Source organism: Podarcis cretensis, assembly GCF_951804945.1.
Source record: "Podarcis cretensis genome assembly, chromosome: 4".
Taxonomy (NCBI): domain Eukaryota; kingdom Metazoa; phylum Chordata; class Lepidosauria; order Squamata; family Lacertidae; genus Podarcis; species Podarcis cretensis.
In genome coordinates, this window is record NC_137173.1 from 78,746,299 (window position 1) to 78,973,771 (window position 227,473).

General features: G+C 43.6%; 3 protein-coding genes and 3 long non-coding RNA genes across 11 annotated transcripts; 3 read left to right on the forward strand and 3 right to left on the reverse strand.

The window, feature by feature from the left end:
- The first annotated feature begins 13,124 nt into the window (after positions 1-13,124).
- NCK2 (NCK adaptor protein 2) lies at positions 13,125-97,818 on the forward strand. Of its 4 annotated transcripts, none has more exons than XM_079972926.1 (5): positions 13,125-13,439; positions 52,926-52,996; positions 68,194-68,435; positions 86,257-86,978; positions 96,383-97,818. In XM_079972926.1, exons 3-5 carry the CDS (start codon positions 68,210-68,212, stop codon positions 96,575-96,577), a joined length of 1,143 nt encoding a protein of 380 aa, XP_079829052.1. In that variant the 5' UTR covers positions 13,125-13,439; positions 52,926-52,996; positions 68,194-68,209; the 3' UTR covers positions 96,578-97,818. The 4 variants fall into 4 exon arrangements, with proteins under 4 accessions (XP_079829052.1, XP_079829053.1, XP_079829054.1 ...); XM_079972927.1 differs by lacking the exon at positions 13,125-13,439 and adding an exon at positions 13,917-13,938; XM_079972928.1 differs by lacking the exons at positions 13,125-13,439; positions 52,926-52,996 and adding an exon at positions 55,998-56,134.
- LOC307215354 lies at positions 63,421-64,789 on the reverse strand. The gene is made up of 2 exons (XR_013838477.1): positions 64,270-64,789; positions 63,421-63,889 (listed from the first exon to the last, which is right to left on the reverse strand). It is a non-coding gene; the product is annotated as an uncharacterized lncRNA (long non-coding RNA).
- On the reverse strand, positions 92,901-100,254 carry LOC307214428. The gene is made up of 2 exons (XR_013838075.1): positions 100,138-100,254; positions 92,901-93,250 (listed from the first exon to the last, which is right to left on the reverse strand). It is a non-coding gene; the product is annotated as an uncharacterized lncRNA (long non-coding RNA).
- Positions 100,255-100,286: 32 nt separating this feature from the next.
- Positions 100,287-102,048, forward strand: LOC307214505. The gene is made up of 2 exons (XR_013838167.1): positions 100,287-100,407; positions 100,439-102,048. It is a non-coding gene; the product is annotated as an uncharacterized lncRNA (long non-coding RNA).
- Positions 102,049-106,849: 4,801 nt separating this feature from the next.
- On the forward strand, positions 106,850-141,725 carry ECRG4 (ECRG4 augurin precursor). Of its 2 annotated transcripts, XM_079973069.1 has the most exons (7): positions 106,850-106,900; positions 107,673-107,819; positions 124,443-124,517; positions 135,467-135,596; positions 136,863-136,910; positions 138,218-138,375; positions 141,363-141,725. In XM_079973069.1, exons 1-7 carry the CDS (start codon positions 106,865-106,867, stop codon positions 141,522-141,524), a joined length of 756 nt encoding a protein of 251 aa, XP_079829195.1. In that variant the 5' UTR covers positions 106,850-106,864; the 3' UTR covers positions 141,525-141,725. The 2 variants fall into 2 exon arrangements, with proteins under 2 accessions (XP_079829195.1, XP_079829196.1); XM_079973070.1 differs by lacking the exons at positions 106,850-106,900; positions 107,673-107,819 and adding an exon at positions 110,370-110,405.
- A 1,244-nt stretch (positions 141,726-142,969) lies between these two features.
- On the reverse strand, positions 142,970-183,246 carry UXS1 (UDP-glucuronate decarboxylase 1). 2 transcript variants are annotated; one of them, XM_079972888.1, is made up of 15 exons: positions 182,959-183,246; positions 172,391-172,418; positions 170,129-170,177; positions 168,758-168,801; positions 167,618-167,678; positions 162,069-162,249; positions 159,112-159,216; positions 157,609-157,668; positions 155,824-155,945; positions 154,921-155,040; positions 152,113-152,156; positions 149,420-149,480; positions 147,760-147,821; positions 146,355-146,454; positions 142,970-143,791 (listed from the first exon to the last, which is right to left on the reverse strand). In XM_079972888.1, exons 1-15 carry the CDS (start codon positions 183,056-183,058, stop codon positions 143,660-143,662), a joined length of 1,269 nt encoding a protein of 422 aa, XP_079829014.1. In that variant the 5' UTR covers positions 183,059-183,246; the 3' UTR covers positions 142,970-143,659. The 2 variants fall into 2 exon arrangements, with proteins under 2 accessions (XP_079829014.1, XP_079829013.1); XM_079972887.1 differs by having other exon boundaries at positions 146,355-146,458; positions 147,764-147,821; positions 182,959-183,242.
- Between the last annotated feature and the right edge of the window lie 44,227 nt (positions 183,247-227,473).

A 227,473-nucleotide genomic window follows, 5' to 3' on the forward strand; every position in this document is an offset into this window, starting at 1 on the left:
ATTAGGTCCAGTCGTGGCCAACTCTGGGGTTGCGGCGCTCATCTCGCTTTATTGGCCAAGGGAGCCGGCGTACAGCTTCCGGGTCAGGTGACCAGCATGACTAAGCCGCTTCTGGCGAACCAGAGCAGCACACGGAAACACCGTTTACCTTCCCGCAGGAGCAGTACCTATTTATCTACTTGCACTTTGACGTGCTTTCGAACTGCTAGGTTGGCAGGAGCAGGGACCGAGCAACGGGAGCTCACCCCGTCGTGGGGATTCGAACCGCCGACCTTCTGATCAGCAAGCCCTAGGCTGTGTGGTTTAACCCACAGCGCCACCCATGTCCCATACCATACATTTAAAGTCATGGTCAGAGTAGGGCTGTCAACTATCCGAAAGAAAATGCATGTCCGGATTGTTCCTGGCCGTTTAAAAGAGATTTGAGTATGCAGAAATATGCAGTTGAAGCTTTTCACAGCACAGCTCAGTGGATAAAGGCACATTCCCATTAATTCCAAAGTTGCAGGATCAAGACCCATGGGAGATGCCTTTCTTTGAAGGGCTGTTATTCAGTAGTATGGCACATACTTTGCATGTAAAAAAAAGTTCCAGGTATAATTCCTGGCATCTCCACCATCACCTCCAGGTAGGCTGGGAGGCACCGTTGTCTGAAACCCTGGGAAATTGCTGCCATTCAGTACTGAGCTAGATGGACAGGGGTGTGACTCAGCTTCCTAGGTTCCTACAATAGTATTATAAAGGAGCTTCCTGTTTTCCTACCGGCTACTTGCTTCTTATCAAACTGAGTTATAGGGGCCAGTCTAAAATATCATGGAGCTGAAGAGTTGGAAGGGATTCTAAGGGTCAATCTAGCCCAACCCCTGCAATGCAGGAATCTCACCTAGATCATACGTGACAGATAGCTACCCAACCTCTGCTTAAAACCCTCCAAGGAAGGTGAATCCACCACTTTCCCATAGAGTGTGCCCCACGACCAAACTGCTCTTACTGTCAGAAAGTTCTTCCTGATGTTTAGTCGTGATCTCCTTTCTTGTAACTTGAAGCCATTTGAAATTTCTAAAAGAGGATGAAGCAAGATCAAACAAACATTGCTTCATCCTCTTTTAGATATTTGAAGATGGCTATCATATCTCCTTGGGACGCAGGTGGCGCTGTGGGTTAAAGCCTCAGCGCCTAGGACTTGCCAATCGAAAGGTCGGCGGTTCGAATCCCTGCGGCGGGGTGCGCTCCCGCTGCTCGGTCCCAGCGCCTGCCAACCTAGCAGTTCGAAAGCACCTCCGGGTGCAAGTAGATAAATATGGACCGCTTACCAGCGGGAAGGTAAACGGCGTTTCCGTGTGCGGCTCTGGCTCGCCAGAGCAGCGATGTCACGCTGGCCACATGACCCGGAAGTGTCTCCGGACAGCGCTGGCCCCTGGCCTCTTAAGTGAGATGGGCGCACAACCCCAGAGTCTGTCAAGACTGGCCCGTACGGGCAGGGGTACCTTTACCTTTTTATCATATCTCCTCTCAGTCTCCCCTTTACTAGCTTAAACAAGTCCAAGAGATACAATACCCAAATTTAATTTGCACACTCATACTGGCCCGGTAGTTTCAACATGAATATTTTCCTCAGCTCCCAGATGTGACATTCAAACCCTCCTGTTAAAAAGTAAACTCTCCCTTTCTCCTTTGGCTGGCACTAAATAGCATTTCCAGTTCTGGGCGCTATCTAATGTATTCTTGCAAAGGCACACAGAAAGCTTCCAATCCGTGGAAAATGGCCATGGCTGCCTTGTTTACAACCAAAGTAACAATTCTGAAACGCACACATAGAGACACAAGAAAACGCACCAGGGCTCTATAATTATATACCTTAACTGCTCAGTTCTGAGTGGAGGGAGGAGATTGGAGTGGAGTGGGGAAACAATACCCAATTAATCATGCCTAACCACCTTCATGTAAACAGCGGGGTGGAGTGGGCAGTCTTGAATTGTGCTGCTTTCATGTGCTATTCTGTTTGCGCAGGGCTGTGTCAGGGCTTATTCCCCTAATCTGTTCCCTGATAGGAATGTACCAATCTGCCCTAAATTGAGTGAATCCATTGATTCATCTACCTCAATTCTTTCTACACCAGGCATAGGCAAACTCAGCCCTCCAGATGTTTTGGGACTACAACTCCCATCATCCCTGACCACTGGTCCTGTTAGCTAGGGATGATGGGAGTTGTAGTCCCAAAACATCTGGAGGGCCGAGTTTGCCTATGCCTGGTCTACACTGACTTGCAGGATTCTGCAGACCCTTCAAGTGTCCCTATTTTCCAGGGACAGTCCCGGATTGATAGAAGCTGTCCCGGTTTCTGATGTGATCCTGGAATGACCTGCTTTTCCTTAGGACGTCCCTATTTTCATTGGAGTGCATGGTAGGATGTCCCTGTTTTCATCGGAGAAATGTTGGAGGCTATGGACCAGGGTTTGTCCCACGACTGAACCTGGGACCTCCAGTACTGAGCCACTGTGATATGGCAGTTGCTGCGCACGTTGACCGCCGTGTGCCAAGATGTCTGTATCAAAGTCAGCTCCATTGGATTGCTCTCGAGAAAACAGTTTTTCAAGAGTTTGTGGTGTTCACACAAAAAAGCTAATCCATTCTGAGGTCTGCGCATTGGTTGCACATAGCTGCTTTTCCCTCAAGTTCTTAACTTCCCTGTGTTCTCCAAATACAAGACGGCTAAACGTGTTTACCGCAAACTCAGAGCAGTGTTTTGTTTTTAAATTATCTATCCTCAGTAGATATGATTTCAGTGGATCATTCAGCGATAGATGGATTTTATTTCTGTTTCAAAGGTCAGAGGCCGATTATGAAGCCGCCGAAAGAAGGCAATCAGGCAGCTATGATGTTCTCAGATCCCCAGCAGAGTTACACATTGGCATCATTCTTGTGGTTGTTCTATTAAGCAATGACCTCCAAGAGGATTGAGTCAGTTTTGAGGCTAGATGTATGTAGGCACTTGTTGTTGCTGATGATCTAATGCACCAATTGCTGGGGGCGGGGGCAGGAATCACACCCTTCATAATTTATTTTCAGGCAGTGATGGGAACCTGGGACCTCAATATGTTGTTGGATTCCAACTCCCATCAGCCCCAGCCAACACAGTCAATTGACAGGGATGATAGGATTTGCAGTCCAACAGCATCTGTAGGAACACAGGTTAGCCATCCCTGAAAGGCTGACAATTTTGTACTCATCAAAAAGTGTAGGCTTGCTTACAGTGCACAAGAAGCTCCCATTCATGAAGAACTCGGGTTGTCTAGACCCTGCCATTTCAGAGAGCTTGCAGAATTGGTCTTCCCCGAGTTCTGCTTCAGACTTCCAGGAACTATATATCTGCAAAGAAAGAGAGAAGTGCGGCCGAGAGGTCATGTTAAATATCAATGTTTTTAGTATGTTCTGTGAGATCTGATTATTTCTTTGACTATAGTTTTATGTGACTGCTCAGTGAAAGATTGGGTTCAGTTTCAAAAGTAATGGGATACATTTATATAATTAATATTTTAAATGGCTAGGTTTTCAAACAAAATCTCTCTTTTTTTTAAAAAAGAAACGATTCAGGCCAATAGGACCTGCAATGAATATTTCATGTTTTTTTATACACCTCCGGGCCAATCTTATATATGTCTACTCAGAAGTAAGTTCTATTGAGTAATCCTCAGTGAGACTTACTCCCAGGTGAGTATAGGACTGCAGTATAGACCTCCTGGCTGCATTTTGTCTCCCTGCTTATTTAACTTATATGCAGAATTCATCATGCGAAAGGCTGGGCTGGATGAATCCCTAGCCGGAATTAAGATTGCCGGAAGAAATATCAACAACCTCAGATATGCAGATGACACAACCTTGATGGCAGAAAGTGAGGAGGAATTAAAGAACCTTTTATTGAGGGTGAAAGAGGAGAGTGCAAAATATGGTCTGAAGCTCAACATCAAAAAAACGAAGATCATGGCTACTGGTCCCATCACCTCCTGGCAAATAGAAGGGGAAGAAATGGAGGCAGTGAGAGATTTTACTTTCTTGGGCTCCATGATCACTGCAGATGGTGACAGCAGCCACGAAATTAAAAGACGCCTGCTTCTTGGGAGAAGGGCAATGACAGGCCTAGACAGCATCTTGAGAAGCAGAGACATCACCTTGCCAACAAAGGTCCGTATAGTTAAAGCTATGGTTTTCCCAGTAGTGATGTATGGAAGTGAGAGCTGGACCATAAAGAAGGCTGATCGCCGAAGAATTGATGCTTTTGAATTATGGTGCTGGAGGAGACTCTTGAGAGTCCCATCGACTGCAAGAAGATCAAACCTCTCCATTCTGAAGGAAATCAGCCCTGAGTGCTCACTGGAAGGACAGATTGTGAAGCTGAGGCTCCAGTACTTTGGCCACCTCATGAGAAGAGAAGACTCCCTGGAGAAGACCCTGATGTTGGGAAAGATGGAGGGCACAAGGAGAAGGGGGCGACAGAGGACGAGATGGTTGGATAGTGTTTTCGAGGTTACCAGCATGAGTCTGACCAAGCTGCGGGGGGCAGTGGAGGACAGGAGTGCCTGGCGTTCTCTGGTCCATGGGGTCACGAAGAGTCGGACACGACTAAACGACTAAACAACAACAACAACATAGACCTCCATCCAGTGCCTTTTACAGATTATAAGCACTTACAGAGAAACCCAAACCATCTCTTCTCAGAAGTAAGTCCTGTTGAGTTCAGTGGGGCTTACTCCCAGGAAAAGCTTGTATAGAGCTTGCCTGAGACCTGGTGTGGGAGCCTTCTTAAAATAAAGTTATAAACTCAAACAAAAACGCAGCTGGTACCTGGTGGGGGCCCTTGCCCAGCTTAGCCATTCAGAGTCTGGGGCTGCCCCCTGCCTGCTCCCAGGTAACCGGGGTTAGAATTGCAGCCAAAGTTGCCCTTTGGAAAGCCTTTCCATTTGACCCAATAGCTTTCTATAATTCTCTTGTTAGTATGATACATTTCTACTTTTTCATAGATTAGATTAGTCATTTAAATTGAAATCAATAGCATTAGGAGGCAATATCAATTTCAGCCCTGTGCTGCTATTTCTTTAGACTATGTTTTCCAGTTAATTCCAGGACTAATTAATTATAGCAGCCATTGATTCTACCAATGCCTTGCTCGTTGCATCTGCATATGTGACCAAGGTTATTCACGGACTGTTGACAACAGAGAGAACACAGCACAACAGCTTTTGTCTCAGAAATGATATAGGAGAAATGCCTGAATTGACATTTTCCCCCCTTTTAGTTATAAGTGGCTTACTTGTTATTATTATTATTTTTAAAAAGTCTGTGCAGTAAACAGACCTGTAAGACATCATGATTTGAGCCAGACAACATGTGTCCCTCGCTTTTTCCCTTTTTGGGTCATGAAAGACAATCTGCTAAGGACCAAAATTTTCTTTTAATGTAGCAGATATTTCAGGTAGAGTTCCCGATGAAGCTAATGCAACCACCCGTATTGCCCTAAATGTGGCACTGGAATCGTTGTACTGGATTCCACTAGTGTAACAAGTTGTTAGTTGTTAACCTGTGTGACTGCCATTGTGGCCCATGCTCGGTGTGTGTAGGTGCAATTAAACAGTCATTTAAAAAAACAAAACCGACCTTAAAAACCTCAGGACTTTATTCTCACAAGGAAAAAGAGCTGGGGAAAAACTGCCCCTGAAACTCCCTGCCCTTTGGAAAACTGAAGAACAGCAGAATAGCATTAACATTTTGACGTCATCAAGATCTGTTGTGATGAGCCCGCAGCAGGTTTTTATTCTGATGATTCCTCTGTAGTGCTACACAGCCAGATGATATGAGGAGGAGGACCTGTTGTTATTGACTCCACCTCTTATTTAGCCTTTGATCACACTTGAGTACTTGGAAGTTGGGGGGAGCCAACTTATGCTAATTTCAAACAACTTCTGCTAATTTGAGATGCTCTAGCAGAGAAGGGTCCCTGGTGAACTCTAGAGATAGAGGGTCGGTGTGCAGCAATGAGGATGTTCACGGTATCAGTTCAATGCCCCACGTTAACACGGGGCGGGTTAGCTAAAGTGGTGCTTCAGGTTAAGAACAGTTTCAGGTTAAGAACGGACTTCCGGAACGAATTAAGTACTTAACCCGAGGTACCACTGTATAGTGGCGATGATGAACAGTCATGTGATGAGCATCACTTATGGCGAGGGCTTGAAAAAGGGCTCAGTGTGATGATGTGGCAAACATAGTATGCTCCTTACATTCTCTAATTTCAGCAAATCTGAACGGTAAGATGGCACATAAAAGGAGCATCGATCAGAAACTTGAATGATTGCATAAATAGAGCTTTATTGTACAGTCAAACCTCGGTTCTCTAACGGCTCCGTTTTTGAACATTTCGGTTCCCGAACGCTGAAAACCCAGAAGCAGTGCTTTTTTTCTGGGGAGACGCAGGGGTACGCATACCCCTAAACATTTTGTGAATCTAAGTTTGGCTCCATTGAGGGGCAGTATTTCAATAGAAGTAGGAAAATATGAGAGTACCCCTAAACATTTTTTTTAGAAAAAGAAGCACTGCCCGGAAGTAAATGCTCTGGTTTTCAAATGTTCCTCAGAACTCGAACGTCCGACGCAGCTTCCGCTTGAGTGCAAGAAGCTCTTGCAACCGATTGGAAGCCACACCTTAGTTGTCGAACGTTTCAGAAGTCAACCGGTCTTCCGGAATGGATTACGTTCGACAACCAAGGCTAAGATATCACACTTGTCACCTGAAAGGGCACGCACACAGGGAGATCGATCATCATTTACCGTATTTTTCGCTCTATAAGACGCACCAGACCACAAGACACACCTAGTTTTTGGAGGAGAAAAACAAGAAAAAAAATATTCTGAATCTCAGAAGTCAGAACAACAAGAGGGATCACTGTGCAGTGAAAGCAGCAATCCCTCTTGCTGTTCTGGCTTCTGGGATAGCTGCGCAGCCTGCATTCGCTCCATAAGACGCACACACATTTCCCCTTATTTTTTAGGAGGGAAAAAGTGAGTCTTATAGAGCAAAAAATACGGTATGTTATCAGTTTTTGCTTTATGTAAAGGAAGATGCATTTAGATCAGTCCTCACAGACGATGGAAAACGAAACCAACTTCAGGACCAGCAAGTTCTTGTGCAATGTTTACGGTTATTGTTGCCTTCAGTCTGGAATAAAAATGGGAACTTCACAATGCTGTTTATTTGCAGGACCATAGAAAAACTCCTTTGGGTTCACCAGAGCCTACAACTCCATAGTTCCAGTTACAGATAGGTAGCCGTGTTGGTCTGCCATAGTCAAAACAAAAAAAATTCCTTCCAGTAGCACCTTAAAGACCAACTAAGTTAGTTCTTGGTATGAGCTTTCGTGTGCATGCACACTTCTTCAGATACACAGTGTATCTGAAGAAGTGTGCATGCACATGAAAGCTCATACCAAGAACTAACTTAGTTGGTCTTTAAGGTGCTACTGGAAGGAATTTTTTTTGTTACAACTCCATAGTTACTGCTGAATCCCAGAACGGCAGTGACCTCCTTTGTTTTTATCAGTGGCATGGAAGAAACAGCATGTGCCATTTTTTTTAATCTACACCGTTCCATGGAACTTCTATAAATCGAGGTCTTCTAAAAAGAAACTGTGGTTTAATTATGAGCTTTACCCACAAGGCAAAGAAAGAATAAGAATCACGATTAAATGAGGAAGTGATTCTTAACTTCATTGCTGGATAGGGAAGCTGGCTTGAGCTATTGCATAGTTCTTTCAGTTAAAGCGATGACAAAGCTGAATCAATGAATATCAGTCATGTGCTTCTTTTCTCTCCCTGTCATGCACTGGTTTGGCATGAAGCTCTTGGCTTGTATCATGCCCAAATCCCCCATTTCTAAACTGGGAAATTTTGACTTCCCTTTCCCTCCCAGTTTCTAAACTGGGGGACTCTGGCTTAATGTTGATGAATAACCCACAAAATAACCACATTCTCGCTTATTTTCATGGTTTTTTGAATCCAACATTGAGCCACAATTACCTGGTTTGGACATAATAGGGAACTCTAGCTTAATACAACCAGTGTGCAATTGGAATCGGTGGAATAAGGGAGGTGCACTCAGCCTTAATGCTCGTTTCTGGCTCTATAAACCGTGGTTTGTGAAGGCTTTAATGATCATGTGAACTAAACCACAATCTGGCCATCTGTGCCTGTCTCCCACCCACCCCAGACATTTCTTTTTTTATGGTAGTCTATAGACAAAAGGATTCAGTCTTAACACTTGCTCAAAGAATTAACCATTTCATAACTTCTTATTGTTATTTATGTGCAGTGTATTGCTCTACGAAACCATTCCTAGTCCACATTTAATATTTCTGCAACAAAGTAGATCATGGTGTCCAAGAAACTTCATGAACACATGTTGACAGTCAAACTTTAGTCATATTCAGATTAGACAGATTGGAATGAAGGGACTTGATTTCAGTGGATCTACCCTGAGCACGATTAATGTTGGAAATCACCCACAATACGATAACATATTTGTTTAAATATCCCAAGGGGAAAGAATATATATAAAAAGAAGGCCTGTTTGAGATCATTTTGGAAGTGGTACAAGAATAAAACAATAAAAGATAAAGGATGCCGCAGCATCCTAAATTCACCAATAAAATATCAGGGCTGATCACGCACAGCATGATGTTTTCTTAGGAGAAAGGCTCACCAAATTCAATGGTGCATATTTCTGAGTAATTTCAGCAGATTTTGAATTTAGGCTATCCATGAAAGGATGTTTCAAATTCCACTTATGGAGCCAGCCATAATACTATGTCAAGGTATTCATGTGCACATGGATTTGGCAGTGCTCACCATTCTACCTCATTTAAAAAATAAAATCTCTCAGGAGCATGGGTGTTACGATGGTGAAAACTAGACATGCACATAGAGCTACTATCCACAAATCACTCCTTGCATACTGTCTCAGCTATCATGCAGAGTGATTTCATGTAAATGGGCCCTCAGTTATGTAGATCCACGTTTACATTTAGTTTTCCCACCCATTCCTTGAGGTTACTGGTGAGGAAGATGAGGTGCTATTAATAAAAGAATTTATTGTAACAGAATCTAAATTTGTGCATCTCAATTTACAGCAGGATGTTAAAAGCACCTTCTGATCATTTTGCTGCCTTGAGGACAGGAACGCAAAAGCATTTCCAAGTCCTGATATCATTCCTCTCTCAGTCTGTTTTTAGTAAATGTCACTGACAATTCAATAGTCATGGCAGTAAGTGAGAAGAGCAGCTATGTTACTTTCAGGCTGAATTAGAAACACATTGCCAAGGATACACAAGTGACTCAGTGGTAACTAATTAAAGTGGTGAATTATACATATGAATTCAAGGGTATGAGCCAGCCAAAAGCATTTTGAAATCTTTTTAATTTCCATGGGGGGGGGGTATTTACAGTCTGATTCTTTGCAAAGTCAGGTGTACCTACGTCACCCAGCTCTGCACAGGACTGAGCTGTGTTTTTTATTATTATTATTATTATTATTATTATTATTATTATTCAGCCACTGAGAATTAAAAGTGCTCAGTGTCACCCTAAGGCTACAGTCGTGAACACACTTTCTTGAGAGTCTCAGTTAACACAGTGGAACTATTTATTTATTAAATTTGTAAACATGCACAAATGGGCTGTGACTGTTTGCAACATAAATATTTCAACATGGAAGGGGGGAAGGGAAGAATCACAGTTTCAAAATTATATTTAAGAGAGTCTAAGAATAGCTTGTGCAAACGTGAACGGCGGGTGTGCTATATTCATCTAAATTAAGCAATTGAAATGTTCTTTTTGGCTGTCTTTAGGAAAGAACTAGCTGAATTTCCTAAGAGTTATTCTCAAGTAAGTATGCATAGAATTGTCATCTTAAATCTCAACCCTAGGAGCTCACTTTGAGATAAGTGTGCAGCACACAGGTTGTAGCTTTACCCAACTCACTTACCTGGCTATCGGCCTCATTAAACTTAGTAAGATGTATTTTCAAGTAAGCATACATAGCATTTCAAGAAAATGTGAGAGAGAACCTTATGTACTGAGAGAGCAATGAGTCTGCTAATTAACCTTAGCCCTGTGTAGCAGATTTCCTCACTGACTCTGTACCAGGACAAAAGGAAAATTGAGATTCATAGCGGATCGCAAGCTAATTTCACATTGACCTCTTACTTAATACCTACTGATGACTGGGATTATTGCTGAACATGGCAGACCTTGGTTTGACCAGTGAGGCAACTGCTAAAGTTTTGAGCAAAAACTCATATTCAGAATCACTTAACACAGCATAGTTATGCCTTAACTTTAAGAGAGCTTGACTATGTCATTTTTGTTTGAAAACTCTGAACACACTGGGAGATTTAGTTAAGAAAGTAGACCATGCAGGAGCATAGGCACCCTAGTTACATTCTACACCTCCATGCAATTTTAGACTCCAAATATTGAAAATCCTTGTTTTGATGATGCAAAAGCTAATCTAGCTGGTGCTCCACTTCCCCCAAAAGTCTGCAGCTTGGGAGTACTTTGAATGCTCAAGTTACAGCCTTAGTACAAATGCATTTTTTAAAACCAACTTATGCTGGATTGCTAGCTGTGGGCAGAGGGTCTTACCAGAGTCATTCATGCCTTGGCACCATTGAGAATTGATTGCTGCATATAGGGCTTCCCTAGAAAACTATTCAGAAACTGCAGATAAAGCAGAAAATGCTGGCCAGATTATTTTTCCTGGTCCTGACTGCTCAGAACACAAACTGCCAGTACAGAAATGTGTTTTTCACTGGCTTCCAATTTGTGAGTGGAGGCAGTTCATGGTGCTAGTGTCAATCTACAAAACTACACAGCTTGGGATCAAGGTGCCTTTCCCCCACATGAACCTATCTGTTCACCATGATCTGGTTCAGAGGTCTTGCTGCAGGTTCTGCCAGCTGGAGAACAAAAGTGGGTAGCAACCAGAGACATCGCCTTCTATGGGGTGGCAGCCTTGCCAGTTGTATTTCAACCCCCATAATGGATTAATTTTATTTTGCTGGCCTGTTTTATTTCCCTGCTTTAGGTTGCAATACTATGCTCACTTACCTGGAATTAAACCACACTGAACAAAGTTATGTTATGTTGTTATGTTATGTTATGTTATGTTATGTTATGTTATGTGTCATTTATTATTATTTGAATTTATATACTGCTCTATACCTGGAGGTCTCAGGGCAGTTCACAGAACAAAATCAAAATATAAAACCACAAAACATATAATCAAAATAAAAACAACCCAATAACCCCCCTCCAAAAAAAACCCACACATTTAAAAAGGGCAGAGGACGAAGTTGGACTTACTCATGAGTAAACAAGCAAAGGCTTGTGCTGTTCCACTCTTTTCTTGGTGTTTACCGCTGCTTTTAGTGTTTATTGCTGCTGTCTACAATGCAGTTAATATTTGTATATTTTATTTAACCTGTTTTATTATTTGTTAGCTGCCTTTGCCAGACAGCCCTAAAAGATTAATTCTATCAAATGAAGACATAATTAATCCCACCGGGTAATAAAAGGCACTGAACCAACGAAACGCGTAACATTTGTGAGTTTTCTAATATTAACAATTCAGCCCGGTATTGGCGCTGCAACTGTTTTGCACTCTTTAGACATCTGTTATCTTTGACACAGGTAGTTTTCCTGCCCTCCAGAGTGAAGGCGGTGCTTCCAGAGTGACATCACGACCTTGCCCAATCAGCCTCTTCGGAGGCTGTGACGCTGCACCCGAAAGTTCCCTTCTTCTGGGAATGGTAACATTGGCCGGTTTCCTTTCCATTTTTGAGTTGGCGGTGCAAGTGTAGCATCGCGCCCGCAGAAAACCCGACGTCTCCGAAACCGGCTCCCGTTTCTTTCTGGATCCATGCCCTCCCCCCTCGCCTAGGAAAAAGAAGCAGCATCAGAAGCACTTTCCTCCACGGGGCTGTTTTTGTTTCCCACCCCCACCTTAAAATAGAGATGGTGAGAATCACGCAGCAAACCGTGGGCGCGGATCCGAGCTCTCCATTTACGCGCGTCCCGAGTCCCGTTTTAACGGTTTCGATTCTCTTCCCTGGGTGGATACCGAATCCAGAAAGTTCGCAGGCTGGAATCGGGACAGAATTGGCAGGGAAGCCCAGATTTATAAGCTGCTCCGGGCCTTTTAAGAAACAAATCGAGGGGCAACCCTTCTCCAACGGGGGAGGGCGCAAAAATTAAAATACAGGCACACGTGTATATAAGGCGATAGCTGAAAAGTGTCCCCCCCCAGCCAGATTTAGCGGAGTTAGGTGACCCTCCCCACCTCCCTAATGTTAGGTGACTCCCCCTCACCACCCTAATGTTTCCACAGGGTTAGGGGCGCCTAAGTCCCGCGCAAGGACCGGGCTACTTTTCTATGCGCCCCCGGTGCGCTTTTGCGCCCATTGCGCCCCTCCACGCGCGCGCTCTCTCCCTTCTCCGTAAGTCCCAGAGAGAGAAATAAAGAGTTTGAATCTCGGGGGTTTATTCCTATCATCACCACCATCATAATCAAAGCGAAAGAGTGCGCGATGCTGCTGCAGACCGAGAGCAAGAAAGCAAAAATAAAAAAGTCCCTCCCCAAATTAGAGAGGCGCGTAGGTGTGAAGAGCGAGAGAAAGAGACTGCGGGTACTTGCACCGGCTGCTCCAAAAATAAAAAAATCGTGTGTGTTCTCCCCCCTCCCTGCTCGGGGTGGGGAGGAAGAGCAGGAATTAAAAAAGAAAAGAGGGAGGGGGGTTGTTGCAGCAGCAGCAGCAGCAGCAGCAGGAAGAGAAAGAGATCCTCCCAGGAGACGGAAAAGGAAAGCAGGGGAGAGGAGGGCTGCTCTCCTCCTCCCCGCCCTACGCGATCCCGGCGGCGGCAGGAAGGGAAGGGGCGGCCAGGGGAGGAAGGAGGAGGAAAAGGAAAGGAGGGAGGGAGGGAGCTGCCTGCCTGCCTGGGCAGAGGGGGAGGGGCCCGCTGCTGCTGCTGCTGCTGCTGCTGCTGGGCTGAGCGGCGGCAGGAGCGCTGGGGCCTTGGACACGTCGAGCCGCGGGAGGAAGGCGGAGAGGAGCCCGGGAGGGGAGCGCGGAGACGCCGGCGGCCCCCGAGCGCCCGGCCCGCTAGGAGAAGGAGAAGCAGAGCAAGCCGCGCACGGGGTCCAAGCGGGGAGAGAAAGAGGAGCCGCCGCCGCCGCCGCCGCCGAGACAAAGAGCGGAGCCCGCCGGGGAGAGCAGCCTGCTCCTTTCCGCCGCCTCCTGCCATTATTAATCCTCCGCCCGCGCGCCTGGCCCGGGGAGCCCCGACGCGCCCGGAGGAGCGGACTACCGGCGGGTCTCCCCTTCCTCCCGCCAAGCCAGGTAAGGCGAGAGAGAGAGCCAGCAAGAATATCGCCAGCCGCCATAAACTTGGAGGAGTTGAGGGGGGCGGGCTCGGGGGTTTGAAGCCCCCTCGGGGACCCCTCTCCGCGCCCGTCCCGTGGCCGCGGGGCCTAGCAGGCGCGCCCCGTTGGGGATGCGGGGAGGGCGCGCGGAGAGAAGGCAGCCTGCTTATGGACGGGCTGCCTCCGCCCTTCTTCTCCTTCTCCCTTCGGTCTCTCTCCAGCGCCGGGTTTTGCGACGGCGGGGTGGGGGGGGGGAGAGAGAGAGAGGCGGGGGTGGGGGGGTTAAAAAAGGATTCAACATTATTAAATCGGCCCACCCTCCCGCTCTGATTTATATCTCACATAAATCAAGGGGTCGTGACGGAGAGGGAGGGACATTTCGGGGGGTGGGGGGTGGGGAAGCAGCTGCCTTCGCCTGCCCCCGCCCTCGGAACTATGGACGACTATTGTGGAATCCGGGGGAGAAATGGAAAAGGGTGCGTTGGGGAATAGGGGTTTTATTTCCACCCATGGGGGGGGGGCGAGCTCAGGCATCTCGAAAGAAAGAAGGGACTAGGTTTCGGGTTTTGTTTTGTTTTGTTTTCAGGCGGGGGGGGGCAGAGAGGAGGAGGAAAGAAGAGGCGAGGCGGGGTGGTCCAGACGGAGAAGTGCTGGGTGTTGCAAAGCACTGCGTGGGACGGGGAGATTGGGGGGGGCGCGTAATCTAGGTGTGTGTGTTTTTTTTTGGGGGGGAGGGGACGATGAGGCTGGAAGTAGAGGTGGGAGTTCACTCCCCACACATCGGTCTGCATATAGGAGATCATTTGCTGTTTGCAAAAGGGGGGGGGGGCAGGTCTAGCTTTTTTCTTTTTTTTACTCCTTTGTGGACTGGAAGAAGTGAGGGAGCGGGACAGAGGGATTAAATATATGGCATGAGTGGTGGCTCTAGCGAAGTGCTGAAGGGGGGGGCACGGGGAGCTGTTTTTTAAATAAAGAGAGAGAAGCAGTGGCTTATACTAGTTGATTGTTATTTTTTTTGTATCGGGAAGCTTTTAAGCATAAAGTGGATGGATTTCTCAAGAGCATTGTGTTACTCCCTGTATATGAAGAACAATATAGGGTGGTTGCAACAGAGCATTCTAAAGCTTCACATCTAGGTGACTAACCTGTGACCCTGCAGATGTCGCTAAACTATGACACCCATCATTTTTTATTATTATTGGTCGCGCTGGGTGGGGTTGATAGTTTAGTTTAGCAACATCTGGAGGGCTTCAGGTTAGCCCCACCTGCTTTATTTAAGCACCACTATTAAGACACCTCTGCCTTTTGCTAAGTACTATTTCTACTTTTATTATTGTGTGTAGATAGTCACTTAGTGTGATTATAGTCAGTCCTGAAGCTTATCTACTTGCAGTAAGGCCTATAATTGTGCATAGGGTAGATTCAGCTGAGCTGTTTTGGGTGTAATGCTTACTACTTTCTTCTTCCATGTTACAATTGATGGATCATCTTAAAACACTGAGATCTGTATTCTTTGTTAGCTTTTACTTAGCGCCATTTCAGATTTTTGTGCAGAGGCAAGCTCAGGTACACTCTGCAGGAAGCTGCAGCCAATCCCTGACAAGTACACCTGTATGATATACATGTTTGCTACATTCACATATTCAGGTGTATGCCAGTCTTGGGCAATAGCACCCTCTCAAAACATGGATCGAGAGGTGCATGCATCAGTTTGCATTGTTGGAAGTTTGGCTCAATCTAGGTTTTGTCTGTGGATATGTATCAGGGATGGGCAGAGCTGAATATTCAAATTTTAGCTTTCAGGAGGGTTTATAATATTTTAACAGCTACTTTCCCTAACGTTGAAGCACCTCAAAGGTGTTTCATAAATGGCCCTTCTCTCAAGTTGGATTTCTTGAAATCATATTGAAAGTGTTTTGGATTTGCTACACAAGGAATTAAAGTGAGGAGGACTGCAGAATTTGCTTGGAATAAATTATTACCATACTGTACTCCTTAATATGGACATTACTGGAATAGTTCTGCTTTGGTTTTCCCCACAGTGCCTCTGTCCAACATAGAGAAGATGATTTACTACTTCTCTAGAAAACAGGGGACCTTGGGATATATTCACGTGACTTAAATGATCATTATCTAACTGGATATCGGAGTAGTTAATATGTGTGTAAATAATAAAGCATAAAAGAGTGCACACTGCTTAGTCATCTTCACATAAATAGCCGACTGTTTACCTTCACTTATGTGAAAACAGCTTTGATGCTCTATAGGGAACTTAAGGGTAAAGAGTTGGTATCTAAATCAGCCTTGATGGTTTTTACTATTAGCAATAGAACTCTGGAATCTTGGATTTATAAAAAAAAATCTGACGTTGTAAATTTCATTTACTTTATGGTGGTATGTTCAGAAGATAAATTATGTCAGCAGATAAGAGTGATTTGCTATTGATTATTTTTTGCATTCATTCAAAGTATTTATAAATCACTTTTTAGACTCAAAGCATCATATATAAAAAGGTAGAAGATAAATTGAGACACATCAAATAGGGTATGATTATTAGGAGAAAATTGTTTTCTGAGGCATGCACATCATTTGCACACTTGAGAAAAGGCAGCAGTGAAAATAAGTTTGCAAGCCCCACTTAAAGGCCTGTAGTTAAAAGGAGCCAGGCATAACCAGAAAGGAGCCACATAACTCTGGAGCCATCACTGAGAAGGCCTTGTCTCTTATGCATGCCAATCTTTACATCAGCAAGACTTTTGATATTGGTTAATGTGCAGAGGAGGCTCCTAAGCTAACCTATTTCCAAATTGATTTAAAGGTTCATATGAGCATGTTGGGCCTGGAAACATAGCAGTAAACCTGTGGTCTCTATGATGTCCACAAAGTCTTTTTTAGTGATCTCCCAGCTGCTCTCTTCTCCGTCAGGAGACCATCACATTACAGTGCTAGGCTGAGATGTTTAAACCTCTTATGAGTGTACCTGCATGTATGATACATAAGGTGCATGTTTTGCTGGCCATTTTGGCCATGATCACCCCTGGCGTGTGGCTGTTTGGAGGCTTTGGTCAGCTTTGAATGCGGCCTTTGAGCTGAATGCGGCCTTTGCATTGGTTGCATTGCTTATTAGAGAGGCGGCAAACACAAGTGTCACATGTTCAGATGGCCCCCACTAGCATCTGGATGCCTACATTTTATAATGACCTGAGTTTCCAAACCTCCCAGACAGTCCTGCAACACAGGTAGTCCCATCTTGGAGGAGCTGATTCATGGGTAACTGAGATAGGGCTGGTGTACAAGCCTGCACTGGTAAAAGGCTACTGCTTTATGTTTTCGGGAGTCTCTCTCCCCCCCCCCCCCAATATTTGGTTCTTCACTGCCCTATCCAGAACTGGTTTAATACCTCCCTATAGCAGGAGTAACCAGAGCCAGAGAAGGGGGTTTGCCACTGTGCTGATAGTGTCTCTTTACTTACTTCCATATAGGAGAATGGGGGCTGTCCTTTTATACGAAAGCAAAGGGCCTACATTTTGAGGACTGGGTTGTGCCAAGCAGTCCTAAAAATATGTATCTCGTAGCAGGTAACTTACCTGGCCCTTCTCATACACATCCTGCCTGCCGTAATGAACATTTATTAAGAACTGTGCAGAACACTGTTGTTGGAAGTGAGGTCAGGACAGCTGTTCTGCTTTAGGAGTGGGTGTGGTGTGATGAGTGAGGATGTCACCCAATGGTCATTGTGGATTTTGGAGGAAAGGAACTCTCCCCTTTTTGCTCTCCTCAGATATGATTCTGCTAGTTTAGTATATAAGGGCATATGTTCAGTGACATGTATTCTTTTGAGCCTGTTTAATGTAGGTTTTATAAAGCATAGATCAGTTCACTTGGGTGTTTCGTTTGAGTTTTAAGGGATATGTTCTAACTAAAAAGCACTTTTTAAGGAATTTGGTGTGATATTTGGAATACAGTCATACCTCGGGTTGAATGTGCTTCAGGTCGAGTGCTTTCGGGTTGCGCTCCGTGGCAACCCAGAAGTAACGGAGCGCGTTACTTCGGGTTTCACCGCTCACGTATGCACAGACACTCAAAATGACGTCACGCGCATGCACGGAAGCAGCAAAACGTGACCCGCGCACGTGCAGACGCGCAGTCGCGTCTTATGTTCTATTCAGGATGCGAATGGGGCTCTGGAACAGATCCCGTTCGCATCCCGAGGTACCACTGTACTTCACTCGGAAGGGGCATATGGCTGCAGCAGTGCAACACTTCATTAAAACCCATTTCACAGGCTTCCTATAACAAATGCAGATGTATAGGATTAGGGGCTAAGGCACTCACCAGCAGGTAACCAGATTGTGTACTCTGGAATAACTACATTGATTTTGAGGGACTTCTTTAACACCTTGTAGCTATATATGAACTTCAGATGTATATTGGTATGTGATGTTGGTTGTATTTTGTATTCTCTGTTGCCTGGAACGAATGCATTTTTTAAAAAAGAAAAAGTTATGGCCTGTATATCGGGATTCATCAACTGATTTGAAAACAACTATTAAAAGTTGCTTCATTACGTTGTTTTGAAGCATGGTTTCTTTTCCAAATTTGTTTCTATTAACTCACTTAAATTCATTAGTTCTCAACGATCCGTTGAAATGCTGTTTTATATATATAGCCTTTAGTTGGTTACCGAACATTAGGTAATGCTTTGCAAGACATTGTCCTAGGCTACTTTTGCTCAATGATTTATTAAGCTAACAATCTAGCGCAGGTTTTTGTAGAAGGAAAATCATTTCTTCCAGCGGTATACCTTTTTTATATTACAAGTGCAACCTCATGCACGCTTACTTGAAATCAGTAGGACTTACAAGTAAATTATATTTAGGACGGGTGACTGTAAAATAATAGCTACTTTACTCAAAACAATATGGAATTCATTATAAGCCATTTGAGCAGGTACCATAGTATTTCTTTGTTCTCCATCTAGCACTTAAGACACTCTTTGGTATTGATTGTTATTAAAGGGCAATGATTGTAGTAATAGTACTATTTGATGGTTTTAATGTGGTATGGGCTGGTGAGCAACTTCATGAGCGGAAGATTGAAAAGGAGATATTTTTTAAGGATAATCGGACAACAATTTGGAACTGGTAAATAATGGTTTGAAGCTTGGCGATGGAGAATAGTGCCAAGAATAATGGAAATTACTGCTAAGAATAATGAATAGTATTGAAAAATGTTAGTAAATAGGTGATGGATGGGATGGGGAAAACGTTCTGTAAAACAAGAAATGAATACAAAATTAACAGAAGTATAAATAATAAAAAATGAATGGAAATAAAGCAAGAACGCTATGCTACTGACCTAGCTAGAGCTGAAACTTTTGAATCTTAAGGAGTTGCTTCACATGGCATTTTTTCTACTGTGTAGTTAATTTCTAAACAGTTTGCATCTTCACTTGAGCAGTTTGCTACAATGCTTTTCTGTAAATTGGAGGGGGGGGGCAGGATCCCAGGAAACCAATGTCCACAGAGGACTCTCAACCTATGTTCTCAAAACAAAATAAATGCTGCTAAGGGTGATTGTGTATGTGCTTAGATTTCTTTGCCTAAAGATTGCGATTTTTTCAATGAGCAGATTATGGCCTGGTTTGCGCATAACAGTAAGCCACAGTTAAACTATGGCATTCCATGAATGAGCAAGCTTTCTTGTGCACACTGCTCAAATCACACGGAATCCCTCTCCCTTTGCCACAGTGGGAACAGACAATCCAGGACGTTCCTTATTTCGTGAAAACCAGCACTTTGGGTTTGTTTCTCTGCAAACCATGAGAATAAGCCCGGAATAAACCATGGTTTACTTTTGTTACCTTCTTTGGATTTGAGAGAAACAAACTTTAGAGCTGGATTACGCGACATTAATCCAGCAATCTGGTTTATGTCCCCCGAGGGAGGAAGTGTTGGATGTGATTTCAGCAGTATGAGGAGTCTGCACCTTCAGTTTGTCCCAGTAAACCATAGTTTGGCTGGCTGTGTTGTGTGAACCAGGCCCTTGGTGACAGAAACTTATTTTTCATCTGAAGGTAGAAGCTTGGTAATATGTGGCAAAATTGTTTTCGTGTTAAAGAAAACCTGCATTGTTAGGGAGGCAATTATGTTGCGGGGAGAGGGGGAATTGTCTACAAAAGTCTTCCATGTGGGAATGTATTTCTGAAAAACTTCTTGTTGCAATAAGTGCTTATGCTATTTAAGGAATTTATTGCTTGAACTAACAAAATGAGTTTTGAACATACTTGTTGTGGTTTGCTTTAGTTTCTACAGTGTTTTAAATACTTTCAACAATGGGTTTGAAAGGCCAGCATAGCACTGTTGAGAAGCCCTGGATAGAATTTATGCATGTTTCTGCAAGCCAGAGGTAAACCTGATGTGGCCCAATTTAGATAAATAGGAGTCAAGCGCTTGAGCTCTCCTGATCTGAGTGATTACAGCACCCATGGTCTTTACTGAAATACCTCAACCGTATACAGGTTACTCCCAGGTACGTGTGTCTTGGACTGCAGCCTTAGAATACTTTCAGAGTTAGTAGGCATGAACCGAAGAATGAGCATCCATTTTGTGTATTCTACTCGCCCAGATTCGCTTGCAGATTTAATTAATTACATTTAATCATCTTGTCATGCACTGCATTATTCTCTAGTGTTTTACAGTAAACCTAAACAGATAACTTTTCTTTGGATTCAGTCTATGCTTTACGTGTTGCATTGCGATAATCTTGCCGTCTCGCGGAAGATACAAAGTATTGGATTTTCCACTTTTATCAAAATAATAGACAGCTAATTGGAGCAAAACATTAAAATCAGGATTAGAAAATATTGCAAATTTTATGTGTTGGAGCTAGGATTTAGAAGGCAAAACTGAACAGGGGAAAAACAGATTTTCAGGTGCCCAGATGATCAAAGATTTTTTAGTTTTTTGAAGCCCTACTCAAAATTTATACAGAGATGGCTCACAAGGCTTAGGCACTTTAAACAAAGTAGTCCACATTTCAAGTTGGCGTGTTCGGTGAAGGAGTCTCCCCCAGTTTAACAACACTACTTTTATTTGAATTGTAAAGGTAGTACAGTGGTACCTCGGTTCTCTAACATAATCCATTCCGGAAGACCATTGGAGTTCCGAAACGTCCGAAAACTGAAGCTCAAAGGGCTGCCTGCACATTCAGTTGAGAAAATTGAAAAACACGCAATGGAAGCCATTTGAATTCTGAGGCATGTTCGAAAATAGAAGCATTTACTTCCGGGTTTTTTGGCATTTGGGTTCCGAAACGTTCGTCAACAGAGACGTTCGGGAACCAAGGTACCACCGTATAATGCATACTCACTGAGACTTTCTGGTCTTTACCCAAAGGTGATGTCTCTAAGTAGACTGAATGTGGTTCCAGCCCACCTCCCGCTGCTTTTCTCAGTGAATAACTTTGCTATATCCTCTATATCCACTGGGTCGGTTAGCTCAGACCTTGCTTAATTCTTCCAAATGCATGGGTGCTGCCTCTTGCAGAAGACCCGGTAATCCTAAAATGTCCCCAATTCATTTGGATGCATTTTCCATTCAGTATTGTTGAAACAAAGGGTACTGTTTCTCCAGTGACGAGTTTATTACATTTCTGTCCCACCTTTCCTCAGGGACCTTTATTTTCTTACAATAAGACAGCACCCCTGGTTCTTCTTCCCCCCGCTTGCCTCCGCCCATTTATCCTCAGAACATCAAACATTATGTACAGTTTAATACGATGCATGAGAACAGCCAATCAACCAACATAAGCTCGAAGCAATCAGGGAAGCAAAACGTATGCATAACTGAATAAAACAGCGTCTTAGAATAAATTTGCAGCTTTGCATATGCTAACTAAGAATTTGTCTGATTCTGTTAGTAACAATATTTCCCGCCCTCCTTGCTGAATAATTCCTTCGTGGTTATTTGCGCCCAGTACATTTTTGTGGTATTTAGGTACTGTATCTGGTGGTCTATAAAATACTGTTCTAAGTGGTTCTGAAATTTTAACTAATTCGTTTACTTGTAGGTTGTTACGGTTAATGTCAGTACAGTTGTACCTTGGATTTCAAACGCCTTGGCTCCTGAACAAATGGGCTCCCAAACGATTGGAACCTGGAAGTGACTGTTCCGCTTTTTGAACTTTTTTTGGAAGCCAAACAGCCAACTGGGCTTCCGATTGGCTGCAGGAGCTTCCTGCAGCCAATCTGAAGCTCCACTTTGGTTTCTGAACCTTTTCGGAAGTTGAATGGACTTCCAGAACGGATTCCGTTCAACTTCCAAGGTATGACTGTATTAACTTTTGAGGAGTATTTTAGTCTGTTGATGAATTACCGTACTGCCCGAAAGTTTACTGTTATTAAGTATGGCTAAGCAAGGATCCCAAGAGTGTTCTTCTGTATATATTTGAAAGAGTGTTGATAAATTTATATCAGCAGGTATAAATCTATAGGCTGAAATGTCAAATGAAAGTAAAATAAGGTGCTTTTCAGTACCATTAACACGCTAATTACCAGTTAAAAGATCCAATGAACTCTCAAGTTAATCTGTGGTACGGTTAACAGTTGATACTTTGCAGTTGATTAGTAGAGAATCATCTTCATAATTAGCCAGGAAATGATCCAGAATTAGAAGTTAAAGAAGACTGTGTTCTAGCCTGACAGCTGAGCATGGCAATACATTTTGTTCTCTTCACCACCTACACTTATTATGTTTGGAGGAGATGGGGGGGATGTAATCATGTCTATTGGCTTTGTAATCAGTTCAAATGCCTCCATCTTAAATACACTTCGGAAATCTTAACCCCAAAGTTGAAATGGATGGGAAAGCTTGAGAGATTTCCTGATCAAGTCTTGTTTTTATCAGAAGGTAAAATAGAATGTGCACAAAGGTACACAATGGCTGCTTTGTGCTAGTGGGAAACACTTGTGCAAGACTGGGCCCCTGGTTTTCACTGCTCCTTGCACCTCCTGAAAGTTGCAGCAGTATGGGATATTGTAAAGTGCTCTCGTAGGTAGGGGAGGATTGGTGAAATTGGTTGCCTCACTTTGAGTGATTGGTGGCTAGCCTAGTCCAAAGCCAACCCAATGAGCCTGATTTGCTGATGGAATGATAGGTTGTTCAGTGAACTATCTATAAAATTAGAGAAAAATAGAAAAGTTTGATGATAGGGGTATATGTCAGCTGAAGGGCACTTCCATGCTTTTTAAAATGGGAGTTGCTGCTATGGACTAATACAGGTATAATATTCCTCTATATAAGCACAATAAAAGCAAGTGGACTCAGGTGCTACTAATATAGCATTCATAGACCTACCTCAAATGATCCCTTAGTTAGACCAACCAGTGTATTTTTATTTTATTTTAAGTATAAACTGTTGTTAGCATTAATGCAAATCCCTAGTGATGATATGTGTGTGTGTCAGATAGAAGCCTTTTAAAAACCTTATAAAATGTTGAGCAGAGAGAAGAATTATTCAAGAGGAATAATAGTCCATATGTCACAGAGAAGATTGGATTTGGTGTGGAAGACCCTTCTGATGGGTTGGGGTTTTGAGGAAAAGTGGCTCAAAATAAGGCAGTCTTTCTTGCAACAGAATTATTAGGGTAAGTTAGAAGAATTATCTTTCATTAGATAATTGATCAAACCAGTGTCCACTGAACTGGGGAGTTACACCGAACTCTACTTCAAGCCTGAATATTTAAAGTACAATTTTAAATATCAGGAATTTTTATGTCTGGGGGATCCTACTGCTGATAGTGCTTATAACCTTCCTGAGGAACACCTTTATTTTATTTTATTTACATTTCCTCTGCTTCCTTAAAATCTAGACTGAGAGACAGAGCGTTTTCTGTAACACAGATCCTTGCATATTTTTTGTGTGTGTCATTATGTATTTTCTCAATTAACAGAGTCTGAAATTGCAACAGTTAGCATGTGCGGGTTCACAAAACATTTTTGAGGTGAGAAAGGGGTCTTTGTACTCATAAAGATTTGGAACCACTGATCTAGGGAGAAATGTAGGAATAATTTCTCAGCAGACGTTTTTCTGCATCACCTTCATCATTTATTTTTGCTTGCTTGCTTGTGTTTTGTTTCTGTTTTTTGCTTAAAAGCTGCAATTTATCCTTTCTATTATTTCCTCCTCAGATCTGCACCGTTGCTGCAACTATTTCCCAAAGCACACCTATTTTAGGAACTGCCTTTATTTTTATACGGAAGTGCAACTTGGATTTTCACCTTCCTAAGTTACAATATGTTCCTAGCAGATAGCTTAATCTTACTGCTGTTTGACGGCTTACTTCTCTTTGTAGGTGCTTTTTTGCACAGCCCTTTAAGACAAGACTAGTCAGTACAAGTCCAGGTACCTGCAAACTGCTCCCAAGAAATCCTGTGGGGTGCTGTGATTTGTGCCTGGACTAGTTCTTTAATAGAATGATCCTTCGAATGAATGAATGACTGGCAGAGCTTTGGTTAATAAAAAGTGCCATCTGAACACAGCCTTCATAAAGCTACTTGAAGGTGTACATTGTCTTGAAGGTTGAGTTAGCCCCCTCAGTGGTTGTTTTGCCACTACCATTGTCATCCCATTTTAAGGGAAGGAGAAAGAGGGTAATAATATATGCATAGAACAATATACAGTGGTACCTTGGGTTACATACGCTTCAAGTTACAGACTCTGCTAACCCAGAAATAATACCACGGGTTAAGAACTTTGCTTCAGGTTGAGAACAGAAATTGTGCTCCGGCGGTGTGGCAGCAGCAGGAGGCCCCATTAGCTGAAGTGGTGCTTCAGGTTAAGAACAGTTTCAGGTTAAGAACGGACCTCCGGAACGAATTAAGTTCTTAACCCGAGGTACCACTGTAACCTGAATTAAACAAAACAAGAGGTATGAATGTACTGTTAGATATGCTGTATAAGTGCTAATGTAAAATGTGAAAGATTGTGATAAAAGGCAGACAGTCTTTATTGCCATGTGCACATACATGCAATGAGTTGCTGACCTGTCACACAGTGAGGTTTTCTATCTCTGGTTCCCCTAGATTTTATATTCATGTTGCAACCTTCAACTGCAGTCGTACCTTGCTTTCCGAACAGCTTAGTTCTCAAACGTTTTGGCTCCCGAACGCTGCAAACCCAGAAGTGACTGTTCCGGTTTGCGAACTATTTTTGGAAGCCGAACACCCTATGGGGCTTCCGATGGGCTGCAAGGGCTTCCTGCAGCCAATCAGAAGCCGCACTTTGGTTTCTGAATGTTTTGGAAGTCGAGCGGAGTTCTGGAACGGATTCCGTTCGACTTCCAAGGTATATTTGCTGGAGGACCTGTTGCCTGGCTCCCACAATAATTTTGAGCCCTGCTTAGATCCTCTGATTCTCCCCCTTTGCCTTTGGGCATCAAGAGCAAAGGTCATGGTGGACCTAAAGGCAAGCCTAGATTTGCCTTGTTGGCTCTCGGACAGTGACTCAGCAGTGGCTCAGAGACAGGAGGAGGTGACAGAAAGTATACAAGGCTATCGGTCTGCCCTGGACCTTTGCTGGGTCTTCAGACCTGCTCTCATGCCATGAACAATTTCATGAAAAGTCAGTAGTTGACTAAACTAGCTTACGACAGAGGGGATTTAAGTTCTAGTGGCATGTCTATTCCCCACCCACCCGCCCCAGTTCCAATATTGCAGCTTTTCTCAACCTGTGGGTCCCCAGATGTTGTTGAACTACAACTCCCATCACCCCTAGCTAGCAAGGCCAGAGCTCAGGGATGTTGGGAGTTGTAGTCCAACAACATCTGGGGACACACAGGTTGAGAACCGCTGCAATATTGTGTTTAGACCTCTAGAATGTATTCTGTTGAGATTAATCGCCAGTGTGTGAAATGGCCAAATTACAACAATGGGTATTTTGTGAAGCAATACATTTTCATGTATAGCTAACAGCGATGAGTTTAATAATACACCAAAAGCCACATTCCTCTATGCTGCTGTTGTTGAAATGTAGCGATGTATCATTTCTCTTAACTACAGTCAAAACATTTTCCTGGCAAATGTCCAAGGATAAACAGCAGAAGTCAATAACCAAAGTCTTCAGCTGTGGGGAAAAGTTTATCCTGCTTAGTGCGTATAGGCCTCTGAAATGTGTTACTTTTAATTAAGCGAAGGACAAAACTCCATTCTCGAACAGTATCACAAGCAGTAAGGGACGGATACTTTAGCCATTGAAGGGGTCTTAAGTTGATTTGCTTTTTAAAACCAAAAACCAAACTTATTGCACATCTGTTGAGTAGAGATATGAAATCCTGGGAAATAAACTCTGGGAACATTCAAGGAGGAAAATGGTCCTTACTTATTTGTGTTTCTTCTCAGAATTATTTGAAAAATTGGAAGTTTGAGGAAACACTTAAAAACCTTTTGAAATATATATATTTTTAGAATGAGTACAATGTTTTTAAATACTTAAAAAAATGTAAAATACTCTATGGCATTAGAGAATCACAATCCTGGCATACAGCTAACTAGTCAAAGATGCATTTCTGTACCTAAAGGGTCCTGACAGGAGTATAAAAAGCCGTCATCGCACATGAAGTGCCTCTTGCCTTTTTCTAGTGACTTTTGATCTAGTTTGGAGATGCTGGAAGCAAATAGCCTGCTTCGGCTTTCCTGTTGACCTACCTCTTCCTGGTTAACCTTTTCCATGTCTCCTAATCACCCTCCTACACATTGGGAGTCAATCAGGTTATTGCCCTGCCTTGCTGGGTAATAAAAAGGTCAGAAGAAAGCAGGGCAGAAATTCTCCTTATGGGTGGCAGAACCTCAGAGGAAAAGATTCAACCATTTGGGTGACTTATACAAGGAAGTGGAGCACAACTGGGTATATTCACAAGTTTGTTGGTATGAAACAAAGTCATTTATGGTTTTAAATGGGCCAAATAGTACCATTTTATATTTTAATTAAGTTAAAAGTGATGCATTTCATTTGTTCGAGCAACTAATAAAGTTTCGTTTGGATAAGGAAGTAAATATTGCACATATCTCCCCCACTACCCATTTTGTGTGTGTCCTCCCTCCCAACGAAATGTGGTGGGGAAATATGGGAAAACAAGTTTTTCTCCACAGCTTTAAATGTTTCTGGAAATTCTTACATTTCTACTATTAAGATGTGATTCTATCTTCCATTTTCCCATCTAGCGCTGGGTGACCTTGGGCCAGTCACACTTCTCTGAAGTCTCTCAGCCCCACTCACCTCACAGAGTGTTTGTTGTGGGGGGAGGAAGGGAAAGGAGAATGTTAGCCGCTTTGAGACTCCTTTGGGTAGTGATAAAGCGGGATATCAAATCCAAACTCTTCTTCCTTCCTTTTTCTCCCATCATCCACTAAAATCAATTTGAACTTCTTTAACGTGCAAGTAGATTGTGCCAGTTTGTCACTTAACAAATATTACTTATAACATTTGGCAATCCCACATATTCAGGATGGGATAGAGAGATACTTGGAATTTGTCCTTTTACAAATGATCTAGAGAAGGAACAAATGCAAATGATCAATTATTTTGGTTCACAACAAATAGTGAGCAACGCAGAGATTATCTTTAGGTGTGACTGTCCGCCTTACCATATGGAGCAAAACAGCTGCGTTCTGCAGCAAAGATAAGAAAATTTCCTTCTATTTTTATATTATTCATTGGGGAAATGTGTGTGTATATGATTGGGAGAAGATGGCGGGAGGGAGAGAAAGCTGTTAGCAATCTTAGCTCTTCCCTTTTTAAACAGTGGCAGTGCCCTTGACTTCCCCAAACTTCACATAATGAAGTTTTAGGCTTGCTCTTTTTGGTGTAGTGCTCTATGCCTATTTTTAGTGGCATGCTACCACAAGCAACAGCAGAGTTTTGAGTGGTTTTATTTTGCTTAATTTTATTGCATTGGTGGTTTGTGGGTTAATGGTTTTTGTAACTTTATATTTATATACCACCCTGAAATCTATTTTTAGATGATGGGTGGTTTATTATTATTATTATTTAAGAAATACATATAATGGAGATTTGTGCGATTAGCAGGTTGGTGCCTTTTGGCTGGAGTGAGGATAATTTACCTGAGGGCTGGCTTTTTTTGGTGCCATCGCCTTTGCAACTATAATATGTGTGTTAGTCCCAAAGTTATGCTGAAGTTGGAGGATCACCTGACCTGAATGATGAGACTAAAGAACCAAGTTAGTAATTGAAACTGAATCTTTTCAATAACCAGAGGCCTTGTTACATTAATTTACTGTGCTGATCGGAGTAATATGAGCACTCGAGTGTCAAATCTGAAGAACTCTGCTACAGCAGATCTCTCTTCAGGATTCCCTGATGGCTGTCATTTAGATGCTGTCAAATGTGTGCACTTCATGATGAGGGCTCTCTTTGTGAAATTCCTGTCTGTAGAAAAATTCCATTTTGAAGCCCTAACTAATGGTATGTAATTTGATTGCCACTTATTGATCTTTGTCATGTAGAAAATATTAAGTTGATCAAGGATTGTTTCACTTCATCGTGAAACCCTTGCCTGTCTTGGGAATAAAAGTATAACTTACTGTGCCGATAAGAGGTTTCATATCAGTCCCTGTTCCCCCACCCCCAAATTCTTTATTTCTTGAAAATGGAATTTAAAATTGAATTTTGTATTTATATTTTTCGTGTAAAACCTCAGCCACTGTTAAAACATGTACTTCCAGCACAGAGAAATGCTGCTACTTTTTGCCCAGTGTTTAAGTATGCATGAAAATTGATTAATAAGGTAGGCTCTTAACATACTTTTTAAAAAACATATCAAAAAATCGGTCCCTTGTATTTGTATTTACCAGTGGATTAATTAAAGTTCCCCATTCCAACGTGCTTTATTTAACTTGGGTTTTGAACCACCATGGCCTTGTTCTGCTATTTGCATGTGCAAAATGTCCACGTAAATAATAAAACTTGATATCACTTGGTATCATTTTATGCATGTTTGATATTTACTTTGTACGGTTCACATCTGTGTACGGTGACGGCCCTGTATAAATGCCACATTATTGGAATTGCGTACTAGTTTAAAGTAGGTAGGGCAAATACATTGCAGATTAAAACTGGAGGGGATTTTCCAATAATACTGAAAAGGCCTGCTGCAAAGTAGGTGTTTAGTTCGAATTCGTTTTGCCCCCTCCCCTCCAAAAAAAAGTATTGTGAAAGTTGTTCCTAAATTTAGACAAGCAAGGGGATTGTGTTCCAATTAGGCAGTGAATTGAGAATGATAGATACTGCGGCTAAGAGCTTTCGGTAGTGCATAGGTTGCTCTCTGGGTGGTGAGTTCCACTCCACAGTGTTCAGGTTATATAAATATTTTAATGACTTTTTTCATCCTTTACATCAAAACGAATGCTGCTTCCACCTTTTCGTTTCTCTCTTCCCTTCCCCCACTCAGTAACAGAGCTGTGATCTATTTACAGTAAATTGTCAGTACACCGTTGCTCCAGCTGTTTGTGGAGCTTGTTTTGCCTTTTAATTTCTTAGTATGTCATTATCTTTCATATTTAAACCTCATTTCTCTTTGGTCTCAAAGCGTAAACTATTTTTCACTGTGCTTTTTGTGCAGTCTTTTTTTGAGGGAGTAACAAAGCTGCTCCGAAATGACAGATACCAGGAAGAAACAAACATTTTAACAAGCCTGCTTAGCTGAGAAGAAGATAAAATGATTGTTTCACCTGATAGGCCTTGGGGATAAAAATGCAGATGCTAAGCCACTTGTTTTGATTGGTTAAAATCAGGAACAAGAAATCCTCTCCTCCCATGTTGATGTGAGTAAATATGGATTCCAGAAATGCTTGGAAGGATCAGGGAACTTAGAGATGTATGCCATCCACAATCTGGCCAGCATTTACCCTTCTATCCCAGGAAGAATCTATAGAAATCCAAATTCCTTTAAAGCTATGTCAATATTTCATCTTCATAACGTTCACTTTCATAGTCCATTAAATGGAGGATTTCTTGTGGGAACAGATTGAACTAGGATGGCTGACCATAGTATTGGCTCCCTTCATCTGTATATGCACTAAGGAGTAGCTGCCTTTTAAGTTCCTTATAGCTGACAAAACTCCTCTCACCAGTGAAATGTACGGTGCTGGCTATGTGCTCCCATTAAATCTTTACAGCTTATTTTTTAACCATTCATGTATGTCAGGGGTGGCTAACCTTTTAGGCTCCATGGCCCAGATTGGTCTTGTGGGTAAAATTTATGACAGTGGATCTGGGCTGCCCACCTGTCAAACAACCTGGCGTCGAAGCAGCATAAGGTACAAAATGTTTTGAAGGCCATGGACTTCAATGCAGTTTGCAAGGTCCTTCTTAAAGGCAGTGTCACCCCCTTCATTTTAGCAGGGGATTTCATGCAAAACGTTTCCTGAATCATGAAAGGGTTTGCATGAAATCCTGCCAAACTAAAGAGGATTTAACTCCCTGCTCATCACCTTAAATCCTGCAGATATGGTTGTCTGCCTTTGCTCCCTGCTGAGAATAGGCAAGCAGTCAACTCTGGGCTTAACCCCACCCCCTGCTATTGGCTGATGTCGCAAGTGATGTCACTTGATGGGCAGGTGGACATTGTTTGGAGAAGATGGCCTCATTGGCCAACAGGGGACCCCTTGGCAAGCCAGGATCGGCCCACAGAGTGTATGCGTTGGTACAAGCTAAGCTAGTCCTTTTCACTTTCAGTTCATAGGGCTGCAGAAAATTTATGTGTAAGGGCCTAACCCGTTGTTATATGAGCCTCATGGCTGCCACTGAAAACAGCAGTCCCCTATTGCCATTATCATCTCTATTCTGGTAATGTCTAATATTTTTTGGCAAAGCATTTGAAGGGTTTTACCTCAGGAAAGATGGGACGCAGGTGGCGCTGTGGGTTAAAGCCTCAGCGCCTAGGGCTTGCCGATCGAAAGGTCGGCGGTTCGAATCCCTGCGGCGGGGTGCGCTCCCGCTGCTCGGTCCCAGCGCCTGCCAACCTAGCAGTTCGAAAGCACCTCCAGGTGCAAGTAGATAAATAGGGACCGCTTACCAGCGGGAAGGTAAACGGCGTTTCCGTGTGCGGCTCTGGCTCGCCAGAGCAGCGATGTCACGCTGGCCACGTGACCTGGAAGTGTCTCCGGACAGCGCTGGCCCCTGGCCTCTTAAGTGAGATGGGCGCACAACCCCAGAGTCTGTCAAGACTGGCCCGTACGGGCAGGGGTACCTTTACCTTTACCTTACCTTTACCTCAGGAAAACATTCTATTTCGTTAAAAACAAAAACCACTCCTCCCAACTAAAAAATGAGCACAGAGCAAGGGTTTGAACTTCATACGGACCATTGCGGTGAGAACACATGCCGCAAACTCCTTAATACTAGGCCAGACTATTTGCCCATATCAGCCAATAACGTCTCTTCCAACTGGAAGTAGCACAGCAGGATCTTGTGCAGGAATCTGTTGTCTTACTTGCTGCTTGGTGCTTTAAAAAAAAGAAAAAAAGAAGGATTTGACCCTATGAAAAGAACTGATGTGCAGCAGGTTCTGTGGTCCATCCCTTGATATTTGAACTTGATCTTTAGAGTGGAATCTTGAGCATGTCTATAATTTTCAATCTGGTATTTCCGGCTTCAATGAATACATACATTGGTGCAACCTTTTCAGTTTGCCAGATGGCACGATCATCCTGCCCCATACACTGTTCTGGGGTTTCCCATAGCGCATCCCACACCCCGAGCCAATTTCAGTGGGAAAGGGAGAGTGGGAACCCCATTACACTAGTGGAAGCTCGGGCTTCTACCAGTGGGACTGAATCCTGCCCATTGCATTTGCTCTCCCTGCCTTGTAAAACTGGTGTAGGTTTTGAACTTGAAGCACACATTGTCTTCCAGATTGCATTCTGGTATCTTGATGTTCATTGTTGTCATATTATAACTAAACAAGCAAATGAAATGGAACGATAGTTTGCCTGGTTTAACCAAAGGCCTCCTTTTGCTTGGTCAACACAACATATCATGACGCCTTTTTGCAAATTTTCCTTCCCCAGCAAGTCATATTGTGTGTTTTGTGAGTTACTAGGCTGCTGGGGTAGGGACGTGGATGGTGCTGTGGTCTAAACCACAAAGCCTAGGGCTTGCCAATCAGAATGTCAGCTGTTTGAATCTTCGCAACAGGGTGAGCTCCCATTGCTCGGTCCCTGCTCCTGCCCACCTAGCAGTTCGAAAGCACATCAAAGTGCAAGTAGATAAATAGGTACTGCTCCGGCGGGAAGGTAAACGGCGTTTCCGTGGGTTGCTCTGGTTCGCCAGAAGCGGCTTAGTCATGCTGGCCACATGACCTGGAAGCTGTCTGTGGACAAATGCTGGCTTCCTTGGCCTATAGAGTGAGATGAACACCGCTACCCCAGAGTCGTCTGTGACTGAACCTAATGGTCAGGGGTACCTTTATCTTTAGGTTACTGGGGTAGAAAGAGATGTAGGGTTACTGTTTTCAGAAGTAACTATACTGCTCAGCAGAGCAGCCTAATCCTGGGGCCGTTGCGTAAGGGTTGGTTAGATGCAGAATTTAGTGTCTGGTGTTTGTTCATTTCTGCTATGCCCCTGGGCTACTATTCTGCTTGCTAGGAATTTGGTATTATCGCATATCACAATAAAAGCAAAACATGTAATGGAATTTTAAGAAGATAAAACACCTAGGACGTATGCTGACTCCAGAGTCAGATAAGATTTCATTCCATAACGCTTTAATTAATCTCAGAATGTTGCTGTCTCTTTAGATTCAGGGGGTGATTTATAAGCTGTTTTTTAATAAAATATTCAAAACAATTTGCCTTTTTCTGAGCTTTTTATATCACCATGATTATTTTGCTCTGGGAGGGCAAGGCAAGTTTGAGACTCAGGAATTCAGCCCGAGGATTCGGTTTTTGGGGGGTGGGGGTCGGAACTGCTATGCAGAAATGAATAGTAGTGGTGGTGGGTGAAGGCTTTCTCATGGACTTGACTTTCCTTAAGTGAAAACTGATCTTGTTGTTGTTGTTGTTTAGTCGTGTCCGACTCTTCGTGACCCCATGGACCAGAGCACGCCAGGCACTTCTGTCTTCCACTGCCTCCCGCAGTTTGGTCAGACTCATGTTTGTAGCTTCGAAGACACTATCCAACCATCTTGTCCTCTGTCGTCCCCTTCTCCTTGTGCCCTCCATCTTTCCCAACATCAGGGTCTTTTCCAGGGAGTCTTCTCTTCTCATGAGGTGGCCAAAGTATTGGAGCCTCAGCTTCACGATCTGTCCTTCCAATGAGCACTCAGGGCTGATTTCCTTAAGAATGGATCGGTTTGTTCTTCTTTCAGTCCATGGGACTCTCAAGAGTCTCCTCCAGCACCATAATTCAAAAGCATCAATTCTTCGGCGATCTGCCTTCTTTATGGTCCAGCTCTCACTTCCATACATCACTACTGGGAAAACCATAGCTTTTACTATACGGACCTTTGTTGGCAAGGTGATGTCTCTACTTTTTAAGATGCTGTCTAGGTTTGTCATTGCTTTCCTCCCAAGAAGCAGGCGTCTCTTAATTTCGTGGCTGCTGTCACCATCTGCAGTGATCATGGAGCCCAAGAAAGTAAAATCGCTCACTGCCTCCATTTCTTCTCCTTCTATTTGCCAGGAGGTGATGGGCCCAGTGGTCATGATCTTCGTTTTTTTGATGTTGAGCTTCAGACCATATTTTGTGCTCTCCTCTTTCACCCTCAATAAAAGGTTCTTTAATTCCTTCTCACTTTCTGCCATCAATGTTGTGTCATCTGCATATCTGAGGTTGTTGATATTTCTTCCGGCAATCTTAATTCCGGCTTCGGATTCATCCAGCCCAGCCTTTCGCATGATGAATTCTGCATATAAGTTAAATAAGCAGGGAGACAATATACAGCCTTCTCGTACTCCTTTCCCAATTTTGAACCAATCAGTTGTTCCATATCCAGTTCTAACTGTAGCTTCTTGTCCCACATAGAGATTTCTCAGGAGACAGATGAGGTGATCAGGCACTCCCATTTCTTTAAGAGCTTGCCATAGTTTGCTGTGGTCGACACAGTCAAAGGCTTTTGCATAGTCAATGAAGCAGAAGTAGATGTCTTTCTGGAACTCTCTAGCTTTCTCCATAATCCAGCGCATGTTTGCAATTTGGTCTCTGGTTCCTCTGCCTCTTCTAAATCCAGCTTGCACTTCTGGGAGTTCTCGGTCCACATACTGCTTGAGCCTTCCTTGTAGAATTTTAAGCATAACCTTGCTAGCATGTGAAATGAGTGAAATTGTGCGGTAGTTGGAGCATTCTTTGGCACTGCCCTTCTTTGGGATTGGGATGTAGACTGATCTTCTCCAATCCTCTGGCCACTGCTGAGTTTTCCACACTTGCTGGCATATTGAGTGTAGCACCTTAACAGCATCATCTTTTAAAATTTTAAATAGTTCAGCTGGAATACCATCACTTCCACTGGCCTTGTTATTTGCAGTGCTTTCTAAGGCCCATTTGACTTCACTCTCCAGGATGTCTGGCTCAAGGTCAGCAACCCCACTACCTGGGGTGTACGAGACATCCATATCTTTCTGGTATAATTCCTCTGTGTATTCTTGCCACCTCTTCTTGATGTCTTCTGCTTCTGTTAGGTCCTTACCACTTTTGTCCTTTATTATGGTAATCTTTGAACGAAATGTTCCTTTCATATCTCCAATTTTCTTGAACAGATCTCTGGTTCTTCCCATTCTGTTGTTTTCCTCTATTTCTTTGCATTGCTCATTTAAGAAGGCCTTCTTATCTCTCCTTGCTATTTTTTGGAAATCTGCATTCAATTTCCTGTATCTTTCTCTATCTCCCTCGCATTTTGCTTGCCTTCTCTCCCCCGCTATTTGTAAGGCCTCGTTGGACAGCCACTTTGCTTTCTTGCATTTCCTTTTCATTGGGATGGTTTTCGTTGCTGCCTCCTGTATAATGTTGCGAGCCTCCATCCATAGTTCTTCAGGCACTCTGTCCAACAAATCTAAATCCTTAAACCTGTTCCTCACTTCCACTGTGTATTCATAAGGGATTTGATTTAGATTGTATCTTACCGGCCCAGTGGTTTTTCCTACTTTCTTCAGTTTAAGCTTGAATTTTGCTATAAGAAGCTGATGATCTGAGCCACAGTCAGCTCCAGGTCTTGTTTTTGCTGACTGTATCGAGCTTCTCCATCTTTGGCTGCAGAGAATATAATCAATCTGATTTCAATGCTGCCCATCTGGTGATGTCCACGTGTAGAGTCGTCTCTTGTGTTGTTGGAAAAGTGTGTTTGTGATGACCAGCTTGTTCTCTTGACAGAACTCTATTAGCCTTTGCCCTGCTTCGTTTTGCTCTCCAAGGCCAAACTTGCCAGTTGTTCCTTTTATCTCTTGGTTCCCTACTTTAGCATTCCAATCTCCTATAATGAGAAGAACATCCTTCTTTGGTGTCACTTCTATAAGGTGTTGTAAGTCTTCATAGAATTGGTCAATTTCAGTTTCTTCCGCACCAGTAGTTGGTGCATAAATTTGGATTACTGTTATGTTAAAATGTCTGCCTTGGATTCGTATTGAGATCATTCTATCATTTTTGAGATTGCATCCCAGTACTGCTTTCGCAACTCTTTTGTTGACTATGAGGGCCACTCCATTTCTTTTGCGGGTTTCTTGCCCACAGTAGTAGATATGATGGTCATCCGAACTGAATTTGCCCATTCCCGTCCATTTTAGCTCACTGATGCCCAGGATGTCAATATTTATTCTTGCCACCTCATTTTTGACCACATCCAACTTACCCAGGTTCATGGTTCTTACATTCCAGGTTCCTATGCAATATTTTTCTTTACAGCATTGGACTTTCCTTTCGCTTCCAGGCATATCCGCAACTGAACATCCTTTCGGCTTTAGCCCAGCCGCTTCATCAGCTCTGGATCTACTTGTACTTGTCCTCCGCTCTTCCCCAGTAGCATGTTGGACGCCTTCCGACCTGAGGGGCTCATCTTCCAGCGTCATAACTTTTATATGCCTGTTGTCTTTGTCCATGGAGTTTTCTTGGCAGGGATACTGGAGTGGCTTGCCGGTTCCTCCTCCAGGTGGATCACGTTTGGTCAAAACTCTCCACTATGACCTGTTCATCTTGGGTGCCCTGCTCGGCATAGTTCATAGCTTCTCTGAGTTCTTCAAGCCCCTTCGCCACGGCAAGGCAGTGATCCATGAAGGGGGAAAACTGATCTATAACACAATAATAACATTAGTTTGAAAGACAGCGGTAACTTAATGAAGGTAACATAGGATCTCTGTGCATAGGATCCTAAAGAATTAATGTTCTGATTATGTACATTCACTTAGTTGGATCTATAGTGTGTTGAGGTTAGTGATTCCCCCTGCTTCAGTTTAGCATGAAACAGCCCTTTTAGGAAATTCCTTCTGAGCCTCAGGAGTGATTTTTAAGGGCTGCCACCCCCTCTGTAAGCATGGTTTGAATCATAGAATCGTAGAGTTAGAAAGGACCCTGAGGATCATCTTACCCCCCCCCCCCCAGCTGCAGTGCAGGAAGATTCAGTTGTCCCCCCATGGGGATCAAACCTGCAACCTTCTTTGAAGACAACCCCATTTTTATATTTTCAACCAGTAATATTTGAGAGGCTTTTTAATTCTGTAGCGGTCCTTTAGTGTGTTTAGTTTTCAGGAGGGAGAGCTTGCATATTTATATGTACATACAGTGGTACCTTGGTTATCGAACGCCTTTTAAGTCGAACGTTTCGGAACTTGAATGCCGAAAACCCGGAAGTAAATGAAATGCCTCAGTTTTCGAACGCGCCTCAGAACTCGAACAGGAAACGTGGCTTCCATTCTGAGTTTTCTGTTTTGAGGCTTCCGCTTTCGGTTTTCATTTTTCGAACATTTTGGAACTCGAACAGACTTCCAGAACGGATTATGTTCGAAAACCAAGGTACCACTGTACAGTCATACCTTGGGTTGAAGTAGTTTCTGGCTGAGCATTTTTGGGTTGTGCTCCACGGCGACCCGGAAGTAACGGAGCGTGTTACTTCCGGGTTTCGCCGCATGTGCAGACACTCAAAATGGCGTTGTGCGCAGAAGCGGCAAATCGCGACTCGCGCAGATGCGGGTTGCGTTCGCTTCAGGATGCGAACGGGGCTCCGGAACGGATCCCGTTCTCATCCAGAGGTATTACTGTATAGTGTTTATAAGCTTTTAATCTTGCTTTCCTATCCAAGGAAATAGAAGAGTAGAAGTCTTGACTTATCATCACAACACTTGTGTGGCATAGCTTAGCTCTGACTGTGATTGAGTCAATGGTACATCGTGAGCTTCATGGCTCAGCAGACATTTTAACTTGGGTCTCCTAGATCTCAAGTCTAGATAATGTTTCACGGTGGCTCTTTAAGAGGTCTTAAGATCTGTTTGAACCTAGGTAGTTTACCAGAATCCCAGCCGTGGTACTTTACCTCTGTCATAACAATGTTTAGTTGGACCCAGAATTACCAGAATGATAACGGAATTTAAGGAAGCCCATCAGCACACAAGAAAACAAATGGAAACACATTGCTGTGATCAGATGTCTAATGTGCAGACAGCATTTGCTAAAGGTGCTTGTTTACTTGTAGTGATTGAAGAGTGATTAAAGAATAAAGACCATCTATTCAAAGACAATTGGAGACCTTCTGCTATGGAGATGTTTAACTATGGAGAAAAGTGAACAAAAGTCAGAACAATAAAACATTATTTTGTAGCTAAACAACCAGGGTGTCAAAAGAAAGAAAGAAAGAAAGAAAGAAAGAAAGAAAGAGAGAGAGAGAGAGAGAGAGAGAGAGACTGGCATTAATTTAAAAAGCACTCTTCATAACTTGATGGCCAAACACAGGGGCGGAATTTTGATGGTTTCTCTGAACACAGAAGTTAGGTATGCCCTCCTTCACTATCTTTTGCAGTAAGAATGCCCCAGGATATAAAACAGTGACTTAATGTAATGCATAGAAGACTTCTCAGCTACAGCATGAGTCACCCACTGTTATGTATATTCATTGATGGAGCAGACATCATTCAAATTCTGGAGCTTACTGATGCTCTTCTAGGAGTGGAATGTGTGCAATATAACATCTCAAATGAAACTATGCATACCACTGAGAGGTTTGTTGTACTGCCCTAGGACAGAACAAGCGCTTGCATTGATGTGGTCAAGGGCAGAAAGAAGTCGCTTGCAAGGAGGATTTGTGGAAGGAATTCCACCAACGTGAACTACTCTTGAACAGCATGCAAAGAAGGCAGTTTTCTAGGTTGGTCGTGCCTGGAGACAGACTCTTGTTTCCAAGGCCTTTCCTTCCCCAAAAGGTTTAGGGTGGATTCAGGTGGGTGACGGAAACTGTACATGGCTTTCTTCTGGCTGCCCAAAATATCAGGACAGGGAATGCAAAACTTCCCTGTTCTCTTGTGAGGCTGAATGCTTCAGCAAATCAGTCTGATAAACCAGAATAATCTTCAGCATGTATGTTTGTTAAATTTAAAAGCCAGCGTAACTATCTAAGAACATATGCCAGATTTCCTACTTGGTTTCCATTAAATTGCCGTCCTGTCTTCTGCTCTCAGACTTTGGCCTATCAACACAAGAAATCCACAAAGTTTTATTGATAAAACCAACTGTGTGTCATCACTGAAAAGGTCGGCACACCAGCTACCTAACATTTGAAGATGGGGACAACTTGAGAAGGTGCACCTCAAATTCTGGGTGGGCTTGTGGAATTGAACTGTTTTGGAGTACTTTCCGTTTGGGTGTGTGCACTCCTGTGTAGAGCCTTGGTTTTTTTAAAAAAATACATATCAGGGATGGGGCCTTCAGTCTGCCATGGTGTTATTGGAGTCTCATCAGCCCTGACTTTTGGCGATGCTAGCTGGAGAGTTCTGGTCCAACAACATCTGGAGGGCAACAGGTAGACAATACAGTGCATAGAGCTGTGTGAGGACAAATTCCCATCTCTTACTGATTATTGTAGTTTCTACTGGTACAGTTATGCGAAGTTCAAGCAAGTCCCGGGAACAAATTACTGATCTTTATTCTTGTATGGATTGGTACCATGCTGCTCGCGCTCTGCTTAAATTTGGTCTGTTGCTGAACATTGCTACTTCAGGTGGAGCCCATAGGTGTCTGTTAACAGAAGATACTGTCATTTTAGGACTCTCCCTTCTGAACGGTGTTTCTCAGAAATGATGGAAGTGTACGGCAACAGTGACGTGAAAGTGAAGTGATTGGAAATTTTGTGTAACGTGCCTTAACGGTTAAGCATTCTGGTTTGATTGTTGCTCAAAACATTATTTGCTTAATGACTTAAGATGTGCACCTTGGATAACAAATTACCTTGAGCACTCATTTCCACCTAGGATTTAATGATGTTCAGGATTTAAAGCTTTCTATAGGCAGTGGCGTCAGTAAGGAAAGCTAAGCATGGTCTTGTTCTTCAGTACTCATTTCAAAACACGCAAAGTAGGGAGTGGCTTGAGAAAGAGAAAGGAAATAGAAATAAGCTTTCTGAAAAGGTTTGAAGGAAAGCTGTGACCATAGCTAGCTAACTTAATTTTATCTCGGTATCCTTTGTGGAAGGATTTTCCTGTGAGCAATCTAGATTATAACATTCGTAGGCTAGACTCTTACTGAGCATCAGAATCACTTAGGCTCTATGTGACATTCAAAAATTAAATGTATAAGTCTGTTAACTAAAGGAAGTCTGGATTTACAATTTTATTAAAGTATACTCACTAATAAGGACTTCTCTATGAATCAATATAGCCTCTGCAGAAATTAGCTGGTAGGAAATCTTTACAAAAGGACTGGCATTATCGCCTTGATAATGTTTTAATGTGAAAGAAAAGTCATATAAAATTTTATATTGCTGGTATTCAGTACCACATAAAACCAGATACACAGGCTCCAGCGGCATAAATGCTATATATAATCTCTAACTAAAGGCAGATTTTATATATTTGGTAGGATTGTTCCAAGATAAGAGTTTTCTTTATGGGAGGATACTAACAGCATCCCCAGCTTTCCATTAATATTAGGCATGTATTCTTTAATCAATTGCTCACTCAAGGGCATTATGACCAAGCGTGGAATCTTTTAACAGTAGTAAATTCTGGCATGCTTAATGAAAATCAGTGGCATCCAAATGTATGTTTGGAAGGTTTCTCAAATTGTAAAATATTCAGAGGAGTATATGCGAATAAGGATGGATAGACAGGTCAAAGTTGTGAAAAATATTGGGTTCTTCTCATTAACGTCATGAAAGTAAGATATATTAACAGGGAGTACCCGACACTGCCTGGGATTTTTAAAGAACCCACCAAATACTGTGTTTTTTAAATGGATTGTGTTATTGGCCACTTTAGACCCATCACGCCAGAGTTACTTTTTGATTCGAAATCTTGATTCAAAATGGCAGCCAGCATACCAATGGCAATGAAGTCTGCTTCCCCCTCCTTGGGGAATGTCTTCACAGAGTTTGGAAATGTTATCTCTAGAGGTGGCGAAACCTATGTCAATAAAGCGGCACCGTCACACTCAAGTCACCTTTTAGTTGGTGCCTGGCACTCAAACACTGACCCCTCCCCACCCCCCACAAGTTTGGCAACAATGTCTGGGTAGGCGGCTGAACCTATGAAGAACAAACAGACAAACCACTTTCCAAAATATATAGTAGATAACAGAAATAGCCAATATGGTGCCCTCCAGAACAACTCTCCTCCCTGACCATTAGCAATGGAAGCTGGGATTGGTGAATGTTATAGTCCACAGCATCGGCTATCCCGGTGTAGAATTTACAAAATATTCTGTTTTGTAAGCAAATTTTAGTAACCTTTGTTATGATTATAGTGTACAGTGGTACCTCAGGTTACAGACACTTCAGGTTACAGACTCCCTAACCCAGAAATAGTACCTCGGGTTAAGAACTTTGCTTCAGGATGAGAACAGAAATCACGCGGCGGCAGCAGGACACCCCATTAGCTAAAGTGGTACCTCAGGTTACAAACAGTTTCAGGTTAAGAATGGACCTCCAGAACAAATTAAGTTCTTAACCCAAGGTACCACTGTATTGTTTTTATTTACAGTGAAAATCCTCACCCTACTTAATCTGGGAAGTAAGCCCTACTGAATCCAATAGGCCTTCTGAGTAGGCATAGTTAGGATTGTGATGCTATTTTTTCTCTTTTTCTGTATACATATGCATTTTAAAATTATAATTAATCATGTGAGACAGATTTTTACCCCATGCTAATGGGGCTTGGACCAAAGACAGCTCAGGCAGCAGCTAGTCTCGTTCTTGCTGGAACAAAATATGTTCCTTTCCTCCCACGTTGAGAGCAGACCAGGATGTATCTCAGGGTTTGTGTCAGAGTTGGAACTATTTATGAAACTAATCCATATTTTTGAATGATTTCCACATCTAATCCTGCAGGACTCTCTATTTGAGTTTTAAAAGCAGAAACGACATGATTGGATTCATGCTCAGATATTGTATTCAGATAGCTCTGAAGGTGCCATTAGATTGACAAGTCTGCAACAGCATATTGTTTATAGCATTCTGTCATTAGTCTTTGACACAGTAGTGCAGTCAACAATCAAAATACAATATAGCAAAATTTAAAAAGGAGGAAGCCTTGGAAGTCCAACTAGAGGGGTAAGTGTGCTTTTTAATCAAGGCACAGTCCATATTGCTGCTGGATTTTTAACCCTGTTGTGTTTATTTTTAGGGCATGGTAAGTTATTGTTGACTGCGTCAGCATAAAGAATCACACTGTTAAACTTGCTTAATATTCTTTATGATCAGCTCCTGGTTTTTTAATCATTCTTATGTTTCTTAAGCTACACCAATTCAAGCTTAAACCTTTTTTTGCTTGATCTTTGGCTAGACCTGAATAATATGGGAGAATGACTTCTCCTTCTTAGTGAATCTGTAGTGCTTCTGCAACGTCCACTATGTTTTTCAGGCTGCAGTCCTATATGTACTTACCCAGGAGTAATTTACACAAGGCTTACTTCCAAGTAGACTTAATGTAGGATCTGAAATGCTCTAATACTCTATATACACTTTCTCAGTGCTGTTTTTGGGCAACTATGTGGTCTTTTCCCTTGGAAGATGGTTGATTATTTGAGTACGCATCTCCTTTTTGTTAGGGTCATGAAAAAAAAGATGTAGCATGATGTGATGGGATGATGAGCTGCTTGTGCGTAAAAGCTTAGTCCCTCAGAGTTTGCTCAGCTTAGCAAGACTCTGTCTTTAGCGGAGCCCTTAAGCGTGGCTCCCTCAATCGCTGGCAGAATCCGACAGTGGGCGTTTACGGAATCTACTCCAGCATAAAAGCTCCTTGATGGAAACGCGTCGTCTGGATTCTCGGCGCGACAGTTTCCGGCGAGGAGTGGGTGTACCTATGGGAGGACCTGAGACTTCTCCGCTGTTATCGCTGGAAGACTCCCTGAGCCATTCCTTCGTTTCTCTCTCTCTCTCTGATCTCCCACACTCCCCCTGCTGGTGCTTTCCTCCGCTGCTGAGTCTCTCCTGACTTCTGAGAGACCCTCCACCTCCTGCCTTTCCGATGGCAGTTCCCTGACATCCACCCCCCCTCCAGGGCCCCCTTCACCCCCTCCCGCCCCTTCCCCTGCTGGCGGTGAGGATGGAAAACCCCGGAAAGAACACTCCTCATCATCAGAGGACTCAAACACTTCTCTCCACTGCCTCCCGTCTCTTCTCCCTGTGTCCTCTTCCTCGTCGGAGTCTATTCCCTCTTCCAGCCCTGATTCTGGGAACCCTTCAAACTCCTCTTCCTCATCGGTGGTGCCGAAGTGTTCCCTCCTGAACCGTCCCACGGGCTGAGGTTTCCTTGGAAACTGTTGATGAAACGTTTCTATTAAAACCTCGTCGTTGACCTCCTCTGCCGGCACCCATGTGTTTTCCGACTCCGCTTCCCCTTCCCATTCTACCAAATACTCCACCTGATTCCCTTTCCACCTGGAATCAATGATTTCTGCCACATGCATGTTGCGTTCCCTTTCTTCTATGACCGGTGTTTGAGTAACCCCCCTCTCACGTTCCCCCCACTCTCGCCCCTCTCGGTATGGCGACAGTAGAGACCTGTGAAATACTGGGTGCAGTTTCATGTGGTTGGGCAATCTGAGTTTGAATGCTACCGGGTTGACCTGTTGTATGACCTCAAAGGGTCCCAGCCATTTGGGTCTCAATTTCTTACACCCTCCCTTGAACGGCAGTCCTTGGGTGGATAGCCACACCCTGTCCCCCACCCTTATGGTTTCACCTTCCCTTCTGCTTCTGTCTGCTTGCTTCTTGTATTCTTCCTTGGCCCTCTCTAAGTTAAGTTGGAGTTGCCGGTGGATCGCTTCCATCTCTTCAACAAAGTGTTCCGCAGCCGGGACACTCCATCTCTCCCCTCCTTCTCCTGGAAATGCCCTGGGATGACACCCATAATTGGCCAGGAAGGGACTTATCCCTGTGGACACATTCTCCGCGTTGTTGTAGGCAAATTCTGCCAGGGCCAACTTATCTACCCAATCATTTTCTCTGTCATTTACATAACACCTCAGGTATTGTTGTAAAATCCCGTTTGCCCTTTCCGCCTGCCCATTTGTTTCTGGGTGCCGGGCAGTTGAAAAATTGACTTCTACGTGCAGTAAGCTCATGAGCTTCCTCCAGAACCTGGAAGTAAATTGTTTCCCTCTGTCGGAGACCACCCTCAAGGGGGCGCCATGCAACCTGAAAATATGCTTTACAAACAACTTGGCGGTTTCTTCCGCTGTGACCGCGTGTGAACAGGCTATAAAATGGCACATCTTAGTTAATAGGTCCACCACCACTATGACAGCTGTTTTCCCTTTGGATTTGGGCAGATCCGTCATAAAATCTATGGATACTGCCTCCCATGGCCTTTCCGGTGTGGGTAAGGGTTCCAATAGCCCCGCTGGTGCCAGCCTCTCCCCTTTCGCTCGCTGGCACCTGTCGCACCCCCTAACATATTCCCGTACGTCTTCCCTCACCTTGGGCCACCCAAACTCCCTGGTAACCAACCACATGGTTTTGTGCTGCCCGAAGTGCCCCGCTGTGGGGCTGTCGTGTAACTGCTTGAGCGCTCTGCCCCTCAGTTCCCCATCGGGTATGTACAGTGCCCCTTTGTAATACAACGCCCCATTCTTTTCCTCAAACCCCCCTGTGTTCTCCCCTGTCCCCCTGAGTTCTCTGAGTTTCTCTTGGGCGTATTCATCGTTCTCGGTACCCTCTACCAGTTCTCTTTGCCCCACCAATGCCGCCCCACACACCCAGTGGTCCTCGGGGATGATATGCCTTTCCTCAGGTGCTCCCTCCCCCTCTAAATACTCAGGTTTTCGAGAGAGAGCGTCCGCCCTGACGTTCTCCGGTCCTGGTACGTAACAAATTTCAAAATGAAATTTGGAGAACTCCTGGGCCCATCTCACTTGTCTCTGGTTCAGTACTCGGGCAGTTCTCCAGTATTCCAGATTTTTGTGGTCGGTCCGCACTTGGACCTTGTGCTGCGCCCCAATCAGCAAGTGTCGCCATCTCCAAAACGCTTCATGAATGGCCAGCAGTTCTCGGTCGTATACGGTGTAGTTCCTCTCGGATTTGTTCAACTTCCGCGAAAAGAAGGCACACGGTCTCCATTCCGACGTATCTTTTCCCGGCTGTAGAAGCACGGCCCCACAGCTCAGTCTGAGGCGTCAGTCTCCACTCTCATTGGTTGCTGTAGATCCACGTGCAAAAGTTGTTCTTCCGACGCAAACGCCTTCTTTAACCTTTCGAACGCTCGCTGCGCCTCTTCCGTCCAGACAGATTTCTTCTTGCTGCTGAGACAATCAGTGATGGGCGCCGTTAAGTGGGCAAAGTTCTTGATGAACTTCCAATAGAAGTTTCCGAAGCCCAGGAACCTTTGCACGTCCTTCTTAGTTTTCGGTGTCTTCCATTCCAGTACCGCTTGAACCTTGCTAGGATCCATGGCCAATCCCTTGTCTGACAACCGGTACCCCAGGAATTCCACCTCTCTGGTATGAAACTGACATTTCTCCAGCTTCACCCACAGCTGGTTTTCTTGCAGTCTGCTCAGTACCTCTCTTACGTCTCTCACATGCTGCTCCTCATTCTCTGAGTACACCAGGACGTCATCTAAGAACGCTACACAGTTCTTGTAGAGCAATGGTCCCAGGACGTGATTCATGAACGATTGAAAACAGGCCGAGCCCGCCTGTAGACCGAAGGGCATAACGAGGTACTCAAAGGCTCCCAAGGGGGTGAACATAGTGGTTTTCCACTCATCTCCCTTTCTCATACGTATCAGGATATACGCCCCCCTTAGGTCCAGCTTGGTAAAAATTTTACCTTTCCTCACCCGGGTCAAAATGTCATCGATTCTGGGCATGGGGAAAGTCACTGGTTCTGACACTGCATTTAGGGCCCGGAAGTCCACGACCAATCTGGGTTTATTAGTATTTTTTTTGTCCACAAAGAACACTGGGCTGCCCCCCACCGCTCGTGACTCTCTGATGAAACCTCGCTTGTGATTCTTGTCAATGAACTCCCTTAACTCCTGCATCTCCCTGTCTGACATTGCATACAGCTTGCCCACTGGCAATTGTGCTCCTGGGAGTAAGTTAATTTGACAGTCAAAGGGTCTGTGCGGGGGCAGTTTATCTGCTTCTCTTTCGCTGAAGACGTTAACCAGGTCGGCGTATTGTCGTGGTACCTTCCCTTTATCTGTTATTTCCATCCCTGCTAGCGTAGCCTGGTTTTTTACTTGGGCTTCCCCTTCCTTGCAGTGTGCCAGGCAATGCGCTGACCCAAAGGAAACTACCCGCTGGTGCCATCCCACTAGCGGATCATGCAGCGCTAGCCAGCTCATTCCCAAAATAATGGGCGCTCCTCCCAAGGTGGCCACATTAAACGCTATCAGTTCTGTGTGTCTTGCCACCCTCATTATCATTGGGACAGTCTGCTGGTTAACTTCCCCTCCCAACAGCGCCCTCCCATCAATCGTGGTCACCTGCAAAGCGTTACTTAAAGGGATAGTCTGTATCTGGTGTTCGGCTGCAAACTCCTTACTCATAAAATTACAGGAGCTCCCTGAGTCCAATAGCGCCTTTATCTTTAGTGGGTGTCCGTTTGGCAGCTCTAACGACACCTCTATTACAAGCGCTGGTCTTGGTGGTTCCGGCGTGGGCACATTCACTGCTCTTTGGCCTGGCTGCTGTGCCCTGATGGTGGCAGCCAGGCGTTGGCTTTTACTTGCTCCTTAACTCCCTCCTCCTCCCCCCCAACAGCTCCCGCCATCCCTTGCCATTCCTTTCTTTGTGGGCAGACTCTGGCAAAATGACCTGGCTGTTGGCAGAGAAAACATTTCTTGGCGCTCTTTCCCTCCTTCCGCCCTTCACTAGGGTTTGAAACTGCGTGCGCGCGCGCTGTTCCAATTTCCATCGGCTCTACTGGCGGGAAATGCTGCTCGGGAATCTCTGGAATGCGGAAATCCCTCCAACGTTCCCCCCTCCCTTCCCGCTTCTCCAAAGCTCTCGCCTCCTGGCGCGCTCCTATGGCCAGCGCTGATTTAGTCAGCTGGTCCATAGACTCCGCCCTGGGCGCCCGGGAAAGTTCGTCCTTCACCGCCGAAGATAGCCCTTCTTCGAAGAGCATTTGTATGTGTTCCGCCGACAATTCCCATCCCAATTTATGGATCAACATGGTGAACTCAGTCCAGTACTCACGTACAGATCGGCTCCCCTGTTTACACCCCATTAACTGTCTGCGCACCACTCCCTGTTCAATCTCGCTGGAAAACATCAGATCCATGGCGCGAAAAAACTTCCTCGAGTCCTTTAGGGTGTCATTATTAGCTGCCATCAGGGGTCTCACCCAGTCCTTCGCCCCCCCTTCGAGATGGCCAATCACAAACGCTACCCTCGATTCCTCATCAGGAAAGTCATCAAACTGCAGATTGAGGGCATATTGCATCTCTGTTCTAAAGGCTTGATAGTTCCTGGGATCCCCCCCAAACTTCGGCACCAATCCTGGCACCTTCCTCGTGAGTGGCTTTCCCCTTTTCTGCATCCTGAGCCCTCCTCTCCTCGAGCCTAGCCGTTTGCAGCGCTAGCTGGACCTCCAACATCCTGTACCTTTCTTCCAGGCTTGGACCAGCTCCAGCTCCTCCTGCGTCTCCGGCTCCGGCTGGGTTGCTCATGATGCCTCTCCTTGCACAAGCGGCTTTCAGAGACTGTCGGATTGCTGTGATGGGATGATGAGCTGCTTGTGCGTAAAAGCTTAGTCCCTCAGAGTTTGCTCAGCTTAGCAAGACTCTGTCTTTAGCGGAGCCCTTAAGCGTGGCTCCCTCAATCGCTGGCAGAATCCGACAGTGGGCGTTTACGGAATCTACTCCAGCATAAAAGCTCCTTGACGGAAACGCGTCGTCTGGATTCTCGGCGCGACAGTTTCCGGCGAGGAGTGGGTGTACCTATGGGAGGACCTGAGACTTCTCCGCTGTTATCGCTGGAAGACTCCCTGAGCCATTCCGTCGTTTCTCTCTCTCTCTCTGATCTCCCACACTCCCCCTGCTGGTGCTTTCCTCCGCTGCTGAGTCTCTCCTGACTTCTGAGAGACCCTCCACCTCCTGCCTTTCCGATGGCAGTTCCCTGACACATGAGTTTTAGTATCTTCTTCCCTTTGAATGCAATGGTGCATTTTAACCGCAAAAGCTGTCATGGTTGAAATAATATCCCAAATGTACCTGTAATGTTCAACTATTCATCACAGAAGTGTTTGTTTTTTAGAGCAAATGCCTTATTTCAGGTGTATTACTGTTTTAGTATATGTGCGTTTTGTAGAGCATCTCCAAATACTTAAAAGAACTTTTGACATGCTTTTCAGTTTCTTTAATCCTTTTTACAGTTTTTTTATTATTATGTTTGATCATGAAGAGGTCAAAGTGCAGAAGGTTTTAAAACCTATCCTCAGTGTCCACTTAAGGCAGCTAAAAATTACTGAGGTCCACTAGTCACAAAATGGTGGTGCAGTGACAGAGCCATTCAAAAATTGGTGGTAGATGGAGGCAGTGTTTAGCTTTTTTTTTTTTTTAACTGATCTCTAATCCATCTTTAGAAATTGCTAAATTCTTCACCATAGCATTTCCCTTTTGACAGGGAGTTCAATAACTTGGCTTTCCTTAAGTTATACCTCAAAGAGATGTTTTCATTTAACTTCCTTCTCACCCCAACATATGTCTCTCAATATATTTTTACCCATCTCCTGTAATTTTTCTCCCATTCTCCACGTACCTTACTCTCACTCCCACAAGCTGTCAGTTTCTTTCATCCTTCCTGTCTGGTCCTTTTACATTCAATTAGTATAGTTGTTTCTTCGTTTTGGTGGTATAATGAATGAAGTACTATGAAGGAGAAGTTTTCTCTTTTACCAGCTCCCCACAAAGCTACGTATCAGCCATGGTCTTAATTTAAGAGTCCATTGCTTTTAATTATAAAACATGGACTGTTTTCATATACACAGTAATATGCTTGCGGTACCTAAAGATTAACCGGACCTGGGAGTGGAGGAAGATTAGCTGTGTCCCTCTAATATTATTCCTTTTTCTAGGAAAAGCATTTGGGTTGCAATCAGTAACTGATTCTTAGGTATTTTTCAACTAAAACTTTTAACAGCAATCTGAAAAACCACCTCTTCTACAGTGTTATGATGTGCGGGGGGGGGGCCTCTTGGTAGCACTACTGCCCTTGGAAATTATGGCAGTGGTGGCTACGAAGACCCTTCAGCTATGGAATTCCCTCTCCACAGAGGTGCACCCGGCACTTCAATGGTATCACTTTAGTTGTATACTGAAGACACAATTCCTTACTCTTTCCTTTGGCACCTGAGGTATATGGTTTAGCATCCACCCTAGTCTCTTGACTGTAATTCTTTTTTAACTGATTTTAATACATATTTTTTTACATTGCTGTAACCTGCCATGGGACCTCATGGTGAAGGGATGTGTGTGTGTAAGAAATAGAATTACAGTCAATCTTTGGTTGTCGAACGTCTCAGCTGCCAAACATTTCAAAAGCCGAACACCAACAACCCGGAAGTAACTGCTTCCATTTTTGAACGCGCCTCAGATGTCGAACGGCTTCTGAAGCGCGTTTCTCTCTCTTTTTCAATGAGATTTGCTGACACCCCTTTGATCCTCGGTTGTCGAACGTTTCGGAAGTCGAATGGTCTACCAGAATGGATTATGTTCGACAACCGAGGTTCCACTGTAATAGTAATAGTAATAGTAATAGTAATAGTAATAGTAATAGTAATAGTTGGGCACCTGGTTTTGTTTTGATTTGCTTACTGCAACCCCCTACATGAAATCTTACTCTGTTCCAATGGCCCATGACTCTCAAAAGTAATCCCCCCCCCCACTCATAGAATCATAGAGTTGGAAGAGACCACAAGGGCCATCGAGTCCAACTCCCTGCAAACAGGAAACACCATCAGAGCACTCCTGACATATGGTTGTCAAGCCTCTGCTTAAAGACCTCCAAAGAAGGAGACTCCACCACACTCCTTAGCAGCAAATTCCACTGTCGAACAGCTCTTACTGTCAGGAAGTTCTTCCTAATGTTTAGGTGGAATCTTTTTTCTTGTAGTTTGGAACCATTGCTCCGTGTCCGCTTCTCTGGAGCAGCAGAAAACAACCTTTCTCCCTCCTCTATGTGACATCCTTTTATATATTTGAACATGGCTATCATATCACCCCTTAACCTCCTCTTCTCCAGGCTAAACATGCCCAGCTCCCTTAGCCGTTCCTCATAAGGCATTGTTTCCAGGCCTTTGACCATTTTGGTTGCCCTCCTCTGGACACGTTCCAGTTTGTCAGTGTCCTTCTTGAACTGTGGTGCCCAGAACTGGACACAGTACTCCAGGTGAGGTCTGACCAGAGTAGAATACAGTGGCACTATTACTTCCCTTGATCTAGATGCTATACTCCTATTGATGCAGCCCAGAATTGCATTGGCTTTTTTAGCTGCCGCGTCACACTGTTGGCTCATGTCAAGTTTGTGGTCAACCAAGACTCCTAGATCCTTTTCACATGTACTGCTCTCAAGCCAGGTGTCACCCATCTTGTATTTGTGCCTCTCATTTTTTTTTGCCCAAGTGCAATACTTTACATTTCTCCCTGTTAAAATTCATCTTGTTTGTTTTGGCCCAGTTCTCTAATCTGTCAAGGTCGTTTTGAAGTGTGATCCTGTCCTCTGGGGTGTTAGCCACCCCTCCCAGTTTGGTGTCATCTGCAAATTTGATCAGGATGCCCTTGAGTCCATCATCCAAGTCGTTGATAAAGATGTTGAATAAGACCGGGCCCAAGACAGAACCCTGTGGCACCCCACTAGTCACTCTTCTCCAGGATGAAGAGGAACCATTGATGAGCACCCTTTGGGTTCGGTCAGTCAGCCAGTTACAAATCCACTGAGTGATAGCATAGTCAATACCGCATTTTACCAGCTTCTTTACAAGAATATCATGGGGCACCTTGTCAAATGCCTTGCTGAAATCAAGGTAGGCTACATCCACTGTGTTCCCTTCATCTACCAGGCTTGTAAATTCTGTCAAAAAATGAGATCAGGTTAGTCTGACATGACTTATTTTTCAGAAATCCATGCTGCCTATTGGTGATCACAGCATTCCTTTCTAGGTCTCACAGACTGTTTGCTTAATGATCTGCTCCAGAATCTTCCCTGGTATTGATGTCAGACTGACTGGGCGGTAATTATTTGGGTCCTCTCTTTTCCCCTTTTTGAAAATAGGGACAACATTTGCCCTCCTCCAGTCTGCCAGGACTTCACCTGTTCTCCAGGAATTCTCAAAGATGACTGCCAGTGGTTCTGAGATCACATCTGCCAGTTCTTTTAATACTCTTGGATGCAGTTCATCTGGCCCTGGAGACTTGAATACATCTAAACTAGCCAAGTATTCTTGTACTATCTTGTACTATCTCCGTAGTTATTCTGGGCTGTGTTTCCTCTGCTGAATCATTTGCTCCAAATTCTTCAGGTCGGGCATTGTTTTCTTTATTGGAGAAGACTGAGGCAAAGAAGGCATTGAGGAGTTCAGCCCTTTCTGTGTGCCCTGTTTGCATTTCACCATCTTCTCCTCTGAGTGACCCCACTGTTTCTTTGTTCTTCCTTTTGCTACGAACATACCCATAAAAGCCCTTTTTGTTGCTTTTAACCTCTCTAGCAAGCCTGAGTTCATTCTGTGCTTTAGCTTTTCTGACTTTGTGTCTACATGTGCTGGCTATTTGTTTGAATTCCTCTTTGGTGGTTTCCCCCCTTTTCCATTTTTTGTACACATCCTTTTTTAATCTTAACTCAGTTAAAAGTTCTTTAGATAGCCACCCTGGCTTCTTTAGGCACCTTCCATGTTTCCGTCTCATTGGTATTGCCTGAAGTTGTGCTTTTACTATCTCCCTCTTAACAAACTCCCAGCCATCATGAACTCCCTTTCCTTTTAGTATTACTGTCCATGGGATCTCACCCAGCACTTCCCTAAGTTTTATGAAGTCGGCTTTCTTAAAGTCAAGAAATTGAGTCCTAGTATGCTTGGCTGCTCCTTTCCGCTGTATAGTAAACTTCAGAAGAGCATGATCACTCGCGCCTAATGATCCTTCCACTTCTACCCCACTAACCAGGTCATCAACATTGGTTAGGACCAGATCTAAAATGGCTGTTCCTCTTGTTGCTTCTCCCACTTTCTGGACAACGAAGTTGTCTGCAAGGCCAGTGAGGAATCTGTTTGACCTTATGCTCTTGGCTGAGTTTGACATCCATCAAATATCCGGGTAATTGAAGTCCCCCATTACTACTATCTCCCTTCCTTTTGCATGCTTGGCCATCTGTTCCAGGAAGACATCATCTATGTCCTCCGTTTGGCTTGGGGATCTATAGTAAACTCCCACAATGAGGTCACTGTTATTCTTCTCTCCCTTAATTTTGACGCAGATGCTCTCACTTTGGCTTTGAGGTTCTAAATCTTGAATCTCTTCACATGTATACACATCCCTGACATATAACGCCACTCCTCCTCCTTTCTTGTCTGGTGTGTTTCTCTGAAATAGATTGTATCCCTCCATTATTACATTCCAATCGTGGAACTTATCCCACCAGGTTTCAGTGATGCCTATTATGTCATATTTAGTTTGCTGTACCAAGAGCTCAAGCTCATCTTGTTAATTCCCATGCTTTGCGCATTAGTGTACAGACATTGAAGTCCATTAATCATTTCCCCGTGTCTCTTATTTAAGGATTTTTTCCTCCCACCACTATGTCTGCGTGCTGTTTGCTCCATTTGGTCTATGACATTTGGATGATCATCTTCATCAATTGATAGACTCCTACCTTCAGGAGCACTGTCTCCCTCCCCCACATTAGTCAGTTTAAAGCCCTCCTGATGAGGTTTCTGAGATTTTTGGCAAAAACATTCCTCCCAACCATTGTGAGGTGCAGCCCATCGCTTGCCAGAAGTCCATCTTCAAGAAACTGTAGTCCATGATCTAAGAATCCAAACCGTTCCTGTTTACACCATTTGCGAAGCCAGCTGTTCACTTCCACTATTTTTCCCTCTCTCCCTGGGTCACGTCGTTCAACTGGGAGGACAGATGAGATGACAATTTGTGCATTTAATTGCTTCAATTTCCTGCCCAGAGCCTCGTAGTCTCTTTTGATCTTCTGGAGGCTATTGCTTGCAGTGTCATTGGTTCCCACATGAACCAAGAGGAAGGGGTATTTGTCAGGGAGGGGGGTAGTGAGGACGTGGAGATCTCAGAAAAGCATGGATCAGTAACTGCTTCTATGATGGCAATGCCATCTTTGGATACCATCCAATATGCCTACAGTATTGATGGGTTCTGAACTTTCTTGAGTTTGAAGCCATTTATCTGGTCTGTTGCTACAAAGGCTGCTCCCAGCTGTAGTGAAAGAGGAGAAAGTGAGACAGTGGATATTATGGTATGAATGTGAGCCAATGTAGTTACCTGAGACTAAATGCAAGCACATCCTTTGGGACTAACTGTGTGTGTGTGTGTGTGTGTGTGTGTGTGTGTGTGGTTTTGCCATAGTATAGTATACTTTGGTCAAAAGCTGATCACTCAATAAAGTTTGCTTGAGTTCAACTGGCTACAGTTCCCTAACATTTCTTCTGTGTAATTTTTTTCTTGTGAAAGTGGAAATCGTATCTACATTTTGGTTTACATTAATTTAAAATTAACACATGCACCAAGTAAAGTAGAGTGATTAAAAGCATGTGTTGTCTTTAGCGTTCTAATTAAAAGCTTGTTTTTGTTTGTTTCAGAATCTTCTCACAAGCATAACTTTGCTCAAGAGACTTAACTTTCTGTGTCTGGATCCTGAATTGTGCCAAAGGTAAGTTACATGGATTTCATTTGAACTAAGAATACTTCTCTCTTTCCCACTTAAAATCGCTGAACTAATTGTGTCTTGCCTCCATTTCTCAAGTGCTTTTATCATGTAGTATGCTTAAGGCTGCGACTGTACTATCAGTTCCAGGATGGTGACTTCTGTCACGTTGCTTGTGTTCACTCTTAAATATGGGGAGGAATCCTTAACTTAGCCTCCTTAACTACTTGTTCCAAGATATGGTGCAGGAGTTCTTTAATGTCATGCATTCCTGAGTGAACAGCAACGGAGGCAATACCAGTTGTGTTACTCAGTGGAGATGGAACCATCTTAGAAATGTCTAGACCTTGGAAAGGATTTCTGTCCTCTCCCCTTGGAAAGGGGAAGACAAAAATCTTCCTTTGGAAGGATTTCTGTCCTCCCTCCTCACATATTTTCTTTCCCTCACCTCTCCATAAGGTTACAGTTTCTGGTGCCTGTAAAATTAACCAAGTGTATAAAATAATTGGTTTTGCTTCCTTTCTGAGTAGCAGAGTTTGATTATCTATCTGTGCCTCCTTGGATTTGCAAATGAGAAGACAGTGTTAGTTGTGGTATCATTGGTTATCTTCATGTTGTCGCCATAATTCCAGATAAGTTGATTTGTAACACTGGCATTAGTAAGAAGGGAAGCAATTACTGTAGTGTAACTTTTAATAATCCCCATAATTCAGATGGGAAGATGCAATTGACTCTGAAGCTGATTGTGCAGGTAGCCATGTTCTGAAAGGGAATACAGTGGTACCTCGGGTTACAGACACTTCAGGTTACAGACGCTTCAGGTTACAGATTCCGCTAACCCAGAAATAGTACCTCGGGTTAAGAACTTCGCTTCAGGATGAGAACAGAAATTGTGCTCCGGCGGTGCGGCGGCAGCAGGAGGCCACATTAGCTAAAGTGGTGCTTCAGGTTAAGAACGAACCTCCGGAACGAATTAAGTACTTAACTCGAGGTACCACTGTACCAAATGGACAAGACCATTATGGAAATCTCTGGTCTGGAGGGAGTGGAAAGAAGCAAAATGGATCTGAGGGTGCATTGCACTTCTTCTGGGAAGCAAGATATTGAGGAGTTGGAGCAGTACCCATTAGAATTAAGTAGTCCTGTGTAGATTTCCATCAACCTAGAAAAATGTGGCTTCATTTTCTCTGGTAAACTCTGCCATCTCCAAAGATCCAGAACTGGAAAGGAAGAAGCTTTCTTCTTTTCTCCAAGGGACATAATCAGCTTGTTTCAGGTGAAAGGGAAACTGCAGAAGTTTTCTTTCACGATGGAGACGGACTTTCTGTCTTGTAGCCAGGGACCATCTACAGGTACCAGCCAGCATCAAAGCAGTGTTATGCTTGTTAAGTTCATTTTGATACGGTTTTTTTTAAAATGATACAGTGATACTAACCATTGTCATCAGTTGATGAAAGAGATCAGCTCTCAACAGTCCCTGAAGCTAAGTGCGAAAACTGCACCTGTTGTTTCTTATGTGGGCTGCAGTCATGAGCCATATTGATTATTATTATTTTTATAGCAATTCCAAACATAGAACAAATTGCTAGTCCTGTTTTTTATTTATTTATTGTAAGTAATGTTACATGATGGATAGATATCTGGTAAGACTATCCCTATCCCTTGCTGAAGTGCCCTTCATTATCATTTAAGAAATCCGCTTTTCCTGCCTAATCCATATCATTTATTAAATAGCTGCCCCTGCTCTTCAACCGAGGGGCAAAAGGCAGAGTCATAATCCATCTTATTTACATTCCCTTATCCCTGACTCTCAACCTTGCCTGGCTTTCACTAATCTATTCTTCTCTTCTTTTCCTTTTGTAATGTTGCCAAAGTTTTAACTAGCCTTCGTAGCTGTGTTTTTAACTGTGCCTTGATGTTATTCATGCATATCAAGTTGCAGGCTGTATTTCATTGGCCAGTTGGCAATCCTAACTCCTCTCGATTTCCTCAATCAGATTTATGACTGTGAAAGAATAGAAAATTACGAATACTACCAGTTATGATACATGTTTCTATGGTGCTTGGATATGTATTGCATTACAGTGTTGCCCCGCAAGACGAATGCCTCGCAAGACGGAAAACTCGCTAGACGAAAGAGTTTTCCGTTTTGGAGGTGCTTCGCAAAACGAATTTCCTATGGGCTTGCTTCGCAAGACGAAAATGTCTTGCGAGTTCCTGCGAATTTTTTTCCTCCTCCCCCCCCTTTTTCCAAGCTGCTTATCTGCTTATCCGCTAAGCCGATAAGCCGCTAATAGCGCTAATCCGCTAAGCCATCAATGGGCTTGCTTCGCAAGACGAAAAAACCGCTAGACGAAGAGACTCGCGGAACGGATTCTTTTCGTCTTGCGAGGCACCACTGTATATGCATAATGATGTCTGAACTAAATAAGTAACTTGATTGTATTGTATCCATGCAAGATTCCCCCCCCCCACTGCCCAATTTGCAATTTTATTTAAACTGTAAAATATCTGCAGTATTCTGATAATACAGATTGGAATACATGTTTCCCTTTCAGAGGACAGAAGGGCCGGTAATAGCATTTACAGACAGCAACACAGTAGACTCCCTTAGAAAGTAGGTAATAGCTTTCTAGGGGATTAGTAATCGGGTTTGCAATATTAGAAGTTTCGGAGTTTTGTCCTTTGTAGGTAAGACCAAGGTTAAATTTGCACAGTTTAGAAACCAATCCCACCCCACCCCCGCAACTGATAGAAGTGCTATGACGCTTCTGGAAAAAGTGAATTGAGAACAGCAGCGGCTCTTTCATGTGAAAATCAATAGGCCAAAAGAACAGATAGGGCCAGATCTCATACAAACTTCAAAGTTTTGAGACTGGCAGTGACTTGCACTATATATGAACCATTATCTGCATGCTGGAGGGGATAACTGCAACGCACCAGGTGACCAGTTGGGTATTTATTTCTCTTTTCCCTTAAACATAGGACTTAGCTGTTGTAAAGGGATTGTGTCTTGCCACCCTAGACTGGGTGAAACACTGAAATTCTGTGACGATAGCTCATAGACAGAGGATCAGTGATTCTGCACCCAACATGGAAATTCCCAGATCACGATGGTCTTGATTTAGACATTGAATTGGAAAGGCGAGTAAACATAATATTCTCTTCTGTTTTTATGCAGTGTGTATTTGCCAGCTGTGAAATCCATGGGACTCGGTTGATCTCACACACACCACTCATTTCCCCTCTTCTTATATAATATCCAAAATGCCACAGATTCTGTTTTGGAGAAGTACTTTTGCAAGCAGAACTCTTATTTCTCAGTTCCACCCTCTTCTTTTGTTTATATGGAACCTGTGGCCAAATGCTCTTCATTGCCTTTCTCTGCCTAGAAATGTGGAAGAAAGGACAATTGGCATTCTTAAAAGCTGAATTCCAAGGGATCAAGGAAGGAGTTTCCTGGTTTGTTCAGCAGATTGCTCCACAAAGCAGTGAGGAACATTTGGAGTAAGGCAGAACCAATCTATTAAGTAGGCTACCCTATGACCCTTGTGGTCTGCTCAGGATCTGGTTGGGGTGCCTAAAGTAATAATAATAATTTATTATTTATACCCTGCTCATCTGGCTGGGTTTCCCCAGCCACTCCGGGCAGCTCCCAAAAGAACATTAAAAATACGATAAAACAATCAAACATTAAAAACTTCCCTAAAAAGGGCTGCCTTCAGATGTCTTCTAAAAGTCAGGTAGTCTTTAAGAGAGAGACACCTCTTGAAATATTTTTTAAATTAACGTTTAATATCTGAAGATAAATAACAAGAAAGAAAAAAAAAGAAATACTCCAATACTTAACATAGAAGAGAAAGAGAGAAAACCTTTTAATTTTGGAACAAGCCAATCCTAGGAGTTTACAGTCTTATGTAAAAGAGGTAATTTTATGCCCTGAAGGCTCATTATTTAAAGTAGACAGATGTGGGTAGACATTGGAACTGGGGAACTGGAAAATAAAATTTTCCTTCTCGTAATCTAAATCTTCCTGCTCCCTTAAAACTCAGCAGAAGAATCTCTCCTTCTCTCCCATGCATCACGCTAAGGAGCCGTTGCTATCTTCATACAAGTTCACGCTTTTCATGTCTCCCACGCTATTCTGTATACCTTCTGCTTCTTCTTTTGTGGGTCTTTTTGGGACTGTGGGCAATATTTGGAAGTCAGCAGAAATGTTGTAAGCACCTCCATAAATCAGTGTGCACGGGGTAGTTTTCCAACCACAACAAGATGACTGCTTGGAGGGCCTATCTGGTCCCAGAGAACAAATAACTTGCCTGAGAACATGAGTGCAAGCCCCCTCCCCCAAAACAGGGAATCCGTCCCCTCAACTTCAAAACCAAAAAAAGAGGCCAAGACCCACACGCCTACTCCAGAATTAAGTAAGAGACGCAAAATGCAAAGAAAAACTCCAAAAAGAACCCCCCCCAGCTCAGCACTCATTTTGTATCCTACTGCCTCCCATTCATTCCCCAGTGACAGGGTCCTATCTGAAGAGATTTGGAGGAAGGGTAGGACTTGCCGATCAGAAGGTCGGCAGTTCGAATCCCCGCGACAGGGTAAGCTCCCGTTGCTCCGTCCCAGCTCCTGCCAACCTAGCAGTTTGAAAGCACGCCAGTGCGAGTAGATAAATAGGTACCGCTCCGGCAGGAAGGTTAACGGCGTTTCCGTGTGCTGCTCTGGTTTCGCCAGAAGCAGCTTAGTCATGCTGGCCACATGACCTGGAAAAACTCTCTGCAGACAAATGCCGGCTCCCTCAGCCAATAAAGCGAAATGAGCGCCACAACCCCAGAGCCGGCCGCGACTGGACTTAATGGTCAGGGGTCCCTTTACCTTTACCTGCAATATGTAATGGTAAAAAGCCAATGCATTTCACGTGGTTGCAATCTTTTAGACGGTGCCCTTGCTCAGCACTTGAATGTCAACAGTTGTTCACAAACCTGGAAGGGGACGATGGGAAGCGTAGCCCTGGGTGCGATAACCTTGGAATGGTGTATTACTGTCTCCCACATTATTGCTTTACTGCAACATAAGTAATTGAAAATGTTGTTTATTGGTATTGCAGCTAGATAAGCTTCCTTGGTAACCCTGCTTTGATAAATGTGAATTCATATTTACGTCGTTCACGCAGGTGATTAGTAGTGGTGGCCCTATGGCAGCCTATATCACAGTGCTTTTCATGTTCCAAATTGCTGGTCTGTTCTTACAAATTTGCAGAGTAGTTTTGTGTTTTACATGCCACACTCACACGTTTTTCCATCCTTTCCCATCCTGCTCTTAGAAAGGCTGTGTGAATTCTGTTGCTCCTAGTGCTAGACATTCGTACTGTGGACTTAAGCAAGCAGGCTTTCTCAGGCCTGTTGAGCATACTGTATTCCCTTTTCATATTAGATAGTAATCTTCAGCCTTCACCTTCCAAGGTACGACTGTATTTCTAAAACATTCGAGAACCAAGCCGTGGCTTCCGATTGGCTGAAGGAAGTTCCTGCAGCCAATTGGAAGCCACGACAGACATTCGGGTTCCAAAGTATGTTTGCAAACCAGAACAATCACTTTGGCGTTTGGGAGCCCAAACGTTTGACTCGCAAGGTATTCGACTTCCGAGAGGTGGCTGTACTGCAACATTGCAGCCAACAACCCCATTCCTCTTTTTTTCCTCCTCCTCCCAGCAGTCTCCACAATAACATTCAAATAATATATTTAAAGTGGAGCACTCTTTTCTTACTGCTGCAGTAATCGGTGGTGGTGGTTGTTACAAGCGCTTTGCAGGCTGTTTCACCCAGAATGCCTCACTGAGGAAGGACCCACTCGGAAAACAGAAAAATAACTAGCAGAGCTGCTGTTAATATTTGGGGGAGGGTGTTAAAAGCAAGGGGAGAGGAATCATGGGGGTGGAATAATGAGGATGCCACTGCCAAAAGGAGGAGAGGGCAAGCAGGAAGGAGAGACGACAGAAGGGTGTTCAGGGGTCAGCAAACTTTTATAGCTGGGGGCCGGTCCGCTGTCCCTCAGACCTTGTGGTAGGCCGGACTATATTTTTTTTTGGGGGGGGGTGAATGAATTCCTATGCCCCACAAATAACCCAGAAATGCATTTTAAATAAAAGCACACATCCCACTCATGTAAAAACACCAGGCAGGCCCCACAAATAACCCAGAGATGCATTTTATATAAAAGGACACATTCTACTCATGTAAAAACATGCTGATTCCGGGACTGTCCATGGGCCGGATTTAGAAGGTGATTGGACCAGATCCAGCCCCTGGGCCTTCGTTTGCCTACCCATGGTGTTGGCAGTGGCAGAGCTTGCACTCATCTCCAACAGGACTATCCCTTGTCCTGACCGCACCATTTACATCCTTCCTTACCATAAACTGAAGGAGAATCTCATTTGTTCTTTTGTGAATCTTTTCTGGCTCTTTATACTGGTGCGTGTATACTGATGGTGTTGCCTATTTCTCCCTTCGGAATTGTACTTTGTGCAGGGGCAGATCAATTGCCTAGGCCTCCATTTGACGTTCTCTTTCGTGTTTGTCGTGCATTACAATGCTTTGTTTAGGGATGGGCTGCTGCTTTGTGTTGTCAATGTGGCAGCTGTAGTAGAGGCATCACTGCCCAGATGGGTAGTAGTTTCCCCTCAACAAGAGCTGTTCTTGGTTGCCGCACTCTAGCAAGCTCCATAAGAGCCAGTTCAAGCAGCAGGTTGTTGGCACACAGGAACTGAGGGTAGGACTCCATTGTAGTTGTAAGGTATTACAGAGGCAAGTCTGTGGACAGTAGTCACAGGTACCTGGTTTGGCTAGGTCACTCCTGAAGGATTTTTCTAGTGTTTCGTATAAACTACAGTGGTAGCTCGGGTTACATACACTTCAGGTTACATACGCTTCAGGTTACAGACTCTGCTAACCCAGAAATAGTGCTTCAGGTTAAGAACTTTGCTTCAGGATGAGAACAGAAATCGTGCAGCGGCGATGCAGCAGCAGCAGCAGGAGGCCCCATTAGCTAAAGTGGTGCTTCAGTTTAAGAACAGTTTCAGGTTAAGTACGGACCTCCAGAACGAATTAAGTACTTAACCTGAGGTTCCACTGTAATTTAGAATCTCATTTTCAAAAGTCTCATTCTGCAACAGTTCCTCCAGTGACACAAGGTCACAAGTAACAGGTTTTTTACAATTGTCAGGGTATGGCAGTTGTTAAATTTGTTCATATGTTTACTAGCTAGACGGGCATTGTTGGGTTTTTTCCCCAGCTTTAAGATTATCTTTCCTTAAATGGCATCTCACAACATAGTCAGTAATAAATAACTATATACTAAAAACTCTGGATCATTTATTTGTTTTAAAACTACCTCATCTGGGTCTCAAAGCTGCTTGCAGAAACAAAATTAAAATAGCAGCAGCAGCAGTAAAAACTATAATTAAAGTACAGCACCATAAAATTACCCAAAATAAGACTTGAGCAACAACAACAAAAGTCTCCAAGTCTCTCCTAAAGACTAACAAAGAAGATGTCATGTGTATTTTCTTTTTTTTTTGGGGGGGGGGGTGATTCCAAGGATATGGGGTCACCACAGAAAAGGCTTTGTCCTTTAATGCTTGTCAATATTACAGCTCTAAACAGGGAGCCAGGCACCTTAAAAGCTCAGGCAGGTTCATATAGGTGCAGGTGGTTGTTTCGATAACCTAGACCCACACTTAGTACTTTAAAGTCTAATACCAGATTCTTAAATTAAAACTGAAAATGAATTGATACAGAATTCTACTGGCCAGAACAACAGCGTGACTTAGTTGAATTATCACCCACAGAAATAAGTTGAAGATAGTCAAATATAGAAACATCTTTTCTAATTGGGATAAAGTTGTATCTTGTAGTATTTTTGTGTGTGTGTTGTTAAGTGGCATTTCATTGTTTCTTCAGAAGATACAAAGGTTCAAAGTTTCTAGGAGGGTTTTTTCCTGCCTGAGAACATAAGCATATATTAGGTGCTTGTGGTTGCTTTTTTGGGCAGTTTGATATTTATCAGTGACATTTTTTTTCTCCCAGCTGTGATAATTTTGACAAGGAACATCTGGTTAATCAGTATTCATGCATTCTTCCTTTTAAAAAGCCACAACAGCCTTTGTAGTTTAGCACCGAACAGGTTCCCTGCAAGTTATACTCAGATGCCATAGCAATGTTGCTCCTGTAGCAAGAAACAGAACTGTGTGCACTTTCTGTAACACTGCCTCCTTTAATACAGGGTAGCGCTGTGGAAGCTGCATTCTCGATTTGTTCACCCACCTGTCCTTTGAGCCAGTGTTAGAACTTGGGATGACTTGGGAAGCGGCAGAACTTGGGAGAATGAACACATTGCATGTGAATAATAATAATAATAATAATAATAATAATAATAATAATAATAATTTATTATTTATACCCCGCCCATCTGGCTGGGTTTCTCCAGCCACTCTGTGGCTTCCAACTGAATATTAAAAACAATACAGCGCCAGACATTAAAAACTTCCCTAAACAGGTCCGCCTTCAGTTGTATTTTAAAAGTAAAATAGTTGTTTATTGCCTTGACATCTGCTGGGAGGGCGTTCCACAGGGCAGGTGCCACTGCTGAGAAGGCCCTCTGCCTGGTTCCCTGTAAACTCACTTCTTGCAGCGAGGGAACCACCAGAAGGCCCTCGGCGCTGGACCTCAGTGTCCGGGCTGAATGATGGGGCTTTTGAGACTGCCAATCTGCACTGTGCATGGTTTGTCTTGAACAGACTCCTAGGATGGCCTTGTAGGCTGAGACTAGTGGGATAAGTGGTAGTATAGTTGAGTGGGGTTGAAGGAGGAGTGGTGCAACAAGTAGAAAAGGGAGTTGGCCATGAGCCGTGACCTGCAAGTAGCTTGCATAAAACATTTTGATCCAGAATTGGCCTCCACCGTCACTTATGGACTCACAGTTAAGACCGTGTTCATGGAAGACAATATTATGCGGCTACAAGTGATTGCCAGAGAAGAAGAAGAATTCTTTTCTAGGCTAAAGTCAGCTGGATAGCTCACTTGGTTAGAGCATGGTGCTAATAACACCAAGATTGCAAGTAAGATCCACGTAAGGGAGAGCTGCATATTCCTGCATTGCAAGGTGCTGGACTAGATGAGGGTCCCTTCCAACTCTACAGTTCTGTGATTCTAAGCTTTCTTTGAACAATAGCATATTTCCGGAGACTTCAGGTTTAAATTTGACTGATATCAACAGTTAATGCTCCAAATAGAGCACCGGAACAATGTGTATTCTAGGTGGCATGTTGTTGATTTTGCAGATAATTAGCTGGAAGGGATAGGGGAGCTTCTTGTTGTTTTGGATTGTACAGGAGTGTATTTTTGTTACTGCTTTAAAACATCTTCACTGCCTCCAAAAAAACATTTGTTTTTGTCATCTTGATGGAATCTGTCTTGCCTTCTCATTGACCTCCAGCACACCTATTTTTTCAGAGTGCTTTTTAACGTTCATTCCTCGCTGCTGTCCTACAACTCATGGGCGGAAACCATGCATTTTGGCCAAGGAAAGGACAGCTGGTGATGCAGTCGTGTGTTTGTGTGAGCTGGGTTTATGTTAACTGTTATAAGGATTGGTTAGTTTTTCTGTTAAAACTGGACAAAATACGGTCAAGAAGGTACTGCGGTCAGATCCCCCCCCCCTTTCACTCTGGTCGCACATCAGAATACCAAAAAAAAAAAAAATCCATTCTGTGATGAATCATTTCATGATTAACAACAGATTTAAGGCTGAACAATATAATGTACAGAATGCATTTTGCAATACTGTTTTAAAACCACATATATGCAATGTGCATGTACAGCTTCCGTGCTAGTAGTGGTGTGTGCAACACTCTTTCGTCTTGTAAGGAAACTGCATATTTAGCTTTTGAGGTAGCCCATAACTTGAGGTTTCCTGTAAACAAAGGATATGTAAGTTAGAGTGGCTGCTTGCTGTGTGCGCATTGCATTGCACACTTTGACAAAAGAGCAGGCTTTTACATACCCAACACCTGCATTTCAGGGGAACAATGTGAACAGGGTTAAGACACTTGACACGGTATGTCCAACCATGTTACTGTAAAATGGGTGGCACATTTGTGGGAATTTTTAATCTTAGAATCACAGTTAGTATCTAACTGTGGAAGAATTGTAAAGGTGAGGGAGGATATAATCCTGTCTAAATTTTATCTGTTGCGATTGTAGACCTTTCTCGGTGCATTTACATTAAAAGAGAGTAAATGAAGTTCATATTCATAAAATCCATATTCAAATTGCTGCTAATATGGTGGTGGATATTACAGTGTATCGGATGCTAAATATTTGTAATGTATACCAGGTTCATATGCACGAACACAAAGCTTGTGTGCATGTGTGTCTTTCGATTTTCTTGTCTCTGCTGTAACCCCCTCCATTGCTCCAGCAACAGATCAAAAAGCTGTATCTTAATAGTGATGTGGTAGCATGCCAAAAGACATATTATACCAGTGGAGAGGATTATAGGGCAACATTGAAAAAAGGGACGAGTTTTTGCAGGTGTCTCTTGATGTTTAACTTAGGCTCCTCCAACTCTGCTAGCCGACTTCTGACCTATTTCTGTGCTACAGTTCAAACCATGGTTTTGAAGAGATCCTGCTCTGCTTTAATCTGGGTCAACAAACTGTTTAGTGGAAAACTTGTTTCACAAATTGCTCAGTCCTATGCGGTGGGAACATCCATATTTGAAATTCTGTTAAGAGGGAGCTAGTGGCATGTTTCACCAAGTCATGGTGGGAGTTGGCCTGTTTTTGCATAAATTAACAACTGTGCCTTTAACTTAAAAAATAATAATTATGTGCTGATATGCCTAAGTAGATGGGACGCAGGTGGCGCTGTGGGTTAAAGCCTCAGCGCCTAGGGCTTGCAGATCGAAAGGTTGGCGGTTCGAATCCCTGCGGCGGGGTGCGCTCCCGCTGCTCGGTCCCAGCGCCTGCCAACCTAGCAGTTCGAAAGCACCTCCGGGTGCAAGCAGATAAATAGGGACCGCTTACCAGCGGGAAGGTAAACGGCGTTTCCGTGTGCGGCTCTGGCTCTGGCCAGAGCAGCGATGTCACGCTGGCCACGTGACCCGGAAGTGTCTCCGGACAGCGCTGGCCCCTGGCCTCTTAAGTGAGATGGGCGCACAACCCCAGAGTCTGTCAAGACTGGCCCGTACGGGCAGGGGTACCTTTACCTTTACCTTTATGCCTAAGTAGACATTCAAAGCCGAGTGCCTTTTCCAGAAATGAATAATACTAGCATCACTTGGAAATTTGGGACCTTATCCTTGTAGGTTTGATTCCTGTAAGGGAACAACTGCATATTCCTGTATTGCAGAGAGTTGGACTCAAATGATCCTCAGGATCTCTTTCAACTCTACAATTATATGATTTTGCCCAGTCACTTTGCTGTAACAGCAGCAAAGCATTAATAATTGCTTTACCATCCATGTAGTATATAGTCTCTGTGTTTCTGCACTACACTCTTGCTTGTTCAAATCAGGATCTCTGCTAGATCAGGTCAAAGGGAATATGTCCACAGATATGTTTGGTCCATAATGTGGTGGCACAGCAATAGTATGGAGCCACACAAAAAAGGAGCTTGTGGATTGATTCTGCAAGCACCTTCAAAGCTGAGAATAATGTTGGAGACTAGGCACTTCCCATCACCGAATTCTAAAGGTAAAGGTGCCCCTGACCATTAGGTCCAGTCGTGACTGACTCTGGGGTTGTGGTGCTCATCTCACTTTATTGGCTGAGGGAGCCGGCGTACAGCTTCCGGGTCATGTGGCCAGCATGACTAAGTCGCTTCTGGCAAACCAGAGCAGCGCACGGAAACGCTGTTTACTGTCCCGCCGGAGCGGTACCTATTTATCTACTTGCACTTTGACCTGCTTTCGAAGTGCTAGGTTGGCAGGAGCAGGGACTGAGAAATGGGTCTCACCCCATTGTGGGGATTCAAACCGCCGACCTTCTGATCGGCAAGCCCTAGGCTCTGTGGTTTAGACCACAGCGCCACCTGTGTCCCATCACAAAATTCTGGCAGTGACCAAATGTGGTTAACAATTATGTGTCCTTGGTTCAGCTGAGAGTGCTATGTTACATTGCAACTTGTTTTCTTTTTAAAAAGTTTTGTTTTAAAATACGCAAAATGGTTTTGGTTTTGGTTGTGTGAGTGGATCCCCTTACAGGGGACAGCCTAGCAACTGTTCATGCTGACAGTGTAGTTGTTAATGGGAGAATTTCAGCTTCCCATGTTCAGAATAATTTAAATTAATCTAAATGTGTATTGACAGTAAGAGGATCCAGGGCAGGCACAATTGTAATCTCCCTGTGGCCAGGTCATTTTATTGACCTGTGGTTTGACTATTTTATGATTACTGTGTGTTAGCTCTGCATAACTCCCATGGAAGAAACCCTAAAAACTAGAACAGTCATTTTAGCTAGACTACAGCTGTTTTGTCTGCTGTTCTGCAATCCATTCCTTCACTGAGCAGATAGTTTTATTGCTGCTATATTGAAATGCAAGGTGTTACCGAGGCCATTAAAACTTTTTGTCAGGAAAGCAGGAATGGGGGGGCCGGCTGATGTCGGTAGGCGTTTTGGGGAGCCCATTTCTGCAATTTGTTAATACATTAAGATTTTATTGAGGAGGTGCTTGCAGACTTACAGACCATTACTGTAGCAACAAAATACTGAGAGGCACCAAAACCTGTATAAGGCAGAGGCGAGCTGAGTACATCTGTTCTGCTTTTGAAAAGATAAGTCACAGGGTCATTCCACATCAAATCAATGCAAAAAACAAGGGTTTTGTCACCCACCATCTCGGATTTTGATTAAACTTGGTGTACACCCTTCCCTTATGGTTGAAAGAAACCCCCTTACAGTTTTTTCCTCTATCTTAAACGGTTTTAATTTTATAGCACTTCAAAATTTCATGAAATCTGCATTGTCTGTCCCTCTTGAGACCCTCGGCACATGTACATTCCCACCCCCTCCATAACCAATGATCAGATCTCTTTGAAATTTTACACGGAGCTCAATAAGAGGATGAGATAGAGGGGGGGAATTAGGGGGGGTTCCTTCAACCCAAATCCAAGATGGTGGGTGACATGACGGTGTTGACATGACGTGGAATGACCCCACAGTTACTTAGATCTTCCTCTTGCATTTATTACACAGCAATAGTACATTGCAAGACAGAGCAAAAGGACTATAAGCGAAACTGGATATTAATTTTAGGTGCATAGAGTCAACAGAAGCCAATTGTGTGATGTGATCTGGTGGTTAGCGGGCCTGTTGATTTCCCCACAAACAACGTACCATCATGGGCGGTAGAAGGTTATTTTCTTCCAAAGATGAACCATACCTGCTACTTGGATGTTTTATCTGGTCCTAATAAAGGCATGTTACAGTTGCATTTGGATTTATCCCCTAATGAACCAACATGAACGACTGTCTGCATGAAAAGAAAGTGTGTGCAGGGGTGTGTGTTATAGTCATATGCCTCTTGCTATGATCTTTTATAGCCTACGAACAATATCCTAAACACTAATCCTTAAATCAATTTCTTTGCTCCAAACACCTCCCCATCTTTACCTGCCTCTTGTTTCCTCTTTCTTTGCCATATGTTCTTCTAGTAGCAGTTAGTATTTGTTTCTTTGGGGCTCTTTTGGAGATCTTATCAGCCCTTGCGTTGAGTTGCATCATCTCATTTTGAAAGCCCAATTCAGGTTGCAGAAATGTTTTGCATTGTTTTTTCGGTAGACGATTAGGAGTGCAGAATTCTGAGAGAGGGCGAGGGTCAAAGGTTCTACATGCTGACTAGCTGTATAATAAAGAAATTGTAATGAGCTATCCTAGCTGGGGAAAACCAATTGTAACATGAATGGGATGGGGATTTCTATGTTCTCATTAGCACTCTCAGCTCTTGTGATTTATGTGTTCCTTCTCAGATGAAGGAAAACAAACAAAAGAAATCACTGGGTTAAAGCTGACCAAAAGTCCAGAGGTTGCACTATTATCAATTTACGATGGGGCGGAAGGTTTACAGGCTATGAAGGACTTGCTCACAGATTTACTGACAGCTGCACGAATTATTATACCTAGGAAGTGGAAGGGGCAAGGTGAATATAAAATGGAAGAATGGTATAAAGAGGTGTGGGATATAGCTATTAATGATAAATTAACATGTACCATTAAGGTAAATGGGGAATATGCAGGAGAAATGATTTTGAGGAGATATGGAGTGTGTTTGTAGAATTTGTACTGTTGAAACGGAAAGGGGTCAAACCATCGCAAGAGGTTTTGAAATTTTGGGAGGCTGGATAGTTACAATGGAATGGTCTCAGGGATGGGGTGCACATTTTTATTATTATTTATTGATGATTATTACTTTGTTTTCTCCCCCCCCCCCAAATTTTGACAAACAAAATTTTGGATTTTGGATCAGGATAGTAATTCTGGAGCATTTTAAGTCTTTGTATTGTTTTAAAAGGGAACATTAGCAACCGATTAAAACTTACCCAAGAATGACAACAGGTTCATTCAAGCAGTGGACAGTCAAGGATGGGCAATCATATTAGAGAAGTTCAGCAAAATATTTCATCCACACTCATTGTTCAGGTTAGGTTTCAAGTAGTATATTATGGGAGTTCCATTAAAACAAAAATGACTGCTTTTGCCGTTCTTAAGTTGTATTTCCTTTCACTCTGCATCTCATTGTCTTGATTCTAATCTTCACATCCTCCTGAAGCTTATAATCTCTTCTCCCCTAAAATGAAACTACATTTCCAGCACCTGAAGTGAATTGCAGCCCAACAAATTGGATGCAGTGTGATGCAAAACCTTGAGGCAGGATCATTAAGTAGTCAGCCTGTGTGGTGGCAAGGTAAATTTCGGCTTAGACTGTGCCACATGCGCACAAACTTGTTGGAAGTGGATCAGAAAAAGGGTGAGGGGCTGATCTGGACCTATTCTACAGGAATGTGGTTTAGTGCTGCATCAGAAACGTAGCGTTTTTGCTCTGCAAGGATGTTCTTACTTTTTAAAGTTTGCTCTATGTTTTCAATCTTCAATGGTGAAACGAAGAAGTATGTGCAGTTTTTCAATGAATGTATTTGTTTCATGACAGAGGGACTCCATGAAAGATGACAGAAGAAGTTATTGTTATAGCAAAGTGGGATTACACTGCACAACAGGACCAAGAACTTGACATAAAGAAGAATGAACGCCTCTGGCTGTTAGATGATTCCAAAACATGGTGGAGGGTAAGAAACGCAGCCAACAAAACAGGATATGTGCCATCAAATTATGTTGAGAGGAAGAACAGCTTGAAGAAGGGTTCCTTGGTTAAAAATCTGAAAGACACATTGGGTAAGTCCTTTTGGAGTCTTGCATTAATTCTTTTCAGAAACCAATTATGTTAAAACGCCTGTAGGGCGAACATCATGTCAGCATTGCATATGAAAAGGAGTGTGGATATTTGCTCTTAATTCGGAGCTCATAATTTTAAGCAGCAGAGAATTTGTTTTTGTAAGAAGCTATTTTTGTATTATCAAGAGGAAATGCAAGTAGAGAGAAATTTTTCTTTTGTCCTTAATCTGTTTATCAGATTTTTGTAAGAATGCACACACCACACTCCCTGTTTTCCCCTACAAAAACAAAGACTTTAAAGTATGTCAAGTGTACTGGTAGCGCCAACACTTTGGATTGTGTTTTTTGTTGGTATACTTGTGTCGAGTCGTGCACGTGGGCAGTTGTGAAATTTACAAAAGCTTTTATCTCTTAATGGCCTTTATTTTTTAATTTCTCATGGGGACTTCACTGATTAAAGAAGAATGACTGGTGATCCTGTTTTCATGGTAACTTTCAATTTGTTAGACTCGTCTGAAACTTTTGAGTGGTATTGGACTAAGTTATACTTGGGGCCCATTAATGTCTGTGGGTCTATTCTATCTTAGGTGTGCTCATTACATTCAGTGAGTCTACTCTGAGTTGAACTGCCTTGAATACCACTCTATCTCTTCCCCAGCTACCTCCGTGTGGTGCAGCCTGTGGGCTCCTTTGTTTTATAGCATGCTGAATTTTCTCTAGTCTTGTACCAAAATGATGGCAAGAGTTGAATGATCTCCATTTATCCTCCAATTGCTACATTGGGAATTTCTTTCCTTAAAATTCTCATGTTACGCTTTTTGTTCTACTTTAACCAAAAGTGGCATTTGCTCAATTTTATGTGATCATCAAAGAAGCCGAGCAGTTCTTGCTTTGTACTTTGAGGATAAATATTGTGTCTCTGAGTCAGAGGTTTTCAACCTTTTTGGAGTCCACGATTCCCTTGACCAACTACATTCTGCGGCACCCCTGTGGGGCTCAGGAGCCCAGTTATGTCACCCCTTGCCTGCAAAGCTGGCAGCCCCTCACCCTTTTTTGAACACCCTCCCTTGTGGAGTGTTTCCTCAGCCTCATCTCCTTGAGAACCCTCTGGGCAGCCGCTGCTGCCACCCCTGGTCTCTGAACTTCTCCCCACAACCTTAGTTGAGAGGAGACATAAGAGGGCATCAGAAGAGGGATGGAAGGAAAGGGGTGCAGGTGCCAGTGTTTCTTGCAGCACCTCTGACCACCCTTCACGGCACCCTGGTTGAAAATCACTCCTCTAAGTGATGCCTGTTTCCCTGTCTTTTATAATCCCATCATACCTTTTGTTTGTGTGTTCCTTCCCCTCCATGTTTCTATATTTATTACTACCATTTAGTTGCTGCTATGTTTTGTCCTTTGCCGAATTCAGTTACTGCCTACTGGAGACCTAATTTTTTATCTTTACATGAGTGAGCAGAAATGCAAATCTGTGGTGGGAGAGGTGGTGCATTTCATGTGATTATTTGCGAATATGTACCAGAAGCACATAGTCTTTCTCTCATGTGGGATTTCTTATTTATGATGCAACTCATTGCTTGCTGTAAATGTGCTAGACTGAGTTGCCAAACTTACACAGTTTCCTGATACCATTTTGCCGTGTTCCTCCACTTCCATTTCACATAATTGGCTGTGATTGGCAGAATGGAAAAGTAGACAGGATAATGATGCTGGGGTAATGATAATAAGTTTTCCTAGTTCCCCCAATAAATTTAAGTGAATCTTTTCATCATACAATACAATTAAAAAAAAACTAATCTAAATTGAAAGCAAAAACAAAGATGAACAAAGAAAATAGAAGGCCCTCACTCAAAGGTAGATCTCAGTACTTTTCTCACTGAGAAGTGGGTGGATCCTCTCACCTGGGAGCTTTTCTTTCTTCTCCCAGCCCCCTCACCTTAGGAAATCTTCCCTTCCCTGCCTCTCACACAGGGTCCTTCACCAGCCAGCCATCAACGTTCATGTGCGTACGATCTTGTAAAGATGGTGCCCCTATCTTCCTTGTAAGAATTCACCATGCCCCAGCATCTACCAATAAAAATATATGTTTAAAAAGTGTCCTTTTGATGACACAAAGCAAGAGTTTTTACCAGTTAAGATATCATTCCCAACCCCCATGCCCCTGCCTGGTATTTCAGTGAACCAGCTTAATTTTGCCTGTTGATAGTGAGACAAAAACCACATCATGATCCATCTCTAGCCCTAGCAAAGTAAAGTAAAGGTAAAGGGATCCCTGACCATTAGGTCCACTCGTGGCCGACTCTGGGGTTGCGGCGCTCATCTCGCTTTATTGGCCGAGGGAGCCGGCCTACAGCTTCCGGGTCATGTCGCCAGTTTGACTAGGCCGCTTCTGGCGAACCAGAGCAGCGCACGGAAACGCCATTTACCTTCCTGAGCGGTACCTATTTATCTACTTGCACTTTGACGTGCTTTTGAACTGCTAGGTTGGCAGGAGCAGGGACCGAGCAACGGGAGCTCACCCTGTCGCGGGGATTCGAATCGCTGAACTTCTAATCGGCAAGTCCTAGGCTCTGTGGTTTAACCCACAGCCCAACCCTCATCTAGCCCCTGTCTAGCCCTAGTAGTAGGTAACTATTAATCTGGAATGGGGATACATATCCTGCCCACTTCAAAATGCTCACTCACACAGTCCAGCAGGGCCTGGGTGAGAACTCCATTGTAGATGTGCAACCGAGTGTGAATTTGTATCAGAACAGAGACGTGTTTTTTTAGGTTAGAGTGTCTTGCGTGAAGTGTGATTAGTGCCTTGTCAATCAAAGGTCTTGACTTCATGTTCCATTTAATGAAAATGAGGCTGTATACCTTTGAAGGCAGTAAGGCTTCAGACACATGGTTCTGATGTATAATTAGATGCTGATGTAACAGAACACATTGTGCTGTTTGGTGTTTTGATTGTGGTTGCTGATAGTTGTTTAAACAGAAAAACCGAGCAAATGCCAGAATTAACAGCATTTGCCCAATAGCGAAGATTTGTTTACCTCTTTATAGCAGCATAGCTTCTTTTCCTTTTTCACTCTCAGTTCATTTCCTGAAAATTTGGCCAAAAAAATAAATAAAAGGCACATTTATCCCAATGCTCACCAAAGCATGTGTATGTAAACTGATAATATATAGCACCAAAAAGAGTACTGTGTATTCATCCAAGCAACGTACAAATTATTTATAAACCATGGCTTCATCAATTTTAGATGTCTTTTTTCAATGAATTCGGAATGATAATTTCAAAAAAATAAAAAGTGAACTTTTACCTTATCTTAATAAATGTAATGAGGGACGCAGGTGGCGCTGTGGGTAAAAGCCTCAGCGCCTAGGGCTTGCCGATCGGAAGGTCGGCGGTTCGAATCCCCGCGGCGGGGTGCGCTCCCGCTGCTCGGTCCCAGCGCCTGCCAACCTAGCAGTTCGAAAGCACCCCCGGGTGCAAGTAGATAAATAGGGACCGCTTACTGGCGGGAAGGTAAACAGCGTTTCCGTGTGCTGCGCTGGCTCGCCAGATGCAGCTTTGTCACGCTGGCCACGTGACCCGGAAGTGTCTCCGGACAGCGCTGGCCCCCGGCCTCTTGAGTGAGATGGGCGCACCAACCCCAGAGTCTGTCAAGACTGGCCCGTACGGGCAGGGGTACCTTTACCTTTACCTTTAATAAATGTAATGGGATGCGGTGGCACTGTGGGTTAAACCACAGAGCCTAGGACTTGCCGATCAGAAGGTCGGCAGTTCGAATCCCCGCGACAGGTGAGCTCCCGTTGCTCGGTCCCTGCTCCTGCCAACCTGGCAGTTCGAAAGCACGTCAAAGTGCAAGTATATAAATAGGTACCGCTCCGGTGGGAAGGTTAACGGCGTTTCTGTGCGCCGCTCTGGTTCGCCAGAAGCGGCTTAGTCATGCTGGCCACATGACCTGAAAGCTGTACGCCGGTTCCCTCGGCCAATAAAGCGAGATGAGCACCGCAACCCCAGAGTCAGCCACGACTGGACCTAATGGTTCTTTACCTTTACCTAATACAGTGGTGCCTCGCAAGACAAAAAGAATCCGTTCCGCAATTCTCTTCGTCTAGCGGTTTTTTCGTCTTGCGAAGCAAGCCCATTGACAGCTTAGTGGATTAGCTCTATTAGCGGCTTTTAGCGGCTTATCGCCTTAGCGGATCAGCTGATAAGTGGCTTAGCGGCTTAGAAAAAGGGGGGAAGGGAAAAAAAGTCGGAAGGGAAAAAAAGTCGGAAAAACTCACAGGACATTTCGTCTTGCGAAGCAAGCCCATAGGGAAATTCGTTTTGCGAAGCGCCTCCAAAACAGAAAACCCTTTCGTCTAGCAGGTTTTCCGTCTTGCGAGGCGTTCGTCTTGCGGGGCACCACTGTATATGTGATGGGAGATCCATGATTAGGATCTACACTGTTTTCTTTTTCTTTTTAAAAAGAATAATGGCTGCTTGGTCCCTGAATTGGATTGGCACTGGCAAAGGATGCCAGTCTTCTTCCCCACCTGCCCTCCATGCCAGTTAATAGCTAGGCTAGCAGAAGGAAGAGCACGAAGTGAGGGAAGGTTTAATCGCTTCCTGCAGTCCCTACCATGTTAAGGTCTTATTTGGTTCTTAATAAATTATTTGGGTTGTTTTTGTTTTTTTAATGGAGATCCTAATGGATCACATGTATTTGCGTCTTTAAGAAATGTGAAGAAGGGCAGCAAGACACAAGGAATGATAAAAATGACAAGGCTCCATCCGTTGACCTGTGTTCCTGCCCACTTCACTGTCTCCCTCCAGCTCAGCCACATTCAAGATAGGTTTAGCTTCTAGGGCAGCGAATTCTGTAATGGGTAGGTCAGCCATGGAAAGTTCCTCTTTATGTGCACTTGCCATTTAGGTCTAAATGCTTTATAGGTCAAATCTAAGTTTCATGAATTGTGCCTGGAAGCCAGAGTTTCAGCATGCCAATACTGTGTGCTCGCAATGACCTCTCTGGTTAGAAGGCCCACCACATTTATCACTACCTTCAGCCTTGCTCAAAATATATTTATAGCCTTGAGTTCATGAGGGCATGAATGACAATTGCTTGATATGAATTTTGAAAGATAGATAGTGTCGGTGAAGATTGCTCCTGGCTTTCTGCACTCTAAAATCTTGACCGTAGGTTTTGTCAGATGTTGTGACAGTAAAATACAACAATTAACCGTACCTGAAACACTGCCTTTTAACAGCACTTAAATGCACCAATACACTGAGTATGGCGATTATTTCAGCAATATTTGGATTTGGTAGCACAGATATTTGCAGTTCTTGTATTTACAGTTTTATGATTGTTTGAAGCTACCGTAAATATGCCTCATGCCTGTTGCTTGGTTTTTTTTTCTTTTTTCTTTTTTCACTTAGCTTCCTGTTTGTTTGAAAGTTTGCTGGAAACTGTCAGTTATTTCCTTTTTTGAAGCAACGTGCTTTTGTTAGCAGCCAGGATGCCTCAGGTGGCGCCCCTCCCCATTTCACCACCAAAGGAAATGTAGCATTTGTTCAGATGTTGGCTTCGTTATCTGAGGACTTTCACTAAGCTATAGGGCTTTTTTATCCTGTTATGTGCTCTCACCTCTTTTTAAGTCTCCGTTTGCATGGCCATTCTGTCTGGAGTTAATAGGATTGTGACCAAATGTTTACAAATAACTCTTGAGCCTACAGCCTTAAATTTGAGGGTCCTCCATTTTGTACACAGTTTATTAGCCTTTTCAGTTCAAAACCACCCATTTATTTTTATTGGTCAATTGGTTTTTGTGGGCCAGTTTCCAAGGTGTCCAGAAGAAACGGTTCTGATATCTGGTTTCAGGTACAGAAATAAATCGGGATTCTTGTTTTCCAATTGATTTTGAGAGCTGCTTCACACTGGATGTCATCACTAGATACTGGCATTATTAAATTGCATGCATGCATGGATAGATATCAGTCAATAGGTACAGCATGCAGTAATTCATTTGCTTATTTCTAAAATTTGTTCCTAACCTTCAGTAGTCAAGAAGCCTGAGATTGTACATCCTCTGACATTAGCTCAGGCATAACAACAACAACAACAGGCCCACCATTTACTTCGGGGTCCAAAGATGGAGTGTTACAGTTGCTTAAATTACAATATCATAGAATTGTAGAATTGGACGGGACCATATGGGTCATCTAGTCCAATCCCATGCAATCTAGGAATCTCTTTGGCCAATGTGGGGCTCAAACCCACAACCCTGAGAGTAAGAGTCTCATGCTCCACCAACTGAGCTAACCCAGCTTTATGGAGCTAAAACAATTGGAAGTGAATTACTCACAAGAGTAGGGTGGGTCCTATCTATTGATATGCTGTCAAAGCCCGGGTAAAGAGCTTGTGGTGGAAACTGCGTAATGTTGATGCCAAGCACACCTCTGTGAGGAGGAGGGAAGTGCACAATTTCGGGGCTGCCACAGAGAAGGCTCTCTCTTCAATAGTCTTTAATGACACTGCTGCATCATAAGCTATCAGCTGCTGATTCACACGCATGTATTTATCGAGTTCTATCTCGGGAAAGGATAAGCATAGATTACACAACTCTCTAGTAAGCAATTGTCAAATGGAGTGATATCAGAATGAAGATTTTGAGCTGGTTCACACAGCTGGTTTTTACCCAACTGTGGTTTGTCTCATCATGCAAACCATTGACTATGGTTTGTTGTTGGTCTGTGAACTGTGGCGTGTCCTAATATGGCATGTCGTCAGCATGGCTGCAAGAACAGTGTAGAAACAAAAATCACGCTCAAGTCTAAGACTTTCAGTGGTGCTTTGCCTGAAGAACTTCCTCCTAACTCTGATTGGCAAGGAGCTCTTTCCCACCCCACTCTTCTACCTCCCCATCCTCACAAGAAACAGCTTTGCGTTGCAGGTGCTATGCTGCCAAGGAGAGGAAAACTTAAAGCAGGCATAGCTCACTACTTCTTACTAACATCCGTAGCGGGATAAATAGCAAAGCAATGAAGTTTAATGAACAGGATATAATGATATTCCAACTTAACCTTATTAAATGGTAGCAACAATTTATATGTGCAGTCATCTGGAAGAAATAAAATCAGGCATTCACATGGATAAAACTGAGAAAGTTTTAAAAATGCGGAACATGTGCAGTCCTGTATATACTTTTAGATATGGGGTTGCCAGACCCATAGTAGAATTAGAGTGAAAACCTTTCAGCTCAGCCCCTGCCTCTCAACCCTGCCTCACAGGGTTGTTGCAGAGATTAAATGAGGAAGGGGATAACCATGTACACCATGTTTTTAGCAAAATAGGTGCGATATAAATGATGGTGATGATGATAATGATACAATCCTTCTTTGGCAATCACTTGTAGCCGAGTAAGATTGTCTTCCATAAACACAGCTTTAACAGTGAGTCCGTAAGTGACTGTGGAGACCAATTCTGGATCTACACTTCCTTCCACAGTAGGGACGTAGGTTTCCGGGTGGGAGTTGATCACGGTGAGGATTTGCCAGATGTGCCTTTGTCTTAGCCAGTGTGGTGCAGTGGTTAAGAGCGGTAGACTCATAATCTGGAGAACCGGGTTTGCGTCTCTGCTCCTCCACATGCAGCTGCTGGGTGACCTTGGGCCAGTCATGCTTCTCTGAAGTCTCTCGGCCTCACTCACCTCATAGAGTGTTTGTTGTGGGGGAGGAAGGGAAAGGAGAATGTTAGCCGCTTTGAGACTCCTTCGGGTAGTGATAAAGCGGGATATCAAATCCAAACTCCTCTTCTTCTTAGCACGTTTCTCCCTTTCGTCCTGAGTTTGAGCATCTTCAAAACCGATGACACCTTTGGTAAAGGCTGTTCTCCAGTTGGAGTGCTAGCAGGCCTGTGTTTCCTAGGGAGATATAATATCATCTCCCTGGCAAAAAAGGAACCAGCAGATGTGCCATCATGAGAGTCCATGGCTCTCAGCAGATGGCATCCTAGAGAATAAGAGCAGAATTCTGGTCATCTGAAGAGCACTCAGTGTTCATTGACCTCTGAATCTTACCACACATGCAGAGGGACTAGAACATTGGTCTCACCAAGATATATAATTTCTGCCTGGCTCAACAAGGAGATGTGCCCGTGGAGTTGCCACTGCAGTGCCACCTACTGTTAGAAGAAAATGAATGTTTGGAAGAAGGTCACCACTCACAAGCACTTGGGAGTGGAACCTGGGGTGGTCCTCTATATTGTGGTTTTTGGCATCGGTGTGTCTGACCAACATCGGTGGAATAGACCCAGATCAGTACCGTGACTATATCCAGACCAGACTCCAGCTGCCCCAGGAACATGTGACTCACTAAGGCCTTCCCTACAAATTGGCTCTCAGGCCGCGAGTAGAGGAAAGAAATGGTCACTATAGCTGATGCCGCTGTTCAGGAAACGTCTGGTCTTGCCGGCTCCACTTCAAGCAAAGAGGCAACACACCCACTGCCAGTGTGTTCCTATCCCCCTTAAGCCCAACTGAACTTTACTCTCCCAGCATAACTTCGCACCCAACTCATGAGAAAAGAGAGTTCTAACAATTCCCTTCTCACCCTTCCCCCACACTTATAAGGCAAGAATCACACACAGCAACATGAGTTAGTCCTAGAAGAGGTGCCATTAACCAATGCACAGAGGACAGCAAGGCTGAGGAACAGGAAGAAGACTGTGATTGTGTACAGATCACGAAGAACTTAGCAAATGTTGCCGCAGACGCAGGAAATAGGGCAGTCAGAGCTCTTTTTATGAGCTGGACAAATGTGAAGCTGAGCACAGATTTCAGGACAGACAAGTTTCAGCCTGGTGCATGAGGCATGTCAGTACAAGTCTTTGGTGAACAGATGGACACAGCTACGAGGCAGTCAGATGCTGCTTTTGGGTGGTGCATCGCCAAGAGAGCTGCTTTGCTACAGAGGCAGAGGCGTTTTGGAGTGCCTTGCTGAAGCCATGATTGCTCTACTAGATGCACTCCATCACCATAACAGATCTATCAGCCAGTGGGAATATATGACACTTGACTATGCACAAGACCCGTTTCAGCACCTACACAATCCCCTTCCACTCCCTCAGACTCCCTCATTTCCTAGTGATCTTTACGTTGCCATCTTTCTCCCTGGGAACCAAGAACAGGAGCAAATGGGTGAAAGGGGGAAATTCCCAGTAAGGTTTGAAATGAGTAATTTTTATTTAACAGTCAATTCACTAAAAAAGTTTTGTGTTTACGTACATCAAGCTGCTTCTAAGGTAGGAGCAAAGTGTGGCAGGTTGTCGTAGTGTGGGAACTGCTACTGCTGTATGAAGTTTAAAACATAGACATTATTCAAAACGTTTAATAATTAAAATGAAGTTCTTTTGCTTTCTGAACCAAAAATGAATTTTTCTTTTTTTAAAAATTGTAAAACTGGATTTGCAATAACTTCAAAATTTAAATTATTGAAATATTAAGAAATTAGTTACTTGGTGTCAGAGCTGCCTCTAGGTCCCAGCTCACAGAGGACCAACGCCAGGCTGTAGTTATGTACAAAAGTCTTTATTGAGGTTTAGTTTCCATTTCAAAGCCGCAGCGCGCAGCTCTACGTCTAAAGCCTAGACCGGCGAAGTCCCGTCTGAGTCTCCTCCCCTTCCACACCAGTTTAAGACTCTCGCTTTGCTCCACCTCTTCCTAAGTTCCTTTCTCCTCTGGGCCCTCCTGCCCGCTAGGGTTTCATCTTTTCTGGACTCCTCTGACGCTGACCCTGATGATTCTTCCCCCTCCTTCCGGCGGGCTTTAGGACCTGGTTCCCTATCCAGGCTACCTTCTGTGCCGCTCGCCTGTACATTTGAACTTGGCGCGCGCGCCCAGCCTGCAACTTTCCTCTTGACCGTTCCCTCGCTCTCCGATGGAGGCATGGCCACCCCTGACTCATCTTCTCTCGCTGGTGGTGAATATGTGGGCTCTGATACCTGGGACTCCTCCCCCCCACTACGCTCTGGTGGGGAAGCTGGTCCTGATTTCCAACTGCTGCTCTGGGAGTCCCCGCTGGCCCCTTGTTTCTGGGGTGTCCCCTTTGGGTCCCCCCTTGCCCTGCCCATCGGCGCCCCCTTCTGTGAATCTTCCGATTCGCTGGAGAGGCTCACAGAATCTATCGGGCTGCTGTCATCCTCTCCTACGCTGCCCTCGGATTGCTCCCCCTCGCTCTCCATCTCCTCTCCTCCCTGCGCTTCCGCTGAGTCCCTGACACTTGGAAATAGCATGATTCTGTCAGTCTAAAACTGGGAATATGTGTGGGGTTTTGTTGGATAGCTAACAATAAAAAAATCAGTAAAGTCATAAGTAAAGGCAGGAAAGTGAATAATCTTGCTCTAAAAGCACACAAAAGTTATTCACCCTGCTCCACTGAATTGAAATTTCAGCCTTCACGACATAGGAAAACGGCCAAGTAAACAGCTATTTTTGTGGAGGAGGCTCAAGATATTAACTGATATGCATGAAATTTCAGATATAGCTATATAATCCCTAGTGTAGTAAGATAAGACCTTTGGAGCAGGCTTTTTCAAAAAAGTTTTTAATGAACAATGAAATTGTTTTCAGGTTTGTTAAATCAAAATGGCTAATGTAATATCTGTAAACAGTGACAGCCATCACAGTCAATCAAAGCCTTAAGGATCTTTAATTATAAAGTTTGTTATCTATCCATCTGTCTTATCATCCAACAGCAAACTTTATCCCAAAACATCATCTGCTCTAGACTTGGGGGGGCCCAACATTAAATGTGGTGTTGTAGCTTCTATGTGAACGATGGAAGGTGAGGCGGGAATCTGCTTTTAGATCAACGAAGTTGTGATATGACATTAAATCAGCCTGATTTACACAGATAGCAACATGTTAAATCTGGGACTTCTCCTCTGCCTGTTCCAGCTTTTGTTTCTTGTGTGTGTGTCCCTGTGCCTCCTACAACCAGATGCAGTAAAAGCCCTGCAGAAAATAATAAAGAGATGATTAAGCATGCCAGTCTCTCGATCGCTCTGTATGGTAGTTAATGATGACATTTTTGGAAGTTATGGTTGCCTGATATAAAACACGCAATTCTATTTATGGAGCATGATAAACTGTCAAATACTGAATACCATATGCAAACAGCTTTTTGAAGAATTTCTAAGTGACTTTTCCCTGACTGAGGTTACATAAGGTAATTCTCTCTTTCCGCATCTAAGCTCAGAATAGTGGTCTGGCTATTGAAACTGCTCTCCCTCACGCACCACAAGTTCTCTTTCCATTTTAATTTTTGTTTGTCTAAAATAGTATAATAAAGTAAGCCTAGTAATTCAAGCAAGCCTAGGACAATTGTTCCCGATTATTTTTTTTAACAAAGCTAGCAAAATGCCTTCAAACATGGGGAGAATATAGAATGAAGGAGTGGTTGCTGGAAGATATGTCTATTTCAGGGGGAGAAAAGAGAGAAAATTTCTTCTGCAGCAGAGAAATATTGGGCCATTTGGCTTCTCTGTCTATGGAACCCAGGCTACTTTATTTTGGGCATGATAAACAAGATTTGCTACCACATGCAGAGCACCACTTCTTGAAATGGGAGCTAAACTTGGTAATCCCAGTTCCTTAGTGGGAGCGATTTTGCTTCCTCTCCCCCTTCAAAAAAAGAGTCCTGTCAATTGCAGCCTGTTTCAAATAGGTTTCATGGGACAAAACAAACTGGAGAATTCAGCCTGATTCTGTCTGTGTATTATTTGCCCTTTACTCCTTGCAGAGTTGAAGATGATACTGAAGGTGGGGTTTTCTTTAAGAATAACAATTGGACATACTTACCTATTCCATTGACATCTTGTGCCTTTAAAGAGATTAAATGCCCTTTGAGTCATTCCCTACTTTCCCCTGTAAAAGCATTAACCAGAGACAAAAAGACGACTCCTGATATCAACTGTTAAAAATAGGACACAATAGGTGATGTGTTCTGCTTCTTATCGTTCAAATTATGACCATTTCTATTGTCAACCAAATAGCAGTGACATTTACTTTTCCAAATGGCATAGAAAAGCTGTTCTGTCCAGTAACTTCTGTCTATGTCTTCAAGGAAACTTAGAGCATAATTGTGTCCATGTCTACTCAGAAGTATACCAGTGGCAAGGGTGGGTAGGACTGTAGACTTAGTGTTGCAAGTAAGTGACTGGTATGAAAGCCTGGTTTATACATGTTTCTAACAAGGGAGCAAAACAGAAACTGCCAATTTCACAACTGTTCCATTAAGTAGTTGATGTTTTGCCACAAAAGCTGTATGAGCCAACTGGCCCACTTTTTTTCTGAGGGGAGGGAGGAATTATGTTGTCGTTTAGCCATGTCCGACTCTTCGTGACCCCATGGACCAGAGCACGCCAGGCACTCCTGTCTTCCACTGCCTCCCGCAGTTTGGTCAAACTCATGCTGGTAGCTTCAAGAACACTGTCCAACCATCTTGTCTTCTGTCGTCCCCTTCTCCTTGTGCTCTCCATCTTTCCCAACATCAGGGTCTTTTCCAGGGAGTCTTCTCTTCTAATGAGTGGGCCAAAGTATTGGAACCTCAGCTTCACGATCTGTCCTTCCAGTGAGCACCCAGGGCTAATTTCCTTCAGAATGGATATGTTTGATCTTCTTGCAGTCCATGGGACTCTCAAGAGTCTCCTCCAGCACCATAATTCAAAAGCATCAATTCTTCGGCGATCAGCCTTCTTTATGGTACAGCTCTCACTTCCATACATCGGAGGAATTATACTCCTGAGAAGTAGAATCACTCTGGTTAAAATATTGTCAGCATATAACACTTTATTTGCTACCCCAAAGATGGGAAATACCTCAGCAAGAGATATGCAAAAACCATCCATGCACTTTTCAGCTGCAAGCATGCACTTTTTTCTGGATACAATTGCATTTGCAGAATTGGAGGCTTTGAACATTTCTAAAGCAGGGCTTGCAGTTCAGCTGCACGTTACACGTTGCTTCGTGGAATATGGAGTTTATATTTGTCTTTAATCCTGTCAGGATTGCGAAAGTGCCGCCAACTGCGGGGGGGGGGACCCATCACCCAAACTTAGTTTTAAAAGAAATCTGTGGAGAAAAGGGAAGGTGAAACTTGAGTGGAGTTACTAAGAATTAAATATAGGGCTTTGTTTCTGCGGAAAATAGCATTTCGTGTTTGGAGCCAGCCTTGCCAATTACTGAAATGTGTCCCCCTCCCCGAACAGCTTTCTGCCTTAAAACAGTTCCCCACCCCTTCCCCTAATGGCTGGACAATGCTGGGAAAGGGATGGGGGACTGTGGTCCAGCTGTGGCTTTTGATACCATACCATCTAGTGATTATAAGTTTCTGAATTGGCTCTGTGATTTGGAAGTTTGGGGCATGGTGATATAGTTGTTCCATTCTTAACTTGCAGGGCTGTTTCCAGTAGGGATTTTTTTTGCTTCATTCCCTGCTTGTCGCTTCTGCTGTGGGGTACCCTCCACTTGTCATTTGTACTTTCAGAGATGTGGGGGTTTGGCTGACATCAGAATTAGGTGAAGTGCTGGAAGTCTGGGCTTTGTAAAAAACAAAACAAAACTGGATGATGGTCAGTAATGGGAAACTCAGGTCTAACAACATGGAGTTTCTGTGGGTAAACAGTTCACAGATTCAGAGAGATGGTATTCCATCTGTTTGTGATGGCTGTGCACTTCTCATGGACCAAGTTTGCAAATTGGGGTGTTCCTTGAGCCGGTTTTGTTGCTGGGTGCCCAAGTATAAAGTACCTTTTACTGATTTCCTTTCAGCTGTTTCTTTTTGGAATTTTACGTATTGAATTGCATTTGGGGAAAGTCTATTCCTAATCACCATATTCGGCAAATAACTTTTGCAATTAACTGACAGTACCGACTTGTATGACCCAAAACTATGACTCGATAATAAAACAGCTGGCCAGCCTTTCTCCTATATAACAGATAGGTTAACAGAAGAGCCACTGCTTTCAGCATTTCTGTTCCTTCATCCAGAGAATACCAAGAGTTTAAATTGCTGAAATGAAGTAACTAATCAGCAGAGCCTGTGAATGTGCAAAAACATGTGAAGGCTTGGTATAAACCTGCTTTCGTTGCAAATCGAGTGTTGCAAACTATAATTAGAAAATGGCAGAAGTCTGCAGAAACAGGTATCTTTATCTTCTGCCAAAATATATGGAATGAACAGTACAGATTTCTTCATAGCACTGAATGTTGCCAGCTAAGTCAGTGCTGCTGAGATGTGTTTGTTTGTTTGTTTGTTTTTGGGGGTAATTGATCAGGAGGCACTGACTCTCGACCAGTGTTAGAAACTCCGATATATAAGCTAGGTGCCAAATGGCTCCTTAAACCAGGGTTACGGTCGCCAAAACTGAATGACTAGCTGCCATTTGGGGACCAGACGGCTCAAAAGTCCTATTTTTCAGTACAACTTTTTGGTTCCTGAAATTCGTTCTGATTGGGCAGATAAAATACCATGGATAGAATTCTACTGGATGTGTTGCTAGTGTGTGAAAACAGTCAAGATCCAAGGATCCCTAGGCATGTATCTCCAGATGGTGGAGATGTCAGGCACATCATGGCACCCGGGCATCTTCACTTGGTTACAAGTGGCTGATAGCCAGGTGCAAAATGCACCTGGCAAATTTTGAATGGTGCTCCTGACAGCAACCCATTTCAGATATTATGACTCCTGAATGCCAAATTCTGAACCAGTATTGTAATGTATTTGAAACTTTATTCGTAAGAAGATTCAGTACTAAGAAACATAATTTGTTACAAGCTTTCATGAATTTTTATTGAATGCATCTGCTCCCAGTTCAGTTAAATGTTGACCTTTTATTTGTAATACAGAAGCAAACATGGTCATGGGCTGCATTCCCTTCCATGACAGTATGTGGTCCCATCAGAGCTGACCAGAATCCCACCATGGTCCTTGCTGTATGCTAGGCCTCTGGTTCTTAACTCTTGCTCTGCTTGTCATAACATTGAACATTTTGCTAGTATTGCACAAATCTTTACAAGCAGTGAGTTTCCTTCCTTCTCTTCCATGTTGAAAAGTTTTAAAAGTACCGTAGTTCTCACAGTGGTCAAATGTTTGCAGATGTCGAGGCATTTAATAGAAGGTAGGTTGCAATCTTCAATTCAAGCATTATTTCACTATTGAATTGTTAGTTACTGGAACATATCAAGTGCCTTGTTTTGTTGAAATTGGTTCATGGGTTTTTGTTGTTGGTTTAGGCTGGTTCCTGATGTTAATTGCACTCTCTCACTGTTGTTAGAAGGGACTTGTTATAAATATTTGGAAATCTTAATTGCTAGAAGTGTACATTGAAGTGGAAAATGGCTTAGTCACTGCCACTGAATGCGGAAATAATGAGGTCATTAACCTGAGATATGTACTTTGTCCAATTACTACCCATTCTCTTGATAGTAATATCTCTCCAGTTACCATCTCTGGTTCCTTTTAATAGTGCTGTGTATGTTGATACACAAGACATTGTTCAGTGGCGGTCGGGAAGTTTTCATCATAGATCAGACCGTGGCCAGCTTCTACTGCAGACTGAAGTACTGTTTTCCTGCAATTGTATCACACACCACAATAGCTTGGTTTCTTTGCTGTCACTTTGCCAGCTTGCATGGCCACTGACTTTTAGGCTAGAGGGAAGTCTTTAGTTACAGTTCTTTAGATAAGCACACGGAAAGATGGGAAAGGGAGTTAGCTGTGGAACGTATCGGGAGGAATCACTGACATTTTCCTCATTTAGTTAATGTGACACTTGAAGCTCCGTAGATTAATTTGACAAGCATCCTTGTGTGTCATTCCCACCCACCCCATTCCTCCTGCTGCAGTTTCAACTTGGGTTTGGTACAGCAGATTTTTGTTTATGCCATTTAGGTGAATAATCTGCCAGAATGCATCAGGTATGTTCAGCTACCCCTAGACAGGCGTTTAACTTGAACTATTTTCGGTGTGTAATTAAGCAGTGATGTAGTCAACCCAAAATGGCATGTGCGAGAGACAACTGTTTAGAATAGGATTTATTTTTAAAATACCTTGTGTTTTTGTCTGTTCGTATCAGAATTATTTCCTTTATGTTAACCAAAGCACTTTAACTAGATCCTGTATCAAACTGAAAGCCTGGGGAGGGGTCAGATTCTTTCCCACTCTAGTTGTAGTCCAAATATATGTGTAAGATTATGGCTGGATGGTTTTTTTCTATGTGTTGTCCTTGTTTTTCCACAGTTGAAATCCCAAACAGCGCTTGAATTCTGCTTGTCCCAGATAAACTGAGCCATAATGAAATTCACTACCTTCAGAGGTTTACAAGCAAAATAACGTGTGTGTGTGTGTGTGTACAGGGAGCATTAAAGAATAGTTCCTGTGTTAGATCTTTATCACAGTAACATTTGAATTTAATATTATTGTTTGAGCTGGTGAAAATTGTATTACTCCTTATGCTGCTAAAAGGTAAAGGTAAAGGTACCCCTGCCCGTACGGGCCAGTCTTGACAGACTCTGGGGTTGTGCGCCCATCTCACTTAAGAGGCCAGGGGCCAGCGCTGTCCGGAGACACTTCCGGGTCATGTGGCCAACGTGACATCGCTGCTCTGGTGAGCCAGAGCCGCACACGGAAACACCGTTTACCTTCCCGCTGGTAAGCGGTCCCTATTTATCTACTTGCACCCGGAGGTGCTTTCGAACTGCTAGGTTGGCAGGCGCTGGGACCGAGCAGCGGGAGCGCACCCCGCCGCAGGGATGCTGCTAGCTGTTTAATAAATACCTTGGTACTCTGTTGCAGGTTTTGAAAGTGTTGTGCTTCAAAACAATGCACTCCTGTGGGTTTTATTTTATTTTAAGTAATTGTGAGCTCCTTTGGCTGCTGCAGATCAGACACGACTAAAAGCAGAATAGGAGGTTATTAGGTGCACAGTACCTTTAAAATCTGAAATGCTGTGACATTGAATATCCTGTGTTGACTCCTATCCAGAACCATACCTAGTGAATTGCCCTATTGCTGTACTCTGCAACTGAGATCTCAGTTTGGCTGCACATTAGCAAGTTGCACGAATTTACTGCATGTCACAATGTAGGTCATGTACATATTTTAGTGTCAAAATTTGCCAATAAAATGTGCACAAATAATTTCGTATATGTATTGCGCACGATCACACCATTTCTTGGTTTAAATGGTTTTTATTCTATGAAATTGCAGTGGAATCGGTTTAAATGTTAATGGGAGCCACGCAGAACCTTTAGACAACCAACTTTTGGTACCTTGTTTCAACTTCTTTCTCTGCAACTAAAATGGATTGAAAATCTGTTGGTTGCATTTTTAAAGAATTGTTAATCCCACAATGCAATACTAACTGGTTATAAAAAGAGTAATTTCCTTTTCTATGCTGCCAACAGTTCTGTGTATATTCATTCTCTAGTGACTTCGGAAAGAAATGCACTGAAAGGGCACATCAAAGCTTCATTTAGTAGCTACCCTTCTGAGAAGAAAAGAAGCTTCTTAAAAAGTTACTTTTTCCCCCTCTGGCAGTTTTCTGGCATCATAGAACAATTCCTCTATGCCTTCATTATTTTGTTGACACATCTAGGACTCGACTACATTGGCAAAGAAAAAACATTTTATGTGTGTTATTTATGCATTCTAACACGGTGACACCAGAGGGTGCTGTGGAGTTTTGTTTTGCCAACCTGATTTCTCATGCAAAGTTTGCAATGTGTTTAACCATGTTTTGTTTAATGCTTTTTAGAAACTTTTATTTTATTTTTTTAACAGGTTTGGGGAAAACAAAGCGGAAGACAAGTGCCAGAGACGCCTCACCGACCCCTAGTACTGATGCAGAGTACCCATCTAACGGTAGCAACGCCGATCGGATTTATGATCTGAACATCCCAGCGTACGTTAAATTTGCCTATGTGGCAGAAAGGGAAGATGAACTCTCTCTCGTGAAAGGATCCCGAGTCATTGTTATGGAAAAGTGCAGCGATGGCTGGTGGAGAGGGAGTTACAACGGACAAATTGGATGGTTTCCTTCAAACTACGTGGTAGAAGAAGTCGAGGAAGCGACTGCCGATTCGCCAAGTTTTCTCAGCTTGAGGAAGGGAGCCTCCATGAGCAATGGCCAAGCCATGAAAGTACTTCACGTTGTTCAGACATTGTACCCCTTCAGTTCTGTCACAGAAGAAGAGCTCAACTTCGAGAAAGGCGAAACCATGGAAGTGATAGAGAAACCTGAGAATGATCCGGAATGGTGGAAATGTAAAAATTCCCGAGGGCAAATTGGCCTCGTTCCGAAAAACTATGTAGTAATCTTAAGTGATGGCCCTACAAGTAACAGTTCCCACCCGCCTCCGATAAGCTACACAGGGCCCTCTACTACAGGACGGTTTGCAGGAAGAGAATGGTATTATGGGAATGTTACTCGGCATCAGGCAGAATGTGCTCTAAACGAACGGGGAGCGGAAGGGGACTTCCTTGTCAGAGACAGCGAATCTTCGGTAAGTGGCACCCATTTCAGAATCTGAAATTTTGCAAAGTGCTGTATTTCTATTTTGCAGTGTATCGTGCAGGTCTTATGAAATAGTATGGAAAGTGACCATTTCTCTTACGCTAAAGAAAGTGACCTACATCTCAGAATACCTTATATTGGTTAAAACTAATATATAAATATATTTGTTATATGCACAGGCAGAGAAAAACTGAGCAAACCAATCTAGTATATGATGTGCAGTACATCTTAAAGGAGAAATGCAAATGGAACTATTGGTGTCATTTTATACTTCAAAAACATTTGAATGCAGGTAGAGGTTCTGTTAAAAGCTTCTACAGCAACTTTTCGGAGCCTATAAATTATTTCGCAAAACAAGATCTTAACTATGCTGATGCACCTGAGGTCAAAACAAAATATTCACGTGAAAGTTTTAATTGAGTTGGATTGTTAATACATTTTTTTTGGTTTTGTTTTGTTTCGACTAGAATTATTTCCTTAATACAAATGAAATTCCAATATTGCAGTGTGTATTCTACATGCGAGCAGACTGTGTAAGTTATCTCAGTTAAGTTCTCCTTTGCTTCTGGCTTCTTCATCGAAGTAACTTTGAAAGCTTCTAAGACAGAGGCCAGCAACCTTATCAGAGGATGGGCCGGCCGATGCTCGTCCGTCCAAGGATGGGCCGGAGTGTGGGCGCACGCACGCTCTTCTGAGTTGGAGGAGCATGCGTGCGCACACACTATTTCCTGCGCTCCGACCCGGAAGTGCGCCAGAAATAGTTTGTGTGCATTCACACGAGTGCTTCTGCGTCCCACATGCGTGTGCACACGCTATTTCCGGCGCACATCTGGGTCGGAGGAGCGCCCGTGCGCATGCGCACAGGCAGCATCAACCCAGAAGTCGCTCACAACACCGGTAAGAGTGGGGGCGGCAGAGGTCACCATGGGCCGGTTTTAGACAAACTTCGTGGGCCGCTACTAGCCCATGGGCCTTAGGTTGCTGACTCCTGATCTAAGAGAACAGCCATGTTTGGTCTCGCAGCAAAGAGTAGAATTACGATCTTAGGCATATTTGGGAGTAATCTTCCTGAAATCTACGCATAGCTAAGGAGTCCTGGGGCACCTTTCAAAACGGACTACAGTGGTACCCTCGGGTTACATACGCTTCAGGTTACATACCCTTCAGGTTACAGACTCCGCTAACCCAGTAATATTACCTCGGGTTAAGAACTTTGCTTCAGAATAAGAACAGAAATTGTGCTCTGGCGGCAGCGGGAGGCCCCATTAGCTAAAGTGGTGCTTCAGGTTAAGAACAGTTTCAGGTTAAGAACGGACCTCCGGAACGAATTAAGTACTTAACCAGAGGTACCACTGTAATTTATTGCAGCAACAGCTGTCATTGGGTGCAGCTGAATAACCTTCAGCTCTTTTTCAGATGGGCTTTTTATTCTCGCCACTTCCTGTGGGTTTCACACAGGCTTTCCCCAGCTACCACTTCGAGATGGACTGGATCTCAAATAACAATGAATGAAAAAGCCAGTGTGTTTGGGTGGATTACAAATCTGTACACGTCCCCTGCTTATTTCAGAAGTTATTTTAATACGGTTTCTTAATTTGTTCTAGCTACCTTATATCACACTCGAGAATTTTGTTTGTATATTATAAACAGGAGATATTCTCTCATGTGTCAAGCCGGATTACTGAATTTCCTGTATCATTTATCATGTGTGTCTCCTCGGCTGCTGGCTTTGGCAGCAGTTGGTGCTTTTAATAACCATTCTCTAGCAACCTTGCAATTAGCTCTTTGCCCAGGGCAGCTAACTATTACTGCAGGCAACTAGTTTGCCAGACCCGCTGCACAAGCTGTCCTATGTATGAGCCAGCTGGTAATATTTTCTCAGTAGTTGTGTACAAGACAGCTCAGTCTGATTGTTCTTCCCTGCATTTATTTTATTTTATTTTTTATTTTTTTGCTTTTGGTTTTTTGCACTAGCGGAGTTACTAAAATAGTCAATGGCCTAGTTTTACAGCTTTTCCCATCATGAGACTTTGTGTGTTCTGTTTTTTGAAGTCATCTTAAGGGGATAGCTTTGCTTGAGTGATCAGGGCATGAAACTCAGTCCAGCTGCAGTAGAAGCAGTCAAGGGAAAAAAAATTTGTCAGGCTTCTATTCCACAGCAAGAGAATGGAGCATATAAACAAGAGGTCTTATTTTGACCCTTTCAGCCTCCCAGGGGCAACGGGTGTGCTTTGTACCAGCCTAAGATTGCTTCCTGGGAAAGCAGGGTAGGACACCCCCGTTCTCTTCATTTTGCATTCCCCTATCCAGGATGAATAGGGACGCAGGTGGCGCTGTGGGTTAAAGCCTCAGCGCCTAGGACTTGCCGATCGAAAGGTCGGCAGTTCGAATCCCTGCGGCGGGGTGCGCTCCCGCTGCTCGGTCCCAGCGCCTGCCAACCTAGCAGTTCGAAAGCACCTCCGGGTGCAAGTAGATAAATAGGGACCGCTTACCAGCGGGAAGGTAAACGGCGTTTCCGTGTGCAGCTCTGGCTTGCCAGAGCAGCGATGTCACGCTGGCCATGTGACCCGGAAGTGTCTCCGGACAGCGCTGGCCCCTGGCCTCTTAAGTGAGATGGGCGCACAACCCCAGAGTCTGTCAAGACTGGCCCGTACGGGCAGGGGTACCTTTACCTTTTATCCAGGATGAATCATTATACTTACCTTTTAAATTGCTTGTTTTAAAACATGTAAGGTGAAATAACATAGTATACAATGCCAATAAAAAGGATACAACATAAAGGAGGAAGAATAAATGTGTGAGGATGTACGTTGGCCTGAAATTTACAAATTCCAAGGCAAAAATAAAATATATTTTCTACATTGGTATTTGAAGTTAGACTTTCAGCTTCCTATGAAAGGGATGGCAGAAGATAGATAAGGAAGGAGCTAGATCTTATGCTTGACATGAAGTAGGACTGCAAGATACTGAGGCTCCCCAGAACCTTCTAGGGCAGCTAGAAAAGCAAGGGAAAATCTAAAGGTCAAGGGACCCCTGACCATTAGGTCCAGTCGTGACCAACTCTGGGGTTGCGGCGTTCATCTCGCTTTGTTGGCCGAGGGAGCCGGCGTACAGCTTCTGGGTCATGTGGCCAGCATGACTAAGCCGCTTCTGGCGAACCAGAGCAGCGCACAGAAACACCGTTTACCTTCCCGCCGGAGTGGTACCTATTTATCTACTTGCACTCTGACGTGCTTTCGAACTGCTAGGTTGGCAGGAGCAGGGACTGAGCAACGGGAGCTCACCCCGTCATGGGGATTCGAACCGCCAACCTTCATATTGGCAAGTCCTAGGCTCTGACCACAGCGCCACCCACGTCCCCTAAGGAAAAATCTAGCCTTGTGCTAATTGCTTCTCACTCATACTCTGTGTTCCTCACCTATAAAATATGAGATTAATTGATTTAACTAGCTGTTCGTGCAGCACTGCTGCAAACCTTTTAGAATTTTGCTCTAGCATCCCTCGTCAGATATAAAGTAAAATTTGTAGTTGACTACACAGGTTATCCCATTTTGTGATTCAGGGAGCAGTTCATTTTGCCCCTGAGCCAGTATTTCCCTTATGGTCAAGCTAATGTTCCTCTAGCTACTGGGCTACTACTAAAATGAGGCTGCATTTTAAGCCGTATTTTAATTAACTCTTTTCCCTCCCATTACATTTCATTGTAATTTATATTTGGTGTTAGCCATCCTGAGCCCAGCCCTGGCTGGGGAGGGCGGGGTATAAATAAAATTATTCTTATTCTTCTTATTCTTATTATTGACCTTGCGGGCTGGTAAACTCCATAGATGATTCCATGTGCAAATTAAAATAATAGGTTAACTTAAATATTTTAAAACAATGTAATAAGTGTTTAAGTAAAATAAATATAAATAATGTTTAAACTTGGTTAATAAAGCCACATCCATTGACCAGAGGCTTCCAGAGGGATGCAATGCACATTTTACTGCATGTAACAACACAAGCACAGCATTTGCCGTTTTGTTATTAAATCCCTCCAAAATATTATGCAACGTATAATATTTGCAACTTTTTGTGTTTAGCACACTTTAACGTACATCCTCTTATTGGTCCTTAAAACCCTGTTGTAAGGTGAATTTTTATTACCATCCCTTCTTTCGGATGAGGAGAGGGTGAACAAGACAGCAGTAGCTGGTGAGTCCATGGCTAAGATGACATTTAAGTTGCCATTCACTGTTCATACGTAGCTCCAGGCTCTATGCCATTCGTGATAAACTATTAATTAATGAAATTAAATAAATAATATAATTAAAACGCTGCCTTTTGTGAGCTTGGGTTTAGAATGTGAGGTGGGGGAGTTGAATCCTGAAATATGGAGGCATCTACAGTCCTTCACTTCCTCCTGGAGTCCCTGCCAGCAGCTCAAGATCTGTGGAGGTGTTAGGAGACCTTAAACTTTTGTGTGTATGCTCTAACTCTGCCTCTTCTCCCCCGCCCCTCTCCATGGCCTTTCAAAAGATAGTTGTATGAAGTGGTGAGCATTTTCTATCCATTGATGCTCCCCATGTCTTAGGTCTCTGCCTCATAAATCTCTTCTGCCCACGTCCATGCATTTGCAATCCCCCACGAATAATCCTTCCATAGGCCTTTAGTTACAAAGCAAATTTAACCTTCCCACTGAATTTCAGACAGGGCAGGAAACCAGCTGTGGCTCCAAGTACCCAAATTTGCTTTTCAGGCAACTTGCTACCTATGAATTCTCAGTTCTCTCTGCTGACTGACTAAGAATGTCACCAGAGTGTTCCAAATACGGAACGACCAAGTTCAGAACCTGCTCTTACAAACTAGATGCACATTGCACAACCATTGTGATGGACAGCTATCAAGAGGAACTTCCTTGAAAGTGGCTTGTTGTGTGGTACCGGTAAATTAGTCTAAGAATCAGTCTAAGTACAAAGGCAAAGGCAATGTTCTTTTCTGTTGGAAGGTGGGCCATGGTATACTCTGGTAGCTCAAGAACTGTCCACAGCTCAAAAACAGAACAGAGAGCTATAGCTGCTCCCTTAGTTAAAATAATATGGGGAGGAAAGTTTTATTCTACATCTTAGAACCACATACACTGGAAGGATCTACAGTGAAGCCTCATACCACAGTTGAGGGGGAATTAAATGTACATAGATAGAGGTTAAATACATTTTGACTGAGTGGATTGGACTACAGTATGCAATTTTCAGTGTTTTGATTCTTCCAGAAGTGACTTAGTGCATTACTTTGTCTACAAAATGAGGAAATGATTGAGGCTTTTGCTGAGAAGATCATGGTTATGTGAGAAAGCAGACAGCAGAATCGTGGGCTGGAATGAAATTTTCTGTTTTACCTTAGTCTACAAGAAATAGTGGGAAGAGGTGCAAAATAGGGCACACATTCTGCAAAATCATAATGTGACTAGCATTACCTTTTTTCTATGAAAAAGTGAGTGTAAAAAAGTGAATGCAGAAAATGTAGGTGCGTAAGTAACCTTTTGCGCCATAAAGGTAAAGGGCCCCCTGACCATTAGGTCCAGTCGTGGCCGACTCTGGGATTGCGGCGCTCATCTCGCTTTATTGGCCGAGGGAGCCAGTGTACAGCTTCCGGGTCATGTGGCCAGCATGACTAAGCCGCTTCTGGCGAACCAGAGCAGCGCACAGGAATGCCATTTACCTTCCCGCCGGGGTGGTACCTATTTATCTACTTGCACTTTGATGTGCTTTCGAACTGCTAGGTTGGCAGGAGCAGGGACCAAGCAACAGGAGCTCACCCCGTCGCGGGGATTCGAACCGTCAACCTTCTGATCGGCACATCCTAGGCTCTGTGGTTTAACCCACAGCGCCACCCACATGCCTTTTGCACCATACGATTTATAATATTCAAGCACTTTCCAACAATTTTATTATGAAGCAACTTCCTCTTACAGTAGCAGGTGGTGGGTTTTCATTGTGTTTTGGTTAATCCTTGTACAATATCATCACACATATTTGTTTAGGTTATTATGCCAGTGTGGATGGTGCAGGTCGGCTCTTCATTATAGCGCAGGCAGAGTCTTCTAGGTGCCGCTTAGAGGCATTGACCCCTAGCAAATAACCAGTTCAGATGTGCCCTTAAAAGTGCCTGTGAGCTACTATACAACTCCAGAAGCCCCAAGCATGGGAAAGATTGCGTGCGAACCATCCGACTGTAGCAGCTATGTCCAGTGGGAAAAGGAGCAGAAATATCTGCCAAGAGCTGAAACGAAAAAGGCAAACAGACGCAAAATATAAAAATAAACACTCTTGGAACAAGTTCAAGGCAGACAGAAGGGAATAGTTTTAGGCTGCATTTTAACTTCAGTGCAGTATATAGGATGAGAGTGCTAAGATGCAAAAAAAAAAAAAAAAAAAAAAGAGGTTTTAGACTTTAGTGGAACTATTTGCATTGTAGGGGAAAACAGTAATAAACAAGCTGAATTACTTTTACATTTTCTTCAAGTTTCCTGTGTTACCTAAAATATGAGCCCGTGGTGGGGAGGAGGAGAGCAGGAGCCTGACATTTTTGCAGCAGCTGTTCAAGTTCTTCAGATTCTCCTATTTGACTGTGCTTCTCTCTCAAAAGAACTAAAGTGCCTTTTCGCTGCTTTTTTTTTTAAATACGTAAGAGCCCCAAAAGGATCTCATTTTTGTAGCCTGATGGAAGAAAAGTGACGCGTACTTGTATTTTATATGTAAATTTAGGTAGTAAATCTTGGATCTGGGAAGACGATCATTGCTTTAATGTCAGTCCTTGAGTAGGAACTCATTTCAAGTGACAGAAAAGCCCTATTACGTTTTCCCTGTCTGCCTTGTTAATAATTAGGCTGGGGCAGTTGCACATCTCCTGTTCAAGGTATTCTTTCTCTCTCTCTCTCTCTCCCTTCCCACCCTCTTTCCCAGACAATTATCTGCTGCCACCATAGAAAGAAGCCACAGCACAGTGCTGATGTTGTTGCCCTAATACCGTGGGAAATACAGTGCAATCGTGGTGCAGGTGTCTCTGGCTTGCAGTGTGGTGAGCCAGTGTGGTGTAGTGGTTAAGAGCGGTAGTCTCGTAATCCTGGGGAACCGGGTTCGCGTCTCCACTCCTCCACTTGCAGCTGCTGGGTGACCATGGGCCAGTCACACTTCTGTGAAGTCTCTCAGCCCCACTCACCTCACAGAGTGTTTGTTGTGGGGGAGGAAGGGAAAGGAGAATGTTAGCCGCTTTGAGACTCCTTAAAGGGAGTGAAAGGCGGGATATCAAATCCAAACTCTTCTTCTTCTTCTTCTTCTTCTTGCAGTCTTGTTTCCTTACAGCTCTGCCTATAATTACTTTTACTTTAATATTATAAATGGCTGCTCTAAGGCTTTCCCACTACCACAGTCTTCGGGAGAGCACTAAGGCAGTTCATACCCAGTCAGCTCTCGAAGGGAAGACCGGGGGAGCTGGTCTTTTGCCCTACTATTCATCTGTCAGATACCTATTTTGACAAATGACACATAACTTACATTTTTGTTGTCACATAAATATAATATAAAAATTAGGTTCCAGTCGCCAGTGATGTCACTTCTCGTACTTAAGTTATGATTTCCATAAATTAATCCCATGTAATTTCAGTGATATGTTTTTTTCCCAATAGAATTTGTTGCTGGAAAATGACAGAGATTGTTAAGCCGTTTTAGTTATTTAAATAGAAAAGCCTAGAAATTTTCTTGATTCTTCTGAGACATTTGCTTCCTATCTCATTTTCATATTTTGAAACACACACACACCACCTTGGATTACACCAGTAGGGTAACACAGTCGTACCTTGGTTTTTGAACAGCTTAGTTCTTGAACGTTTTGGCTCCCAAACGCCGCAAACCCAGAAGTGACTGTTCCAGTTTGCGAACTATTTTTGGAAGCCGAACGTCCGACGGGACTTCCGATTGGCTGCAGGAGCTTCCTGCAGCCAATCAGAAGCCGCACTTTGGTTTCCAAACATTTTGGAAGTCAAACGGACTTCCAGAATTGATTCCGTTCAGCTTCCAAGGTACAACTATAACTTGATGTTACAGTTCATGTTCTATGTCTTGGTTCCAGGTAGTTGTCTAAGCGTACTTATTTCTTCCTGGTGTGGGGAATCAGCCAGAAGTGTGTAGGCTGGCTGGCAATTTAGGAAAATTGGGCTGGATGTGGAAGACAAAATGTCTGGAACAGACAGCTACAACCAGAGGGGTCTAAATCACTGGAAATTCCAGATTGCCTGGATAGTGTAGTGAAAAACCTCCACCCATGAACCAAGTGTAATCCAAAATAACTGCCAGTAAAATTTATGTTACTGCTTTTTAGCTAAGAGCAATATATAGCTTGGTCGACCTCATTGTTAAGGTGGGGCTAAAGATTTGAAATAATAGGCAATTATCAATTAACACTGCGTTGTTTTTCAGTAGATACTGCCAATTGAAATTAGTAGGGAAAGAGGTGCTTCTTTATATCCTCCTAATCTTGTAAGCATCCTAAGTAATGGATATATTCTTTTGTTTCTTACCTAGTTCTGTAGCTTGAAAGAAGCTCTTGGCAACCCATGGCTGGGCACACAAACTTAAATGAATTGTTTTGTCTGCTAGTATTTAACATTGCTATTTCTCCTCATTTATACAACCCTGGCTTAATACATTGGCCTTAAATGTGTAAAAGCAGATGGGAAGTTAATTGTAGTAAACAAAATAAATCTGGCACAGAAATGCATATCGGGAACTCGTCTACTTTTAAAAAGAGGCAAAAAAAAGTATATAATATACACACTAAAAAATAAAGCAGGTGTTTGAAACACCCATTCCTGAAGAAATGTTGGCAGCTCAGTTTATGGTGGAATAAGAGACACCGATTTTAATTACCTTTTTTTTGGAAGTAATACAGTACTGCAGATGTGCCATGTTGTTTAAAGTTAAATAGGATGAACTGTTAGATCTTTTTATATGTAGAAAAGCTACTTGCTACAGAATAAATCAAGAAAGGCCCTCTTGTGGCCATGAATTCAAACGGCATGCTGCTTTAGCGAGGCTCTTTCTGCATAGAAATATTTGGTATTTCCGAATTCATATAGACATACTTCTCTTGACACTTGTCGGCCTCTGGCTTTAAACCAACAGTGTTTGCATTCAAGGTGCATAATTTATATCTGTATATGGTGCTGTTGAGGTTCTTTTGCTTAACTGAAGATGCTGATTATGATGATAGTAATTCATATTTTAAAGTACCCAGTGCGCTGAGCCCAGTGGGGGGAAGCTCACTCGCAGCTCATTCACCTCGTTACATAGCAGGCTTTAAAACTGCACATTTGATATTATCCTTTAACACTTCCTTTCCTTTTTCTCTTTGCAGCCCAGTGACTTTTCAGTATCTCTAAAGGCATCGGGGAAGAATAAACATTTCAAGGTGCAGCTGGTGGACAGTGTCTATTGCATTGGGCAGCGTCGATTTAATACTATGGATGAGTTGGTGGAACACTACAAAAAGGCTCCTATCTTCACCAGTGAACATGGGGAAAAGTTATATCTTGTGAAAGCACTTCAGTGACGTTGAAGATGGACTTGGGCCTATTGGGGGCCTCTTATAACTTACAAGCCTTAGGTCCTAAATTCACTTTTATAGAGCAGAGCAGTCTACGCCAGTCTGAGACAGTCTTCAGAGAATGACCTCTTTCTAAAGTATTTGCTCTGTTGATTATATTCTTTCTCTTTTGTTTCCCCACCCCATTTTTTTCTTTTTTCTTTTTTTCTTTTTCTTTTTTGCTTACTTTGTCTTTTTTTCCTCTCTCGAAAATTTGGTTGCTTCACGTTTTCCCTCAGGTTGAAAATATCACTTAAGTGGCCATTCTTCCCTGGGTTCTACGCTCCTCTCTTCTGTGTACGTTTACATAGTTAGTTCACATAAACAAGGGGTTTTTTTCTCAATTAAAAAACAGTGTTAACTTGTTCAGATAGCTCACGCTGGCAGAACTCATCATTAAGAGACTGGGCACAGTTTGAATGCACTGAACCTGCAGCTAACTAAGTGAAATATAGTAGACATAACAATTGTGGCTGTGAGTTCTGTAGCTATTTTGCTTACCAAGTAGTATACTCCAGAAATTCCTAGTTTCTAGAAGCACTCTTTACATTCTCTACTCAGCTATTACATTGCCTCCTTGATTCTTTGTGAAGAGTACACTAACTAAAGCATTTTGTAATAGTACTTCTTAAACTACTACGGTAAAAATTGTAGTAATAAGAAAACTATCTAGCATACTTTGACATGTAATTGCAACAGAGATGTTTCATTGAAAGTTGATTACTTAGAGAGTCATTGAATTGTAATGGTTGAATGTTTTGGTAATCTACAACCAAATGTGCCATCTACATAATGCTTTCTTTTCTTGCCCTTCTGCTTGTTTGAATTAAACAATTATGTATTTAATTCTTAAAGTAATATGTATCTGTAGCTGATTGACACTAATACAGACATTTAATAAACATAGCTAATTATGGGCGGGTGGGGCTTCCAACACATAACATGCATACGTTTTATATATGCATAACGGAACAAAAATTCAGGGTTTACAAACGGTGATGTGATTGGTAGTAAGACACACAGAATGTTATATGAAGAAAATGCTTTCGTTTTCCTTTTTCTTTACTTTTAACCTTCTTATGGTTTTAAATATAGTCTTGATGGCACATTCCTGAAAATTGAAAAGAAAAAAAAAAAGGACCTTGATGATCCCAGAAACTTGCTTACCCAGCTTTTTGGATATTGTAATAAAAAAGGTATCATGTGAAGATGGAGTATTGAATTTATCCTTGGGTGATGACCTTAAGAGTCCTATAGCATGATGAAATGTGGTTTAATGTCACCACTTATATACTGACCGTGAGATTTAGCTAGTTTGATCAGATTGGCCAAAACAAATTGCAATGTTCTTCTTGTATTTAAATCTTGAATTCATGCCAAATGTATGGACAGTTGCTTTGTTTGATTTCTTTGAATTCTAATATAATACTAACGTTGGGGAACTGCTGCCTGTACTCAAAGGGCCTCTCGCTGCAGTAGTCTTTCAGGTTCTTTTAACTCATGTCAGCAATGGCCATTGTACCTGATGGTCTTTTCTATATGTAAGTTACCTTCTCAAGATGATTAAAAGCCCACCACTCTTGAATTAGTTCCAATAGGCTTAGATGTCTTTAGAATGGGATTAGACAATTTCATGGGAAATGGGTCTATTTGCTGCAGTGGCTAAATGGAGAATCCATATTCCATCCTTATTCCTCTGGACACCGGTTGCTTGTGCAAAGGTAGGAGGACAAACCGGTAGCGCAACATGATTGCCTTTTTGCAAGCTTCCTGGAGGCATCTGGTTGGCCAGTCTGGCAAAGAAGATGCTTGACTAGATGGACCTTTGGTAGAATCCAGCAGAGCAGCTGTGACATTCATCTGAATTTTACTAGGACACAGCTCACTGGAGTCATCTTAGATTCTAGCCCAGAGTATGTGTGTTAAACATATTTAGGCCACAGTAATTTATTCTGAAGTGCTCACATTGATGTTGATAGAACTTCCCTACAGTTGAAGGAAGGCTGGATATTTACAGCCTTAAACTTCAGTGGTGCTAAATAGACTTGAGTCCAAGTATGATCGCCATTCTTATGTGCCACAGCTGTGAATGTGCTCCATTGCCAAGGGTCAGGCACAAATAAATTTTGAAGCCAAACCAGGAAATTGCCCCTTTAGCCTGGCAGAAGCTGGTGGCAGGCACATGAGAATCAGTTGACAGGGGATCCTTTTCTCCACACGGCAAATTTCTTCCACCATTTAAGGACAGGATTAAGCTATACATGCAATAAACACTTTAGTGAAAACAATTTCAGCTCATCTGATATGAATGTGGGTGATCTAGTCTTATGAATGTCTAATGTATTTTGAATAAGTTCATGGGCTTCGTACAGAGGTAGATCCACAGACATTCACCATGGTTTGTTTGCTTAAAAATAATAATACTAGTTTTAAATTGTATTGCTTTTCATTTCATTTTTTTCTGTATTTATCTGATACATTCTTTTTGAATTGCTATGTTATATTTATTCAAGTTGAATAGTCTGAGTAAGCACTGTAGTTGAGAATATTTATGAATGAGTAAGAATGCAGTGCACCAAAACTTTCTGATTCAGCCCTATTGAACTTTATTGCAACAGTGCTTGTGTAGTTCCTTATTAATTATGTTGATCACTTACTTAAAAAAGCAAACCTTTAGAGGTTGGGGTACTGAACTCTATAAATTACTTGGGTTGAACAGGATGCAATAAGTTTTATACAATGAGCTGTTGTTCTCCATGTTGCTTTCTATTTTAATACGACGAAATGTTTGCCTTTGTTGTTAAAATGCATTGATTGATTGAGCTCTTGATAGTGAGATGTGAATCCTTTTTCTTCGAACAATTGGTAGCTTAATTTATCACACCTCAAATGCAAAATAAATAGCTCAGATTATTTCTTCCAGTGAGTAACAGCTTGACTTTGTCAGCAATGAATTCAGTAACTGAGTTGATCCATCTACAAACTGGTTTTAAATTCTCCCTGGTGTTCCTCACCACTTTGGTATCAATCTCAAAAAAAATATTTTAAAAAATGGTCTTTTTGCAGGCATAAAGGTTTGGGGTTTTAAAACCGGCCTCTTTTTTGGGGGGGCGGGGTTAAATACAGAAACCATAAATTCATTACAAAACATTTAAAGTTATTAAGGTCGCATCTTCTTTTACAAAAAAAGAGAGAGTTTTCATGATGGTGAAGGAGGCCCATTTCACATGTTCAGCCATCGAAGTGGCGCAGTCCTTCCATGTAGTTGCATCATCAACAGTTTTCATATGTTAAATTTGTTTTTTGAAGGCTCTCTGTATTCTCCCTTCAATAGCAAGTTTCTATCGGAGATGTGGGGATGTTTTCAAACCTATGAACTCCCCACATGACAATGGAGTTTGTTCCAGCCTGAAGGGACATGGGAAGTTGTCTTACTACCCTTCACCAGTTTTTCTCTGCCTGTAGTTTTGTTTGCTTGCTTGTTTTGGAACATAGATAGACAGACAAAAAAGAGCTAGCGCAGTTACCTCGGGCTTGATTTACAGTTGCTTTGCGATGGATGGCAGTCTTCCGCTAACTGTTGGTGATTCTGAGAGATGGTTTTGGGGAGGGAGGTTCATCCTTCCGTCAGCTTTCAGACTGGTTGGCAAGGTGCTTGGCTTGGTTTCAAAAAGAGAAGCCATTGCTCCTGTTATTATGTACAAACCTATTTCTTTAGCATTTGAACCTGTTCTTCTGACGCAGTGATCCCTTCTTTGACTGTTGCTGAAACAAAGGTGGAGTCTTTAAGAAAATAAGTTTGCAGACAGATTGGTGGGGAGTAAGGAGGTGGAGCCTGAGGCCTCCAATAGTGGCAAGAGGGAGGCGTATTCCTATGCATAGGTTATTTTCTGTTTGTGAACTGACGTTGTATAGCTTAATTCACTTTACTATACCCATATCTTTTTCATCTTTATGCTCTTCTTTTCTTGCTTCAGAATTTTACCAGTGTCAAACAGCTAGGTCAGGCATGGCCAAAATTGGCCCTCCAGCTGTTTTGGGACTACAATTCCCATTGTCCCTGACCACTGGTGCTGTTAGCTAGGGATGATGGGAGTTGTAGTCCCAAAACAGCTGGAGGGCCGAGTTTGGCCACGCCTGAGCTAGGTGTTCTCACTGGACGTCCACAAGAAAATTACACAGCGAATAAACCACCATTGTGCCTTCTGCTCACAACTTTAGCAGAGCCTTACGCTTTTGTGTCATCCAGAGTCAGTTGTCACGAGAAGCAATGTTTAATGCTATTGCAATATGATATTTTAGCTTGGAAGTAAATCAGCAACTATGCTGCCAAACATTTGGTATCTTGTTTTTGTGCCCTTCCGCATACGTGTGTCATCATTAATTTTCATTTCATTTCTTTACTGCTTAATATTTTTACGAATAAATCTCAAAGCAGCTTATAAAGCATTAAAACATCAGATGAAACAATACAGAATAAAACATTAGTGAGGAAAGTAAAGTATGACATTGCAATTAGTGATATGCATACTGTAAGTCATGGTTTGGACTATAACTAACCATGGGTTTGCTTGGAGCCAGAGAGGTCCCACTTTCTTCACCTTTTGTCATGTGGACTGTGTTTTTCATATAGGGCCCTCCTACTTTCCTCCCACATTTTGAGCACTGGGGGTCTGTCACATGTTCGCTGAGCATCTCTTTGACCAAATATCTGTAGAGATCTAGTATCTTTGTGAAATGTATTTTGCTTCATAAGGTAGAATCACAAGATGCACATTTTTATCATTTCAGGAATGTGAAATATATTTTCATTTAGCAAACGATCCAGGATTTATGCTGGATTGTAATAATATCTAACCCTCTAAAAACATCTTAGTTTCCTTCTGGCATGTGCCTGTCACAGAAGTGAGATTGACAGGCAACTTTTTTGTATGCCAGTTTTTTCTTTCCTTTGGGCCGTTCCTTCGAACTTGCTGAGTTTGTCTTGGAGCATAATGGATAAAACAATACAAATGCTTTAAGGGGGCTGTAAAAATAAAGCATGTTGGGGTCATAATAAAAGAATTGTGCTTTGGCTCTGTTTCAAACAGGAATAATAATTCAAAGGACTTTAACGCTGGGTAGTTTCATACAGTCTTTCTGTACAAGAAATTGGAGTATAAGAATGTCCCAAAATAAATACATGTTGACAATTCTGGGGTACCTTTTTTGCACTGTGGATTTGGAGCCCAACAACTGAATTAGACAGATTAATATATCAGCACGATAAATGAAACAGTATTTGGTAATTGGATGCCTGTCTTTTCCCAAGGAAATTGCCTGTGTGGGCAACTTTTTACAATTTAGCTGCTGGCTTCAATGAGAGTACCTTCTAGTTGTATTTTTTGTCCTTTGACTGTCTTGCCTGATGTCCCTCTTACAGTATTGTAAATTAATTTTATTATATTCTCCTTGATCTTTATTTAATTGCTCATAATAGCATTTAATGGTATTGTTGGTTTTTCAGATATAGCCTGTTCATTTGTCTTGATGTGAAAAGGAAATCAATTCCAGTCATTGTTCCCTCTGTGTCTAGTAGATGCATTTCAGTCTTTAAAGTTGTGTAGTAGGATACTACTATAGAGTGGCACAGAGGCTGCAGTCCTTTTACAAAATGGCTTTCCCTCATCTCACACGAACAGTGACAGCTGAAAGAAGCAGAAGAAAATCAAACTCATGGTTTGTAAGTCCGTGTTTTAGAAGTGTTCCTCTTGGTATATGAAATGTGGTAGTACCACAGCTTCCTGGTTATCTTGATGAGTTTCCCTTACCACAATCTGAAATGCCTCCCTTAGCAGTGCTACTTGCTGCATTGATGCAAATACCACAGAACTCCCTTCGTCTGCCTAGGCCACCAATATAACTTGGGCCATTTATTTTTGTCTTAAGAATCCTGAGGTAACTAAAATTTTGCTCTGAGAAGGATAAACAGTGAGTTTTGGAATCACGGGTGTTAGGAGCTTATCTTCAAATTAGCGGTGTTGGGGTTTTCAGGAATTCTGAGCACTCAGTTTGACAAAACAGCACCAAAAGGAAGCTGCTCTGAATGTTAAGTGTTTCTCAAGCTCCCTCCCACAGCAATTTGTATCAAAAAATCAATTTACTGGACAAATTTGCTTCCTTACATTACTTGTGAAAATGAGAAATGAAATGTTGTTTTTCTTCTTCTGTGAATTAAGGTGAAGGGACCTCTTTGCATTCCTCAGAAGTGATGATCTACCAATTTCCAAAAAGATCTAACCTTGGTTTTACTTAATGGGTGCAAAGTGAATTTGACAAGGAAAATGGGCATTGTATTACATTGCAAAATGACACAAAAGCAGCAATGTTGATGTATAATGGCATGTATATAATTTATAGCAGTTATTGCAATGATAGCACTGTTGCACAATACAGGGGTACCTCGGGTTAAGAACTTAATTTGTTCTGGAGGTCTGTTCTTAACCTGAAACTGTTCTTAAACTGAGGTACCACTTTAGCTAATGGGGCCTCCCGCCACGCGATTTCTGTTCTCATCCTGAAGCAAAGTTCTTAACCCGAGGTACTATTTCTGGGTTAGTTAGTCAGCGGAGTCTGTAACCTGAAACGTCTGTAACATGAGGTACCACTGAATAGAATCGTTGGATCTTAGAATTGGAAGGGACCCTGAGGGTCATCTAGTTCAATCCCCTGCAATGCAAGAATCTTAGCTGAAACATCCATGACAGATGGCCATCCAACCTCTGCTGAAAAGCCTCCAAGGAAGGAAAGTCCGCCACCTTCTGAGGGGAGACCATTCCACTGTCTTACAGCTCTTTCCATCAGAAAATTCCTGATGTTCAGTCGGAATCTCCTTTCCTGTAACTTAAAGCCATTGATTCAGGTCCTATCCTCCAGAGCAGGAGAAAAGCTTGCTCCATTTCCCATGTGGCAGCCCTTTATATACTTGAAGATTGCTACCATATGAGTAATTGCTGTATGCAACTTGATTAAATGTCTGAAAGCGAAGAGTAACATTGTAAGGCTTACAGAAATGTCTACATACCCTCCAGAAGCAGTGACAGATATCGGGTAACCACCAGAAACAAATGGAATACTGAGGAGTGCTGACCCAACTTGTTTTAGTGTACAAGAAATCCTGAAACAAACTTTTATTTTCTCAAAATGCATAAATTTGATCACTTGGAATACACATTTTTCTACTGTTGCAAACTTAGAGTGAGGTTGCCATGACTTTATGGAGCATACCCAAGATGAACAGGGCAAGTATCTTCTCGATATGTGTCCGTTTCCATAAACTCGTCAACACAGAATCTTGAAATCAATACAGAATCCAGAATTTACTTGAAGATATTATCTCGTGTGTGTGTGTGTGTGTGTGTGTGTAAAATAACATCCTGCTTCATGGCTCCAAAATCCCCTAAAAATAGTTTACAAAAGAAATAAAGCCACACTCATGTCTTGTGCTAGGACAGAAATTCCATACTGGCTATAGAGAGCCTGGATTATTCAGGAAGCATTTCCTGCCATTGCCGTCGTCATCATTCCCTGGTCTCGTACCAGGCTGCACTTCTCATCAAAATCCTTTGAGACGAGAGAACAGCTGGAGCTAATTCCAGCCTATGGCAGGAAGTCTTCCCTTGTTCCCTTTACAAATCTAGAAACTTGCAGCCAACAGCTGTAGCTCCTCCCTGGCCAGAAGGCAATAACATATTGTGAACTTGCTAAAGTATACTTTGAATTTCTTGGATGTTTGTCTGGAGAAATGCGCACCTGAAAATTTCTGTTTGCTAACTCACAGGTGTTTGTTTTAGGCTGCTCAGGACAGGTAGGTAGCCGTGTTGGTCTGCCGTAGTCAAAACAAAATTTTAAAAATCCTTCCAGTAGCACCTTAGAGACCAACTAAGTTAGTTCTTGGTATGAGCTTTTATGTGCATGCACACTTCTTCATTTTCTTGTCAGCTCACTGTTTTTAAATGGTGTTGTAGGTGGAACCTGCAGCAAAATCTTGCAGGCCAAAGTCCCACTCAGCCCACAGTTGGTTTGAAAAAGGGTTTGTCTTGTTTCCCAAGACAGACAGATGCCAACCACGGTGCAAAGGAGATGGACCTTTTGAGGGCTGAGGAAGAGTTTGCGTCTTTCAAAGGCAATTTGGTTGAGAAACCACAGACTTTCAGTAATAAATGGGATAGTTATGGAGTATACCTCATAGTCATAGGCCCAAGACAAGCTTATAAATGCTTCCAGTGATCATTTGTTTCTGCCTTTCGGAGAAGAGGAACATGGCATGTTGGTTAATTGCGCCCAGAACGAAGGTGAGTTGGGAGGGAAACCAGTTCACATTGCATTAAAGGACATTAGTGTTTGGGAAGGCTTAACTGATAGTTCCCACTGTTTCAGAAGTGTATCTATCAGGCAGCCCTCAAAGGCTTTCTCCTTGAAGATGAATGTGCTACTGACTAATGACATATTTCACCAGCTAAGGCTGAGGAGGTTGTTTAATTAAAACAGAGTAGGTAGCACACATTACATCAAACATTTATTTTAGCTCTGAAGCTTGTGAAATGCATGGTAATAGATTAATGCAGGAATGCACTTAAAGGGGATTAATGACTTCTGTTAAGCGGGCGATTATTCATTTTCATTTAAATGCATTGCTCAGAGAGTTCTATAAATTAAAAAGAAAATGGCTAAGGAAACAAGGAATTCCACAATTGATCCATCCCTTTGCACCTGTGACTTAGAAAGTTTCGTCCAAATACATTATTTTATCTCATTATGAAAATATTTACAGCCTTTTGTGAGTTGGCAGAATCTCAACTGATTTTCTTTCTTTTTTTTAATACACAACTTGAAGGTGTGCATCAACAGAAGTCTAGCGCCCAGATCAAGGGACGTAATAGTACCACTCTATTCTGCCATGGTCAGGCCCCTGAAGTACTGTGTCCAGTCCTGGGTGCCACAGTTTACAAAGGATATTGACAAGCTTGGAACGTGTACAGAGGAGGATCTAACTCTTCATGGGGGAAGAGGTGGAATTCATTGTACACATTGATCAAGTGTTGCTGTCTCTTGATTATGACCCAAAGCCACAGTTGGCTGATATGTGCAAACCACCTGATTCCCCCCACTCTGCTCTTTTCAAGATAGAATGGAAGGCTGCAGCTCTGTGAATTACTTAAGCTTGTCCACTTGCCAAGAGATGATTGTTCAATTAAAAAGATTGCATACTTTGCATACCTGAAAAGAGGGCAAGCGGAGGGAGTCCCCAACCCTGCCAGAGAATATCTGGGATTATATAACCTATAATGTATGTGTATAAAAAAGCAGGATTCCTTCATTTAAAAGTCCACAGTGTCGTTTAAAGTCTGAGATGTTTGACTTGTATTTTATAAAATTTGGGATACTATTCAACGCTAAGCCACAGTAGTCAAAAACAATTCATACTGCAATAACAATTCAATTGTAATATTAATTCAGAAACTCCTTGCAATTCTTTTAACACGTTCCAACTGCAAATTTAGCAAACTACATCATTTTTTTAAAGTATTGGATGGTCTCTTGCGAACTGCCCTGGGATCTTCAAATGAAGGGCAGTATACAAATTTAGTTTACTACTACTACAACAACATTGTCATCGTCCTCGTCATCAACAACAACATTATTGCTGGGCCATACACATTTGAGTTAGAAGTGCATTTGGATTCTACTTTATTTGATGAGTTATTCGGCGCACTGTGCTAGCAAGAAGATCTATAAAAGGCTTGTGGAATGCTAGAGAAAAAAGCTAATAGAAGAAGCCAGTGCTTCTAACCTCTCCACAGGTGAGTCTTTTTCTTGTTATAGGGCGTGGTGGAGGCATCAATCTCTTAAGCATCATAGTTTCTCCTTTCAGACCACTGGTTGATCATTAAAAAAAAACAAAATACATATCCTGCCTTTCTGTCAGTAATGTTGACAATTTAAGGCAGCTAATAGTTTGTAGGTTGCAGCAGCCTTAGCTCAGACATTCCATAACCGACTCGACTAAGGCCTCCCAGATAAAATGTTGGTGTACAATAAATGTGGGTGGTCTTTCGCTAAAGTACCTCTGGGATTCTTGTTTTTTAGGTGTATTTGCTTCTCTTCCCTCCCCTTAAGCACTTAAAAGTGGTGTTCTGTTGCTTGGAAACAAGGGTTCTTCCACCATCCATCACGGCAGGGAGTGTTTATATGGAATGTGGCTGTGCAGTTGTCATGGGCGTATATTGGCTAGTGCCTCTTGAGACACTGGTGAGTCTCAACTTCCCTCAGCTCTCGTCTGTGTCCTAATTTCAGAGATGTTTTAATGTATATATTTTTACCTTTTCAGGACTCTGCAAGGTTGTATTACTGAAGCGTGTAATCGTCCGTCTATGCAGATACTTGGAAGCTGGAATAGTGTCATTGCTACATGCATGACCCAAGACACGCCCACGTCAAATCTTAATGCCAGTCACAAACTTGCTAGGTGGCTTTTAAGCAAGGCACTATTCTCCTGGCTTTACCCTCTGTCTGAAATAGGAAGACTGGCCTATTTTAGACGGCCGTTGTTGCATAAATGTGTGTTAAGGGCTTTGAACACTCAAGAAACTTAGGACTTCGTAAATTGCGCCATTGACCTCTTGTCACACCTCTTAAAAATGTGTTCTTAAGCTCTGCCCCAAAGCACAAATCTTGTCTATCCTCCTGCACAAGCAATAAGGCTATCCCTCCCTCAGGCATCGCACCTCCAGCTCTGGATCAGAGCTATTGCTAGTAAAGCACTAAAAAAAATTGAAATCCTCTACAGTATTGCTTTTGTCCGGAAAGCTTTTAAATCTGAAATCCTCTGAAGACTGTGGATCTTTCCCAGCACCCTCTGCTATAGCTTAGTCCGGACGATATTCCAAGGTAGCCCATAAATATTTTGTTAGGCTGTTTTCATGTATTGAGTTTTTGATGGAAAATTGTATAATTTTATTAGGACACTGAATCATCTCTCTCTTTCGCCTCTCCGCCTCTCCCTCCCCTCTTTTTCATGCAGCATCCGGAATGCATGACTTCATCTGCTTTATTAATTTGGACCTTGGGAACGCTGGCTTTCCATCACAGCTTACTAAAATGTGCTGAGCAAACACCATTGGAAGTCAGGCTATACTGGAGCTTAGATTTACAGCCGCCTTATATGCAAGTAAGCTTCCTACTAGCGTCCTTTTTTTAATGAGATCATCTTTAATGATACAGCCTCGTCTTCTTTTACTAATTGGATTAGGCACAGAGGGTGTCGTTAAGGCACAAATAAATACTTTTAAACAACAGACCTTTTTTTTTTTGTAACCTTCCAGGGCTGTGCACTGCAGAAGCTTGTCCCCCCCCCTTTTTTTTTTTTAAATTGCAGATGCATAGCCATTAACTCTGACAGTGATTGTTTCTGTCCTTGGATGTCATTCAACTCGGATCCCCGGGAGATTTAGCAGCAAGTTCTATGCAGAGAGAAAAGCAGATGCCTCTTTAGTCAACACTGGCTTCGCCCTCCCCTCCACTGACTTAACTGCGGGGGCTTTATGGATGGCATTCTTTCAATAGATCATCATTGTTGTATATCTAACACATGTGCCCTTGAATAGTCAGAGGGGAATAGGGCTGTGTGTGTGTGTGTGTGTGTGTGTGTGTGTGTGTGTTTAGACAGAATTCAATGTCTTTAATTCTGTAAAGATTTCTGAGTCTTGTAATCGGGGCTTTTTGTCAGTCAGAACTTGCCAGAACTCAGTTCCAGCACCTCTCAGGTGGGCACCATTGCCATTCTAAGAGAACAAAGGAGGCGTTCATGGCGTTCTTTTTCTAGAAAAATAGCACTGCTTGTAATGTCTATTACATGAGATTGATTATACAGCCATACCTCAGGTTACAGATGCTTCGAGTTGCATGATTTTGGGTTGTGCACTGCGCCGAACCTGGAAGTACCGTAACGGGTTACTTCAGGGTTTTGGCACTTGCGCATGCGCAGAAGCGCTAAATCGCAACCACGCATGTGCAGAAGCATCAGAATGTGACCCGCGCATGTGCCGATGCGGCACTGCGGGTTGTGGACACTGCGGGTTGCGAACGTGCTTCCCGCATGGATCACGTTTGCAACCCAAGCGTCCACTGTATTCAGTTTGCTATAGGGAGAGCGATACCCATGCAAGAGGAACAAGTGACAACTTTGTAATAAACAGAACACAGTCATCAGTAAGATAGATCAGTAAAACGCAATGATAAGGGGGGGGGGGGACTGCCGTCTTGGGATGCTAAGTTTGCCAGCTTTGTTAAAACGGGCACGACCTTTCACTAATTTGTAAGAAGTTGGTATAAACAAAGCAAAGACGGATAAGCTCTACCGTCCCACAGTGCTTTGATTTTCTGATTAAGAAGAGGTAGTAACAGTTTGTTCCCTTTACATTCATTAGTAGAAAGAGTATAATTAGTGGGTGAGATAATGCGGTAAATCCTGCACCAGTCATGCTCCTCATGTACCAGGGATGGGGAATGTGTGGCCCTTGTTGGACTCCAACTCCCATAACTACTTATCAGAGCTGATAGGAACTGTAGTACAGCAACATCTGCAGGGCCACAGGTCCCTCATCCATGATACTTACCCAGTACCTATCCAAAGAACAGGACAACTAGCACCGCACACGAAATAAAAAAAATTAAAAAATTGTCCAGTAGCACCTTAAAGGTAAAGGTAAAGGTACCCCTACCCGTACGGGCCAGTCGTGTCCGACTCTAGGGTTGTGTGCCCATCTCGCTTAAGAGGCCGGGGGCCAGCGCTGTCCGAAGACACTTCCGGGTCCCATGGCCAGCGTGACGAAGCTGCTCTGGCGAGCCAGCACCAGTGCAGCACACGGAAATGCCGTTTACCTTCCCCCTATAAAGCGGTACCTATTTATCTACTTGCACTTAGGGGTGCTTTTGAACTGCTAGGTGGGCAGGAGCTGGGACCGAAAGACGGGAGCTCACCCCGTTGTGGGGATTTGAACTGCCGACCATACGATCGGCAAGTCCTAGGCACTGAGGTTTTACCCACAGCGCCACCCACGTCCCTTAGAGACCAGCTCAGTTTGTTCTTGGTATAAGCTTTTGTGTGCATGTGCTGAATCTAGTGCTGCACATGGAAGCTTTGAGCTGGCCTTTCTTGGGTGCCATTTTTGAAACCAAAGACTATTTCAAAGCAATTTGTGACTAGCGCTGCTCAGTAAGAGAGTGTAGCTGGGATTTGTTGGGAAGGAATCCCAACAGACATGCCAAAAACTCTGAGCGTACTTAATGTTAACTCTTTGAACTTAATTTCTAAGGGAATCTGTTCTAATGAGACTTAAATTGAGTTTTAGGGTCCCTTCCAGCCTTGTACTTTTATAGCTGTTTGCGTTCAGAGTACGTATAAAAGGAGGATTGCCTCTTAAAAAAAGAAAAAAGATGGGCAGGCTGGCTTCTTTTGTTAAGTAAATAGCTTGGTATGTTCCTTTTTGCTGGGAGAGTTGACCTCTGCCTCACTAAAAAGATGGCCCATTACAGGTGATTTGTTGCCATAGGAGCTAATGATTCTTCTGGAAAGGAGTGTGTCTTTCTTACTCTCTCCCCTGAGTAAAGGAGATATCATCAAGGTGTCTGTGGGTGAAACAAAACAAAAGGGACTGACGGTTCTTGGAAGTGGGATGGAAATGACCCTGTAGCTTGCTTTGCTCTCTGTGCAAAATCCAAAGCTCCATCTAGAATGGGGGAACAGCTTCTAATGGTGAGTTAATACTGTGAGCCTTCCATCTTATGCCCAGCCTGTATAAGTGTGTGTGTGTGTGTGTGTGTGTGTGTGTGTGTGTGTGATTCTTACATTATGGTCCTTGGCCTCCAAAGACCTTCATTGCAGGAGAACCAAACCCAAGGCCAGTGCCTAAATGATATCAAGCATCAGAACAAGTTGGCCACAATACGGAAATTTTGTCCAAGGTATGACTATTTTCCACCTTCCAATTTTGATTCTCTGGCACCCTATCTGCATAAACTAGCAATTCCAAAATATAGACGTGCTTTTACCCTCGCAAGATTGAATGTATTGCCCTCGGCTGTACTTGAGGGACGATTCCAACAGATCCACACGGAAAACACTTATGTCCCTGTGGAGATGGCAGTACCGAATCAGTGGTGCATGCCCTTCTGGCTTGCACTCTTTATAAAGAATTGAGGAATGAGATTATCACCCCTCTTTTATTGTCCAGTCCGGGTCACCCAACCTCTGCCACAGTATCTTTTCTCGTGGCAGATCAAGAGGTCCACTATTTGACTGCTGATTCAGGTCCTTAAACTGTGTTTTATATAATCGACTTTTATATCTGTTCTGTGTATATTGCAATGTTCATTTGTTGCTATGGCCGATGGCTGACACAAATAAAGTTCATTCATTCACCCAAGGTGTGTGCTAGGTGTCAGTGGGTTCAGTGTATCCTGCTGAACAGCAGCCTGAATGGGGGAGAAGGTGGAGTGACTCCACCTGTGGCTGATCAGCCTTCAAGGACACAGAGGACACTGATGAAAACCAACTGGCTTCAGCCTTCTCAAGCAGAGCTTCCAGCCGCAGTCAGGTGCTGGTAATTACAGTTGTAAGTTCCAGGCCCTAGCTTGCTGTTTCCTGCTAGTCTTGAGCCCTGATCCCATGGTCATTCGATTCCCTGACCCCTGGACTGTCTGGGATTGCCTTTCGCTCGGCCCTAGGACTGGACCTGACTTCAGATTCTGCCTCTGCCTCCAGGCAAGTACACCTCCGAGACTCTTCTGGTTGCTTGGCCTCCCACCTCACTGAGCTCTGCATGTTCAGCAACCCGACAATGGTACTCGCAACTCTATGACTGGGAACACTTAACAGTATTATAAGGGCTTTGTGTATTTTATTGTGTTTGTATTTTTAATTGTGTTGGTAGAAGCTATGTGAAGTGCTGGAAGTTCACAGCACCCAAAATCAAATACTTACATGAGAAATAGATTAAGCAGGTGAAATATTTAAATTCATTTGTATCAGTATCAAATGTTCAGCAGCTGATGCAACTTTTGGCCTGGAATTTCCCCCAGCATAACTCAATTTCCTGAATGAATTTTTTTTGCCTCTGTCTTATAATACAAATATTATAATTTTAAAGAAGCGGTATGAAATAGGGAGTGCTTAGAAGGCCAGTCCGGTTATTGTCTCACAAAGGGTAGTATTTGCTCAACAACTACCATCAAGATCAAACGCAAATTGGTCTTCTGCTGCCCTTGAGATGCTGAAATTCATGAGATACTGCCTACTTTGTGATAGAGCATTTTTCACTGAAGACCAGGACAACTGCACTCCTACTTTTTTTCTTTTGCAATGATCAAAAACTTCAAATTAAGCATATGAATAGGTATAAGTAAACATATTATCTCCTAATATATACATGTTGAATGCAACTTTTCCTAATAATCAGTTTTACAAAGCAATTTTGCCTAATACAATGTGTTCTGGGATATTTATTTTCACTAATAAATGCATTTATATGCACATTTTACCCTAGTATATGAAGTTCTTGCACATTTCTTAGCTGGAGATCTGTGCTACAAAATTTGGGGAAGTGTGGATTTTGAAGGATAGCTGTGTTTTGGTTTGCATATTGTATTGGAAGTGCAAATTCTGTAAGTTTGCCTTTAAATTGCAAATTGAATCAAATTTCCAGTGATCCCATTTTTAAAAAAAACAACACTCCCATCTTTCTAATTATTATTATTCTGTACTTCTCTAATATTTAGAGAGGGTTTTTTCTTTAAGAGCAAGAAGTACGATAACCATAGAACTCTATCCTGCCCTGAAAAATGTCAAGTTCCTATTGCAACAGAGCCATTTATTACTGTCCATTCACATCCTTGATTTCAGAAATAGAAACCTAATGTTGAACCATCATCAGTCGTTCTTGGACTAAGTCCAGGCTTTTGATCAGATGCTGTAAATCATTACAGAACCTCAGAAGTCAAGCCTATGTTCACCAGCTTGTATGCTCCATAAGTATCGGAAACATTCAAATTCAGATAAAGTGCAGATCAAACTCGAGCAAACTCAAATGATCTGCTGGCTGCTACTGCAAATCCCCCCTCCTTCGAGGCAGGTTCATACATGAAGGTAGACCTCCCCTGCTGGGATTAATCAAGCTTTCCCCCCTTTTTTGCAGTGATTTGATTAATCCCTGTAAATTATTTCACAGCCTTTAAAAAAAAAAAAATCTGCACACTATTTCCAGTGTGATGAATAGAGCTATGATAACTGTTAGAAACGCTAAAAGCTTAGATGGCACCTTACAAAGAATGACTGTTCAAATATTCTTATTTAGCTGCACTGGAAATTCGTTGCCAAAAGGAAGAGAAGGAGGGGCGAGGGGAAGGGAGGCTCGGATGTGTTTACAAAGGTCAAAAGATTTTATTTTTTTCCTGAAGTTAGGCCAGCTTTTACATGAGCAATTGAAAACGACTTGGTTTATGCTGAGCCGCTTCTGAATAAATAGGTCTTTAATGAAATATTGTACTAAAGCAAGGACAAATTATACAGGCAATAAATTATTCCTTGTGGCCTAATGCTAGCTTTCGTTCGCCATTTTTAACCAGGAGATTAACATACAGTGTTGTTGTGTTTGTGATGGTGGTGGTTTAGTATGGATTGAGCAAATGCTTAGCATTAAATAAACTGAGGGGTTGAACTCTCAATTTATTAAGATCACAGTGTTATTAGGGTGAGAAAGAACTCTTTTTGAGGTGCTTAACCATTGAATTCAACATTTAATTAGACTTATTGTCCTCCCTTCATGCCTGCATTAAACACATATTATTTTTCCCCTTTGATGAGCGCTATCTTGATTGTGTAATGATCTCTCAATGGGGCTAGTTGAAATATTCAGACTTATAACCGTTTTTGTTCATTTTCTAATGAGTAGAAGGGTGACCTGGCATTAATAGGCAAGTCAAGAAGGTCCTTCTGAGATCAAGGTTCTCCAGCCTTTCTCAGATAATGTTTACCAGATGTGGTTCTGCAAGTGTTTTGCCTTAGAGAGTGGGAGAGGGCAAATATTCTGGCCTCCAAACAGTTATTTGAGAATTGGTGTTTATAAACCAGCTTGGCTCTTCGAAATTTTTGCCCCTTCAGTTTTCCTTGGGAGCTGCAGAGTGTTGAGGGTCCTATGATGGATTTTCCGGGAGGCATCAAATGCTATTTTTAAGGGGAAATGTTGGTGGTTAAACCAGCGTAAGTTGATGTTGGCATGCATAAAATTTGATTGAAGAACTTCGGGCATCAAAACAGACAGTGTGAAATTAAATTATGGGCACCTGTTTATGCAAAAATGGTCTATTAGCCCTGCCTTGTTGCGGTCTGTGCAGACCACAAGTCAGCATCTGTTTGGAGGGCTTCATGGTTTCTGAACTTTCTGAACTTTTGCCCAGTCAGTGATGTGGACATGCAAACATGCAGGCACACAATCTTTCAAGCTGAGACACAAGTGACTAAGGTGCTTAAGAGATAGCTCAGCTGAAGCCTCTGTTGCTGGACTCCAAATTCCATCAGCTCCAGCCTACATAAATAATGGACAGGGATGGAGGGCCACACAGGTTTCCCATTCCTGTTCTAGAGCGTTTTGGATGTCTCTCTTGTTTGCAAATGAGTCTCAGTGGCAGGGGGAGGCGGGAAGTGCAAGAATACAGCCTGACCCACTCTTTCACCTCTTTTTATAGCAGATATCAGCAGGCAATGTGCTTTGCAGTGTGGTCATGTTGACTGCTATCCAGCACTTGCTACATTCACAGTATAGAGCTTCTCAAAAGCAAGGCATTGCACACAAACTTGCACAAATAAAACCCCACTTTTTTATGTGAGGTTAAGCATGCATCCAGAATCCTGCTTTGTTGTTGGACGGAGGCAGTGCTTGATGCAGTTGTAATGAAAGAAGAGTTAAGTGGGGGGAAGTTGCCTTCCTCTCTGCTCTTCTGCTCCAAAAGCAGCTGTCAGGATTTAAATACAAACATTTCCATGTAGCATGTAATTCAGCACGAAAAACGCCCTTATTGTCTACAACATAATGCTTCTTTAAAGCCTAATTTTGGAGTGGGGGCAGGCCTTGTGGATGCCAGGACAATCCTCTGATTGAAATAGGAACGTCCTGCGAAAAAGCGGGACAGTCCGAAACCTAATCAGAAACTGGGGACAGTTTCTGTAAATCTGGGACTGTCCCTGGAAAACTGGGACACCTGGACGGTCTGCAATCATATAGAGAGCACGGAGCTACAGTGGTACCTCAGGTTACGGACTTAATTCATTCCAGAGGTCCGTTCTTAACCTGAAAGTGTTCTTAACCTGAAGCACCACTTTAGCTAATGGGGCCTCCTGCTGCCGCCGCTGCACGATTACAGAAATGAAGCAAAGTTCTTAACCCGAGGTACTATTTCTGGGTTAGCGGAGTCTGTAACCTGAAGCATCTGTAACCCGAAGTACCACTGTATAGCTAAACTGAGATTTGAAAGTGGGGTTTATGATCTCTGAATTACAATTCTGAGCACACCGTTAAAAGAGAGCACAAAGAAAGGATTTGTTGGCAAAAACACTGAGAGCTAAGTGGAACAGCGAAAGCAGTGGTAAATACTTTTGCTGACGGAGAAGTATCAGGAAGTGGAGTGAGGCACCTTAGCGATTGCACATAGCTGCTTCAGGCTCTGACCCCGTTTGGAGGAATCAGGGACACAAACAGCTCTTTCATGTGCAGCAGCGAGCGAACGAGGCTGTCAGAAGAGCACCAGGCATTGAATAAAACAATGTAGAACAGCCGCACACACTTATGGCTTTATAATCCACCAAGAGCTTTGTTCAGCGGGCAACAGAGGGGCCGCGCGTTTGCTTGGAAGCAGGGCCGAAAATAATGCGTTCATGGGAGGAAGGGACAGCAAGGCCAGTTTTCCTTTTCTGAATAGCAATCTCTCTATTACACAAGCGCTTCAGCCTGGGCTATTGTTAGAAGGAAAATAGGCAAGAGGAAATGGATGTATTTCATATTTTGCAGCTTTAGCTGGCCAAACGTTTAAGCCAAAACAAAAGGCCTGCTGCCCCACCCCAAATCTTCTGTACGGCAGTAGTCTCTTAAGACAACCGAGATCTATAAACACATCAGGGTTCCTTTTTCACTTGTTGGCATTAGAGATAAATCCATCTTAGACAGAGATCTGTATGTGGTCTGTGCACTCATAACCACCAAAAGTTAAATAATTGTTTAAGGCCAGGTGTGAGGAGCCTTTGATGCTCCGGATGTTGCTGAACTACAACTCCCATAATTCCTTAGCCATTGGTCAGAGTTGCCAAGGCTGCTGGGAGTTTTAAAGTTCAGCCAACATCTGGAGGGTCAAAGGTTCACGACACCTGCTTTACACACACCCAAAAAATTGTTTTTTAGGCCTCAATATTCCACCTATCGTTATTTTGATCTCATACAAACATACGAAGCATCCAGTAAAATGATTTCTCTACAACTGAGCATTCACCATGCTTTTCTGTTCTTCGTTTAACTTCATAACAAAAAATTTTTTTTCTTTCCAGTAGCACCTTAAAGACCAACTAAGTTAGTTCTTGGTATGAGCTTTCGTGTGCATGCACACTTCTTCATACCAAGAACTAACTTAGTTGGTCTTTAAGGTGCTACTGGAAAGAAAAAAATTTTTTTGTTTTGACTATGGCAGACCAACACGGCTACCTATCTGTAAGTTTAACTTCATAGTTCACCATGGCAGGTCATTCCAGCAGGGTTTTGCGCTGTACCAGCAGCTGCGCCTTAAAGTCCCTTCATTTCAAGAGAGGGGTGGGGAAAGGGGGTTTTGCCCTGTGAGAAACGTACATCTAAGCCAGGGGTTGGCAAGGTTTACCTCGCCTGGACCGGTTCACTCCAGCAGAATCCCTCCATGGGCTGGATTGCGTGCGTGCTTGCCATTTCCATCGTCTGCATCTGAGCAATGCAATTTCCAGCACCACAGAAGTGAGTCCCCATGCCGCACTGTGCCAGTTTAGCGTGGCTTGGTTCGGGGGCAACTTGTGGGCCGGTTAAATGACCCCCATGGGCCTCTGATCTAAGCTGCTCTTGGCCAGGGAGTGGGAAGGGTATAGAAAGGTAAAGGGACCCCTGACCATTAGGTCCAGTCACGGACGACTCTGGGGTAGCTGCGCTCATCTCGCTTTACTGGCCGAGGGAGCCGGCGTACAGCTTCTGGCTCATGTGGCCAGCATGACTAAGCCGCTTCTGGCGAAACCAGAGCAGTGCACGGAAATGCCATTTACCTTCCCGCCGGAGCGGTACCTATTTATCTACTTGCAGTTTGACATGCTTTCGAACTGCTAGGTTGGCAGGAGCTGGGACTGAGCAATGGGAACTCACCCCGTCGCCAGGATTTGAACTGCTGACCTTCTGATCAGCAAGCCCTAGGCTCTGTGGTTTAGACCACAGCACCACCTGTGTCCCATGGAATGGTGTATTACTATATAAATTATAGTAATAAAGTGAAGCGCTTCTTGATGCGTGAGCCACATAGTTTTACTACTGGTTTTACTACTGGGTGGCCCTGTGAATCCAACAATAACTTAAAACTCAACCCCATATGAACTGGAACACCTAAGGATGCATTATATTAGATATGTGGAGGTGCTTAATGTAGGCTTTTCTGGCTCCTGGCAGTTGATGTCTTGGTGCCAGAACCAGAATCTTCCCTCTCAAATGGGAGGAAAGAAGGAGCTGCCGATGGGCTCGGGGAACTGGCAGATAAAAGAGATGTCAGCACAGAGAAGCAGACCTTTATTTGATTTGCTTTCCTTATGCATACAAATGTAGGTGCTGCTCCAGAACACTTAAGTATGATTCATCATTTCCATAAACAAGCTTTTATGGGAGAGGACATTCTTATTCTGGAAATGCAAGAGGAGGTGGAGAATCTGCCACATATCCCCTCCCCCCCAAGTCAGCTTGCCCTGCTTAAATTGTACACTTCGGGTAAGTGACTCGTGAACCTGTGGTAGTAAATGAGTTTACTTTTGTGCACTGGTGCTTTTTGAAGTGTGTCCTTTTGACAGCTGACCCATTGTGGTCACTACAAAGCTGCCGTTCAGAGGAACTTCCCACAAAGTAACTCAAGGTGCATCAACGAGTGGCGGAGGAAGGGGCTGCAGGCTGCCCCGGCTGTCATCACCGAGGGGTGTGTGTGAAAAATGAGTTTTAATAAAATAAAATAGGGCTCGTGAAACTTTTTAGGAGTGACGTGGTGACTTAGGCGGCTGCAGGTTCCACGCTGCCTGAAATGGCAGTGAGGGACTTGCGCCTGCCTACTGCCTCTCCCTCAGTCGCCCTACAGCTCAGGGGGAGGCGGCGGAAAAGCTCCAAGCGTCAGAGAGGCTCGCCCTGCCCCCACAGGCAGATCACACACACCCCCCCCCCAGCTGCAGGACACACCTCCGCACCAGGCACCCGAGCAGCTAGCCACGCCACTGGCATCAACAGTCTGGCCCTGTCGGGCTGAACAGATGCGTACTGTATTTTTCACTCTATAAGACACACTTTTCCCCTCCTAAAAAGTAAGGGGAAATGTGTGTGCGTCTTGTGGAGTGAATGCAGGCTGCGCAGCTATCCCAGAGACTAGAAGAAGAAGAAGAAGAGTTTGGATTTGATATCCTGCCTTTCACTCCCTTTAAGGAGTCTCAAAGCAGCTAACATTCTCCTTACTCTTCCTCCCTCACAACAAACACTCTGTGAGGTGAGTGGGGCTGAGAGACTTCAGAGAAGTGTGACTGGCCCAAGGTCACCCAGCAGCTGCATGTGGAGGAGCGGAGACACGAACCCGGTTTCCCAGATTACGAGACTACCGCTCTTAACCGCTACACCACAATGGCTCTGCTTTCATTGTGCAGAGATCCTTCTTGCTGTCCTGACTTCGCTTTGCTGGAGAGGCGCTGCACAGAGAGGGAGAGAATATTTTTTTCTTGTTCTCCTCCTCCAAAACTAGGTGCATCTTATGGACGGGTGCGTCTTATGGAGCAAAAAATACGGCACTTGCCCTTACACACTGCAGTGCTCTCCCTAAGCATGTTGCTGTCCAGTTATTTGTCAAGCCTGGATTTGTTTTAGAAAGTAGCTCTTTCCCCTCTTCCTGGTGTGGAGCTGAACCTAGTCAGCCCAAGTTCACAGAAAGTAGAGGGTTAGCATTGTTAGACAGCAGCTTGTAAAACACTCCCATGTTTTCAGCAGGAACGAGAAGTTGAAGGCATGTTTGGGGTATGAACAGGACCAGAAACAAAGGACTCACGTAAAAGCCAGCTTAAGATCCTGTTTAGTATCAGGCTAGCAACGTCTTGAAGTCAAGATCACAGTGCAGCTCCTGTCCTGCCTAGGGCTTCCTGGTGCTATAATACAGCACGTTTTTTAGTAATCAAAAGTCAAACGAAAAGAAGAAAAATAACTTTAGCTGCCTCCAAATTCCGTTTCATTGAAGTAGGAATGTTTCCCCTCACTTTTATTGGCTATTATGTCCAAACTGGCTCCACATTTTCCATAAGGGAAGTCACTTTTTCCCTGTTAAATTGAACAGTACCCATTCACAGTTCTTGTTAAAGTGCACAATTTGTTAAAGTGCAGGACAGACACCTCCACTGTGATAACTAAAGGGGTAACTGCCAAAACAAAATTAAAAACCCAAATAGTGATAGACGAAATCATCTGAAAATGAATTTTGTTTATTTTAAAATATTTGCTTTTGTGAGCAAAAAAAAAAAAAGTATTTTGCTGCCTTTGGTCTTTGGTTGCTAGAATATTTGCACAAGCTTCAAATAATTTCCCCTGTAGAATTCACATCCCGTTGCTGCTTATTCTCCTCCTGAAATGAACACCATATAAATGGCATCCAGGAACAATAATGATCTCTTCAGGCATAAGGAAAGCAGCATGAATAATGCTACTAAATAAATTACTCGTGGACAAAAATTGGCTTTACTTAGGGTAAGCTCCCATTGACAAACTGAGACTTGCATCTGAGTAAACCAGGGGTCAGCAAACTTTTTCAGCAGGAGGCTGGTCCACTGTCCCTCAGACCTTGTGCGGGGACAGACTATATTGGGGGGGGGGAATGAAATAATTCCTATGCCCCACAAATAATCCAGAGATGCATTTTACATAAAAGGACACATTCTACTCATGTAAAAACACACTGATTCCTGGACCGTCCACGGGCTGGACTGAGAAGGCGATTGGGCCAGATCTGGCCCCCAGGCCTTAGTTTGCCTACCCATGGAGTAAACCTTCATAGGATTGGTCTTGAGTTTTTTATAGGATTAAATTCACTATTTTCTCTTTGAGCGTCTGGGCTTTGACCTGTATCTCAATACTTTGCAAGCAGAGTTCTGCTTGTATAAAAGGACTTTCCTCTCTTTTACTCTCCCTGTGCCCCCAATTTTCTCCAGAGGGTTCCCCAAACCTCTGGAGAATATTTTGAGAGTGCATGGCAGGCTGCAGGAGAAGAGACGGGAGTTGTGCAGGAGAGTGACCAGAACAGCAGCATTGGATTCAACCTTTACTCTTGAATGTGGAAATTAGGGGGGGGGGCACCATTTAAAGCAGTTTCATTATTGGTATTTATGCCTTGGTTGAGTATACAATAAAAGTTTTTTTAAAAAGCAGCACCCTGTTCTTGAAATAGCTGCTACGACATAGCCATGTAGCCTTGCCAGTCCTCTGTCTGCTAACAAATGTTTACAGTTCTGGAAAATGGTTTCTGGCATTATGACCAGAGTTGTAGAATATGGAACAGATGAAGATAAATGTGAGAGCCAGGCAGTAACACAGACTCAGCAGATGTGTGCAGAAACTAATGGTGTGGTGGCAACAAGAGCTTCAGACGTGTCACAGTTAATTCATCTTCAAACCAGATTGTAGCGCTCCAAATGTTTTGAGCAGCATGGAAGGGAAAGTAACAATCTTACTCTGCCCCCAGAGGACAAGTGCATCAGAAATTTTGCAAATTGTGTCTGGAAAGGTTAAATAAGTTACTTTTTAAAAAACAAAGATTGTCAGGTTTTGTTGCTTGAGCTTTCACGGGACAGCAGACTCATAACAGAATCATAACATATTATGAAAATATAATCACTCTGTATATTATTTTCTCCAATCTAGCAGCAATAGTTGAGTAAAAATTGCTGCTGTTGTATACATGAGCCTCTATACAATTAAAAAAGCAACACAGTAAGCACTCAGCTTCAGAGTTTTAAAGTGGGGCTGTGTGCCTTCCATCAGCTTGGGCTGGTGGCCCTATTGTGCCCCTATGTTGCCTATGTTCTGGTAGCCTCTAGGTTAGACTACTGCAATGTGTTATACATTCTGATGAGTGTTCAGAAGCTTCAGCTGGCAAAAAATTCAGTGGCCAGGTTGCTTGCGGGGGGAAAGACGGTTTGAGCATATTGCACTAATCCTGGCCCCCCTTCACTGGCTGCCAGTTAGTTTCTGGGCCCAATTCAAATGTGTTTGTGGGAAGTGAGGGGGGTATTGATTTATATATATTTTTAATGTGTTTTTACCTTGTATTTTTATGTTGTGTGAACTGCCCCGAGATCTACGAATGAAGGGTGGTATGCAAATTTAATAAATAAAAATTAAAGTATGTTAAAAAAAAAAAACTTTTAAAAGGAAAAAAACCCATCCTATTTTAGCAAGTATACTGACCCAGGCACTTGAGGAAGAATAAATACTTCAAAGCAGTTAGCCTTGCATAAAGAATAACAGAAGAAAGGAGAAATGAACAAATAAACAGAGACAACCTGGATAGGCAGAGTGGCCACCGAGACCACATAACACCGGTCTTGAAAGATCTACATTGGCTCCCAGTACATTTCTGAGCACAATTCAAAGTGTTGGTGCTGATCTTTAAAGCCCTAAATGGCCTCGGTCCTGTATACCTGAAGGAGCATCTCCACCCCAATCGTTCTGCCCGGACACTGAGGTCCAGCGCCAAGGGCCTTCTGGCGGTTCCCTCATTGCGAGAAGTGAGGTTACAGGGAACCAGGCAGAGGGCCTTCTCGGTAGTGGCACCTGCCCTGTGGAACGCCCTCCCACCAGATGTCAAAGAGAACAACAACTACCAGACTTTTAGAAGACATCTGCAGGCAGCCATGTTTAGGGAAGCTTTTAATGTTTGATGCATTACTGCATTTTAATATTTTGTTGGAAGCTGCCCAGAGTGGCTGGGGAAGCCCAGCCAGATGGTTGAGGTATAAATAATAAATTATTAATTAATTAATTGATTGATTGATTGATTATCCAAACCCCCATGATGTTGGAGTAATAGCAGAAGCATCACCTTGTTGGCACCAACCCTTCCCCTTCTGCCCACTAGAAGTATTCAGGAAAAACCACTGGAATGAGTCAGCAAAAAAGCTGAGCCGGCCTAGTATCGACCAAGTGGGAGTGGGGTTTGGCTTGCCCCCTCGATCCTCAGGCTGTGCATGCCTTTGCAGGTGGGAGCAGAACTCAATCTGCAGCCAAATCCCCACCTTTTTTTTGCAACCCCCATCCCTTAAGTTTTGCAGCCCACTGTGCAGCTGGAGGGTTTCTTTTCACTTGAAAATAAAATGGCTTCTTAAGCAGCTTTCATCCAGCACAACTTATAAAAAGCAGTGCTTGCTCCGACTATTGGTTTTCAAACTTGTGATGGATGAAGCTGCTTATAGTCCACTTTGCTCTCGGTATTAGGTGATGAGGCAGCTTCCAAGCCACTTGAAGGAAAACCATTTACCAGAGACCCTAGCAGGATGAGTGGGCACAGAACAGCAAGGGCAAAAGTATTCTGCCATTCCACCTTTAGTTCCCCGAAAAACTCTAAAATCTGGATTCAGCCTCATCTCTGTTGATGTTGTCTCAACTTACAAAACCACACAAAGAAGACATTCATCATTTCTGTGTGTTTGTCTAAGTGAAGGAGCCATAGAAATGTCTGCTGGTTTTAAGTTATTGGTCCAGAAGCTGTGAAGTACTGTTGCGTAAACAGGAATGCAAAGAAGCAAAGGGATCAGGCCAACACTAATGGAGAGTCTAAGAAAACAGGAAGAACATAACTTTCCCTGTTAGCTAGCTCAGTCACTGGGTACAGAGCATAATGAATATAGATGTTATTTGTGAACCGTACGCAAGGCAGGATGGGGGTGGGAAGATATGCAGAACAAATAGCAGCCTTAGTTTTTGACGACAAGTAAAGTTTTGAGTAAACAGGTGCATGTAATATCAAGCAAAAGATCTCAGTGGTGGTTTCTTTTACAGTGTTATGCTAATCATCTTTCCATTGGGTGATAAAATTCTCTTGCAAGAGAAATTAAGCCAAGGATAAGATAAGGCCAGGGGCGAAGATTTGTCCTCCACATTGAGGGGGTGTGGTCACTTGACATGTCACGTGATGCCACTGGTATGCGCCAAGTGGTGGTGGTGGGACGCAAGGAGGGTGATCTCCATGCTTGCTCGTCCCTGCCACAGCCCAGCTCCTGGGCTCCCAGGCTGCTACTGTGACAAGCAAGCATGGAGATTGCCCTCCGTGCCTGTCCCAGCCGCCACCTGGCTCTGGGGTGCCCGGTGGCAGCAGGGGTGGTGGCCCCCTCAATATAGGGGGAAGCACTACCCCTTGCCCAAAAATATTGGGGGAGCTGAAGCCCCTTCGGCCCCATGTTGGTGCCTCTGGATAAAGAGTTACAACTAAACTAGCATAGATAATGATGCAGACTCAGAAAACATCTAGAACTGAAAACGCAAAATATGGTGCAAATATAGCTGACTGAAACACTCTGTTTAACTTTACAGTGGTACCTTGGTACCTCGGGTTAAGTACTTAATTCGTTCCGGAGGTCTGTACTTAACCTGAAACTGTTCTTAACCTGAAGCACCACTTTAGCTAATGGGGCCTCCTGCCGCCGCCGCCGCACTGCCGGAGCACAATTTCTGTTCTCATCCTGAAGCAAAGTTCTTAACCTGAAGCACTATTTCTGGGTTAGCGAAGTCTGTAACCTGAAGCGTATGTAACCTGAAGCATATGTAACCCGAGGTACCACTGTAATTTAAAGGTTTCTTAAATATTGTACTCTTTGTGCCCCTCTAGTAGGAAATGCACAGAGTTCAGCATCATGAACAAACTTTGCTCCTCCCTAACTCTAAATCCTCAATAAGTTAAAAAGCATTGGTTCCAATACTGATCCTTGGGGAACTCATTCCTCCAATGGAGAGCTATCCATTTATTCCTACTCTCGGCTTCCAGTTTCTTAATCAGTTGCTATCCCACGACACAAGTGGTCTACAGCAATATCCAGAAGCAACATTTTTATTTCCAGCAAGAACAGAGAAATACTGCCTGTGTAGTGTATGTGCCAAAATATACTTGTCTCCCTCATCTGCAAGAAATTAAGAAACATTAAATGCACCCTGAAATCTGTTGTTCATCATTCTGCCTAAACACACACACACACACACACACACACACATTCCTTTAAGATGAGAACATGAATGAGCATCTGCTTGCAATCATATTTCTTTCCCTTTTGAAATGCTGTCCTGCTGCCTGTGCAGAAATGCGATTCTTCCGAATTCATCCACAAAGTGCTTTGTGGAGCTTTTTCCTGCAAAGGGTTGGATTTCTGCAAAATGGAATAAATATGTCCTTCATACATTGGTCCTAGTGTTTTTTTAAAAAAATGTAATACTCTCCACTCCCCCATTACCCAGTTTCTTATTTCTTTCAGAAGTCCAAGGTGTCCTTCAAAAAAGAGTCACTTCTTCTGGCCAAGCACGAAGGCAGGAAGCCGCTTACTGGAAAGGTAATTTTATTAAATAAGAGTATGTGTTTACTATAGGAATGGGATTTTAAAAAACAACAAAAACAATTTGAATTTAGATAGAGAAAGAGAAAAATTGACTTCTTTATATTATTGTACCGAAAGGTCAAATGCAGGCTGATTGTAGGAACTGTGGTTTAAATGTCATGGACTTGTAGTATTTTATTTGCTCAGGAAAATATAGCTTGTGACAGAGGTTTCTTTTAGTTCATTCTGTATACATTATCTACAATCCTCCCCCTACTCGCATAACATTTGCCCTATTCAATGTGATTTTACTCCAAAACTGCTCTAGCTCCTTCATATCTAGAGAAGCCTCTGAAAAGGAGCTAGAAATTATATAGCAGCAAAATTAACTCATTTTAAATAGCTGAAAAATGTTCACTATTATTATGTAATCTAAATATGAAGCACCTTATTAAGTAGCATTGTTTACATTAGTAACTGAAGACTTTTCTTGGGCCCAATCCAAAGGACCGTGCTTAATTAAAGGCTGCAATCCTATACACACAGTGGTAAGAGTTGCGGAACATTATTCAAGGCAATTCCAAATAAATATGCATAGGATTCTGCATGATTGAAAAAACTTTTTTTGCTACTCTCCTTAACTTTAGTGGGGGTTTCACGAGTTCTGTGTACCTTTTATCTGATATCAGTTGTAGGTGTAAATACACTTTTTAATCTTTAAGGGCTGATACTGTGTTGGTTTTTTTTAAATTCTCCTCAGATGCCAGACAGGTTCCCACAACAACAAATCATTCCTCTTTAGGAAGACATTTTGGACATAAGTGGTTGCTCTCTTTTTTCAATGGTTGTGCTAGATTCTTATGCACACTTTACCTTTCCCATACTGCAGGGTCTTAATATCCAATAATTTTTCCTCAGATTCACATTTAATTTGTTTCTGGAAAGGTAGAAAAAAACCCTTTTTACATGCGGCATTTTCTGATGAACAAAAATGTGATATGGTTGGATTGATTTTAAGCTTCGTTCAATCTGATTTTGTGGTCCAAGCTAAAAGTAAAATTTAAAAACTGTCTAAACCAAAAAGGAAGGGAGGGAGAGGAAAAGCAGAACTAGACAATGCAGCTAATGAAGATTTGCATGTGGTTTAGATACTCTCTTAACGCTGTTTATTTTAAGTGAAATAGTTATTCACCCTTAACATTAGCACTGTTTAGCTATGCTTGTGTTTGGAATTCTGCACAGTGAGTTAGTGTATCTGGAAAAAAGCAGATTTTTAGTAAACAATTAAGGGCCTCTGTAATCTGTTTCAGCAGGGTGTGTGTGTGTGTGTGAGAGAGAGAGAGAGAGAGAGAGAGAGAGAGAGAGAGAGAGAGAGAGAGGAGAGACTACTGTACCTTACTAGCCTAAGGCTCAAGGGGTAAACTTTTGTTCTTGAGAAATGTTTCTTTCACAGACTAAATTCTAGAGGACACATTCATCTTGCTAGAAACTTGACTTACCACAGGGTTGAATGGCACTATTCAGCGGGAAGAAATTCCGATGAAAATCCTCGCTATTACATATTTTACATGGCTGTTTATGTGTATATGTTTTAAAATTATACATATGGATGTTTCATGATGGCCTATACTTGTAATGCCTAGTAAAGGTTTGGCGAAGTAAGACTTACCACAGGGAAGGAGAAAAGGCTGACTGAGGTACACTGGAGAAACCACAAATAAACAGAGTTGGCAATATCCTGTGCCTTTTGCAGTGAGGCTCTGAAGGTCTCTTCTGCCAGTGTGTGGCTCTGGTTGCCTGTCACATCCCCTAACCTCCTCCTTTTACCTGCTTGTGAAAAGTTGCTTTCTTTCCCAGGTGAGTCTTCAGGCTTCCTGCTCAGAGAGCAATGTAGGCGCTGTATCCTCCCTTTTCTGTGTTGTGCTCATGAGGAACACGAGAGGATTCAAATTCCTGTCTGGATATGCCAGGGAACTGGTAGTATCGAGCTTCTTGATGCCCCTACCACTGGCTGATGGAGGGGGGACACTGCTGGTACCTTGAGCACTGTGAGTGCAAAGGTGCAAAGCTGTGCTGGGCACGATGAGGTTGTTAGCTCCTTCAGGCACAGTCCTTGATTGGTAGGCTTTATTTTTAAGGCTGCAGGGAGCATGCTTACCATTTTGTTGTTGTTGTTGTTGTTGTGTATGCTCCCCCTCCTGCCTCAAGTTGAGCACACAAGGGCTGAACTTCCCTCAGGAGGAGTTCAAATCCCCCTATGCTGAAAAGTGTGGGTGCTCTGTTATCCAAAAGGGTACCTGGGGACAGCATCATGGAGAAAGCTTTGTGCAGCTCAGTTACAAAGCCATATAACTTTGTGTATACGCAAAATGTCGGGTCAGTGCACAAACGTGCCCTGATGCTTCTCATTTTTTACAAAATCATCTTTGAACTTCTCTTGCACTGTTGAAATGCCCTTACTGTAAAGGTAAAGAGACCCCTGACCATTAGGTCCAGTCGCAGATGACTCTGAGTCTGCGGCGCTCATCTCGCTTTACTGGCCGAGGGAGCCAGTGTACAGCTTCCGGGTCATGTGGCCAGCATGACTAAGCCGCTTCAGGTGAACCAGAGCAGCACATGGAAACGCCATTTACCTTCCCGCCAGAGCGGTACCTATTTATCTACTTGCACTTTGACGTGCTTTCAAACTGCTAGGTTGGCAGGAGCGGGGACCGAGCAACGGGAGCTCACCCTGTCGCGGGGATTCGAACCGCCGACCTTCTGATCAGCAAGCCCTAGGCTCTGTGGTTTAACCCACAGCGCCACCCGTGTCCCGACCTTACTGTACCTCCATCCAAAAGAGAAGAGCTGTAGGGCCGTCATCTGCTCGGCTGAGAAGCCAGGCTCCTCCTCCTACCTCCTGGCATCACATCAGCCTGTAATAAAAAAAGAAAAAGTTTTCAGAGCCATTCTGTCAATTTAGCTGGGAGGCCACCAGCTTCTGGCTCCTCCTCCTCCTCCTCCTGAACTTCTCTGCCCCCAACTGTTCACTAGAAGAATTTGCAAGGAAAAATACCGTACTTCCTGCTCCCTCCCAAGCCAATCATTTGCTGCTGTTGCTGCTGCTGCTGCATCTTTTTAGATTTCAAACCTGAGGGAAGGGTGGTCTGCAAGCCTTTTTGGGTGAAGACTGAGATCACTTGGTTGTTGTTTTTTTTAAAATCATTTCATTTGCACAAAGATTCTTTGCACATGTCAAAAAGGTTTGTAAAAAGGATGAAAACTAAGTCAAAATGTCCTGCCAGGGAAATCCCGCCCCCCCCTCCTTAGATTCACAGTATAAATGATCAGTGATTTTTAAAAATGCATTAAAAAAAAAAGGTCTTCTTACTGGAACATTTCAGTATCTAATATGTAAAGTCTGTCCAAATTGCTCATATAGTGGCCTCTTGGATACCGCAGTTTTACTCTATATTAATGTGGTGTTCACTGCAGAGAATGAGGGCTTTGTACTTGCCCGACTGAGAGGATATTTGCGCATTCCATTCTATTGCCACCAGTTTACAAAGTGATTACCCACACCAAATTACACTGTCACACATGCTGTCACATACTTGATACGAAAATATGTGCTAATCAACAGCAGAAGATACTTCTGCAAAAGCATTCATGTTTCAGAATGCTCAATTGCGGGGGGGGGGGGGGGAGAGAGAAGTAATCTCCTCTGACAGCTTCTCTTCACATCATCACCATGCAGTTAACTGGTGCTGAATCTTTGCACGCTGAATAAACTCGCCTGCTGCAACTCTGTTCTCTGGCATTCCTTTGTGCATCTACATCAGGACAAGAGTCAGAGACGGGAATGAAATGGGAAGCGCTTCAGTGTAGGCAAAGCTATCATTTTCCAGACAATTACCCTAGTCTGGTCCTACCTTGCTTTGTGTATTAGATCCGAAACTTAATGCAGCTTCACAAATGCTTTATTAAGTAGAGGCTTCCATTTATCAGGGGACAATGCATCCTAAGGGAAACATGCTTGCAGAACTCAAGGGTTTTAAAGATAATTAGAATGAGGCTATAGAATCTAGTGGGACGTGGGTGGCGCTGTGGGTTAAACCACTGAGCCTTGGGCTTGCCGATCAGAAGGTCGGCGGTTCAAATCCCTGTGACGGGGTGAGCTCCCGTTGCTCGGTCCTTTCTCCTGCTAACCTAGCAGTTCGAAAGCACGTTAAAGTGCAAGTAGATAAATAGGTACCACTCTGGTGGGAAGCTAAATGGCATTTCCATGCGCTGCTCTGGTTTGCCAGAAATGGCTTAGTCATGCTGGCCACATGACCCGGAAGCTGTATGCCGGCTCACTCGGCCAATAAAGCGAGATGAGCACCACAACCCCAGAGTCGGCCACAACTGGACCTAATGGTCAGGGGTCCCTTTACCTTTACCTAATAGAATCTAGTACAGGCATCCGGAAACTTGGCTCTCCAGGTGTTTTGGAACTACAACTCCCATCATCCCTAGCTAACAGGATCAGTGGTCAGGGATGATGGGAATTGTAGTCTCAAAACCATCTGGAGGGCTGAGTTTGGGGATGCCTGATCTCATATATATTATTTCCCTCCTCTTCAGTGGTAGGAAAACTTCCTTCAATCCGCCCCCCCTCCCCTCCCCACCCCACCTAACCAGGAACAATGCGGTCCACGAGATCTGCAAACTGTCCAGCATAATTGAAACAATTGCTGCTCCCATACTGAACGTTCCTGCCAGTTTAAATTGATGGGCAGCAGTCCATTCTCTGCACCATCTGACTGAGAAGTTGCATCTCCTGGGGCAGATTCCAGGCCCTTCAGAACAGTAGCACCCCGTCTGTGACATCCACTTTCCAATGAGGGGTGCCAAAATTTCAGCAAGAGCCCAAAATCTATTCACCGCTAGAAGATTGCATAAAACCTTTTCATTTGGGTTCTCGAGGATTGATCTATTTGTGGCATTTTGGTGTTCTAATAGAATATTAACTTTATAGTTCTGTTGCCGATATTTGTGCTGCATTATTGATTCATTTAATGGATCGTAATTGTTTGTGGGTTCTGTAGCTTTGACTCGAATTGCTGTTTTTATGGCGAGAAAATTGAAGTAGAAATGGGGCGGGGGGGGGGGACCAGGAGCAGGTCTTCAGCTATGCAGAGCCCTAAGGCAGTGGCTGAGAAGCGTATTTCTTCATGACAAACAGCACAGCAGTAACACTCAAGCCCAACTAGTTGCGTCCTGAATCTTGATAAACAGGCACAGGGAACAACCTGTAAAAACATTTTCATCATGTAGTTGTTAGGATGAATGATAATGATAACTATTGACTTTTCAATAGCTAAACATACTGAACAACCAAAACTGATTTTGCCAAAACAGATTAAGGTAATGATTAGGAAACACATGATAAAAAACCTTTTTATGTCCCAAAGGAAGCCCTTAAAACAACATACCCTCCAACTTTTATCCAATGAAGAATAGGGACATTCTATCCCATCATCATCATCATCTTACTATTTATACCCCTACCATCTAATTGGGTTGCTCCAGCCACTCTGAGCAGCATCCAATATATATACATTAAACATTTTAAAACTTCGCTATACAGGGCTGCCTTCAGATGGTTCGGGTTTTGCATAACTCCATACCCACCAATATATCTCCAATTAAAATAAGGACGTCCTAACGAAAAGCGGGACATTCTGGGATCAAATCAGAAACTGGGATGACTTCTGTAAATCCAAGACTATCCCTGGAAAATAGGGACATTTTGAGGGTCTGAAACAGGGTGGGGGTCCTCCAGATGCTGTATTCCAGATCTGTCTGTCCTTGGGACACTTCAGAACCACTCCCTCTTTCGCCAGGCTATGTCTCCCAACAATCTCGCTTCATATTCTCCTGGGTGTGTTTACCTGGCTGGAAAGAGTTATTGAACTCTGACAACAATTCTTGGTTTTCCTGGATAGAGGGGCATGTGCGCACAGACTAGAAATGAGCCTGCTGTATAAAAGTGAGATTTAAATTCATTGCTCCTCCAATTTTTACCTCTAGCTGCACCCACAGAAAGGTTCCCCCCTGGAAGGGAATTAGGTCCTCAGTCTGAAAAATTCTGCCTTAAATTCGCTTTCACAATGAGAACTGGGTTGCCCCAGCCACTCTGGGCAACTTCCAACACATATCAAAAGATAATAAAACATTAAAAAAAATTCCCTATACAGGGCTTGGACGCGGGTGGCGCTGTGGGTTAAACCACAGAGCCTAGGACTTGCCGATCAGAAGGTCGGCGGTTCGAATCCCCACGACGGGGTGGGCTCCTGTTGCTCGGTCCCTGCTCCTGCCAACCTAGCAGTTCCAAAGCATGTCAAAGTGCAAGTAGATAAATAGGTACCACTCTGGCGGGAAGGTAAACAGCGTTTCCGTGTGCTGCTCTGATTCGCCAGAAGCGGCTTAGTCATGCTGGCCACATGACCCGGAAGCTGTACGCTGGCTCCCTCGGCCAATAAAGCGAGATGAGCGCCACAACCCCAGAGTCGGCCATGACTGGACCTAACGGTCAGGGGTCCCTTTACCTTTATACAGGGCTGCCATCAGATGTCTTCTAAAGGCTGTATACTTATCTCCTTGACTTGGGGGCTGCATAACTCCATACCGTCCAACATTTCTCCGATGAAAATAGGAACTTCCTAAGAATAGTGGGACATTCTGGGATCAAATCAGAAACCGGGATGGCTTCTGTAAATCCTGGACTATCCCTGGAAAACAGGGACACTTGAAGAGCCTGGAGCCTTATCCTCAGAATTGTTCTAAGAATAGTTGGGGAACTTTCACAGATGAAAGATCAAATTACCTTAACACAGCCTGCCTTTTAAGCTCCCTCTAAGGGACGCAGGTGGCGCTGTGGGTTAAAGCCTCAGCGCCTAGGGCTTGCCGATTGAAAGGTCGGCGGTTCGAATCCCTGCGGCGGGGTGCGCTCCCGCTGCTCGGTCCCAGCGCCTGCCAACCTAGCAGTTCGAAAGCACCTCCGGGTGCAAGTAGATAAATAGGGACCGCTTACCAGCGGGAAGGTAAACGGCGTTTCCGTGTGCGGCTCTGGCTCGCCAGAGCAGCGATGTCATGCTGGCCACATGACCCGGAAGTGTCTCCGGACAGCGCTGGCCCCTGGCCTCTTGAGTGAGATGGGCGCACAACCCCAGAGTCTGTCAAGACTGGCCCGTACGGGCAGGGGTACCTTTACCTTTTAAGCATCCTAACAGTACCTCTCCTGCTTATGCCAATTAAACAGTTCAAGACATGTAAATAAGCAGGCAGACATGCTTGAGCACAGACATCTGGAACATTATTAAGATACAGATGCAAACAAATTGCTTGTTTAGATGTAATTTCCCTCCTAAGGTCAAGTGTTAGCCTCCTCCATTCAGCATCAGCAAAAATGCAAACTGCAGTACCCAGTGATGAGAGTCAAAATACTTTGGGAGGCCTTGACTGATGAGCTTAATGCTCTTGTTATTTGGAAGAAACTCATGACTCCTGTAGTTTTCTTGGAACTAACTTTAGAAACCAATTTGCCATGCCAAGTGCATTTAAGTTGCAACCTACTCAGTTCAATTAAGGTAATATATCAGCGCTCATTAGAAGAAATTAATAGCAGCAGAATGTCAGACACTATGTACTGTGCAATTAGAGGTTCTGGCCCCTCGTGGACATTGAAAGTTCCTTACTGGGCTTCACAAAACTGAAAGTGTTTTCTCTTATTAAGGCTTCTGGCAAAATGTGTTTATTTTTATTTGGGGCAATGTTGGTGACTGGTGGTTTTATTATAGGCCTGGCATTATGCGAACCTTTGAAAGAAATGATGTGTTCCTACCCTGCCCTGAATGCCTGCTTTTCTGTTCAGAACTTGATTTCTTGTTGTGTGGATATGTTTAAGAAACCTGCCGAGTTATCTTTTATTTCCAGAATGGCACTGATGCCTTAACAGCCCATCATACCTAAACAAATACAACTAAATTGAAAACTCAGATATTTTCCAGGCCCCCGCATGTAGTCAGTTTGATGCACTGTGCAGCCAACATATTTCTCCTTTGTGGGTTATGAATGCATACATACACATACATATGCACTGGTTGTTTTGTTGTGTCTGTTTTAAGCAATTTATTTGTGCTTTTATCTTACGTTTTTATCTTGTGAACCGCCCTGAGATCTTTTGATGAAGGGTAGTACAGTGGTACCTCAGGTAACATATGCTTCAGAGTACATACGCTTCAGGTTACAGACTGTGCTAACCCAGAAATAGTGCTTCAGGTTAAGAAGTTTGCTTCAGGGTGAGAACAGAAATCGCGCTGCGTCGGTGCAGCGGCAGTGGGAGGCCCCATTAGCTAAAGTGGTGCTTCAGGTTAAGAACAGTTTCAGGTTAAGAATGGACCTCCGGAACGAATTAAGTACTTAACCCGAGGTACCACTAAATATAAATCGAATACAGAGCTTTCCAAACTGTGTGTCTTAGCATTAGTATGAGGGCTCCCAGAAAGGAGTCTGTGGCCTTTCTCTTCGTTTTGCTGCTGTGCTGAGCTAAGCCATAGTTTGGCTTAGTTTCTTGCCCAGACGCAGTTTATCTCAGCCGTTTCGCTCCCCCAGGCAAACCACGAGCCACGAACCACAGTACAAAACCTTGATTAGTTTTTGGTTTGTCTAGAGAGTGCCAAACCACAAGTCCTGGCTTGGGCAAGGCACTAAGCCAAACTATACGCAGCAGCAAAAACACCATGCTAAGCAAAGCGGTTGAGATCTTCCCTCCCAGAGTCTGCTTATTCATGCCAAGTCATGTTTTGGCTTAGCATGATGTGCGGAACAGATAGCAGTGTCTAGGAAGCTGCCTTATACCGAGCCAGACCATTGCTCCATCTAGCTAAGTATTGTCTACTGGCAGTAGCTTTCCAGCATTTCAGGCAGAGTTCTCTCCCAGACTTACCTGGAGAATTGAACCCAGGAACTTCCAAAAGACAAGCAGATGTTCTACCATTGAGCTATGGCCCTTTCCCTAGCTCACCTAACCGAACTCTCAGCTCTGGCCTTTCTCTTTCTAACTCTCAGCGAGAGAGGGCCCACCCATTTCTCACCAGGCACAGAGCCACTTTCTTTGTTCCCTGAGTAGCCTATCACCAGGGTGAACTTTGGTAATATGGTGTCCTGAGTGAGGACAAAATTTGGTGCTCCCCCCCCCCCATATTTATTATTTTCACAATAATTCCTTTTGGTACAGTTGCTTTTATGGATCTTCTCAGTAGGTACCTGTATAAATATATTTATGATTATAATGCACCCCTGAAGAAGAGAAGAATTTATTATTTAACACCCCCCCCCAAAAAAAAAAATCTGGCTGGGTTTCCCCAGCCACTCTGGGCAGCTTCCCAAAAAGATTTAAAAATACATTAAAACACTTGTCATTAAAAACTTCCCTAAACAGGGCTGCTTTCAGATGTCTTCTAAATGTCAGATAGTTGTTTATCTCCTTGACATCTGAAGGGAGGATGTTCCACCACTACCGAGAAGGCCCTCTGCCTGGTTCCCTGTAACTTGGCTTCTCGCAGTGAGGGAACCACCAGAAGGCCCTTGGAGCTGGACCTCAGTGTCCGGGCAGAACAATGGTGCCCTGTATTGGTGCCCGGTGTGGGGTAACTACCTGCAGTGCCCGAAAGCCAGTGCTGCTATCATCTCACCAGGAAGCTAGCTATTCCACGAATTAAAAGGGGGCCCAGGCATTTCGCCTACCTCCACCCAAAATCACAGTAAGGAAAGTGTGGGCTACATACACTGAAAAGTGTGGCCGGACAATTGCTGGAACTGACAGAACTCGGCTGCAAATAAAACGTCTCAAATGTGTTGTAAAGTGCAATATGCAAATGTGATACTCGATGGCGACAGCGAGCTATGCCAAATTCAATGTGTTTTTCAAAATGCTTTTTTAAAAAAACATTTTGACAGCATTTTTTATATGTCACCTCAATAATAAACCAGGGATGCCAACTTGTGAACAATATTTATTTGGGGAGGGCGGATGCAGGTAAGCCCTGCCTTGCATATTCCATCACATGATGTGGTGCACTGCACACTATTTGAATGGATGCAGGTGGCACTGTGGTCAAACCACTGAGCCTCTTGGGCTTGCTGACCGGAAGGTCGGTGGTTTGAATCCGCGTGACGGGGTGAGCTCCCGTTGTTCTGTCCCAGTTCCTGCCCACCTAGCAGTTCGAAAGCACACCAGTGCAAGTAGATAAATAGGTACCGCTCCGGCGGGAAGGTAAATGGTATTTCCACGTGCTCTGGTTTCCATCATGGTGTTGTGTTGCACCAGAAACGGTTTAGTCATGCTGGCCACATGACCCGGAAAGCTGCCTGTGGACAAACACCAGCTTCCTCGGCCTCAAAGCAATATGAGCACCGCAACCCCATAGTTGCCTTTGACTGGACTTAACCGCCCAGGGGTCCTTTACCTTTATTATTATGATTTGAATGGCAGTGTCCATCATCTCTGGGTCGGGGGCAAGCCCCCTCAAATATCTTAAGGGGGGGGGGCGAAGGGACCTCGGCCCCCATGGAGTTGGCTCCTATGATAACAACCCCAGTATACATGCTCAATAAGCAGCAGGCATCGCACTACCTTTATGCAAACGCCATGGAGGTTCAATGAGCAGGTGGCCCCGAAGCGAACATCTGGAATGTGGGAAGCGCGCCAGCTGCCGCTTTGCTGCTTCAGAAATCCCCTTCTCTCTCACACACAACCCCCCGGCCGAGCGGTTCTTTTCCCCACTTCCTCTACCGACGCTGAGCAGCGTCCATGCGCAGCCAGGTGGGCTGCAGCCTCTCCGCCAGCCCCTGGCTCGCCCTGCCCGCTGCTTCGCGCGCTCCCTCCTTCCCTCCCCTCGGCTCCTCCCACCAGCCGCCTCTCGCTTTTCTCCCCGCAGGCGAAGGGAGAGAGCAGCTCCAGGCGAAAACTCGGCCCGACGGAGATTCCCGCCAAAATGGTGCCCGGGCGGCGGGCGCTCTCGTGGGCTGCGCTCGCGCTGGTCCTCCTCCTGGTGTGCCTGAGTCCCGGTGAGTCAGCCCCGCGCGCTGGAAAGGGGCTCTGCTCCACGCTCGGGAGAAGTGGGGCTTGGGGAGGTGGGGGGGGGGAGGGCGGCGGGCACGCAGGATGATGCCCCCCCAAGACAAGGGGGCGCACGCTGAGGCTGAGCAAGGCAGCAGCCCCTTCGCTGTCGTCTTCCCGCCAAAATTCCCCAAGGCTGTGGTGGAGCTGGGAAGGAGGAAACTCCTGATCTTAGTTCCCCCTGCTCATAAAAAGGAGGGCTGGGCTTTGCATCCCCCCAGCAGATGCCCAGATACACACTTCAAAACAAAACAAGGCCCATTCCACCACTGCTGTTAATAATGCTCCTTATTATTAAATGTGTGCGCATGCATGTGCACCGCTCTGCAAAGTGGTATACTTCAGATGTGGTGCATATAATGTGGATTTGCTTTGCTGGAGGAAAGAGACTCTGTTTTTCCCTTGCCTAAACAGCCAGCTGTGGAAGCAATCATCTTTTTCACTCCCAGCCCAGGACAGTCTCTTTGCTTTTTTCCAGAAGGTATCCCCTTTATAACCCTGATGATAGCGCCAATATCGCCACGTTGTATATATGTTGCCAAGTTTGCACATTGGATCCCCATATGGGGCAGCTGCATTGCGGGGGTTGGACTAGAGTATCCTCGGGGTCCCTTCCAACTGTATAATTATGATTCTATGTCACAAAAGCTTCCCCCACCCCCACAATTGGGGACTTTGTTTGACATGTCTGTTTTAAAGGCATAGGTGAGCATACAGAAAGCAATCTCTGCAGATTGACGGTTACCAACAGAGTTCACTATGCTCCATTCCTTAGACGAGGGGTAGCCAAGGGGTTGCCCCCCAGATGTGGTTGGATTCCAGCTCCCATTTGACCCAGCTAGTAAGGGCAAAGGTCGGAAATGATGGAAGTTGTACACAAACAACATCTGAAGGGTACCAGGTTGGCTAGCCTTGCCTAAGTTCTCTAATTGGGTTTAGGTGCCAACTTCTAACATTACACTTGTCTGGAATGAGACCCCTTAGTTCCTTGGATTGGGGTGGGGCTACAGACAGGCAAATTTCTACAATTTACTATTGCAAGTAAGCACTGGGGAGAAAAGAGAAAGACCTTCATTTGGTGACAGAAGCATCTTGTTTTCTGCAGGCTCAACTTTCTCAAATACATTCACAACTCATATTAAGAGAGCAGTGCTTTGCAGGAAACCTTGTAAATTATTTCAACCCTGATTTATTTTGATTTTGGATTCCTTTAGGTGTATCAAGAGGAAATAAACTTAAGCTGATGCTCCAAAGACGGGAAGGTAAGTTTTCTGTCTCCAACTCATGGCTCTTTCTGCCTCAGCTGTTACTTGCCAGAAAAACAGCAGCTAACTCAAACCAGAGCCATCTTGGGTCTGTTTCAGAAGGTGGCAAGTGAGAGAAATTTTCAAGGGATTAAATGGCTTGTAAAAAGAGGGACACTTCATTTCCCACCGGACTTTCCCCTTGTGCAACTGTCCCATTAGGGACTGTGGGAAAGACCAGGTCAGTGAATGTCAAATGCACCCTTCAATCTAATTTTTGCAGGCTGTGATGACCACTGTTGCAAGAAATCGGAGGAAGACAGAACATGTAGTTCTAGACTCTTGTCTGGGGTCATCCTTCATATGCCAGTACAATACCCAGGGATTCTTCACCGCAATTGTCCAGTATCACAGAATACCTGTTCTCATAAGAAAATAAAAAAATTCCTTCCAGTAGCACCTTAGAGACTAACTAAGTTTGTTATTGGTATGAGCTTTCGTGTGCGTGCACACTTCTTCATGCACACAAAAGCTCATACCAATAACAAACTTAGCTGGTCTCTAAGGTGCTACTGGAAGGAATTTTTTTATTTTGTTTTGACTACGGCAGACCAACACGGCTACATACCTGTACCTGTTCTCATGTTATGTTTGGTATACAGTATATATACTTGTCACACAAAGCAACACAGAATTTAGCATGCAAAGTTGCATAACAGATTCACATGCAAAGGTTTTATACATTTTGATCTTCAGAATGGATTATGTGTTTTATTTATTGTTGTTTATAAGCCATGGGTAGGCAAACTAAGGCCCGGGGGCCGGATCTGGCCCAATCGCCTTCTAAATCCGGCCCCCGGACGGCCCGGGAATCAGTGTGTTTTTACATGTGTAGAATGTGCCCTTTTATTTAAAATGCATCTCTGGGTGATTTGTGGGGCCTGCCTGGTGTTTTTACATAAGTAGAATGTGTGCTTTTATTTAAAATGCATCTCTACGTTATTTGTGGGGCATAGGAATTCGTTCTTTTTCTTCTTCTTCAAAATATAGTCCGGCCCCCACAAGGTCTGAGGGACAGTGAACCGGCCCCCTGCTGAAAAAGTGTGCTGACCCCTGTTATAAGCATTGAAGGGTACTTAAGAGCAGGGCTGAGGAACCTATAGAGTATAGACCCTTCAGGTGTTTGGACCCCCAACTCCTACCAGCCCCTTCCACCTGTCAATCCAAAACATGTAATTGATACCTGCTTGCGACAAGTGACGTTATCTAGAGTAAGCAACCTTTAGGTTAAACCGTTCTTGTGTTTGCTGCCTCTTGCATTTCAGCTCCTGTTCCGGTTAAGGCAGATGTGTCTGTCAAAGAAGATAAGGCCAAAGAGTTTTTGAGCAGCTTGAAACGTCAGAAGCGGCAGCTGTGGGATAGGAGTCAACCAGATGTACAGCAGTGGTACCAGCAATTTCTCTACTTAGGCTTTGATGAAGCAGTAAGTGGCAACGTTTTCTGTTCTGGAACATCCGAAAAGGCAACTCACTGAAGCCCCCTCCAATTGTTATGTCAATTAATTTACTTTTTATTATTGTTTTCATCGTCTTCGTGTGAAACAGGGTTTAGAGTATTATCCTTTCAGATAGAAGGAGGCATGGTCTGGAAAGGGGAGTTTTCTAGTGGTTAACTTGGGTCTGATTATGTGAAGTTCATTGAAGCAGGAATGGGATAATCCATCCCAGCTCTTAGAACAGAACTAGGAAACCTGATCTGGGTCAGTGGCCAGATCGTCATCTTCCTTACCCTTCATGAGTCAGATTGGACAGACGGATGGCACTACCCAGCGGCATAGCGTGGGTTGTCAGCACCCGGGGCAAGGCAAGTAATTTGCGCCCCTAACCCCTAACCTGCTGCCGCTGCCAGCTTCTTCTTGCTGCTGCCTGGGCTGGGGTATTTACGGTAAGGTAGCCACGGCGGCGGTGGCAGGTCCGTGTCAGGTGATCTGAGGTGAGTTGCCGCTGGCGCTGCTGCCCAAACGACGCCGCTTGCCCAGAGAAGGAGGGCAGAGAGGCGAGGGAAATGCAACATGGCCCAGCAGCGGCGGCGGCGGGGCTGTGAGGAGGGGCTGCCTGGCGTGCCCTCCGCGGCCCTGATGCGCGGGGACCACGGCGAGCGCTGAGAGCTGCTGCCTGCCAGACGCCTTCAGCCCGGACGCGTACACAGCTCGTCGGTTCCGCGAGAATAGGGGCTCTGCTACAGCCTGCGCCTGAGGCTCTTCGGCGACTCCGGAGGCGGCGAGCGTGCCCCCCCAGATGTTGCGCCCGGTGCAGCCGGGGCCCCCTGCACCCCCATGCTACGCCACTGGCACTACCCACCTATCAGTCATATGACATCACCCTGCACTGCTTGCAAATAGTTTGATACGGGATAAAAAGTGCTTTGAGATTCCAGGTACCTACTGCCCACCATCCAACTAAGATATCAAATTTCTGATTTTGAACACACAACACCTAATAACACTGTCATAGAAGGGCAGGTCAGTGTGTTTTCCTCCTTTTAAGGGAAACAGCAGTTGACCCAATGACTTTAATGTAGAAGACAACTGACAGCATCAGAGACATAAGACTGGCAATCTTGTGGCCAATTTTCTCAAGGAAAGCAACAATTTTACAACTTTGTAGATACACAAATCAGGAAGTAAAAGATACAACTTTTGCACTGCTCAATGCTATCTTTAGTAGTAGCATTGGCAGTTCCTGCCTTTTAAAAAGAAAATGTAACAATAAAGGGAAACTTTTGGATAGTTTTCTTCTAAATATTGTGTGGAACAAAACTTAATGCAGATTTTGCTCTGGGGATTTATACAGCAATTTGGTACCACATATTAAAATGCAGCAATGTATTACATGAATGTATTGTAGTACCTGAATATGGCAAAGGAAAATTTATTGAGTTTCATGGCTGTTGTGTGGTTTTGCTAGACTGGAGAGATATTCTAACAGTAGCTCAAATATTGAGGCTAGGAAAACTACAAAAATGTAAACTACTATATAATTTACTTACCTTTAAATCTCTTTTTAAACAATTGTGAATCAAAAGTATTCATAAACCTGGCCAGATAAATAGATCCAGTAATATTAATTATTGCTTTTCTTCATAAGTAACAAGGCACATTGTGCTTTATTTAAAGATATCATAATTTGGATTACAAACAAACAAAACTGGCATCCTTTCATAACCATAAACATTAATGAGATTGTTTTCTTTGGAGTGATATAGCATCATCATAGGCTAAGAGCAGTGAAATGAGGTACCACTTTAATAAGAAGTGATTAAATATACAGCAAACATTTTGAGGGTTTGGGATATAGGTCAGAATTTGAAGTAGAGTTGATTTTATAGAATTTCAGAGTTCAAGTTAATATGTGAAACTAAAGTTTTGAAACCTCTCTGAGCTAGGTAAATTGTTGAAAACAGCCTATACTCAATCTTCATGTCTAGGAATTTTAAATTGGTAAAGGTAAAGGGACCCCTGACCATTAGGTCCAGTCGTGACCGACTCTGGGGTTGTGGCGTTCATCTCACTTTATTGGCTGAGGGAGCCGGCATACAGCTTCCGGGTCATGTGGCCAGCATGACTAAGCTGCTTCTGGCGAACCAGAGCAGCACACGGAAACACCGTTTACCTTCTCGCCAGAGCTGTACCTATTTATCTACTTGCACTTTGACGTGCTTTTGAACTGCTAGGTTGGCAGGAGCAGGGACTGAGCAACGGGAGCTCACCCTGTCGCGGGGATTCGAACCGCCGACCTTCTGACTGGCAAGTCCTAGGCTCTGTGGTTTAACCCACAGCGCCACCCGCATCCTTTTTAAATTGGTACAAAGTGCTTAAATACAGGGAGGTTTTTAATATAATGTGAATATTGTGCGAAATAGGTGCCAGTCTAGAGCAGTCAAAATGAGTCCTCAGCACACGTGATGCTGGATAAGCATAGGCTCATAGAATTGTAGAGTTAGGAGAGAACCCAAGAGTCATCTAGTCCAGCCCCCTCCAATGCAGGAATATTTTCCCCAGCATGGGGCTCGAATCCATGTCCCTTAGATTAAGGGTTTCATGTTCTTACCGACTGAGCTATCAGCATGATCAGGCTGTGGGTTGTTTTCAAATGTGAAAGATTGTGCAGACTTCTAATCAACTTTTTAAATATTGCGCAGGCTTCAAATCATTTTTAATGGTTTGGTTTTTTTTTAAATCCTAAAGCTTTGCTTTGTTTCTTCTCAGACCCGTAACAAAAAAATATTATTCTGCATCGCATATAAAAGAATTGCATGCATAAGTTGATTTGGGTAACGGTATGAATAAAAGAGAAACCTTCCAATGCAATACAGGAAGTTGTTACTATTTACAAAGGTGCTGGACCCTTTGTATGGCGAAGTTGCAGCTAGTAGCTAATTGCTACCACTTATTCTTTTTCTTGTATGCAGAAATTTGAAGATGATGTCTCCTACTGGTCAAACCTAGGCCGCAGTGGTCATGAATATTACGGTGGTTATTACCATCACCATTATGATGAAGACGCACCTATTGGCCCACGAAACCCACATACCTTTAGGCATGGAGCAAGTGTCAATTATGACGATTATTAATCTCATCTTCCCTTCTCTGGATTAGAACGCCAGGAAGACAGATAACACCCAAAGGTGCCTCTTACGCTTCTTTGAAATTAACTAGTTTGTTATAAACATTAATAACAAAAAAAAAAAAGTTATGGAACGTTTTTATATCCACTCAGTAGCATAACATGTATAAACGTTAGCATTAAAATTTCTTGATAAGAATTCTTCCCAGTATTTTTGGTGAAATTATTGTAAAACAGCATGGTTACCTTATGAGATTTCAGTTATCTTGAAGGACAGCAGGTGGCATATGGCTTTGGTAACATGAATGTGCCCCCCAAAAGTGTGAATTGATAATCAGACTCTAAACATTCATATTACTGGCAGAAACAATTGCTTACAGGGTTGCAACAAGAACTTAAGAGCCTGTTGGATCAGGCCATTGGTCCATTTAGTCCAGCATCCTCTTCTCCCAGTGACCAACCTCCCAGATGACTATGGCGCACCCGCAAAGGGAACTTGAGCACAACAACACTCTCCCCTCTTGTGGTTTCCAGCAACTGGTATTAAGAAGTATACTTACTATGGAGGTAGGACTATCTTCCATGAATTTGTCAAATCCTATTTTTAAAGATGTCCAAGTTGGTGGCCCTCAAAATAGTAAAGGTAAAGGGACCCCTGACCATTAGGTCCAGTCGTGGCCGACTCTGGGGTTGTGGTGCTCATCTCACTTTATTGGCCGAGGGAGCCGGCGTACAGCTTCTGGGTCATGTGGCCAGCATGACTTAAGCTGCTTCTGGCGAACCAGAGCAGCGCATGGAAACGCCGTTTACCTTCCCGCTGGAGCTGTACCTATTTATCTACTTGCACTTTGACGTGCTTTCGAACTGCTAGGTGGACAGGAGCAGGGACCGGGCAACGGGAGCTCACCCCGTCGCGGGGATTCGAACCGCCAACCTTCTGATCGGCAAGTCCTAGGCTTTGTGGTTTAACCCACAGCGCCACCTGCGTCCCTTGGCCCTCAAAATAGTTTGTCTTTAATCCTCCAAGTTAGCATGGGTACCATCATTATACTGTTATTATAATGTTCTACTACTTTAAATAAAACAGTATAATACTGTTCATGTAGGGACTTTGCATTATAATTAAATTAGGGGAATATGAATAAGTGGTGTGAATGTGTTAATTAGTACTGCAAATAGGAATGTAGTTTCCTCTGTGTTTGCTACGGTGCAGAAAAAAAATGGACTAGGCTATATAAACCATAAGTGCCTACTTAAATAATTTAAGATCATGAAATTATCTTTGACTAGGTTGTACTTTATGAAAAGAATTGCAACCTTAGACACTGTTACTACTCAAGAGGACCAGTTACTGAAAGAAAAAGAGACCACCAATGTAAGTTTTCTGTAACTCTGTCAATATGCATGAAGGCGCAACACACAGTTGCAGCATTCTTATATGAAAAACTAATATTTGTAAGTTTCAATATTTTATTAAAATAGCATATTCAACCACTGGTAACCAATAATACATTTAACTTTCCCCCAGATTGTGCACAACACAGTAGTGATTTAAAATAGCATTTATCCATGAAAGTCAGTGAAAATATTTTCAAATTCAAGTGTGCAACTAGAACTAAACATTCGGGGGGAGAAAACCCAACTTCAAAAGAATACATAAAGCTCTCATACAGAATTATTTTTATTATAATCCTATAATACTAGATGCCAGTGTTTTCAATCATCTGACAATACTGCTTGCTCTTTTTTTCTTTATGCATAGTATCTCTCATTTAAAGTACCCACTTTTTATAAATAAATTGGCATTTTCCCATCCCATCTGCAGCTTCACAAAGAAACCAGTAAATAAAACTGTCAAGGACAGTCACAACAAAATGATCTCACAGCAAGATATAAAAACTTGAAGATACTAAAAAAAGGATGCTTCTATCCTATTTTACATAAAAAGACAGATTTAAAAAGTGCAAGGCAAAGATTGCAGTTTTCTTATTTAGGCACATCCACTTCTTTAAAGCAAGCTTCAGAGTGAAATTTCCAGTTTTTCTTCATGATACCTGTTTCGGAAGTCTTTTTAACAAAAGACAAATTATACCTTTCAAACACAAGGAAAGGTTTTCAATTCCTTTCCGACTTAAAGAGTTTTTAGTTATGTCTGGTTCTTCCTTTTTTTATCCTGGCAGGTTTTGGTTTAGGAATATATTGATTATTTGCTTGATATTCCAATTCTTTGCGAAAGTAATGAATTGCTTTATTTAAGCCTTCCTCCAACGGGACCTGTTACCAAAGAGAGATACAGCCAAATGAGTCAAGTTATAAAAATGCTTATTTGCTCATTGTGATTGAACCCTGTCAAACAGGGTTATTTTATTTTATTTAATTTGCTTAATGCATTTATATCCCACCATTCCTCCAAGGAGCTCTAGGTGGTGCATTTACAGATACTTCACCAAATAAATTTTAAGACAGCATTTGCAGCCAGTGGCAATTCCCGCGAAAACTTAGCAGCTCTGTCAATTGGCCTGTTCATACCTTAAAATCTATGAAGTAGGAAGGAGGGTTTTCCCCTAGCTTGAATGGTGTCCTGGCACCTTTCAGAGAGGGTCTCCTCATGAGTTGGAGGTGCAGCAGGGCTTTGCTGAGGATTTTCAGCAAAACAGGCAGGCAGGGGAAGCCTGAGAAAGTACTCTACCACCTGCCTCCCTGGCCTGAGAAAGTGGGGCAGGCTGCCTCTTTTTCCTGATCAATAGGGGAGGTGATCATGAGTGAAGGTGTAGCCCAAACTCAATCCCTTCCACCCCATGTGATCTCCATGGTATGGAGAGAGTTCACGGGGTTGGGGAGCAGGTTGCTCCTTCGCTCACAGGTGTCTGGGCTGGATGGCAATTGCCTGCTTTCCCCTGAGCAGGCTTCCTGCACCTTTCCTCTTGGGGAGACCAAATGCATCAAGAGGAAAGGCTCAGGCGAAGGCAGGCAAGCATTACAGAGCCTGAGATTGAGTGGCAGGTGGCGGGGGAGATCAGGCATGCGGGCAAAGGAACATTTCCATCTCCCCCTGCCTCCACCATAGCTGCCGCTTGGGGAAAAGAGGAAGACAGTCCATGCAAAGCCAGCTGAGGCAGCACTGCAAACAGAGCATGATAGAGCCTGGCTCTCGAGGAGACACCCACCCACCCCAGCCCAAAGATGGACCTTCTCAGAGAGGTGCATTCCCACACCTTTGGGACTAGGGGGAAAAAAAGCACTGGAGGTAGGTAACTGGCAATCCTTAAGTACAACATTCTCAATTGGCCCTTCTGACTTATTCCTCCTCTACATTATTAGCAAAATATGGAGGTGGAGAGAGGCACACCTCCCTCTTCTATTTCTTCCGCTTTTACTGGACTACAACTCCCATCATCCCTGGCCACGGGGAAAAAGAGAAGAAGAAACTGCTATGGCATGAGTTTGGGACCTCTTCAACACGTGTCCGCAGTAACCATAGAGTACTGCATTCATCGAAGTGATAAAAGTTGCAAAGCTGTGGAGTGTGTTGGAATTATCACAATCTCCAGGCACCGCCTCTTCCAATAGCTTAAGGCAGGAGTGAAGAGTTCCTATAGGAATTTGTAAAGCTACCTGGAAGATGGTAAATTGGGTTCCCAAAGTTCTCCCTGAGGAGAACTGGTGGGTTTTGAGGGCATAAGTGGAATGCCCAACTTTGCCATGCCTACCTTTTTGTACCTCTTTCAGCAGATCCAGTTTATTTCCTGCCATTTCCTATGTTGCAGGGGCACTTGCTCACAGATAATGAAAAATGCGACTGGCAAAATGAATAATCAAGCTCCCTCAGAATTTTTGGACTGTTACTCACTTGAATAAACTGGAGCTAGGATTGCAGCAGTTATCTATTCTGAGTAAGGAATTCTCAGTCTCTTGCTCCAATACTTTTCTCTTTCTTCTGCCTACTTACAAAATATGCAGCCTAGAAACAAGTTAGCTGCAAGCCAAAACTCAGAAGTAAACCTCAACGGGCGTTATTTGTGTACAGAATGCACCACTGAACTACCGCCCTTTTATTATTTTATTTAGGTAATTTATAACCTGCTCTTCATTAAATCAACACCAGAGTGGGGTACAACCTAAAGAAGCTCTCTGAAAAAATCAAAACCACAACGATGATAAATTACATGTAAGAATGTGTCTGAACTAAGGCAGACAGATATTTGTTGCACACCTCTAGCGTTTACTCCCCACTGAACTATATAGTACAAAACTATACTAGCTTCTTGGGGGGGGGGGAATAGCAGAGCTTCACATAAGCTTAATTTCAAACCTACACCCAACCTGCAGGCAGACACACAAAAAGCATTCTGTTTTCCTACTAGCAGTGCTACTGCTAAGAAAATGGATGTTAAGGATTCTCAAGGCATCTCCGTCCGAAAGGTAGAAAGCACAATTAATCATTACCACTCTATAATGACTTACTGTTCAATAAAACTTGTTTCAGTGGGAGCAGAGTCAGATCCACAAACACACATTTTCCTTCACTGCCTTTGTTAAAATCACTTTCACTCTCAAGGGCCCCTGCTTATTTGCTCTAGATTTAACTAGCTTAGCTGTTTGTTTTAAAGATGAATACCAGAAGTGTGGCTATTATCTATCAAGGAGCAGCAGCAATATTGATTTTTTTGGGGTGGGGGTGGAGAAGAACTCTTCCCAAAAGGAGGTAGCACATCATGGAAGGAATTTCATTAGATTTGCCCTGCACAGCAAGGAACACAGAGCATTACTTATTTCTTGATGGTGTTGCCTTTCAAAAATACTTGCACACAACACTTTTAACTCTAGAATTACATACCACAGGTTCCCAACCAAGTAGTAACTTGGCTTTCCTGATGTCAGGCTTCCTTTTCTGAGGGTCATCTTGAGCTTCTGACAGAAACTGGATTTCACTTCCGCTGCCTGCCAAAAACAACAACACCAAACGCGCAAATATTACAAAGCTACATTGGTTTCTGGTGATCGACTAACAGTTTCAGAAGTCTGAAACAAATCAAAACAGGTAGTTTTCAAATGTCCCCCTATGCCTCACATGTTTTCCAAGACAGGCTGAAACAAAGGCTTCATACACCTACAACTCCCCTAAACTATGGTGTACAAAGTCAAGAGACCACAAAAGACCAGTGCAGTTAAAATGCAGCCCCATCGTCCTTGTAGTTGGAAACCCAGAAGGACCAACCCAACATTAAGTGCAAGTAACAGTTCTGGCAGAAAGTAGCTTCCTTGTCCACTCTTCCTGATGCACCCCTAAAATGTTCCACTGAGGGTCGGGGTACCCTGCTAAGTAAGTGGGCTGGGCTGAGATACAGGGGTACACCATCATGGAAGCTTAGCTGGCTGCAAGCCAGTGTTCTGCAGGCACACAATCTCTTCTGCCCATGTAAATACTTTTCCTTCCTTCCTTCATCCTAAGTCCCATCCAGCTGTTCTAATTTCTCATCTGCTGAGGTAAGAGTATCGGTGAGAGGGCTGGAGTTGCCCCATGTCCCCAGTAATTCCTGCCACCCTTCATAAACTTCTGAAGCAGAAAGTATACTATTTGCATACTGTAATATTCTGAATCACACAGGGTGTTAACAGCCCCGCCTGTTCAGCCATTTGTAAAAAGTGGTGTGGAGGAAGCAAGTATGCTTTTTCTCACTCGTACCTCATGTGAGTGCAATCATGTGGGGAACCAGAACACCCTAATAGGGCAATAGCATTATTTACCATTAATATTTAATAGTCGCTTTCCTCACAAAGTGACCCAAAGCAACTTACAATATACCAACCAATAAAAAAACTTAAACACACTACTAGGAAATTAGGCCTTACAGAACTAAGAGAGGCCCCAAATCCCCGAAACCTTTCAAATTACACGCCAAAAGCCCAGGTAAAATGGGAACGTTTTGCCTGATATCTTAAAAAGATAAAAAGCTGGCACCAGGCATGTATCTCTTATAATTTCCCTCATTATGACTCCAGCCCAAAGTCTGCAACCAAGCAGAAGTGGCTTCCTGGCAGCAGGGTTGCTGCTGCTTACTGGTGCACCAACTCTGCGGGCACTACCTTTTGGTTAAAGCAGCACTGCTAGGAAGCCAGTGTTGCAGCTCAACCCCACCAGGTGAACCTCTTCTCCACTCACGTCGTTCTACTGGATAAACCCCAATGGGTACAAGTATGCAAGCTGTTCCAAGTTTGTTCAGGGCAATTATATGTCATACTTACCAACGAGTTTCTTAATTAACTGGGCAAACTCTAAAATAGAGTGTTCTTCTGGATTCCCCTAAGGATATAAGAAGCACTATTAAAATGACATTTTACCCCCCAAAAAGAGCTTTATTTTGCAATAAGGTAACTAGCAAATAAAAGGACTAGATCAGGCACAGGCAAACTTGGCCCTCCAGATGTTTTGGGAATACAGCTCCCATGATCCAGGGTTGTAAAGACTGCGGAGAGAATAACTGGGTGCACTCTTCCCACCTTGGATCAAATCTACGCTTCCAGGTGCTATAAGAAAGCTGCAGAGATAGCACAGGATAGTGCACACCCTGGAAATGATCTCTTTCAGCTTCTGCCTTCTGGAGGAAGGTACAGGGTTATAAAGACTAGGACTAGCAGCCTGAGAAAGAGTTTCAATCCAAATGCGATTTTGGTTTTAAACGCAGTGTAAGGTAGTTTGTATGGGAGTATACTGTATTCAGTTATGGGGGATCAGAGTTTTTAGGGGCTAACCAGGCTGGGATAGCTGGGGTAGCAGGCTTGTTGGTTTTGAATGTCTGATGTAGAAACCCCCCCCCCCCCAATTTAGTTGTTCTGTATGGGACAAAGACAATAAAGAGTATTGTATCGTCTCTCTAGCTAACAGGGCCAGTGGTCAGGGATGATGGGAACTGTAGTCCCAAAACATCTGGAGGGCCGAGTTTGCCTATGCCAGGACTAGATCCTAACTTCTGTGCTGTGAATAGGATGTGGTTTCCAGCCTCCCGTGAAGAGCTGTCTTGAGAGTGGGAGTGAACAAACCCTCACGAACGGAATGGCTATTGTGTGAGATGATGTTCAATGGGGAGGAGGAATAGTTAGACAACCGTGATTCCCCCCTCCTTATGCAAACGGAAGAACCCACCACACACCAGCAACCTTTGACCAAAAATGATTTCACTAGTTGTTACCACATTTCAGAGCAGGAGTAAAAGCCCACAGGTAATATTTACAAACGTGAGTCTAAACTGCTTAAGGCAATTTCTGTTTCCATAATACAATCCTGTGAGAGGAAACTTAGGTGGGGAAAGTCAGAGTGTGGAATCTGACATTGAGTTAATAAGATCTTTCCACCGATGCAAGCAATTCTGCTTGCAGGATGGAACGATCTCTGCTCTCTTCCCCCCACTTGCTGTCCTGGGGGGTTCTCCTGACCCCAAGAGTGGACTTTGGGGGGTGCATGGGTCACACGAGGTGGGGGAAGCCCCATTGTGCCAGCATGTGTCCTTGTGGTGGTTTCTGCTAGTGCACTGGGTTAGCTGAATCTGGCCCAGTCTCTAGCATTACATATGCCGAAGTCCACACACTGCAACACTGAACTGAACTTATAAATTCTGGCTTGCAAAGGTTTCGCTCACAATCAAAAGCCGATAGTATCTGAAGAAGAGGAAGAATGCCGGTAAATTCACAATGCCGATTGTTCTCAGTGTGCTGAGCATGTTTGTGGCAAAAGGAGGAAAGGAAAGGAAGGTACATCGCTACCATTATTCTCAGAACTTCATAGTGCCAAATGTTTCTCCCATGACTGGATTCAACGGATTAAGAGAATGGGCAGGTAATTCCAACACAGGGTCTTAGACTTAGATCAAGGAGAAAAAGGGCAGAAGAAAACCACTTGCTTACCAAGTTAACAGGACTGCTGACATTGCTGTTCATTAAGGCCACCAGCCCATTCACAAGGTCACTGGAGAAACAAAACAATACATGATAACATAGCTTGAGCAGAGTTACTTTCTCACGTGTTTTACAGCCTGACCATCCAAAATGCTGATTTTAGGGGGGAAACTAATGGCATCAGTTCTGTGCGGCGGCAACTTTAACAAGTTATCGGCCCTGAAATAAACAAACCATGGAACCTTAGGTGGGCTTCCAGAGGAGCACATTATGCACTGGAGCAATGAATTTCTGCCTTATCCATTTCCATACAGTACCAAGCAGCAGACCAAAATGAGATGCATTCAAGTAGCGCATTGAAGGAACCATGTGAACAGTTCACATCCAATTTAAAAGTACTAAAAACTGATTTACTTGGCCACAAACACAATCTGTGTCCGCCCTCTACTTAAGTATGTGGTGTCCATTAATCTGGCCAGAGAATTCCAGTAGTACTGATTTGTTTTTGTCGCACTAAATTAGGGTAGTTATCAGGGCATGTGCAGGATGGGACAAATACTGCTACTCAGCTACAAACCTAGGGAAATCCGACTGCCCTCTCCTCTACCTCAGCTTCCAAATCAGTCAAGCTGTCACTGAATAACAATAATCAACAACATGATTTAAAACCTCCAGAAAAGTCGTATTTGACTGTAGCAGAATTTTATTATTATTAAAGTTTTATATATATACACAGCAAGATAAAAAAGGGAGGGAGGAGAAAATAGGGGACTATAGCAGCACTTTAAAGGTTAAGCAATCTACTGTGCCTTTTGTAGACTAGAGCCTACCACCATTGTCAGTGCACCATCATCTATCTTAAAAGCCCCGCTGGCTCAAATCACTGGTTTCTCTTTCTAAATACAAATTGCATATCCATTGTGCAAACACAAGATGGCAGCAGTGGACAGAGTCCTCTAACATGATGATTTTCAACTCAGAAATATCCACTAGTGTCTACTGAAAACCTGCACTTTGGATTTCAGACTGCTAAGGCAGCTATTTCCTACTTTAGTGTCTGCTATTCTGTTTTTAACAAAATTTGACATTAATTTAGCACCACAGTGGCATTCAAGACACTGGAAAAGCAGAAGATACTGGAAGGAATAGAATAGGGCTGGGGTTTTATCGCAACCATCAGTAGGAATCCTAATCTGCGTAACCATGATGTAATTGGGATTTTATTTGTATCCTACCTTTCTCCCGGTGCATTTTAAAGCTTACAAAGCTGGGATAGGCACCTATCTGTGTCACCTTATATGGACAGAAGTTCAGCCAGAGTATGCTCTGCACTGCAGGGGATCCTGGGTTCAAACCATGACTTATCCTGCTAGAAAGGATCTTTGGGGTGATGTGAGAGACTTCTGCCCAAGACCCCACAAAGCCATTGCCAGTCAGATTAGATAATACCGAGAGGTGGAACGATTGCAGCTTCTTAAAACTCAACGAGGCAAAAGGACCTTTGCTGAATCAGTAGTACAGGAAACAAGACTACTGTTTCCAGTGTTGTCCGCAGCCCCTTTTTCTGACGTTAGCCTCAGTGGGACAAAGGCTATCATATGTCCAGTTGTCAAGGGGCAGGCAGAGCTAGAAGGAACTCCATATCCCAATTTATCCCGACAGTTTCTGGTTCCAAAATTACCCCATTGTTTTTCCGGGCCAGGACCAAGGTATTAATGCTGTGAGCCACTTCTGGGCATAATTTTGTGGGATTCATCAGGCAACAAGTGATGATGATGATGCATCGTTTTTTTTTTCTTAATGTTTACACTGCTGTACCTATGCTGTTTTCAAGTCATTGTCTTTTCCTTTCATTCAGAACTACCAATGTGCCCATTGATAAAATCGCAGCACAAAAAAAGGAATCGCGATTGATCATGCAATTACATCAAGATTCCTTTTTTGCATGCCGCTCTAATCGAATACATACAACTATTTGCATGCATCAGAAGTTAATGAGAAAGAGGGGGGTGAAGAGGAAGGCATGAACTGAATACCACATAAAAAAAACCAACCCTGTGCACATGCCAATTACAAAATTAGCTGAAGGGATTGTCTAAGTTAAATCAGAAAGCAGGTGAAACACAGGAAACCCACAGAGCTCTTAACGAGGCTCTATTACTAACTGAATTGTGAAGAGAAAAAGGCCTGCTCACACAAGGAGTCAACTTGAGTTATGGGATGGAGAAATAAACTCAGTGTAACATTGCACGGTCCCATTCATGAAACAAAAAGAATTCACTACTCCCACGTGAGTAGTGCTTTTCACATAAGTAGTGCTTTGCACAATCCAGTCTCAGAATCCACTGGACAGCAGCTGTTTTGTGACACACACTAAAAGTTTAAGCAGGGGCTTAACTATGGATTTAAATTATTCTACCTTTCCCAAGCTTTCAATGCAAGGAAGAGACATTGGTTTGAAAGGTCACAGACTGCTACCCTTTATTGTTCTGGTTTTTATGATAGGAGAAATCACTGGTTTCACACATTGGGATAATGGGCTGCAAATCGTAAGGGCTGAGAAATACTGATCTATAGACTTGGGATAGTTAACCATGCAGAGGAAATAGCAAAAAGTAAACATTCTGACATCACTGAATGACTAATGTTTTCAGTGTCCCTTCCTCAGGTATACTGAAACAAGGAAGGTGAAACAAACGTACCTGACATACTGAAATGCTCTGGTTTGAGTCCCAGGCCCATATACCTAGGAGGAAATAAAATAAAATGAGTATGACTGATAAGAAGTATCAATATGGCCATCACTTTTACTGACAAACACTCCAATTCATTTGTGACAGTGTGTTGAAAGCAAAATCTGTCCTGGTCTGATCTGTAATTTGATTATCTATGGCTAGATGCACAGGTTAAACTAGCTCATATACACCTCACAAACATTTTGATAGTCATAGGTAAAGGGACCTCTGACCATTACGTCCAGTCGTGGCCGACTCTGGGGTTGCAGCGCTCATCTCGCTTTATTGGCCGAGGGAGCCAGCGTTTGTCTGTAGACAGCTTCCGGGTCATGTGGCCAGCATGACTAAGCCGCTTCTGGTGAACCAGAGCAGCACACGGAAAGGCCATTTACCTTCCCGCCAGAGAGGTACCTATTTATCTACTTGCACTTTGACGTGCTTTCGAACTACTAGGTTGGCAGGAGCTGGGAGAGCAACGGGAGCTCACCCTGTCGCAGGGGTTCGAACCACTGACCTTCTGATCTGCAAGTCATAGGCTCTGTGGTTTAACCCACAGTGCCACCCGTGTCCCCCTTTGATAGTCATAGGGTGGCATAAATGAGTCTCGCCAAGCAGTCTTGTATCCAGAGGTTCGCCAGATCCAGACTGATCTAGCTACAGATTTTATTTCCCTTTCCCTTTTCCATTTACTTTTCATAGCATCTCTGCACCAAGTTTTTCTCCACCATCTTTAATGTGCCACTGACAAATCAAAGTTGTTGTTTTTTAAGAAAAGGAAGAGTATATTCCAGTTCATATGGAATGAATTTTATTTTTGTTTTGTCAAGTGGAAGGGAACAGATCTTTGTATGGGTTGACAGAAAGGAAACAAGATTTGAAGGCGTCTCCTGTGCCTTTGCTGATGGTTTGCAGAGTAGGAAGAATTCGCACCCTTTTTCTTTTCCTGGGGCTAGCTGAGCGATTGGTAACATCAGCCTGTGCCCTAGCAACAGTCTTCTGAAAACACACACAGGCTACAAGAGCCCTGCTTGTACACTGTTGTTTGCCAGAAAGTAAAGCGTGCCAATCTTCAGCAGTTCTCTAGAGTGAATCTCATGAGATTTTACTGCTCTTCAAAATGCCCATCAAAATATCTTTGCAGGAGAGCCCTCCTGAAAAAACGTTTGTTATTGACTTTACGACACATCCCAGCTCTGTCTTACTAATATAAAGTATTAATGTAATAGCTGGTCACGAAACTAATCCACTATGGTCACTAAGTTAAATGTCATATTCTTATTTTTACTGGGTGGTACCCAATGGTGCCAACCTAGCAGTTCAAAAGCACGTCAAAGTGCAAGTAGATAAATAGGTACCGCTCCGGCGGGAAGGTAAACGGCGTTTCTGTGCGCTGCTCTGGTTCACCAGAAGTGGCTTAGTCATGCTGGCCACATGACCTGGAAGCTGTACACCGGCTCCCTTGGCCAATAAAGCGAGATGAGCACCGCAACCCCAGAGTCGTCCGCAACTGGACCTAATGGTCCTTTACCTTTACCCAATGGTGTCAACTTGACGGACAGAAAGCATCTGTCTGTGGAAGACCAATTTCCCCTAGTTCCTCCCTTAAATCTGCTCTAAGCATCCAGGGAGCCCTGAACAGGTTTAGGGAGGAAAATCTTCAAAGGTTGTCCGCTTCCATATTGCATTGATGGATGCCTCTCATCAGCAGAGCCACCACTGGATACAAAAATAGTAAATCAAGCACCCAACTACCAGATGCTATCTCATAACACTAGACATGATTAAGGATCAGTCCAGCACATACACCCTTGCCATTTCTTGACTGTAGAATTAAGGGATGGCTGGATGCATGAATAGCTGTCACAGATAAATGACCACAGTCACAACTGCCGGGTTACCCAATATCAACTCAAGGTCCTTTTCAACTGAGACAGTTCACATGTTTAACAAAGAGGAATTTCATTTTTGTAAAAAACCAACAACAGTGTACATGCATGTTTGAACAAGTCCTGTGTGGAAAACAAATAATTACACTGAAGCTCTATTTTAACTCCTGTCGATAGCCAATTAAATTAGCTGATGTTATGGGGGGTTTTTCCAAGCAGAATACAACTGGACATAAAAACAGATTTGTATGGAAAGCTGTCTTTTAGTATATTTACTAAGAAGAAGAAGAAGAAGAGTTTGGATTTGATATCCCGCCTTTCACTCCCTTTTTAAGGAGTCTCAAAGCGGCTAACATTCTCCTTTCCCTTCCTCCCCCACAACAAACACTCTGTGAGGTGAGTGGGGCTGAGAGACTTCAAAGAAGTGTGACTGGCCCAAGGTCACCCAGCAGCTGCATGTGGAGGAGCGGAGACGCGAACCCGGTTCCCCAGGATTACGAGAATACCGCTCTTAACCACTACACCACACTGGCTCTGATTACACTGACTGTAATCCTACGCACATTTACTTGAGATCAAGTCCTATTGAACACAGCGAGACTGCACTATAACAGTAACTGAAGACCTGAATCAAACGACTGTCCGTCACAATAGTTTGATTATGTGGTTCAGCGCAAAATTCTTTATCTGGAGAACTTGAAGTTCTGCACCGTTTTAAGACATTTTAGTGAACATACAGGACCGTTCAAGCTCAGGGTTCATGTTCTTAAACCTACACGATTCATACAAATGACATTTCACAAAGCGACAATTTATTTTACTTGGAAATTTTCCTCGTAAATCCAATGAACAGCAATTGAGTTCAGAGGGCAGGATGGTAAATACGTACAGTTAAGGGTTCTCCCTGAAGAGCCTGCAAGATGAAGTTACTAACAACTCTGCCATCGTTCATGTGCATCCGAGGGCCAAAAGTATTGAATATTCTTGCCACTCTTACTTCTACGCCCTCCTGGAAGAATAAGAAAAAAGCTTGTTGTTTTTAAAAAATGCACGGTTTTTTTAAATTCTCTATTGCTACCCTACCCCAGAAGGAAGATGACAGTCAACAAGACACACGAAGCCAGCTTCTGCATTTGCTTATGAAAAGGGGGAGAAGAATCCCACATTGCCATGTTATCTTATAATTTTCATGCCTCTATGCCAGAATAAGACAAAAACAAACCCAAATCACTTAACATGGTTTTAGCATATTCCATACTACCTACATAATATTGCTGTTCTTGGAACTGTTTCTCAGACATCAGTCTTTACCAAGGAGGTCCTAGTTTCAACCAAATGGGTTCCTAATTATTTATTTTTCATCTACTAGACCAGGGGTCAGCAAACTTTCAGCAGAGGGCCGGTCCACTGTCCTCAGACTTTGTGGAGGGCTGGCCTTTTTTTTTTTTTTTTAATGAACAAATTCCTACGCCCCACAAATAACCCAGAGATGCATTTTAAATAAAAGCACACATTCTACTCATGTAAAAACACACTGATTCCCAGACCATCCACGGACCGGATTTAGAAGGCGATTGGGCCGGATCTGGCCCCTGGAAACATGTTTGGTACCCAAGCACCACCAAGAATAGAAGGCAGTCTATACCAATTGTACAGCATCCTTTCATGCGAGAGAATGTTGGATTTTCACCAGAATCCTTCACTCATACCACCTAAGTGACCTTGTATTTCTGTATCGTGTGTTGCAGCTCTCAAGTTCTGAACGTTTTTGGCCAAATGTCACAATCATTACCTGCTTCATATAGGCATAGCACATTGTTTCGGCAACCCTCTTTCCTTCGTCGTAACATGCTCTAGGTCCTATGGGATTCACGTGACCCCAGTAATCTTCGTTTTGTGGGTGAACTTCAGGATCTTGAGAGTGGGGGAGGGAGAAAGAGAGAGGGAGAGAGTGATCATGAGTTTCACTTTTCAGCAGCACAGAAAGGATTACTATTAAGATACTCTCTACAGCAGGGGTCAGCACACATTTTCAGCAGGGGGCCGGTCCACTGTCCCTCAGACCTTGTGGGGGGCCAGACTATATTTTGAAGGGGGGGAATGAACAGATTCCTATGGCCCACAAATAACCCAGAGATGCATTTTAAATAAAAGTACACATTCTACTCATGTAAAAACACGCTGATTCCCTGACCGTCCACGGGCTGGATTTAGAAGGCAATTAGGCCTTAGGTTGCCTAACCATGCTCTACAGCAGTGGTTCTCAACCTGTGGGTCCCCAGATGTTGTTGGACTACAACTCTTATCATCCCTGAGCTCTGGCCTTGCTAGCTAGGGGAGATGGGAGTTGTAATTCAACAAGATCTGGGGACCCATAGGTTGAGAAAGGCTGCTCTACAGAGTAGTGGGTACCAGGGTTGAGTTATAGTCTTAGGACCACATATGGGATACAATGTGAAGACACTACAGAGCAAAGCTTGGGCATTCGCCAGCTCCAGGAATGAAGCAAATGAAGCCCATTTAGAGTAACGTCAATGCTTCCTATAAGTCTGTCACATAAGAAGTTATTCAGAGCTAGCTGGCCATTTTTATTCGGTCTGAAAAGATTTAACGGAAACAAACTCAGCTTCTAAAATGCTTTCCCAAGGACTGATGGCTAGAGAAAGGCAAAACTGGGGTAGGAAAATGAATTCAGTATGATTCCCATCCAAGCACCAAAGATCAGCTTGCAAAAAGCATGGGGCTATGAATGTGCCCACAAACCACCCTTCTGCCCCCCCCCATCATTCCTTGCCCCACACGTGATGTCATATATGACATCAGATGTAGGACAGGTGGGTGGGACTTGCTAAAAATGACCAGAGGTTTGTTTACTGCTGGGCCAGAGTAACTCACAGGAAGACACATACCCTACAGATGCCCCATTAGCACAGCGGTACAATAATCACATATTACGCAAGTTGAACATTCTGCTTAATTTGCAGGACCTTCACAACAGGAAAAAAAACTAAGGCAGGAAAAAACAAAGGCAAATGCAGTAGTCCCCAAGCATGTGGTATCTGAACATACTTCAGTGATGACTTAAGGAAACACATCGGAAACTCCCAAATCAAGGCTTTATGGGGCAGCGTCAACCAAGCCATATTATGCCATGCACTGGTGTTCTATTCATTGAATGCAGTAAAAGTATAATAGGGACCCAAAGAATGAAAAGGATAGTAGTATATTGAAAAGGTAGAGGAGGGAATCGATCCTGGAGTACTGAGGTAAAAGTCACAATATCAAGCCCAGTTATCCATGGAAATTAATGCCCCCTAGATTTTAAAACGAAGATCAAGCTTTTTGTTTGCGTAGGTGAGCAAAAGGAACATTTTAAAATAATATCTTCATCAAAAGCATAGTAAGATCCATTGACTGCAGGGCAGGGAGGTCAAATGTGAAGGAAAACGTAGCAGATGGAGAAAAACTCTTTCCCGCCTTGCTTAAAACTCTGCTTGGAGGCTTCCATAGTGATGGAACCTCTCCCTTCAGTAAAAGACTGGCTCCCAAATCAGCCATTGCCAAGTCCACTTCTTACCTCCATATACTTCAGAGGTAGATGCAAGAAGAAGCCGAGCTCCAACACGTTTTGCTAACCCTTAAAAGAAAAAGAAAAAAAACAAGAGGGTGAACTTTAGTGAAAATGAACGGACTCACGCTTATCTTAATTTAATTTTGACCAAAGGGGGCTAAGCAACCAGGAGTTCCACATTCCATTCAGTAGCAGGCTTTGTTGTAAAAGCTTTCAGACCGAAATGTAACTTCTCATCCACACACACAAAAAAAACCCTTTAAAAACTATGCTTTATAGTGGCTCTGCATTACTCCAGCAGAGCAGACCTGCTGCAATTCTGCAGAACTGATGTGGAGAGCCTTGAGGCATCATAAAGAGGTTCATTATTGTAGCACAGGCTTTAGCAAGAGTTCGTCTCAATGGGTGCCATCTTTGTTGTTTTTGCTAAGAGAGACTTCACATGTGGGCTTTGGGGGATCAGTCCCTGCCTCTGTCAACCTAAACTACTTCACAGGGTTGTTGCGGGAATTGATGGGGAACGGGAGAGCCATATATGCCACACCTTGAGCTCCTTGGAACAAAAGATGGGACAGAAATGCAAAATGAAATACCCAAAAATGCTTACTCTCATCCTGCCCATTTGGAAGCCTAAAACAGCAGCCATGAAAGCATAGTTAAGGATTTTCTGAATGCTTCAAGAAATTCCCAGCTACTTGGTATAAGACTACAAGTATCCAAAACAGTTAATGGCCTGTCTGCGTCTATATAATAAGGCAAGGATACTACCAAGAACCCCAAATTTCTGTAAAAGGAAGTCAAGAGAATGCCTCTTTGGCCAACTCTTAGAATGCGCTGAATGGCATGAAAAGTGACTTGAGATGGTATAGGAAGTTATTTGTGGCAAATATCCTGCACTATCCTTAAGTGCCAAGAATATCTTCTTTGTAATGACATCAGTCTGCATCACCGGGCATATCCCTGGTTCACCCCATCACACTTGTTCATGCAACTGGCTACCCTGGGACTGAAGCATGGCAAAAATATACTGTTTGACTTCCCTTAAAATTAGGGATAAGGAACTGTGTAGATCCAGATGCTGCTGGACTACAAATCCCATTATCCCTGGCCATTGGCCATGATGGCTGGACTACAGATCCCATTATCCCTGGCCACTGGCCATGATGGCTGGACTACAGATCCCATTATCCCTGGCCATGTTGGTTAAGGTAGATGGGAACTGGAGCCCAAGAAACTCCAGAAGGTCACAGGTTCCTCACCCCTGCCCTAAGGCTTGTTGTTTTGGCATGCAAATACTTAGCTTCACGTAGGGATACCAACTTGAAAGAAAAAGGAATGTCCTACTGGTGTTTCTAAAGAATATTTAAGTCATTTACAAATAGACATACAGGTGCAAACATCTGGAATCAGGATGCTGCGCCTTTCTCCAGTAAAAGTCAGTAGCAAGGCACCGTACCATTTCAATGAACATCAAGCTGCTTATTTCACACAATCCATTCACTGACTCACCCAACATGTTCAGCGTCCCTATGGTGTTGGTCTTTAGCGTCTTGATGGGATTATACATGTAATTTGGAGGGGAAGCTGGAGAGGCCAGGTGGTAAATTTGGTCCACTGTGAAACAACGACAAAAAAAGAGAGAGAGAGAAGAGCGTTTATTTTACACCAACTCAGTTGGGAGATTTAAAAAGGGGGAAGGAGTTGAAGGTATTCAGGGACACCATGCCAGATCTCTTGGATGTGGGAACAGAGCCAATGAGAGAATTGAACTGACAGAAGAAAATGGAAGGCAAGAGTGAATAGCAGGCCAGATTTGGAGACAATCACTTCTTCTAACTCTCATGAGCAAGAGCCTACTTGCAAGGGTCTACTCACAAGCAAGGCAAGACAAAAGCATGGCTGGAAGGCTGCGTTAAAAGGGCAAAAGGAGAATGTTCTTTGGCTCCTCTCTATAAGAGAACCAGAAGCTACAGTATGATACATCTTTCTTGTGATCTGGAAGAGCCCAGGGACCTACAACTTGCAGGCTTGTCCCACTGTCCTTCCTCACACTAGTCAAATCTCAAACTCAGCAAAGAATATGTTAAAGAGGTTGAAGCATGCAATGAGCATGTTCCTATGGGTGCAGAACTAGGAAGATGGGTATAAATGATGAGAATATAAACTTATAATATATCATTTTTTTAGTTTAAGAGGAGAAAAACACCACTCCATTCGGAACGTAGAACCAATTAAATATTTATTCCAAATCCCATTTCACATACAAACGATTTAGGTTTGAATTGTTCCCCTAGACAAATTCTCATCCAATTATACTGAAGCGATGCAAAAATTATTGAAAAACTTTTCTAGTACTAACTTAATCCTTATGGGTTATCGCTGGTTTCTTTTTAACGTTTTGGGATGAAAGCTGACTTTCAAAACAATTTTACAGAGAAATCTTTGTTTATAGAGCTTGGCTAGTCAGTTCTAAGGGTGCCATTTAAACAGGCTTATGTGATTTCCGCATTCTGTGGGGTTTTTTTTTCCTTGTCAAAGACACACAGCAAGCACTTTGAACTGTGAAGTATCTTCTTGTTGAGAGAGTGTCACACCGGAATTGCCTTTCATTATACTCAACAAAAAGAAACTATATAATTCATACCCAGCCAAGGCTGAAATTGCGTGCTAAAAACAGGCTGCCAGTTTAATAATGTCCCACCGGTATTATTTAACCAAAAGCATTTGATTGTACGAGGGAGGTGTTGTAGACCATTAGTAAATTCCAACTGCACAGCTACACCCTCATGATCCAGAAACAAAGTCGTTAGGGGATCTAATTAAACTGGAGTCTGGGATAGGTGGAGAATCTTATTAACCCCCGTTTATATTATAGTCTTGCAAACATGGCAAATGTTTCCCCCGGCTTCTCAAGACAGTGTGTGCCTCCTGTACATTTAGATAAAGATTCATGAAGTTCTGTAGCCTTAGTGAAATAACTCTACCTTATAAAAAGCACTTATTTCATGTATTTTTCACTCAACTTGACAATATCTGTAAATATATTTGCACTGTGTATTTGTAGTACCTGTACTGTGAGGGCAAGGAGGCAAAACATGCCTGTGGCATGTGTAACCTCAAAAGGCAACATATATAGCATTATTCCAATGCTCACATGCTGGTTTGTAAGTACCACTGAGCCAAACCATAGCTTACAGCATGAACAATCAAATGTGTGGGCTTTCCAGAGAAAAGATTGGGTGTGCTTTGCTTCTCCTCCACTCCTGATGTTAGTTACTGCACAGCTGTGAACACAGCCATGTTTTGGCTTAGTGTTATGTCAGAACCGAGGCTCATGGTTTAGTTCAGTTGAGAAAATTCGCAAGCTGGGTTACTACTCATAGTTTGCCTGGGGCAACTAAGCCACAAGCATGGGTTCAGACATAACTCAAGCCATGGCTTAGCTCACAGCAACAGGTCTAGAGGAGGTAAGCAGTTGTGATCTTTTCACCAGGAGCCCACAGATTAAGTAATGTTTAGTATTATAGGCACCGTTTTTGTGTGTGTTTTTTAAAAATTTCACCCATGTTGTCACACTGTGAAAACAGCATGGGTGAAGAGTTAAAAGGGAAAGGAAGGCAGCAGAAAACTAAACAGCTCAACCTCTGTAATTGCCTGACCATGAGGATGTTACAGAATCAGAACCTGTTCTCATGTTTCTAAGCCCAAATGTAATAAGCAGATTCGAGAACTCAAGTGCATCCACAAGCAATTTTATTCCAGTGTGACTTCACTGAGGAAGTATAGTATTGTGTACTTGTGATGTCAAGATGCAGGTGAATTAATTTTGGGGTGTGGTGGTGGTTGGGAAATAGCCCTTCCCCGCTGTTCCCACCCAATTTTAAATTGGATTAAACTTAGAAAGTGCCTGAAATTAATCAGATTCAAAAAAAGTAAGATGTCTAGCCTCAACGTGCCCCTGGTATCACAGGGTATCTCAAACTAAGTTGTTCTGGTTGTGCAAGGAATCTCATTTGTGCAACAGAACTTCCCGTCTGTCTCCTCCCCATGTCATCCGAATCTAATGCAGGGATTCCTCACAATCCCCCATCAGATTGAGGGTGAGGCGGGGGGCTGCGGGAGGTGCATGGGGAAAGAAGAGGGGAGGGGAATTCTGTGGCAAAAGCAGAAGCCCTTGTGCTCACAGGCCCTTGTGCTCACAGGCAAACTTTGTAGGGTACAACACTGTGATATCGCCCATGGTCTTCCCCTTTCAGCTATCTTTGTGGATATGGTACCTTCAGCTGCCCAATTCCCGTGAGGGCAGTGGTAACTTTCCATGCTCCCAGAAGCAATTGCATGTGGACTTAAGGAAAATGGCAGAATTTGCCAGCCACACAGAGGTGGCCATTTACGAGACGACAGAAACAGGTCCCTAATGCTGATGCGCGAAGCAGCCCAGCTTGTGTCCTCTTGGGGGCACTCACCTTCAATGTAGAGGGGCTCTACGACATCATGATTAATCAGTTCAAAGTTCTCGTGGCCAATCCAGTGTTCCACGTTTCTTTTCCTGCCCGTAAAGAAGTTGTCCACAACTGTAACTTCATGGCCATCCATCATTAGTTTGTCAGTAAGATGAGAACCCACAAACCCTGCTCCTCCAGTTATCTGCATTAGGACAGTTTGCATATAAATGTTTCTTCTCTTTTAAAAGGAAAACACCAGACAAAAAGTCCACAAACATGAAATGAAATCAACAGCAGCTTTCAGAGTCTGTTTTTGTACATCTTGATAGGGGCAGGGGAGGGAAAAATAACTCTGTTTTTGTTTTAAATTCAGCTTCAGAGTAGTAATAGATACATCTCACTCCTCGCTTCATGCAACCACAGAATTTGTGAGACTCAAAGTTGTTCCTGGGAGGTCAAAAGTTAAGGATAATGCCTCCTGTTAAGGTAAAATAGCATGTTCCGAACTCAAGGAATAGAGGTTTATCCTACACCACCCTAAATTCACCAGAATAAATGGAAATAAGGAAAACTAGGGAAGATCCACACAGGATTTTCACCAAGGACCGTCATGCAAAATCCATGCTTCTTTTCACAATCCCTTCCCTCCAATAATGGATGAGAAACAGCAAACATTCCTGCAGTGCAGTGTGGTTTGCATCCCACTGTACTTAAATCAGATCTGTCTGGGCCAATTATAGTCGACGTGGTTCCCCTCCAGATGAACTACAATTCTCATCAGTCGCAGTCAGCAAAGTCATTGGATAGGGATGATGGGAGTTGTAGTTCATCAACATCTGCAAGGATGGCTGGTGTGGATTAACTCAGAGGGCAGGTGCAGATGTCCAGAAATAGCAATGGAAGTCTGACTGCAGGTGGCTGCAATGATGGGGTTGCCAATTTGACTTACTCCCATGTTTTGTTTTGTTTTGTTTTGTTTTGTTTTAAAAACAACCACACCTCCTCTCTGTATCTGGAAAACTTTAATATATCTGGGGAGATATCAAGGGAGAAAAGTGTTGATCTGGACATCTTTCTAACAGCCTAGCTTTCCATGCATGGGAGTGTTTTCCATAGTGGTAGGGAGGTTTTCACAGACACAGTTATCACCAGACTGAAGCACGATTTGGGTAAATCTATGGAAAATGCCAAATTAGAGCAGAATATGTTTAATGTTGCTACACCCTCCTTTTCACAATGCGGGTTAGGACCTCGAGAAAGATAAATGCATCCAGAAGAAAGGAATGCATTTTTTAAGCAAGCGCTTATTTTCCCTGTGCTGCAATCTTTCCTGCAAGTGTCTCTCATCAACTTAGTGCACAGACAGCGAGCCTGAACTATAGGTCACTCGGTCCATTGCTGGTGCCACTTAAAAGTTCGCTCATTTCACACAACATTCCAAAGGGCGTAGAAAATAACCGAGCACTATTGAACCGCTGAAGAAAACAAATGAGCTTCAGTCTGATGTGGCAACTTTGTAAGGCTCAATTACATAACAGCCAATTTCGGTACTCCGCTAAGGCAATCCAAATAGCAGCTGTGAGATTACAAGTGATTACTAATGCTTTGAACAATTAACAGTGGAAGACTCTTACAGCTACCGAAAAAGTCTGATGATTCCCAACGACGCACTAACTTGGCTATTTATTTGTTAATTAATATATTTGCAAAGGTGATCCTTACTTCATAATGGGGGGATTAAATTTGCTGAATTCATATATTTTTTAAACACACACCAAGAATCTTTTTTTTTTACTTGCCTCACAGGCCAAACAATTTAAAATCTAACTTTCCCCTTATTTGATTCAAATGTCTGACAACAATGTCATCAGTAAGAGAGTTATGTGCAAGAGACTCTATACATCTCCAGCCATCTAATAAAGACTGAGAAATCTTTCACCCACTTTTAAGCTCATCAACATCTCAGAAGGTTGGATTTTACATTCACAATACTGACTGGGTTATACTTCAGTCCATGTATCACTTTGCAAATTATGGCAGCCATAAAGGAAGCAATACCCTAAAGTTTCCGGGCAACCTATTATGGCGTTGGTCCCACCTATGTTCCAACATGAGTTTTACCAAACTGCAGGAGGCAGTGGAAGACAGGAGTGCCTGGCGTGCTCTGGTCCATGGGGTCACGAAGAGTCAGACACGACTAAACAAATGTTCCTTTACACATGCATTGCTGGGGTGGTGTTCAAGGAAGAAACTGCCTCCCATTGACCTCATCACTAGGATCATTCATGAATTAGCACTCAAAGCCAAATCAGTAAGCCCAACCATTCTAGAAGTGTTGTGAGGCAACCACTGCACCAGGCTTCCTCAACCTCAGCCCTCCAGATGTTTTGAGACTACAATTCCCAGCATCCCTGCCCACTGGTCCTGCTAGCTAGGGATCATGGGAGTTGCAGGCCAAAAACATCTGGAGGGCCGAGGTTGAGGAAGCCAGCACTACACCCTTCCCAGTAAATGAAGAGCAGCTTTGCTGGGTCAGAGTGAAAGTTTGTTGGATCAGCCTGGAGGAAGGCAATGCTTCTTCACAGTGGCCAGTCATGGATCCAACAGCTGTTGATCAGAACCCAAGAGATTTGCACTCAATACCAGACCAGAGGCTACCAATAGTAGCCACAGAACTTCCTATACTGACTGAATTACTTGACAATGTGCTTCTTCCCATCCATAGACGTGATCTTCATGAAAATAAAGTGTCCTCCTTGTACAACACCACAGCAATTGGATTGCAACCCAAGTGCTTGCTTGTATGAGTAGAAGGGCTCCTGATTTCGTCCGAATCCCACTTTCTGCTTCCCTGCACCTCCTGAAAAACCATTCCTGATGAACACATACTGCACAAGCTACTCATTCTGACTGACACAACCTGCTAAAGGTTAGCACAGTCATTCAGGAAATCTAGGCAACTGAGTGATATGCATCTTCATCCTGATAAAAATAACCTTCTGGGGGTTACCGTTCTCTTCTTCAGTTTTGCATACAGTACATATGGGCTCCCCAGCTGTCTCACATCAAACACTCACTGCTTAAGATCAGACCCTCTTAGCTTGAGCAATTTCACACAGTTTTTACAGTCCTGCACTTCTCCCCAGACTGCATTTAAGGGCTGAACACAAGCACATTCGGGAGAGGTGACATCAATGGGTCTTCTTGTAAGTAAATGGGTTTAGAATCAGGATGTCAAAGCATTCTTAAAGCCTCACAAAAATCCTGGGTTGCTACGTATTAGGTTTACTCCACCAAAACTACAAAGCTCCAGTTCTATCAAACAACAGGGCGCTTATCAAAAGGACAAAGGACCACCAAATCTTTAATCAGAGTCCAATGCTGTGCTCACAGTAACATCAACAGAATTTCTGATTCACAGCTTTAACAGAAAGTTCATGACCAACACATTGCTATTAGCTAAGAGTCAATTAGTTTCCATGTCATTTAATTACCAGGAATATTTTAGGTCTGCAGCTCCTACACATTATTTAGTGTAGGGTTTCCAAAACTTGGGTCTCCAGCTGTTTTTGGACTACAATTCCCATCGTCCTTGACCACTGGTCCTGCTAGCTAGGGATGATGGGAGTTGTAGTCCAAAAACAGCTGGAGACCCAAGTTTGGGAAACCCTGATTTAGAGATTCAGGACAGCCAACCTTCTTCTACTGGTGTCAGCTGTTCCTTTGGCTCACTTTTCCAAAGGCTTTCTAGAAGTTTGACACTGAGCAATTCTGCCGATATCAGCTGCTCAATTTCACCTTTAAGGAAAACTACATCATCATCATTATATTATTATATGTAGAAAATAATTTCATCATGTGGTAGCACAGTTTGCCATGTGATATATGCGCATGTGGCTATTTCTAAGAATGTGCAGGTAGTGTGCATAAAGACTATATACATGCAGACATGCATGTACAGTTGTCCATCTGACTTCCAAAACGTTCGGAAACCAAAACACGGCTTCTGATTGGCTGCAGTAAGCTCCTGCAGCCAATCGTAAGTCCTGTCGGATGTTCAGCTTCCAAAAATAGTTCGCAAACCAGAACAGTCACCTCCAGGTTTGTGGAGTTCGGGACTGGCAAAGCATTAGACTTCCAAGGTACAGCTGTATTACGCATAGGATTCAAATTGCTTCTGGCATGAAGTCCCTTTCACGCAAGCAATTCTGCCTTGCAATTTCATCCTGAACTAGACGGCTGGACAGCTGAAGTAGGTTGCCTCAGGCACTTAGCAACCACAGCTACTCTGCCTCCGATGTCACAGCTAACAGCACTCACAGATTTGTCTAAGCCTTTTAGAAACCATCCAAGCTGCCACCACAAACTCTGGCAACTACCGTATTTTTCGCTCTATAAGACGCACCAGACCACAAGACGCACCTAGTTTTTAGAGGAGGAAAACAAGAAAAAAAAAATTCTGAATCTCAGAAGCCATAACAGCAAGAGGGATCGCTGCGCAGTGAAAGCAGCAATCCCTCTTGCTGTTCTGACTTCTTTGATAGCTGTGCAGCCTGCATTCGCTCCATAAGACGCACACACATTTCCCCTTACTTCTTAGGAGGGGAAAAGTGAGTCTTATAGAGCAAAAAATACGGTAATTCAATATACCTTGAGAGTATATTTTGCCAACATTTGTGCATTTTCAAACGGTTACTGTGGAGGGGAGAGGGCCTTTTCTGTGGTGGCACCCCATTAAAAAATGTCATCCCCAAGGAGCCTCGCCTGGTGCCTACTTAGCACTCCTTTGAGCACCAGTTGAAGACCTTGATACTTCTTCAGGTGTTTTAATCTTTTAATATCAACATTCCAAAAATCTGAAATTACTGGAGATGTTCAGAGTTTCTATTTTCTGGTGCTTCTGAGAGCACATTGCTTTTAGCTTCTGCTGCTGTCTTCATTATGATTTTTTATTTTATGGTTTTGTTTTACATTTACTGTTAGTCACCCAAAACTTCCACTATGGGGCAGCATATAAATATTGTTATCAAACGAAAAAACCACACTGGAAAAGCAAGACTGCTGAAATAAGTCAAAGCAAGGACCAGCAAGAAGAACATCTTTTGAAAAATTATGCCAGTTGGAGCATCACTCCCTCAAATTCTGAGTTAAAGTCTGTTGCCCGCATTTTTCTTTTTAATACAGAGAACTATGTTCTTTCTAACAAACTTCATCCTTCACAGGAATCATTTGTGATCTTTTATTTTTCTCTCCCTTTTGAGGTTTCCTTTGGCTTCTCTTAGCACACAATCCTTGCCCACTTAGAGTCAACAATACCACAGTGTCTGGGTGCTCAGTCCAGAATTGGGTACTCAAATACTGATTATTGCTTCTTAACGATGCCATCCTTAGGACTATGTCCAAAAATTAAAATTACATTAGGAAGAGCTAAAAAGCTAACACAAGTACACTGAATTTTCTTTTCAATGTGTGCCATGCCATAAAGAGAACGGCCAGCTTGTCGTTTCTTCTCAATAAACCTATGCAGAAATTTAGGTCACTGATTAGTTCTGAGCAAGTTGCCAACTTACCAAAATTCTTTTACGATCCTTTTCGGATAGGAACTTCACTGGCGGGTACTTCTGAGTAAAACTATGAAACATTTCAAAATGGAAGAATGAGAAATTTCAAACCTTATTGAAGCTGGAAGACTTATCACTGGCACTTGTGTTTATCCTATGATGCCTAGTAAACATTACATAACAGAATCACAGACCATTAACTCCTGGAAGCCAATACATATGAATTTGTACAGTGGTACCTCCAGTTGCGAACGGGATCCGTTCCAGAGGTCTGGCTGGATCCCGAGGTTTTTGCAACCCGAGGAGAAGCAGTAGACCGCTTCTGCACATGTGTGTGTGGCGAAACACTTCCGGGTCTGCCGCTTTTGCAACCTGAAGTTTACATTACCCGAGGGTAACGTAACCCAAGGTGCTACTGTACTGAGTTGTATCCAACATTAGACTTTGGTGATCAAACATTATAGCCTCCTTAGAAGTCACTAATATCGAATGCTGTGGCATAAAACACAAGTTCTTTGTTTACACTGTGAACTGATCTGCAGCTTCTCTCACTTATCTTTCTGGATGAAAACAGGAACAGAAAATGCTTCATTGGTACACAGTGTTGGATGCCAGATGTACCACCGGTCTGCAATAGTACATTCTATTTTAGGCTACTTTTAAATATAAACATGCAATGAAAGGGAGGCGGGGAGAGAAGGTGGTGACAGTTCTAAATATCTAATTAGGTCACGATGACTTTAAAAAATAATAATTTAAAACTCCCTAGACTGTTGAGGATTTAAACAGCTACCTCCCAGTCATTAACATATCCTTAATTCGGGAAAGGTACTCGAGAAGGTTGTAGCCATAGAACCGTAGTCACACTTAGATCAAGAAAATTTGCATTCATTCTTTTCAACCTGGTTTCAGCACCGACACAGCTTTGGTTGCTCCAGCACTGAGAGACACACAGGGGAGTGTGCCCTAGTTAATTCTCCTTGATCTGTCACTACCTGCAAAACCATTTCCAAAGAGTTGCATTAAGCGAGCTATGGTCTGCTCCACTGCTGCTGTGCTGTGGGGTCAAGCAAGGTTTCACTGTGTCCCCAATGCCCTATGTAACATCTATCTGAAGCCATTTCAGTCGCTGTGGCTTTTAGAAGGTACCTTTTCTCCAGTTCACGGATCTTCTCTCTTAAAGGCGCGACAACCTAAAGGCAAAAGCAACAGTTAACACCCAGTGTGGTTTCCTTGCATCAATATATTTTCCCGCAATAACAACAAATCAAGATTTGTTTTTAAACTACAGATTGTAGTTAAAAGAGGAGAGAGAGCTTTGACTGTGATCCTGGGTTCAGACAATACCCCATGCCAAACTCTGTCTTAGTTGCCACACTGAGCTAAGGCACAAGGGAATGGCAAGGTAAATGCTATCTCCTCCTTGGGAACCAGCACTTTTGCATTAAGCCATAGTTTGTTATTTAAAATGAAAGTGTTCATAGAGAAAAATACAAAACTTACTATCAAATGTCTTTCTTATTCAACATTAGTCAAAATAAGATAGACATAGTGAAAAAGGGAAAAAAGGAAGAGGGAGATAATAAGAAAAGAGAAAAGATAAAGTTCGGAAACTAAAAAACTTCCGATTCTTCATCTGCTATATATAAACAATATTCACTTCATCCACCCCAATATAACACCCAACAAAACCACTTTCTATGAACCAACTTTATCTTCAATCTCCAAATCCAAGTGTCATTATTTCCTTTTTTCACACAAAAGTCTATGAGAGGCTTCCAATCTTTAGTCATAATCAAATCTTTATAGACCAGCACAAGTAAGGTGGGGTACAATAATTAAAAGCCAATCTTTAGTAAATGTTAACACTGGCTTTCCCCTGATTAAACATGTCGATTTTGCTATCTCAGCTAAGTCCATTAATTTTGACAACCATTCTTCCATTGTTACATTAAGCCATGGTTTAAATTAGCTTTACAAGATGACACAGCCATAAAGAACTGAGGGGTGGGTGCTGCAGTTAGCTGCATATTAGCACCACTGAAACTAAGATAAAGAATGCCAACAAGAAACCAGCATTTTACTCCCATGACCCATTTCCTGACATACACTGGGAGCAGACATTTGGTGTGCAAAGAGAAGGAGGTTGCATTATTTTGGTTGCATTATTACTGTGTTTATATATTTTACGAACACTGATGAATGTATTACTACCCACCCACAAAGGCTGAGGACATGGTGGGGGCAAACGGAAATTGTTTTATATATATTATTATTTACAACTAACAAGTAGGATCTCAAAGTATGAAAGACATCTACAAAGCAACACACTGGCGTGGAGCTGAATGATTGTGAATTTTGGCAACATTTGAAGAGAAGAAAAATAAAAGTGGCAGCTCCACCGAGGGGACAGAATTGAAAGGAAAGAAGTCTGACACCGAAAGGAAAACAGTGGAAGTCTGCAAAATGCTGACTGTGGGGAAAGCAAGAATTATAATACTGGATATCCAGCGTACTGACCTCTTCAATCTTATTTTCTACTTTCTGATCACTATTATCCTGGATAGACCTGTTAGGAAGAAAACCATAAGGAAAACTTTTAAAATGGCCAAAGATCCACCAAATCCAGCAATAGTTCAGCTAGATAGAGTAAGCCCTCAATTTCCATGGGGGTGACTTTACAGGAATCGCACCTAAAGCCCCCAAAATGGGCATAGTCATTAGGTGCAATGGTAGGTGGGATTGCCAAAGTCTCCCCCCCCCACAAGAGGCTTGCCCCCCTTTTAAATTTTGTTTAAAAAAAACAATGCCAAGCATGTAAAACTGAATGCACACAAGTTAAATGAGAGTAAGTTACAGACTTACTGTGGAAATTGGGGAACCTAATCTGGCCCTCCAGATGTTGTTGGACTCCAACTCCCATCAGCCTTAGCTAGCATAGCCAATTGTCAGGGATGATGCGAGGTAGAATCCAACAACAACTTCCAATTCCTTCTGCCACACCTAAAGAGTACAAAACTTAGTTGGGAAACCCTACATTGGTAGAATCACCAAAGGGGGGAAACCCTCCACAAGTATTCCTATGTTTTTAAACTGTAAGAATTGTTTCACAACATAGGTCAGTTTTTCTCAAACATCTCAAAGTTGTTGTTGGACTACAACTCCCATCATCCCTGACCACCAGTCCTGCTAGCCAGGGATGATGGGAGTTGTAGTCCAACAACAGTTGGGAGACCCAAGTTTGGGGGAAACACATTGACACAGCTGCATAGCGTGTAGAATGCACACAAAGAAAAACTCTTCAGTTCGTGCAGACCCAGCTCCTGCACATAGAATGCCGTGCGTGATCTGAAGCTTGGGTCAGGCACACCTTTGCATAAATGCTATCGCAGATATGATGCTCTATAAAAAGTGTGGGAAGCCCCTGAAAGTTACAAGTCAATCCTGTGCCCTTTCATACACCAGAAACCTGTGGCTATATATGCCCTTGTTCTGGAATAAGAGAGTTAAACCAGGAGTGATTAACCTCTGGCCCTCAGTGGTTGTATGCAACCGCCCATCATCCCCAGTTGCTGACCGTGCTGGCAGGGGTATTGGGAGTCAAGAGTCCAGCAACTTCTGAAGGGCCAGAGGTTAGCTACTCCAGAGTTAAAACTGTTTTGTTACCTTAAGAGTCGTTTGTAGAAAAGGTTCACTGGGTGAAACCGCATCCTCAGCCGAACTTGTTTAATCTTATGGGTATCAAGTGCTGATAACACAATCAGAGCCTATGAAACCCACACAGTTATATGGGTTTTCTACAGCAAAGAACCCAGCTCACTTTCAGCCACAGGATTAGCACCAGTAAATGTTTATTTTTACCAATGGAGTAATCCAATCTGACTCTCCACTTACAACGGGAAGCAGGAGTGGCCTTTTTCTTTCTTTCTTTGGAAGGAGCATACAGTTATTTTCGGAAACACAGTTCTGCCGAATGCAATCTCGTAATAATTGATAAAGCTTTTGGAACACTGACTGCAAAGCACACACAAAAGAATTGGGGCATAGGAAGTCAAGGATATAGAGTTGTATCTAACACTGTGCAAACAGACAGGATGTGTTCCCCCTCCTCTTCCTGCACGCCCACAAATTCTGCTCCAGACAATCCCCCGGAGCACATTTTTGAGGGTGCAAAGGAAGAGGAGAAAGAAGTTTCATTAGACAAGCAGAAGTCTGTAGAGTGAATGGAATGGTTAACATTGGACAAGGCCCATAGTTTTTGCAAAGACGACAATCTCTTCCCCACTCCGATAAACTTCTGAAGGACATTTGCATGGCTAATCCCAACAGAGATATTGCTCAAAGAGGCATGCTCCTTTCAAAAACAGCAGCACGCCACTCGTATATTATCTCCAGCATAAAAAATGCTCCTGTAGGACGCATGCAATGCCTTCACTAATGACAAATCTACCACTGTTGTTCCCGAGTTTGCACCCCAGGAAGGAGAAAGGGGAAGAGACAGTAAAGGGGGATAGAACAGTTATAGGGCCTTGTCCCACACTTGTGGATGGGCCTACCCATTTTCAACTGCCACTTTTTTTCTTCTCACGCCAAAAATTTGTGGCTGACGACAACATTTTTAATCAGAGAAACTGAATGTTTCCTGTTATCTTCTATTCCATGGAAGAAGGAAAGGAAGGTTGGAGAAAAAGATACTTTTTGTTGTTGTTCTGACAGAAAGAATAATTCTACTTCACATCCTCACAGACATACAAAAGGGAAAAAAGAAGCACTCATTGTTACCTCATGTTGAGTACATTTCCCCATACAGCTGTGGGAAAAGAAGAAGAAGAAGAATGAATTAGTGTTGCTTGAAAATATTTTAAATCAATTCAGAAGACATTTATTCCAGGTATTAACGAGGTGAGCTTCATCAGGGTAAGAGCAGGTATTCCATAAAACAAGTCATACTGTATATATCAAATGATTATACGACTATTGGGATGCTGAAATATCGCAAAATAATTAGCCCTCCCAAAGTACTGAATGTTAATTGTCACAGTCAGGAAAACATTCAGCATCTCAAGCTGCAACAAGCTTCAGGTAGTGCTTAATATGTGGATGTGCTTAATATACTTCTCCTTCACATACAAATTACTTCACAGAAGGTTTCCAAGTAGGAAATAACGTACAACACGTATATTATCATCACATACAACAATCATACTAGACTGTTCTGTGGCGGGGACACCAGAAAAAAGCCATCAGATATGACTAGAGACCACCAGGTTACAAGTTATTTTGTTTGCAGAAGTACCATATGCATATAAATCTTCAAGCAAACTAAATGGTCCTTAATTTTCCACTTTCCCGCGTCATATGCCCCACTGAGCACACATCATGTTTGAAAGGGGAGCCATGAAGACCCTTGACCTCAGCACTGTGGGTTCGAGCCCCACATTGGGCAGAAGATTCCTGCATTGCAGTGGTTTGGACTAGATGAGCCTTGTGGTCTCTTCCACTCTACAAATCTACGGGTCACATGCCGGGGTGGGGGGGCACAGAGACAAGAGTAGGCAGAGCAATGGATGTAACTGTTCACCTCTGCACAGTAAGCTAGCTTCCATACGCACTGACACAAATCTCTCTCATCACCCAAGAAAGAGGCATTGTGCCAGTTTAAGGACGCATTCCAACCTGGCAGAAATGCTTGAGGGGCAAAGCAGAGCCGGTGAAGAGAGTAGGGGGTGGGGGCGCATTCAATCCTTACCGCCCGGTGTCCCCTGCTCCTGGTCCAGAAGAACAAGGACCCCTGGGAGGAAGAACTCATGAGGTAAAAGAAATGCCAGCCTGGCCCCAGACATCGGGTTCCTTGTCCACAAAGAACCCCAGCTGCTCCAAGAATTGCAATGTGTGAAGCAACTTCAGCTTCTGCTGCTGGCCAGAAGACCAAAGTCACCTTCACCCCCCTCAGGAACTCACACCATTGTAGTCAAGGAAGCATGTCAGATAGATACAAATGCCTGCTTACAGTTCCCTAATTTATTCTGGCATTGTCAAACGCGGTTCTCTTCTCTGTGTTTTTTCTCCGCTGCACCTCCCTTGTGCAGATTGCCTCTTCAGATTACAAAACCTGAGAGCTGTGCGTGGGTCTCATTTTCACATCTGGGCTGTGCCTATTTTAAGATAAAGGTAAAGGGACTCCTGACCATTAGGTCCAGTTGTGACCGACTCTGGGGTTGCGGCGCTCATCTCGCTTAACTGGCCAAGGGAGCTGGCGTACAGCTTCCGGGTGAACCAGAGCAGCGCACAGAAATGCTGTTTACCTTCCCGCCGGAGCGGTACCTATTTATCTACTTGCACTTTGACGTGCTTTGGAACTGCTAGGTGGGCAGGAGCAGGGACCAAGCAACGGGAGCTCACCCCGTCGTGGGGATTCAAACCGCCGACCTTCTGATCGGCAAGTCCTAGGCTCTGTGGTTTAACCCACAGCGCCACCCGCGTCCTGTGCCTATTTTAGCCAGTACTATATTGAAATTTTGACCATCAACAGCCACTGAGGGCAGGGGGACCTATTCTCTTTGTGAGGAATGGGTGTTTGTGAAACATTTGTCTTGCTCCCTGGGTGCTTTCTCATTTAGTGGTTTCACGTGGAAATATTCTACGTATCGTTAAGAGTGGACAACTGCTTTCTCCGGCTGACGGCCACATTCGCTGTTGGCCAACGCTTCCCAAGAACCCACCTCTTGGTGGTGACAGAGCATGGCCAAAACAGAAGTGGGAGCAGCTACCCCACATTCTCTCTTGTGCATGAGTGCAGAGCACAGACGTGAAGACACAGAGCAAAAAAAGCTAAAGGACCTCAGGACGCTTAAGTCCAGTCAAAGGCGACTATGGGGTTGCGGCGCTCATCTTGCTTTCAGGCTGAGGAAGCTGGCGTTTGTCCACAGACAGCTTTCTGGGTCATGTGGCCAGCATGGCTAAACTGCTTCTGGTGCAAAGGAACACCGTGAAGGAAACCAGAGCGCACAGAAACACCGTTTACCTTCCCATCACAGTGCTACCTATTTATCTACTTGCAATCGCATGCTTTCAAACTGCTAGGTTGGCAGAAGCTGGGACAGAGCAACGGGAGCTCACTCTGTCGCAGGGATTTAAACCGCCAACCTTCTGATCGACAAACCCAAGAGGCTCAGTGGTTTAGACCACAACGCCATCCACGTCCCATAGATACACCACACCCCTGCTCCTCTACCAACCCTCTGGGGAATGGGGAGTTGGTTTTTCCGTACTATTGTAGTTCTGGGTAGAAAGGAATGTCTCTGCCTGGCTGTGTTAGAAACTCAGATATACAGTCATTGGGGGTGGGGGTCCGCCTTCTTTGAATTCTATGGTTTTACATATCAGGACAGAATCATCTGTTCCTTAGCAGGTCTTAAACCAGGTAAATGCAACCTCAGATGAATAACTGCACGTGGCATATTACACCGCGTGAGGATTTATCATTAAGTTCTACTATGGATGAGTAGGTTAAAGATATACAAGAAATGCAGGCAAGCTTCCAAACACTTCCTGGCTGTGAATGCGACTGAAAACAGAATGCTAGCTGTTTCTTATTTGTCTACAGGGACAATAGTATCAAATGCATTGCAATTAGTGTTTTTGCATTTTTAAAATCCTTTGTTGTTTTAAGCTACTGATCACAGTAAGAGCACCCAGAAACACTTAATTACTTTAAAACTATTAAGAAAATACGGGAGAAAATGGAAATAACCATCTTCAGTAAAGTGTGATTTTATTCTTTCGATGATGGCTTTATAAATTTAACAAGCTGACCACTATGTGCGAAAGAAAGCAACAATTCCAACCTTCTCTTTAATATACGGTATCCTGAATCCAGACACAGTAAACATTCAAATTCTTTGGTTCCTGATTAAGCTTATTTGAACAGTGTGTGTGTGTGCATTTTAGTATGTTCTGTGGCCTTGTAATTTTAAATTGTTGCAAGTTGCCCCGAAGAGTGCACAGAACGCAAACACCTACACACCACAAAGCATTTATTCAGTGACCTTAATTTGCCTTAAGGGCATATCCACACACTTCCAAGGCCCATTCACTACACAAGACACACTTAATGGACTGGTTGCTAGCCAGCCGGGTTGCCAAGAGCCATGGGAACAAATCAACAAACCTGCCCCAGATTTTAAGCATGCCTTCCTAATAATGTGCATCCTTCGCAGAATCAAAGTACTGTACTTTTCCAGCTATAAGACGCCCCCATGTATAAGATGCCCCCTATTTTTAGGAACTCAGATTTAAGAAAATGGGGGAAGATGGCACAGGGTTGTTGAACTTTTGGGGGGGATTACTCAGTTGAGCTTTTTTTTAGGGGGGTTGCCGAAAATCGCTCATGCACACAGGTCGCAAAATCCACCTCCCGCCTGTCCCATCGCCGGCAGAAGCTGCCAATTGCCAGCCCAACTGCCTGAGAGTCAGCCAATCAACACCCCCCATTGACGCAGCAACCAATCACATGCACAATAGCTGCTGACAGACACATCAGCAACCAATCAAACGTCCACTCTATGCACTACCCATGTATAAGACGACCCCCACTTTTCAGCATGCTTTTTAAAGGAAAAAACAGAGTCTGATACATGGGAAAGTATGGTATTTTCTATGGCTGATGGGTGCTTAAAATGAAGAAGATGGTAGAACAGCTTTTAAACTGATCCTTTGGGGCGCGGAGGCAACAGAAGCTGGTGAGCGGTCTACTTAGGGATGAATCATTCTCAAGAACTGGTGGCAAAAATGTCTATGGTTGTCCAAAGGGGATGCGGTGGACTCAAGGATGGGGACATGGAAGCTAAAGATGGGGAGAAATGCTACACGCTGAAGACACTTGCAAAGAGATACCAAGGACAGGTGGTTTTTTATCTGCTAATGCGAGAAGCCTCCAAGCCAAGATGAACGAGCACTTTGTTTCAAAGGAGGCACAGATATAGTGAACGTAACCAAAATGAACTAAAACCCCAGGTAAGGATTCCCTCTTGACCACACTCACTTTTTAGGATGCTCATCGTTCATCGTGTGAATTAGGAGGGGATGATGCACTGTGAACAGGAGCAATAGATCCGCTGAAAGAGAGCCGACAGCATGCCTGCGAGCAGATCACGCACAAGCTCTCGTGAGAATTGGGCATAGGCAACGCTGAAAATGTTTAAACGTGTCCCACCAACAGCACCAAAACAGTAGGACCTTACAATGGATGCCACACCTTCTGGATGCAACCAACGGCAGCTCCCAGAAACTCTCTGGATGTAGGTGAGAGAAGCCAGCTAATGAGCAACATTGCAATTTAGCAGTCTGAAAAAAGGAAACGGGTGATCAATAGGGAGTAAGTAATGGGGCAAGTACGTAAGTAATGGGACGCGGGTGGCGCTGTGGGTTAAACCACAGAGCCTAGGGCTTGCCAATCAGCAAGTTGGCAGTTCAAATCCCCTCGACGTGGTGAGCTCCCGTTGCTCGGTCCCTGCTCCTGCCAACCTAGCAGTTCAAAAGCATGCCAGTGCAAGTAGATAAATAGGTACCGCTCCAGCGGGAAGGTAAACGGCGTTTCCGTGTGCTGCTCTGGTTCGCCAGAAGCGGCTTAGTCCTGCTGGCCACATGACCCGGAAGCTGTACGCCGGCTCCCTCAGCCAGTAAAGCGAGATGAGTGCCGCAACCCCAGAGTCGGCTATGACTGGACCTAATGGTCAGGGGTCCCTTTACCTTTACCTTTAATGGGCAATAACTGGGAAAGCAGGAAAGCATCCAAAGTAAGTAAATTTTTGCTTCACATGCTATACCACGTATTGGAGGTGGGAGGGGAGCAGTGTAGTCATTTATTTATTTTTTCTACCTTAAAAACTGCCTTGCTGCATAGTTCTAAGCGACTCCATTCTGGCAAAACGGGTGTGCATTGTTTGACGGAAAACACTGGAAACAAAAGCTCAAACAAATGCTGTGGCAACAGTTACTCTGATCGAGCTGATATTTAGTCACAAGACCCTATCGGGTTGCATAAACAGAAAGGCAATTCTTTTATTAACTTCAAGAAACTTCAAAGCCACCAACCCGCCCTTAAAGCCCTGCTTGTGAATCCATTAGCTGCATTTTACCATTAACTACAATGGACAATGAGCCAATTGTTCCTGTCGCGATTTAATTACAGAACCATAAGAGTTAATTAAACACATTACAATTTTAGGCCCTTTACCCACAGCAGACTAAGTCATGGTGCACCTATCTTTGAGAGCAGACGTGTCAAAAAATGATATACTTTCCGTGAAGGCCAAGATTAAGTTTGGTTTTATGCTCCAAGGTTCAGGAAGCAAGCATTCGCTTTAAAGTTGATGGCAATGGGTTTCATCCACCTTAGCGCTGGGTGATCGTTCTGTCAGTGCAATGATTTCTGCTTCCACCTCAGAACACTATCTCTCTCTTCCCCAACCCAGTCCCCCCAAAATCTGTTCTAGGGGTTCACTCCAACCCCCTGGAGCACATTTGGGGTAGGTGTGGGGACATGCAGTCAGGGGAGAAAGGTAAAAGTCCCACTGCACAAGCAGAAATCCTTGAGCTGATGGGACGCATTTAGTTGAATCCCACCCTCTGTCTCTTTGACTTGGCAGGAAATATTTTACCCACTGTAGTGCATTAACTAGACACCTCTGAACCTGGATTTCAGCCTTGCTCTGGTAGAAGAAGCTACCTTGGTGCTCTGAAAAACATTCAGCCACAAGTACATGTTCCTAAGAATCTAAATAATGCCTTGGTTTTGGATGAACTGAACCTGGTTTTTTGTTTCAGTATGTCAGTGCTAATATTTTACCATATTCCAAATATGAATCGTTCACAGAACTATTCCTGTAATGGCAATGCTGAAAGAAGGGAGTGGAGATAGGCCATTGCCACAAAACCACTTAATCACTTTTCAAGGAAGCATCAAGACAGCTATTGCCAGCGCATCGACCTGCAGAATTGGATCGATCTTCTCAGCTATTAAAAGCTACTGCACTTAAGCATTATCTGACTTCTACAGAGAACTGAAGAAAATCAGCAACAACAAAACGTATCACCCTTTCAGAAAATACTTATTTATTAGTTGCTCTGAGGCCAATCTCTCACAAAGCAAACGTACACAGAAAAACAACACAATATATAGAACATCAGTCAGCGATGATCATTCCTCCCTTAAAAAGGTAAAGGTAAAGGACCCCTGATAGTTAACTCCAGTCGCGAACGACTCTGGGGTTGCGGTGCTCATCTCGCTTTACTGGCTGAGGGAGCCGTTTGTCCGCAGACAGTTTTCCGGGTCATGACTAAGCCGCTTCTGGTGAACCAGAGCAGCTCACGGAAACACCGTTTACCTTCCCGCCGGAGTGGCACCTATTTATCTACTTGCACTTTGACATGCTTTCGAACTGCTAGGTTGGCAGGAGCTGGGACCGAACAATGGGAGCTCACCCCGTTGCGGGGATTCGAACCGTCGACCTTCCGATCGGCAAGCCCTAGGCTCTGTGGTTTAGACCACAGCGCCACCCGCTTAGTAACACATAATTTACTACCTGGAGTTAAGCTACTGAGACTGCTACCATTCCAGAGGAACTTAAAAGTTCACCTCAATGGCCTTTCGGATTCTGTGATACCAACAGAAAAGTGTTGCGTTAGTTCTGTAAAATAAATGCTTTTATTGCCGAGTAACAATTTCTGAGCACTCAAAAGTGAAATATTTTGTGCCTTTGACAGCGCAACGCTTTTTGCCTAGCTAGCATACTATTGTGACTGCTATGGAGAATATTATTTACTCATGGGAATTTACATACTGTTTAACCACCTGTAATCTCTAAGCAATTTACACAAATTATAGAATGTCCGTCAAAAAAAACAACCCCCCGTTATAATTGAACACTTGTGTGGCGGGCTGGATGGGAGCGGTGTCACAAAACTAGTCAGCATCATAGGCACTAAGTGGATATTGTTTGTACCATAACTAGAGACAAGAAATACAAGTCCCTCCTCCACATCTCCACCCTCTTGTTTATGTGTACTAGTTTGTGAAACATTTCTATTCTTAATTACTATTATTAATAATAATACTAGGAGTTTTCAAATGTGCAGCAACTGTAACAACTAACACACCTTGCTGAAGATTACAAGCCCATATTCCACTACACACATAGGCTATTCCAGTGAACTAGCTGAAATGAACCCGAGGCACACTTTCAACAAACACACTCAAATACTTTCTTTCATTACCCACTTACTTACTCAAATATTTCTAGGCCTTTCTGGACCACCCAAGACAAGAGGCGATGTCTACAACATACTTTAGAATGTAAGCATTACTTCACCGGTTAAAGCAATAAGCTGAAGCCCTAGGGCTTGTCCTTACATTAAATGACTACAATGCCCCTAAATAAGGAAACCCTGGAGACATTGTATTACGCAAGGAAGAGCGTGCCCTTAGTTTGCCTACTGCTCTATCTGGACTGTTGTTTGTTTCTCCTTTTAAGCGGAGTGGAAAACTGCTATGAGCCGCCAGGAAAACCCTGGGGATTTTCTCCTCACTCCTTATCAGTGCTACAAGATAGTGCATCAGACGTGCCTGTATTGCAACCCTGAAATGTGTAAACCTGAATATACAAAAAGCCCTAAACCATAGGTTTCCAAACTGTGGCCCATGGTTTGGACCATCATTATTCCACAAGCGTCATTCAGGTGGTCCGCATGGTGTCTGTGGATTAATGGTTGAAGAAGAAAAAAAGAACAGCACATCAAATTAAATATTTATATTGATTTTTAATTGTATTTTTGTTGCTTTTAAATACTATATTGTATTTTATTGTACTACTTCCTTCCACTGCCACCACATTCAGGGACCTGACCACTGTTATCTAAAGCAGAAATGGACTCTTGCCTTCCTTCCACAGCAAAAACAACAGAGCCATGTCAGTGCTGAAGTGTGCAGACTCTAAAGGCCCACGTTAAACTACAGCTGAGTGGGAGAGCAGATGATCTGCATGCAGAAAGTCTCAGGTTTGATCTCTGATCACTTCAGCAGCAGACCATGGGGAAGGCACCTGCCTGATCTAGCCCTGTGGGTTATATCCTGTGACGTCTTTCTAGAAAGAGGTGCCCACCATGGATGCCTCCCTTGTTCTCTTATAAAGACAATGGCACCCACCTGAGAGCTACCAGAACTGATTTCCTGCTGGGGAAAAAAGCCCTGGTTATATCCATCTTCTCCAATCTGTTGTTCCTCCAATATTTTTGACTATAATTCTCATCAGCCCCAGCCACTGTGGTGAATGGTGAGGGATGATGGGAGCTCTAGTCCAATGACATCTGAAGGTGGCTTGGTTGGGGAAGGCTGGACAAGAGGGTTCTCCCAGGATATATGTTCAACTTCATTGCTGCTTCAGCCTTCATGTTACAAAACATGTGTGGAATATCTGCCTGTCCAGTACGTTTCCTCTGCGCAAAACCTCTGTGCGTTTGTTGTGCGCAAAACCTCTGTGGAAAACCTCTTCAGGCAGTAGCAGAGTTGAAGACGTTAGCCACAGCAAGGTCAATTAAAGTACAAGTTGTTACTTAATCAGTTCAGGCTGTGAACTATTTGTGGGATGCGAAAAATTGCCATTTTTCTTTATTACACTTTTACAGTGCCCTGCCTCCATGGCGTCGGGATGGCATACAAGGTTCTCCTCAGCCTATGTGACACCAAGACAAACATGGCCAACTTTTTCTACAGATTGGCACTGTGCTTACAGGCTGTACTGTGCTTACTGCCAACAGGTCATCTGATTCTTCTTTTGCACATACAATGCCAGATACTTCACTACCAGTCAAACCCGATATTTGCAATGGTACAAAACATCAGGATCTACTGTCATGACATTTGTGCACACACACACCCTGTGGAAAAAGCCCACAAGCTGGCCTTAGTCTAGAAGGAGCCTCCTTATATGCGCCATTCAGTTTCCAGCATGTTTCAAAAAATATCCTCAAACTGACCGATACCTTCTAATGGATGTGAAAAGGCAAACCCTGCTTGTGGTGGTGAGATGGGCATTTGCCACAATGCAACCCTGGCAGGGGGAGGGGGCAGGTGAAGAGAGAAAGAGAGAGAATATAAGCCTGGACACTGGAAACGGGTCCTGTGAACAAGCCATTAGTTTAGTTCAGAGAACCAGCAGCAGAATGTTTTTATTAGGTTTCCCAGCCAAAAAGAGACACAGCTGTGGTAAATGCAAATCGTAAACACAGGACACAACTATCTTTTTGTTTGACTCAGCCTACGATGCCGACTCCACTTACCTTTTTTTTAATTTAGCAGGGCTTACTCCTGAGTAGACACAACTATTACACTGCCATCACCTGAGAAATACAGAGAAGCTTCTCTCCTCCACTGCCAAATACACACACACACACACACCACAAAATCTCAAAGCACACTCTGGTCAGTGTTCAAATACGGACTTGGGGCCTAACCTGGAGGCACATTCAGAGTCAGAGGTTTGGAGCATTTTGTTTTTAGACTTTGCTAAAGTTTGGATGCTTTTGAATTATGGTGCTGGAGGAGACTCTTGAGAGTCCCATGGACTGCAAGAAGATCAAACCTCTCCATTCTGAAGGAAATCAGCCCTGAGTGCTCACTGGAAGGACAGATCCTGAAGCTGAGGCTCCAATACTTTGGCCACCTCATGAGAAGAGAAGACTCCCTGGAAAAGACCCTGATGTTGGGAAAGATGGAGGGCAGAAGGAGAAGGGGATGACAGAGGACGAGATGGTTGGACAGTGTTCTTGAAGCTACCAGCATGAGTTTGACCAAACTGCGGGAGGCAGTGGAAGACAGGAGTGCCTGGCGTGCTCTGGTCCAGGGGGTCACGAAGAGTCGGACACGACTAAACGACAACAAAGTTTGGACGACACCCCCTCCCCCCCCCCCAAACACCCCTCCCAGCCACCCAAAGGGGCAGCAAGCGCCATCAAGAGGTTTCCCTCCCGCCCGCTGAAAAACAAATACGTAAAGAAGCGACGGGGACTTTGCAAACTTCCACCAGAAACTCTTGACTGCCCCCCCCCGAACCTTTTGCAAAAGAAGGAGGAATTGCTATGTCACATCTGTCTCCCCACCACGTCGCTCTCCTCCCTCCCTCCTTCCCTCCCTTCCAGCGTTTGGTGCAACCCCTCAGCTGCTGCAATTTGCAAAAAAATGAAAAACCGAAGAGGTGGAGGGAAAGCGCGCGGTGACCCCCCCCCCTCCATTTTGGGAAGAGGCGAATGAATGGGAGCCCCCACCCACCCAGCCACCCAGCCTGGGCACTTACAGGCGACGTAGGCGACCAGGGCGAGCCCCATGAGCAGCTTCATCCTCCTCCTCCTGTTGACGGCGGAGAGCACGCGCTGCAGCGCCCCTTTGCTCAGCATCCCCGGCGGGGCGGGCGGGCGGCGGCGGCACGAGGAGGCCCGGGGCGCAGCGGACGGAGCTCAGGCGCCGCCAAGCATCTGCCAAAAACACGACGCCGGCGTCCCCGGAGCGCCGCGCCACCAGCAGCGGCAGCAGCAGCAGCAGCAGCCGCTGACGACGGAGGAGAGCCAATTCCCGGCCGCGACGGCGACGCGCATGCGCACACGGGCAAAGCGGCTCTTCCTTTCCTTCCTCGCCGGGCTCGGCCCGCTATTTCCAGGCGACGGAAGGGGAAGGAGATGACGCGGAGGTGGGAGGGCGTGAGGTCACGCTGGCTCACTGCGCATGCGTGGGAAGAGGGGAGAAATTGTGATATCTTTTTTTTCCTGCCTCGAGGGTTCGCTGGCTTTGGTGGGGAATTTCAAATTAGGAGTGGATAGAGGCTGGGCTATGCAGAATTAGATAAGATGACAGAAAGGATTCGAAACCTGCGGGACCAGAGATTCTCAGAGGACTGGAATAAATATGTGAACTATCTGAAAAGCAATTGTAATCAACAGTTGTAGGATTACAAGAAGTTTTGTAAGGAGGGATATATTAAATATTGCAAGGGAGATTAGGAAGAGAGTTCTTAGTTAAGAAAATTAAAAGTAATAGTGAAATTAAGAAATGTAAATTAAGTGAAAAAGATTGGGAAATTTTCAGATGTGATTGATGGAAGTCAAAAATTGTATAAGAAATGAAATTCGTTAAATGATTGCTAAAAATTATATGTTAAAAATTAATAATATATGTATATATATATATATATATATATATATATATGGAGTGGATAGAGGCGGTTGGTTTTATTACGCAAATTTTATATATGTTGGAAGCCTCCCAGAGGGGCTGGGGCAACCAAGTCTGATGGGCGGGGTATAAATGATAAAAATTATTATTACTGTTATTGGAAGAGGACGTCCCTATTTTCATCAGAGAAACGTTGGAGGCTTTGCGCTCCAGGCAAACATCAGCATTAGCATCTGCTGCCCCTAAGGAACTTGCTGCCTGTGTAATAATTACTAAACGCATGGAAAAAACCTTTTGATGTCCCAAATGAAGCCCTTGAAACAACATACCCTCCAACTTTTCTCCAATGAAAATAGGGGCATTCTATTCCATCATCATTTTACTGGGTTCCCCCAGCCACTTTGTGCAGCTTCCAACATATATAAAAACATAATAAAACATTAAAAGAACAACACCTTCCCTATACAGGATTGCCTTCAGATAGCTTGGGGGGGTGTCATATAACTCCACACCCTCCAGCATTTCTCTGATGAAAATAGGGACGTCCTATTCCATTTTTGTTTTGTTTTGTTTTAATACCCTGCCCATCAGACTGTGTTGCCCCTGCCATTCTGGGCAGCTTCCAACATACATAAAAAACATAATAAAAGGAAGAGCTGTTTTGACAGCAGAGCAGGGTCCCTTAGAAAAATTGGTGGAGGTATTTAAACAGGTTGGATGGCCATCTGTCATGGATTCTTTGGCTGAGATTCCTGCATTGTAGGGACGTTAGACTAGATGACCCGCAGGGTCCCTTCCAACTCGACAATTCTATGATTAAACATTAAAAAACCCAAAAAAACTTCCCTATACAGGGCTGCTTTCAGATGTCTTCTAAAGGTTGTATAGCAGACCCTACACATGTCCCTATTTTCCAGGGGTGGTCCCAGATTTTCAGAAGCTGTCCCAGTTTCTGATTTGATCCTGGAATGCCCCGCTTTTCCTAAGGATGTCCCTATTATCAGAGAAATTTGGAGAGTATGGTAAGACATCCCTATTTTCATTGGAGAAATGTTGGGATGTCCCTATTCTCATCGGAAAGATGTTGGAGGGTATGGTATAGTTGTACAGATAAGGATCAGTGACCCTCTATCTGGTCACTAGGGTCCTACAGACCTCCCACCTCCTTCCCAATGCTAGGGTGGTGTTGACTAAGCTTTGTGAAGGAAGAGAGAGGACTCTAGGACCCAAAGACCCCGACAGTCTTCGTGTCTCCTTCCCAAAGCCCAGGGCCTTGCTTACTCAGCTTGAGAAAGGAAGCATGAGGAATGTTGTTGAGGGCCACCACAAATGGCCTTGGGATGGACCACCTTGCTCTAACCACTGTACCAGACTGGCACCTCTCTACATCCAGTATGTTAAATTGGCAGGAATTGCTTGAGTTAATATGATGGGAGGTAAGAGGACAATGGAGGGATGTTGTCCCATCCCATGGGATGGGAGGGACACAGGTGGCGCTGTGGGTTAAACCACAGAGCCTAGGACTTGCCAATCAGAAGGTCGGCGGTTCAGATCCCTGCGACGGGGTGAGCTCCCGTTGCTAAGTCCCTGCTCCTGCCAACTTAGCAGTTTGAAAGCATGTCAAAGTGCAAGTAGATAAATAGGTACCGCTCCGGCGGGAAGGTAAATGTTGTTTCCATGTGCTGCTCTGGTTCGCCAGAAGCAGCCTAGTCATGCTGGCCACATGACCTGGAAGCTGTACACCGTCTCCCTTGGCCCATAAAGCGAGATGAGCGCCGCAACCCCAGAGTCGGCCGCAACTGGACCTAATGGTCAGGGGTACCTTTACCTTTAAAACAACATAGTTATTTCAGTAACAATTCCTAGATGCCAAATCACAAAGAGATGATGGTATCATCAACTCAAGGTCGTCTTGACCACTTCAGGCATTTGCTGTCTTAAGACATTGCTTTACAAAACTCTTGATTCCATGAAGTCCTTTCTACATCATTCTTCCCTGCAGGGGAATCTCATATCTGCCACAAACCCCTGAGCATTGCACCGGGTTCTGGGTATGGTTGTAGGCAATAGTTCACATGGGACACCAGCCAAACCAGTGGTGGGCTGATAATACGCCCTCAAACACTCACCCTGCAGCTTTGTTTTGCGGAAGAAGACCAGCAGTGACGGGAAGTTGTCCTTTCGGGAGATTTGTTTACTATTACAGGTTTTCAGCTTGCAAGAATCCGTGGTTTCCCACACCAGTTTGAAAAACACTACCTTGTTTGAAATTACACACATTCTGCCGTTCCTGGTAAAGCTTTTGTGCAATCCTTCCTTCCTGACTTCAACACCAGTTACTTAATTTGCTTCTGATTTATTAGCAGTTGCCCTTCTAGGAGCACAGGTAAAAGGCAAAGGACCTCTGGACTGTTAAGTCCAGTCAAAGGCGACTATGGGGTTGCGGCGCTCATCTTGCTTCAGGCTGAGAGAGCTGGTGTTTGTCCACAGACAGCTTTCTGGGTCATGTGGCCAGCATGACTAAACTGCCACTGGCACAACGGGACACCGTGATGGAAGCCAGAGCGCACGGAAATGCCGTTGACCTTATAGTCACAGTGGTACCTATTGATCTACTTGCACTGGTATGCTTTCGAACTGCTAGGTTGACAGGAGCTGGGACAGAGCAATGGGAGCTCACCCCTTCGCAGGGATTCGAACTGCCGACCTTCCAATCAGGATGCCCAGGAGGCTCGGTGGTTTAGACCACAGCGCCACCCGCTCCCCTGGAATGACAGGTACTTAGGACAGGTCCCTATAATGCAACCTTTCACTGAACGATCGCTGTAAGTTTTACACCTGTTGCAACACTGCCTTCAGAATGAAACCGATGGTGTTTGTGTATATGGCCAGCAGGCAGTTTGGTATCTGGGGGGGGGGGGCACACCCTATCTCACTCATGAAAGGCTCTTCATACATTCGGTAACAACTTATGCCGAAGTTTTAGAACTTGTAGCTGAATATGTTCTTATGAACTCCTTTGTGATTCCAGAAGAGGTATTGTTGGGATAAACTCAGCTCGACTGATCCCAGTTTTAAGTGTTCCCCTCCACTCCCACTTCCAATGGATTCTGCCTAGCAAAGCCTTGGCACTGCTGAGTAAAGTCTCTTATACTTAACTTCATGTTTAATTTTTACCATTGCTAATAATTCTGCATAAAGAAGAAACAGTAAAACTCTCTCTTATGCGCAAAGCAATTCACACCATGCAACTTTGTTGCAGCATAACTTTTAATCCCTTTCTCTGCTGTTGGGGTCTCTGGGGGCGGGGGTCGCCTTTGCAGTTAACTATTAAATTGCCATGTCGTTATATTTTCTTAATAAAAACCAACTGTTGAAAAGTTCTTGTCTCATCGCTTGCTCTCTCAAGCAATGAGCACTCTCACGTCACAATGCATAATTACGCTGCGCTCCTGTATATATTCGTAGCGGTGCTAGTTTCTGAACCAGCTGCACCAGACAGACAGCAGCCTGCCCTATGGCAAAAAAGAGTGGAGGTTGCAGTGGGAAACCCTCAGTATGTTTGAGCTATATTCTTCCCAGTCAAGCCTATGGAGGTGAGGGCCTAAGGCATGCTCCCGAGCAGTGACCCTGGGGAGTTCCTAGTTGATGTCCATCAGCAGGACTCCCCCTACTGGTGGTTAACCCTTCCTGGACTTCAAGCGAACAGGCTGAAGCTGGATAGTTGGTTAGGACCAATGCCTAAGCCAATACTGCTCATCACCTGTAACCAATAAAGTTGTGGCCATATTTAGCCCATTAACCTTAAATATCTGTGTCATGTGTCCTTATTTCCACTGGGGGGAGGCGGGAAGTCGCGACGCAAGGGCATATTCCCTGACGTGACTGGTGTGTGCGTATAGGGGCATTTGTCTCATGTAAGCATGATAACAGCAATCTGAAGGACTTTAGTTAGAAATTGCCAACTGTCTCTTCTCTTGTTTCCAACTCTGTCCTGTTTTCAAACTGTTCCTTTGTTTATCAGTGATATGTGTCGTCTTCTGAAGGTTGGGTTAGAGGCTATCCGGAAAAAAAAATATCCCAATATCCTCCACTCACTATAAGGACTATTCAGGATCTAGTCCCTGCCCACTCATTCACAATTTGCGAAAGACTAGCAAATAGTTCAGTAAGAGATTTTATAAGCAACATTGTGCCTGGGTGTGGGGCACATGATGAACCTGACCGTTCCCTGTGGCTGTCTGTGCTACAAGGGCTAATTCACAACTCCTGCAAATGCACTGCAGAACATGAGACAAAGAATGTGGATGTATTGCAAGAATGGGTAAAAGTAATGTTTCTTTGTGACAGTATTCACAGTGGTGCAGTACCATCACCTCTCTCTTTTTGCTGCCTATTAACGAGGGATGCGGGTGGCGCTGTGGGTAAAACCTCAGCACCTAGGGCTTGCTGATCGCATGGTCAGCGGTTCGAATCCCCGCGGCGGGGTGAGCTCCCGTCGCTTGGTCCCAACTCCTGCCCACCTAGCAGTTCGAAAGCACCCTTAAGTGCAAGTAGATAAATAGGTACCACTTTATAGCAGGAAGGTAAACGGCGTTTCTGTGTGCTGCGCTGGTGCCGGCTCGCCAGAGCAGCTTCGTCACCCTGGCCACGTGACCCGGAAGTGTCTCCGGACAGCGCTGGCCCCCGGCCTCTTAAGTGAGATGGGCGCACAACCCTAGAGTCGGACACGACTGGCCCGTACGGGCAGGGGTACCTTTACCTTTACCTTTTACACTTTTATCAAAATATGAGTCCCGGCACCTCATTTTAACCTCCAAAAAAAGAGCACAGAGTAAAAGGATGCTTTCTCCTTTTAATTTTCAACTCAGCATCAAATCTGAAAGTCATCTTCTTCCACACACAATTTCCCCCTTCGTTTTCATCTTTGGGGCTCTCAAGTATTCAGTTGGAAGTTTTTGTCTTAAGAGGGAGGGATAGGGCCAAGGGATAAATGTAGAGGCTGTAAAAGTGGTGGCTATTTGCTATATAAGGGACGCGGGTGGCGCTGTGGGTTAAACCACAGAGCCTAGGACTTGCCGATCAGAAGGTCGGTAGTTCTAATCCCTGCAACAGGGTGAGCTCCCGTTGCTCGTTCCCTGCTCCTGACAACCTAGCAGTTTGAAAGCACGTCAAAGTACAAGTAGATAAATAGGTACCGCTCCAGCGGGAAGGTAAACGGCGTTTCCGTGTGCTGCTCTGGTTCGCCAGAATTGGCTTAGTCATGCTGGCCACATGACCTGGAAGCTGTACGCCGGCTCCCTCAGCCAATAAAGCGAGATGAGCACAGCAACCCCAGAGTCGGCCACGACTGGACCTAATGGTCAGGGGTCCCTTTACCTTTACTATTTGCTATATACAATTACTTTGTATGCTTAAGATATTATTCTACCCTGCCTCAGCTGAGGAATTTTTGAGATAGAAGCAAAATGTAAGACAATAATAAATATCCACACAAATCTGAAAAACAGTGCTGAACAGCAAATAAAGGTCCAGATTCAACTACCTGGTTCTGTTATTGGACTCTTGCTAGCACAACAGGGGCTTCCTCCTTCCACCTCTATGCCCCCCCCACAGCTCCCCAAAATGCTAGGAGACTCAGAAATAAATCTCATTGAACTCAAAGGGTCTAACTTCCATCTAAAGGGTGTATAAGATTGAAATCTAAAAAGCAGCAGGCAATGAAACACTGAATAAAAATGCCTGGGAAAATAAAATGTACCTGACACATGATCCTTGTAATCAAAGTTCCTGGGTGTAAGGACCATAGCTGTCAACTTTCAGATTTGAAGATAAGGGATCAGCAGCCTCACCTGTCCCAGGGACAGTCTACGGGATATCTAACAATCTGGGATAGCAGCGGGAAGCGGCGCTGGAATAAGGGAATTTCCTGCCAAAAAAAGGAAGGTTGACAGCTATGGTAAGGACTGTGTTCTATAATTGTGGTGCCACCACAGAAAATCTGTGCATATTAAGAACGAATAAGAGAGCAAGAGAGATGAGGAGCAGGACTGTCTAATAATGTGATATTTCCTGACACTGACATTGTGGCTAAGTGGAAGTGTTTGTGGTAAATGCAAAAACTGGGCTATATTTGATATTTGTGTGGCGGGGGTGTGTGTGTGTGTGTGTGTTCTGCATCAGTGTAAAGCTGCTGTCCTTGCTGCAAATATTTTTCTGTTGTTCCAGAGTGTATGCACAGACAAGAATGTGGGCAATGTAGGCATACAGACTGCGTAACAAATGATAACATGGATTAAAGAGTAAGCAATGATCCAGTGATCTTCTGGCAGACTGTGTGGGGGCTTTCCAGTTACTGATCACTACATTTTTCTGCAATAGATTTGTAAGTTATACAAAGCTGGTATTTTTTTGAGGGTGGCATTCAACTACATTTTACCCAGAGTAGACCCATTAACATTAATGGGTAAATTAGGCCCATTAATTTAAATGGTGCTCCTCTGAGTAAAAATATTATTGGCATGCCACCCTTAAGAGTCAAACTGGATGTGACATGGGAAATTCATAATCATGAACTCCTGCACTATTCATTAAGTAAAATGCAGCTATCAGGCAGGGTTGGCAAAGCAAAGGTTTGAATGCGGAGTGTTCTAGTTCAATTCCCGGTTCTTCCAAGGCTAGGAAAGTCTCATCTCTAGTCGGTGAAGACAAAAATGAACTACTTGGATCTATGAGCTGACACAGCAAATGGCATGGTCCTTTGTTTATATAATATTTAATGCAATCAGTCATTTATTTCACACCTTTGTTATTGGCTTTCTTAATTAAACTTGAGCAGTGCTTTCTTTTAGCATTGCACAGGATTTCGCTCTTCCGATTGTCGAGTGTTAATATTCCTGCGCAATTTCCACCATAAATTACTGGTGATCATTCCACCATAAATTACTGGTGATCATAACTGTCTAACTATGTTTATTACTGGGGACATTTCCAAAGACATTTCCAAATCCTGCAGATTGGTGTTTGACTTCTTCTCATGGTTTGCAGAGAAAGAAACCATGAGCGATGGGTCATGCTTAATGGTAAGCCAGAATTCTGAGCGGTGATACAATAGACATTTTTACATCTCTGTAGGGCTGTCACATGGATAATGGAGCAAGCTTGTTTTCTGCTGCTCCAGAGAGTGGGACCTGAACCAAAGGATTCAGATGGGAGACACAGACTTAACATTAGGAATAACTTTTTGATGGTAAGAGCTGTTTGATAGTGGAACGGACTACACATTGGAAGGTAGTGGACTCTCCTTCTGTTCAGTTGTGGGTGAACATATCAGATGACACAGTGATTCTTCAGACAGCTCTTGTTTATTCACAGGCCAGAACAGAACTGGGCTGGAGGGTTCAGCCAACCTACTTATATAGAGCTCAACTACAAAGCAACAGTAACAACTTTCTGTAACTATCCAATCACTGAACGTCACTTTCAATTCCTTATTTGCATATGTGGACCTGAGTGAAAACTAACTACAGTATCCCCCTGCTGGCCCAGGGTGAGAACACCTTCATCGGAGGCTTTTAAACAGAAGCTGGATGTTCATCTGCAAGGGATTCTTTGTCTGTGATTCCTGCATTTCAGGGGGCTGGACTAGATGACCCTCAGTGCCCCAACTCTAGAATTCTATGATTCTATATTATTCTATGAATTGTAGTTTCTTTCCTCCTGCTAGCGTTTAGGATTCAGCTATAAGCCATGCATTCCAGCCAAGGCACATCAAAACTCTGTGGTAGTAAGTCTGGGTTGGTCTTTCGTTTTTGCACTTGAAAGGCATCGTGTCATGAACACTGCATACATTGTTCATTCTGGATGAGATAATGGAATTCCTTCACTTTGGAAACTTAACCAAAGTCCAAGGATGAACAGCTTTCGGTAGGACAGTAAGCCTTTCTTTGTTTTGCTTTGCTTATAGTGATTAGGTTCGCTTCCAGGTGACCTGTCCATAGAGAATACATCCTGATTTGTTTCTGGGGTATCAAGCAAATGTTAGCCCACACTTACCAGTGCATTTTCTCATCACTTTCCTTATGGGGGGAAAATGCTAATTTTGGAGGGGAGGCAAATCAACTTTAATGGCGCAACCTGAATTTCCTGGGACGTGACCGAATAGCAATGGTCTGGAAACACTTGGTACAGGAGAGGTAAACAGCTGGATGCCCATAGCTGATGGCTTCCTCCCAGTAAGGTGTTGCATTTGTGCAAGAACCAAAAACTTGCATGTAGGGATGTTTAATTCAGCTCCATCTCGAATTCAGCAGCTGTTTGTGCCATCACCCGTTTTGTGCGGGGTGTGGCATGCAATGCATTGCACGTCTCTCCTGATGTTGAAAAATCCAGTCATATCTGTATAAGAACCAACAATGGACAGAGGTGAGAACTTAAAAGGGGCTGCTTGTCCGAGTGTACAGTGCCTTCTGGGATGAGTATGGGTTGTGTTCCAGATGGCCATAAAATAAGTTACCAGTAGCTGAAACAGTACCCAAATGAGAGACATCCACCCACTTATTTGACAGATTATGCTGCATAAAGCCAGTACATTCTTGTTTTCTTACATCATCATCATCATTTTGTTGCTGCTGCTTTGTTCTGTGTCCAGTATTTTATTTTATTAGTTTAGCTTAATTGTTGTTGTTATGTGCCATTTATGAAAACAACCACGAGGGGGTTCCTGCCATTGCCACCCCTAGTTTGTTTTCATAGAGACTTGCAGCAGTCTCAGAAAGCTCCATCTGCAATTAAATAAAAATGACTGTTTCTGTTACTACCCACCTGATTCCTGTTTCTACACAATACTATAGTATGCCAAGGGGTGGTCAGCGTGTGCCCTCCAGATGCTGTGGGGGACCAGAGCACCCATCATCCCTTTCAGACTCTAAAACCATTGAGCATTGATGATGACCATTACAACCTGTCTGGCAGAATAGTCCAACCACAGCCAACACCACTAGCTAATGGGAATATTTCAATGACTTTACTGTTCCAATAGTCCAATCACAATGTCCTCTCCTGCAGAGATTGTGGGTGGGTGGGCAGCACACTAGACATTGGCAGGGATGTTCTCTGTGTGTGGGGGGGGGGGAAGGTAGAAATCTTGCCTGGATCTCAGCTGCACTGCGAGTGCACAGGAAGGCGAACATCTAGTGGCTTTTATTCTATTCTATCATTGTAAGGTTTTATTGGTCCCAAATGTTGTGGGTGGTGTGATTTCCATGTTTTGGAATTCTTAGGCTATCGCTTTGCAAAAGCACTCAAAACTCGGCACATGATCAGAGGTGTGGAAGTTTTTCTTGATTTATTTTTATATTTTATAATTTGCATCCATGCATGAGCGTAATGGTGGCAAACAATATGCTCCCCTCCCCCCATCAGCCGCTCCTCATCCTAATGCAGAATAAAATAATGATTCTCCTGGTAGTCATTCAAGTTTCCTTCCAGGTAGAGAATTCCCCCAGCTGGAAGCTGGAAACTTTAGTTGCTTCCAGGTCTTCTGATCTTTCTTGATGTACTTACAAGGCAGCTTGTATTGGAAGAGCACATCTGGCAGTCGAAAACAGCACCACCAAGTGTCGCTTTTGAAAAATGCACCAATGATTTCAATAAAACCATCAATAAAAGGAAATACTGTATGTAAACAGTCTGTGAAAAACAGGATATTGTAAAACAAATGCGAAAGTTACAAAACTATTAGTTTTTTTTCCTGACTGGTCTGCCCAAAAAGGAAATCCAGTATCACCTAAAGAGGGAAAAGGAATCTGGGTATGTGTCACAGCAAAAAATCAGACATATTTCAAGTCTGGGTGAAATTCTTTCCCATCCCTACTTTCATATGATATAAACTTTAAATGTTCAGTGACTTAGAATATTTGTCCCCCCCCCCCCGAATATTATGGTTTTTCTCAAGGCAAAGTCAAGAAAGACTTCAGAAATAGCCTGCCCTTTATGTTTCTGATATGCCATACCCTCCAACATTTCTCTGATGAAAAAAGAGAACATTCCATTCCATAAGGATAATTTTACTATTTACACCCCACACTGGGTTGCTCCAGCCACTCTGGGCAGCTTCCAACATATATAAATAACATAATAAAACATTAAACCTAAAAAACCCCTTACCTATACAGGATTGCCTTCAGATGGCTCAGGGGTCGGATAAGTCCATACCCTCCAACATTTCTCCAATGAAAATAGGGACACCCTAAGGAAAAGCGGGACATTCCGGGATCAAATCAGAAACCAGGATGGCTTCTCTAAATCAGGGATGTCCCTGGACAACAGGGAACAAACAATGTTCGAGGACAAATTTACAAGTTTTTTTTGTTATTCTTGTCCACAGGTGGTTCATTTGAGTAGAATTGCTTGTCATAGTGCCACAGAGGGGACAGCCACACTATACATTTAAAGCACCATAGCATTCATGGCTTCCTGCAAAGAATCCTGGGAACTGTGGTTTGTTATGGGTGTTGAGTTCTAATCCCCTCACAGAGCCACAGTTCTCAGAGTGGTTTAGCAATAAATCCTTCTTCGCAGGAAATTCTTGGAATGGTAGCTCTGTGAAGCAAACAGGGGTCTCCTGAGAACTCTCAGCAAGCTTAAAAAGCTACAGTTCCCATGATTTTGTTGAAGTGGCATCACAGTGCAGAAGTGGTCTATTGGCCTTGGTTCTCTTCTGCTTTCTAAATTTCATTTTCACTCCAAACGTTTCTGCTACAGGCCTATGTGCTTAAATGGGGTTTGAAAAATGCTTCATTTCTAAGGGCTAGCTTTAAACCATACACTTTTAGGAACTAGATTTTCAATCACAATGCTCTAACCCAGGCATAAGCAACCTCGGCCCTCCAGATGTTTTGGGACTACAATTCCCATCATCCCTGACCACTGGTCCTGTTAGGTAGGAATCATGGGAGTTGTAGTCCCAAAATCATGTGGAGGGCCGAGGTTGCCTATGCCTGCTCTAACCAAGACAAAGCATCCATTGTTGATGTTAGTTTTTGCATCTGGTTCCCACCAAAATCAAGACCAATCATTCAAGGCCCCCTTATTTTGAGACACTGATCTTTTCACAACTTCATGACGCATTTACAGATGCCCTGAGCATAGCTGGACGGAAGATACCTTGGAATCACAGTTAAAGAATGGAAACGTAATACTTGGTTGTAACCAGATTTTATGCACCATCTCATGTTCTGTTCTTTGTATTTGGAGCCTAGGGCTGGCGGCAGAATTGTCATCTATTCTACTGCTGTATCTGGACGTATCGCATCAGAAAGTGGTAATTGAACTTCCAACGGATAGCTAAATTTGCACTGCCAGCTAAGAAGTTGTGTTCTACTAATACCACGAATTATAATGTACTATACGTTTTAATCCAATGTTTCATTACCACCTGGAGAATGGTCCACATGGTCGCTAATGGTCGTTCTGTGATTCTCCGTGATTTTAATTAATGTGCAATTCTGTAAATTATACATTCTATATGTTGCAAAGGCCTTTAGTTATGCACTGGTTAGTTTTGTCTGGACATGCTGACATGATTATTCAAGACATTTCAGAAGTGCTGTTTTATGTTTTAGTATTGTGTAGATATTTATTTTTCTTTAGAACTTTAAAAGCTGCAGTATAAATGAAAGAAACAACAAAATGGAGTGGGGAAAGAAATTAAGTTTGCAATCTGGTAAAAAGCCAATGTGATGTGTCTGGGTCTTTCTGTGATATGTCAGCAAGCGGATCTAGAAAACCAAGCATTTATTCCAGGCTGCTTTGACAGCTTACTATTTAATAATGGAAGTTTGTCTGTTGGTCCAAGTGGGCACTGTTTGCCTTTGATATGAGTTTGCCAGAGTTCTCATTAAATGCTCAATTTTGTGTGTATATTTCCTGTTCTTATAGATTGGATCACCATTTTAAGGGCAAGCATACAACGATTTTGTTTATTCACATCCACTTTGCCCTTTTAAGTTTTCGTGACTTGTTTGGACAGCATTCCTAAGCCTTGCAAAGCAATTCTCGGAATCCATATTGTGTCACCAGAAATATTTATTAGACATTTTCAAAACCTTTCCTGGAAACAGCAATTGACAATTGGTTCAAGGAGCACATAAATCTTGAAGGTTCATGTCACACAGAGTGGGGGGTGGGGGAAAATCTGTACATGGCAAAAAACCCACAAAATTTAACTATAGAGGAATCCTTAACAAAGCACCAAACCTAATTTCACTTGCAAATAAATAAATAAATAAATAAATAAATAAATTATAGTAGGAGTAGTAATTATAATATAATATAATATAATATAATATAATATAATATAATATAATATAATTTATACCCTGCCCATCTGGCTGGGTTTTCCCAGCCACTCTGGACAGTTCCCAACAGAATATTAAAAACACGGTAAAACATCAAACATTAAAAACTTCCCATACAGGGCTGCCTTCAGATGTCTTCTAAAAGTCAGATAGTTGTTTATTTCCTTGACATCTGATGGGAGGGCCTTCCACAGGATGGGCGCCACTGCTGAGAAAGCCCTCTGCCTGGTTCCCTGTAACCTCACTTCTCGCAGGGAGGGAACTGCCAGAAGACCCTCGGAGCTGGACCTCAGTGTCTGGGCTGAACGATGGGGGTGGAGACACTCCTTCAGGTATACTGGGCTGAGACCATTTAGGGTTTTAAAGGTTAGCACCAACACTTTGAAATGCACTCGGAAATGTACTGGGAGCCCATGTAGGTCTTTCAGGACCAGTGTTAGATGGTCTTGGCGGCCGCTCCCAGTCACCAGTCTAGTTGTGCGTCGAGGTCCCCCAGGCCACCCCAATAACTCACACTTCACACATCAATTTTTGTTTAAGGTTTTTGGCAGAATTTGGCCACAACTTTATTTAAATACACACACGTGAGTGGTTGCTTAGGCATTGGTTACAACTATCTGTCCTTGCCCCAGGGACAGAACTGACTTCCGGATTCCAGTGGAAGCCAGTCAGGGAGAACCATATTGGGGAGAAATGAAGCTGGGCACCAGTCCCTCATCTCTCACCCTCATGCCCCCTGGGGCTTGCACGGCCCAAGTCCGATGCCAGGGACTAGGATGAAAGGGATGGCAAGCCCCTGGATTCCTTTAAAGGAATTCCCTTTCCGCACCACCATTGGAGGGGTAGGCACTTACCCCTCCACCAACCAATTTGAACCAATGCCTAACTGCCAACCTTACAAGTTGTGACGATTTGCTACGCAGTAGGCAAAAAGCAAATGGCACCAGCCAATCAGCCAGATGGCAAAATTCCTACCAGGCCCCTGCCCCAAGGCAGACGACCCCATGACAGGCATAGCAAGGTCAGAGGACAACGAACCCCCCCTTTTCAGGGAGGGTGGGCGGGTGATCCGGTGCACGCAGCCCAAGAGAAGGCCTCAGGCTGCGAACCCTGCATTTAAGACCTCTGACCCCTCCCACACTTTAGCAACATAACATTCTTCCCAGCAACACTCCTTGCCTAATCACAGCATGTGGCCAATTTGCCCAACAACAGTGGGGTGGCATTTTTGGCCCCCACCGCAACACGTGCTCTCTATTATGGAGAACACGCTCTGCCGCATTCTGGATTAGTTGTAGTTTCCGGGTCACTTTCAAAGGTAGCCCCACATAGAACGCATTGCATTTGTCCAAGCAGGAGATAACCAGAGCATGCACCGCTCTGTTGAGACAGATAGGGTCTCAGCCTGCGTACCAGATGGAGTGGGTAGACAAAGTGAAGCAAGGTATTTTTTAAAAAAACAAGGCTTTGAATTTTCCAGTGCAAATTGTGATTTTGTATCTCCCCTATACTAACCAGCTAGACTGGTGACTGGGGGTGGCCGCCGAGACCACATAACACTGGTCTTGAAAGACCTACATTGGCTCCCAGTACGTTTCCGAGCACAATTCAAAGTGCTGGTGTTGACCTTTAAAGCCCTAAATGGCCTTGGCCCAGTATACCTGAAGGAGTGTCTCCACCCCCATCGTTCTCCCCGGACGCTGAGGTCCAGCGCCGAGGGCCTTGTGGCGGTTCCCTCATTGCGAGAAGCAAAGCTAACAGGGAACCAGGCAGAGGGCCTTCTCGGTAGTGGCGCCCGCCCTGTGGAACGCCCTCCCATCAGATGTCAAAGAGATAAACAACTACCTGACATTCAGAAGACATCTTAAGGCAGCCCTGTTCAGGGAAGTTTTTAATGTGTGATATTTTAGTGTTTTTTGGTTTCTATGGAAGCCGCCCAGAGTGGTTGGGGAAACCCAGCCAGATGGGCGGGGTACAAATAATATATTATTATTATTATTATTATTATTATTATTATTAGTAGGAAATTCAGGGCTGTCTGTGGTCCGGGTTGGAAATCTCAGGCCTTGGGGGCAGAATGTGTCTCTCTAAGCCACTACTGGCTGGCTGGCAGTGATTATCCAGGGTTTGAGACGTTCCCAGACGTTTCCAATCCTAGCAGAAGATGCCAAGAATTGAACCTGGAACTTTCTATAAGAAAAGCAGGTGCACTATCACTGAGCTGGTAATTTTTTTCAGCCAGCACAAATGACAATCCTGAGTATTTTATTATCATAAAGGTATCTGCTTTCAGTATTAGTGGAGAACATGGAATGCCTGTGCCATCTTACAATATACAAAGCTGTATAGCCTTAATGTATATAGCAGGCTCCATTTCGGCCATTTATTTGTTCACATAGGATGCTGCATATGCTTGCTGTTGCTGGATTCAATCCCTGAATAGTTAGTGACAGAAACATTTCCTAGCAAGCTTTTCAGACTAAACAGGAAACAGCTGCCATCAGCAGGTGTTCCTTATAATCTCTGCAGAGTGTTGCTGTTGTTGTTTTAAAAAGGAATAAGCAAATATACCCTTCCCATTCGGAACCAATCACCACCCAACTCAGTTACAGTGGTACCTCAGGTTAAGTACTTAATTCGTTCCGGAGGTCCGTTCTTAACCTGAAACTGTTCTTAACCTGAAGCACCACTTTAGCTAATGGGGCCTCCTGCTCCCGCCGCGCCACCAGAGCACGATTTCTGTTCTCATCCTGAAGCAAAGTTCTTAACCTGAAGCACTATTTTTGGGTTAGCGGAGTCTGTAACCTGAAGTGTCTGTAACCTGAAGCGTATGTAACCCGAGGTACCACTGTATTTTGCACAGAAGAGCAAATCAACTTAATTACCGTATTTTTCGCTCTATAACACGCACCAGACCATAACACGCACATAGTTTTTAGAGGAGGAAAACAAGAAAAAAAATATTCTAAACGAAATAGTGGATATATGATTTTTGTGGTTCATGCTGTGGCCACAGACATGTGATCTGACAGTGAGTTTGGAGTAGCCCAATGCAAAAATCCTGAGGATCCATGTGGATCCATGCTTTGTAACCACGGAGGAGGGAAGGAAGGGGAACCATGGATCCTCTGCTCACGACTGCAGCAGATCCCCCCCGCCACCCGCAGGCATTCACTCCATAACACGCACAGACATTTCCCCTTACTTTCTAGGAGGAAAAAAGTGAGTGTTATGGTGCAAAAAATACGGTAATTTCTCTCAATTCTTTGCATATCCATAGCTGTAAAAGAATGACCATCTCTTCTAGATAATGTAGCCTCTAAGGCCCTGATCCACAGAGTGGCTGGGGAAAGCCAACCAGATGGGCGGGATATAAAATTATTATTATTATGTACTATTATTATTATTATTGCCATCATCACCATCGAACATTATTTAGGAAAGAAGTGAATTGAATTAGGCTTATAGACTGTAAACGTTCATATAGCAGGCATGTCATGCTGCAATTGGTAGGAGCCTTTCCTACTCAATTAGATGAACTGAACACACACACACGATGTGAAAAACAAAATAAAAATCTGTTTATTTGCCTCTGCTGTGCTGGATCCTTACCAGAACCGGGAAGCTGCTTTATCCTATTTTCTTATTCAGCAACACTGTCTGGAATATACCATTAATTCTCAGAGGAAACAAAGGCAGTGGTATGCAAATAACAGAGCAAACCAAAATTATAGCTTTAAGAATAAAAACCAATCAGACTCCTAGGGGAAAAAAACAATCCCCAAATTAGTCTACTTTATCGTAACTGCAACATCTGTGTGTGCATGTTTAAATTATATTTATTGGAGAATGTGCACTGAAAACAAGATTTAGTCTGGATCCCACATAAGTGCTTCAGAAAGCTGACCTACATGGGGAAATGCACAAATGATTATACCATTGTTGTTTTTTGTACACGTTGACAGAAAATTTGCAAGTATAGTAAGCCTTTCTGGGTCGATGCCAAATTTCATACATACAAACAGGTGTTTTCATGCAAATAGCCTTAATATTTTGGGTTTTCAAAAGGAGTTGTTAATAACATCATACTTTTTTGGGCTCTTACATTTCTTTGAATGAAAATGGTGCCCATAATGGTAAATAACCCACAAAATGTTCGACAGATTGCTGCAGGATCAAAGAGTTGCAATGAGCGGAAAACAGATTTGAAGTTTTGTTTTCGTTTCCTGCACATTTGACAGTGCCTTATAAATTCTTTCTACATCCCTCCCAAAAACACTGTGACTGGAGTAACAAAGGAGAGTTAAAGTTGAGGTTATTCAGTGGTTGGAATCCAGAACTGTCAATCACAAAATGCAACCTGTCTTCTTGCTTCTGTCACCTGACATTGTACTTATAAGATGTTTCTGGTTCAGGATGTTTCTGTTTTCTGAGACACAACAAGCTGTGTGCACACTCCTTTTTGTTCTGTGCCCAGTGCGCTCCTACTGCTGATTGGGCAAGTAGTGTACACATGACATTAGCTGTCCACCTATCCTGTTGTTTCTTATGAATTACTGCTCTTTGATGCATTTCCCCCCAAAAAACTTGCTTCGAACCAAATTGAAACAGCTGGCTTTTAAGCCAGTCATGCGTGCATAGAAACATTCCTGAAGCTTCAAAAAGAGCCCTGTTTGGCGTGTGAGCTGCTTTGGAGAACACTGATTTGGGTTGGAAGATGTAGGGGGAAAGCTTGTTTGAAGCCTCACTATCAGCCAAGGTCATTTCAGATCTGCTGAGTAACGGCGCAAAGATTGCAATTAAAATGTGCGCGTAGACTATTCTATGGCCTCCTGAAGGGTCTAGCAGAGTGTTTGTTGAAAGCCTGCCTACAACCCTTCAGAAATAATGAGAACTGTGCAATCAGACTCTGCAAAAAGAGTTTGGCTAAGGCCTCCGTAAGGTTACACTTTTGTTTAAATTTGCTGATTTAATGATTCCTATGAGAGAGGTGCACAAAGCAGAGCAATTCTCGTTTTGTTTATCTTGGCTATGCATTTCCCACAGAGTCAGGAGCGTTGGATCCTGGGGGCCGAGCCTTTTTGCCCCCTCCCCAATATTTTTGGGGTAGGGGCTGCACCCTCCACCTAATGTCCCTAAAGCACAGAGGTGAAGCACAAAGCCGAGAGTGGCTTGGCTTCAATAGTCGGCTCCTTCTTTCCTGCTTTTGCTGCAGAGAGGAAGGAAGATCAAAGCAGCATTACTAAATGTGTTTGTTGGTTATACAATAGAAAGACCAAGTTTTATTGTTGAGAGCTCAGGCTGAGAAAACATGTGAGTTAGCCTGACTTTCCCATAAACTCGTGTCTCCAATTCAAGACGCCGATTGTTCCTATGAGTTCCAAATGAATGAATTCTCCACCCCCACCTCAAAATGCATTAACTGCTATACACCTGCAACTTACAATAACACTTCACTCATCTCATGAAGTTGGTTCTGGCCCAAGAAAGCTTATGTCGTAACAAATTTACGGTGCCAGAAGACTTTTTCTTGCATTTAACTGGTACAAGTTACTTCTGCATCTTACCTGCAGGGGTCATGCCATGACCAGGGTTGCCTTGTTATTCATACATTTGAAAGTTTAAATGCAGCTGTTCACAGGATCAAACAAGGTCTAGTAATAGGATCACTGGGGGGTAGGAGGAGAACCACCCTCCAAGAAACTAAATGAAGACAGCTGGGCCTGGTATTTCTGTGACTGAACTGCATTCTTCCAGGCATTTCCAGAAATATGCATTTGACACTGTACACTCCTGATTTTTGTAATGCCAAGCACTGCACAAATTAAAACCTCTTGACTCATCTAGTATTTTTTAATTAGAATGAATATTTGCATCTTGGGGACTGCAGTTTGTTAAGGGTGCTGAACTCACACAGCTATAATTCCCAGCACTGTTATCTAACTGCAGTTCCCAGTGCTCTTCTTAGTTACATCCTCAATATACATTTAAACCTCCCCCAAATAATAAGGGGGGAGTGTACAGTGGTACCTTGGTTTACAAATGCTTCAGGTTACAGACGCTTCAGGTTATAGACTCTGCTAACCCAGAAATAGTACCTCGGGTTAAGAACTTTGCTTCAGGATGAGAACAGAAATCGCATGACGATGGCGCAGCAGCAGCAGGAGGCCCCATTAGCTAAAGTGGTACCTCAGGTTAAGAACAGTTTCAGGTTAAGAACAGACCTCCGGAACAAATTAAGTACTTAACCCGAGGTACCACTGTAGTTTGTTTAGAACAGGGGTAGTCAACCTTTTTATATCTATTGCCCACTAATGCATCTTTCTTGATGGTAAAATTTCCTTACCGCCCACCAGTGTTCGATGGAAGGACGATTCAGCTTGTGCCACAGAACCCTCTGCCACCCACCTAGAATCCTGAAACGCCCACTAGTGGGCGGTAGGGACCAGGTGGACAACCCCTGGTGTACAGTGAGCAGAGCAGAATTTTACCCATGTGAGGTGTAAACAACAGTTCCCAAGGTTTTTTTTTTGGGGGGGGAAGGACCCATGAACTTTAAACATATGGTCTTGATGTTATCTTGTATCATCATCACTTTTAATTTGTATATCATCTTTCTATTTCTATTCCCCAAGGTGGTTTACAAGCTGAAGAGGCAAAGAATGTACACCTTATGACAATCCCATCCAATGCAAAAATGTGATAATAAAACATAAATTTAAAATAAGCAATTTATACCAAATAACGTAATATTCAACAATCCATTAGAATTGTATAGAACATCAGCATATAAAAAATTAAACAGACATTCACTCTTAACAATTATAATAATTTCTAAACTATAATCAATAAAACAACGGCAAGTCACAGTGCATAAAATAATACATGTATCAATACCTTTGTTGTTGCTGTTTTAAAAAATACCTTCATCCCGAGTTCCCAAAAACATTTCTATGCCTTTTAGGGCACGGTAGTCTGCAGCCTTTGATGACCTTCAAAAGCTTTGTCATTTCATCTCTGGTTTTAACAGATTGTCAATGCTTACCACACCTGAGGGAATTCTTTATTTGTCTGTTAACATCCCTTTGTCCCAGAGGATATCCCTGCTGTTTAGCGTGCTTGAAATTAGAGGCAAGCCCGGAATTTATATCCCCACGATGGCATTCAGCTTACAGAGACATAGAACTTTTACTGCTCTACTGGGTTTTATATTACTTTGGGCCAGTACTAGTGTTAACGTTTGATCGCCACAAGGCCTCTTCCCTGAAGCTCAAATACAGAGCGCTAATGGATTTAACTCCAGAAAAGTTACGTGGATAGCAAAGAGTGTTTTTGTTTGTTTGTTTATTTCTGTATACTGCCTTCGAAGGATATCTGTACTAAAAGGCAGGGTAGAAATCTTCAAAGAAAGAAACAAATACGAATAAGAGAACACTCCAACATGGGTCACAATCCTGAACTGCAATGACACATCAGTTCAAAAATGCCATGTAACAATTTCCTGCATTTTAGATGAAATATAGATACTGTTACAGCCTCCCCACTTCTCTGAGCAGGGAGACATTCCAGGGTTACAACACTTGTTTTCTTTTGGAAGGAAGTCACTGGAGGTTTATTGGCATGTATGGAAAATTTGCATTTATTTACAACTATCCTTGTTGACTACGGGCTGAGGTTATACGTTGAGCAATCAAATGGACAGCTGAAATCCACTGCTCCCCCAAAAGTTTTCCAAGGTAGACAGACAGCCCAGTAGTCTAGGCTGTTCTCAGGGCCCAAATTCAGCTCCTTGTGTATCCCTCAGTTCCCTGATGACCTGATTTGTTTGCAGAGCGATTAGACAAAGTTGGCTACTTAGGAACATTGATTCAAAATTGTTTGCGGGGAGGTTAGATGACATTGTGTCCAAGCAAGTGTTATCCCACACTTTCCACTGCATTTCCCCATCATGTTCCATATCACAAACAGTCTGATTGGAGGACAGAAGATGGCTAGAAGAAGAAAAAGCAGATTGTTTAGTGCAGGTGATTCCCTGCTTCCACCCCAGAGCGCATCCTTGCTACATGGCCTTCCTCTGTTGCTGATCCATAACCTCAGGCAGGGAAGTAGCAGGAACTACCTGCACTGGCCATTCCTTTTTCCTTCCTGTCATTCACCTTGCATTTCCAGTCAAATCTTTCCTCTCGTCTTCCTGGCCTTTGTATCCTGCACTTCTAATACGATACAATACGATACGATACAATAATCTTTATTGTCATTGTCCCATACAGAACAACAAAATTGAAAAAATCTACACCAGACATTCAAAAAGCAACACGCCTGCTATCCCAACTATCCCAGCCTGGTTAACCCCCTAATAACTCTGATCCCCCATAATTGAATGCAGTATACTCACATAGAGACTACCTTACACTGCGTTTAAAACCAAAATTGCATTTGGATAGAAACTGTTTCTCAGGCAGCTAGTCCTAGTCTTTATAACCCTGTACCTTCTTCCGGAAGGCAGAAGCTGGAAGAGATCATTTCTGGGGTGTGCACTATCCTGCACTATCTCTGCAGGTTTCTTATGACACTTACGGAAGCATAGATTTGATCCAAGGTGGGAAGAGTGCACCCAATTATTCTCTCCGCAGTCTTTACAACCTTGGACAGCATTGTTTTTCCCCTGACAATGCAGCTCCCAAACCACACACACAGACCATAAGTTAATACACTCTCAACAGTACAATGATAAAATGCCATCAACAGGTCCTCTGAGAGATTATTTTTCCAGAGGATTCTCAGAAAATACAGGGTTGGACTAAGGCATGTAAACTGGATCGTGCTCAGTGTGGCAAACTTTTAGTTGTTGTTGTTGTTGTTTTTTTAAAGAAAGCTGTGCTGGCGGAGGCTAGGGATAGATGAAGGTGTCCATTTCAGTTCTAGTTAGCTGCATCTTTGCTGCTTACTGGGAAGTAGAGCAGGAGAGGTGATATGGCATTGAGGTTGACGTGGTGCTACTGCACTAGCAGCAGTGCTGGGTTGGCTCTGCTGGTGCAACTGCACTGCACTATCCTTACCGCCATCTCACCCCTCTACTGCCCATATAATGTCAAGTGAGATGGGAGCAGGTGGTGCTGTGGTCTAAAGCACTGAGCCTCTTGCGCTTGCCGATCACAAGGCCAGCATTTCGAAGTCCTGCAACGGGATGAGCTCCCGTTGCTCTGTCCCAGCTCCTGCCAACCTAGCAGTTTGAAAGGACACCAGTGCAAGTAGATAAATAGGTACCGCTGTGGCGGGAAGATAAATGACGTTTCCATGCGCTCTGGCACTCGTCATGGTGTTCTGTTGCACCCAAAGTGGTTTAGTCACACTGGCCACATGACCTGGAAATCTGTCTGTGGAAAAACGCCGGCTCCCTCGGCCTGAACAGAGAGATGAGCATAGCACCCCATAGTCATGTTTGACTGGACTTAACCATCCAGGGGTCCATCACCTTTACCAGCTAGATGCCTCCATGAAAGGCTGAAGACAGAGAGGCTGTTATTGGTCCTGTAATCTCTGTTTCAGAGGTTTGTTCCCTCTGAATGTGTAAAATTTAGTTATCATGGTAAAAGCCATTAATACAAAGCTCTCCTCCCTGACTGCACCTAATCTTCCTTTAAAGCCATCTAAACTAGTGTCCATCACTATGTCTTATAGCAGCAAATTATTCTTGAGCTGTGGTAACCCTTTTTGATGCTCTTGATGGAATCATTTTGCAGGGCATCAATTTCTAGTTTTATGGTAAGTTATACTGTTGTCTCACAACAAGCCAAGATATGGCGATCTATAATTGCATAACCAAGATTTTCCTAGTGTGCATTTGTTCTTGGAAACAAAAATCATATTCCAATTTGATTTCAATCACACACACACACACCCCAATGCCACCAGCATCAAATTTTCCCTGGCTCCGTTGCCTTATATAAGCCTATACTTACTGCTAGAAAATGCCTGGCAAAGCTGATATCAGCCTTTTTAATATCTAGCAGCACACGAATCCCCACGGAGAAGGATAGTTCAGAGCTTTGGCCAAGTCTGATTATCTGAAACTACAGAACACAGCCTGGAATTACTTTAGATCCTGCAGGCTTTCAGATTTATTTATTTTTTAATGTCTTTCTAGGAGCATAAAGGTTTGCAACTAATTAAAGTGCCTCTTGCAATCTCCTAGGAAGTTCATTGCCATGTCATTCTACCCACTTAACTCCTAATAACAAACCTCTTACAAGAGATGAGCTCCACATCATTTTAAAAAACCTCCAGCTCTTATAAACCAACCAAACATGCTCTTTTGTTTCTTATTTTACTGACCTAGTAGAGCTAACCAACCCCAAATGCGCTAACATCTGCTGTAAGCATGGCAACGGCATAAAACACAAACACAAAAAGGATAATGCTGGCGTGATTTGATGCAAAGCCTTGCTCCATGCAGCTCAGACACAAAAATGAAGTATTACATAGTTAGTTGTTTTTATTTTTTATTTTGTTTGTGTAGGCAAAACAGATGTCACATGGCACTAATCAGCTGCAGTTCTTAACAGTACTTGTCATGTGGTCTCATTGATCAAAGAGATGAGTTAGATATACATATTCCCCCCCCCCACACCCCCTGACCTACTAAATTTTCTCTGCCAAACAGAAGATGGTGGCCTGATTTGTGCATCACATTAAACCATAGTTTAAAACAAACTATGGTTTAATGTACTGGTGCGGCGCAGCTCAAAAGCTCCCATGGCTTTCCTCTTTTGCTTCTGCTGTCGTGCCACAGATAATACAAACCAGAGTCTGGCTTGCTATGTTGTCCAAACCTAGGCTTGTAGTTGTTTCCCCCAATCAAACCACGAGCGGAAACCAAGTTTTGTTCTTGCTTTGCCATTTTGGATGAAGAAAACAAACCATGAGCCCGGTCTCAGACAACATGGCAAGCTAAGCTTTGGCTTGCTTCATCTGAGGCAGTAGTGAGGGAGGAGTGTGCTAGGAATTTTGAGAAGGGTGCACCGGCATGCTTCTCATTCACATTAAACCATAGTTTGATTTAAGAGAGCACATGCTTTGTGGAGCATATCTCAGGTTCAATCTCCTGCCAGCTTCAGGTACGGTTGGGAAACCTGGTTGAAACCCTGGTGAGTCTCTGATGAGTGGGAGAAACCAATGGTCTGAGTTAAACACCACACTTACTTTTCTTCTGAAAGGGGGATGCATGAATGTTGCTAACCAGTAGCATGCACTGGAAGTCTAATACAGATGAAAGATGTTGGAAAAATTATTAGAAGCTCTGATACAGACCCAACAACTACAAAAGGATGAGTAACTGAATCCATGTTCTTATTTTTGTCTTAGTTAACCTAGTTCAACTTGAAACTCAATAGTCCTATGCTAAAATAAAAATAAAAATCAGACTTTAAAATCTGAACCATCAATTCACATTAAGGTAAATTTATTTTGACCATGTTAGGATAAACAGAAAGTCGCTCATTAAGTTGTGCCTTGACATAATATGATGAAGCGTGACAAGCCCCACAGCAGATAGAAAAGCCCATTGGGTCTAAAGCATTGAGATAAATATCTGTTGGGAACTGTTTTCTTGTTTACATATTTATCTGATTTAGTTTCTGCTGCTGCAGGGGAACTAGCCTTGATGTTGTTTTCCAGAATATTTTAAAGTAGGAAATCCACAACAATACCATTCAAGTAGACAGTGCTCTTTTTCTAGAAAAAAAAGAGGTCAACATCACCATGAACATCACCCTCGTTCTCTTAGAAGGGCAATGGCGCCCAGCTGAAAGGTGCCGGAAAAGAGTTCTGGCTGGAGGGGAAAAGCCCTGCACTTAAACATGCTGACACATACGGACAACCACCTCTGTGGGCAATGAATGTGTGAGGGGTGGAGTGTTGGGCTCATGCTCATTAGCTAATGAAGAGAATACTCCCCATTCCCATGTGTGTCCTTTGTTGTCCCCAAATCTGTTCCAGTGCGTTTAGGAGGCCTGTTTGGGGAGGAGACGGGTGTTCTGCTGCGCAAGGAGACTGGTGGAACACGTTGACTGCAAATTATGACCAAACCTAGGCAGCTGAAGGAAAGCAGTGGTCAAACTGGAGTAAAATTTAAAACACCTTTAGCATTGAAGACTTGCCCTTGAAAACGAAAGCTCTGGGTAAGTGGGAATGCTGAGTTAGAAGTGTTAGAAATGCATCCCCACTGATAGTCAAATCATAAGCACGCACAGGAGGCTATTTTGCTGTACACTGCTGACTGGTCTAAGCTTCAATTTGTCTGGATGAAAGGGAAAAGTCTTCAGAAGAACTTGGAAGATTTGGATCGATGGAAGGGATTTGACTGAGAAATGTCTGCTTTATCTCTGCGTGAACTTCCAAGTCCCTTTAGGCAATGAGGACTTGCATCAAATCAGCATGCGCGAAAGAGTATCCGTGCATTCAGCAGCTGCGCCATCTGTGTCAGTAGGGTTTGCATTATGCTGTTCCGTATTATCACGGACAATGTGGAACAGGAGCCAGGCCAAGATTTCAGCTCGCAACAGAATTCACAGCTAGGAGATGGCTTCTCAACCCATCCATCTGGAATGCTTTAAAGGGCACTTAGAACTAAAATAACTCCATTGTGTATATGCATTTATTTGTCCATTCATACAAAGCAACACTGGCAAAAGATACAACTTTGATTTTTTTTAAATATATTTTATAATCTGGGCAGTTGATTTTAACCCACTGTTTGCTTTGCTAATAATTAAAATGAATATAATTTGTCAAATAGATATCTTTTTAAAAGGATATTCAGTGAAAATATTTCTGACGCAACACATCCAGAAGGCATTACACATTCCTCCTGGCAGGTGTAAGTTGCCCACAACTTCCATAATGACTCACTTCAATACACAAGCCTGGGAGCACTTCATCTTGGTATTGGTTGCTAGCATCACATTCTCCCCAATCTTTTTGGAGAGGCGAGCCACTGCCATAGCTGCCTCACCAATAAACTTGTCCAGCTCAGCATCAACGGAAAGGTTATGGTGGTGCCCAGGTAAACAAAATAGTCTACCACCTCAAGCATGTGGTCACCAATCCTGATGCACAGAGTGCTAGTGATGTCCTGAACCAATATGTTGACCTTTGTCTGGCTGATGTTGAGGCTGAACTCCATGTAGGCTTGGGCAAAATGGCTGGCGAGTCTCTGTAGAGGTTTCTCGGAGTGTGCTGTCAAGGTTGCGTTGTCCTCAAACAACATCTTGTGGATAAGAACCCAACAGATTTTTGTCTTGTCATGGAGACATGCTAGGTTGAACAGACCCGACCCCCCCGTTGTTCCTTAAATGAAAGCACCCACCATCTTCAGTCAAACTGGAAGCATTTGAGAACAGGGAGAAGAACATGCCAAAGAGAGTTGGGGCAAGAACACACCCGTTCCACATTGTTTGTCCCAGGATGAACCGTCAGGGACTGGGCAGAGGAGGAAAGGTGGAGACTGCCTCCCCAACGTGAACCTTCCAGGGAGGAGGAAGAGAAAGAAAAAATAGATTTACAACAGGGGTTTGCGGGAGGTCACAGCTCAGAGACAGATGAGAGGAAAAGTTGGGGAACAGTGGGAGAGGAGGAGCAGGCAGAACAGGGGCAACAGCTGGCTGACACGTTGTCATTAGAAAGCATACCAGACCCTCCATCTCCCAGAACCCAGAGAGCCTTAAAAGTAGGAGAGCAAAGAGCTCAAAGACAGAGGGTACGTAGCAGAAGTGACGAATGAGGAAGTGGGAGGGACAGAGGGTGGGGTGGAGATTCACTCAGGAGAACGCCATTATCCAAGAGGCTGGGTTCTATAGCCTCTCTCTGTAAATATTGAAATAGGCGTCTTTATACTTTGCTGGGCAACCGGTCAGGAACAGCTGACAGCATCCTGACACAGTGCCACATATGTTCTAGTGGAAGGACACAACCATCTTGCGGAGCTTAGCGGGGCATCCTAGCTTGCTGAGTAGTGTGAAGAGTCATTTTTAGCTGATGAGGTCAAAGGCCTTCGTCAGGTCCATGAAGGTGATGTGCAAAGGGTGCCTCTGCTCTCGGCATTTCTCCTGCAGCTGGTGCAATGGGAAAATGATGTTGACTGTTGACCTCTGAGCTCTGAAGCCACATTGTGACTCAGGATAGACCCTGTCAATGAGTGACTGCAATCTGTTGGTCCAAAGACTATCTTCCCGCCTTTGTACATTTTGCTAGTGTTGCCCATGTCGGGAGCAAGTTGAATGGTCTGTTCCAGCTTTAGCCGATAGTTATTGCCACACTATCTGGAAATTTGCTTGGCATTTCTCATTGCCTTTCTCAGTGCAGCAAGTGACTTCTCACACGGCACACACTTGCAGTTCACAAGAGCATCACACTTTGCGGCAGTAGAAGCCTCCGTGTCCTTAACACCAGCCACAAACCGGTCAGGGACCTGCTGCTCTCCTTTGCCAAAAGAGGACAGAGCTGTAATGTTGGCCGTCTCTGGGATTTCGTTCCGCCTTACTTCTACGCTGTCTCTAGGGCAGTTCAGTTCTTCTTTTTTTTCCATAGCTGAATATAAGGTCCCTGACCACAGCTCAATTCATTTCCAATATGAGCATTGAAATAACAGAATCATAGTAGAAATCATAGAATTGTAGAGCTTAAATTGACATTTCCAGCTCATTTTTAACCTTGGCGATGGAACACCCTTGGGGTATTTCACAAGGTTTTAGAAGACACACCATTCAATCATGAAAATGAGTTCTTGGAAGTAAATCCCGCCAAGTCTAGTTCAACCCCCGTAATTTTTACAGCCTAATTCTTTGTGGAGGGATTGACTACTGATTCCAGTGGGTTAAGTGTCTCTTAACCTTGTGCAGAATTTGACTGTTAATTTGTTTGTAGCCCTTGTAAGTCGGGGGGGGGGATGCTTTTATAACAACTCCCCCCCCCCTGTAGTGGTGGATGGTGCTGCCTGCTTATTCTGCGGCCAACAGCTTTTGGGGGGAGCATTTTCTCTCTCTCTGCATGGTACAATTTTGTTCACTCCCTTGGGTTTCTTTTTACAATATGAAAGCTTACAGTTTGCTCTTCTGCTTCCAGGCCTTCTGGGGACTGCTGCTGAGCATAGCATTTAGCAAGAAATGTAAAATGAAATGAAATAAGTGGCTACTGCGATAAAGGCAGACGTTGTACTTAGTGGGGTTCTACAATTACTTTTAGAGGCAGCCTCTCCTTGACACTTTCTTTGCACTTGGTATCCTGCAATCTTCTAGCCCCGAAGTCACACATACACACTCCATCATTATCTGTTATTCACCATTATCTATTATTCATAATCCCTATTTCATTATGATTCCCAGGGACCAATTTACAAACAGAACACACGTCTCTCCCATGTGCTGTCCAGGAGAACTGGCATAATTTTTTATGATAACTTCTGCTAGTGTGGTGAGCTTGATCAGGGTTGCCAATACCTGGGGGCTCCCTTGCCACCAACAGCTTTCAAGAGTGGAAGATGCCAGTGAATATGCCTAATACTGCCTTTCGGCCACTGGGCCAGGACTGTGGCAACAGCAGTTCTACCCAACTGCTACACCTTTGATCCTTTGCCAGTGTGATAAATTAGACAGAGTGCTGGACTTTTTTTTTTAACAGACTTAGCCAAGAGTCTTCACTTCAAAAAGCTTGTTGAAAAAAGGAAAATCTTCAAGAAAGGCTAAAAGGACAATAGATATGTACCAGGAGGTACCAGCCCACTCATGAGATAAGGTGAGGCAACTGCCTCAAACAGCAGAAGTCACAGGGGCTGCATATCCCAATGTAGATATTTATTCCCCCCTTTGATGTAGAGCTTCACTCACCTATTTTTTTCTCTGGTGGAGAAGAGGGCACCATTTTATGGTTAGCCTCAGGTGCCAAAATGCCTTGGGCTGGCCCTGCCATGAGGGAGTTCCACCACACTAATGTACCCTCCAACATTTCTCCGGTAAAAATAGGGACATCCTACTCCATACCCTCCAACATTTCTCTGATGAAAACAGAGATGTGACTCAGTGCCATGAACACCTCCCTCATTCTCTAAGTATGGCAAAAGCCCTGAGGATGTCCGATTCCATACCCTCCAACATTTCTCTGATGAAAATAGGGCCGTCCTAAGGAAAAGCGGGATATTCTGGGATAAAATCAGAAACTGAGATGGTTTCTGTAAATTCAGCACTGTCCCTGGACAATAGGGACACTTGGAGGTTCTACACTATCTTGCCGATCACAATAATCAAATGGGGTATGTAAGGTGTGAGACCATCTAAAACACACAACAACAACAACATTAAATTACATGAAACAAGGTCTCGGTGCTTTTAAATGACAAGAAGTATCTTTGTACATAAGATCTGAGCTTCCCATTTAGGATTAAAATTCCCGTTCCTCTTCAACTTTGCCGATAAGCTTTTTACAAAAGACACATAATCGCTCTGTAGGCCTGCAGACATTCAGAAACAAGTTAACTTGCTTCCAGTTGAATGGATCCAAACATCAGCATGGTTGTAATGTAGAAAAATTAGTATGTTAATAGCTTCATGCTGATTAGTGTGCTGGAGGCACAGAACTAATGTGCTAGCTCAAGCTGCCTCATCCGAGCTTTTATGTCGTAACGGTTCAATATCTGATACCCATCCAAGAAGGCTCTCATATCTTACAGTGTTGTATGGATATCCTCCAGTATCCAGCTGCTTTATAATTAATCTTTTAAAAAGGCCAAAATAGCTGAAAGTAAAACAAATTGAGTTGTTTTTCTCCAACTCTTGCTCCCCCTCAAGTCATCTTTACTGTATTTACAGGGTGGGGGGTGGGGGTGGGCAATTAATCTCCCCTAATTTAAAAAGAGGGACATTTTACCTTTCTTGTAATCAGGGATAGGGAATCTGAGGATAACTCCTGTGGATAACAGCATGGCCAGTTAACTTCCTGAGAACTTAACATCGTGACAAGTGCACACACAGAAGTTTTTAAAGAACTTTTGAACGTTTTATGGCAAAACGGATTAAAAATGTATTTCCTAATAACTAGCCCCAGGCTGAATCTTGTTATGATTGTTCATCTTTTTCACACTCATAAGGGTCCAGCAGAATGCCCTCCAACATTTCTCCGATGAAAATAGGGACATCCTAAGGGGACGACAGAGGACGAGATGCTTGGGCAGTGGAAGACAGGAGTGCCTGGCGTGCTGTGGTCCATGGGGTCACGAAGAGTCAGACATGACTAAACAACTAAACAACAACAAAGGAAAAGCAGGAGATTCTGGGATCAAATCAGAAACTGGGATGGCTTCTCAAAATCCGAGACTGTCCCTGAAAAATAGGGACACTTGGAGCATCTGTAGTAGGCACCAGGCTACAAATTGGTTAGAGGGGTTTTTTTTTTGGGGGGGGGGATAGTTTTCAGTTTGATGAGCTGAGTTAAAAAGGTAAAGGTAAAGGTACCCCTGCCCGTACGGGCCAGTCTTGACAGACTCTGGGGTTGTGCGCCCATCTCACTTAAGAGGCCAGGGGCCAGCGCTGTCCGGAGACACTTCCGGGTCACGTGGCCAGCGTGACATCGCTGCTCTGGCGAGCCAGAGCCGCACACGGAAACGCCGTTTACCTTCCCGCTGGTAAGCGGTCCCTATTTATCTACTTGCACCCGGAGGTGCTTTCGAACTGCTAGGTTGGCAGGCGCTGGGACCGAGCAGCGGGAGCGCACCCCGCCGCAGGGATTCGAACCGCCGACCTTTCGATCGGCAAGTCCTAGGCGCTGAGGCTTTAACCCACAGCGCCACCTGCGTCCCTTTCTGATGAGCTGAGTTAGCATGGTTCAAAGCTGGCAAGGGATCGAGTTTGGTAAATAAGATCAGGAAGGCCAGCAATAGTAACATAATCTAAGGATGACAAGCACGGTGGATGGCTTAGAGGACACACCAGTCAGGAAGCCAGAAAGAACTTTTTTGTCTCCCACTGCGCCACCCGCATCCCAGGTTCCACAAGAATTATGCTGTGTTGGGACACGTCCTGGAACATGTGAGTACTGACTGTGGTTCTTGAATAATTCTGCCTCATGCCACTTTCTTTCACAGCCAGTTCATAGCCTTACTATGCACCTTGGGCTGCAGATTTCATTAACCCATGGGTAGGCAAACTAAGGCCCAGGGGCCGGATCCGGCCCAATCGCTTTCTAAATGTGGCCCGTGAATGGTCCAGGAAACAGCGTGTTTTTACATGAAAGATCTACATTGGCTCCCAGTACGTTTCCAAGCACAATTCAATGTGTTGGTGCTGACCTTTAAAGCCCTAAACGGCCTTGGTCCAGTATACCTGAAGAAGCGTCTACACCCCCAGCGTTCTGCCCGGACACTGAGGTCCAGCTCCGAGGGCCTTCTGTCGGTTCCCTCACTGTGAGAAGCCAAGTTACAGGGAACCAGGCAAAGTTACAGGGAACTACCAGACTTTTAGAAGACATCTGAAGGCAGCCATGTTTAGGGAAGCTTTTAATGTTTAACAGACTACAGTGGTACCTCAGGTTAAGTACTTAATTAGTTCCGGAGGTCCGTACTTAACCTGAAACTGTTCTTAACCTGAAGCACCACTTTAGCTAATGGGGCTTCCTGCTGCTGCCGCGCAGCCAGAAAACGATTTCTGTTCTTATCCTGAAACAAAGTTCTTAACCTGAAGCACTATTTCTGGGTTAGCGGAGTCTGTAACCTGAAGCGTATGTAACCTGAAGCGTATGTAACCCAAGGTACCACTGTACTGTATTTTAATACTTTGTTGGAAGCTGCCCAGGGTGGCTGGGGAGACCCAGCCAGATGGGCAGGGTATAAATAATAAATTGTTGTTGTTGTTGTTGTTGTTGTTGTTGTTGTTGTTGCTGTTGTTGTTGTTTTACATGAGTAGAATGTGTCCTTTTATTTAAACTGCATCTCTGGGTTATTTGTGGGACTTACCTGGTGTTTTTACATGAGTAGAATGTGTGCTTTTATTTAAAATACATCCGTGGTTTATTTGTAGGGCAAAGGAATTCGTTCATTATTATTTTTTTCAAAATATAGTCCGGCCCCCCACAAGGTCTGAGGGACAGTGGACTGGCCCCCTGCTGAAAAAGTTTGCTGACCCCTGCAGATTAACCAAGCCCAACTAAGCAAGAAACCCCACAGATAAGTATAAGAGAATGGATTTGTCAATTTCGAAATTCTTCCCACTCTTTTTCTAGGATGCTCGTGGGATTAACATGATATCGCCCTCCTTTATCTTCACATACTTAAATTTTAACACCACAATTCACAAGATTATTCAAAAGGATCTGTGTACTAAAACATTTTCTTTTGTATTTGAGAAACCTAATCAAACATTGCTGCATTATTTCTTATTGAAATTTAAAGCAACTTTAGAGGTTTCGTGTTTTATGCTTTTTGTACTTTCTACAAGACATACGATTTTGAAAACTGAAGCTAGCCACTTTGGGCACCTGTTTGTACGTGCAACTTGCTAGCCTTCCCTAGGACACAAAGCAATCTCTCACTGGCACTGCCTGTTTACAATGCCCACATGAGATAGAGATGATGACTTGGTCAAAACCATTTTATGGCCGAGCAGGGATTTGAATCCAGCTATGCTTAGAATGAGAGGAAGCCAAATACTTTTAGCCACCACACAACAAAATATTCCGAGAGGTCAATGATGGGGTGGAGGCAGAGATGGTGCCTGGAGATAAGAGCGATACATTTTAGCACCTACTTTTGACTCACCTTTCTAAAAGGCCAGTGTGCCATTTCTAAAAAGTGGAGTACGACCTCAAAGGACAGGAATGTGCACAAGGCACTCATAATTACTTTCTAGAAACGTGACCTAAATCACTCACCAAAAGAGTATTTTAACAACTTGTGTCAAGGGCTAATTTTTGGCAGGCTAATGCAAGGGAGCTGCTCCGCTAGAGCGTATCCTCCTTAAAAGAGGGCACGTGTTGCGGTGAGACCTGGAAACTGACCTCTTGGTTGTGGGTGGGTATATTGGACAGCCACAACACCCGATTGGTAGGTCCCTCATTGCTGGGTTTAATCTGGCCAATGGGGAGCTGTCTAAATGGGCTGAGGGACCTATGTACGTGACCCAGAGCTTCTTCTTTCGGCTCGTGCATCGGAACACCCGCCCACCTCTCCCTATATTTAGGGCATTTTGCGATTGACCCTGCTATGCTGTCACGTGTCGTCTGTCGTTGGGACAGGGGCACGGCAGGAATTTCCCCCACTTGGCTGATTGGCTGTTGCCATTTGTGTTTCGCATGCCGCGTAGCAAATTGTCACAACTTGTAAGGTTGCGGATAAGGCACTGGTTCAGGTGACAGGGATGGGAGAACGGTCTCGCCATCCCTATGTGAAGGGTATTCCGTTAAAGGAATCCAGGGACTCAACTTGGTTTGGTCAACCCCCCGAGAGGGGGTTGTGCCCATGCCTGAGTCCAGGGGAGCATCTGGGGAGTGGACATAGTCCATTTCCAGGCTGTCCACCTACCCCAGGTGTTCACTCTTGGCTGACCTATGATAGAGCTCTGGGTCAGTGCTATCTGCAAGGGTGCAGGGAGCTAGTCGAACCAGAGCCTATGCAACCACTCACTTCCTGTAATCAATAAAGTTGTGGTCTAAATTCTGCCAAAAACCAAATGTGAGTCAAGTGTGACTTTATTTAGGGGGGAGGTCTCTGGGTCTGAACATGCAAATGTGAAACCCTGACACAGAGTAAGGTGATCTGCAAAAGATTTTTCGTTCATATTCCACTCCCAAGACAGATGGTTATGCACACTGGGCTGGATCGTCCTGGCTATCTGAGATATGGCTAAGGGAGGATTCTGACTCGGAGATCAATGCAACCTCCACATCCTTATATCATTGGTGGGGTTTGGATAAGGCACAGTTGTTCCCCTGTGCAACTCTCTTGGCAGGCTGTTTGCTGGCAGTATTGTCACCAGCAGAGGGCAGCAAAAAGTCCCCAAACAGGAAATTCCAAGGGGGTGTCTGAAGAATTGCAACTTACAGACTTTGCTTCTGAAAACTGCTCCATGCAATTTGTTTTTGAAGTGTGCGCTTAAAATGTGCAGGTGGGTAAAAAAGAACTGATCTGCAAAAACTTCAAACAGGTATATTTGCTGGGGCGAACCAGTTTCCTCTTTTGTCTAATATATGAAACGGTCTCGAGTTGCGTATCAGAATTCATCTGCACGCCAACATCTGGCAATGTTTAATAAAACAACAGCAGCAACATACTTTTATAGCGCAAATTCACAGCAGGCATCTTTCTGAATATTGACTCCCCTGAATAAATATTGCCTTTTTGGTGTGGGGTGGGGGAGAAGGATTCAACGTTTTATCTTTGTGTCTTGTTTTTGCATCCTGCAAAAACCTTTATTGATCTGAAAGCTGTTACAACAGCCTCTGGATGGGCTAGGAAGTTGGCAAGATGTTTTAGATTGAGTAAGCGAATAAGTTTAGTAAGCACAGTTTAGTCAAAATTGAGGATGTTTGAATCACAGTGATTTCAACAGAATATATTTAAGAACATGCCTGATTTCCACACAGCCCCCTCTCCAAGACACTCTAAATGTTCCCTCTGTGTTTATCTCCTAGAAGTAAAGCAATTCAGTGGCAAAGGCTAGTTCCTTCCAAGCTATTACAGGGCAATGTGTGGTCACAGCTGACCCGCATTTCCTTGGCTGGTCTCCATGGTAACTTATTGTTGAAACCTCATAGCATCTGTTATGCCCCCCTGCAAGCGGCAACCTGCGAAGTAGAGCAGGGAGGAGGACACCGGCAGAAATGCTAACTTTTTCTTCTTTAATTGAAAAGTTTCATCTTTACAAAACAGGGCTAGAAACAGATTTGTGCAATTTAAAAGGTATTAACAAAATGTATCTTATAGCTCTAAGTACTGCTCACTGAAGCAAACTAACAACGGACTTTAAAAGTGTGTGGTTTGTATCCAGAGTACAGCCCACTGAAAATAATAGACATGGTGTAATACTCTTGAGTATTACTATCAATTTATATACTGCTTCACTGCCAAAGCGGCTCCTAAGCAGAGACTAATTTGCTCCATAAAACCCCTATTATTTCTTGGCTTGGTATCCAATTCACAAGCTCATAAATCCATTCCCAACATTTCCTAATGACAGCTTCTCAGCCAGATGTTAGATTTCCCATTGTATAAGCAACATGTTTATACAGTTTCTGCAATAAAAGGCTTATTTGTACTGATTCCAACTATCTCCAGATTTCCTTTAACATATATTTCTTACTTGCCAATTGTTTCCATTTAAACAATAATAGCACACCCTCTACATTGATCAGGATTGGAACCACAGCATAGGGGAGAGGATTTTAATCCTTTCCCCCTGCACAGCTGTGTCCCTTAAGTTGTTTGCCATGGACTGGAAAAAGCCACCTGGTGGGAGAAGGGATTATTTTAATTTTATATTTTAAAAAACCCCTCAGGTCCTAATTCCAGTTGTCCTCCAACGCGGATGTTATTTTTTAAACTAGACATGTTAAATGTATGTATTTAACATACCTCAGTTTCCTAGACACTCCTCTCCATGGAAACTCTTCGGAATTCAAAGTAATCTCACTTTTCCACCCTGTTTTAGGTACAATTTAGTTAGGCTTGTGAGGGGCATTTAATACAGTGTTGCACATCATCCCAATCTCTGAATGGTGTGAGATTCCTGGGGTTCAAGGCAGTTACTCAGGGTTAGTGCTTCCTTTGGGAAATGAGGCAAAATGGAGACTGTGGTGTCTTTATGAGATACGGTTTATCTACAGATATATACAACCTGAGCCTACGATGGAGGGGTTCACAATATCAACACTGCAAAAGGGTCTTACTTCTCCGTTGCCACAGCAAAAATCACCCATGGTACTCATTCTCTGCATTTCCAGCCTGAAGTTTTTTGTATCCAGTTTCTAGCTTGGATAACTCATCTCTCAGCTCTGACATTTTGTCTTTCTAACTAACAGACAGTTGGGAAAGGGAGGCCCACCTGTTTTCTATCTCCTTTGTTTCACTTCATGGTTCATACTTAGGCTATTCCAGCAATTGAATCCGAGCTGGATCCAGGAATTAGAAGGGGGCCCAGACATCCTGCCTACTTCCTCCCCCCTCCCCTGCACAAACTGTTCTGGCACCCAAAAACTCATAACAATAGTTTCACTCTGATTTATTCTATATTTAGGGACAGGGGTTATTTGCTTTTGTGCGTTTTGTTTTGTTTATCATCGGTTCTCCAGGACGGAGAAAACTATACATTAAATTCAGAAACAATGGCAAAGCAAAATATATGCAAATTTACAGTGAGCGACTAACAACTCTGTGGTCAGAATGGAAAAAAAAAATCAGCGGGATTGACTGTTTGGATGAGCCAAGCTCTCCAGAAATAGCGTTCTTTGCATATTAATCACACTGTACACAAGTCTCCTGTTTCTCATCTGAAAAACAAATCTGAACTGGAGATTTTAAAATTAAGAGGGGGAGGGAAAACAAAAACTCCCAAACAAAAGCGTAGGCCAGAATACAAAGAAAAGCATGACGATGCTTTAGATGTCTCTAAAGCAGCCCATTGCCACATAGCAAACCACTTTTGAAATCACTCTGTTGGGAGAGGCTCTGGATCGAATCTAATAATCTGCAGGAAATCCAAATCACCCATGAACCCTGCAGACCACAGTGGATTTTCCCCAGTACCAGCATCCTTTCCAACTCACTCCCTTCCCCTCAGCCAGTATTCCCCCTCTAGGCTGCACGGGATGCTATTTCCATGACTGGGGACTCAGCTACATTAGTCAAAAAACAGTGTTTTGAATGCGTTATAAACATGCAACACCAGATGGTGCTGGGGAGTTAAAAAAAGAGTTCTACGTGATTTTCCATAGTGCTTTTTTCTTCTTTTGTTATAAATATTTAATTTCTTACTTATTTCTAGCGTTCCCTCCCCCTTTCTGTAGATCCACGCCGGGGATGACCATCCCTGGGCGCTTTCCTTTCACATCAGAATCATGCTCCCTTCAGCCTGACATATAGCTGCAAGGTGGGATAAGGGCAGTTCCATTCCCAGTTCTGATCAGATGTGGGGAGGAAGCGGTTTGCAACAGGATCTCCTGCCAATCATGTACGTTCACCCCACTTCCCCAGTGATTGGAGAAGCCAAAGAGTATACTGATGGGCAGTGCAAGAGGCATACACTGGGACCACTGAGATTTCCCTACCTCGGTGAGTCTCCACAGCTTCTCTGTGTTGTGCAGACGAGAAGCAAGTCCACACATACATAATGCTGCATGCCCCAGAACTGGAAGCCCATAGATGCAAAAGCCAGTACCTAAGACACAGGTGCATGAACCTTGTGTGCATTTTTAATGCTAAGTACTGGCGATGCAGTGGGGACATGGGTGGCGCTGTGGGTTAAACCACAGAGCCTAGGACTTGCTGATCAGAAGGTCAGCGGTTCGAATCCCCGCGACAGGGTGAGCTCCCGTTATTCGGTCCCTGCAGTTCAAAAGCACGTCAAAGTGCAAGTAGATAAATAGGTACCGCTCCGGTGGGAAGGTAAACGGCGTTTCTGTGTGCTGCTCTGGTTTGCCAGAAGCAGCTTAGTCATGCTGGCCACATGACCTGGAAGCTGTACGCCGGCTCCCTTGGCCAATAAAGCGAGATGAGCGCCGCAACCCCAGAGTCGGCCATGACTGGACCTAATGGTCAGGGGTCCCTTTACCTTTACCTTTACCGGCAGTGCACTTCACCCTGGCTTTTGACACCTGAGGTGTGTGTTTCTAGGACCCACTTTATTTTTATGATTGTTGCTTTAAATTGCTTTTAATATTGTGTTTTACTGCTGTCCCCCACCCTGGGAATCTTAGGGCAAGGAGTGAGGAATTAACAAACAAACGAATAATGACTCTGCTGGTGACTTGAAGTAGCAGAGCACATTCGTATTGTCAACGCAACTTTGCGCTCATTGCTCAGAATCAGTTACTTCACCTTTCTTCCAGATACAGAACTATGTTTGTTTTCACAGGCGCAGGAAATTCATCCAATAAAATACATTTTGCATCTCTCATTCTCTGTGACAACAACTAACAGCACTAAAATCCAAGCATTAATCACCAATACAGTACACATAAATGGTTATTGATCACGTTACCATTTAGTAGAGACACACTTGTCATTTCCTTTGTACGGTGTAGGCTGCAATTGAATGTGCATTTCTGGTTCTGTTTAGAAATAAAAGTGCCTCAAATTAAAAGCTAATATCCTTGGGCAATTGATCTTTTCTCCAATTTTCTCTTTCTTATTTTAAAAATTGCTCTGGCCTTTCTTCTATAACTGGTTGACATTTATATTGTGGCAGCTACTGGATCACCATCTTCCCAAGAATGCTGTTTCTCTATAGAAAGATAGATGCGTACAGAATTTCTAAATAATTCCAATTTCAATGTCACCCAAGGATGTAAGGAGTATGACAACCTCACCAGAAGCACCAACTGATGCTGAAAATCAAGGGCGTAATGCTGCTATAACCGAAAGGTGCTTTTTACACATACAGGAGTTGCAGTATGGGTCAAACTTAGCCAAAGATCATCGGTCACAACATTTTTAAGATGACAAGTGCCTCAAGCACTTTTTCTGCTTTAGGTTAAATAGGTATGGCAGGCAACTGAAACAAATAATATGAATTTAAAGAGTACCTGCTTTCTTGGGTCATATCCTATATTAGTCATACTCTTCAGTACGACTCATTGAAATAAACCTAAGTAACTTGTCCATTTATTTTTCATGGGTCTGCTTTGAGTATGTTGTAGCTGGATTATCCCTCTTAAAATTTAAATAAAATTATATGGGCTTGTAGTCTGTTTTGTCCTTACCCATACTTGGGTGGAATCTACACGTATGTTTAAAAAAACACTGTGAAAATGCTTTTTAAGAAAAAGTTTTGAAAAATACATTGAATTTGGCATAGCTCACGTTCGCCATCTATTGTCACATTTGTATATTGCACTGTACAACACATCTAAAACGTTTCATTTGCAGCTGTGTAGCTGAGTCCTTGGTTCAATAATTTAGCTTTCGTCAGTTGTGCATATTATCATTTACAGCTAGAAAAGTAATAAACATAGAACAGCACTGAGGTTGGCGGCATGCAGGTAAATGAAATGTATTCCTAGGTATTGAAGGTTGGTGGTTTGAGCACACCCGGGGGCAGCAGCGGGCAGGATTCCTGCATCGCTGGGGGCTGGACTAGATGACCCCTCGGAACCCTCCCAACTCTACAGTTTGTTGCGACCTTACGGTATGCAGCCAGGAGTGTGGGGTAAATAGCGCCAGGAGGGCCAGGAGCGCGGCGAAGCAACGCCCACCCCGCACCTAGTCCCCCATCCTCTCCCCCAAGGCCGGGAAGGGAGAGAGAGCATGTAGGAATGATCGCTCGGTTGTGGAGCACACTCCCCCCCACAGATAAAGCCACAGCTGTCTGAACATCTTGCCCTCTATCTAACCTTTTGCTGCTCCCTTAGTGGTCTGCCATGCCCTGTCTGTGACCTTTGTCTCCTTCATCATACATTCTGCAAGAGGAAAATGACGCGGTGGAAACAGGTGCCAAAGTAACTTTGTACCACCCCATGAGCTCGGGATTGGAAGATGTGTAAAGGTCACAGTCCAAAATGTATCTGACCAGAAGCTTATATTAGGGCCAATATGAATATAAGCCGCACCCAATCTGGACACTATAATCCAACAATGACACTGCAGACACAGATTAAGTGGTAGGAACATGTGACTACTGACTAGCTGAAGCTCCAATGCCTAGGAGGGGTGAACCACGTGGGAAAACATGCCTTGCCAGCCAAAATGGAAGAAAGTAAGCATATAAATGTGAGAAAAGAAACAAAAGAAGCAAAACTCATTCCAGACCATACTATCACAACAGATATGATAGCTGGCAGAGGGAAGAGAAGACGAATTTGTCCAGCAATGAAAATATTGTAGCTAAATGTTTTGGGGGACCAGGAATTCCTCAAAACACAATGTGATGCCTGGGGTAAGAACATTAATATTCTCTGAGTGAACATTTATATCTCTATTCATATAATACATTTAAATAGCAAGACCCACAGAGTGCTGTACATATATGCTTACCAAGCCGCCAAACTGATCACCAAATTGCAATCTGGCACCTTCAACCGTTGTGCTTAGCTTCATCCTCAAAACACAAATCCTGAAACCAGATGCAATTAAACTGTGAGCTGCAGTTTTAATGTTGACCTGTAATGCTTGCAAAACAACATTGCCAGAGAAAAACAGCTGTTATGCTTTTTTTGCAAAAGGGATGTTATGTATTCCTGAAAACATTCCTCATTACTTTAACATTGAGCAGTTAGCCCATTCTACTCTAAGGGTCTTTCTGCACTTGCCATTTATGGTAGAATAGTTGCTGGGTCCCCCACTCTACCCCACCCCAATTTTACGGCATGTTACCACACAATGTCAACATCAGTCAGCTAGCATGCCAGAATAATATATACTCAAAAACATCAAACTTTTGTGCAAGATCCAGACTGGATACTCAGTATTTTCATTTGTGTGGCATGTGAACAAGCATCATCCCATTTTGTTTGCGGAAGGGTTGAGGGTTGGGGTGTGTGTTTGTGTGTGTGTGTGTGGTTTGGGAGAACTCAGTACCATGACACTTCCCTCTGATGAGTGTGATCTGTTGGGTCAAAGTACTGCCTATGACATCAATCATTAGCTGCAGACAAAGTTTCATCACAGTAGCCAGGTTTGCCATAGCTTAGACAGTCATGTAGTTCCTCTTCTAACCTCCCACAAGATCAGTATTCTAGAATAGGCATTAAACACCACCACCAGGGAATACTGGGGTAACTATAAAGTCAAGGAATTTTTCTCTGTTTCAGCATAACCCACCATTACTGTGGAAAGGAAAACTCACTCTAGTGAAATGTGTTAATATGTAAAATGTAAAGGTAAAGGACTCCTGGACAGTAGAGTCCAGTCAAAGGCGACTATGGGGTTGTGGCACTCCTCTAGTTTTCAGGCCAAGGGAGCCGGCGTTTGTCCACAGACAGCTTTCCGGGTCATGTGGCCAGCATGACTAAACCGCTACTGGTGCACGGAGGACTGTGACGAGTGCCAGAGTGCATGGAAACGCAGTTTACCTTCCTGCCGGAGCGGTACCTATTTATCTACTTGCACCTTTTGGCCTGCTTTCCAACTGCTAGGCTGGCAGGAGCTGGGACCGAACAGCAGGAGCTCACCCTGTCATGGGGATTTGAACCGCCAACCTTCTGATCAGCAAGTCTAAGAGGCTCAGTGGTTTAGACCACAGCGCCACCCACGTCCGACATGTGGTAATAGCAACATGTGGGCAGCCAACATTAAAAATGCTGGATAAGACACAACTATACCACTACAAATGGTAAGCATGGAAAGGCCCTAAACATATAAGCAACGGTATATTGAAAACATTTCAAAATGTCACACTGAGATATTCAAAACTTGGGCCATTATGAAAATGTATATATCTCAAGTGAAGGCAGATCACTTACTTGGGAAGGAGCCCCAGTGAATTCAGTGGAATTTCCTACCAGGTAAGCAACATGCACTAGGACTGAGTTGCTTATTTATGTATGCTAGCGCTCTTGCAAAATGGTCACTGGAAGAACTAGTCATGAGCACAGAATGCTGTTGGGAGCATACAATACTTCCATGTGAATGGTGTATAAGGTGTAGTTCAGCTCTAAGCCCACAGGCCTCATGTGAGATAGAGTACTAAACAATTTGGGACATGAGAGGTGACCAGATAACAATCTTACAAAGATTAGAAGATGGTATCCCAGAGAGCATATTTAAATTTCTCTGTCTGCAGGGGCCAATATTTTACATTCCAATTCCATACATGAGAAGTGCCCACACTGCTGTACAATGTGACTGCCTTCACCATTTAGAGAAGCCTTGCACAAAACCTCTTGCTGAAATTGTACTTTCACACTAGACTTTATAAGGTAAGACCACCATTCTTCATTTTCTTGTATTCCACACAACGTTTCCACTACAGGGACATTTTGACCCAAACTCTTGCATAAGCAACAAGGAAGATATATATATGCAGCAGCATAGCTAGCCGCTCAGGTGCTTGGTGTGGGGGCATGTCCTGCAGCCGGGGGTGGGGCAATCGCCCATGGGGGTGGGGCAAGCCTCTCCAACGCTTCAAGCTTTTCCGCCGCCTCCCCCTGAGCTGTAGGGCGACTGAGGGAGAGGCAGTAGGCAGACGCAAGTCTCCTGCTGCCATTTCAGGCAGTGCGGAACCTGCAGGCGCCTAAGCCACCACATCACTCCTAAAAAGTTTCGTGAGCCCCTTTTTAAAAAAACTCATTTTGTCACACACCCCAGTGATGACACCTGGGGCGCACTGCACCTCAAAAACTGGCAGCATACTGCTGTCTGGGAGATATAAAAGAGAATTTGTAATGGTTACCTTTTTCCATCTCTTAATCATCAGAGATGATGCAGAGATGCTTCTGGCAAATAACCATGTATGGTTAGAAGAACAGAAGGTCCTACTACCTTGTCATCCCTAAGTGCCTCCTGACCTGATCCTGCATTAATGTATTCACATGCACACAAAAAATAGGACAGGGGAGTCTCAGAGGATAGGCTTAAAAGAAGAAGAAGAAGAAAGAACACCACCAGTCTGTGTTTCTAAGAAGGGATTGCCTTTTGCTGTCCAGACCCCAGAGGACATTCTCACTCACTACTTCACCAGGGATTAACAATGGACAAGTTTACAATGCATGCAAGCAGGCTTTATATAAACCTAAGAATGTCCCTGACTGAGATCTCTCTTTTTCCATAGAGTGCTCTGCTTTGTTTTTGGTAAAAGTTTTTATTATTGTTGCTTCATTCTATAATGTATATAAAGCTGAGAGAACAATTATAGTAACAGACAAAAATTAGAATGCTGCCCATGAATTAAAATAACAAAGTCTGTGTAAAGATTACATAAACTTTATCAAATCATCAAGCATAGCTCCATATTTGCCAGGCTTGTGACAAAGAGTTGTCTTGAAAATAATCTCAAATTATGTATTTGTTTCTCCATTATAGCTATATTTCATAGCGAGTAGTACCAAACATTAAATGGTCTGTTTCCCATCGAGTTGCAATTACTGCTTGTGCTGCCAAGATCATATATACCCAATTCTTTTGATAACATAGTTACATTGGCATCATCAAAAATTTTCAGTAACATTAATTTTGGGCAACAAACAACAGCTTCTTTAGTAACATTTATCCTTTCTGTCAAAATTAAACCCCCAAAACCTTGCGGCAACTAACATTCCCACCATAAATGATATGTACCAAGTTTAGTTAGTGCTCGGCTTTGTTGTGCTATGGCCCAAGAAAACGTTGTTGATGTCCCTGTGCCCCCAAACCCTTTTCCAGACAGTGGCAGAGAAAAGCCTAGGGGTAGGTCATTTAGGTTTGTGGGATCTCCTTTGCTTCCCACCAGAACCCTGAGGTCCACTAACTTGAACCAGGTGCAAAGGAAGAAAAACAAAGGAATTGTCGAACAAGGTACCTCTGGGCACCTATGCAAGCCCAGGGGCTTGTTTTTATTGCATGAATTCCTATTTTTCCCCAGGAACCTTTTCCTCCTCATTCCTGAGGCATAAAAAACCCTATTCCACTCATGTGCAAGTTGTACAAGCAAGCGAGAATAGGCTCACGAAGCTTTGCTTTGTCGAACTCCTGCTTAGCTCAGAGATCTAACTCAGGAGATCCACCAAAAGGTCCTCATCTTCTGCCCACCTCTAATCTACATCTTCCTTCCTCTCTCAAGCCTCCACTGCACCCAGGCTTTCCCTCCTCTCTCTCTCTCTTCCTCCTGCATTTACTTTTCCTAGCTGGCTGTTCCTCCTCAGTGGTGGAGAGGATTACTGGTGCAAAAGAGAGCCAGCCTTCTAGAGATGCTGCGAGATAAGAAGAAATCCGCTTTCTGTAAGTCATCGCAGGCGGGTATTTACACTGAGTAGGAGACGGGGCCACAGCTGTACTAGTTCTGCCATTGTTAAGTGCTGTGACAAGGGAGGGAATCAATTTACAATCAGGATTACACAGTTAATCTGCAGTCTTTGATTTCTTCTGCTCCTAGAAATAAACTGACTAATCTGCAGCGTTTG

Bases quoted from the DNA above. Each gene is read 5' to 3' on its own strand.
- NCK2 (XM_079972926.1), top strand. From the start codon at position 68,210: ATGACAGAAGAAGTTATTGTTATAGCAAAGTGGGATTACACTGCACAA. The intron at 68,436-86,256 runs GTAAGTCCTTTT...TTTTTTTAACAG, and splicing joins AAATCTGAAAGACACATTGG to GTTTGGGGAAAACAAAGCGG. The intron at 86,979-96,382 runs GTAAGTGGCACC...TTCTCTTTGCAG, and splicing joins TCAGAGACAGCGAATCTTCG to CCCAGTGACTTTTCAGTATC.
- ECRG4 (XM_079973069.1), top strand. From the start codon at position 106,865: ATGGGCGTATATTGGCTAGTGCCTCTTGAGACACTG. The intron at 124,518-135,466 runs GTAATTTTATTA...TTCTCCCCGCAG, and splicing joins GGAAGCCGCTTACTGGAAAG to GCGAAGGGAGAGAGCAGCTC. The intron at 135,597-136,862 runs GTGAGTCAGCCC...GGATTCCTTTAG, and splicing joins CCTGGTGTGCCTGAGTCCCG to GTGTATCAAGAGGAAATAAA.
- UXS1 (XM_079972888.1), bottom strand. From the start codon at position 183,058: ATGCTGAGCAAAGGGGCGCTGCAGCGCGTGCTCTCCGCCGTCAACAGG. The intron at 172,419-182,958 runs GTAAGTGCCCAG...CTTTTCCCACAG, and splicing joins CCTGGTCGCCTACGTCGCCT to CTGTATGGGGAAATGTACTC. The intron at 167,679-168,757 runs GTACCTTCTAAA...AATGTTTCATAG, and splicing joins ATCCGTGAACTGGAGAAAAG to TTTTACTCAGAAGTACCCGC.